The sequence below is a fragment of the Heterodontus francisci genome, chromosome 1, assembly GCF_036365525.1.
Source record: "Heterodontus francisci isolate sHetFra1 chromosome 1, sHetFra1.hap1, whole genome shotgun sequence".
Taxonomy (NCBI): domain Eukaryota; kingdom Metazoa; phylum Chordata; class Chondrichthyes; order Heterodontiformes; family Heterodontidae; genus Heterodontus; species Heterodontus francisci.
Window position 1 is genome coordinate 191,163,412 of NC_090371.1, and position 288,358 is coordinate 191,451,769.

The 288,358-nt window shown below is 43.6% G+C and overlaps 2 long non-coding RNA genes across 2 annotated transcripts; both read left to right on the forward strand.

The window, feature by feature from the left end:
- The first annotated feature begins 8,898 nt into the window (after positions 1 to 8,898).
- On the forward strand, positions 8,899 to 81,542 carry LOC137374080 (uncharacterized). The gene is made up of 3 exons (XR_010975759.1): positions 8,899 to 9,197; positions 74,377 to 74,577; positions 78,646 to 81,542. It is a non-coding gene; the product is annotated as an uncharacterized lncRNA (long non-coding RNA).
- Positions 81,543 to 125,494: 43,952 nt separating this feature from the next.
- LOC137374085 (uncharacterized) lies at positions 125,495 to 155,752 on the forward strand. The gene is made up of 3 exons (XR_010975761.1): positions 125,495 to 125,688; positions 135,260 to 135,313; positions 155,487 to 155,752. It is a non-coding gene; the product is annotated as an uncharacterized lncRNA (long non-coding RNA).
- Positions 155,753 to 288,358: the final 132,606 nt, after the last annotated feature.

Here is a 288,358-nt window from a genome sequence, read left to right on the forward strand (position 1 = left end):
CCAGTTCATGCTGGGAAATTTGACATCCATCCTTGTGCTTTTCTTTTGCTTTCTGCTCGATATTTAACTTTGTTCATCTCTGTGTGTGCCTTCAGCAATGTACTTATTATGACTTTTCTATTTGTGGCTTAAAATGTAGTTTAAAACTTATTCTATTAACACTGCGCTGTTCCCCCTTTAAGAAATTGTTTTTTTTTTCCAAGCTAGCTGTTTTGACAGAGTATAACAGGTGCTTGACTGTGTTCTCTGTTTTTTCTCTTTCAGCACTTGGCTTGTATATTTACACAGCTGTTAAATAGACAGTTCAAGGGTTTTCCCCTTTGCTTTTTTTTGCTAGAGTTTGTTTATCTTCTGCACACTTGACTGCTTTAATGGAGACTCGGGGGGGTTTCTGCACTTTTTTTCCACTATTGGAATTGGATGGTTTTTTCCGTTCACGCACTTTTCAGGGTTTTCCCCTTTTTTTTCCGCTCACTTGGAGCTGTTAAAAAGTGAATTTTTAAAAAACTCTTTGAAGGCTTTTTTTTTACCAGGATTGCTCGATCGTCTGCAAAATGACTCACCCGATCCTTTGCTTTTCAGCCACGCTTCGTTCTATCGAGCTGTTCTCAGTCTTCTAAGGTATGTAGCTTTGTTTCATTCTTTTCAGGAACTTGTTTTAAAGTTTCTTCACTTGTTGCTTCAAATTTTCTCTTCTGCTATCTTTATCTCTTTTAAATTTTCTTTGTCGTTTTACCCATGGTCTTCAAGATTATTTTTTGTCTTTTCACCACTGCTGCCACCATATCATGAGTTTCTTTGTGTTATGTTAAGGATCGCAATGAGGTATGTGGATTCCAGTTCCTTGAAGATCTCTAGAAAGTTTATTAACAGCTAAACTAGTGTATACAATGCAGAGCAAACAATTTACAGAACCTTTGTACAGGGTGTTACAGTGCAGAGTGACGATGGTTTCTTATCACATGACTACATTCTGGTACTTAGCTTATTAGCATACTGAGTTCTTAAAGGGACATAACTCTTAAAAGAGGTCATACAACAAGAACTTGCACAAACTCATATTAAGCAGATGTAAGTCAAAAGCACCTCACCTGCAACTTGTTTTATGGCCCTTTAAATAATGCTAGCGCTGGGCCCCTCTTGCAGTTGAATGCATGTTCTTTGGTGAGTGACACGCGCATATGTTGAGTGGACCTGCATGGCCCATGTTCACAAATAAAACGTCAAATCAGTCATGACCGCACCAGTTGGGAGGCTTCCAATGCATGCAAGAAATGCATGCATGAGCATCCTTCCCAGTGGCACTGCAGATCTGAATTGTGCGTCCAATTTTCTTGAATTTAGTTTTAAAAATGTTTTAAACTTCTGACCTCATAAAGGCTAATAGGTGCTCTAGTCCATTGATTAGATTGCGGGCTGAATTTTAATAGCCCGCCGCAGTTCTCGGCAAGACGTGTGCTGCGGAACCGCCATGATATTTTGTGTGGCAGCTCATTAACATGGAGGGGCAGAGCGCCCTCCCCCGATGACATAGAGGGGGTGGGTGTTTCATCCCCAGCAATGGTGTCCAGTGTCGGCACCGGCACCATTGTTAAAAGGCTTCAAGCCCTTACCGGCATTTTGAATATTTAAACAGAAATGGAGGGAACATTTAAAGTTCTAAGTTTAAAAAAAGATCGAAGCCCCTCTTCCAACACCCCCCCACAAGACCATTTATCATTTTTCCATGCAAAAAAAAATTATCCCATCCCCAACATTCTCCCCGAACTTTGTTATTTTTTCCCTTCAACCCCTTTCCATCATCCTCTCAGCCAATAGAAGGAGTTTTCCCCACACTTCCCCCCGAAAATTTCACTCCTTTCCCCCCTCCCTACCAGTGTTATGCCTCGGATCTGCCGAGCGACAGGGGGGCCGCCCCGAGGCCTCGCCACTAGTGGTAAAATGGGGCTTGGCCTTCCCGGCATCAGGCCCATGGCGGGCCTCTCCCGGAAGTATTTTCCGAGCCCCCACCCTGCCATGACCCCCGACGTTGGGGGCTTATAAAATTCAGACCGACAACTGAGTTCGGACCAAGTTCAGTTTGGCATCAAAATCAAACAGAAAATGGGTTAGCTCATAGTTTTATGACGTGCTCGATGGTCAGTGGTTCGATGGAACGTTTACAGCAAAACCATGATGGTGGAAGCAGAGATGATGAATGATTTCAAAAGGAAATTGGATGGACACTTGAGGGAAGTATTACAGGGTTACAGGGATACAGCAGGGGAATGAGACTGAATGGATTGCTCTACAGAGAGACAACATGAACTTGATGGGCCGAATGACATCCTTCTGTGCCATAATGCCTTTATGCCTCTATTTGTAGCTTTGTAATATCCTTGCTGCAACTTGGAAAAAAAATTTCATATGCAACATATAAACAAGGAAATAGTCTAACAATATTTTTTCAAAATAAAGAAACAAAGTGATCTAATTTCACACAAAGGTTAATATATGGTAAGAGAATACTTTTGATCCAAGGATTTGTTTTGTTCCTGTGGTAAAAACTTTCGATTAACTTGCATTTACAAAAAGCCAAAACCTATCGAGAACATTGGAAGGCAGAATAAAGGAAGGAGTATAACTACCAACATCTAACATATAAAATACAAAGTACATCAATATAAAACTCTAAACTAAGTCCTGGCAGACTATTTCATATAGACACACAAATTCACACCCTTCATTCTGGGAGGACTCACTAGACAGCAATCAGAAACAGAAACCCAGGCTGAATTTTCCACTAGCTAATATGGGACCTTTTGACAAGGTCACACATGGCAGATTGGTTAAAATAATAAAAGCCCATGGGATCCAAGGAAATATAGCAAGGTGGATACAAGATTGACTCAGTGGCAGGAAACAAAGGGTAATTGTTGACGGGTGTTTTTGTGATTGGAGGGTTGTTTCTAATGGGTGCCCTGTTTTTTGTGGTATAGAACATAGAACATAGAACAGTACAGCACAGTACAGGCCCTTCGGCCCACGATGTTGTGCCGAACATTTAACCTACTCTAATATCAAACAAACTACCTACCCTTCATTCTACTATCATCCATGTACCTATCCAAGAGTCGCTTAAATGCCCCTAATGTATCTGCTTCTACTACCACCGCTGGCAGCGCATTCCACGCACCCACCACTCTCTGTGTAAAGAACCTACCTCTGACATCTCCCCGAAACCTTCCTCCAATCAGCTTAAAATTATGCCCCCTGGTGATAGCCCTTTCCACCCTGGGAAAAAGTCTCTGACTATCCACTCTATCTATGCCTCTCATCATCTTGTACCCCTCTATCAAGTCACCTCTCATCCTTCTACGCTCCAATGAGAAAAGCCCTAGCTCCCTCAATCTTTCTTCGTAGGACATGCCCTCCAGTCCAGGCAGCATCCTGGTAAATCTCCTCTGCACCCTCTCTAAAGCTTCCACATCCTTCCTATAGTGAGGCGACCAGAGCTGAACACAATATTCCAAGTGTGGTCGAACCAGGGCTTTATAGAGCTGCAGCATAACCTCGCGGCTCTTAAACTCAATTCCCCTGTTAATGAAAGCCAACACACCATACGCCTTCTTAACAACCCTATCAACTTGGGTGGCAACTTTGAGCGATCTATGGACATGGACCCCAAGATCCCTCTGTTCCTCCACACAACCAAGAATCCTGTCTTTAAGCCTGTACTCTGCATTCAAATTCGACCTTCCAAAATGAATCACTTCACACTTTTCCAGGTTGAACTCCATCTGCCACTTCTCAGCCCAGCTCTGCATCCTGTCAATGTCCCGTTGCAACCTACAACAGCCTTCCACACTATCCACAACTCCAGCAACCTTCATGTCATCGGCAAACTTGCTAACCCAGCCTTCCACTTCCTCATCCAAGTCATTTATAAAAATCACAAAGAGCAGAGGTCCCAGAACAGATCCCTGCGGAACACCACTGGTCACCGAGCTCCATGCTGAATACTTTCCATCCACTACCACTCTCTGACTTCTATGGGCCAGCCAATTTTGTATCCAGACAGCCAGCTTTCCCTGAATCCCATGCCTCCTTACTTTCTGATTGAGCCTACCATGGGGAACCTTATCAACGCCTTGCTAAAATCCATATACACCACATCCACTGCTCTTCCTTCATCAATGTGCTTTGTCACATCAGTGGAAGCCTTTCCCATGCGCTTGTTGATTTCTGCATCTAGAGACAGGTTACTGGTGATAGTTGAGCTGAGGTAGGTGAACTCTTGAACCACTTCCAGAGTGTGGTCACCAATATTGATGGATGGAGCATTTCTGACATCCTGCCCCATGATGTTCGTTTTCTTGAGGCTGATGGTTAGGCCAAATTCATTGCTGGCAGCCGCAAACCTGTCGATGAGACTCTGCAGGCACTCTTCAGTGTGAGATGTTAAAGCAGCATCGTCAGCAATTTCTGGATTTTGAAATACTGATTAATAAATCCATGGTATTAGAATCAAAGTATTTTCTTTTAAGTATGTCATTTTCTGCACTTTGAAGGCAGAAATAATCTGTAAATTTATAGTGCCAACTCAATATTCCTGGGATTCCCAAATATTGCTGGATTGCTACCCTCTCCTGGAGCTTTGCACAGATGAGCTGAATTTAATGCCAGTGGTGATGGCAAGGTGGGGGAAATCCTGCTGCAACCGTTTCCAGGAGCCCTGATGTGATTCAGTGCCTATCAGGCAATTAACTGCTTGTCATCAGGGATCCTGTCCCTTTAAGTGTGGAGACCTCGCCTCCAAGAGCTGTCAGCCAATCAGAGAGCTGGCAGCTCTTCCGTCCCAGCAGCACCACCAGTAGCAGTGGCCATTCCTGGGACTGCACCTAGCCAACCATCAAGATGGAAAGGGCAACAGAACCCAGATAAGTGGGGTCCGGCTTGCCGAGGCCAGTTAGGCAGGTCCCACTGGGATGGGGGTTATTGGTGAGGGCAGAGTCTGTGTATTTCAGTGGGGGGGCCCCTTGCTGCTGGAGGGAAGGAGGGGGGCCTTTGCGGGCCACAGTGTGCCCGATCAGGAGGGCTGCCTCCCCCTCAGCCCACAGGGATGCTGCCAGCTTTTACTGGGCGGTCTCCCCACGTGGCAGAAGCCCCTCCACCCTCTCACTGCTGATAGAATACAGCTGATCGGACGAGGCTCTTAAGTGGCCCATACCTGGCCATTTAAGGGCCTCATTTGGCCTCTCGGTGAGAAGGCTGTTCTGGAACTTCCCCACACCTGATAGCATTGGATGGAGGCAGGAAATCGACAGGCACTCCACCTTCCCCAGCCTTCCCTCCTGATTCAATGGCCCCTGTGCCTTACTATGCGCTTCCATTGGCCAGATTAAATTCCGCCCAATGGGTGACCAACTGACCCTCACATGATTCAGCATTGGGGCACTCGCAAAATGGATGGGTGTAGTCATGGGGTGCACCATCATTGACTCAGCAGTTATGATTCAAGTTTTAAAAATTGTGCACAAAGTCAGTTTGTATAATTTGTATTGGAAATTATATTAAAATTATTTTTTTGGGTTGCTCTGGCCTTCTTTGTACTTGCAATGGTTCCCTGACACATCTTGCGATTAAACGGCTGTGCAATGCCCTGGGGCTTTTTAAATTACTTGTGTGATTATCTTTCTCTGAAAACTCGTTAATAAAGCCTTAAAAGGCAGATTTTTCAAAAAGAATTTCTTACGAATTTCACTCCCTTTTTTGAGTGGAAAATAGTAATTAATAAGGAAAAGAGAAAAACGATGTTGTTTTCAGATATCACCCAGCTGTCTGCCAGTTGTGTCATTGACCACAGCTGTTGGTGCCATAAAACAATGTGTTAGTGACTGGCTAAGAAATTTGAGCCCATTGGCTGAGGATGGGTAACTTCTCCATACCCATGTTAACCATCTGCTATGTGAGGGAAGTAAATATACAAGTTGTCCTTATGAAGTACTATTACTTTTAACGCTTTAATAACACTCCTGTGACGTGCCTTACTATGTCAAAGCATTATATAAATGCAAGTTGTTGTCATTAGGAACTAATTATAATGCACATCTAATGTGAATGTGACAAAGGCAGAATTGACAGTGCCTGCAGATGTCACCTGCTGAATTAATCTATTCTTGCAGAATGAAAGTGGACAATTTAGAAATAGCTTATGTCTTTCTATTATTTAATTTGGAATTTTATTCAAACTTCTTACTTTGGCAAACCTTAAAAAATGTTCTAAGGTCAAGCAAAACTGTAACCAGAACTAAGTATTTTCACGGTTGTCTTTGGAACATCTGATTGGATAGATCCTAACTATTTATGAAGTGTTGTACAGTATTTTAAGCAGTTCCCAAGATTCATTGAAGTGGCTGTGGAGAGTGAGGCTGTGTTTGATGAGATCCATGTGTTCTCGTGCAGCATTTTTCATATCAGGTCATCATTTCACAGATGCACAATCCACTTCTCTTGGTTCTGAGAAGCTGGAGATGAATTATGAATGCTGAAACTCTTACCATAGATACATAATGCACAAATCATGTAATCCATGCCAGACTTGGTCTGTAGAACTTCAAGCACCTCCCTCCCTCCCACTTGTCCTCTGTCCTGTCTAGAAGTCAGTAAGAAATAGGATGAAGAATGTTGAACATGATTACAAAACAGGAACTGTTAATGGATAACAGAGATGTATGGCACCATGCTGTTCATACCCTGCCATCAAGATATACCATGACGTGAGGGGTAACATGGTGAAAGGTCCTGAAAATGTCCTCAGTCGGAATGCTTATTCTTTGAATACCCAAATTATAGATACAATTCTAAAACGTTATTTGTATTTTTCCAATAATGGAACATATTATTTATATTGTGCTTTTTAACTCAAATTTAAAAACGATGGGCGAGATTTGAACTAATTCAAAACCCATCCACTTGGTCAGAGTTAAAATTGGGCCCAATATTTAAAATCTTGTTCTCTTAGGTTGAGTTGATAAAACTGCAATAATCTGTATTCCTCATTAATGTACCCAAGTATTCGCATACGATTCGGACAACATTGAATCAAGCTATCATTTAGCCATTTGCACCTTTCCAAAACTAACTTCTGCTATTGTTTGCGGAATCAAAAGACAGAACACAATGTCAGAATTTTATTAATGCCTAATTACTTCTAACAAGCGTGTGGAAAGTGATTTTATCAGGAAAGTCATTGGAGATATATTCTAGTTTTTTAAAAAAGTCACTTCATGCAAAATAGCAAGCGGCACCGGATAATTTAATGACATTTAATTTAATTACAGGAGGTATATGTTCCTAAATGGTGAATGTTAGGTTCTTTAAGCTTATTGCATCATTTTCACTGTAAAATTGTGACATAGCTTGCTGATAACCATCTTTCGGTTCACATTTAGTAAAAGAGCATTACACCAATATCACTGTATTTTTAACATGTTCATTTGAATAAATGAATGAATTAGGAAAAAGGCTGGAGTATGTTAAAAGCTACAGTTCTGTGGTTTTGGAGTACAGCCTGAAAATACTGCCAAAAAGACATACTATAGTGCTGTAACATTTCCAAGAGTTTCTGCATGGTGCTTTGTAACACAAGTCAGTTTTCTTTCGGAAATTATGCAACCATCTGGGCTCTTATGCTTCATTTCTAGCATTGTGATCTCCTTCAGACACAGAATCCCAAAGTTGGTTCTGCCTCTAACATCCAAATTGCATCCCACAGATGTTCCTGACTTTTAATTTCATCAGATCGTAAAGAAAGCAGTGTTATATATTGCCACATTAGGCTTGTCAGTCAAGAAGGTAGCAGGAAACAAATAGCAACCATAAAACTCAACTATTTGCCTCAGAAACCTCAAGTTATTTTGTAATAAAACTACCGTGAGATAATGGGGTTGAAATCACTTCTTGACATTAGTAATGGACGCATTCTTGCTTTTGTATGAAATTTCACTGTCCACAAAGGCATTAATCTGTTTAATTTTATATGCTAATGCATTAACTCCTTAGCATTCTCATTACTAATATTAAACATGGCACGGTCGAGTTTCCAATTGTTTATATTAATTATATAAGAGTAAAATGGTGGAATTGGCCAAATTAGAGTTTTAAAGGTAGATGAGTTACAAAGGCTTCTTATGTTTAGATTTTTTGCAATTGTTTATGTTGGTTCAAAATTCAATTCACATGAACCAGGCCTCATTCCACAAAACAGATCACGCCCTCAGGTTGAAATAGAGAGATTCTGCCAATTGCACTGGTTAGGGAAGGCTCTTCAAATTGCAGCTCATTTTCCTAGGCACGCAAGCATGTTTTAAAAGTTTTTTCATGTCAAATGAAATGAAATGGGATGTTGGACCAAGTCTGATATCCCAAAAAATTACTATTAATCTGAATAAATTGCTGCTAAAATTGGACAACATAACTTAAATTTATCATAATTTAATGGTTGCCCTGTTTATTTTTATTTTAGCTTCTATCTTAATACTTGGTTTGCTGTCTGTGAATACTTCCGTTTGATTGGTTACCTGCCTGATTGCTGACATCACTGCTGCTGCACGCCAAGACATCCCCTTGATTTGGTGTCAGATTTAAACTGCCGTCAGGAAAGGGGAAAACCACATCACAAAGACTGCTAATTCTTTGTGGGCAGTGCCCTTGCTTCACCCCTGGCCTATTGGTCTTTTCCATTTGATTTTTTTTTAGCAATATTCAATGCTCTGGCCATTTTACTGCGAGTTTACTTGCAGTTTTGCATTAACTGAAATAACAGTGGGTCTTTTGCTGTGGTTGATGTGTAGGTTAGCAAACTGCATCATCCTAAAAATCATTCATATTATTGCACTTTGACCAAGGTTAGCTCTGAATAGCGAATAGCTTGTGTGTACATTCCACAATTTTGAGGTACAAAGATAATTGAAATAGCTATACCTGTGATTTTTTTTTCTGTTAAATGGTGAAAACAGATTAATTTATTCAGTAACAGAACAGCTTGAAGGACTGGGAAACTATGCAGGCCTTGTGCTAGACTCATCAGCTGATAAAAGTGACTCTTGGGATTACCAAAGCTGTCAAATGTTACTCTCTCAAGTGCTTGTTTGTTTATAATGAGAACCTCATTTATCTTCAGGGAGTGAGAGGTCTGGAAAGCTCTAACACAAACTGTGAGTATGATGTCTACCTGTAATTGCACTGCAGGGAAAGCAGCAGAAATATTTGATAGATGATCCAAATGATCTGAAATCACAGTGATTTGAATGGATGGAAGACAGTGCATAAGAATGAGCATCATTAATCCTTTGTTTGAAGGTCTCATTGTTATGGGGAATCGTCCTCCTTACTACGTTGCACTTGTGTGCCTTGATATCATTCATATTTTTCCCAACATTCGCCTGATTGAAAGCTGCTGTCTGTGCTCAGTTGAACAAGCAATTCCCAATGTCTCTAGGAGTGGGAAGAAATTATGCATTTGAAGTGAAAAACAAGGAAAATATCCTGACAAATTGACACTGACATTTAAAAAAAATAATCATATACTTAAAGGCTGTAAAAGTCTTTTTAAAAAGACTGGATAAACTGATGCTATGAGGTTCAGGCAAATCAAAAGATGGGAGAATTCCAGCTACAGATCATCTTCTTTCATTGGGGATTCACAAAAGTACTTCGTAATATTGATTGTATGTGAGAGACTTTAGAGAAATTTGTAAACAGATTAAAGATAAACATTCTGCACTTTTTTAGCAGCTTCAGCTAACAAGATCCTAAATTTCAGGCATTCCCAGAGTCAAAGGCCACAATAACACTGGTCAGTACAATCCTCCCACACTGCAAATCACTACAATAGACACATTCCCTGACCTCTCACTCCCATAGTTTGGACGGATTGGACACATTCCCCCATCTTTCACTCCCACACTTTTGATGGATATGGATATTTACTGCTACACTGGACAAGGGACTGCAATGCACTCAATACCAGACTGAGGTGGCTTATGTAACAGACTGACTACTAGGATCAGTGGTTCCTTACCTGAGATGAGAACTGGGCCCCTCAATTGACAGTCAATTATGAAAATGGAAACATACATTATTGAAAAAAAAGACTTACACTGCCAGGCTGGATCTTAGGTACCAGGTATCTGTTCATCAACTTTGATTGGAAGCTGGTAGAACATGAAAATGTAATTGTACCTTATGTAAAAGGACATTTTTCTGGGCTGTGTGGTGTTTTTGAAAACAATCTCAAACGCCCAGTTTAAATTTGGTTTACCTACAGTGGGCTTCAAGTTAAACATGTGGTTAAATAAATAATAAACTGTTCCAAACTTAGAAATCCTAGGGCTAAAAATGGGCTTACCCTGGTTTTTGGTCTAGGGAATTGCAATTTGTGACCTGCCTGCATTGATTCCATTGGATAAGACATATTGTTTTGGATTTCTACCTGTTTGTGATGCTCCATTCATTTCTCTCAAGGATTGTTGCAAGGGGCACCTGAAGAGGTTGCTTCTAGGCCTTGCATCTGGACACCCCATCAAATTAGAGAATCTGAGAGAGACAGGCAACAAGGCAAGGGAGGCCATCATTTCACTCCTCCCCATGAATCTTTGGGCCCAGAGACCATTTGGCCATTGCTTTCTGACAGCAACCAAAAGGCCTGAGGCTGGTAGCCAGGTCCACAGCAGCATCTTTATTCCTGTTCCCATTTTTAACTGCACAAGCCTGATGGGTACAGACCTGCATCAGAGGTGTAACCAAGCCATTCAAATGACCTAACCCATCAAACTCAAGTGTTGCCTGGTCAGTGCAGGCACAGTGCATTTCTGACACACTGTACATCTCAGATGCCTGGAAAATGGGGGAAGGAAAATAGGGATCTATCTGAACAAAGAACAAAGAACAGTACAGCACAGGAACAGGCCATTCGGCCCTCCAAGCCTGCGCCAATCTTGATGCCTGCCGAAACTAACACCTTCTGCACTTCCGGGACCCATATCCCTCTATTCCCTTCCTATTCATATATTTGTCAAGATGTCTCTTAAACGTCGCTATCGTATCTGCTTCCACCACTTCCCCTGGCAGCAAGTTCCAGGCACTCACCACCCTCTGTGTAAAAAACTTGCCTCGCACATCCCCTCTAAACTTTGCCCCTCGCACCTTAAACCTATGTCCCCTAGTAACTGACTCTTCCACCCTGGGAAAAAGCTTCTGATTATCCACTCTGTCCATGCCGCTCATAACTTTGTAAACCTCTATCATGTCGCCCCTCCACCTCCGTCGTTCCAGTGAAAACAATCCGAGTTTTTCCAACCTCTCCTCATAGCTAATGCCCTCCAGACCAGGCAACATCCTGGTAAACCTCCTCTGTACCCTCTCCAAAGCCTCCACATCCTTCTGGTAGTGTGGCGACCAGAATTGCACACAATATTCTAAGTGTGGCCTAACTAAGGTTCTGTACAGCTGCAACATGAATTGCCAATCTTTATACTCTATGCCCCGACCAATGAAGGCAAGCATGCCGTATGCCTTCTTGACTACCTTATCCACCTGCGTTGCCACTTTCAGTGACCTGTGGACCTGTACACCCAGATCTCTCTGCCTGTCAATACTCCTAAGGGTTCTGCCATTTACTGTATACTTCCCACCTGCATTAGACCTTCCAAAATGCATTACCTCACATTTGGCCGGATTAAACTCCATCTGCCATTTCTCCGCCCAAGTCTCCAACCGATCTCTCTCCTGCTGTATCCTCTGACAATCCTCATCATTATCCGCAACTCCACCAACCTTTGTGTCGTCCGCAAATTTACTAATCAGACCAGCTACATTTTCCTCCAAATCATTTATATATACTACAAACAGCAAAGGTCCCAGCACTGAGACCTGCAGAACACCACTAGTCACATCCCTCCATTCAGAAAAACACCCATCCACTGTTACCCTCTGTCTTCTGTGACTGAGCCAGTTCTGTATCCATCTTGCCAGCTCACCTCTGATCCCATGTGACTTCACCTTTTGCACCAGTCTGCCATGCGGGACCCTGTCAAGGGCTTTACTAAAGTCCATATAGACAACATCCACCGCCCTTCCCTCATCAATCATCTTCGTCACTTCCTCAAACAACTCAATCAAATTAGTAAGACACGACCTCCCCTTCACAAAACCATGCTGTCTCTTGCTAATAAGTTTGTTTGTTTCCAAATGGGAGTAAATCCTGTCTCGAAGAATCCTCTCTCATAGTTTCCCTACCACTGACGTAAGGCTCACCGGCCTATAATTTCCTGGATTATCTTTACCACCCTTCTTGAACAAAGGAACAACATTGGCTATTCTCCAGTCCCCTGGGACCTCATCTGTAGCCAATGAGGATGCAAAGATTTCTGTCAAGGCCCCAGCATTCTAGGGTAGATCCCATCAGGCCCTGGGGACTTATCTACCTTAATGCTTTGCAAGACACCCAACACCTCCTCCTTTTTGATAATGAGATGACTGAGACTATCTGCACTCCCTTCCCTAAACTCATCATCCACCAAGTCCTTCTCCTTGGTGAATACTGATGCAAATCTGCCAATCATTATTTTACTGTTCACTGTTTAGTCTCATTTCTCCCTTGCAAAATGAACTTTGTGCTTTGGAACTTATCCACATAATTAACAATTACAAACCAGAATTTATGTTCAAGTATGAGAACTTTATTTGTCTCTCTCTGTGTTTTCAGTACCCACACAAATCAATTTACAAATGCTTACCTATTCTGGCTAAATACCAATATTAAGTTCTTCACCAGGATCATGTACTTCGAACAAAGGCTAACACATTACCAGTTACTTTTTAAATAGGTGTATTTAACTGGTTATAAAGAACAGAATTGATTCTTTAGATGACAGGCCCAGCTGTTTCCTTCAGACAAAATTGGGCCATTATGCACAATTCTTCACAGGCAGCTATAGTATCACTTACAGTCATCGAGTTAATGAAGACTGTAGACAATCTCATAAAGTTAAAAGTTTAAGTGGGAATAATCAGATATATAAGTGATTAAGAGTTTTACCTCCTTCACCATCATAAACCAATCTTCAGGTTTGAACAAATGGCTCCAGGGAAATATAAAGTAGCACGGAGGTTGCACAGCTATTCTTACCCAATAACACTTCATGTGTGTCCAGTGTCCTGTAAATTAAACTCATTAAAAACTAGACAAGGGTCAATAAAGCTTTTAACATCTTATTTTACAAAAGGGTCATTGTTGTTGGTTGACAAGTTTCTGGAATAGCCTGTCCCAAAGTAAGCACAGTTGGCATGGCAACCAACTTCTGAAAAGTAATTTTGCCTAATTTTATTAACTCCTATTCTAAAGTAAATTTATCAAGACACACAGTGACCGAGATTTTATCTTGGCGCCGGGGTCTCGACCACAGACAAAAGTGCCAGTGAGAGCTTGGCGTCGCCTCCTCTGGGGAAGGCCTGCTGGATCAGTGGAGTCACAGCAGAAAGGGTTTCGCGGGGTGGGGGTTGTGGGGGGGAGTGGTGTAGGGAGGTTGGCAGAAAGTCAGGGGGGTGACTTTCAGCAGCACCCCCCCCACCCCCGCTTCCTGCTGCCAGGTCCCTTGTTCAGATACTCAGTGCCTTTTAACGAAGGCCTCCCCCTCCCCAGAGCTGACAAGCAACCCACATGTGTTTGCTTGGTGTGCTCCCTGTGTGGCGACAGGCCCTCCCGCTGCTGGGCTAATTCTGCTGGCGGCGGGATGAGGTCCTTAATTGGGCATTAATTGTCCACTTAAGGGCCTCAAATGGTGGCAGGGTGGGAAGACTTTTCACAGACCTTACCACCCTGGACTTAATTTGGGTGGAGGCAGGAAGGTGGCAGGGTAATCCCGCCCCCCCCCCCACCACTGCCCGCACCCCCCACCCCACCGGCATCATCCCACCCGATTATATGCTCTCCCTGCCTCCAAACCCAATGTGGGGAGAGCATAAATTCCCTCCAGTGTTATTAATGCAGCAGTATCACCACACGCTGATGGTGTCATCTCATCTATCCATGTTCTGACTAAAGTGTCTTCCAAGATTAATAAAGAATTAAAATAATAATTTGGTCCTCTAGTATGTTGTTCAGCATAATGAGACAAGGGAAGGGTTAAAACCCAGGGCAAACAGACACCACTATCTCTGTGGGTGGTCATCCAGTGCACTGATTTAAAGAAATGTGCCAGGGAATTAATGATATCTTGCTCTATGTCACTTTGACAATGTGTGTAGTGAAGGTTACTGAGAAAATTGCCAGGTCACAATGTCAGACGCTGCATCCTTTTGTGGGGAAAAGGGAAGGCATAAGATTGCTACCAGATTCAGAATCATGCAACATGTGGAGGAAGTTTCTTTTACAACACAAAAGTGATACATTTGCTACCCCTTAGGTGGCCATTATTCCGAATACTTTGTCGATAAGGACATGCCAAAAGGAATCTCATACTGAATGTTTAGCTTACAATTTGTTGTTCATCAAGGCTCCATACTTATACTTTTCGTAATGCAGTAAATTCTACCATAAGTTCCAGTTAAGCAGCTGCCTAAATTAGATTAAATTATTTAAGGTGATCTTCAAAATCCATGAAAAAAGGCTTTTGGATTTCTTAAAGTCAGGAGTGTCAGTGGTGGGGAGCAGAGCACTTTTATAGCTTCATGCATTTGTTTTTGGCACTAAGAATTTACTTGTCACGTTCAACACGAATTATCTATAACAGGGATAGGTACCAACATGTTGCACTCAGGACATTTGACAGAATTATTGACACAGCCACAGACATGGGAGCATTTAATATGTGTATAAAGTGTGTAGCCAATTTAATGCCATCAACACACAGTCAGATTTCAAACACACTTCTCCCTATTTCGTGAGGTACCTGGCATTGTTTTGGTTTGCAGAAGTAGTGAATGTCTGCCCACACACTTGATGTACTGATGCGGAGAATCCAGATAGATGTCCAGGAGTGATCTTGATCTCTTTCTCTCCCCTTTCGCTCTCTCTCTCCCTCTCTCTGTCAATCCCTATCCCCTCCCTGTGTCCATCTCACATCCCTCTCTCTCCCTCCTCTCTCTCTCCCCCCCTTCCCTCTGTGTCCATCCGTCTCCCCCTCTTTCTCTCTCTCTCTGTCCATCCCTCTCCCTCTCTCTCCTTCTCCCCCTCTCTCTCTCCCTCCTCTCTCTCTCTCCCCCACTGACTCTCCCCTTCTCCCCCTCTCTCTCCTCCCTCTGTGTCCATCCTTCCATCCTTCTCCCCCTCTCTCTCTTCCCATCTCTCTCTCTCTCCCCACTCTCCTTGTATCCATCCCTCTCCCCTCTCTCTCCCTCCTCTCTCCCCCACTCTCTCTCCCCCCTCCCTCCCCCTCTCTCCCCACCTGTCCCCCACTGTCTCTACCACCTCTCTCTCCCCCTCTCTCTCTCCCACTCTCGCTCTCCCCTATCTCCCTCCCTCTCCCACCCTCCACTCTGGGCTGGATTGAAAAGAGCTCTCAACATCGGGATCCGTGGCGGGAGAGCATGAAGATGGTTCCGGATGAGGCCCGCCATGGACCTCAACATCCGCAGGTCCTGGTCCGATCCTCCCAGCGGCGGGACCACATTTTAATATTCAAATCAATTAAATTAATTCATTTAAATATACTTACATCGCCTCTTGATGGCCTGTCGCTATCTTCAACCCAGCGGCTGGTACTCCTGTGCCTTTGGATCCCTGTCTGGGGAACCGAGGTGTGACACTGGTGGGGAGTGGGGAGGAGGTAATTTATCAGTCTGGGGGGTGGGGGTGTTGGGGAATGGGGTCAAATTAACATCATGTGTGTAGGGGATGGTGAGAAGGGTTGTAGTTTAAACTTTGCTCAGTTTTGGGGGGGGATGGTCAGATGGTAAAGGTAAGTTTTTTTTGGGGGGGGGTAAGGGTAAATAACTAATTTAATTGGTATTGGGATGGTGGGAGGTGGGAGAGGAGCAAAATAAATGTATTCATTTAATTTTATTCCATCTTTAAATATGTAATTTTGCCGGTAGGGCTGACCGCCTTATAAAAATGATGTCAGCACCTGTACACAGGCAGCTGACGCCATTGCCAGGTCTATTTAAATGAGCTATTGAACTTGAGATTGCGGCCGGTCTTTGGTGTGTGGCCTGCCCATTTTTGAAGCTCACCGCCGATTAAATCCAGCCATATCTCTCCCCCACTCTCTGTCTCCCACTCTCCCTCTCCCCCACTCTCTCTCTCCCCCACTCTCTCTCTCCCCCATTCTCTCTCTCCCCCTCTCTCTCTCCCCCACTCTCTCTCTCCCCCACTCTCTCTCTCCCCCACTCTCTCTCTCCCCCACTCTCTCTCCCCCACTATTTCTCTCCCCCACTCTCTCTCCCCCCACTCTCTCTCCCCCCACTCTCTCTCCCCCACTCTCTGTCTCCCACTCTCTCTCTCCCCCACTCTCTCTCCCCCTCTGTCTCTCCCCCACTCTCTGTCTCCCATTCTCTCTCTCCCCCTCTATCTCTCCCCCACTCTCTCACCTCCCCCCACTTCTCTCCCCCTCACTCTCTCTCCCCCTCTCTCCCCCATTCTGTCTCTCCCCACTCTCTCTCTCCCACTCTCTCTCCCCCACTCGCTCTCCCCCCTCTCGCTCTCCCCCACTCTCTCTCCCCCCTCTCGCTCTCCCCTTCTCTCTCTCTCCCACTCTCTCTCCCCCACTCTCTCTCTCCCACTCTCTCTCCCCCACTCTCTCTCTCCCCCACTCACTCTCCCCCCTCTCGCTCTCCCCTTCTCTCTTTCCCCCTCTCTCTCTCTCTCCACACTCTCTCTCTCCCACTCTCTCTCCCATCTCTCTCACTCCCCCCTCTCTCCCCTCCTCTCACGCCCCCAGTCTCAATCTCCCCCAATCTCTCTCACCACTCTCTCTCCTCCCCTCTCTCCCACGCCTCTTCCCCACTGTCTCTTCCCCCTCTTTCTCGCCCTCTCTCTTCCCCCCACTCCCGCTGTCCCTCCCCATCTCTCCCCCTCCCTCTCTCTCCCCCATTCCCTTTCTCTCTCCCCTCTCTCTCTTCCTCTGCCTCTCGCTGTTCCCTCCCATTCTTTCATCTCTCTCCCCACCCCCCTCTCTGTCCAACCCCTCCCCATTCTCTCTCTCTCCCAATCTCCACCACTCTCTTTCTCTTCCTCTCCCCTCTCTCTCTCCCCCGCTCTCTCCCCTTCTCCCCCTCTTCCCCTCCCTCTGTGTCCATCCCTCTCCCCCTCTCCCTCTCCATCCTCTCTCTGTCACCCCTCTCTCTCTCTCTCCCCCACTCTCTTCCATTCCTCTCCCTCTCCCTCCTCCTTATTCTTTCCACAATACCAATTAGGGTCAAATAACTGATGTTTTGTGCTCTTGACTGGCATGCACTTTGCCTCTGTTGAGTTCATTTTACTTAGGGAGCTTATATAACTAAAACAAATTTTTTACTTGAAGATATATTCAGGATTCTAATCCAGATTCCACAGGAAAGGATCATGTCTATTATAGGATCTAAGCCCTCATACTGAAGGAACCTGTCTATTGTATTGATTTTTTTCACTGAGTAAATACATCAACTAAAATTATTATATAGAAGTTACAACACAGAATCAGGTCAATTGGCCCAACCAGTCCACGTTGGTGTTTACCTTCCCGACGAGCAAATAGTTCTACTCACATTTACCCACCCTGTTCCCATATTCCTTCAACCCTTTTCTTTTCATCCATCTAAAAAACATGCTGAGTTGATATTTTATTGTGAATTTTTTATTAAATGCATTAGTCATTCATAAAGTACAGAAACAGCCACACTCCATTTCTTGATGCACTTCAGCAACTTGCGAGGGTTGCTTTGGCAGCATCTCCCATAATCTCTCTCATCTAGAAGGACAAGGGCAGCAGCTGCATGACAACACCACCATCTCCAAGTTCCTTTCCGATAGCGATGATCTTTCATGGCTGCCACAATGCCTGCAGCTGTTCAAGAAGAAGGCTTACCACTATCTTCACACGGGCAACAAGGGATGGGCAGTAAAATAATGCCCTTGCCAGCAAGCAATGACTACATCCTGAGAATGAATAAAATAAGTAGGATATATTAATGGACAAAATGTAAAAGCTTTTAGTTTTGTAAAAACAACAAGAGGAAAATCAGGTATGGGTTGAAAATTCTATTTTAAAGGAATACTGTCTGCATCAAAAGGTATCTGGCAGGCTTTTTTCTGGATCACATCATTGCATTATTGGATCTCATAAAAACGGCACATGTCTCTTCTTCTCTCCAAAAAGGGTTTGCCAAAGGTATCCCTAAAAAAAGAAAGATGGTGTTAAAATCGATAGCCAGGCTTTAAAATGCAATGGCATCACCTCTTATTTTGTGCTTTATTTATTTGCTTTACCCTTAAAACTTATCTCTTTGACCAAGCTTTTGGTTACCCATCCTAATATCTTCTTCTTTGGCTCTCAGTTAATTTTTGCCTTATTACATTACTGTGAAGTGCCTTGGGACATTTTACTACATTAAAAGCATTGTATAAATGCAAGCTTTTGTTGCATTTAAAGTGCTTTCATTCTGATTTTTAAAAAATGTTTGCAATATTTCTTTAAGAACTTGTCTTATTCCTTTTATATTTATAAACATTTTAACTGATAAACAATTAGTTATGACTTAAAAATAATCTTTTAAGGGTATTATCTAAAATTTCCATGATCTACACTTTTCCATTTTGCTTTTATTATTCATATTCCCAATATCTATAAATTATTTTGGCACTGAGTATGGACATTTTGGTATAACATATAATGAAAACTATTGAATATGTGAATTAGTAAACATGTTGCTCTGCATTTTGATTGATTTAAGCAATTCCACACCTTCCAAATTTCCTGAATATTTAATCTTTCCTTATATGCTCTCAGTACTTTCATGTTATATATGCCATTATCCATTCCACATTGTGAAGAACTGTCTAGGATCATGACCACGGTGTATTGTCCTTTCTCAACCTGTTGCCTACCTCTTTTGACCACTCCATTGCCTTTACATTGCCTTTGTGCTGCCAAAACACTTGCCTGACATTTCGTTTTGGATGGGCCACATTTCCTTCCAGCTATACCTTGGGAAGACCTAAGTCATAATCTTTAGCCCCCACCAAAGATTCGATACCTTTGCCATCAACACTGTATCCATTCCCAGACACCATCTCAGACCAAAGGAGACTACTTGCAACCTCAGCACTCTATCTGACCCTTCTCACCTCATATGCATTCCTTCACAAAGAATGATAACTTCCAGCTGCATAACATCATCTGTACCTCAGCCTATCTGTAACTGAACCCTCATCCATGCCTTTGTCGTCTCCAGACTCAAGTATTCCAATGCTGTCCTGGTTGACTTTCCATCTTCCACTCTCTGTAGCTTGGTCTCTGCTGTCTGTATTCTATCCCATACCAAGTCCCACTCATTGCTGACCAACATTTTCATCCAGTTCCCCCAGCATCTCCAATTTAACATTCACATCCATGTGTTTAAATCCCTTCATGACCTTACCCCTGTAACCTTCTTCGGTGTTACAATATTTCCCCGAGCTCTCTGCTGACTTTGGCCTCATGTAATCTTTCCCTTCCTTTGCCACACACCATTGGTAGCCATGGTTTCAGCTGCTTGGCTGGAATTCTCTCCCGAAAACTGTCTGCCTCTCTACCTATTTCTCTGACTTTACGAATCACCTCTTTGACCAAATTTTTCCTAATATCCCCTTCCTTCACTCCATGTCCATTTTTTTTTTGCTGATACCTGCTATTCACCTTAAGGATATTTTTCTGTTACACACCTTAAGGATTTTTTTTCCTGTGGTAATTGTGCTATATAAATGCGAGTTGTTGTTATTATTATAAACTGGTTTACCATATCCTCAGGGCATTCCAAAATCATTCACAACCAAGAGATAATTTTGGAGTGTACTCACTGTAGAAAAACACAGCAGTCAAATTGCCCACAGCCAAGATCCCCAAAATAGAAAATGAGTTGAATGACCCAAGTTTGGTGCTGTTTGTTCAGGGAGGAATGTTTGGAGAATAGCAAAAGTCTTTACTCTTCCTCAAAATAGTGCTAAGTGATCTTTCCCATTCTACAAACAGGCAGATAGGGCCTTAGTTTAACATCCACATTTCTAACATTGCAGCATCCCTCTGCATTTCAATGAAGTATTAGCCTAGATTCTGTCCTCAGAATGGGAGCTAAACACACAACCTTCCAAATCAGAGGCAATCGTGCTACCACGTCAGTCAAGCTGTCACTTATGTGTCAGTTTTGCCTTTGAAGAACATTGGGGATTAAGATGTGCACAAACAGGCTTTCTATCACACCTCTGACAATTGTACAGTGATGGAGCAGGAGCAGCAACATAGCTTCCTACTACTCCACCGATCCTGACAGAGCCTTCAGTTGCCATCATCTGTGCTCTGGAATTCTCTTCCCAAACTCCTTCACCTTATTACATCTCTCCCCTCACATAGCTCTTCTCTTAATTCCTAGTCTGCATGTCTTCTGCCACTTTTGTGAAATGCCTGGGACATTTTTGCTTTGTTAATGGTGCTATACAAATGCATGTTATTATCATATTTTTAAGTTGCTTGTTAACTGCTCAAAAAACTTTAAAGGATAATTGTTATCACTGAACCATAGTTGGCAGATTTTCTTCTTTTGCTGTTGAAGTTCTAAGCTCAAGGATCATGTATTACAGAGCTGTATGTCTCCGCAGTTCAGTTAATGAAGAGTAAAGTTCAAAGTAAAATGAGTTTTTTCTCTCGTTTTTTCATGAAACAGAGGAAAATCTCTAAATTATTATTGCAGTGAAAAGAGAAATCAGGTGAATAATTTGATAGATACAGATAAAAATTAATCAATCCTATGCAAAGATTAAACTGGACCATGTTTTTACATTTACAGAACATATATTAAAGACTAAATTCACCAAACCTACACAGATTTCACTTACAACAACAAAGTAACTTCTGCCACAGATGCATGTAACCTCACTGAATGTTTTTAAGTGGTGCCTTAAGGGCTAAGTAAGGCTAAAGTTTTCTGGTACAAAAGCTTGTTTGACTGGCCTACTGGCAGAAGACAGAACAACACATGTATAAAGATTTGTAGGAATTCAAGGATAGGAAGTGTTAAAGGGCTACTCTACTCTGCTGCTGAAAAGTTCTGCTCATTTTCACTGGCATGTCAGTAATCCTTCTCTTCTGCCCCCTTTCAGCGATTCAAGAAGGCAGTTCACCATCACTTTCTCAAATGCAATTAGGGATCGGCAGCAAATTCTGGCCTTGCCAGTGACACCCACATCTCATGAAACAAATTTTAAAAAAGCATTATCACAAATTCCCAGCCAGGAGAGTGAGCCTCTTTGAGGATTACCTTGGACAAGACAAACTTGCTTTCAGGCAGGGTTTTGGTAAACCAGGATTACAGGCTACACCAGACTAGTAGCATTCTCTTTAAAAACAGGATCCACTCTCCCCCACCACCGCACCATGTACATGGATTACTAACAGCTGATATATTTACAGATATGAAAATTAAAAATAGAAAGAACTTCCATTCATTTGGTGCCTTTCACAACCTCAGGACATTCCAAAATGCTTTACAGCCAATGAAGTACATTGGTGTAAATTAGGTTGAAATGTCACCAATTGAGGAGTTTATACTATCTTGAAGAGCACACTTAGTTCTTGGAACAGACAGGCATACATTAAACCAAACTCCAACACCTTGGCAGTTGTTTGGAAGATCTGCACATGCTCTATCTGCTGCCGAACATTTTACTGGGATTTGTGTCCTTTTGTTTAAAGTATACAGTTGCATGCACTGTGAAACACGATGATAGTTTTATGCCCTGACAACATCATTCTGTCAACTTGTCTTTGCAAATAGAAATGATAGTTCAGGAGGTAGTTCTCATGCAAAAGATACAACAGTGTTGCTGGGCCATAAGAAGTGAGGCATGCACACTGTGCAATGTTTCCCAAGTTCCTTGTTGGATTTGCTTTTTGTTTTTGCCCTAATGTAGTACCAATTGTTCCTTTTTAAGTATTTTACCTTTTCCACGTGTCTCATGGTTAATTTTAATTTCACAGCTCCATCACAAGAACAGAGGAGAGCTAATTAAAAGATGCTGAAGACACTCAGTTCTTGTTTGTACTGCACCGCATGTGGCTCCGTTTTCTGTCCTTAAACTCCATTCATGAAATAGGAATTAGAAGCTGTATAGTTTGAGCTGCAGATAATCCCTGGCTGATTAGCAGAATTCTCATCAGTGCAGGTTCAGAAAGTGCTCATCTCATGGTGTTGATAGAACCTTCACTCACAAAACATGCAACGAAAACACTGCCACAGCTGAGCCTTCCAATCACAGGGAACCCCAAGGTCACCTGGTCAAGCCAACTAATCCTGTGGCAGGTTTAAGCTTGTCACAGAACATCTCTGAGCCACTCCAACTGGATACCCACAAATCCTGAGCTAAACTGTGGGCCTTACAACACTGAAAATGAACAAACAAAAGCTTCAAGAATGGACTCCAAATTATTTATTCAATGGATTGAATGTCCTGTTTTTAATAAGAACTAAATTCAACAGTAAGCGAGAACACACAGGAGTATTGCTTATAGCAGTGATATATCAATCTACTTGAGAGCAACAGGAGAATCTGCATACAGCTCAATATGTGCCCATCTGCAGAGTCTGCAAGATATATGGTGTCTGGCTGAGTCCAAATGATTAATTCTGTACACGCACCATTAAAAAAATCAAGGGAACTGGGCTTTACAAAGCATATCTAATGAAAGTGAATATGGTGTTAACCCTTACCAAGCACAGGACTTTTTCTACAATCAGCCGGCTCCAGTCTAGACTAGTTATTTGGAGCGCCTATCCATTAGCTTTGCTGACCTTTTCACTTCAGCGCTCAGCACTGATTTGACTGACATCCCATTCAGATATCACTGAAGAAAATGGATGCCCTCAGTATCTTTGGATTGAGTATCATTGACAGTCAATCATTTGAATCTGAAAAATGCACAGCCATTTTTAGGGATCTTTAAACAGAATTAAGTCAAGTTTAGAATACGTACATAAAATATTTAGTCAACAAATTTTACAGCTGAAATACAATGTCATCTTTACAATTACAAAGTACTTAGGTTGGAAGAGAAACGAGCACAAATATATACGCATATATTATTTTGATACATTAGTTTTAATTCAGTGCCAATTCTTGAGTTATTCAAAGAGCTGTAGAAAGTTTGTTACCTACAGAGTTAATGTAAATATGTTCTTTATTCTCAAAATTCCAATTTTGCTACAAATAACAATAGTATTTGGTTGTGGGTTTACCCAGCAAATAATGATCTTTCCATTGCTAAGGATTGTAATTATCATTTAATGGCCTGAACTGTACAGTGATTTTTAAGAAATATACCAATCCCACATATGGCAATGCAAATATAGAAATAAGATACAAGATTTTGCCATGGCACAAGCTTGTTGTTCTCAGAAGTTATAGGTGTTTGCATGAGATAATTAAGACTTGTTTCCAATGCTGTCTGATTTATGCTCCACAAGGGAAATCTTAGGCCATATACTTGAGAAAGGTAGAAATTCAATCACGAACACTGGTGATCAGTTGTCACTTTTCAATATCAATTTTTTTTTTTTGTTACTCAGTTTCATTTGGACAAATAGACAAACAAGTTGTCATTGGTCCCAAAGGTAATAAACCTTTTTTAAAAACTACAATATTTTACACAACTAGATGAACGCTAGTCTTATTCTTGGGCATATATTTAGTCTGTGATCAGCAAAAGAATATTAAGTATTAATAAATATTCATGCAGTATCTGGGTACTGCAAGGTCTTTCCTTCACTGTTTTCATTTTTGTTTGTTCTGGGGAAGTAAGGATGACCTCACTGAAATCTGCCACCTACTCCAGTTGCAACTGCAACTCCAGAGCAGGGCAAGGACTGCATTGCCAGTGGCTGTGAAGGTGACGGTAGAAATAGCTTTTATGCTTCTGGCTCCTTCCAGGCTGTAGCTGGAGATATTTGTAACATCCCTCAGTTTTCTATCCACTACTGTGTATCTACTGAGGCTCTCTGTTCAAAGAGCTGTGACTACATTTCATTCTCGCTTGCCAGGGGACAAGTAGGTGGAGCGAGTACGTGGCTTCACTAAGATTGCAGGCTTCTCCATGGTGCAGGGTGCCATTGACTGTACATGTCGCTTTGTGAGCATTGCATGTCAACTCTGTCCTATACTAGAATCAAAAGGGATTCCATCCTGTCAATGTGTATCTGGTGTGTGGCTATAGGCAGCAACTCATGCATGTCAATACCAGATATCCTAGCAGCAATCATGATGACTTCATTCTCCAGCCATCTTCTGTACCAGTTGCATTTAAGCCAACACAGCAAATCAAAGGGTGGCTACTGGGTGACAAGGGCTATCCACTGACAACATGGCTGATGACTCTGGTGCACAACCTACACACTTGTGTGTGGCATGCATTCAAAGAAAGCCATGCTGTCGCACAAAATGTGATAGAGCAGACCATTGGTATGCTGAAACACTTCCACCGCCTGGACCGTTCAGGAGGAGCCCTGCAGTACTCAGCAAAGTGGGTGTCAGGATTTGTGGTGGTCAGCTGCATGCTGCACAACCTCGCCATCATGAGGAGACAGCCCTTGCCATCCAGCTCTATGGTAAGCAGCTGAGGAGTAAGAGAAGGAAGAGGAGAAAGAGGAAGGGAGGGGGCAAGCTACACAGCCCCTTTCTGTCTGTGCTGTCTGTGCAGAACTCATCCGAGTGTGATACCAGTAACCAATTCCCCATTCACTGACAGTCCTACACCTTGCCTTCCCTCTGTTACTGATGGCCACAGTGCAAAAATAAAGCCACCACAAAATAAACATTCCAAGCCAAATTTACAAATGAAATCATTCCATATTACATTCAAAAGTTGTAACCAATAACCCATGTGCATTCCCTTAATGCCTGTCTACTGTGAGCCTTTGCGTGTCTAGTGCTCCTAAGCTTTGCTACCCTTTGCTACATGCTTTTGCAGCATGGCTGGTGGAAGGCTGCTAATTTTCATTGGAGGAAATTGCAGATGGCCTTGCAGAGCCTGGCTGTGAACTGCACCATCTTGACATGGGAGGCAACAGTCTGAGCAGACTGGCTGATGGCCAACAGCTAGGGCACTCGTAGAGTGGCAGGGGTAGGAAGACGAATGCTATCATCTTGAGAAAGGATAGCAGGTTTATGCACCACTGTCACTCCCTGGGGCGGCACTTCAGCAATCCTCATAATCTGTTGGTGAACAGATTGCTGGACTGCTGTGAGAGCCTGGAAGCCGCTTTGAGCACTGCCATGATGGCAGCAAGGTGACCTTCTATTACAGCAGTCTGGGCTTCTACTACAGCACTCAAGACGATGGGGGCAGGATTTTCTGATTGGGGTCAGGACCCCAACATCGGGATTAAATGCAGGTCCCGATCCCACACCATATAGGGAACAGTCAGCTGACAGCGATTTTTGCAGGATTGGCCAATTAGTGACCAAAGAGTTCACTCGTCGCACTTGTCATCCAATTAAGGAGTGTAGGATCTGCAGCCTGCTGTTGCAGGTAAGGGAGAGAGAGGGCGCCTCCATCTTGAAGTGCCATCTCAGCACCTTTCACAAAAGTGAAGAAAAGGAATGGGCACAACTGCAGGACCAGCATTATGGAGGGGAAACCAGGGTGGCCTGTGGCCAAATCTGTGGCCAGGTAGGTATGGCAGCTACGGGGGTGGTGAGGGGCTCAAATTGATCCTGGAGCACACGCGCCTTAGTCTGCTGTGCTTCCGATGCCGGTTGGCCTCTGAACAATGGTCTTAATTGGCATTTTAATTGAGTTAGCAAGCTACCTGCTGTGCGCCTAATCCTGCCTCCAGGAAAATGGGCAGAAGTTGGGACCGTGGCAGGGAACCTGCATGCCAGCCCGAGTTGTGAAATTATGCACATGCTACTCTCTGTTCCCACCCTATAGCAGCAGCACAATCCTGCCCTGTGTATCTGCTGCTTGTGCTAAAATGGAAGCTGAGACATCAGCCATCAGATGTTAAATAATAGTTCAGTTCTCAAGTGCGCAAACAGTGTTGGCCACCATTTCCATGCTGGAAACGATGGGCTCCAAGCTCTGCACAAAGCCGTATGCAAAGATGGTGCTGGATTCCTCCATGCTCCTTGACAGTGACAGCAGACTTTCTGGCAGGCTTGCCAATGCACCAAGCATTTTGTTCTGTATACCCATCAGAGTTCTTCTGTAGGCTGCTCCATCAAAGTCCTCATCTGAGTCTTCTGCAGCGGAACCCATGTGTGACCTCGCCCTCCAGCGAGCTGGCACCTGCACTGTTCTTACTCCTGAGCTGGCTGCACGCTATTCATGCCTGGTGTCTCACCATGTGGCAGATGCTGCCTCCAATCTATCCTCTAAGATGAACATATTGTCAGTATCTGAGCTGGTGGCTGCGAGTGTGAAATCAAGTGATTGTGCTGTAGCTTCATCATTACACTTTGCTTGGTATCCTTCACTGCCTGGACGGGTTGACCTCTTGGGTATCTGAAAGGAGAAAGGCACAAGAATAAGGTTGTGGTGCGAGGACTGGGGAAAGTAACAGGTGGATGCTGACACTACCTGTAAATCAGACAGTGTGTGATAAAGGAGGATTAGATATGAGGATACCATCATCTTTGATGGTTTGAGCCCCATCACAGGCCACAGCCTCTACAATGGCCAACATTGTCTCCTCCATGGGGATTAGGACATACAGGCAAATATGTCCATGTCTGGTTAGCTCCTGCTGCCTCTGGTTGTGTGCCACGTTGTCCTGCTAGAGAGAAGGAAGTATATCAGTGAGTGTCGTGCAATCTGTTTAGCTGATGTGGCTGTCATGCTTAAATAACTGGCAGTGTATGCAAGCTGTGAGATGTGCGTGTGCGGTTGTAGCAGTGCTAAGTGAGCGAGGGTGAGGTGAAGCATGTGAATGTCAGGTATGAGGCCTGATTGATAAAGATCACTGGGAGGTGAGTGATGGGCTGTGGGGATTTGAGCAGTCGCTGAGGTTATTTGTGTTGTTGGTAGGATATGGCATTTGAAGATACATTCACTGACCTTGACCACTTGTGTGAGGTCATTCAACTCCTCGTTGCACTACATTGAGGTCCTCAGGGCTTGTTTCCCGGCAATGACCACACAGCTATCTACTACCATTGTCTTTTGACCTGTGTCTGTGGACAGAGGCCATCTCCTCCATTTTACCTCCTCCATGCTGTTAGGGAGGGAACTCCCTCCCAAACAGCACTGTGAGTGTACCTACACCCCAAGGACTGCAGTGGTTTAAGAAGGCAGTTCACTACCACCTTCTCATGGGCAATTAGAGACTGGCAATAAATGCTGGCCTAGCCAGCGATGCCCACATCCCATGAACAAATAAAAAAACCTCCAGTGCAGGGTCCAAAAACCTTAGTGCCCGCTCTCTCCCATGTTGTGCCATTCCTCACTCTTTCCCAGGTCAGATTCTCTTCAACCATGACTCCTAGCATTGCTCCAGCCACAATGCACCTCCCCTTTAAAAGGTGCAGATTTGCTTTTAGCAATGCAGGCCAGCTTTATGTGACATAAAAACAAGAAATGCTGGAAATACTCAGCAGGTCTGGCAGCATCTGTGGAGAGAGAAGCAGAGCTCACATTTTAAGTCAGTGACCCTTCACCAGAACTGGCAGAGGCTAGAAATGTAATAGGTTTTAAGCAAGTAAAGTGGGGATGGGGCAAGAGATAAATAGAAAATAATGAAGCTGAACAAGGTAAAAGAGACAAAGGAAAATCCCGTCGGAGAGCAGAGCAGAACTTCTTCCAGGTAGGCATTCCTGGAAGAGAAGTGGCAGTGAATTAAACATTAAAATAAAAACAAAATACTGCAGATGCTGGAAATCTGAAATAAAAACATAAAATGCTGGAAATTCCAAGCAGGTCTGGCAGCATCTGTGGAGAGAGAAGCAGAGTTAATGTTTCAGGTCAGTGACCCTTCATCAGAACTGGCAGAGGCTAAAATGTAAAAAAGTTTTAAGCAAGTAAAGTGGGGGTGGGGCAAGAGATAAATAGAAAACAATGAAGGTGAACAAGGTGGCGCTAGCCACTCATGATAATTGGCCTCCGCTGGCGCCTCCAGCCAATCAACAGCAGGGTCAGCGCTGGCTTGATGCAGTGATCATGGAAATAAGCAAACAGCATGTAGTGTGCTACCTGCACTGCAATCAATGGGCATGGGTTAATTGTGAACCCTGCACCCATTTTTAGGGGCTATCAATTTAGCCCCCACCATACGTTAACATGCTCGATCAAGTGTACTGATAAAGCTGAATAGCTACCATATAGTCCTGGAGGATTAAGAGACTTTCCCTATGTTAAGGGTCTGATGTAAAGTCTTGCACTGAGGCTTAAAGTCTTTAGACGGTTAAAGTTCTCCATCACTCAGCCAGTGGAAGTAAAGCTAACAGTTTAATCCCTGGGTGGAATTACATGTTTAAAATTTGTTTTTGATGTACTGGACAAACTGTCATTTCTGATGCTGAAATAGTTAGTCACAAAACTGCTACCCAGGCTCCATTTTCAAACACTCAAGGAATTTATGTCTGGAAGATTTCTCACAGACTCCCTGTGGAACAGCTGCAGTGTCTTGTAAGAGGATCTGAAGACTGATTTTCAAATCCATCCAACATAAAGCAGAGAACCTCTGTCTACAAATAATGAGTAATTTCTGGACTTTTCCAGGTTCTCCATTATATTGTTTAATTTTAAATTATCAAACATAAAGTACGAGGCAATGAATGGCTAATCTATGTTAATGGAGCCAGAACAACCTCAAAAAGCCTCTTAAACTGTCATTAGGGCATTGACACCTTGCTGGAGTGTTGTTCCAAAGCAATTGTCACCCTCATTACCTCACCCAAGTGGCCATTATGCACATGTGAGCCTTAAGAATGGGTGCTTGCAGGTTATTTTATAACAGAGAGAAACCTATGTGAGCCTGATTGTGTCCTTACCTAAATTTCTAAAGCAAATTTTCACCCAGTGACAAAATATGTCTTTGTTTCAGGTCATTTTTAAAATTGTCAGAATTAAAATCCTTCTCTTTTCCCTTACCAAGTTTCATCATGGAGGGTAAGAGATATTCGGATTTTCTGAAGGTCGGATTTTCAAAACCGGGTCGGGAACCTGATGCCTGGATAATATCTGGGTCCCGACCCCGTACCTCAACTGCATTGCTCATGCCATGCTATTTTGAAATTTAAGTGTCCTAATTGGGAAGGAAGTGAGCTCATCATCCAATTAGTGGTACCGAGCACTTCCAGGAGGCGGGAGCTGCCTACAGAACATAAGCGGCAAAGGCAGTGGCAACCATGATGGGGCCTCTCAAAGAGAGCAGGCAGCTCCTTAGATGACCAGCAGCCTAAAACAACAAGACGCAGTTCAACCATCCATAACTGAGGTAATGCATATGATGCAGTGCATGATCCCCGAATGCCCATAATTTTCAACCTCAAAAAAGGTTTCTCTTCGCCCTGCTGTGAACCTGACAGCTGTGCACTAAGTTCCGAAGAAGGGTCACTGACCCGAAACGTTAACTCTGCTTCTCTTTCCACAGATGCTGTCAGACCTGCTGAGTATTTCCAGCATTTCTTGTTTTTATTTCAGATTTCCAGCATCCGCAGTATTTTGCTTTTATTATAGCTGTGCACTAATGTGGACCAGACTGTTTGGGTTCACCAGAATCTGCATTGAAAATGACAGCCCTGACCTCCCGGCCTCTTAACAAGCTCTTCTAAGAAGCTTAATGGGCCATTAATTGGTGGGTTACCCATTCCCTACTCCCCAACTCTTCCCCCCGCCCTTACTTTAAAAATTCTAATAAAAAGAGCAAGTGCTGGAAATACTCAGCAGGTCTGGCAGCATCTCCGGAGAGAGAAACAGAGTTAACGTTTCAGGTTGATGACCTTTCATTAAAATTGAAGTCTCTCCCAGAGGTGTCATGATCCAGAGATGCCCTCTGGGACTGAGATTTTTAAATCGCCTCTGTACTCACTCCTGACCCCGCCAACATTTGAAAATTGGGCCCAGGTGTCTGGGCCAAAGCCCCAGTAGCTTTTGAATTAAAACTAATCGAAGTATTGGTCCTTTGAAATACAATAGGTATTTTACACTAATGCCAATAGATTATAGTTGTGATTGTAATACTGCCAGATATCAAGAACAAATTATTTGAAATGTTAATATATGCAGATTGCCAGATCATACAAGACATGAAAGGCAATTGTTTGCACGAAGATGATGAAAATGTTAGTCATTAACACTCACTTCACAAACTATAAGAATTGTTGTAAAGTTTTGTTTGTTGACTTCAAACAATCGGTTGTAACATGAAAGAATTCCCAAGGTATAATCACAGCTCAAGTTGCTCCTGTCTTTAGTTCTGACTGGAGGTCTGAGGGGAAATTTTCCTTTTTCCCTGTACTCAGGGAATCCCCAGAGAGAAAAAATCTATCTTCTGAATGCTGTGAGTGTACTGGGAGTTTATTTTATTCAGGTAAGACATTGCATCATGAAAGTTTATGTAAGACTGTTTTATCCCACATTCCTGCTGTTGGTTGATTTATATAAGGAGGAAAGTAATTCAAACTTTTTCTGGACTCATTTTATCTTCAGTATTATACTGAATATCTTGTTCTCACTGCTTTTCTGTATTAAATATTAGTTTTAGCATGTACACAATGGTATCTTCTGGCTTTTGAAGAATAAGGTGGGCATTTCATTTGATCTTCATAGACTATTGTAGATACTTTAATTAAAAGGTAATTATTAATCCTGGACATGCTACTCCTACACAAAGGCACAGGTCTTATTGAAATTGAATTTTGCTCATAAACACAAGACAGAAGTGTTGGAAGACAGCCAGAACAATAACATCAGCATCCACACTTTCAGCAAGGGTTGATTTATAAAATGTTGGAGCAAGAATGCTGACTGATTCCTCTCTCCCTGACCTAAAGCCAATACTAGTACCACAAACAAAAACAAGAAATGCTGGATTCACTCAGCAGGTCTGGCAGCATCTGTGGAAAGAGAAGCAGAGTTAACGTTTCGGGTCAGTGACCCTTCTTCGGAACTGACAAATATTAGAAAAGTCACAGATTATAAACAAGTGAGGTGGGGGTTGGGCAAGAGATAACAAAGGAGAAGGTGCAGATTGGACCAGGCCACATAGCTGACCAAAAGGTCACGGAGCAAAGACAAACAATATGTTAATGGTGTGTTGAAAGACAAAGCATTAGTACAGATTAGGTGTGAATATACTGAATATTGAACAGCAGCAAGTGCAAACCTGAAGAAAAACAACCTGAAAAAAACAGTGGGTAAGCAAACTGAACAAACTAAGATGAAATGAAATAAATGCAAAAAAAGATTGTAAAAAATGTAAAAAGGAATGTAAAAAAAAAGGAGGAAGAAAAAATAACTAAAAATGACTAAAAATGAAAGTAAAGTGGGGGGCTGTCATGCTCTGAAATTATTGAACTCAATGTTCAGTCCGGCAGGCTGTAGTGTGCCTAATCGGTAGATGAGATGCTGTTCCTCGAGCTTGCGTTGATGTTCACTGGAACACTGCAGCAATCCCAGGACAGAGATGTGAGCATGAGAGCAGGGGGGAGTGTTGAAATGGCAAGCAACCGGAAGCTCAGGGTCCTGCTTGCGGACTGAGCGGAGATGTTCCGCAAAGCGGTCACCCAGTCTGCGCTTGGTCTCCCCAATGTAGAGGAGACCACACTGTGAGCAGCGAATACAGTATACTACTGTACACAGCAGACCCATTCACCCGCCTCCAGCATTCTCCCTCTACCTGGACCCCTCACCCTGGCCTCTTACCCGCTCTTGATCTCTTCATTGAAAACTGTCGGCGAGACATTGGTCGTCTCAATTTCTCCGCCCCCCTCTCTCACTCTAACCTGTCCCCCTCTGAACTTGAGGCACTCCGTTCTCTCAGGTCTAACCCCGACATCGTCATCAAACCTGCAGACAAGGGTGGTGCTGTTGTTGTATGGCGTACCGACCTCTACCTTGCAGAAGCTCAACGCCAACTCACAGACACCTCTTCCTACCTCCCTCTGGACCATGACCCCACCACCGAACATCAAGCCACCGTCCAAAGGACTGTCACTGACCTATCTCCTCTGGAGATCTTCCCTCTACAGCTTCCAACCTCATAGTCCCGCAACCCCGGACAGCCCGCTTCTACCTCCTTCCCAAAATCCACAAACGGGACTGTCCCGGCAGACCCATTGTGTCAGCCTGCTCCTGCCCCACTGAACTTATTTCTTCCTATCTAGACTCTATCTTTTCTCCGCTGGTCCAGTCTCTTCCCACCTACATCCGTGACTCTTCTGACGCCCTACGTCATTTTGACAATTTCCAGTTTCCTGGTCCCAACCGCCTCCTCTTCACTATGGACGTCCAATCGCTCTACACCTCCATCCCCCACCAGGATGGTTTGAGGGCTCTCCGCTTCTTCCTGGAACAGAGGCCCAACCAGTCCCCATCCACCACCACCCTCCTCCGCCTGGCTGAACTTGTTCTCACATTGAACAACTTCTCCTTCAACTCCATGCATTTCCTTCAAGTAAAAGGTGTCGCTATGGGTACCCGCATGGGTCCTAGTTATGCCTGTCTTTTTGTGGGATATGTCGAGCATTCTTTGTTCCAGTCCTACTCAGGCCCCCTCCCCCAACTCTTTTTCCGGTACATTGATGACTGTATCGGTGCCGTTTCCTGCTCCCGCCCCGAACTAGAAAACTTTATCAACTTTGCTTCCAATTTCCACCCTTCTCTCACCTTTACATGGTCCATCTCTGACACTTCCCTTCCCTTCCTCGACTTCTCTGTCTCCATCTCTGGGGATAGGTTGTCTACCAATATCCATTATAAGCCCACTGACTCCCACAGCTACCTCGACTACAATTCTTCACACCCTACCTCCTGTAAGGACTCCATTCCATTCTCCCAGTTTCTCCGTCTCCGACGCATCTGCTCTGAGGATGCTACCTTCCATGACGGTGCTTCTGATATGACCTCCTTTTTCCTCAACCGAGGATTTCCCCCCACTGTGGTTGACAGGGCCCTCAACCGTGTCCGACCCATTCCCCGCACCTCTACCCTCACCCCTTCCCCTCCCTCCCAGAACCGTGACAGGGTTCCCCTTGTCCTCACTTTTCATCCCACCAGCCGCCATATCCAAAGGATCATCCTCCGCCATTTTCGCCACCTCCAGCGTGATGCCACTACCAGTCGCATCTTCCCCTCCCTTCCCCTGTCAGCATTCCGAAGGGATCGTTCCCTCCGCGACACCCTGGTCCACTCCTCCATTACCCCCACCACCTCGTCCCCGTCCCAGGGCACCTTCCGTTGCAATCGCAGGAGGTGTAATACCTGCCCATTTACCTCCTCTCTCCTCACTATCCCAGGCCCCAAACACTCCTTTCAGGTGAAGCAGCGATTTACTTGTACTTCTTTCAATGTAGTATACTGTATTCGCTGCTCACAGTGTGGTCTCCTCTACATTGGGGAGACCAAGCGCAGACTGGGTGACCGCTTTGCGGAACATCTCCACTCAGTCCGCAAGCAGGACCCTGAGCTTCCGGTTGCTTGCCATTTCAACACTCCCCCCTGCTCTCATGCTCACATCTCTGTCCTGGGATTGCTGCAGTGTTCCAGTGAACATCAACGCAAGCTCGAGGAACAGCATCTCATCTACCGATTAGGCACACTACAGCCTGCCGGACTGAACTTTGAGTTCAATAATTTCGGAGCATGACAGCCCCCCACTTTACTTTCATTTTTAGTCATTTTTAGTTATTTTTTCTTCCTTCTTTTTTTTTACATTCCTTTTTACATTTTTTACAATCTTTTTTTGCATTTATTTCATTTCATCTTAGTTTGTTCAGTTTGCTTACCCACTGTTTTTTTCAGGTTGTTTTTCTTCAGGTTTGCACTTGCTGCTGTTCAATATTCAGTATATTCACACCTAATCTGTACTAATGCTTTGACTTTCAACACACCATTAACATATTGTTTGCCTTTGCTCCGTGACCTTTTGGTCAGCTATGTGGCCTGGTCCAATCTGCACCTTCTCCTTTGTTATCTCTTGCCCAACCCCCACCTCACTTGTTTATAATCTGTGACTTTTCTAATATTTGTCAGTTCCGAAGAAGGGTCACTGACCCGAAACGTTAACTCTGCTTCTCTTTCCACAGATGCTGCCAGACCTGCTGAGTGAATCCAGCATTTCTTGTTTTTGTTTCAGATTTCCAGCATCCGCAGTATTTTGCTTTTATACTAGTACCACAACCAGCACTGTGGTTGAGATCACCGAATACAGCACACACCAGAAATCAAACCCGGTCCTTTTCTGGGTGAGCTACTTTTCCTAACTCTACTAAGCTCCTAGAATCACTTACACTGAATCTTTTAAGTTTGCTGGAGTTTATATAATTCTTCGCTCTTATAGTGCACCATTTTATTATTGACTAGTGCATACTTGAAGGTATAGGACACATCCAAATATTAATCATAAGTGTAACAAAAGTAGATTATTTGCCCTGCTAGATTTACTTACTCACTCAACATTCACAGTCTTGTTTCGAGCTTTAGAAATAATGGAAAAGGTTAGAAGTAATTCTGTTCTGAGGCTAACATCATTTACTTCTAAATTGTCCCAAAATCTGAGTTATAATTTAAATGGGAAATAAATATATTTCAGTAAAATATCCATTGTATATTCTATTATACATTATAGCCTATAAGTATAATAAATTAACGGTAAAATGCATTTACTCTATAAATATAAAGGAAGCTACAAAAGCTGGAAATTTGAAATGAAACCAGAAAGTGGTAGAAATACACAGCAAGACAATCAGCATCTGACAGGAAAAAGTAGATTAGCACATTGGATGGGCCCCTTCATCATCTTTCTCTTTTAGATGCTGATTGTGCTTTTTCGGGAATTTGTTACTATTTATTTTACATTTCTGATACATTGTTCAGAACAGCATTTAAGTTGGAATGCATTAGATGGGCATAGATTGAAGGTAAGGGGCAGGAGGTTTGGAGGGGAGTTGAGGAGGAATGTTTTCACCCAGAGGGTGGTTGGAATCTGGAACACACTGCCTGAAGGGGTGGTAGAGGCAGGAACACTCACGACATTTAAGAAGTATTTGGATGAGCACTTGAAAGGCCATGGCATACAAGGCTACAGGCCAAGTGCAGGGAAATGGGATTAGTTTGGCCGGGTGCTTGATGGTCGGTGCAGGCACGTTGGGCCGAAGGGCCTGTTTCTGTGCTGTAAAACTCTTATGACTTATGGCTTTTCCGCCAAATGGCGACATTATAAACCATGAAAGTATTCTTAAATTTAGTGTAGACAAGAAGGGCCAGAAAGCTTCCTCCTGTGCTGAAGTTTCAAGGTTCTTAGAGTGGATTTTCAGCTCTTGGAATGCTTATATCTTAATACAGCCATCACATGTTCACAGCAAAAATCACTTCCTACAATGTGACCAGTTGATTGAATCATTGCCTAAATCACGACAGTTGGCTGAATTTTTTCAGCTTGACGCTGACCTCAAAAACGGCAGGGCGCACGCACGCGATGTGCACCACAGAGCCACCACGATATTTGGTGCAGTGGCTCATTTACGTGGAGGGGCGGACCACCTGCCCCCGATGACAACGGCATCCGGCACCATGGCGCAGGCGCCATTTTTAAAGGCCTTCAGGTCCTTCCACCTCATTTCAATATTTAAAGTGAAAGGAGAGAGAAAATGAAACATGAAAATGAAAATGACATCTCTGAATGGAGCTCCGAAGGTGTGGGTGTTTCGGCAAGGGCCAGAATATCGGAGCGGGACGGCCGTCATGACGAGGTTAATACTTATACATTAATTAACATTTATTTAAATATTTAAATTCAGTCTCCGTCGCCGTGCCTTGGGGAGGGGGTGGTGGCAGGGTTGCCACAAGGCCTCGATGCGCCGGTAATATGGGGTGGTCTCTTCCTGGCGCCGAGGCCCATAGTGGGCCTCTCCAGGAGGTATTTTCCAGGCTCCCCCGCCATGACCCCGACGTTGGGGGGGTTGATAAAATCCAGCCCAAACACTCCAATAAAACTGATGCATCCTGAGAAACCTTTGAGACTTTCACTGGCAAAATGAAGTATTTCTTTCTTGCATTCATGCTGCTTTGCTGGCCAGTAAATTGCTTGCAGTGTTTTTCAAGAGTCCTTTCATAATCTGGATCTGAATTTGTGCTACAATGACGCTGAATTGTTAGCACCTACTCACTCACTGATTTAGAATGAATATCTACCAAGAGAAAGTTCTCACTTCTGCAATTCTTCAGAAGTCAGTAATCCAATAGGAACTTTAGTAATTTATAAATACAGCTGTAAGAGTGGGTGGAAGTTGTTTTATGTGGAAGGCTGATAAAAAGCAGTGTGCCTGGGCCTGGTTAGGGCCTGGATACCTCAGTACTTATTGAGACAGCTGGTAAAATACAGTTATAGAATATCATGTTATGACCAGATGAGCAATGTCTCGGGGTCTTTTGCTGTCTTTATCTGGTCTTATTGTAATAGGGTTTTATTTTTTAAACACACTGTGTTTTGAGCTCCCCTTTGTGTGAATTCGTGTTCACAGTTTCCAATTAATCAGGCAAATAAGTGAGCACAAACAGGCTTTCTTTGGTTTAAAGCAGAAAGATGACATTTATTAAACCTTAAACTTAACTCTAATAGGGTTCAAGTCTATGGATATACGACGCGCTCGCACTAGCATGCACATGCGATATAAACATACAAAATAGGGATGAAAATAAAATAAAATAAGATGGATGGAGCAGTGACAAATGGAATTTAATCCTGAGAAGTGTGAGGTGATGCATTTTGGGTGAACTAACAAGGCAAGGGAATATACAATGGATGGTAGGATGCTAGGAAGTACAGAGGGTCAGAGGGACTTGGTGTACTTGCCCATAGATCACTGAAGGCAGCAGTACAGTAGATAGGTTAGGAAGGCATACGGGATACTTGCCTCTATTAGCTGAGGCATGGAATATAAGAGCAGGGAGGTTATGATGGAGCTGTATAAAACACTAGTTACGCCACAGCTGGAGTACTGTGTACAGTTCTGGTCACCACACTATAGAAAGGATGTGATTGCACTGGAGAGGGTGCAGAGGAGATTCACCAGGATGTTGCCTGGGCTGGAGCATTTCAGCTATGAAGAGAGACTGAAAAGGCTAGGGTTGTTTTCCTTAGAGCAGAGAAGGCTGAGGGGGGACCTGATTAAGGTATACAAAATTATGAGGGGCATTGATAGATTAGATAGGAAGAAACATTTTCCCTTTGCAGAGGGGTCAATAACCAGGGGCATAGATTTAAGTTAAGGGGCAGGAGGTTTAGAGGGGATTTGAGGAAAAATGTTTTCACTCAAGAGGGTGGTTGGAATCTGGAACACACTGCCTGAAGAGGCAGGAACCCTCACAACATTTAAGAAGTATTTAGATGAGCACTTGAAACGCCATAGCAAACAAGGCCAAGTGCTGGAAAATGGGATTAGAATAGTTAGGTACTTGATGGCTGGCACAGACACGATGGGCCGAAGGGCCTGTTTCTGTGCTGTGTAACTCTATGACTCTAAAAGAGCACAGGAAAAGATAAGTAGAACAGTTTGAGGCAATATCTTGTTACTGTTTCTCGAGCTCGCTGTAGTCCTTGTTGAAGTTATATTCTTGCATTTGGTTGGGGCCCAGTAATCTTCTTAAAACTTTGTTCATGTGGCAAACCTTTCTCTCTTTGAGTTTCACGTGTCTTCAATGATTTCAGTTCTCTGAGAAGAGATGAAGGCAGACAGACAGGCAGGTAGGCAGACAGGTGTTCTTGCTTCAGTTCCAGGAGAATACGGTGTTCTGCCCCAAATCCTTTTGTTTGGGAGCTCAAATTTAAAAAAAACTCCCAAGTTGCCCAGCAGGCTAGTCATGTGACTAGCTCCTTATATGGAACAGTCTCTTCAAAAATCCTTTGTGTGAATTGCAACTTCCCTGCAACAGCCATCGTCAGGTGGCTAAAACTGGTCTGACCACTTCTGTGTAAATGGGCCCCCATTGTTTCAACACTGTCTGGTATTATGCAAATGTCCTTCCACTCAGGGCTTGCGATTTTAAGTTTCTGTTCCTGTGACAAAATAATGTGTGCCTCAGACTTGGCAGGTGGGGTTTTGCCTGACAATCGGAACACAGGAACAGGAGTAGCCCATTCAGTCCCTCGAGCCTGTTCTGCCGTTCAATCTTATTATGACTGATCTGTTACCTCTGTCATGCTCAGAAGGAGCCATGATGAAATAAACAATGAATTGCAGGAATTATGAAAATAAAAAGTCAACTGTTAAACTGCCCACAAGAACATGGACACTTGTAAAACGGACAAAATGGAGTAGTGGTCAGGTGACCTCTTCTGTATTTACAATATACACCTCTGTCTGTTGAGGATGAGACTTAACCTTGTCTGAAATAGTTCTGGGGAGAACCCACTGAAATTGAAAAGAGAACCATCACATATTGATGGCTCCTGTCTACATGAATGAACGAAAAAAAGGTTCTGGAGACAGAATTGACTCACAGCCCAAACCAAAATCAATAGGTGGTGAAGTAGCACCATTGTAACAGTGTATGGTCCCCATTAAGACATCAATAGATAGCCATGGTTTCCATTGTGTGGTCAAGTCAGGGGAGAGGGCCCTAATGTAATGGATTTTTACCTTAAAAGGTAGCCCTTTGGAGAGAGAGAGTGAGTTCAAGACAAGATGACAGAAAGCCAGTTTTCCAGCCAGAGACTGTGAGAGAGGTCCAGCTAAGTAAGAAGAATACTGCTGAACAACAACTTGAACAGCCACTACAGCAGAGACATTACTAAGTGACTTTGAGATTCTCTATCTGTGAAGGTGACCAAATTCACACCAGCAGCTTTGTGCTGAGTTGTAACTACCAGAACTCTACAACACCTCCTCAAGTTCAAGACTACAAAGATTCAGATATGCACCTTTAAAAAAAACTTTCCTCCTGAGAAGATTCAACAGTTTTCTGTAAACGACAAATTCTTACATCACCTTAGATTTTAATTGCAGTCTATCCTTTTCTCTCGATCTATTCTTGTGTATGCATGTGTGTGCGAAAGCGTGGGTGAGTGAAGTTTGTGACCATTTCAGGAATTGATTCAAAATAAATGGTTTTCTTTTAAACCAATGATAAAACCTGTCATTTGTCTGTTTCTTTGATCCTAAAAACACACAGGCACTAACTATTTTTAACAAAATACGATTGTGGTCAGTTGGGGGGTGAAAAGTGGAGGTCACCCATACCACTTATCACCTCTCTGTAACACCTCGGGCAGGATTTTGGGCCTCGCTGAGGCCAGGAATGGAGGCGGACAGAGCCTGAAAATGCCAGCACTGGCTGGGGTGTTGGTTTCCCAGCACTGCACCTGGTGCTGACCATTTTGGGGGAGGCAGGTGCAGGGCTCTGCAAGGCTGCCCACTACTCATGGGCCAAATTAGATTCATTAACAGCCTTGTGTAGGTAATGGAGGCCAACTGGGATTTTTCAGTTGGTCTTCAGTTTTCCAATGCATTGGGGGGCATTTCAACTGCCTGGAGGGGGGCACTCAGCAACAGGCTGTGGTGCCAGCATTCCAGGCAGGCCTACAGGCCCTCCCTGCATGCTTTGGTGGGGGTGCAGTCAAAGGCCCCCCTTCTGAGGGAATCCCCCCTACAGCTTTGGCCTAGCTGCTTTTCCTATTTGTTAATTAAATCTTTTTAAAAAGTTGCTGAGAGGGTACCGTCATGTTGAAGCACCCTCCCAGTTACTTACCATTCATTGCAGTCGGCTGCTTCTCTGAACCTGAAAGGCCTCTGATTGCCCTTCCAGTTTTGAGATCCTGGCCACCATTCTCAATTGGACAGGGAACCAGTCTCCGTGCCAATTAAGGATTGGTTGCGGTGGGGGGGGGGGGGGGGGTGGTGGGGTGCGGTGGCTGGTCAAAATTCCAAACAGTGACTGTTTCCCCCCAGGGATGAGCTCAGGACTTGGAAACAGACCCGACTCCATTTTCCCACCCCCAAAATCCAGCCCCTCAAACTCTATTTACCCATCTTTGTTACAGATCCCTTGATACCCTTATCTAACAAAAATTCATTGCTGTGTCTGCCGTGTCTCAGTTGGTTCAAGTCGCGATCCAAGAATTGAGCACAACAATCTAGGCTGACACTCCAGTGCAGTACTGAGGGAGTACTGCACTGTTAGAGGTGCTGTCTTTTGGATGAGACGTTAAACCGAGGCTCCTTCTGCCCTCTCAGGTAAAAGATCACATGGCACTAATTTGAAGAAGACCAGAGTTATCCCCTGGCCAATTTTTATCCCTCAATCAACATCACAAAAACAGATTATCTGGTCATTATCATGTTGCTGTTTGTTAGAGTTTCCTGTGTGCAAACTGGTTGCCGCATTTCCTACAACAGTATCGGCACTTCAAAAGTACTACATTGGCCATAAAGCACTTTGAGCCATCCAGTTGTTGTGAAATGTGCTACATAAATGCAAGTCTTTTTTTTCTTATATCTCTCCCTGGCTCTCTGATCACTTACCCAATATTCTGGACACCTCCTCCTCCTGCCATTCACTTCCTCCCATCTCTTGATCGATTCCTCGCTCCCTCAGGTCATACCTGAGGGCTGCTGACAGCAAGCGGCAACCCGAAATTGAAGCCCTTTTCACCAGCGAGCTGCCTGGGGATGCCCAGTAGGCACCAGCAACTCATGTCAATGAGATCTGAAGCCTAATATCAGCTGTGCCTCAGGCCTACTTGTTCCAGTGCAGGAATTGTTCCCTGTGACCCATTTATATCAGCAAGCTGTGCAAACCACATTCTAGGCCTTTATTTCCTGTTCCGGCATAGACTTGATGGGCTGAATGGCCTCCTTCTGTACTGCAAATGACTCTATGACTCTATGCGAGTCATTAATCTATATGCTGAAAAACTGAGGCCCCAGATCTTTGGGGATAACCACTTGTCACATCCTTCCAATCAGACTCCAACCCCTTTAATCCTCCTCTTTTATCTCCCAAACATATACCAATGGTTTGGGAATTTAAAAAAAAAATGCTTTTTGCAAAACATTATAGAGGTGTTCTTAAAAAGATTTCATATGAAAATTAATCTCAATCATAATAATGAAAATAAAGTGTGACCTTTATTTTGGCAACTCTTAGTCCTCACTAATATTTGAAAGTCTGACTCCATGTAATACAATGCTGGAGTCATGGGAACAACAACAGTGGCAGTTACTGAGATAAAGCAATTGCTGGTAAAGGTCTGCTACCCGACCCGAACCCAACGGAACCCAACGACATGTGTCGGGTTCAGGTCGGGTCGTGTCGCTCTTCCAGGTCTGGCTTTCGGGCTCGGGTTGGGTCAGGCCGGGTCGGACACAGTCCCACAGTATTATCTTTTGCTCTACTGGGAAGTTGAGTTTGGTAAGTGTCAAAAGTTGATAAGCCTGCTTGAGCTGGGAGTCCGGGATGTCAAGGAGGGAGACTCTGAGTCGGCGCAGTGAGCAACTCTTTTGTTGCTTATCTGCACAAACTGAAAAAGTGAAACTGGATTCGGAATCGAAAGGTAGGTAAAGTGAACATTCCGGTGGTTGGGGTTGGGCTTGGGTTGGGTCAGGCGCGGGAAAAAATGGAAGGACTCGGGCTGGGTTGGGCTCTGGCCTGATGTGGTTCTGTTGGGTTGGGGTTGGGTTTTTTTTTCTGACCTGAGCAGGCCTTTATTTGCTGGGATCAATTTGTGTATCAGGTAATAGTTTGTTTTTTGTGAAGAACAGAAGGACCTTAAAGGGACACTAAAGAAGGCATTGAGATGGGAGAAAAAAAAGAATTGCAGTCATCTTGAATTATAGATAGAGAGAAACAGTAAACGTAAGCGAGGTAGAAATGATGGATTATGTGAGAGTGTAACAGATTGCTGAGAAAATGAGAAACACAGATGAAAGATAGAGAATAAAACAGAGACCAAATGATGACAGAGTAAATGAACCTACAGAGACAGACCTTTCTTTTGAATGACCCTACCTAGTCTGTTAAAAATCTGCTACCCTTGTCTCTCCTACCACAATCCCCTTATGGCTTAGCTAATAAGGCAATGAGTAGTTGAGCCACAAGTATCATCAAGGACTCAAGCTTGATCCCCAGCTGTATTCTGTTAGTTGATCACAACCATGGCCGTAGGGCCACCAACATCCCATTGCTGAAAGTGCTTGAGTGTGGCTGTCAGATGAGGACAGAATCAGACTCAGCTGTGATACTCCACCCACCCCACCCCCATGCCCTTGTAGTTGAATAGCTTTCTGTCATTCACTATCTAAGCTGACACATGTAAAATGGCCTCCACTATACTGGAGGATGATTGGTGCCCAGTGAACTGAACTCCATAAAGGACACAACACTTTAAAAAGAAAAAGGTGCACGATTTACTGAGAAAGGTGAATTTATTTTTTAATGATCCCTGTAGTTCTAGAGTAAGAGACAATAATTGGCAGGTTCAAGGTGTCTAAATACTGGCTAAAGTAATTAGAATTAAAATGAAATTAATTTAAACATTTAAAATGGACCATGCATTTAACCTGCAGTTAGACAAGTGCATTTGCTGTTTATATGCAACAGAATGTCAATTGCATAGATTTTCAACACTAGGACTTGAGAGGCAACCTAAACCCAGATGTTGTAACAAAGACGAATTAACTGTTTGTGTTAAACTGGCCAATATTTTTTAAATTGTTGCAATGTAAACAGAACAACTTTTAAAAATGAGAAAAAAAGGAAGGGAAATGTCTATAAGGTCTATCTGATAATGCACTTTCCTTTCAACAATTTTTCAGATAGATGCAATTACAACCATAGAAACTAGAACCACAGTAGTTAATACTGGACGTACAGTAATTAAAATGTGTAGGGAAACTTCATAGTCTATAAAAGCATTGTTGAATTTGAGTTCATGGTGTCATGGGTCTGAATGACCACATAATGCTCTGGTTATATCATGTAAATATATACAGTACAAGGTCATTTAGAAAGACTTGTCAGTTGCTCTGATGACTCAAAAGTTCAACTGCAGGGCAATTACCCTTACCCAGAAAGTTTAACTGTACAGATTCAAACCAGATTGCAAACACATTCCAGTAACTGGAGCACCGTGCAGGGCTTCCTCTCTAGATGGCAGTCTTTAACTTTTTTCCCTATCTTCTTGTAGAGATGATATTTATCAATATGATCTTGTGATTGCAAATATTGGTTAGATGTTTAAGTAAAGCCTCCATTGCATTTATTTTTAACAGTTATCATTTTTAAGTCATGTACTTGTATCAATCTTTTCTTTTTGAAGAGCAAGCTGTGCAGTCCAATAGAAAAAGGCTTATAACTAATAATAAACAAAGATGTGTAGATTTTGTCGACATAACATCAAAAATAAGTATGTCACTCCCCACAGATGTCCATCTGGCACCAACACCTATTTATTTTATAAGCCTGACTTTACTTCGGTGTAAATGGATGGGTTTTTATTGAGATAAAGGCTGGAATGCTTCCTTTGGCAAATGGGAGCCGTCCACCGACCAAAAAGTTAGTGCTGATCCCGCCCCCACCGGGGCTGGGGATCTACTCTGGATTTTATGTTTCCCAGGCCCTTAATTGGGCTTAGACAGGACTTCCACCTTATTGAGGCAGGCGGTCCGCCTAATGGAGCTGCTGGCAGCTCTTAGTCCCAGCAGTGCCACCGGGAGCGTGGCCACTGCTGGGACTGTAAAACAGCTTCCACAAGAAGAGGAAGGATGGCCCCGATTTGAAGGTGAGTTTTTGGGGCCTCGTTGGGGGTAATCGGTCAGGCCCCAGTGAGGCAAGGAAGGTCGATTGGGGGGATTGGGGGGGGGGCGTGCTGGGTGTTGGGGTGGTTGGGCATCGGAGGCGGCCCTCTGTTGGGCACAGGGTGTCTGACCATGAGAGCCCTCCCCCCACCCCTCAGGCCACCAGAAAGCCGCCTGCTTTTGTCAGACAGCCTTTCTCAGGCTTTGGCTGCCCGACTGGCCAAGGGTAAAATCCCCGTGACGGCTGGCAGAGGCCCTTAAGTGGCCGTTAACTGTATAATGGCTGCGGAGGCAGGGGTGGGTTGGGAAAGGCCCTCGAGTCTCCCACTCTATTTTATGCACTCCCCGCCACCATCCCGCTCTTGGGGGTTGTAAAATTCCGGCCAAAATCTCACTCTTTGGGGAGGATTTTATGGAGGCAACGGGGGTCTGAGCCATCGGCTGGAGAGCTGGCGGGAGACCTGCATTACCTCCTTTGGGGAAGGCCTGCCGCATCATCAGCCAATATGCGAGCATTTCCGCGATCTGGACCCTGGGGACGGGAAGTTCCCCCCAACCTGAGCTGCTGGCCAATCACAGGCCAGCACCTCTTTTGTGCAGCAGTGCCACTGGGGAGGTGGTGGCTGCCACTGGAATGGCACCCAGCAGAAGCCAAGGATTGTGGGAGCAACCCAGGCCACAGGTAAGCGATGGCAGGAGGGGATTCTTGGCGTGAGGGTCGTGAGGAGGGAATGTAGGGGAGTCGGCAACAAGAACAGAGAAGTGGTTCCCAATAGGCCCTTCCCTTCCCAATGCTGGGTCCCTCGATCAGGCACTGAATGCCTTTGAACGAGGGACCTACTCCCACTGGAGACCACAAGCAACTGCTCACGGGTTTGCATGTCGTGCTCCCCGAGTGGTGACAGGCCTGCCTGTCATCAGGTTAATAGCAGCGGCAGAGGCCCTGGTGGCCCCAGGAGTTAAAAAATTAATCTCCAGGACAATGCTGTGACCAACCCTGGATAAAAATCAGAGGCACATTAAAAAATGTTTTTTTTTTAACTCTTTGAACATTTTTGCTTACTATTAAGAAGGATATTGGATGTGGGAATAAAAACTATTTGGCTGATAATCAAGAATCATCCAATTGTATAATGAAGAGTATTTGCTTTCCAATTGGTGTGGGAAGGCAGTGCATTGTGAGTATGGACATGTTGGGTAATCAATGGCTGGAATGTGGGGGCAGGACAGTTAGTTAGTGGCTGGGGAATCAGATGATGACGCTTCAAAGAATATGTTCAACCAGAGTTGGCAGTCCTCGGTATGACAGGTCTAAGTAGGACCAAACCTTATGCTAGTTGACAAGGATAAAAATAATGGGGGGAAAAGAAAATGGTTTCACTCTGAAAATTGTTCAACTTCTAGAAAGAATGGTATCTAAAACATCTTTTTGCAATGTTGCTAGAATTACTATATACTTCCCTCTTCCATCCACCACCACTTGTTTATTTGGCTATGTAACAGGTAAGTAACATCCCCTCATTTTTAACTTCCCACTTGCCCAGTCTCCGCCAGATGGGTTGAGTTAAAATCAACCCCATTGGATAATTTACAAGAACCAGCAATATTGAATTAGCAGCAGCAGACTGATGAGGCATATGCTTGTAAAACATTTATTGTGCTGCCAACAAAGAAAGCACATCACATTTCCTCATCCATATCAGAATATTTTTTAGGATTAATATGTTTTTTCTGTTATCACGTTATTGAAAATTGTCATTCACCTAAAAAGGAATCTGTAAGATTTATGTAAAACTGGGAGTACATTTTCCAAGTTAGCACTCTTGGAGCAGAGAATTGTGAGTAAGCGGGTAGATGGAACAATCAGCAACAGTGGTCAGCACGCCCAATTTTCCAGTGATAAGAATTAATAACTGGAAAATTGGGAGAGCCACAAATTGGGCACACTAGCCTCTCTGTCTGATTGTCCACTCTGTCCTCCTATTAAGATAGGCTCGATACCACAATTCTAGCATGTAAAAATTTACCCCTAGATATAAAGATACCTTCATTCATATGTAGAAGTTGTAGCATTGTCTATTTATGCTGGGTGGTCGGCTATTTCAAATAAACAAATGTTGGAGACATTGGATATTACTCATTTATGCCTAACACCATGGGATAGTAACATATAAATGCGGAATGCGGTCCTGTGAAATTCTTTTTCCCAATACTTAAGTTGGAACATTAAATGGATCAACCTTTTACCTTAAAAGAAAGTGGGGAGAGGAAGTCAATTTGTACACGAGTATCTTAGTGGCAAATTTTGACTTTGAGTGATAATGTAATGTGGGCGCTATCAGATTAGCCACCTCTCTCTCATTTTCATAGACGTGTATAATGGGTGATTGATCCAATGCCACTGGTTCTGCACTATCATCCAAAGTCAAAATTATCCCATTAAAGTATAATTTCTGGGACATAGTCATATTTGGTCTCAGAGATAACACCTATGTACTGCAAATGCAAAACATGTTCTTTTATTATTTTTAAACAGAATGTGGCTAATATTGGGGGCTAACAATAAATTTTGAGAATGTGTTCAAAGGCCAATTCTCACAGGGGATTCATTTCTGTATACTCTGAACTGATAATATTTGTATTTCTTGTATATCATCACAATTTTCCCACTACTGCCTGCAAAGGCTTTCATCTGAACTTAAAATGCAGAATCCTGTTCTGGTTCTAGTCATTGTTCCTGACAGCAAAAACCTGTCACTCTTGTTAACAATAATTTATCTTAATTACTTCATGCTATATGGTACAGATAGGGCTCGAACACAATGCTGGAGCAAAGGGGCAAAGAACTAATCTGTGTCAAGCAAGATATAAGTCTTGTGCAATTTGCAATATAGCTTCTATCCTGTAATGTGCCATGACCCAAGAAAGTACATCATCCCCTTAGTATTTCTTTTTTCCCCTTTATTTCATGAAAACATTTTAATCAAAAAAGAATGCTTTCATTGATAGAAAACTGAATGAAATCATTATTAACAGCAGCAGTGCAAGTACAATTAAATAACGTGATGCGCTTACAATGCATTTACCAACAGAATTAGCATTACAACTTGCTGTTATGTTAATTCATTAAAATGTACTGAAATTTACTGTAGAAATTCCATAATGTGCACATTTGAGAGGGTAGAATTATGTGAGTGAGTGTGTATAATGTGTAGCTGGACTTGTGCATAAAGTGTATGTGATGGACTATTTGTACATGAATAAGAAAGAGGGTTACACATGTATTTGCACACGAGTACAAGACTGAAAGTGCTTTTATATTGTTCAAGATCTGTGCTTGAGGCATTAACTTCTGACATGCAGATCTCATCAGGTACAACCAAAGTGTAAACTTGTTAGAATTCAGTCAAGCAAGCGACCAGGAAGACCCTGTTCTTGCTGCTGGCCTTAGTGAATCTCAGCAAGTCTACTTTCTGGTTGCAGCTAGCTGCATGAAACCCATTGGTCAGGAACCAGAACCACTAACATGGGTCTTAGTGCAATACAGAAGCAGCTTCAGTTTGTCTATGAGAGAGCGTAACAGAATGTGCATGTGTGCGTGTGAGCGAGAACACATGTCACACAACATTAAGATATAACAATCTTTTGATTGAATAAGCCCCAGTGAAAAGGTGACATTAACTTCGCATTCTTATAATGATTCTGATTCAGAGAAAGGAAGCTGTCATTCCTATAAGAACTCCGTTCAACTAATATTGGAAAGCCAAATTTGAAGGACAAGAGAAATGCTGCCAGTGAGGAGCTGGGAATGTTGCACCACTCCCCCACCCCCCCCCCCCCCCCCCCACCCCCATTCAGGCATTGTGTGCAAAAGAAGGCTGACCTTGATTAAGATCAAGTCATTTCAACAACCCCCCCCCCCTCCCCCCCGCCCCGCTCTCATGCCCACATCTCTGTCCTGGGCTTGCTGCAGTGTTCCAGTAAACATCAACGCAAGCTCGAGGAACAGCATCTCATTTACCGATTAGGCACACTACAGCCTGCTGGACTGAACATTAAGTTCAATAATTTCAGAGCATGATGGGCACCTCCTCCCCCTTTTTATTTTCAGTTTTTTTCTTTTTTCTTATTTTATTTTAGTTTGTTTCATCATTCATTTTTCTTACCACTGTTTTTATCATGTTTGTGCTTTGGTCCAGGGCTGTTCATTTTTCTGCACTAACGCTTTGTCTTTCAACACACCATTAACGTACCGTTTGCCTTTGCTCCATGACCTTCTGGTCAGTTATTCTCTGTGACCCTGTCCTATCAACACCTTCAGTGCTCAGTGCTGAGTATTTCCAGTATTTCTTGTTTTTATTGCTGTACTTCAATTTTTGGGTAACCCAGTGCATTCCTCAGGACATACCAGTAGTAACAGGGTCAGGACTTAGGGCGGCTGGCTGCCTATTCTGTACTGATCATTTTTTCAGCTTGGGACTGTGGGGAGGCAGTGGGCATGGGGAAAGAAGCAGGAGGAACAAAAAGCAAGGTGGCCTCCCCGTCGGCGCTCGTTTCTAAATGAGCACAGTACGGCTGCAGTGCTGCCTAGGTGCTCCAGACACATTAACGAAAGGTGTCCTAATTTTAACACTTCTGAGTGCCTAATGAGTCTTGTGCACAGCTTAATTGTGGCTTCACAGCTTGCTTTGTGCTGGTGTTCATTGAACATCTGAGCCATGTCGGGGACTTTGACATCTAAGAATACGGGGATCGTGTGCCCGACGTGCTTCAGATCATCAAACAACTGCTATCGCTTTGTCATTCCCCAAATGTCTGCAGCGCATTTACCATCACTGATTAAAGCTCAATGAAATTATATTGCATTGCATAAGACAAATGCAATATGTAAATCTGATAATTATTTTTAACAATTACAGTCACACTCATTCGACTCTCAAAATAAATACTGTCTCTTTAATCAGTTTGGAAGCAATTGGCTCATAATACACCTATACACCTAGTGCTTGTGTACTGAAGAACTAATTCAAATTAAATCATGAAAAGCCCAACTGCGACAGGATGCAATGCCATTCAGTTCCAGTTTGCATAGGAAAGTTAATTTCTATTGATCTGAATGAGAAACAAATGTGTAATGTAAAATAGTATATCTGTTGTATGTGCTGTGCACAAACAGTATCGAGGTAGTTGGTAATCCGGGGGAAAATATACTCGTCCAAACTGCAGCTGTGTAATCATAGGCTCCTGAATGAGACTACAAGCAAGGACGTGCAGCTCAATAAGCATGATCCATTCAGCACTCGGCTTGTAGTTTCCATTACTAGCTGTATGCCATATAGTTATAACTTGTCATTATGTGAAAACTGTAATATTATCATAACAGGAAGTAAATGGTCTTTGCTTCAAATCAAAGAGCTTTCAATACTTTCTGGAATTAAATCAAAGTAGACATATGTGGGCAAACAAATATTGACTTAAATCACAAAAGGAAGGGCTATAGACTACATGGCCTGCACTTATTTATTCATTTTGTTGCAGTGTATAAACATAATGTGTACTGAGCAATCATTGGACTGATAATATATTGTCAGAATATAAATGAAGCTGGCATGAAACACTTAGAGGATTGGCCTCTCCCAAACTCCAGGAGCAGCAAATGATGATAGCCAGTGTTATACGCCAACACCCCAACAAAAAAATTATTTAGAGATTTTAACTGTTTGAGGACTGAAGGACTTTAAACTATCTATAGAGTATGACCTGAGAATATTGGCAAATACTACTCTTTTAAGGGGTAATTTTATGGTTTTGCACTTTCAGCAAGGACTACTTATTGAAAATTTGGATATGTTTGTTATTTTCTAAGGATTTAGATTAATAATCAGCAAACTGTGCAGAGCTGGTGCCTGAAATTCTGATATACACTCTTAGCAGGTGAGCTTCCCTATTGGGAATGTGAAATCACAAAATAAACCCACTGTAGACAACATTGATTTGAACACAGAGTATGAAAATATTGTTTTGTTGCTATGATTCAACAAGCATCCACAGTCTACAGGCTCTATAAACTCATAGCTTATTATCACCTCGCCATTAATTGATTTATCTTCTCTCCTTTCAACCCCTATGGAATCCTACACTAAGGTCCCTGGCCTTCAATATAGATTTCCCAACAAGAGAAGGAACACTGACTTCAATAAAACATCTTTGCAGTCGTTCAGAATGCTTAACATACATTATTCTGCTACTTATGGTTTAATTTTCTGTGACTGTATATAGCATAGATTCAAGCAAAGGAACGGAGAACTGAAATGCCCGTGACAAAGATTTTGTGCTAAAATATTACCCAAGATAAACACAATATGGAGGTTCCTCAGTTGGACTGAGCAAGTTTCAATAATCACCAGCTGCTCAACAAAAATGACGACTGAGAATTAATTGTCTGTACTCATTTTCAGCTTTAGAGAGGAGTAGATTCATTGGCAAAATGAGAGGGACAGCAGTGGAGGCACTGGGGCATGGTGCAGGAGCCGGCAAGCCATGATCAGATGATGGAATGCAGTGGAAATATTACATTGCCATTCGGATCAGCTCTCACCACCCCTCTCTGCATCTCCCTCCAGAATGACTGTTTGCTTGTGAACAAGTCCCTTGCCATCTATGAGCTTATTATGGATGATTGCATCAACATCATGACCTTGACAGAAACTTGGCTGAGGGATGATGATACCTTTCTCTTAAATAAAGCCTTCCTACCTGGCTATACCTGCCATCAGTTTTCCACCCTGATTGTCATGGTGGCAGTGTGGCTTTCACCAACAAATTACACCTTGGTCTGTCCCCAAATCCTCCGCCATTGTCACGCTCACACAATACGAACTTCTGACCTATAAATATTAATTTATGAAGTACAAACCCAAGACAGACAGTTTACTGTAAAACAAAATAGAGTTGAGAGGTCAGGTGACCTTTTCTTTCCTGCCAACACACATGGAACTGCAAGAACCCCAAGTTAATTTTCATGTCTGGACAAGTCTTGGCAAAGTCATTAAAATGTAAATGACCTTTCAAGACATATCTTTGAGAAGTCATTAAAATGCAAACAACCTTTCTTGTGGTAATGGCTGCATTTCTTCAATGAACTAAAAAGGAAATGGGTTCACAATACTATTGCAGACTCTTTGACTCCAAACTTGAAATCCAGTAAATGGGTGTGAAAAGCTCTATTTTATCGAGATGGCATGTAGATGCGTGATACCCAGACTCTATTGCCTGACAATGGCCTAACTATCAGAAACTATTTATTAGGATAATGGAAACAGATATTCTGGTCACATAACTGAAACAAGGGCTGGAATTTTATCCTTGGCGGATGGGAGCCGTCCACCGACGCCTGGCCTGGGGATTCGGACACATTTTGCAGTCCCCAGGCCTTTGACTGGTCTGAGACAGGACTTCTACCTGTTCCAGCAGCGCCAACAGGAGCCGTGACAACTGCTGGGACTGCAACCCTGCTGAAGTGTCGGGGAGCCCCGGAGAACGTGTAAGTTTTTGGGGCCTCGCCGCTGGCAATCGGTCGGGCCCTGGCGAGGCAAGTGGGCCTGATCAGGAGGGCGCCCCCCCCCCCACCCAGGCTTTCGGAAAGCCGCCTACTTTTCACAGGCGGCTTTTTTCAGGGCTGAGGATAAAATCCTCGTGGCGGCGGGTGGAGGTCCTTAAGTGGCCATTTACTGGCCACTTAAAGGGCCTTGATTTGGCCTGGGGCGGGTGGGCCGTTTCTCGCCGCTGCCACCCTGCGTAAAGCGGCGGCGCAGGCGGGAGTGGGTCAGGAAGGGACCCCCTGGCCTCCCGCTCAATTTTACACCCCCACCCCGCCCACCACTATCCCACTATTTGGGGGGGGTGGGCGTAAAATTCTGGCCAAGGTTTCTGATAAGGTGCTTTAATAAGGCATATTCTGAGCAGACAGAAACTGAAAAGCATCCATGCCAATGAAAAGAAAGGACCCTGCATAAGACACCAGCTTTAAGCCACATGTAGGCAGAGATTCAAATTGGCCTTGGACTCTCCACCTGAGGAACTGTACCAGGGCTTTGCCATTGAACCTTGACTGGAGTAGAGCAAGACTAATCTGCTACTACAAACATAAAACAGAGAATCCATCCTCCTAAACCTCCAGAGCTTTTCTTCAGTGGGCAAAAAAAAGGTTGCAGGCCTGCATCATTTCAAGCCTTCACTCTGGGGAATAGCAAGTGTAACAGAGAGCTCTTGAAATCATAAGATCTAAAAGCGTGCTACTTTTATCATTGCAAACATTTCTTGAGTGTGCGTGTGAATCTGTATGGGATGAATTTTTTTCAGCTCACAACGTCGGGTTCTGTGGTAGGGAGGGGTGGGAGGGGAAGGTCACACTGTCAGCGGCTGTCACGGAACTCAACACCAGGATTGCCGAGCTTGATCTTCCTGGCGGTGGTGGCCGGCACTCAGGTGCCTTCACTTTCCCATCCAGGGAAAGCTGGCGCAACCGAGTTGGGGAATGAGGAACTTAAGATTTTTAGTATAGTGGGTGGGGGTGTGGTGAACAGGGTCAAATCTGCATCTGTATTGTAGGTGAGGGGGGGGAAGGGGTGACCTCTGCACTTTGTGCAGTTGAGGGGCGGCACAGAGGTGCAGTGGTTAGCATCGCAGCCTCACAGCTCCAGCGACCCGGGTTCAATTCTGGGGACTGCCTGTGTGGAGTTTGCAAGTTCTCCCTGTGTCTGCGTGGGTTTTCTCCGGGTGCTCCGGTTTCCTCCCACAAGCCAAAAGACTTGCAGGTTGGTAGGTAAATTGGCAATTATAAATTGCCCATAGTATAGGTAGGTGGTAGGGAAATATAGGGACAGGTGGGGATGTGGTAGGAATATGGGATTAGTGTAGGATTAGTATAAATGGGTGGTTGATGGTCGGCACAGACTCGGTGGGCCGAAGGGCCTGTTTCAGTGCTGTATCTCTAAAATATTAAATGCAAGTGTTTTGCGGGGTGAACAGGGCAGCCATTTATTTCCTTTGTATTGGGGATGGGGGTAAGGGTCACAGGGCTGGATTTTACCGGCCTCTCGCACTGCGGGTCACAGCGTGGACGATGGTAAAATGCTCCGGTGAGAGGCCCGCCTCGACCTGTGACATTGAAAACGGCCCGCCGCATATTACCGGCGGTGGCGGGACCTCGGTGCGGCCCCCTGGCAGTACGGCGGCAGCACTACAATTATCATATGGTAAGAAGTACTTACCTATGCTGATTATGCAGCCTGCCGCCTCTCCACTGACACTTCCGGATTTTTCGCTGAATGGGCAGCCGTCACATGCTGTCCCATTCACAATGTGAAAAGCCGGCGGGTCTTCAGAGTCAGAAGATGTCTCCAGCAAAGGTAAGTTGTGTTATTCAGGGGTCTCACTCTGCATTACAGAAGGAAGGAGGGAGGGGGGATATGCAGGAGTTGCACTCTGCATTCTGAAAGGGAGGGAGTCTGCGATTATTGGAAGGAAAGCTGTGCTGGCATGAAGGGAGGTACCGTGTACCATCCCTCCATTAACAGTGTATGCTCTGTGTTTGTGAGGGGGCTCTGGCACACTAGGCACCCTGTGTGTGGCGAGGGTGCCAGAAAGGGCAAGAGCATTAAGGTTTTATGGATGGTGGGGGCAATTGATTCAGCTAGTAAGATCTTAAGGATGTGGTCATGCTGTGCTACTCTGAGCATTGGCCAAGATGGGCAATGCCATGGCATGCCACATAGTTGTTCCAGGTAAGCAGCTGATGTACCTGTCAACACCAATCCATGCCCTGTTAGGAACCTTCGAATACATGCAGGATTCAACTTTATTTATCACATGGAAAGAGCTATGGCTCATCCTACAGTGTGTGATCCTCTGCACCTGAGGATTCATATGCTCTAGAAGCAATACCAACAGGCAGGTGCGATCCATGTAGAGGCCCCCGGTTGTGAGCAGCAGCTCCCAAGGGGAGCTGACCGTTACGTTCGTTGTGCATCTACAGGCCCCACATGCCATCGGATGTCAGAGCACCAGTGTCAGAGGAGATTGTGCATGTAGAGAGGGTGGTGACACATCTCTGTGCCTTGCTCAGGAATGACCTGCAGCCCATGGGCTCCGGTGGACATCCCATGCCTTTGTTCCTCATAGTGGCAGTGGTTCTCAAGCTTGTGCCTCTGCAGCCTTTTAGGGGCCCACCAGAGACCTTTGTGGGGTCACACAGTCAACAGTTCACCGCTGCATCTGGGAGGTCACCAATACCCTGCACCGGAGGGCCAGTGAGTATGTCCGCTTCAGGACGGACTCTCACAGCCAGGCCCAAAGGGCCATTGGTTCCAGCTTCATTGCTGGAGAACCATAGGTTGTAATGTTCATAGACTGCACTCATGTGGCCATCAGGCCTGCTGCCAGGCTACCACCTGCAGATGTCACCATTGAAGGAGCCCTCTCAATCTGGGTGAAGCTAGTATGTGAACACCGCAGATGCTTGCAGCAAATGTGTGACCGCTTCTCAGACAGCTGCCATGACACCTGGATCTTGCGCCAGTCCTGGCTGCCACCACTGTTCACTGAACTGGCACAGATAGAGGGGTGGCTTCTTGGAGATAAGGGCTATCCTTTGCAGACGTGGCTCCTGACACCAGTGAGAGACTCCACCACTGCTGCAGAGGAGAGATACAAAGCCAGCCACTGAGCTACATGAGCCACCATTGAGCACGGGATCAGTATGCTGAAAGTGCACTTCCAATGCCTGTACGGATAGGGTGATGCCCTGTACTACGGGCCGAAAAGGCCAGCTCCTTTCTTTGCTGCTCTGCACAACTATGCACCCAATAGGGGCCAGGCCTGGCGTGATGAGGAGAGACGTCAACAGGATTCCTCCTCGGACTATGAGGACGCTGAGGACCTACAACATGAAAGACCCATTGGAGGGCAAATAGCACCCAGGGTATGCACGCAGGGCTGGCAGTGAGCTAGAGATGTACGTCAGTGGCTTATCAGACAAAGGCTCTCTGCTCCATAGGAACCGACATGAGCTCTGAATGCCACACATCACCCTCGCACACCTGCTGTGTACCAATCCACATCTGCAGCATCCCTGTGTAAACTATTAGAGGCAGCAGCTGACTGAGCCAATGTGCATGTCACTGTGGAGACCCTCATGTGTAATGGTGGCATGGCAATGATGTTATTGCATATGTTGGCTCTCCTGAAAGGCCAACAGTGCTAGGCATGTGACATTGGTGCTACAGGCTGGCACACATCATTCACACAGAGAAAAAGACACACATGTTGGTGAGGAACATTTAGTGAAAGACGTATTTACATTGCGGTGACACCTGTGCATTCCCATTTGTGTCAGTGTGTTCTCTGAAAACCTCTAATACCTTTTATGGTCTATTTAGGTCTCACGTTCTGGAATGTGCAAAATAACTATTATTCACCCAGGTGCGGCACGCCTACAAGAAAGAATGTTACACTTGAGTGGAAGAAGAGGATCGCAACTTCACAGGACACTGGGACACAGCAGGGTAAGTATGTGGCAGCAAAGCGGAAATTGCTGGGGTCACTCAGCAGGTCAGGCAGCATCTGTGGTGGAGAGAGAAGCAGAGTTAACTTTCAGGTCTCTGAACTTGGACAAGTTATCTCTGCTTCCCTCTCCACAGTTGCTGCCTAACCTGCTGGGTTTCTGCAGCACTTTCTGCTTTGCTGCCAGATTCACAGCAGCCCCACTCTTCAGCAGTCAGGCAAGTATTTCTTTGACAGCTGTCAGGAAGCAGGTGCTGGGGCACTTAAAGTAGGGCTCCAGCACCTGCTGCAGAGCTGTCAAAGGGTTCCTCACTGCGCCGAATGTCCCGCCTCTCCCCACATAATATGGGCAGGGCGGCTTGGCGCCATGATTCTAATGTGCCCCTGCGACGCCCCAATAAAATTCAGCCCACAGTGTTTATGAGGGGGGATACGGGCTTCAAATGAGCAGGTCTGGCAGCCCTTTAAAAATGGTGTCATGCCTCGATAAAAGCAGCTGATGCTGTTGCCGGGGTTGCAGAGCCCACCCTCGCCACGTGTTTGGGGGAGGTGGACCTCCCAATGTATGCAGATGAGTCGCCATGCGCTAGATCGCGGCAGCATGGCGCACTCGTGCAGGCTGCCATTTTCTTCGCCCGAGAATGAAATTTAGCCCTGGGAGTGTGAGACTGGGTGTAGTTGCATATATTTGGGTGTTGAGAAATAAACATTTATTTTTCTTTTAAAAAAGAAAACCTGCTATTTGTCTGTTCCTGACAATTAAAGCACTCAGGAGTTAAAACACTTTTTTTAAACCATGCTATCTTCGGTTAGTCAAGAGGTGAAAAAGGGCAAGGGTGTGGAGTTGGGAGGGGGGGGGGGTGCTGGCATCTCTACATTTCTCACCTGTCTCTAACAGGCATCTTCCCCTTTCAGCATCTCAGCTTGTTCCACCTCTCTTAATATCTTCGTTCTCTACCGCCCATCAAATTTCGATAAAAATGATCTCACCCAGATATCTTCACTGGTTTCCTCCCTCAGTCTTTGCACCAAATGACTTCTCATCCTCGGTGATTTCAGCCTCCATCTAAATTCATCATAGTCTCTTTCCTCTGAGTTCACTGACCTTCTATCCTCCCTTAAACTCTGACTCCATATAAACTCCAAAACACATAGTCATGGTCACCCTCTGACTTTTCCATCTCCCGTGGCCCCTCAACTCCCACAGATAAGGCCATCGATGATCACTTCCTTGCATTGCTCTCCACCCACATTCCCTTGCCCCTCACAACCCTATTTCCATCTGTGCTCCTCCTCGAAAACAACTCTCTCCTAATTCACTTACAACTGCACTTTCAAAATCCCAGCTGTTTACCCTTTGATGCTCATTCACCATGACATTTTTACAGCTACCCATCTGCTCAACCACACCCTCACTTCCACCTTTGATGCGTTAGTCCCCATAAAACCTTTACTCTGTCTCACACTGCCCAGTCCCCTGGTATGGCCCTCAAGTTCATTCCCTTAAGCTCAATATGCAGACTTGAACAAATATGATGGACAACTGGTTTAGCAATTCACCACTAGATCTGCCTGGACCATGTAAAGCACTGTCAGGTCCTGCTCTCTCGTCTGCCAAAACTGCTCCCTATTCCAGGATCATCCTGAATTGTAAAGAGAACACCTGGTTTCTTTTCTTTACTGCAAACCATCTTCTTAAACCCCTCTCCCCTATCTCCTCCAATTTTATCTCCAACAGTAAGTACAAAGACCTCATGAATTCTTTGTCACTCAGCTGGAGACCATCCACTCAGCTGCTGCTATCATTTCCCTCCCTTCCACTAACCCATTGGATCAAACTCCCTCTAAGGTTCCCCCGTCCTAGCCTTGAACTCAGATCTTTCTCGAGTTTCTCTGTTGTCTCTCCTCATGCACTCTCTGAGCTCATCTTGTCCATAAGACCCCCCCTCCTGCTCCCTCAATCCTAAACTGCTGACCACCCAACTTTCTTTCTTGGCCCCCATGTTATCTGATGTTGTTAATGGTTCTCTCTCCACAGGTACTGTCTCTCTCTCCTTCAAATCTGCCGCCATAACTCTCTCCTCAAAAAAAAACAATCCTTGACCCCTCTAACCTTTCTTTCCTTTCCAAAGTCCTTCAACATGTGGTCGCCTCCCAAATATGTGTCTTTCTTATTTAAATCCCTCCAATCAAGTTTATGTCCCTGCCACTGTATCATAACGACTCTTATCAAAGTCACAAATTACATCCTATGTGACTATGACAGTGGTAAACTATTCCTTCTCATCCTTCTCAACCTGTTACGCCTTTGACATGGTGACCACACTGTTCTCTTCCAATACCTCTCCACTGCCATCCAGCTGGGTGGGTCTGCACTTATCTGGTTATATTCTTATCTATCCAGTTGTAGTCAGAGAATCACCTGCAATGGCTTCTTTCCACGCTCTCATACCATCACCTCTGGTGTCCCCAAAGGATCTATCCTTGCCTCCCCCCCCTCCCCTTATTTCTCATCTACATGTGCCCCTCAGTGACATCATCCAAAAACGCAACATCAGTTTCCACATGTGCATTGACGCCACCCAACTCTATCTCACCACAGCCTCTCTCAGTCCCTCTATTATCTCTAAATTGCCACACTGCTTGTCCAATATCCACTACTGGATGAGCAGAAATTTCATCCAGCTAAATATTAGGAAAACTGAATCTTCGGTCCCGCCACAAACTACATTCCCTAGCCGTTGACTCCATCCCTCTCCCTGGCAACTATTTAAGGCTGAACCAGACTGTTCGCAACCTTGATGTCTGTTACAACCAGGTGAAAAAAGTGTCTAGGGGTCCCTCTTAGCCTTCACCTGGTCTTACCAAACAGGGTTTAATTTTAAACACACCGTGTTTTTAGCTCCCACCTTGGTGAATCCTTGTTCGCTGCCTTCCAATTATAAGACAAAGAAACCAGCATGAACAGGCTTTCTTAGGTTTAAAGAAGAAAAGTTGAAATTTATTAAACTTGAACTTAAATTCTAATTTGGTTAATGCCCACAAATACACGACGCACCCACATTAGCACGCATATGCGATACACACATGCAAATAGAGACAGAAAAGGGCAGAAGAAAAATAAAATGGAAACGTTTAAGGCAATATCTGAAGAGGTTTTGTTATGGTTCATCAAGCTCACTGTACATTCCTTGATTGTAGGTAGATCTTGTTTTTCGTTGGGGCCCAGTATTCTTCTTAAACCTTGTTTGCTGCAGGAGACTTTTCTCTCTTGGGGTTCATGTGCCTTTAGTGGATTCAGAGGCTTGTAAGAAAGAGATGGGAGCAGACAGGCGAGATCTTCTCAGTCCAGGAGCAAACAAACTTTCTCAGTTCAAACTGTTTGTGCAATTCAGAAAAACCCAGGTTGCCAAGCAGGTTAGTCATGTGACTAACTGGTCTGGCCACGTCTTGGATTGTACCATCTTAGCAGTCTCTGGAATGCTCCTCTTGCACACAATACCTGATGATCAAGGTCCATTGTGGGTTGACTGTGTCAGGGAATGGTCCTTTGTCCTTCCAATCACCGTCTGTTAATATGCAAATGTCTTTTCTAGCCACGGCTGATCTGTTTAACAAGTCCTTTCTTCACTCCAGTAACAGTTTAAAATCAATGATCATGACAAAAGTAATGTGCCTCATTCTTGGCAAGTGGGGGCCTAGCATGACACCCCCATACCCAGCCGAATGAAATGCGATTTGAGAAAAGGCTCATTTCATTAAAAAGGTCGAGAGAAAATATGAAATACAGAAAAAAAACATGCATTTCTCTCATTCATTCACAATTCCTAAAACTTACTAAAATTGCCCCTTTTCTGGCATCCCAATAAACACGTGGTTCTTTGGGGAAGTTTATCTTCCGTTTGCCCATCTCCATGACTGCCTAGAGTGTCTTTGATGGTTAGGTTTAATTAGCCCAGAGTTGGAATTTTTCTTTTTCGGAAGAGTCAGAAATCAGAAGTCGATCATGTGCTTTCAGTGCTTTGCTGAGTAATGCAAAGGCTTTTTACTTGATGGGGATGGGTCATTCTTTTTCTGACTGTGGGGGAGGATTCTTTGCTACTCTCCCCATTGTCCTAGAGGACACTCCTGCCTGCAGGTATTTGTGCAGTCTCTACTGCACTCCCGTGGCATTTCAACTAGGTGAGACATCACCATCATGATTTCTCTGCCCTCTAGAGGTCTTTCTTTGTCTCTGTAGGTTCGTGTAAATGCTGTTAGCAACTCTGGTGGGGTACCTCTAGTGTCTGCATTTAGGTAGGAGGATGTGGGGTCTAACTTTTCGCATTTTTTGGGGTTGGCTGACAGGACAGTAGGGGCTTTTATCCGGGATTCGTCTCGGAATTCCTTTAACCTGCTCTCTTGGTCACTTTATCTCCTTCCCATTCTAAATTTTTGCCAGTCTTGTGCCTGCCTGTCCCCTTTTGTTCCCGATGGGGGTCCCTTACAGTTCACCAGCCCTCTGCTGGAGGGTTCTCCGAACACCGGTACAGGACTTAGGGGTGCAGGTTTCAACCTGGCACATGTGACAACTCCTGCAGTACTCCACCACATCTTTGTGGAGTTTTGGCTAGTCAAACTGCTGTCTTATGCGGGCTTTGTTTTTTCATAGACCAGCATGTACAGCCACTGTAGTCTCTTAATATTTCTCTCCAGTACCTCTGCGGCACCATTAACTGGTGAACTACTGTTCACTCCTTGCTCTCAGGTCTGTGAGGAGAACTTCATTTCCTCATCAGTACCTCATTCTTTAAATAGTAGCAATCAGGGACTCCCTCTGCTTCACTTTCAGATTGGGCAGCCTGTTTAGTTTAGTTTAGAGATACAGCACTGAAACAGGCCCTTCGGCCCACCGAGTCTGTGCCGACCATCAACCACCCATTTATACTAATCCTACACTAATCCCGTATTCCTACCACATCCCCACCTGTCCCTATATTTTCCCTACCACCTACATATACTAGGGGCAATTTCTAATGGCCAATTTACCTATCAACCTGCAAGTCTTTGGCATGTGGGAGGAAACCGGAGCACCCGGAGGAAACCCACGCAGACACAGGGAGAACTTGCAAACTCCACACAGGCAGTACCCGGAATTGAACCCGGGTCACTGGAGCTGTGAGGCTGTGGTGCTAACCACTGCGCCACTGTGCTAACTCTCACAATACTGGGTCGGCTCGCGGAGCCTCAGCTAAGGAAAATCCATTTAATTCATTCCCTGGGTCTCCTAACTTTCCAAAGAAAGTCTCAGACAGACAGACCTGGTCATCTGCCTGCAGTGCTAATTGTCCCCTCTGGGGGAGCTGGTTTGATCATGGCCTGATCCACGACACATGCAGGGAAACTTCAGGGGTCTGTCTCCTGCCAGGGCCCTATCTCCCTGACTTCCTGCGGTCTTTCTTTCACTACTTTGGGGGGGGGGGCTGCGGGGCGGCTACTACCTTCTCCCCTGCCAGATCATTACCTAGGAGCCGGTCAACCCCGTTCACAGGCAAACTAGAGACAATCCCTAAGGTCACCAGTCCCGAAACTAGGTCGCAGTCCAGGTGCACCCAGTGTACAGGTACAGACATACACTGCCCTCCAATACCATTCATCACCATTCTGGTGTTCACTGCACTCTCTGGGGGAAAGGTCAGGCCTTTTCCCAGTAAAAGGGATGTAGTGGCCCCTGTGTCTCTAAGAATTACTATGGGCTTGCTTGCCCACTCAAGGGGTATGGGGTTTCTTTCCCTTCAGACACAAAAGCCTGATAGCCTTCAGGAATCCTATTAAATTTTCCTGCATGCAGCCGTAAACTTCCTGGGTCTCACTCTTACCGCAGTTAAAGCCACACGCTTGTTCCGCTGTACTTTCCATTAGGGTCCCATCTTCACTGAGCGGGTGTGCCCTGATTAACCCTACTGGTTTTCTTTTAGTTTCCAGCAGTCAGCTTTTAAATGCCCTGCTTTATTACAATGGAAGCACACAGGTCTCTGGGTCTCACTCTTGCTCACAGCACCTTCCTTTTTGGCGAGAGGTGGGCCCCCTGTGTCTCCTGCTTTCCTTTCTCTCCCAGGACTGCTTGGGCTCCTATCAGCTTTCCACCCTTTGTCCTTTTAGGATTTGTGGGGGTGATTAGGAAAGGTTCTCTCCAGTGGGAAACTGACTTATAAATTAAAGCAAACTCATCGGCCAAAACGGCTGCTTGCCAGGTCCCTGAGCTTCCGAAGAAGGGTCACTGACCCGAAACGTTAACTCTGCTTCTCTTTCCACAGATGCTGCCAGACATGCCGAGTGGTTCCAGCATTTCTTGTTTTTATCCCTGAACCCGCTGCTCCTCTACAGGGGTCTTTATGGAGAGTGGGAGAGAGTGTTTAAATTACTCTAACAGAATTACTTCTCTGATATTCTCATAGCTGAAGTGTACTTTAAGAGCCCTCAGCCAAGGGTCAAAAGCCAGCTGCTTACTTCTTTCAAACTTCAGATAAGTTTGATTAGCTTGTTTCTTGAGGATTCTAAACTTTTGGTGATAGGCTTCGGGTACTAATTCATATTCCCGGAGGACAGCAATTTTTGTCAGTTCATAATTTGATGACCTCTCATCTCGCAACATGGAAGTTTTGGGTTTTCCAGTTAGCTTGCTTTGCAGTAAAAGAGGCCAGGTCTCAGCTGGCCATTTTAGCTACCTTGCCGGTTTCTCAAAGGACACAAAATATTCTTCTTCATCCTCCTCATTGAACCTTGGAATTTGTTGAGCTACTTTTAACAATTCTGTACCAAGCCCTGAAATATGCTCCTCCATATTGGCCATGCTTTCACTGGGATTACTCTGTCACCCCCTAGTTAACTCAAGCTGCCATAGCTCTCTTTCTTCACATTCTTTCTGGAATATTCTTTCTCTCTCTCTCTTCTCTCTCTCTTTCCTTCTCCTGTCTTTGCTTTGCTTCATGTTCCTTCTGGAAGGCTCTCCCTTTCTCCCTCTCCTGTCTCTCTCTTTCTCTTTCCCTATCTTCTAATTCAAGTTTCCTCTGTTCCAAATGTATCTTTGCTAACAGTACGTTGTCTGAGTCTGCTTCTAACCCTGTTCCTGCTTCTTCAGATTCAAGGGAAAAATGGTTGGCCACTAATCTTAGGAGTTCAGACTTTCTAGCCTTGCCACGTACAGTGATCCCACACTGCTCAGCCATTTCCCTCAACTCCTCTATAGATAGTGCTTTTAACTTATCCCAAATTACTTCACCCTGGCTTGGAGAGCTACTAGCTTCAGTTGCAGACATGTTAGTATTCAATCACACACAACCACAAGAAAACCTGCATTGAAATCTTGCTCTTTTTTTGCTTGTTAACAACTTGGCTTCCCCCTTCCAATTTCTCTCGTTTGTCTGTGGGTAAAATTCCGGATGCTAGCACCCAAATTTCTGTTATGACCAGGTGAGAAAGGTGTCTCGGGGTCCCTCTCAGCCTTCATCTGGTCTTACTGAAACGGGGTTTAATTTTTAAACACACCGTGTTTCCAGCCCCCCCTTGGTGAATCCGTGTTCACCGCTTTCCAGTTATAAGGCAAAGAAACCAGCACAAACAGGCTTTCTTCGGTTTAAAGAAGAAAAGGTGAAATTTATTAAATCTAAACCTAAACTCAAATTCGGTTAACGCCTACAGATACACAATGCACTCACGCTAACGTGCATAAGTGATACACACATGCACATAAAGATAGAAAAGAGCAGAAGAAAATAAAGTGGAAAGGTTTGAGGCAATATCTGAAGATGTTTTGTTATGGTGCTTCGAACTCACTGTACAGTCCTTGATTGTAGGTAGGTCTTGCTTTTCGTTGGGGCCCAGTATGCTTCTTAAACCTTGTTCGCTGCAGGAGACTTTTCTCTCTTGGGGTTCATGTGTCTTCAGTGGATTCAGAGGCTTGTGAGAAAGAGATGGGAGCAGACAGGAGAGATCTTCTCAGTCCAGGAACAAACAAACTTTCTCAGTTCAAACTGTTTGTACAATTCAGAAAAAAACAGGTTACCAAGCAGGTTAGTCATGTGACTAACTGGTCTGACCACGTCTTGGATTGTATCATCTTAGCAGTCTCTGGAATGCTCCTCTTACACTCAATACCTGGTGATCAAGGTCCATTGTGGGTTGAATGTGTCAGGGAATGGTCCTTTGTCCTTCCAATCACCGTCTGTTAATATGCAAATGTCTTTTCCAGCCACGGCTGATCTGTTTAACAAGTCCTTTTTTCACTCCAGTAACAGTTTAAAATCAACGTTCATGACAAAATTAATGTGCCTCATTCTTGGCAGGTGGGCATAGCATGACAATGTCATTTTTGACCCCAAGTCAACTTCCAACTTTATATCTGCACCATCACTATCACAGCCTATTTCCACCTCCATAACATCATTTGACTCCATCCCTTCTTCAGCTTATCTGCTGCTGAAACCATCATTCATGTCTTTGTTACCTCTGGACTTGACTATTCTATTGCACTCCTGGCTTCACCCTCCAGGCCATCAAAAACTCTGCTGCCTATATCCTAACTTGCACCAAGCACCATTGGACTATCACACTTGTACTCACTGGCCTACATTGGCTCCCGGTTAAGCAACACCTCGATTTTAAAATTCTCATCCTTGATTTCAAATCCCTCCATAGCCTCTCCCCTCCCTATCTCTGTAATCTCCTTCAGCCCCACAACCCTCCACGATACCTTCACTCTTCCAATTTTGGCTTCTCGAGCATTCCCAATTTTAATCGCTGTCAAAGCCTAAACTCCAGAATTCCCTCCATAAACCTGCCTGCCTATCTCTCTTTCTTCTTTTGAGATGCTCCTTAAAACCTATCTCTGAACAAGCTTTTGGTCCTCTGTCATAACAACTCCTTATACAGCTCAGCATTAAGTTTGGTTTGTTAATGCTCCTGTGAAGCACCTTGGGACATTTAACTATAGTAAAGGCTCTATATAAATACAAATTGTTGTTGTTGTTGGTTGTTTTTTTCTGTTATGCATTTTGAACAGCAGGACTTCAATAAAATCCATTCATGCACTACATCTGTTGCAGTGCAGTTCAGTAATTTATCATCAGAGTACAGCTTAGTGGCATTCAGTAAGATTAAGATGAGAGCAAAATCAATGGAGAAATAACCATTTGTTTTGCCCATCTGTTGTCAGATGGCTGCTAGCAAGGGTGGCATTATAATGGAGGAAATAAAATGCCAGGAAAATCCATTTCTACTGTTTTTTTTCTTTTGCCAAAAGGCAGCAATTTTGCATTATGCCTGAGCTATAACAAGGGAAGACAGGATTTCAATTGGAATGCACTCAAAATGTTTCTGCAGTCCACATTAGCTAATGTTAAACAGGCCTGGATGCCTGCCTAAATTGTCTGTCAAAACAATGTCAAACATACACACCATTGAATACACATAATGCCAGCTTTAGCGTACCTGGATTTCAATGAAGTACTAAATGCTGGATACCAATATATGCTATACAACAGACAACAGAGTGAACATGTACTGAGTTCGTACTGAGTGAAGGGCATTCTTTTCAGAGCATACTCAGGAGTTAAGATTATTCGTCTTTCATTGTTTTTCGCTAATCTCTTTTCCTGTAGGTTGTGACTTGTGTGTGATTCTACGGCATGGTGACTCTCAAAATTGATAATTTTTCATGCATGAGTCTAAGTGGTGAGTGTTGGAAAGTTAACCGACAGCACAACACAGCCAGGCCTGATCCTGTCCCCTCTTAGCTAATGGACACTAAGGCTTGTAGTATTCCTACTCACGTCCCAGCTGAGATCTCCCACTTAGCATAGACTAGCAATCGAACCTTCTAGGACTCCATGGCTAAGTACCTAAATGGGCAATGCATTTAACATTAAGCTAGCAGAGAGTCACATATTGAAATTTTGAGAAGTAGCACAGATGAAATACTGAAAAAATTAAATACCATAAGCAGTTGCTTGAATCCAGGAAGGGGAAACTGGTTAACACCTGACTTGGGGAATGTTTTGGGAGGCTGCAAGGCACGCCTGAAGAGGTTTGCCCAAGAATCGACCAAATTTATTCCTTGGGCCTCTTTACCATGAAATTGGGAGCTGCAGGGGCCAATCAGGCTTCCTGTTGCAGCTTGCCAGTCAGGCCCAGAGCATGATTGGTCAGCTTGGAAGCTGGCAGGTGGCCCTTAGATAGGTTCTGCAGAGGGTTAGGAGGAGGTAGCAGGGGCAGTGGGGGTTGATGTGGGAGCATGGGGACATGATGGCTTGCTGGCAGTGATGCACAGTATTGTTGTGGAGGAAGCATGTTCCTCCTGGCTTCACATTAAGGTAAGTGAAGAAAAGTTGACATATCTTGGCTTTGGCAGCTTCCAGTGGTTCCTTTAAGAATCGTACCTTAAGCTGTGGTAGAGCCCGAAAAACTAGTTCTGCTAGTTTTTGACCAATTTATGAGCGGGGTCCTAAAACAGCCCTTAGGACTCTCATTAGCAGATGCAAGTAGTCTTATGCCTGTTAAAGGTGGTACCAGGAACTCCGCACGGAGTTCCGGGCAAGAACCCGGTGGGGAGGGGGGAGCAATAGAATTTTCAGGGTGGTAGGGGTGGAGGAGTGGGGTAAACAATCTTTACTGGCTAATGAGATGTTGGGAAGGGGTTGAGGGTCAAAGGGAACAAATTTTGTGGGGGAAGGTTCGGAATACTATTAAGATTTATTATGGGGGAAGAGTGCGATTAATGTTTAATTCACCCATTGGGGGGTGGGGGGGGGGGGTGGTGGGGGGGGTTGGTGGGGAAAGTGATTTCTATTTCACATGACAATGTATTCTGACATCCCGGAGATCGGAGGCTCAGGGACGGTGCATCTGCGTGGGATGCGCGCCGTTTTTAGAGTGTGCCACCGTGAACTGCGGCGCACTCGTAAAATTCAGCCCACTGACTCCACAAAGTAACTTCAGCTGATTTCTTATTGCCGCAGAAACAAAAATACTCATTTTTATAAATAGCTGAAAACTTGCACGTTTAAAAATTGCTGGAAGTATGAAGCTTAGATGTACTCTAATGATGAATCTCCATTGGAAATATTAACATTATTTATTTTATTTAGAGATACAGCACTGAAACAGGCCCTTTGGCCCACCGAGTCTGTGCCAATTATCAACCACCCATTTATACTAATCATACACTAATCCCATATTCCTACCACATCGCCACCTTCCCTACCACCTACCTATACTAGGGGCAATTTATAATGGCCAATTTACCTATCAACCTGCAAGTCTTTGGCTGTGGGAGGAAACCGGAGCACCCGGCGAAAACCCACGCGGTTCACAGAGAGAACTTGCAAACTCCGCACAGGCAGTACCCAGAATCAAACCCAGGTCGCTGGGGCTGTGAGGCTGCAATGCTAACCACTGCGCCACTGTGCCATCTTTTCAGATGCAGATAACCTGTTGCACATTTTCAGCAATTTCTGCCTTTACTTCAGATTTTCAATATTTGCAATCTTCTCTTAGAAGTGAAAAATGCATAAAAGTCCTCACCTAGCTGTGTAATTCCAGAACCCAGCTTTACTCACAATACTGCATAAAGCTGTACTTTGACTCTCTTGGACAGAGGGAGGAAGAGGTATGTTTAATATTGGATATTTGCATCCCAACAGGAAGCTTCTATCAGCAGGGGGATGGGCCAAGCGTAAATCATTAAAAAAAATAGTTGCACATGAAGCATTCATTTGTAAGAATTTGGACAATAAGCTATAAAAATGAACTCTGAAACATTTGAAAATATTGCAAATTTGAAGTAAAAACAGAAAATTCCTCAAGTTTTGTGACCAAATAAAGAGGATCATAACTTCTCATGAAAATGTTGTTATGTCATAGTTGACCAAATGAATGGCATGTCTGTGAAAGCCAGGTCTATAACCTTTGTACAAGAGGGTAATTCTGATATGTGGAAGCATTTAATTGGCTCATTTCTAGTAGTGATGTATAATGCCTGGCTACTCCTTATGCAGTTGATAACAGAAAAGGGTTTATCTTATGCTCAATGGTTTGTTTGTCCCTATGTTCATGGTGTAGGTATGAGCTGAGGATGCTTTTGCATCTCCTGTAAAGATCGTGTAAACATTTACAAAAGAAATCCTTCATTTGGATGGAGTGGACTAAGCTGGTGCTATAGGGTCAGTTGGTAGGAAGGTTATAGTTAACACTTGGTTTATTGTATGGTTATATAGGAAGGTACATAGTGGGGTTCCCCAGGATTCGGTGTTAGGACCATTGCTTTCTTGATATATATTTTTGATCTCGACTCAAGTGTATAGCGCACAATTTCAAAATTTGAAGATGACACAAAACTTGGAAGTATTGTGAACTGTGAGGAGGATAGTGATAAACTTCAAGAGAACATAGACAAGCTGGTAGAATGGGTGGACAAATGGCAGATGAAATTTAATGCAGAAAAATGTGAAGTGATTCCTTTTGGTAGGAAGAATGAGGAGAGGCAATATAAATTAAAGGGTACAATTCTGAAGGGGGTGCAGGAGCAGAGGGACCTGGGGGTATATGTGCACAAATCATTGAAGGTTGCAGGTCAGATTAAGAAAGCAGTTAATAAAGCATACAGAATCCTGGGCTTTATAAATAGGGGCATACAATACCAGATCAAGGAAGTTACGATAAACCTGTATAAAACACTGGCTCGGCCTCAACTGGAATATTGTGTCCAGTTCTGGGCACCGCACTTTAGGAAGGATGCTAAGACATTAGAAAGGGTGCAGCAAAGATTCACGAGAATGGTTCCAGGAATGAGGAACTTCAGTGACGTGAATAGGTTGGAGAAGCTAATGGGTGTTCTCCTAAGAGGAGATTTGATAGAGGTGTTCAAAATCATGAGGGGTCTGGACAGAATAGATAGAGAGAAATTGTTCCCCTTGGCAGAAGGATTTCAAACCAAAGGACACCGATTTAAGGTGATTGGCAAAAGAAGCAATGGCGACATGAGGAAAAACTCTTTTTCACGCAGTGAGTGGTTAGAATCTGGAATGCGCTGCCTGAGAGTGTGGTGGAGGCAGATTCAATTGAGGCCTTCAAAAGAGAATTGGATAGTTACCTGAAGAGAAAATATTTGCATGGCTATGGGGAAAAGGCGGTGAAGTGGAAGTAGGTGCGGTGCTCTTGCAGAGAGCCAGCACTGACATTACGGACCTAATGGCCTCCTTCTGTGATGCAACCATTCTCTGATTCTAGATAAATGGGACACCAATGGCTGCAATTTTGAGGAGTTCCTTTATGCCTCGAGGATTGTTAGAGGCTGAGTCAACAGAAGATAAAATGCCCTTTGACAGTTTTTCTTAATAATTAATACAATAGTTCAATTTCAACACTGAATATATGTTCTGTGTAATTTGTATGTTGCACGTCGTTTTTTTATCTGCCTGTCATTAACTCATACAACCAGTAGATGAAGAACTGAAGTAGGGATAGATCATAGATAGTAGTACTCTAATTAATATTGTAAATTGACCATAATCCTCTCATGTCACTCATGAACTAACTGGCCAGCGTCTCCTGTGGAGCTATTTCCTTAAACCCATCATTGTTCACTGAGTATCTTCATGTGAATATCTATGAGTTGGAGGGAATTTTATGCTTTCCCCTGCGGCAACTTTGGAGGCGGGGAGAGCATATAAATCGGGTAGGATGGTAACGGGGGGGGGGGGGGGGGTGCGACCCTGCTACCTTCCCGCCTCCACCAAAATTAAGTCCGGAGCGGGAAGGTCTGTGAACGGCCCTCCCGCCCCGCCACCAATTGAGGCCCTTAAGTGGGCAATTAATGCCTAAGTAAGGGCCTCATCCCGCCTCCGCTGGTATTAGCCCAGCACTGGGCAGGCCTGTTGCTGCATGGGGAGCATGCCAAGCAAACCCGTGCGTGTTGCTTGTCAGGTCCGGGGGTTCCCTCGTTAAGGGACCCAGCATCAGGAAGGGGAAGGGCGCTGAGAGACACCCCCTGCCCTTGCTGCCAACCCCCCTACATCCATGACCCCCACCCTGCAAAACCCCTGCCGCACTGACTTACCCGTGGCCTGGGTCCCTCGGCGATCCATGGCTACCAGCGGGTACATTACCGGCAGCAGCCACCACTTCCGTGGTGGTGGTGCTCAGTAAATGATTGGCCAGCAGCTCTCAAGAGGGCAGGACTTGCATCACCGGGGTCCTTGTTCCCGGGGAAGCCCTGCCGTTGTTCACTTAACTGCCTAATTCGCACTTGATTTGGCAGGACTTCCCAACAGGAGGCGACACAGGACTTAGCTTTAGTAGATGGTTAAGACCCCATCGCCCAGATAAAATCTTGGCCTATATGTGACACATTGCTGAGTTTATACAGTTTAGCTGATTGATGTCACACCAGAAGCAGTCATGTAAATTCTCCCTGAGTGGACTTAACACATATCTAGCACATTTATCAGCATTGTACATTTAATTTGGCAAAGTTTTGTTTTTCTGAACTTTATTTTAAATTGTCACCTCTTACTTCATGGAGCATTTACCTGCAATCCAGTAGATATTTATATGTATTCTTAAAACCAACTTTCCCCTGTATTCTTTGCTATCTCATTTATCTGCAGTGCACATATTTGGCATTAGTGTGGAAAATTAAAAAGACATTTCCACACTGCAGTGTGAAAGATTAAGTCGTAATATAAGGGAGCCATTAGGGATATAATTAAAATTCTGCAGACATATAGAAAAACATTGGGATCAGATGCACTATATAGAAAGTGAAATGCGTACATCATAAAATAGGTTACACCATACATACTCAAAAAAGTGGATGTATATGTTAATCACATAGATTATATATTAAAAATAGAAAAAACCATGGGGTAAGAATGAATTACATGGCAGATGTCCAATTGAGGAATTCGAATAATTTCATATGCCCCTCAATATTTTTATATTATCTGATGATTTTTTTCCCCTCAAATCTCAGTTTCAAACCCCAGTACTTTGGTGCCATTGCCATTAGAGAATCAAGCAATATTACACAGTGTCTCACAGAATGTTGGGTTCCTTCGGAAGGTGAATTGCAAAGCAAATTCCCACCCACCATATCAAATATCCAGCAGCTAAATTAATGTAATCATTTCCAACTACAAGAGTTCAGGATGGAATTCCAGGATGAAATGTTAGAAAGGAAGAACATCATACTTCCCAACATTGTTATGTATTTCCAAGTGGGCTGGTTTCAGGAAAGTTATCTTCGGCCTTGGAACAGCCCCACCCCTTCTCTACTTTTGTTCCCTGTCTTTTCCAATTTACTTGCATCTTTCTCAATTCAATTACGCAAATAAAACTAAAAATTATTCCCCCCGCCCTGCCTTGCCACCAACCCGGAACTTAAGGAAGAGCTGTTCTTTTTCTTCCTTCGTGGGCATCCTTGACTGCTGCTCTGTTGTGTTTAATGGGAGTAATAAGAGCAGATAGAACTTTAGGAAAAGATAATCTATTCCCTTTTAATTACCAGGGGGGACAAGGGGAAGAAACAAGGATCATGTTGACTTTGAGATGACATGTCAGAAGGAGATTGGAATGAAGTTGATCCTCTGAGGCAGAGTTGGTATTCCTGTACCTCTGCCAGGGAGGCCTGTGGTACTTGAGAGCACTGTTGATGACTTACATGCTGCCCCAGCTTGTTAATGAAACCTGGAGGGAAGACTTGCCACTGCAAACTGAGATTCTTTCTACTTGCCTCTTGATAACCTTGACAGCCAAAGATCCAATAGATAGAATGTTCTTGACTGGACATGTACCAGAATGTACAGTGTGCTAGTAAGTTGCAGAGTGCTTCTGGTTAAAATCCAGCAGTAATCCCTGTGCATAACTGGGGTCTTTTTAAGCCTCGGCCCATGCCAAGGCATCTGAACTTGAGTAAATACCTACAGGGAGAGAGAATGTGCTCCATATTAAAACATGAATTGTGTAGATTTCCCAGCAGCTTGATTTGGAGACTTTTACGAATGCCAATAGATTTCTCAGGGTGTGTTGGATACCTGAATCCTCAAAAATGTCACAATTAAAGCTTCTGTTGTATTTAACAAAACAATTCTTAAGTTGTAAGATGTTTGGTTCCAGCTACTAATGAAAAGGTATGTATAGATATGCAGTGACATAGGAATTTTCAAGTCTTGAAAAGGCCATTATAGTCCATCTGTCTGTTCCAAAGTAAAGTAAAACATATCATCGATCTCTTACATCTGTCAACCACCTCTTTTGCCAAAAAAACTATCCAGTTTCCTCTTGAATGAGCTGACACTATCTACCTTCACTGTCTCCTTGGACAGTCTGTTCCACATATTCACCACGCTCAGTGTCAAGTAGATAAATTTAAACTAACTGTTCACTTTCGCTAATCTGAGCTTGAGTTTGTGACAGAGTTCATAGTTGTGTCAGACAAGTTGCTAGTGTTCAGTTTATCCATACCCCTTTAAACATTGAAATATCCCCCACCCGAGCCTATTGTTCCCTATGCAAGCATTCTCAGCTTCTTTCTTCTCTCCTCATAGCTGAAATGATTAATCCCATCTTCTTAGCATAAGTGTTAGTTAATTCACATGGAATTTTTGATTTTTCTATTGCCATTTTATCTCATTCACCTTTTTCAATTAAGTGAATGACAATTTCTGTTGTATGGATATCGTATCACATTATGTATTCTCCTTCCTTTAATCTGAATAAGACTTCAAAATTAACATCTTAAAAATAAAGTATTGTTTGTGAAATGGAGTTAGATTTTCATTTTCATGTGCTACTTGATAGTCACACACTTAAGCAGCTCCAGACAGCTTACTGCAAACCAATCAGGAGAGAAACCTTGACTGATTTTTCCCCTCCTTAGTCCATAGTTTTTTTTATGCTGCTCCCAGTCTTAATGTTACTCATTGCATCTGCAATAATTCTAATACCTCTGTTAAAACAATAGACAGAATAACATTACACCAATGCATTAAGTGTCAGTGTGCTAAAATCGCTGTCATTTCTAGGCTTTAATCTTAACACAATAGAGTTAAGATTCAAAGCTTGGATTAAAAGGATGGTTTTACGGATGTGATCTCGATGTAGGGAGCCTTACCCACTGGGAGTGCATTTGAAGGAAATTGTGGGTGCACTCCCATCATGTTCTGATTTGTGCTCCCAGTTGCAGAAACTCCAAGCTGGTGGCATAATTTCATAACACAAACCTTAAATTTTTCTGTTCAGGAAAGGTAGACATAATTAATCTTTCACTTTACATATAAAAACTATACAATTAGCTTGGTGGTGCAAGGTAACTGTTTATTGCATGTTGGGAAATTATAATTTCAGTGTTTGATGTGACCAAAGACATGTGGGAAGTTTGTTCAGCTTGTTATTGTCAGGGTTATAGGTGATTAAGAAAAGTGTGGCATATTGGAAGATTGATGCATTGTACGTACAATGCTTTCCTAGTGCCAATATACATCAGCCATTGTGCAAGAGGCAGCATACCACCCAGCTGTAATGAAAGGAGAACTGTTGTACAGCAGAGGCTGAAGAAACTGAGGTCTAGATAAAATGCAGTCCTTGTACATTGCAAATACAAAATCAATAATGATAGTAACAAATACTATCATGTTCATATCACACAAAATACCTTCCTCTGTGTAACTACAGTATGTGTTACCTTATCTTGTACCATAACCAAAATATCTGACTACATTGAACTACTGTCAGGACATACTGAATGTGTTTTATTTATGGTTTTTTAACATGTCATTGCATTGTAGTTACCATTCTAAACTGCATCTATTCAATGGAACATCATAGAATAAAAGTAAGGACAAGGATTTGTGCATTTCTTCTCAATTGGCAGAATGCAGATTTCAGACAACAGCTGGAAAGCCTTGCCCTGGATGTCAAGCAGCAGTGACAGGACACAAATGGCCTGTCAACCTGCCTTTACTTAGTAAGGCATCTGCTTTGACAGCTAAGGACTAGCCTATTCAGGGCTTGTTTACCAGACAGCAAATTGTTTGCCTTCGTGAAAACAAATTAAAGTGGTAAACACAGTTTGTTGCCTCAAAGGGTATGTAATGCTTGAATAATGGGGCATGATTCCTGGTTATATATATATATACAAAATAGCGTTACAAAACTTCACAAATATAACTATTTCAGATCCTTTTAAAATGTGAAGTAGCTCTCAAGTTTTAATTCTCAGTCTAACTAACTCTGGGTACTATAAATTAATTGTCTCTACAGCTCTGGATTAGGAAAGGAAAAATCAGTGAGGAATTCTACACATAATAGTTATCCAGTAGCCTTTCATATAAATAGCATGTCTGTGGACATGGGGCAAGGGCTGGATTAGACTTGGCTGTAATACTCTCTGAACTGAAAAGCTCATTGGCATTCACAGTCTATTGGTTCACATCAGTGAGCTGATGGTACCAGTGGTAGAATAGCCCAAGGCAAGCCAACAACTTCAAGAAAGCTGAAAGAAAAAAATTGAATGACAAAAAATGCAGCATCTCTTTTGGTCAGACCTTTATCCAAAATGTGTAGAAGCAAAAAGTACATACTGGCTTTTTTTGATTCCCTACAACTATTTTGTTTATTCTTTTAAGGGCCCAGCCTTTGTGAGCAGAAGGATCCAGAGATTGTGAGTTGGTTGACTCTAAACACATGGGACTGGTCTGAAACTGAAAAGCAGATTGACTGGAAACAGGTGCAGCAATTTTAAACACAATGAAGACCACAACTGAGTCAGTGCTGATGATTGTCACTGGAATGGCTTCTCGTGTGCTGTGATTCTTTATTCCATGCAGGTACCATCATTTCTAGTTTATCAGTGACCATCAACTAAGTTGATTCTCAGCCATTGAAATAATTTCTGGTGTTATTTCCTCATAATTAATTAAATGTTTAACCCTCATATGTTTTCCCATCTGCATTTCTTTGCACAATCAATGCTTCTATCACTGGCAGCTGCCTTTATCCTGCTGGAGAATAAAATATTCTAAATTTTTCTGAGTGGTGATTTTCTGGTGACCTGTGTTCTCTTTCTTTCTCACTGTTGTATCTTTGTGACATTGATCACAAGTCGTGGGAGTCAGTTGCCAGCATTCGCCAGAGCTGGCGGGCAGCCATAAAGACAGGGCTAAATTGTGGCGAGTCGAAGAGACTTAGTAGTTGGCAGGAAAAAAGACAGAGGCGCAAGGGGAGAGCCAACTGTGCAACAGCCCCAACAAACAAATTTCTCTGCAGCACCTGTGGAAGAGCCTGTCACTCCAGAATTGGCCTTTATAGCCACTCCAGGCGCTGCTTCACAAACCACTGACCACCTCCAGGCGCGTATCCATTGTCTCTCGAGATAAGGAGGCCCAAAAGAAAAGAAAAGAAAGAAAGAAAAATCTTTGTAACCACACTTCCTCTTTTAGTCAAGAAAGTGGGTCCCTTTTTCAAATCGGCCTACACTTAGACCATCTGGACAAACAGTAACACAATTTAGCCAATCAGGTGAGTTCAAGGTTCAGATGAGGTGGGGACTCAAGCTCACACTCCCTTGCAGTGAAGCATTCTCCTATAACATGCTCATATTTGGTTATATCATTGCACTACTCGAGCTTATACCTGCAAAGTGTCACTTGTTAGAAGTGACAACTATATAATTGCAAGATATAGATAGTGAAGAAAGCTGTTTTCCCAGCCTTGTTCATCCATCCAGAAGAAACCTACAGTGTCCCCATCACAGGAACCAATACTCACTTTTATTCCTAATGACTACCTATTATGATGTACAGCTGTCTTAGCATTAGGATTAAAGGGGTCTGTGTGCTTCATCACTCATACGGATGATAAGTATCACTCCTAACAATTCTCCAATTATTCCTGGCTTTCTCTCCAGTGATCCACATACAATTGAACTTTTTAAATAGCCAAATATAAGAAAAGAAAATAGGAAATTAACGTCAAATGTTCTGTGTCAACATCTTCCTAGCATTGCCCATTGTTTTGAAAGGGTTGAAGTTCATTTCTTGTGTTTAAAATTCAGTGAAGTTGTTTCTTGTGACAACTGATGTCAATGGGGCCTGATTTTAACTCTGTTCAAGTGGGTGGGTTTTGAATGGGTTAAAATTGAGCCTTGGAGAGCCTATACTAGCCAAAACCCAAAAACGTTAGTCTTCCTGGGCTAGATTTTCCACTTGCCACCCAGGTGTAGAGCCGGTAGGTCAGGATGGCTGTTTAATATCCATAAACTGCCCGATTTTAATTTCCACTGATTTCATTTCAAAATCTGTGTTCTAGCTACTGTTCTTTTGTGCCACTTTAACCCCTGCAGGATTTCTGACTGAATGTTACTCATTTTCTAGCCTTACCCTTTATTTTTTTTAAAACCCCAAGTAACTAATAGTGAGCTCAAATCCCGCCCTGGCAGATTGAGAAATTGAATTCAGTTTTAAAAAATCTGGACTTATAAAGCTGGTATCAGTAAAAGCAACCACAAAGCTGTCCGATTGTTGTAAAAAAAACAACTAATTTCCTTTACGGAAGGAAACATGTCATCCTTACCCGACCTGTGGGACCTCAGTCCTACGAAGCCACCTAGTTGTATCGAAGCGATACCAGTAGTTCAAAGAGAAGGCCCAACACCACCTTCTTGGAATAACTAATTATGGGCAATAAATACCAGCTTTGCCGGCAATGCCCACAACCTGAGAAAGAATACTTTACATTTTGGATAGCGACTGAGGCCAACTTTGGTTAACACTGTTGGACATAATGTTCTTGCTGTTCATTTAGCCCTGCACCTAAATCATTGTGGTATGATTTGGATGGTGGGAGTACTGATTTGGAATAACCATTAACTTATACTCTAAACATAGCTTCTACAGATACAACTGCAGTTTTATGGAGTGTTCCCAATGACATTTCTAAAGTAATCATTCTATAACAAACTTATCACCTTAGATCTTATTTCATGCAAATATGCTGTTAAAATAGACTACCAGTTTTCTGTTGACATTGGACATTTATGTTTAATGAGACTACTAATTTAAACTTTATTGAAATATTTAAGGGTATGAGACAAGTTTGACACAGACTCATAAAACAATACTGTCATGTCTGGTGTAATTAGTTTTACTTACGGGAAAAAATGAAGTGGGTGGTTGGAGAATAAACAACAGATAGTCATAAACTCGGCAGGGGTTACAGTGGGACAAAAGAACAATCACTGGACACTGACAGGTAATGATGCTATCACTACATCAGTGACCCAGTTCTATGTGTCTATCATGGAGTTGTTGATTGTGAAGCCAGTTTGAGCTATCAGCCAAAATGTTAGTGGTAATCTTTTAAACCCAATTTAGTTCAACACTTTTGTAGAGTTAATCTAGCATGAAGATTAATTGGTGCTTGTTAACTCACCCATTTGACTTTGGTTCCAACTAATAAGAAAAAAAAATCCACCAGCGAGGAAATCTTCAATACCCTCCTAAGCACTAATCATCAAAGTCCAGTAGTCAAGTGACAGTTGCTACCCAAGAACAAGTTGCATATCATTGTACATTAACTGTAGGTCAAATCCCAGGGTTAAGATTAGACTAATTACATTTTAGTCTAGAAATTACTCTTGGCAAGATTAGTGGATGAATACAATAATTTGTATGATAGTATTTCGTGATTTTAATGATGTGCTAATCTGTTTATTTTAAGCAGGTTAGAAGTTTTGCTAAAAGAAGATATCAAGATTAATCTCCAGTATTTTTTCTCCATAGTTGCTTTTTCTTTAAATTTCAATCTTAGATTAATCTTGCATCTAATTCCCTGATTGAATTACCAAGTTCAGCCTGGACTAAACTTGTAATTTTCGTTTCGTGATGCTAGTCTGAGATCTCATCCCTTTGACATCAATTGAATTGAAGTGTACGCCACCCTGCCCACCCCCCCGCCACATATAACGGATAAATATTAATCTTCATTAATTAGGCAACAGTATAGATCAGACATAAATACAAATGGGCCAATATTCTGATCCTGGTGCTGAAGTGGAGCACAGTTTGACATCTTGGGGTTTGAGAATGTAGAGGGCATAGGCCAGAGTGATGATGTAGGGCTCCCTGAAGCTCAAGGCTGGTACAACAATAACTTGCATTTATATAGCCCCTTTAACATAGCAAAATGTCCCAAGCGGCTTCACAGATATATTAGGAAAAATGGACGCCCCACCAAAGAAGGAAAAAGTCAGATGATCAGAAGCTTGGTTTTTAGGGTGGTCTTAACAACAAATTGCATTTATATAGCACCATTAATGTGGTAATATGTCCCAAGGCACTTCACTGGAGGGTCATCAAATAGAATTTGACACCAAGACATATAAGGAGATATTATATCAGGAGAAGGGTAGGTTTTCAGGAACTTCTTAAAAGGGGAGTGAGGGGTAGAAAGGGAGATAGATTTAGGTCAGCAATATCAGGGATTAGTGCCGAGGCAACTGAAGGTATGGCTACTCAAGATGGAGTGAAGAAAAGGATTGGAGGGAGGTGGAAAGGAGAAGACTGAGGGGCTTAAGGCAGGATCTCCAAAATGTAGGCCTAGGTGACTGAAAGCATGGCTGTCAAATGTTGGTGAAGGAATGCCAAGTCTGATGATTGAGAGTTCAGGGGTTGGATGAAGGGCCAGAGGAAGTTACAGACCGAAAGAACATGAAGGGATTTAAACACAACGATGATAATTTTACAATCTTTGTTCCATTTTTTCTTTCACTCTCTGACTTACTGAGTCATATTTATTCCCGCACAGAACTATGATACACTTTGTTAGCTATGCTGTCCTCTGGTTAAAGGGATATATATAAGTCAGAATTCTAATATATTCCTCTTCTGTTTACATAGGTGAACTTCAAGATCAAGCCACAGGCCCCGTGGTGCACAAGAAGTGAGCAAATTATAGTATCTGACATCCAGTTTTTGATAAGCCACAATTTGTTCTGGCTACCTACTGTGAAGACCAAAGATATCATCTTCAGCCCCTGGCACAAGATCCGCCTCCTTGCTTCTGGTACCATTCCCTTCTCTAGCCACAATCTCTCCCTAGCTAAACTTCCACCCCATATCACCCATTTCTATTTCCATAACATTGTCCATCTCTGCCAATACTTCAGCCTAGCTGCTGATCATGCCTTTGGGACTGCCATCTTCCACCTTCCATATATTTCAACTCATTCATAGAAACAGAAACACAGAAGTTTATAAACACAGAAGGAAGCCATTTGGCCCATCATATCTGACTGAGAAAAAGCTTTCCAGCCTAATCCCATTTTCCTGCTTTTGGTCTATAGCCCTGTTACGGTACTTCAAGTGCATACTTAAGTTTTTTTCTTAATGCAGTGAGGGTTTCTGCCTCTACCAGCCTTTCAGGCAGTGAGTTCCAGACCTTATTAACCTCTGGGTGAAAATATTTCTCAACAACTTCCTTCTAATTGTTCTGCCAATTACTTTAAATCTATGCTGCCTGGTTATTGATGTCGCTTCTAAAGGAAATAGATCCTTCCTATCCACTCTATCTAGGCCCCTCATAACTTTATATACCTCAATTAAATCTCCCCTTAACCTATCCAATCTTTCCTCATAGCTAAAATTCTCCAGTCTGGCAACATCCTCGTATATCTCCTCTGTACTCTCTCTAGTGTGATCACTTCCTTCCTGTAGTGCAGTGACAGAACTGTATGCAGTACTCTAGCTATGGCCTAACTAGTGTTTGATACAGTTCTAGCGTAACCTGACTGCTCTTATATTCTATATTATAAACTCTGTTGCCCATATCCTAGCCAAAGCAAAATTCTGCTTGCCCATCATCCATCCCCTTGCTGACCTTTGATCTCCAAACTCTTTAAACCTAAAGTACTCATGCCTGTGTTTAAATCCCTCCATGGTCTCACCTGTCCCTGATTTTGTAACCTCCTCCAGTGCTAGAACTCCCCCGAATTCTTCATTCCTCTGACTCCAGCCTTTTGAGTGTCCTTCCCTCCCTTCGTTTCTCAATTGGTACCTGTAGCTTCAACCACCCAGGCCTCATGCCCTGCAATTCTCTACCTAAATCCCTCTGATTCTCCACTTCCCTCTCCTTTTAAGACCCTCCTTTAAACTTACCATTTTGACCAAGGTTTTGGTCACCCCTCTTAATGTCTCTTTGACTCACTTTCATTTTTGCCCTTATGCCTCTGTCATTACAAGTGCCTTGGAATGTTTTTCTACTTTAACAGCACTATATAAATGCAAGATACTGTTACTCAGCCAGCATAGAGCTGGCAAGCTAGTTGACTAAGGCTCTGTTTGAATATGATTGCCACAAAAGCCCACTTTCCAGCAATGATAACTAAATAGCAATCGGGGCAAGAAGCTTGACATTATTTTATGTCATAATCCAAGAACAATGAAACCAATCACAGCACAATTTGATGGGAAGCCATTGCCACAATGAATATAATTGTTCTCTCAGTTTAGAGGTTGACTTCTGGCTCAGTACTGCACTTCAGTGCATTTACTTTGTGAGCTTTTAAGGAAAATTTCCATATTCTGCTTCCTTTTTCACACTCAGTAGCAGTGTAAAGCTATGTTTTCACTTTTAAAGACCGAGAAGCTCATAAAACTTATTAAGAAAGATTGTGCTGCATCTGATCAGCAGATTTTTCTGCAAGCATATTCCAATGTGACACAATGATCTACAATCTTTTACCCCTAAGCAAAAATGAACTTTCTCTTCCGGAGCTTTAAAAGTTTATTGAATAGGCTTTGTCAAGAATCCAAGACCATCTTAAATTATTGGGGTCTGCTGCAACTAATTGGTTTCTAGTTTACTTGTAAGGTGACTATGAATGGAAATCTATAAAGTCACAAGTCTATAAAAGCAGTCTTGAGGAAGAATTCATTTTCTCTGATCTACTCTTAACCAAAATAGACTCCACAGTGTTTAACTTATTAGTAAACTATACCTAAAGGATCTGATTTATTTTTCTTAAAAACATATCGACATGGAGTTTCTGCTCAGTTGCACTGGTTTCCAATGCAGTTCACCAATAATCAACCAAACCAGTGCAGAAGATCGAGGAATTTCAAGTGCTAATTATGTCCAGTGCAAATCAAGTTTCTGCAATCTTTTGTGCCAGTGTAAAAAAATCACATTGGAAGCTGACCCCACCCACAAACTGGCCATGTCCCCAGATTGAATTAATCACCATGACGAGTTTATGCTTATTGTACCTGTTTGTCGACCTTCAAAGGGGCTCCTAAAGTTAACTTTTGTATTTTTTTGGGGTGCAAGGACACTAATAGGCACATTTTAAAAGCTTTTATATACTATTTTTTAATCTAAGAAGTTGACTACTGTACACCAATGGAACTAGAAAAAGGTTCTGTATAGGTTTTAAAGGTCACTTTTAGTTATTTAAAATTGTATTTCTCACCAAGTCTCCTTAGACAGCACCTTCCAAACCTGCAACCTCTCCCACCTGGAAAAACAAAGGTAGCAGACACATGGGAACATTACCACCTGCAAGTTCCCGTCCAAGTCACTCCCCATTCTGAGTTGGAACTATATTGCCATTCTTTCACTGTCGCTGGGTCAATATCCTGGAACTCCCCAACAGGACTGTGGATGTGCCGATACCACATGGAGTGCAGCAGTTCAAGAAGGCGTCTCACCACCACCTTCTCAAAGGCAATTAGGGATGGGGGCTGGCCTTGCCAGTGATGCAACATGTAATTAAAAAAACTCACAGGTGATGGACTGGACACTCTGAATAAAAATGCTTATTTTTTGTGATAAACCCATTTTCAGATGTATTAATAAGATGCACCAAGTTATCTCTCAAATATATTTGAAAATATTTAATCCAAAATTATTATATTTATAAATTACATTTTAAAATGTAGCCTGATTGCACTGGTTCATGGAAGATTTTCATTTGGTTTAAAAATGGTGAAGACTGGGTGCTTAATATACAAGGATACAAAGGGTGGAATTTTATGCTCTCCCCCACGACGGGTTTGGAGGTGAGGAGAGCATAAAATTGGGTAGGAGGTGATGTGGGTGGGGGGAGGTTCCCGCCACCATCCCGCCTCCGTCAAAATTTAGTACGGGATGGGAAGACCTGTGAATGGCCTTTCCGCCCCGCTGCCAATTGAGCCCCTTAACTGGACAATTAACCCCCAATTAAGGGCCTCTTCCCGCCGCAGCTGCAATTAGCCATGCGGCAGGCGGCCCTGTCACAACACTGGAAGCACAGCACAAGAAACTTTTGTGGGCTGCTACCCTGCTCCGGGTGGGGATGGGGTGGGGTGGGGGGGGGTGGTGCCCTTGTAAAAAGGCACTTACGTGCCTGAATGAGGGACCTGGCATCGGGAAGGTGTGGGCCCGCTGAGGACTACCCCCTTGCCCTTGCTGCCAACCCCATCCCCCCATCTCTTATCCCTCACCCTGCAAGACCCCAACCACCGTGGCCTAACTTAGGCCTGGTTCCACTGATGCTCCTTGTCTCTGGAGTGTGCAACTGCAGCAGCAGCCACCACCTCCGCGGTGGCACTGCAGCTGCAGGTCTCTCATTGGCAGCAGCTCTGCAAGGGCGGGATGTCTGGCGTCAGGGTCCTTGATCCTATGGAAGGCCTGCTGCAGTACACTTAAGTGCCTGGTTGGCACTAAAATTGGGGGCCCTCTGAAGAAGAGGTGATGTGGGGATCTCGGCGTCGGTTTCTCCCGATGTCGAGACCCCTGTCGCCAGGATAAAATTCCCCCCAGAAAAGATTAGGAAGGGAAAAAGGGAGGTGGGGTGGCAGTACTGATTAGGGAAGACATTGTAGTGTTGGAAAGAGGGAATGTCCTTGATGGGTCCAGGACAGAATACCATTGGTTAGAGTTCAGAAGCAATAACTTTATGATCAGGCGACTAGGGATATACTATCAGTCTCCAAATAGGAAGAGAGCGAGCTAGAGGAGCAGATCTACAGGGAAATCACAGCGATGTGGTGGGGGAGATGATGTCAGTCAGCTAGTAATCCAGAGGCCCAGGTTAATGCACTGGGCCCATGGGTTCAAATCCCACCATGGCAGCTTGTGGAATTTAAATTCAATTAATGAATAAAAAAAAAATCAGGAATTGAAAGCTCATCTCAGTAGTGGCGCCATGAAACTATCATCCATTGTCGTAAAAACCCATCTGGTTCACTAATGTCCTTTAGGGAAGGAACACAAGAACCAGTGAGAACCAGGCCAAATACAATAAGTTGAGACAGGAGGTGAAGAGGAAGATAAGACTGGCAAAGAGAGAAGATGAGAATAGAATGGCAGTCAACATAAATGGGAACGCAAAAATCTTTTATCAGCATGTAAATAGTAAGCGGGTAGTAAGAGGTGGAGTGGGGCCTATTAGGGACAAAGAGAGTAATATATACTTAGAGAGGGAGGGAAAGGCTAGATTACTTAATGAGTACTTTGTATCGGTGTTTACTAAGGAAGAAGAATCTGACAAAATATCAGTCGAGCTGGTAAAGGCAATGGATAGGGTAAAAATTAAGAAGGAGGAGGTACTGGAAAGGCTGTCTATGCTTAGGGTATATAAGTCACCTGGTCTTGATGGCTTGTATCCCAGGTTGCTAAAGAAAGTAGGGGTGGTGATAACGGAAGGGCTTGCCATAATCTTCCAATCTTCCAGAGATACAGGGGAGTGCCAGAGGTTTGAAGAGAGGTAATTGTGAAACCATTATTCAAGAAAGGCTGTAAGAACAGTCCTAGCAATGACAGGCCAGTTAGTTTAACATTATTGGTGCGTAAGGTTTTAGAAACAGTAATCTGGGGGAAAAAATATCAGCAGGCACTTGAAGAGTTTTGAGTTAATTAAGGAGAGCCAGCACAGATCATGCTTGACGAAATAAATTTTTTGATGAAGTAACAGAGAAAGTCGATGAAGGGATGTTGTCCATATGGATTTTAAGAAAGCATTTGATAAAGTACCACATAAAAGGCTTGTTAATAAAATTGAGGCTCATGAAATAGGAGGGTCAGCATCCAACTGGATAAAAACAAAAACAGAAAACAGTGAGGTGCAGTAAATGTTTGTTTTTCAGACTGGAGGATGGTAGACTGTGGTGTTCCCCAAGGGTCAGTGCTAAGACTACTGCATTTTTTTGCTATATATATAAATGACTTGGATCTTGGAATACCGAGTAGAATTTCAAAATTTGACAATTATACCAAACTTGGAGGAGTGGCAAACAGTGAGGATGATACGAACTGCCTGCAACAGAACATAGATAGGAAAGCAGAATGGGCAGACAAGTGGCAGATAGAATTTAATACAGACAAATGTGAACTGCTGCATTTTGGCAGAAGAGAAAGGCGAAAGTAATATAGACTTAATGGTGCAGTTCTAAAGAGTGTGCAGGAACAGGGGGACCTGGGGGTGCATGTGCATTGATTTTTGAAGGTGGCAGGACATATTGAGAAAGTGGTTAGTAAAGCATATGGAATCTTGGGTCATAAATAGAGGCATAGAGTACAAAAGCAGGGAAGTTATGCTGAACCATTATAAAGTTCTGGTTGGGCCACAACTAGAGTATTGCATCCAGTTCTGGTCACCATACTTTAGGAAGGATGTGAGAGTCCTGAGACGGTGCAGAGGAGATTTACTAGAATGATTCCAGGGATGGGGGATTTTAGTTACAAGGTTAGGTTGGAGAAGCTGGGGTTGTTCTCCATGGAGCGAGAGAGATTGAGGGGTGATTTGCTGTAGTTGTACAAGATTATGACAGGTTTAGATAAGTTAGACAAAGAAAAAACGTTCCCATTAACTGATGGTATAAGGACTAGGGGATACAGATTGAAGGATTTGGGTAAGAGATGCAGGGGAAATGTGAGGAAGAACTTTTTTACGCAGCAAGTGGTAATGACCTGGAACTTGCTGCCCACGAGGGTGGTGGAAGCGGAGACAATCAATGATTTCAAAATGAAACTGCACGGACACTTGAAAGAAATAAACTTGCAGGATTACAGGGATCGAGTGGGGGAATGGGAACATAAACAGGAGCAGGAGTAGGCCATTCAACCCTTGAGACCGCTCTGCCATTCAATGAGATCATAGCTGATCTTCTACTTCAACACCATTTTCCTGCACTATCCCCATATCCCTTAATGTTTTTAATATGTAGAAATCTATCAATCTCAGTCTTGAACATACTCAACAATGGAGTATGTCCACAGCCCTCTGGGGCAGTGAATTCCAAAGATTCACCACCCTCTGAGTGAAGAAATTCCTCCTCATCTCAGTTCTAAATGGCCTGCCCCTTATCGTGAGCTGACTGACTGACTGGATTGCTCTGCGGAGAGCTAGTACTTGATGGGTGGACTTGATGGGTGGAATAGCCTCCTTCAATGCTATAAATGACTCTATGGCTCTTTATACAAATGAGTTTGAGCGGAAACTTGAGCAAAAAATTCACTTTGTAAAACTATCGCAGTTTTGAGGATAATCTGTGTTCGGATCACCATTTGGACCCTAAGTGAAAACTCTTGGCCCTTTTATTGTAAAATCCTGAAAGCGACGCTGCACATGTAACCTCTGAGGGGTAGACTAGATTATTGTGTGAGTATTGGATTATGTGGATGTTGATCCATATTGAAAAGCAATTCTATTACAAAGTTCTAAAATGATTAAGCAGGATATATGGATTTCAGCATCATGTCAAGAAAAAACGATATGCCAAATGAGGGATTTTTAATTCATCGGTTGAAGACCTACATTAAACTTATAAAGGAAAAAATCCTGCAGTTAACTTTTTAAAAAACTGGCAGCCAATATGGCCACTGCAATTTGCATCTGAAACACCTTTTCACATTCCAAAGTCCCACCCGGAGACAGAGATCTGAGCAACATGGACCCAGAACAATGGCTTGCTCTAAGTGATTGAATTACCTAAGATTGCTTCATTGGTACAGCATTCAAGGCAAGCCTAACACCTTGACATTGAAAGAGCAAACCCCCTTCAGGTGTAAATATTGGCATCCTGGGGCCTGGGGAGTCAATTCCAAACTTTGAATATCATTATAAGGTTCCAGTGAATACACTGAGGCCATCATGTGACCGTCTGTCCATCTCTGTGAAAGCTAAACGTTTCCTTGAACAAAGACAGGGCCAGTAACTCAGACTGTGCAGCAGGAGAAAGGCTGTGTGCCTCCTTCCCTCTCCCTCTCCAGAGAACACAAATTTGAACCCCACTTGTGACTGTGGACCCTCCAAACCTACAGATTGCTACAGACAGAGACCAGGGAAAGAGAGCCACCTACAAGTTTGTCTCCAAGAAAACCCTGAGCCAAGCAGGCCAGCCACAAAGTGCACTTTGACCAGCCAAGGACTTCAAGAATACAACTTCATCCGGAAGACAACCGAATCATCCAACCTCACCGACTGTGTATTTAATTTCCATTTATTCTGGACTCTAATCCAACCACAAAATCTACTTTTCACTTTGTAATCTATTTGTGCGTGTGTGTGTGAGTCTCATGTGAACGTGTGCATGAATGTGTAGTGTAAACTTATTATTTTTTCTAGATTGGTTTTAGATTGTTAAGTATAATAAACTCACCACTTTCATATTTAAACTCAAGAAAACCTGTCCAATTGGGCCTTTCATGATCACAACCAAGGTAAAAGGTAAAACACTCACAGGAGTGGTAAGCACATCCACTGCTTAATAAAGGAATAAACCCTGTGGCGGTCAAATAACAGGAAGGACAAGAGGGGAGCCTGGGAACCCCCTCCTCACCTGGCCATAACAACCAACAGTAAAATAATCTGATTAAATTACTACCTGTTATCCTTATGCAAAAAAAAAATGGAATATGTACCAGAACGTCCTTTAGAGATTGCAGTCAAAAATAAACAAATATACAGTCAAATTTAAAACGTTAATTAATCATATACATACATGTACAATACACACCAGAAAGTGTGTTGTGATTCTTTTTATTTCAATAAGATAAACAATAGTGAATTTTATAAAACTGAAAACAGGTATGAGAAAAGAATGAATTTTAACTCAATGAATTATAAAAAATAATTTCTGATTGTTCAAAAAGCACATTTCTAAACCTGTGATGCCTATTACAAATTGCTGACCAGCCACAGGTGTAGCTAAGGCAACACCTGTTTTAGCTCCATGCATTAATTTTAGTAGAAAACACCTTGGATATATTCACACAATGCAGTAAGTGTACTTCACATGTGCATATTTACTTAACAAATATCTAGCACCATTCAGTAACCAAGGAAGTAAATCACTCACAATGATCAAAAAACACTTACACACTCTGCTTTTCAACTTGTTATTTTACCAACAAACGCCTAAAAAGTCAATGCATAAACTGTGCACATATCAGTAAAGAGCTCACACGCCCAACAACAGTGTCTACTCACTTTTTAAATTTACTAATCAGTCATAACTAGACTCCAAATTAGCCACATGTGGCTGATAGTTAATATATTGGTCAAATCTGAAAGGGATTTAGTTGGCCACAAAAGAAGCACGAAAAGCTTTATCAAATGCTTTGTAAACATGCAACACTATGATATAATTTATATTGAAACATATTTGCATTATGAAAAATCAACACAACAAAGTGTTGTAAAATCCCATATGAGCTTTCTCGCCATTGCACTTCCCCAATTTGGCAATAATCTTTGTTAAGTAAAAAAAGGTAGATTTTTTGCATTTTCCATTAATTATCCTTGGGTGTGAGGAGAACCTGCATGTTTGACCACTGTCTGATTCAGTATTTAGATTCAAGTACAGACTCAAATCTGACAGCCATTGTAATACTTTGCAGTTGCAGTTCAAACTTCCTGAAACATTGGGCTGAATTTTATCAGCTCTCCAGGGACGGGCAGAGAGACAGGAGGTGGGGCCCATAAAATAGCGAAGGAAGGTGGGGGAGTGGAGTGCTCATCACCTTCCAACGCCATTGAATTGTGTCAGGGGCAGGGAATTTCCCACCCAGAGGCCAATTCAGGCCCTTAAGTGGCCAATTAATTGCCACTTGAAGGTCACTTCCCATCGCCGCTGGCATTTAACCAGTAGCAGTGGGGCCTCAGCCACATGGGGAGGCTGCCCAGTAAATGCTTGTGCAATCTGTGGCACATGGAGTGGCAAAGGCTGCTCGAACACCTACACCCCCCCAAACCACACTTACCTTCACCCCAGGGCTCTAGTGCTGCTCCTGGTCCTGGGTCTGCTGCAGTCCCAGCAGTGGCCACCACACCGAGCTCTTTGATTAGCCAGCAGCTCTTGAAGGTGGGATCCCTGCCCTTGAATGGATGGGGACACTGGCACCAGGCAGTTAACTGCCTGACTGCTGTTAAATGCAGCCGGGGTCCCCCAAATGGCCAAGGCGGGGTTCCCCTCGTCTTTTCTGGCCCAGCATTAGGACCCCTGCCACCTGCATAAAATTCAGCCCACCTTACCCTTCCAATGAGTGTGCCTGACACCCAGTGAGCAGCCACACTCTTAAAGATTTTTAGGAGTATTTGACATTGCATTAACAATTAACTTGTTTTATATTTGAGCATATGTAGGTTTGTCACTACAGTGTCAGATTTCTGATCAGGCCTTTAGTGGACATTAGTTGGGTGCAGCATTAACATCACTTACCCCACTTTTATTGTGCTGATCCTACATAATTCTGTGAACTAAGCTTCATCTACATCATGCGATCAAGCTTCTGGCTCATAGTGGACCTAGGATTTAAATATCATTGATGGGAGGAGGGGGGAATTTGAGTTACCAACTCTGATTGGACACATTCCTGGAAGTTTCATCATATGACCTTCTGTTTCCAACTGCCCCGCCCCGCCCCCATACTCTCAGAATTGGTCACCTAACATATCCACCGTTGTGGCGCACCACCTTCCTATGTCAATCAGCGAGTGAATACACTTTTCATTACCCAATTAGATAATTCTTGACTGCCAAACAGTAATTTTTTCCATGTCCAATACTTTCATAACTCCTAAACAAAAGTGTTCAAAATTTTATTTTAAAAACGCCATTTTTTATTGCTCCTATGACTTTTCTCCAGGGTTGCTTGAAACAGTGTTCTGAAGAGCAGACTGCAATTGGAGAAAGTATTGGAGAAACTTGAGGGACTAAAATCTGACAAGTCCGCGGGACCAGATGGTCTACATCCTAGGGTTCGAAAAGAGATAGCTGCAGAGATAGTGGATGCGCTGGCTATGCTTTTCCAGAATTCCTTAGATTCTGGAATGGTCCCGTCAGATTGGAGGTAGAGAGAAAACAGGGAACTACATGTCAGTTAGCCTAACATCAGTCATTGGGAAGATGCTGGAAACTATTATTAAGGAAGTCTTAACATTGCACTTGGAAAAGCACAGTATGTATCGAACAAGTCAGCATGGTTTTACTTAAGGGAGATCCTGTTTGACAAATTTATTCGTGTTTTTTGAGGATGTAACTAGTAATGTAGATAAAGAGGAACCATTAGATGTAGTATGCCTGGATTTTCAAAAGGCATTCGATAAGGTGCCATATAAAAGATTAATAGGCAAATAAGGCCTCATGGTGTTGAGGCTAATATATTAGCGTGGTTAGAGGATTGGTTAACAGACAGGAAGCAGAGGGTAAGCATAAAGGGGCATTTTTAAGTTGGCAGGCAGTGAATAGTGGGGTGCCGCAAGGATCAGTGCTGGGCCCTCAGCTATTTACACTCTATATTAATGACTTAGTTGAAGAGACAGAGAGTAATCTATCTAAGTTTGCCGATGATCCAAAGCTCTGTGGAAAGGTAAGCTGCGGGAAGGATGTAGAGAGGCTGCAAAGAGATATAGACAGGGAAAGTGAGTGGGCAACAAGATGGCAAATAGAGTATAATGTAGGGAAGTGTGAAGTTGTTCACTTTGGTCGTAAAAATAGAAAAGCAGAATATTTTTTAAAAGGTGTGAAACTGGCAAGTGTTGATGTTCAGAGAGACTTGGGGGCACTCTTACAAGGAACCCACAAAGTTAACATGCATGTGTAGCAGGCTATTAGGAAGGCAAATGGCATGTTGGCCTTTATTGCAAGGGGATTGGAGTACAGGAATGAAAAAGTCTTACTAAAATTGTATAGGGCTTTGGTGAGACCGGACTTGGAATACTGGGCTGAATTTTATGAGTGCGACACAGTTCACGTCGGTGCACTCTAAAAATGACGTGCATCCCGCGCGGATACGCCGTCCCTGAGCCCCCGCGATATTATGCGCAGGGGTACATTTAAATAGAGGGGTGGAGTGGCCGCCCCCAATGACATAGATAGCGCAGCTTCCATGTCCCCTGCGCCGGCGCCATTTTTAAAGGGCATGAAGCCCTTCGGCAAAATTTTAATATTTAAAGTTGTACCATTGATAGATTTTATTAAATAAAGAATATTATGATGGAGGCCCTTCTCCAACCCCCCAATAGTCATTTCATTGCCTGAATTGGCTTTTTCAGATACCCGAACATCCCCCCACAACCTTCAATCTTTTGCCCTTCACCCCCTTCCCACCATCCCCACATTCAATCAAAAGTGTTTTCCCCGCTCCTCCACCCCTCCTGCCCTGGAAATTTTATTCCTCCCTGCTCCCCACCAGGCCCTTGCCTGGAACTCTGTACGGAGTTCCGAAGGCTGAACGGAGGCCGTATAATCGGCATGGGAAGGGCACCCCCTGCAGGTAAATTCATTTGAATGTCATTAGGGGCCATTTTAATATGGAGAAGAAGGGCCTGCCACCTGGGGGTGGGGGGGGGGGGGGGTGGTTGCTGCACTGAGGTCCCCCGGCCGCCATTAATATGCGGCGGGCCCTTCTCGACATCGCGGGTCGAGGCGGGCCTCTCCCCGTAGCATTTTAACGGCTCCCGTGCCTCAAGCCGCAGCGTCGAGGGACGGTAAAATTCATCCAACTGTGTGCAGTTTTGGTTTCCACATTTAAGAAAGGATATACATGCACTGGAGGCAGTGCAGCGATGATTTACTACATTGGTCTGTGGGATGAGGGGGTTGTCCTATGATGAGAGGCTGAGTAAATTGGGCCTATATTCTCTGGAGTTTAGAAGAATGAGAGGCGATCTAATTGAGACATACAAGATTCTGAAAGGGCTTGATAGGATAGAAGCTGAGAGATTGCTCCCACTGGTTAAGGAATCTAGAACACAGGGACACAGTCTCAGGATAAGGGGCCGATCATTCAGGACTGAGATGAGGAGAAATTATTACACTCAAACGGTTGTGAATATTTGGAATGCTCTACCCCAGAGGGTTGTGGATGCTCCATCATTGAATACATTTAAGGCTGGGATAGATAGATTTTTGGTCTCACAGGGAATCAAGGGATATGGGGAGCAGGCAGGAAAGGGTAATTGAAGCCCAAGATCAGCCATGATTGTATTGAATGATGGAGCAGGCTCGATGGGCCATATGGTCTACTTATGCTCCTATTTCTTGTGTTCATGTAAGTCAGTAGGGCTACCAGGATGGAGGGGAAACCCCTCTATATACCTTTTCATAGATAGAGCAGTGGCCTTCATCTCCATGGGCCCATTACTGGGGCATTGAGACTCCAGCTCCAAAGGTCTCCTGGGTTGCTGCTGGGTGGCCGTCTTGATTGAGCCGGCGGCCTCAGCACATGGAGGGGCTTCACTGACATTGGTAAAATATCAGCACCAGCAAAAAAATGGCCCCTAAGTGGGGACTAAATTGGACTAAATTCGGCCCAGCATTGGGAGCCCTGCCTCCAGCACCAAATCCAGCACCTATGGTGTACCTAATAACGTTAATTAGCTTAAGGCTAAAGTCAATAAAACAGTTTTTTGTATTCAATTCCATCTGATGCTGGACTAATAATCCAGAGGCCTAGACAAATCATCCGACCCAATGCTCTTTGAGAATTTGAGTTCAATGTTAAATATCTGAAAATAAAAAGCTGGTAGAGAAGTGGCGAACAGTTCTTTTTCAGACAGGACGGAAGTAGACAATGATGTCCCCCAGGGATCAATAGATTAAGACCACTGCTCTTTTTGATATACATTAATGACCTGAACTTGGGTAGACAGGACATCATTTCAAAGTTTGCAGATGACATAAAACTTGGAAATGTAGTAAACAGCATGGAGGATGTTAACAGACTTCAAGAGGACAAAGAGTGGTGAAATCAGCAGACACTTGGCAGATGAAATTTAATGCAAAGAAGTGAACAAGTGTAAAGTGATATATTTTGGTTGGAAGAATGAGGAGAGGCAATATAAACTAATGATTTAATTTTAAATGGGGTGCAAGGACAGAGACCTGGAGACGTATGTACACAAATCATTGATGGTGGCAGGACAAAGTGAGAAGGCTGTTCATTAAACGTATGGGATCCTTGGCTTTATTAATAGAGTACAAAAGCAAGACAGTTATGCTGAACCTTCATAAATCACCGATTAGGCCTCAGCTGGCATACTGTGTTCAATTCTGGGCACCACACTTTCGGAAGGATGTCAAGGCCTTGGAGAGGTGCTGAAGAGGTTTACGAGAATGGTACCAGGGATGAGCAACTTCAGTTATGTGGAGAGACTGGAGAAGCTGGGGTTCTCCTGCGAGCAGAGAAGGTGAAGAGGAGATTTGATAGAGGTGTTCTAAATCATGAATAGTTTTGATGGAAGAAATATGGAGAAATCTTTTCTACTTGCAGAAGAGTCAGTAACCAGAGTGCACAGATTTAAGGTGATTGGCAAAAGAGCCAGAGGTGACAACCACGTTGTTGTGGTGTGCAATAAAGGGGTGGTGAAAGCAGATTCAATAGTAACATTGAAAAGGGAATTGGATAAATACTTGAAAGGAAAAAAATTACAGGGCTATGGGGAAAGAGCAGGGGTATGGGATGAATTGGATAGCTCTACCAAAGTGCCAGTACTGGCATGATGGGCAGAACAGCCTTCTTCTGTGCTGTATTATTCTATGGCTTTATTCCACACTAATGTGGTTGACTCGTAAGTACCCTTTGAAGTGGACTAGCAAGCCAATCCATTGAATCAAACCTTTACAAAGAACAGCAATTCAAGATGGGAATCCACCATCACCTCCTCAGAACAAGTGAGGATGACATCTTTGCCAGTGATGTCTATATCTTGAGAATTAAAAGAAATGATCAAGGGACAAATATACATTGGCCAGAATTTTATGTTGGGGCAAAGGCCCCACCAATGGCTTAAAAGTCAGGGGGTGAGCCTGGGAACCATGCAGACATTTTACGTGGCCCAGCCCTTAATTGGCCTCAGGTGGGACTTCCGCCCCTCTGAGGCAGGATGTCCCGCCTCCAGGAGATGCCGGCCAATCAGCAGGCCAGCAGCAGCTCAGTCACAGCAGCGCCATTGGGAGTGATGGCCATCGCTGGGACTTCACCCAGCTTCAGGAGGATCATGGATGCCTGCGCCAAGAATAGTAAGTGGTGTTTAGGGCCTCACCGGGGACAACTGGCTGGGCTCCGGCAAGGGGTGGCAGGGGTCAATCAGGATGGCCAGGGGTGGTGTACCAGCAGGAACTGTTGGGGAGGGCCCTCTGTTGGGGAACAGGGTGCTGAATCAGGAGGGGCCCCCTCGGGCTAACAAGGAAGCTGCAAGGTATTACTGGGCGGCCTCCACAGCTGACGAAGTGTCCGTCTGCTGCTGAAAATATACCAGCGCTGATGACAGGAGACCGTTAAGTGGCAATTAATTAGCCACTTAAGGGCCTCAATTGGTCTGGGGTGGGCAGGCCGTTTGTCATCTCCCCTGCCGCTCGTAAAATTGCAGCCTGGGTGGGAAGGTGACGGGAACGGCACCTACCACCCGCAACAACCCCCCCTCACCCTGACTCCTGGACTCCTACCTGCTCCCTTGGGGGGCGGGGGTGGTGGGCATAAAATTCCAGCCATTATTTCAGAACAGAAATTGAGTTATTGACTATGATGGAATTAATTCCATGCCAGTAGAAATAGATGACATGCATATTCTATGACTGGTGTTGAAATAGCTAAAAATGAAGTTGCAAGGGACCTGGGAGTCATAGTAGGCTCGATGTTAAACTTGTCCGATCAATGCGAAGTGGCAATCAACAAAGCCAATAGAATGTTGAACTACTTTGGCAATACAGCAGAAAGTAAGTCAGAGGAGGGAGTGATCAAGATAATGGAGCTTTGATCGAACTGCACCTTGAATTCAGTCTGGTCACCAGGAAATAAGAGAGAGATTCAAGCACTGGAGACAGTGCAGAATAGAACTATAAGGTTTTTTGCATTGTTAGGGGTCTGAGTTACGAGGAAAGGCTGGAGAAACTTGACTTCTCAGTCTAGAATATTACTTTGAATTAAATTGCAAGAATAGAACAAAGGGGCACAGGTTCAAATTAGTATAAGGTAAGTTTAGGACTGATATCAGGAAATTCTTCTTCACATAATTATTACAGGCAGGTCGTAAGGGGTATGAGTGCTTCCCACTGCTCACCTCCCAACTGACAGCAATCGTGTTTTGTTTAAAATGATGAGTTAGGCCCTAAGTGTTTTACTTGCCAAATAAACAGAGAGTGACAGGTTTTCTTGTAGGTTTAAAACAGAAGATTAACTATTTATTGAACAATATTAATTCCCCAAAATATTTGCAACACCACTTACACACGCATTCATTTTCACATGCATTCTCAAAAGAAGATTGATATAAGGTATAGGGTAAGAATTCAAGGTGTGGTAGGTGTCAGAGGTTTACGGTAAACATGTTGAATCTTTTAAAGGTGCTGGCCTGGGTTTTTGTGGTCTTGAACTTGTTAAGGTGTTGTAAATTTCTGGTGGTTAAGATTTCAGACTGGAGGTGGTGGTCACTTTCAGTTCTCTGATGTAGCAAGTTGAAGTGTAGAATTAGCAGCAGGGCTTCTTGTTTAGGCTGGATATTGCCCTGGCTGGTTTGCTTTTCTATAATATAGCTGTGATCTCTCTCTCTCTCTTCCACTCGCCCTAAAGGGGTTACCTTTTAAGGTCAAAATTCATCAGATTAGCATTTTCTGTTATTTGACACATGGACTTCTCCCCTGGTGTGACCACATAATGGACCAGGATGTGGAATTGATGGCTATCTATTAATGTCTGGATGAATATCATTCTGATATGATGGGCTGAATTTTTAAAGCTCGCCCTTCAAAAACGGTGAGATGTGCACCACTGTGCAGCCACGATATTTAGCACGGTGGCTCATTTACATGGATGGGGCGGAACGCCCACCCCCGATGACATTGAAGGGGTGGGTGCTCCGTCCCCGGCAATGGCATCTGGTGTCACTGCGCAGGCATGGCACCATTTTTAAAGGGCTTCAAGCCCTTACAAGTAATTAAATTTTTTAAAGAGAAATGGATGTTACAATTACATTAAAAAATTTAATAAAAGATCGAAGGTCCTCTCCCACCACCCCTACGACTAAACAATTTGTTTACTGCCCTCTCCCCACCAAAAAAACTTTTCTTCCCATCCTGAACTTTTCCTCCCAAATTTTATTAACTTTCAACCACTTCCCACCATCCCCTCATCCAATAGTAAGAGTTTTCCCTGCTTCCCCCATTTCTGACCTGAAAACTTCACTCCTCCCCCCTCCCTACCAGTGTTCCATCTTGGATCTCTGAACAGAGATCCGAAGGTGCAGGACTTCCGGCAACAGGCTGGAATATCGGCGTGGGATGGCCGTTGTGAAAAAGTGAACAATTATTCAGTGATTTATTTAAATATTTAAATTCAGCTTCCATTGCTGAGCGGTGGGAGGAGCCACCATGAGGCCTCTCCGCCACCAGTAAAATGGGGTGGGGCCTTCCCGGTGTTGAGGCCCATGGCGGGCCTCTCCCAGAAGTATTTTCCGGGCCTCCCTACCATGATCCCCGACATTGGGGGCTGGTAAAATCCAGCCCAATGTGTCAACTTCACACTTACTTCATCTGAGAAGAAATCCATTCAATTCAGGAATGTCTCTTGATGGTTTCAGAATGGGTTTAGTTGACACATCTTAGTCTGGATTGTATCCTTTTGTCTTTTCGAGACAGTGAGGCAATTTTTGCCATTTTGCAGCACACTGTCCACATTTTTTTTAAAGGAAAATTCAATTTCAAAGATTCCACATTGAATAAAGTTTGTATCTTAAAAGTAAGATATATCTTTGTTGGGCATGATACAATAAACTGGAGAATAAACTTCCAGATAGAACAGTGGTGATGAAAACTCTAGAACTATTTAAGAAACAATTGCATCCATGATGTGGGGATAGAGTTTGGGTGGTGTTAGGATCTCTTTATATGTCTAAGTTAAGATGGGCCAAATGGTCTTCCAATCTATAATTATCTTGTGATCATGTGTACATGAAGGAGTATTTCAAATTCTCAGCATGGAAGTCAAGATTTACTGGATGCTAGTTTGTTGGTTTTAGATAATGTAGTAATTCAGATTTGTGGCCAAAGTTATCCTTAATTTAATTGAATGAACACAAGACCTTATTAAAAGTATATGGGGGCATTTTTGTTTTGCGTACTAGGTGGATGGGTAGTGGGAGGAACATACACTGCAGTCACCTGAAGAACTAGGAATGGGACTCAGTCAATTTTGATCCTATGTCTTCATTACAATGTAGTTGGCGATTTGCCAATATGAAACACATTTTCCAACAGACAGTTTGCCGATTTGGAGGCGGGATATTGGGCAGGGTCAGTCGAATGTGAAGGGCCAGTAACAGCAGCACCTTAAACAGCAGGAGTATAAGCATCAGGAATGAAAAAAATGGAGCACTTTATGGAGCAGGCATCTTGTGTGCAAAATCTACAGCAGCAAAAACATTGTAATTTGAAAGATTTTAAGGCTTGAAAGCCTCAAGCAACTGTCACATAAATGTCTCCTAAACCTCTGTCCAGCTTTCCCTGACTGCAGGCTGAGGATCCCTTTGAATTTTCACTGTAAATGGCTACCTCCTGCCCATAGGAACTGATGGTATTCAGGCGCTCTGAGATGAGAATGGTATTGGTATCCTAACTGTGACACCTGACCTCAATTAACATATTTGTATGAGCCTCCCTCCTGTTTCAGACAGGAGCTCTGTTAGGGTCAAGGTCCATGTATAAATCTGAACTGGTGGGCACTCATCTGTAAGTTGGCACTATGACCAGTCATGTACTGTTGGTTCTGTTCCTAACCATTCTCAGGCACAAACAGTGCAATAGTGAAATAAGAGTTCTCCCTGTGCCACTGAGGATTCAGATAGCTCTCCTCTCCCTATAAACTGATTGGAGCACTCCTCACTTTAACATGAGATACTCCCCAAGTCCATTTACCACTTTTCAATTTATGCAAAGCAACATAATACAAAAATAGCTACTGGTATTATTTAGCTCAAGATGCTAAAAATGTAATGATGATTAACATGGAACTTGCAGGACATTCAGCTTCATTTCAATATTTCTAATTATTTCATGATTAAACTGCTCAACCGTTACTTATTTTTATCTCTAATTTACAGCAAATTTTTGATCACAATACTGAAAATTCCTCTATTTTACACTATTCCTAAATCGATTTCAAGTTATTTTTTAACTGTGAATGTTATAAAATAGAATTAGAGAAATTCATGCAGTTAAAGTTTGTTTTAAGCTAACAGTAATCTATATATTTGATGCACTGTATTACAAGAGTCCCTGAACAATTCACAGATACAGTTTATGCCACATGAAATAGAAAATATGTCAGATTTTCAAGTAGGAAATAATATTTTAAATACTACTAAGGTAGCCAAAACTCAAATATTTTCTTTTTTTAGTTAATACAGTAATGAATACAATTATTCTCTAATTGCCGATCACTTCATTACATGTTTTAACTGAGTATCTTTTTACCATCATGGTAATAATGAGATTTTTAAAAAATGCCTGCTGTTTTTCCAGATACAATTAAAGTATAATATTTCCATTTTAAATTTGTCAATCCCTTTCGAACCTACTAATGCCATCAACAATAACACATAAACTCTCAGTGAAGAGATACAAAGCAAAGAGGTTTTTATTTTTCAAAAGAACGAAAGTGAAAGTTTAATCGATCAAAATGCTCATAAATTATTAATGTCTTTACTTGTCAATTTTTTGCTAAATGACAGCTTTCTGTTCCGGGATGTGCGACAGCATTCTCCCTTAACAGAATGCATTATTTCTCCTGCAGTTTGTCCGTCAGGCTTCACTTTGACAGGATAATCCAAAACTAATCCACAACGTTCAGTTTTCTTGTTGGCTCTCATGCAAACTGCTTACACAAATCCAGCTACCTGTCAGACCTCCTGTGTGTGCAAAGCAGGCTGCCAGGCTAGCCCCTTGGGAAAGAGAGAGAGACCTGGGGAATTAACCCCTACTTCCCTTAAAACATCCCCTGTAAACATCCCTGGTCTTTATAGGCTAACTGCACTAATCAGGCCAAGAGCTGTAAAATCTGCTTCATACACCATCTTAAGAACTAGAGATTTGTACCTTGCAGCTACTGACTGATAGGCACAACAGCAAATGATAAGCACATCAGAGCTGGCAAATAAACTAGTCACACAGATAGAGCTTAATCCCTTTCAAACAATCACTGCAAATACTTTTAACTTGATTCAGTGACACAGACAATACAATCCTGCTTAAAACTGTGAATTTAGAATCTATATTTTAGTACTTGTTAAAAGTATATGCAATGCCACAAAAATACTCACTTTTCAGTCAACATGCAAGTCCAGTTTGTTGTGATTCTAGGCACATCATCCAATCTGATTTAAGAGCTTAAAAAGCTGCCAAGGAAAATGATAACTTGCATGAGCACGACATGCTTGGATATGCTTTAAACCCAGTTGAGCCCTCCACATGAGTAATGTAATAAAAAGCCTGCTCCTCTTCTAACACTCTTTATTTTAAAGTTAGAAGGCATTGTGTCCAATTTAGTATCTGCTGTGGGGTGGAGGGCGGGGGAAGTAAAAAGGAACCCATAGGGAGGGGTTGAAGACTGTCAGAGCACAATGGAATGGTCTAGTGCTCCTGATAAGATAATTTATTGTACTCCTTATTAAAAAAAAGTTTTTCCCCTTTCATTCTTTTGGAGAGTTTGATAAGTAGTTTAGCTTTCTCTAAATTCTTTGAAATCTGTATAATTGTTGAGAAAATTAGAATTTTTTCTTATGGATTTTCTTTGAATGTTTCTAATAAATATCAAATCGGTTTGGGTTTTTATCTCAATTTCCCCTTAAGTTTTTTTCAAAATGAGATAATATAAGCGATTACATAAATTGAGCTTTCCTATCTACAGCTGAACTACAGAATCTATGAAATCTACCAACTCCACACCTAGTATGAATGTTTACAAAATTATCATCTCCTTAGAACTTGAGTTTTTTTTGTGCTAAACTCAGATAGGTCATTGGAAAGATTTACTTCTTGCAATAACCTTGCTGCATAAAAATATGCCATTTTTCTTAGTGGAGAATGATTGCAGTTAAACATCTTGTTGAGTTAAAAAGGCCTAAAATGATTCATTTTAATTAATATATAGCACTGACTGCACTCTTTGCAATTGTTAATTTAATGCTCCTTCACAATATTGAGAAAGTGCATAATTTTACATTATATTCTGTCTTGGCAGTAATGAGACACAATTGTGTCGAAGTTGCTCATTTAAAATAACCTCTATGTCAGCTGGTTGCTCGATAGTTTTAGAATTAAAACACTGCACACTTGGCTTTGGAAAAATGGAAGTATGCAAATTATAGGGTTATTGCAGGAAGCAAATCTTTCTAATTATCTATCCAAATTTAGTGCACAAAAATATAAAGTTCTAAAGTGTTGATAATTTTGTAAACATTCACATCGGGTGGGGAGAAGCAAGTAGATTTTATTTTGATATGTGACTCTATACTTCAGCTGTAGATCGGAATGGTCAATTTCTTTAACCGCTGGAAACATTGTTCAAGATGTGATAAGATAAAAGTTTGCTCAAGATTAAAAGAAAATCAAGAACAAAACCATTTACTGAAAGTGGTGTAGTAGTAATGTCATTCAACTAGTAATCCAGAGGCCCAGGCTAATGCCCCAGGGACACGGGTTCAAATCCCACCGCAGCAGCCAGTGGAATTTAAATTAATTTAATTAATAAAAATCTGGAACTGAAAGCTAGTCAGTAATGGTGCCATGAAACTGTCATTGATTGTCGTAAAAAAAACCATCTGGTACCCTCCTGTCATTTAGGGAAGGAAATCTGCTGTCCTTACCTGGTCCGTCCAACATGTGACTCCAAACCCACAGAAATGCGGTTGACTCTTAACTGCCCTCTGAAATGGCCTAGCAAGCCACTCAGTTCAAGGGCAATTAGGGATGGGCAACATATGCTGGCCTTGCCAGTGAAGCCCACATCCTTGCCAGTGAAAAAATTAAAAAAAAGACACACTCAAACAAATGTTTAACTCGGTCATAAAGACAAACTTATCCTCCCTTCTTCTCCAATATAAATACGGCAGGAGCTATTGCACTGGGAGCCAAGACCACCAACATTTTAATCTATTATTCAGGTTCTTGTGTGCTTTGGGGTCCTTGTAGTTAACAAGGTAGAATTACCTTTTATGCTGCCATTAAGACTATTTTAGTGGCACTTGGGAGCAGAGAAGGTAATTACTTACCCTTACTACTCAAGTACTAAAATTCAATTAAATAGTTTTTTTCAACTGAATCTCCTACTGATGGTAACATTCTAATAGAATGTCTCAAACATCATACCAATGAAACATCTGAAAGGGGAGTATACCAAATGGAACTGCTACATCATACTAAATGTTATAAAAGAACGATCTTTTAGATTTATCGTGTGAGTCTTTCAAAAACACCTTGGCCTCTTTTGTTGTATTCCCTCCATAAATTGGACGGAGGTAAGACAGAAAGCTTATGAATGAGACTGGAATCCAACACACCAGACTCTGCTGCATATTTCCATGTGGCAGAACCTTTATTTGTCCTAAACTTGGTCAGATAAGACATGGCCCAGGGTAGCAGAACACACAGGCTGGGATTTTGCTCTGCCTGGCCTGGATACACTGGGCAGTCAAGAATTTGGGTAAAAGGACATGTACCAACCTTCTGGAGGTGGGGCTCCCTGATGGATCCATACTTCAGTGCTGATCTGAACCCCTGAAGAACACAACCAGCATAGGAGAGGAAGTGACCATTTTTTTTATAATGGGGCACTGGTCACCTTTCAAATTGCACGGTGTTGGTATAAAGATGAGCGGTCAACCAGCACCAGCTCTCTCCTACTGTCCTCCCTCCCCCCTCCCCCGTTCTGGCAGGCTTTCAAGATGTATCAGGTGTCTGACATTCTGCCTTATTTCCAGATTGCTCAATGTCAGATAGAGACCAAAAACCTTCCGACACAATGGGCTGAATTTTATCTGGGTGCCGCGCTCCGCGGAGGCGCCCTTTAAACTCAGCGGGGTGCCCGCATTTAGCAGCCACTGCAGAGTCCCCGCGATATTACGTGCGGGGGCTCATTAGCATCACTGCGCCGAGTCGCGCCCCCCCTCCCCCAATATTACGTGGGGAGAGGCGGGACATTCGGCACACTGAGGAACCCTTTGATAACTGTGCAGCAGGTGCTGAGGCCCTATTTAAAGTGCCCCAGCACCTGCTTCCTGACAGCTGTCAAAGAATACTGACCTGACTTCTGAAGAGTGGGGCTGCTGTCAATCTGGCAGCAAAGCAGAAAGTGCTGCAGAAACTCAGCAGGTCAGGCAGCATCTGTGGAGAGAAGGGCAGAGTTAACTTGACCAAGTTCACAGACCTGACAGTTAACTCTGCTTCTCTCTCCACAGATGCTGCCTGACCTGCTGAGTTACCCCAGCACTTTCTGCTTTGTTGCCACATACTTACCCTGCTGTGTCCCAGTGTCCTGTGAAGTTGTGATCTCTTCTTCCACTCGAATGTTAAATTGTTTCTTGTAGGCATGCTGCACCCGGGTGAATAATCTTAATTTTGCACATTCCAGGACGTGAGACTTAAATGTGCCATAAAATGTAAATACACAACAGAACTAAAACCATAGTTGAAGAATATTTACATACTATCTGCTTCTAATCATTTGACTCTGAAAAGCCGCAGACTATTATGCATTTGGAATCTGTATTCATTTCACTGCCAACTGCTATGTGAAAATACACGTAACTGTCATTAAACAATCTGTGTTAACAAAAACAGGAAAATATGTTCATATTCTAGCTGTATTGCCAACTAGAAATATTACACCAATAAATATGATCAGCTGCTGCAGATGGAAAGTGTTCGTGAACATGCGTTGATGTGTAATAGTTGAAAAACCATGACAACAGCACAGATTTCCTCATTAGTCCTGCATAGGTCTTCAGCCAGAAGTCAGAGCAGTTACACAGTGGAGTCACCTTTGCATTTAAAGGACAACACCAAAAGCCAAGGATGGCAGAGGGTGCTCGAGGCTGGCCCCACAGTATAGCGAAGCCTCCCTGCTCACTCTCCTCCAGGCTCTGCAGGCAAAGCGGGAGGTCCTTTTTGCCAGCAAAAGCAAGAAGAGGCCCTCCCACCTGAACAAGGCAGTCTGGCTGGAGGTGGCAGAGAAGGTGAGTAGCCGTGGGGCCATTTGGCGTCAAAGGGTCCAATGCAGGAAAGGGGATGAAAGATCACTCTCCCAGCCAGCTGGAGCCCTCTAGGCCTCATGCACACAGGGTACGACTGCCAAAGTCATCCACAGCCAAAGGGCTATCATACAGCAGCCTTCCTACAGCCAGGCTGCTAACGCAGAAGTGGCACCGCATAGGAGAATCCGCAAGCATTTCCAAAATCCATCCTGACAGAGATGGGTCTGCATGGGTGACACAACACTGTAGAAAGGCTGGAAACAAAATCGTCTTCACTGACATTGCGTTGCTTTTATTATGTGAATGAAGTGTGCCAGCATGTACTGATCGTGGCTCCTACCATTACATCATTGGCCTTCCAGAATTGCCAATGTATGGAATAACATCATTGCCATGCCAGTATCATTCATGTGCGTCTCCACGGATGCAGTAATATGGACAATGGCTCAGTATTCTGCTGCCAGTAATGGTGGATGCAAAGATGTTGCAGAGGCGGACTGCTGCATAACAGGTGAATGAGGGTACTGTATGGTATGCAGAGCCCACAGTGGTTCCTATGGTGTGGAGAACCTTTCATCAATGAGGTGCTGCCATGCTGCCGTGCATCCTTAGCTTGCTGCTTGCCCTCCTTGCGGTGCCTGGATGTTCTCTGTCCTCCAACGTGCCTTCCTTGCTGTAAGACCTCAACATCCGAGGTTGAGTCCTGCTCATGTCTCTCTTCATCCTGCAAGGCCTCCCCCCTATTGACTGTGTGATTGTGCAGAGCACAGCAAACAGCAACAATGTCTACAGTTCTGGGCACCACACTATACTGTGTACAGTTCTGGGCACCACACTATAGGAAGGATGTGATTGCACTGGAGAGGGTGCAGAGGGGATTCACCAGGATGTTGCCTTGGCTGGAGCATTTCAGCTATGAAGAGAGACTGGATAGGCTAGGGTCGTTTTCCTTAGAGCAGAGAAGGTTGAGGGGAGACCTGATTGAGATATACAAAATTATGAGGGGCATAGATAGATTAGATAGGAAGAAACTTTTTCCCTTCGCGGAGGGTCAGTAACCAGGGGGCATAGATTTAAGGTAAGGGCAGGAGGTTTAGAGGGGATTTGAGGAAAATATTTTTCATCCAGAGAGTGGTTGGAATCTGAAACACACTGCCTGAAGTGGTGGTAGAGGCAGGAACCCTCACAACTTTTATGAAGTACTTAGATGAGCACTTGAAATGCCAGAGCATACAAGGCTATGGGCCAAGTGCTGGAAAATAGGATTAGAATATATAGGTGCTTGATGGCCGGCACAGACACGATGGGCCAAAGAGCCTGTTTGTGTGCTGTATAACTCTACGATTCTAAAAGCAATATTAGCTATGAATTTCATATTGTCATGGAATGAGGTGATGATACTTAGTAGCTTTGGTGGACATCCGATCTTTTCTAGTCAGCTACAGGAGAAATGCCACGAACAACAGATGCCCCTCTACGTTGCTTTCATTGATCTCACCAAAGCCTTTGACCTCGTCAGCAGACGTGGTCTCTTCAGACTACTGGAAAAGATCGGATGTCCACCAAAGCTACTCAGTATCATCACCTCATTCCATGACAATATGAAAGGCACAATTCAGCATAGCGGTGATCCCTTTCCTATCCTGAGTGGCGTGAAACAGGGCTATGTTCTCGCACCTACACTGTTGTAAATATTGTACACATATTAAGGCTGTTTCAATACATATTTATTTGTTTTAATATTTGATGCATTCTTGTAAATCATTTGCTTTGTTTCAGTTGAAAAAGAAAATGATTATTGGAGGCCTATGGCAGGAATGCATTTGACGCTTGCAATGCATTTCTGAAAGTGTCCAATGACGCTTTATCATTGACATTTGAGCCTTCAGTCTTCAATGATGGCTTTTCATTGTTTGAGGATTTTGCACTTTTTTCCTTACATTTGTAGTTCTGTGGTCAACCCCTTACATTCCTTGCATAGGTGTGTTTGCGGTTCCATCACAACCGATAAAAGATTTGATCTGCTGATCACATCAAAGTGCTGCAACATTGTAAAGTCCTAAGTGTGCAGGGTAATTCCTTGATGTAGGACAATATTTCCATGGAGACGCAGATTGCTTTCAATGAAGTTGATAGCATACAGTCCGCTAGGCACATTTCCACTGCAGGTTCACATGCTGTTGTCAGACGAGTCCTTCTTTTCGATTACAGCAATGAATAAGACCTCAGGCATATGTGAACATACTTGGAGATTGTTTTGTTTCTCCTCCCACGCTCCTTTATGAAGTGCCTCAATGTTGGCTGAAATATGGAAAGATGAGGTTCTCCCTGATGTCCCTTGCATGTCTCTCCATGGCACTTATATCCACATGGCATCATTTGCATTGTTGTCCTTCTCCTCCTCACCCTCTTCATAGTCATTCTCATCTGAGGAGGACTGGTGTTCCTCCTGTTCCTTCGTATGCAAAATATGACCGTGTCTAATTGCCAAGTTGTGCAAGGCACAGCAGACAATGTTTATTTGTGACATCCTCTGTGGCGCGTACTGAAGAGCCCCTCCAGACCGGTCAAGGTAGCGGAAGCCCAGTTTCAGCAAGCTAATGGTGTGTTCGATGATGGCTCTGGCGAGAGCAGCATTGTATCTCTCTTCAGCAGTGCTTTGGGGATGGTATACTGATGTCATCAACCATGTACAAAGTGGGTAACCCTTGTCACCCAGGATCCAACCTTCTACTTTGGCTGGTTCGTCAAAGATTCCTGGAAACACTGAGTGTCACAAAATGTATGAGTCATGACAGCTCCCTGGGAAATGAGCACAAACCAGCATGATTCTTCTCCTGTGCTTGCAAATCAGTTGCATGTTCAAAGATTGGAAGCCTTTGCGATTCACAAATCTAGCAGGCTGGTCCTAGGGGCCACTAATGGCCACAAGTGCATTCGATCACCCCTTGCACTCTAGGGAACCCAACGATGGCGCCGAAGGCCGCAAACCTTGCTGCCTGCTGACCTCGTCTACAAGGAGATAGATGAAATCATTGGCATGACAAAATAGGGCATTGGTCACCTCTTTGATGCACCTATGGATTGTAGACTGTGATATGCCACATATGTTGCCCGTTGATCCTTAGAAGGTACTGCTGGCAAAAAGATTGAGTGCAGCAGTCACCTTGAGGGCAACTGGCATGGAATTCCCACTGAATCCAAGTGGCTGCAGCTCATGCTGCGGGACCCTACAAATTTCTGTGACCATTTCACGTGACATACTTAGGTGTCTCTGGCAATGCCTCGCTGACATTTGAAGATAATTTGTCCTTGTCCTGAGGATGCAATGATGTGCCAGCACCCGTCTTCGATAATGCCATTCCTGGATGTTATCATTCTGAGCATCCTTACCTTCTTGTTCTGCCTGCTGCTGCCGTTCAGGCATCACCCGTTGAGGGAAAAGAGCCATCCTCAGTTGCTCCCACTGGCCTTCTTCCCATGGTAGGAGACCAATTGGGTGTAAGATCCATGTTGTTGCAGCTTTGTAAATAATGAAATGAGCAGAGCATTCAAATTCAGCCTTCTGATGCCAGTCAGCTGACCCATTGAGGCAATGATCAGATCACTTTCAGGTGCCTTAAATTTCACCCAGTAGGAAATCTCACCATCATTGGTTTCCTCCCACATGACTTGCAATCCTTGAGTGGCCACGTAGTTTGCATTATCGTTCGAGAAAATGTGTACAATTTAAGGCAAGTTTCCTCACCTTCCAAACTCTTCCTGCCACCTTCCAGTCTGCACCCATCACCCTTGACCCACCCAATGTTACCTTACACCTTCCCTCTGTTTCTATTGAACCTCTCCCATTACTTTGGACTGGGTCGCATCAATTTATTCATGCTATCCCTCTCCCCGTTCCTACGCCCATCACCATCCAAATGCCAACTCTGACCCTTGATTCTCCTCAAATCCACTTGAATGTTATTGCCAAGTCCTGTTCCTCTCCCTACAATGCCATAGAATACCAAACCCTAAGTTTTAACCTTTCTCCTTACAAAATCCAATTGTCCCCATTGACTGTGACTGTTCCCTCTGTCAATCAGTACCCTGAATTTGCCCCACAGGTCCCCGATGTTGACAGCACACATCCCTCCCTTTAGGCCTGTCGTGACCATCTGTTGACTGTAATACTCAAATCAACCCACCACCCCCGCAGCCGCTCACAGCCAGCTTCAGCAGCAATAACAACCACTGCACTCTCTGGACATTCCCTTCTTCCCTCCTCTGCTCCTCCATGCACCCAATAACCCCACCCAGTCCTCCTTGAGTACCCTCCCTGCTTCTCCATGCACACACCCCATGCCTTCTCCGCCATCCCCTGAGAAGAATCTCCCTTGCTGGTGCCAAGCCTGGAGCCAAACATCCATTCCAATATTTACCTTCCTTGTGCCATTGTGGTCAAGACATGAAACCACTGACCTCAGACACAACTGCACAAAGCCCACTGGTGTATGTCACGTTTAAATGAAGGTGCACTGGATAGCACAGGAATACCATTTGCCGTTAACTTAATCTGGCGGGCAGGACTTAATTTGAACTAAGTGTTGGGTAATGAGTATTCATGCTATGGAAATGCATGCAAAGCTGCAATCCGCCACTGTGTGGGGGGAGCCCCGGACTGCCGCAAACACGCTGCTGACTTAATTGCGATAAAAAAAAAACACTGTTGGAAATCCAAAGAAACAACTCATCCCTAATTAAATCACCCACACGCCACCAAAGTCGCCCTTGCAGGGCCCATAAAATTCCCCCCAAGTCTCTTAAAAGAGGTTTTAGTAAGAGAAATAGCTGGTGCAAAAACAGAAAGCCAGAAGCCAGAAGGAGGAGAGAGACCCATCCCAGCAAGAAGAAGAATCCTCCCAGAATACCATCTTTAAACTACCAAGAGGCTGGGACGAAAAGGTGACCTTTGAATCTCCCTACCTATGAAATTGTAACAAGATTTATTGCCATTGAACTGTAACTGAGAATGGACCAAAGAAGTTTGCAGCAGAACATCCATCCACCTGAAACTTTCCAAAATCTGACATCAGTGAAACAGGAAAAAGGAGAAACAGGTCTGCACCATTGTTAAATTTTCCTACCGAGGAAACAAAGAAGGTTTGACAGTGGACTCTTTTTAAAACCATCAGATCTAAATGCATGCTATTTTTTAAATCTCTATCTTTTCTAGTGTGAAGGCATGTGTGTGTGAGTGGGTGAAGTGGCGAATATTTTCGGACATCGTTTAATAAACATTTATCTTTCTTGAATCCTACAAGAAAACTTGTCATTTGTCTGTTTTTTGACCATTGAAACACTCAAATGTTAAAACACAATTCTAATAAAAATCGCTGTCTTCGGTCAGTTGAGAATTGAAATAGGAGAACCATCCCTATCATTTCCCACCTGTCTGTAACAACTCTGACCGAATATAAATGATTGTGGAACAAACACAAGGTAATGGCTAACCTAAAACTTCATTTCAAAAAATAATCTCATCATAGCATATTGCCAATTATGAGTTCAATAGCCCTGCGACCTCTTGACTCACATTTTAAACAGGTTGACAGTCCGCACACATCCATTGTGTTAATATTCATATACAAATGGACAAGCTGTAACACTGCTAGTATGGCTGTGTGTTAGGATGAACCTATTATAAGCCTTGTCTTTATTTCTATTTATTTGGTAAGTGTTTTGATTAATTCTATTGGATAGGGGTAGGTCATCACAATTCAATGTGATATGAAATTTATCATATGATGTGAAAATATTACATCCAGTGCTTTTCGTCTTCGATACAACTCACAAATTCGTCACTCGGACAATGGTTCATGGCTGATTCCAAGCAAACTGGCTCTTTTCTTGCATTACATTTTTGTGGCAGCCATTATTGCAAAGCACACCTTTTGATCCATTAGTTTGAACAAAAATTCTACTGATTTGTAAACGTTATAAGAAATGCATTTGTGTAGGGTATTTTACACATATATCAAGAGCACATGACTACTGACCAACTGCTCTTCAACAATGTCACATACTGATCTCCTCAGTTGATCGATTTATATGAACCAACAAGGAACATTTTCTTAAAACATATAGCTCAAATTTATTTTTGAAAGTTATGCAGAAACAAACCCCTCCCTTACCCACTCCTGTCTCCAGGTCAGGTAAATTGACAGGTATCATCAAGAGCCTGCAAATGGCAGCGGAGGCTTCAGGCAAGTGGGAATTAGAAATTCGACGCCTTATGTTCTTCACATTTAAAATGGCAGTCCAGTGAAGTAACATGACTGTTAGATCAATTCTGACAAAGTGGCAATCATATCCATGTAGGATATCATAGTATAGTGGTTATGTTACTGGACTTGTAATTCAAATGCCTCGACGAATACTCCAGAGAACGTGAGTTGTCATTCCACAGGTTGTGAATTTGACTTCAGTTGGGGGGAAAAAAATCTGTAAACAAAAAGGCTAGTATCAAGGTGACCACTTCCAGATTGTAGTTAAAAATACAACTATTTCAGTAATGTCCTTTAGGGAAGTAAACCTGCAATCCTCACCTGGTCTGGCTTATATGTGATTCTGGTCCCACACTAATGTGATTGACTATTCACTGTCTACTGAAGTGGCCTAGCAAATCACTCAGCTGTAGCAGATTTTGTTCAGCTTATTGCTCTGGCACTCTGGGAGAGCACAAAACGTGTGAATATATGAACAGTGCAGTGATCATTCCATTTTCAGTGCAAGGCATGACATGAGTGACACATATAATATTGCAATGACAGATTAGACTTGCTACAGAAACTTGAGAGATGCGTGAAAATTAATTGTTTAACCAAAGTGTACCTGCCACCTCCATTTATTTCTAGAATTGAAAAGTAGAGTTATGCTAAACTTGCATCGAACCTTAGTCAGATCAACCTAGAGAACTGTGTACAATTCTGGTCGCTACATTATAAAAAAAGAGGATGCAAAAAAGATTCACAAGGATGATACCAGGAATGCAGGGATATATCTAGCAGAAGAAGCTGTGTCTCTTTTCTCTTGAAAAGAGAAGTCTGAGGGGTGACCTAATAGAGGTTTTTAAAATTATGAAAGGTTTTGATATGGTAGACACCAGGGATAGGCACCAACATGTTGCACCATGGACATCTGACAAAATTATTGACTCAGCCATGGACATGGGGGCAATTAATCTGTATATAAAGTGTATAGCCAACTTCATGCCATCAAAACACAGTCTGATTTAAAATACACTTCTCCCTATTTAGTGAAATACTTGGCATTGTTTTTGCTTGCACAATTAGTCAATGTCTGCCCGCATACCTGACGTAGCGATGCAGAGAATTCGGATAGATGTCCTCTGTCAATAATGATTGTGATTTCTCTCTCTCCCCCACTCTGTGTCCCTCCCCCTCACCCCCTCTCTGTTTCCATCCCTCTCTCCCCTTTCTGTGTGCCCATTCCCCTCTTCCCTCTCTGTGTGTCCATCCCCCTGTCCCCTCCCTGTGTCTCCATCCCCCTGTCCCTTCCCTGTGTCTCCATCCCCTCTTCCCCCCACCCCCATCGCCCCTGGGCTGGTGCTTGTTTAAAGGGCTGCCTGACTCTCATTGTGCTCACTCAGTGCTGTACCTCTGGCTCTGTGCTGTCCCACTTCCTGCTCTCCCCTCGGCTTCTCTCTTCCTCCCCCGCCAGCAGCCATTTCCCTCTCACTAACTGAACCGCGCAAAAACAATAGCGTGCCTTCACTGCGTACTACCAATCAGTGCTCATCTCGCCTGGGCAGCCCGCTGTCAGCTACAGACAGTGACCAATCGCAGACAGTCTTCCGCCATCTGTCAGATGCAGGTCCTGTCTCTGCCTGATATACCCTTTAATAGGAGAGCTGTCAATCAAAGCCAAGCCTGGGCAGCCTGCTGTGAGTCAGAGGATTGGCGGGCTGGATGGAAACCACAGACCTCAAAATTTTTCACCACGGACACTAGCGTCCGTGAACGGACACATTGCCGACCCCTGGGTAGACACAGAGAGAACGTTTTCACTTGTGGAGCAGAGCAAAACTAGAGGCCATCAATATAAGATAGTCACCAAAAACAAATAGGGAATTCAGAAGAAACTTCTTATCCAAAGAGTGGTGAGAATGTGGAAATTACCATCATAGGAAGTGGATGAAGCAAATAGTACAGATGCATTTAAGGGGAAGCTAGACAAGCATATGAGGGAGAAGGGAATAGAGAGATACGCTGATAGAGTTAGATGAGGAAAGATGTGTGGAGGTTCAAATGGAGTATAAACACCGGCATGGACTGGTTGTGCCAAATGGCCTGTTACTGTGCCGTATACCCTGAGTAATTTTCTCTGTGACCTGCTCCTTATGATTGCTTAAGGTTGCCAGGGCTTTTTCCTTATAAAGGGTGACAGGACGGAGGGGAAATAGGAAGGGGGAGGTCCAGCATCAGTCATTACTTTTACCATTGGTTATGATCCAGTTTTCCCTTTAAAAAGAAAATAATTAGTGTGAAAACTCTCTTCCATCATATGGTATAAAATAACGTGCCAGTAAATATTACATAATAGAAGTGATGATACAAGGGAAAATATAACTTAGGAAGACAGGAATATACAAGACCAGACATGACCATCTCCATCCATGGGGCCAATCCCAAATGGCACAGGATTCACTCCCCACTCTATCTTTTTATAAAGGTCACATGAAAGAAAAAAAAGACTTGCATTTATATAGCACCTTTCATGATCACAGGACGTCCCAAAGTGCTTTACAGCCAATGAAGTACTTTTGAAGTGTAGTCACTAATGTAATATAGGAAACACAGCATCCAATTTGCACACAGCAAGCTCCCACAAAGAGCATGTGATAGTTACCAGATAATCTGTTTTAATCAAGTTGATTGAGGGATAAATATTGGCCAGGATAACTCCTAGTGTCATAGAATCTTTTACATTTACCTGAAAGCACTGACAGCGTCTTGGTTTAATGCATCCAAAAAGCAGCATCTCCCTCAGTACTGCACTGAAGTGTCAGCCTTGATTTTTGTGCTCAAGTTCTCATGTAAGACTTGAACTCACAACTTTCTGACTCAGAAGCAGGAGGATACACTGAACCATGACAGACACTAACATGGCAAGGTACTAGAGGGTGGGTTGATGCACTCTCATTGCACTGTATCCCAGCAAAGAGTAACTACTTCAAGTTAGATGGTGAGGATAAAAGAATGACAAAAGAAAAACAGGAAGCAAGGTTTTTTTCACTAGAAAAATGGAAATGAAGCCTTACTCTGACAAACTTGCTACCTTTCTGGAGTAAAAAGTAAATATGTGGGAAGTTCAGGATCTGGTTAAATCCATATTATGTAACCTTGCTGCTCCCGACATCTCTACAGAGGTATGACTAGCTGGCTCATTTGACAATCTGTCAAGATTTAATCACTTATTCTTTGTTGGATATCTAATGACCACGATTTTTATTTAGCAGCAATATCCGAGATAAGAGATAACAAGATTTGCCTGACCTGATAAAAATGAGACTCTTAGAATATTCTTTAACTGTGAACTAAATGTGGTTATCTTTATCTCTGTAATTTGTACCATAAGGACACTTGGCATATTTACATTGCTATGTTACGTTGCTTTATTTTGAGAACAAAACATTCTGTTATAAAAGCATAATATGTAGGCAAAAGTTAAAATTGACAGGAACATTGTTAGACATAGGCAGCAGGAAGTTTTTGTGCAAAATATTGGCTTGCCAATCTTGACTGTGATATTGCATTATAAATATTGCTTACCTGTTGGATTATTTTATGTTAGTAATTATTTTGATTGTAACATTATGGAGTATTAATAATCTTCTGGTAATCCCAACTTTGTTCAGGATGGAAGAAAGCGACCTGAGCATGAAAGAACTGCTGAGAAATTAGAAATTTACTAAAGTATAAGAAAGTAAAAGCAATTGCCAAGAAAAACGATATGCCAAATAAGGAATATTAATTAATTGGTTGGAAACTTACATTAAACTTTGAATGGAAAAATTCCTGCAGCTAACTTTTAAAAAACTGGCAGCCAAGATGGCCACCGCAATTTGCATCTGAAACACCTTTTCACACTCCAGTGTTCCAACTGGAGACAGAGGCCTGAAGAGCATGGACCCAGAACAATGGCTTCCTCTAAGTGATTGAATTACCTAAGATTGCTTCACTAGCATGGCATTCAAGGCAATCCTAACACCTCGACTTTGAAAGAGAAAACCCCTACAAGTGTAAAAATTGGCATCCTGGGGCCCATGGAGCCATTTCTGATCCTTGAATTGCATTAGAAGGTTCCAGAGCATACACTGAGGCAGTCATATGACCTTCTAACCATCTCTGGGAAAGCTAGGTGTTTCCTTGAACAAAGACAGTCAAACCAGTAACTCAGATTGTGCAGCAGGAGAAAAGCAGTGTACCTCCCCCCTCTCTCTCTCTTGCCCCCCACATAATACCACAAGTTTAAAAAACATCTGTGACTGTGGACCCTCCAAGCCTACAGATTGCTACAGACAAAGACCAGGGGAAGAGAGCGACCTACAAGTCTGCCTCCAAGAAAGCCCTGAGCCAAGTGGGCCAGCCACAAAGTGCACTTTGACTAGCCATAGACTTCAAGAATACAACTTCATCTGGAAGACCACAGCATCATCCAACCTCACAGACAGTGTATTTATTTTTTATTTATTCTGGACTCTAATCCAACCACAAAATCTACTTCTCTGTAATCTATTGTGTATGTGTGATTCTTGTGTGAATGTGTAGCGTATTTTTTTTATTATTTTACTTAGATCAAGTTTAGATTGTTAAGTATAATAAACTCACCTCTTGTTTAAACTCAAGAAAACCTATTGATTCATGATCACATTAACGGTAAAACACTCACTGAGGTGGTAAGCACAACCACTGTTTAAAAAGGAATAAACCCTGTTGCAGTCAAATAAGAGGAAGAGCAAGCCGGGAGCCTGTGACCACCCCCCCCCACCCCCCCCTCCCCACCTCCTCACCTAGACGTAACGCAATAGTTTGGTTGGGGTTATTTCTGATTTTGGGTAATAGTGTAAATAGTCGATATTGATGCAGTCGTCTATTATAGATCTCTTCCGATTTCCTTTAGAAATAAAAATTGGGAGAAATGTATAACAGGTGGTGAATTGGTAGTGTCTATTTTACACTATTACCCAAAGTCAAAATTATTCCCTTTGTACTCATGAGGGGAATTGCTTCAGAATTGTCCCAGCTCCGTCGCTGTTACCTCATTGGAAGTGCGGCAGAAAGCTATCTACATGTGTAAAATGGAATTTATGCCGTACTTCTATTGAATTTACAGTGTAAAGCATGAGTATCTCTGAGGACAATCCAGGTCTAAATGTCTTTACAGCCACTTTTCTCTTGATGTGCATATTACTGTTATAATTTGACCCCAGTGAGTTGAGGATGCGAAACTATAGACCAAATAAGAAGTTAAGAAGATGTAACAGTAATATTGGGCTGACTTTTAAGGAACAATTTGAGATGGGAATAGAAGTGGGGGGCATATATTAGGGATGGAAGATGTTGGCCAGGAAGTCAGTGTCATGACATCCCTTCTGGATTTCACAGTCGGTGACCAACATGGAGGGCAGACTTCGCACATCTACGAGGCAGGAAGGCACTTAAGGTATTTAAGAGCCCAATAGACAGCAATTTTAATTTCTGTTTTGCATTTAACTGGTAGCACAAGGGAACCTCGGGGCTTCAGGGCCTCGCCTAGTGAAAGGAGGCGACAAGGAGACAGGAGTTCAGTGTTGACTTCACTGGGAAGCCATCGGGTGAGACAGCGTCGCTTGGCAGCGATGACGGAGGAGTTTATGGCCAGGTGAGGATGGGCGGTGGGGGGGGGGGTGGTCACAGGCCCCCTCTTATTTGACTGTATCAGGAAACACTGTTAGGAATGGGGGCCAAGATGCCAGCTTGGCAGGCGAGCCACACCAGGGTGCCATCAGAGCAGTGTCACCTCATCGGAGGTCACAAGTGAGGGGAAGGGGTGCTGTTTGCCTTGAAAGTCTTGCGCTCAGAAGGAGGCAACCTCTCATGGGCCTTATTCACCTTGGCTTCGAGGCCCTGTTGAGGAGGAGGAGGAGCAGCAGAGAGGGAAGGAAGTGCAGGCACCAGCAAGGGCATCACTGCAGTTTGGGAGCACACAAGAGGGCCAGCCTCAGGAATGAGAAGCTGGAGAAGAATGCAGGAGGGCAAGCCAGCTGCTTCCTGTGCACAGAAGAAGCTACCCTCCAGAGAGGGTCTCCTGGCTGAGGCTAAACTATCTGCAGATGCTGGAGCAACAGTGTTTTCAAAGACTGAGCCTCTCCAAGAAGACTGTCAATGATATATGTGCCATGATGCAGGATGAGCTGAGCCTCATGGGCAGGGCCCTACCAAATTCATGGTCAAATTTTACAAATTTACAGTCACACCATTTTAATAATCTATTTACAACAAAAAGACAAAAGGAAGTTTCTGGTTTCAAATAGCATTATTGTAAACTCAAAAACTATCATGAAAAGCTGACTATAAACAGGTCACATTCTTGACTCACTGATGTCAGTGGTTGAATGTGAGCATGGAGCAACTTGTAACTGTCTCTTTCTTCATTCCCTGTCTCTGCACTGTGAACACCTGTCTGTGTTTAAACACAGATCTCTCTACGTCCACAGAGTTTGTTGGAATTGTCAGACACTGCCGTGCTAGTCTTGCAAGGTGGGGGATTCTGCATTCCACAGATTTCATCTCCTTGCAATGTGTAGCAAAAACCTTCGGTAGGTTGTCCTGTCGTAGTTTATTTACACTTGACAAGCAATCACCATTTTGCACATTATGTTGAATGAATACCTGCAGCTTTGGATGATCAAGTTTTTCCGGTGGTATGTTAGTGCTTGAAAAGCATCCACGGGTTCCATTGTAACCAACTGATGATTTTCTGAGCTCTCTGTTGACTTCTTAAAAAGAGATGAAATTATTATTTTTTTTGCATGTTCGTTTTCCAACAGTGCAGTGTTGGATGCTCTCCTTCTGCTGCGATGGCTTTCGGACTCTACGTGGTGCTGAACTGTTGCCCACAAGTGTGATCCAATGAAACATTGCCGCTTGTACAAAACAGTATTCCACCATCGGTATGCAGAATTTGGCTTCCAAATCCTTTCACTCCATGTGCTGCAGTAATGGTTGTGGCCGTTTTTGCTTTGCTCATTCTGGCATTCTCACTTGTCTGCTAATACTTGAGACAGCTTCTCTCAAAACTGCACCAGAAGCCCTCCCTCATCTACCAATCAACGAGTTGAGCCTTGTGTCAATCACTAAAACACAAGATGTTTGCAACATACCCAGCAATCAGTGAGTTCAGCCTTGTGACATTCAGTAAAATGCATGAAGTTCACAAAATGGGCGATTTCACGGAGGACCAGAGATTTCACAGTCCGTGACGTATTTTTCACGACCGTGAATTTGATCGGGTGCTACCCATGGGACTTGGTGGGCACCCAATGTCAGTGACTTTGAAGGTCACCATGATACTCAACTTCTGCACCACTGGATCATTCCATGTGTGGAATCTCCCAGCCTGCAGCACATCAGTGCATTAAAGATGTCACCAATGCCCTGTTCAGGAGAGCTGGCGACTATGTGCACTTCCGCACCAATTCAAACAGTCAGGCTGAGAGGGCTATAGGATTTGGTGCCATTGCTGGATTCCCCCTGGTGTAGGGTGGAGTGTCATTGACTGCATCCACGTGGCCAACATGGTTCCCACTGACCAGCCTGCAGCCTTCATTAACAGGAAGGGCTTATTTTCGCTCAATGTGCAACTGGTCTGTGAGCACCGTAAATAGATCTTACAGCGTGTGCACAATTCCCAGGAAGTTGCCACGACGCCTACATACTTTGGCAGTCTCAGGTGCCAGACCTTTTCTGTGTCCCTGCGCACTTCCATGGAGAAATCCTTGGAGACAAGGACCAACTGAGAATATGGCTACTGATGCCTGTGAGGAACCCACAAATGGATGCAGAGGAGAGGGACAACACTTGCCACAGGTCAACCCAAGCAACCATTAAGCAAGCCACTGGTTTCCCGAAGATGAGATTCAGATGCCTAGATCGATCCAGTGGAGCCCTTCAGTATGCCCTGGCAAGGGTCTAGCATTTCATAGTGGTCTGCTGTGCACTGCACAACCTGGTGCTACAGAGGGGGGTGGCATTGACCAATGAGGACATTGTGGAGCAAAATGCCTCCTCCGGTGACGAGGATGTGGAAGAAGATGCTGCCCAGGCAGTGCCAGATGAAGGTCCCCCAGGCACAGTAGAAAGGCACCATATGTGCAAGGGAGGCACGAGACGCCCTTATACATTAACGTTTCCTTTGACCCTTACCAACGTCTGTAACTGCAACAATAAAGTGTAGGATAAGGATGTAACGACTTAATAGCAAAGACAGTGAGAGACCCCTCCCACTGTACGAGCGATGATGTAACAGTCACATGAGATAGGCTTGAGAAGAAGAAGGCATAGCATTACGAAGGATGCTAGCTTAGGTGGCCTGAAAAAAGAGTGTATATAGTAACTGTAAATAATAGAGTTGTTAGTTAACCTTTACCAAAGTCTAAGACTTTCTCTAACACCCTACAATGCAACTATTACAAATACAACTAAAGCTAACATGGTGGCAATGGAAAAACAACAGAAAAACAGCGGTAAAATAATGGTAAAACAGCAGTGAAAGCAACCAGGAGAATTTGAAGATCTCCTTCCCTTTGGAAAAAACACCAGGTGAACAACAGAGAAATTTAAAGATAAATACTGGCCCAGTACAGTAAGAAAACTACTTACCTATAGAAGAGATTGTGAAGAGCTCCACAGCTGTGGAGCACCATGTTTACAAAATTCGATGTCAAAAGTGGGCTTTGGCCAAATTTAATTAGTAGCCTAACTGTGCGTGAACATTTATCAAATAGTGATCAGAACATGATCGAATTCAAGGTAGCGTTTGAATGTGAAAAGCACGAATCAGCTACTAGGATTTTAGACTTGGGTAAGGCTGACTTTACCAGGATGAGACAGAGATTGTCCACAGTAAACTAGGTAGATCTGTTAATGGGTCAAACGACTGAATAATAGTGGAGAATATTTAAAGAAACATTTAACGAAATACAGAGCGAGTATATACCCCTGAGAGGAAAAAGCTCCACTTCACAGAAAAAACAACCATGGACAACTAAAGAGATTAGGGATAGCATAAAACAAAAAGAAATGGCTTACAAAAATGCAAAACGCAGCACAAATCCGGCCGAATGGGATCGATACAAAGACCAGCAAAGGGTCACAAAGCAGCTTATAGGAGCTACTAAAAGAGATTATGAAAGGAAACTTGCAAGGAACATCAAAATCAATAAGAAGAAATGTTATAGTTACATAAAGGGAAAACGGATGGTCAAGAGCAATGTAGGCCCACTAAAAGCTGAAACTAGAGATATTGTCATTGATAATGGGGAAATGGCAAATATGTTGAACAATTACTTTGCCTCAGTATTTACAGTTGAAAAGGAGGATAACTTGCCGAAAGTCCCGAAAAAATTAATAGTCGATAGGGGACAGGGACTTAATACAATTAACGTAAGTAAATCATCAGTAACAAGGAAATTAATGGAACTAAAGAGTGAGAAATCCCCAGGACCTGATGGTTTCCATCTGAGGGTGTTAAAGGAAGTAGGGGAGCACATTGTAGATGCCCTAACTATAGTCTTTCAGAGTTCCCTAGATTCAGGAGTGGTCCCTTTGGATTGGAAAGTTGCACATGTCACTCCACTTTTTAAGAAGGGTGAAAGGGAGAACCAAGGAAATTACAGACCAGTTAGCCTGACATCTGTGGTGGGCAAGTTGCTGGAGTCTATAATCAAGGATAGGGTGACTGAACACCTAGAAAAATTTCAGTTAATCAGGGACAGCCAGCATGGATTCATGACGGGAAGGTCATGCCTGACAAATCTCATTGAATTTTTTGAAGAGGTGACAGGGCAGTGTCCATGGATGTTATTTATATGGACTTCCAGAAGGCATTTGATAAAGTCCCACATAAGAGACTGTTAACTAAGGTAGAAGCCCATGGAGTTGAGGGCAAATTATTGACGTGGTTAGAAAGTTGGTTGAGTGGTAGGCGACAGAAAGTGGGGATAATGGGTAAGTACTCTGATTGGCAGGATGTGACTAGTGGTGTCCCGCAGGGATATGTGTTGGGGCCTCGATTATTCACATTATTCATTAATGACTTGGATGATGGCATAGTAAGTCATATATCCAAATTTGCTGATGATACAAAGTTAGGCGGCATTGTAGACAGTCTAAATGATAGCATAAAATTGCAAAGAGATATTGACAGACTAGGTGAGTGGGCAAAACTGTGGCAGATGGATTTCAATGCGGGCAAGTGTGAGGTTATCCATTTTGGACCAAAAAAGGATAGAGCAGGGTACTTTCTAAATGGGAAGAGGTTAAGTGCAGTGGATGTCCAAAGGGACTTGGGGGTTCAGGTGCATACATCTTTAAAATGCCACGAGCAAGTGCAGAAAATAATCAAAAAGGCTAATGGAATGCTAGCCTTTATATCCAGAGGATTGGAGTATAAAGACACAGAGGTTATGCTGCAGCTGTACAAAACCCTGGTTAGACCCCACTTGGAGTACTGTGAGCAGTTCTGGGCACCACACCTTAGGAAGGATATATTGGCCTTGGAGGGAGTGCAACATAGGTTTACAAGAATGATACCTGGACTACAGAGGTTAAGTTACGAGGAGCGATTACACAAATTAGGCCTGTTTTTGCTAGAATTTAGAAGGTTAAGGGGTGATCTGATCGATGTCTTCAAGCTATTAACAGGAAAAGAAAGACAGGCTAGATAAAGATAAACTATTTCCACTGGTTGGAGATTCTAAAACTAGGGGGCATAGTCTAAAAATTAGGACCAGACCGTTCAGGAGAGATGTTAGGAAGCACTTCTTCACGCAAAGGGCATTGAGGTTTGGAACTTGCTCCCACAAACAGCAGTTGAAGCTAGAACAGTTGTTAATTTTAAATCTGAGATAGATAGATTTTTGTTAAGCAAAGATATTAAGGGATATGGGCCAAAGGCAGGTATATGGAGTTAGGTTGCGGATCAGTCATGATCTCATTGAATGGCGGGACAGGCTCGAGGGGCTGAATGGCCGACTCCTGTTCCTATCTTCCTACGATAGAGACAATGATCAACAACTGTCAGACATGCGTGATACAGAGGCCAGAATAGCGTGAACCACTGTTGACTACCCAACTTCCAACTAGACCTTGGCAGATGCTAGGCTTGGATTTATTCATATAATAAAAGCAAATTACTGCAGATGCTGGAAATCTGAAATAAAGACAAGAAATGCTGGAAATACTCAGCAGGTCTGGCAGCATCTGTGCAGAGAGAAGCTGAGTTAACGTTTCAGTTCAGTGACCCTTCTTCAGAATTGACAAATATTAGAAATGTAAAAGATTTTAAGCAAGTAAAGCGAGGAGTGGGGCAAGAGATAACAAAAGAGGTGTTGATAGGACAAGGTCACAGAGAATAACTGACCAGAAGGTCATGGAGCAAAGGCAAACAATATGTTAATGATGTGCTGATTTATTCATGTCTGGTGGGTAGTCATATATCATCATTATCGACTACTTTTCCAGGTGAATAGAAGTCCAATGATTACATTCTATGACCACCGAGATAGTTATCAGAATCCTTACAGACATCTACACGACACATGGGATTCCAGATGAAATATTATCAGAAAACAGACCACAGTTCGCAAATTAATGTTTTACCCAGTTTGCCATGAAAATGGACTTTCAGCATCTTACGAGCTCACCAAGGTATCCACAGTCCAATAGTGAGGCAGAATGAGGTGTGAGAACCATAAAATCTTTACTGAAGAAAAATGAAGATCTTCCTATCTCACTCCTAGTTTAGTGTTCAATGCCACTGCTGTGTGGATTATCACTAGCAGAATTACTAATGGGAAGGAAGATAAGAACGCAGCTTCCAGTATTGCTTCAACAATTAATGCTCGGTGTGACGAAAACCCCACATGCCAAATGGAAATATTAATTTCATCGTGTGGAATTTGCCTGAGATTTTTCCTGGAAATTGTTACAAATAACTTTTGAAACAGAACAGCTAGCAGCCAAGATGGCCACGCACAATTTGCATATGAAAATGCCAAAAGATCAGGTTGGAGACAGATGTGATTGACTCAGCCTAATCAGAACAATGGGGTGCTCTCTTATTCACTTATCTGGGATAGCCTTATCAATGTGGTCGTCAAAGGTCATCGACACCATTGACTTTGAAAGAGCCAAACCACCCCCACCATTCCCAACCAAGTATGTCTAAACAGCTTGAAGGGAGAGCCTTGAATTTCAAAGACCCTTCCGGAAGATTCTGATTCAAACACAAAAAGGTGGTCATATCACATGACTGCTTGGGCCACTCTGGAAATTTGAGAGTGGTGACTCAGAAGGCAGACAGTAACTGAGATCCAGCAAGGGAACATCACTCTCTCCTCTCTCCCTCGTAAAGACCCAGAAAAGCCTCAAGCTGCAGCTGGTGGAAGCCAAGGTCTACAGATCCTTACAGTAAGCAAGTAGGGGACAAGGATAAAGCCCCTCTTCTGCCTTCCAGTACCTGAGAAGCAAGCCCGAACTGTGCACATGGCCCAGCGTGGACTTCAGCACTACAATTTCAACTAAAGACACTGAGACTGAGATTTAGTATTTAAATTCCATTTATTAAAGACTCTACTCCAACCCCCCAACTCTGTTTTTCCCTCTGTAATCTATTTGTGTGTGTGTGTGTGTGTGTGTGTCTCTCATGTGAATGTGGGCATGGATGCGTAGTGTATTTTAGTAATTTTTAATTGCTTCAGAGTGATAAGGTTAATAAACTTACATCTTTCTTGTTTAAACTCAAGAAAACCTGTCTGATTGGTTCATTTGCAATTATATTAGAGGAACAGGTGCAAGTGCTCACTGAAGTAGTAAGTTAAATCACTGTGTTAAAAAGCATAAACCCAGTTGCGGTCAAACCAGAGAAGAGGCAAAAGGGAAGCCTGAGACCCCTTCCTCATCTGGTCATAATACTGGATTGAAGACTCAAGACTATGAGAAATTTTGAGAAAGAGAAAACTCCTACAGAAGGAAACAAACCTGTAATTATAATAGGAAAATCCGAGCAAGAAACTTACCCAAATTAAACAATGGTCAAAAAGTTTGGATACGTGACCTGGAACGAGAAGGTACAGTAATCCATAAACATGAGGAGTATCAGCGATCATATGCTATATGAACAAATGAAGGGAAGATAAGAAGGAATCAGAGGAATATAATTCCTATTCCGCAAAAGCAACAGCCAGTAACCTATCTGCAAGATCCAAATGAAGAGGAACAAACCCAAACTGAACGCAATACTACAACCCGTAGAAATGAAAAACCAGGTCAGCAACCCAGACTTCCTATGAAGACCACTGATCATCCCAAATAAATTACACCCAGATCGGGAAGTCATAAATGTATATATGTTTGGAAAAATGTTGAATAAAGACTTGGGGGGAGATGCACTATAAGGATGTAAAGGGTTAATACTGAAGACAGTGAGAGAGACCCGACCCAGTGTATGAGCGATGATGTAACAGTCACATGAGATAGGCTTGAGAAGAAGAAGGTATAGCATTACTAAGTATGCTAGCTTAGGTGACTTGCTGAGAATGTATATAATAACTGTAAATAATAAAGAGTTGTTACTTCCCTTTATCAGAGTCTAAGACTTTCGCTAGAATGCCCTACAATGCTACTAATACAAATATAACAAAACACAACAAAAGTCTTACCTTTAAGCAACCCTGTTATTGCCTCTTCCTTCTGGACTGAAGCACCCAGATGCACAATGCACAGTGGCAAGGCTGAAGCATTGAATTCTTGATGCGTGGTCCCTCATTTTCAGATCCCTGGGAAGAAGGGTTTACATGAATTCCCAAAGGGTATCAACAATAGGAAGGAGACGTAGTGTGAACATCATTTGTTTATTCCATGTTACATCAAATGCACTACTACCCATCTCAAATGTATCTTTGTCTGTGATCCCCTCAGTGCTTCTAGGAGCTCTTTTTAATTCTTTTCTGGGTGCTCCTACGTGATGCACCCCTGCGCTGTCAGCTGAGGTGGCGGCAGGCTGCTGACCTTGCTTCCCCCAGCTTGGGATGACCTTGGCAGCCGTCCTCTGGCTGCCTGAGGCTTGAAGGGTCCCGGCACATTCAGGGACTCCTGTGTAGGTGCAGGGATTCCCTCTGTCACCAGGGATGCTGGAGGTGCTGGCATCACTGGCAGAGGAGCTTTGGAGCTGCTGCCCACACCCGGAGCACCCTGAGAGGAGCCCCCTGATGCAGCAGACAGCCATTTCTCCCCCTTATAAAGCACACTTGTGCCTTCCTGCTGACCTGAGAGGGACGTGGACCTGGTGGAAACTCTAGGAACTTCATCCACCTCTTGCCTTGCCACCGCTGCATGGAGCTCATGGACAAGACGATGATGTGCATGTCTGCTCAGATCTCTGGCAGTCACTGACTGGTCTGCTGGATCTATGTCTCCATGAGAGTCATCAACCTCTCAATGGAGGAAGCCAGGCGTGCACCTATCAGAGACATGACAGCCCCCAAGGCCTGGATGGACTCCTCCATTATCCACTCTTGTGTTCACATAGCCTCTGGTATCTCTGCCAGATGTTGCCTGACCTCTCATTGCAGCTGCAACATTTCCTGTGTTGCCACTGACACCAGAGACGTATCATCAGCCTGGGACTCAGAAAGGGCCTGGCTTTTCCCAGTCCTCCGACTGCCAGTGACCTCGGCTGTCAGAGCATTCGTCAGCTGCTTGAACATGTCTGTGATGTGCTCACTATGTTGTGTGCTGGAATCTAACTGTGAACGGATACTCCCCGACATAAGAGTATCTGCGTTGGTAGAGGGTGCGGGGGAATGATGTGACAGTGTACATTCTGGGGCTCCTTCCTCCTCCTCAGATGTGGCCGTTTGACCACCAGTCTCTCCAGCTCTTCGTTCTTCCCAACCTGCATGAGAGAACAGAGACATTGAACGGTTAGAGTCTGCCCATCGTGACATTCTAATCACCCCTACTGTGCAGCTCCATTGATGCAGTGATGATCACATGAGCTGCATGGCTCTTTAGAATCAGATACACCCTTGTGTCCCAGGAGATGCTTACTCACTCTCTTGGGTAGGTGCCCCTGTCTCACCATCAGCTATGATACAGTTGCCTTGCTGCCCTGCCAGTTCCATAGCCTCCTCCATCGGACTGAGGACATGGAAATAAGGCACTCCAATGCTGGTCATTGCACATTACTTCCTATTGTGGGCTGTCTTCTCCTGCAGACACAAAGATGAATAAAGTTAGTCTCCCAGGGGGACAAACCCCAGACCTATGATGGTGATCGTCCAGTGGTCCATGATGGGGACACACATATGCCTCCTGCATGCGGCCCCTCTGGAGGGACTGTGTGGGGTTCAACAATGATTTACGTGTGCCCCTCACTGAGATGCAGCCAAGCCTCAGGCAGCCTGTCCTGCTGCTACAATGAACATGACTGGGTGGTCACTCCCTTTTGACCAAACTTTCCCTCTCGCTCTGTCACATGCAATACTCAAAGAGTCCAAAGTGTTTGTAGTTCTCACTTCAGCGGCCCGGATGAGGTCATTGACCCACTTCTGCACTGGATCCTTGTCTTGCGTGTGACCCCACAGCTGCTGACCTCCTTTGCAATCTCTGTCCAGGCTTGATTGGTCAGGCAGGCAGGTATCCTCCTCCCATCCCTGGGGAAGACGACCTTCCGCTTTTCCCTTGCAGCCTGTAGGAGAACCTGTAGGGAGGCATCACTAAACTGTGGGGCTACCTGGAGTCTTTACTGATTATGAGCCTGCAGTGACCATGGTTGAAGACAAGGTCCAGAGGCAGCACAGGCAGCTAAATTGTTGAGTGGAGTCTTTCGGTTCTAATCCCAGAAGGAACAGGGGTACTCAGCAAGGCTCTTTGTTTTCCATCCAGGCAGGAGTGAATGCAGGGCTGGCAGCCCTTTAAATATGGTGCCAGCATCTGCTGTTGCAGAGGATGATGGTGCCATCGGCCTTCCCTTCCCCCCCCCTCAGGCCCTTGATTGCATGAGCCCCAGGTCTCTCCGTCCTGAATTGGTCGACCGGCCGGCCGCATTTCGCTCATGCGCGACGGCACCCGCTTTCGTTGCCACCGCCAAGAGCCGCAATGTCACTTTAAAATTCAGCCGATTATTTTAGAATAGAATTATTTTAGCAGGAATAGTGAGTACAAAATTTGTTTGTTCACATTGTGGCCAAAACATGAAGAGTACTGCAGAAAAAATCTGAAAATTACATTCGTCGTATCTCTAAATGCCAGTCTCTGCTATTTTGTTCAGTATTTGACGAGTTAATCTTATATTTTAGAATAATGTCTTCATTCTTGTTGACCACAACAAATTTAGCATGAACATATATTTCCTTTGATGGGCTGAATTAGACTTTGTGATAATGAACACTCAAGAGGTAACACGAACAAGATTAGAAAATGCATTAGAAAACTAATGCATTTAGTCCCAGAAAATGCAGGAAGCGTGATCTACTATATTATTAATATTACGTGTTGGAAAGGAATACAATTTGCTGATATTGATGCACAAGAACACATCATATATTTAAAACAAATCTACAATCACCTTCATTCCTTTTGCAAATATGTCTGGTATTGTATCTGTGAACTTCTTACCCTAATGCACTTTAACCTTAGAACTGTTCACTGTAGTTAGATAAACAACTCTCCTGATTCCTTTAGCAGATTCTTCATCGACCTTCTTAAATGCACTGACTGTAGGCTAAGCTTTAACAGCTACAATTCACACACATGCCATACGTGAATTAGTATTGTTCGGGTGCTAAGTGGCTCAGAAGATGATAACGTGTGAGGAAGACAAATTTCTTGCTGACAATTTTGGGATTAGAACCTAAAGACTCCACTCAATAATTTAGCTAAAGAAGTGTAAGGTAGGCAGTTATACTCAGCTTTTATGGGGCTTTTTTAACCATGATTTTATATTGACTTGCTGTTAAATGGAAAATGATAGACATTCCATGAATTACTTATGCATATGGTGATTTGTCAGTATGGGTGTAACTTGGTGATAATCATTTACTATCAGGTAACTGAGAACTGGAGCTGAGCTAATTATTGGGGACAAATCCAATGAACAAAAGATAAAGCTTCATCTTCTGGTATTAAAAAGCCAATAAGGCAAACTTGCTATTAGTCATATTTGAACCAAGCTTTAATATGACCAATAGAATTAAAGGGAATGGAAAGCATAGGGGAATTTGTTGTGTTTAAAGTACTCTCTCTTCTTCCTACAGAAGAAAATAAACCGTCACTAGATATTTAATTTATGTATTTTTTAAAAACCTCAATTTCATCACCATTATGGAAACTCTCGAATATGTTCTCCCTCTCCTAGACCACTCTGGTGTCTCAAAATATAGGGCGCATCTGGAGCAGCTCCTACTCTTAAACCACACAGGGTCTAACCTCAAACCAGCCTTCGAGACATTCTTGTGCTATCCTGGAAAACGACACTATTGGTTAGGAACGTAAATTTTACACTTTGTAACAGATGTCACGAGAGTGGCCTAGCAGATTATCAGAATGACGATAAAATAGATGTTGTTAGGAAAACATTGATGAAATAACTGATGAGAGTATAATTTTTCTACTATAAAAAGGAAAGTGTTAGCCTAAAAGCTTCTTACCTTTTTACCTTTCTTTATCCCCTTAAAGTCAAGAAGTGAATAAATTATTGTCAGCGATATTGCTATATAAACATTTAACACACTCATATTAGATTCCTCTTTGATATTTAAATGGAGGCATTAACCTGTTTAAAAGTTTACATCTGGAAATTAATGTCACCAAGGGTCAGTTAGCTAATATGGTAACATTATTGAGTAGCCTCTTGGATCATTAAAAAATAAGTCTCCTTTGTTTTCAATCAATGTTTGTAGAAAACGCATTGTGGGTTAACTAAATTATAAAATACAGGACAGACGCAGGCTTAAGGCAAGACACAGAACTCTCTCTGTCAGGAATACCAACACAGTGAAATTAATCTCAGCTGCTTGTAACCAGTCACTGACCTGACCTGAAACATTAACTCTGCTTCTCTCTCCATCGATGCTGCCAGACCTGCTGAGTATTTCCAGCATTTCTTGTTTTTATTAACACAGAGCTAGTTATCTTGAAAAAAGGTGCATTTTTACATAGAACAATTACAGAGTTGCCCATGGAGCAAGGAGTTTCACTGTACTCTATCTATCTTCCATAAAAACACGAGAACGTATAGGGTAGCATGTGCTAGATCACAATTGCCATTATGCAAAGCAAGGATTGTGTGTTACCATCTCTGGATCACACTGCCGTTTAACTAATTATTGAACAGTAAAGATGTATTTCGGATTGTAGGAAAGGTGAGGTCTACTTACAGGAGTCACTGATTATGCTGCACCTGAGATATTATCTAGCTCACAATGTAAAACTGATAACAAAGATTGCTGATTGGAAAGTGGAAATAATGCTGTAGTTATATCCATTCCATTCCCATGTTCTTCTCCCGGGGGGCTGCCCTTGGAAAACACAGGCTATTGAGTCTGAGGTGACAAAGATGGTGGATAAGGGTTTCAGTGACAGAAGGGCTGAAGTAGGTTTGGAGGTGGAAAATATTGTTGGCTTGGGGATGGATAGGATGTGTGGTTTGAATAGGATGCAGGTTTTCACACAGTATTGTTCAGCCTGAGTGAGAAGTCACGGAATGGGATGGTGTCAATCCGTTTCATAATCTTTTTCCTATAATGTTTTGGGCTGGATTCTTCTCTTTGATTGCATCTCATGACCCAGACCTGGATTTCACTCCCCTCAACAGGGCAAAGAAAAAAGAAAGACTGACATTCATATAGCTCTTTTCACAGTCACCGGACGTCTCAAAGTACTCTACAGCCAATGAAGTACTTTTGAAGTGTAGTCACCGTAATAATGTAGGAAAGGCAGCAGCCTATTTGCACATAGCAAGCTCCCACAAACCGCAATGTTATAATGGCCAGATAATCTGTTTTAGTGATGTTGATTGAGGGATATATATTGACCAGTTCACTGGGGAAAACCCCCCTGCTCTTCTTCAAAATAGCACCATGATATCTTTTGTGTTCACCTGAGAGGGCAGTTGGGGAATCGGTTTAATGTCTCATCCCCAAAACAGCATCTTCAGTAGTACAGCACTCCTTCAGTACTGCATTGGAGTGTCTGCTGTGTATTTGTGCTCTTGGAATCATGTGACTTAGAAGTGAGAGTGCTACCAACTGAGCCACACCTTCTGCTTTGTCTGGATGCAAATGGAAATGGGGGTGAGGCGGGAACCCTGGCAAATTTTCCTGACATCCACCTCAGCTACTGTCACTTCCAGGGACCACCAACAGATGGAGAGGGCCGAGCAGTGGCCTCCTTTCCCTCCAATCTGTCCCCACTTCCCTTTCTTTGCAGCCATTGATATTACAAGGCTATGGATTTTCTGTTGCTGACAGGTTTTCTGTCCTTTCTATGCAGTGCAGCACCACTGAGATTTTGGGGCCAGGCACTAATTTTCCAATATTGCTGCATTTTATGCCAGAATGCTACTCTTGGAAGTATGCAGTTTACACTCAATTTTCCCGTTAGCAAAACTTCAAGTTTAGATTTGGGAGCTAGTTTTAACTCCCTTTGTACGGTGTAAACTAAATGGTAGTAGATGCGAAAAAGTCTTTGGAAGAAGTGGAAGAAGTCTTTTGTGTTCTTAATTAAAACTCATTAAATTTGTGTTTTCCCACTGAAACAAATAGCATCATGCACTAGTCTATGGAATACTGGATGGATTTATGTACATATTGCACAGTGGAGTAACCCCTAGGCCACAGGTAATATACAACATGATAAGATCCTAACTGCAACTCACAAAAGCAGGTAAGTAAGGGCATGTTTAAAGATGGTTGTTGACTTACATTGCAATATTGAAACTTTATTGGACTGTGGACAAACTTGGTGCCACTTAATTCTTTGAAACAAAATAACCTTTGGGAAGCATGGAAACCTAAACATCAATACCCTCTTAATCAGTGTGAGAACATTTACCTTTTTTTTCATTTTTAACTCCTTCACTTGGCAAATAGGACTTCAAAAATAATATAACCTCCTAAATTGCTTTTTATTTGCCAAGGCATGGTTTAGAATCTAACAACAGGTAATTACTTCTAAAAACACAATAGAATTGCTATCAATTGGGGGTTTGGGAAGATTAGAGCTACAAAAAGTCACCAAAGATCAAAAGCTTCAAAGAAACAAGCAAGAAAGGAAGGCAGAGGATGAAACATGTTCTGTGCTATCAGTACAGACCAGTTTCTTTGATTTTCAGCCTGTGCGAGTGAGCAAGTGGAATGCTGCAGTACAGACCTCAAGTGCGATATATAAAATCTAATGCTGGGAAATCTGAAATAAAAACAGAAAATGCTGGAAATGCTCAGCAGGTCAGGCAGCAGCTGTGGAAAGAGAAATAGAGTGTAATTTTACCGGCCAATTTGTGGAACTTTTCTGGCCCACAAGTTGCGGTTAAAGTGCTGGGGAGCCATGCGGGATGGCTCCCTGATGCAGTCCTGTCACCAGGGATGTTTCCCAGCAGCAGCAACAGCAGTGGCTTGGCTGATGCCAAACAGAGGAAGGCAACCAGTTTGAATAATTGATGGCTCAATTAAGGGTGATTTTCCCAGGCTACTGGCATTTTGTCAATGGCGGAGCGGCTGACCGCCGCATGGAGATGGCCTCCCAGTGGTTTCCTGGGGAGGGGGTGCAGGGCCATCAATGCTGGAGGCTCCATGATGCACGGAGTGGCTGGCAACAAATGATGCACCCATGGCCCCAGTGTTGCTATTGGAGGGGTTTCCCCTCCGTTCTCCGGGCCCTGACTGCTTGGCCCACGTAAAAATTTATTAATGCTCACCCTTCCCAGGGCATCTCAAAATGGAGGCACCCTCATGTTCTCCTTGCTGCCTCAGCAGTGCCACCTCTCTGGGCAGCGGTGCCAAGGCTTCAGAGCTGACGGCCCTCTGATTGGGCCAGCAGTGTAGAAAGCCCGCCCACCATCCTTAATTGGCCACATCACTGCCTGCCTGATTCCAGGTACTGCCTGTGTGGAGTTTGCAAGTTCTCCCTGTGTCTGCGTGGGTTTTCTCCGGGTGCTCCGGTTTCCTCCCACAAGCCAAAAGACTTGCAGGTTGACAGGTAAATTGGCCATTATAAATTGTCACTAGTATAGGTAGGTGGTAGGGAAATATAGGGACAGGTGGGGATGTTTGGTAGGAATATAGGATTAGTATAAATGGGTGGTTGATGTTCGGCACAGACTCGGTGGGCCGAAGGGCCTGTTTCAGTGCTGTATCTCTAATCTAATCTAATCTAATCTTAACTGCCTCCTCCTGGCAATATCATGGGGGAAATCCTGCCTCCCACCTGAGTGTGCTGGCCGCTGAAAGCCACCCTGACAATGGGATCTCCACCACCTTGGCAAAATCTCTCCCAATGTTTCTGGTCAATGACCTCACCTCAGAACTGGATCATTTGATACTGCTTCAAACATACAGAATCATTTCTTGGGATATCTTAATTGCCAGCATGGCACTTAGGTATGGCTACTGCCTCACAAAAAAATAATGAAGCTGTCGTACTGTATTTTTAACACCAAACATATATTTGCTATATGTGATTTAAGTATTAGGGATGTCATGTACATCATGCAAAGAGTTGCAGAAGAGCTGAGTTAAAGTAGGAATTAGTTTGGTTCAGTTGATATAATTCTTTCCTCTGAATCAGAAAGTTGTAGCTTTTTTTTATTCGTTCTTGGGATGAGGGCGCCGCTGGCTAGGACAGCATTTATTGCCCATCCCTAATTGCCCTTGAGAAGGTGGTGGTGAGCCGCCTTCTTGAACCGCTGCAGTCCATGTTGTGTAGGTGCCTTCATCCAGGCAAGTGGACAGTATTCCATCACATTCGTCAATTGTGCCTTGCTGATGTTGTACAGGCTTTGGGAAGTCAGGAGATGAGTTACTCGCTGCAGAATTCCCAGTCTCTGACCTGCTCTTGTAGCTACAGTATTTATATGGCTGGTCCAGTTAAGATTCTGATCAATGGGAACCCCCATGATGTTGGTGGTGGTGAATTCAGTGATCATAATGCCATTGAATGCCAGAGGGAGATGGTTAGAAACTCTCTTATTAGAGATGGTCGTTGCCTGGCACTTGTGTGGTATGAATGTCACTTGCCACTTATCAGCCCAAGCCTGAATGTTGTCCAGTCTTGCTGCATGCGGGCACGGACTGCTTCAGTGTCTGAAGAGTTGCAAATGATACTGAACACTTTGCAACCATCAGCAAACATCCTCACTTCTGACCTTATGATGGATAGAAGGTCATTGATGAAGCTGCTGAAGATGGTTGGTCCTAGGACACTATCCTGAGGAATTCCTGCAGTGATGCCCTAGGGCTGAGATGATTGGCCTCCAACAACCACAACTTTCTTCCTTTGTGCTAGGTATGACTCCAATTAGTGGAGAGTTTTCCCTGTGATTCCCACTAATGTCATTTTTTCTCAGGATCCTTGATGCCTCACTCAATCAAATGCCTGCCTTGATGTCAAGGGCAATTACTCTCATCTCTGGAATTCAGCTCTTTTGTCCATGTCTGGACCAATGCTGTAATGAGGTCAGAAGCTGAGTGGCCCTGGTGGAACACAAACGGAGCATCAGTGAGCAAGTTATTGTTGAGTAAGTGCCGCTTGTTAGCGCTTTCAATGACCCCTTCGATCACTTTGCTGATGATTGAGAGTAGACTAATCTGGCAGTAATTGGCTGGATTGAATTTGTCACGTTTTTTATTTGTGGACAGGAAATACCTAGGCAATTTTCCACATTGTCGGTAGGTGCCTGTGTTGCAGCTATACTGGAACAGCTTGTCTAAGGGTGTGGCTAGTTCTGGAGCACAAGTCTTCGGTACTATGGCTGGGATGTTCTCTGGGCCCAGTTCCTGTGCTCTATCCAGTGCCATCAGCCATTTCTTGATATCAGGTGGAATGAATCGAAATGTCTGAAGACTGGTATCTATGATGGTGAGGACCTTAGGAGGAGGCCAAGATGGATCATCTACTTGGCACATCTGGCTGAAGATGATTGTAAATGCTTCAGCCTTGTATTTTACACTGATGTTCTGGGCTCCCCCATCATTGAGGATGGGATGTTTGTGGAGCCTCCTCCTCCGGTTATTTGTATAATTGTCCACCACCATACATGACTGGATGTGGCAGGACTGCAGCGCTTTGATGTGATCTGTTGGTTGTGGGATCGCTTAGCTCTGTCTATTGCATGGTGCTTCTGCTGTTTAGCATGCATGTAGTCCTGTGTTGTAGCTTCATCGGGTTGGCACCTCATTTTGAGGTATGCCTGGTGCTGCTCCTGGCATGCTTTCCTACACTCCTCATTGAAACAGGGTAGAGCCTTGGCTTGATGGTAATGGTGGAATGAGGTATATGTCAGGCCATAAGATTACAGATTGTGGCTGAATACAATTCTGTTGCTGCTGATGGCCCACAGCACCTCATGGATGCGCTGTTTTTGAGCTGCTAGATCTGTTCTGAATCTATCTCATTTAGCACGGTTGTAGTGCCACACAGCACAATGAAGGGTGTCCTCAGTGTGAAGATGGAGTTTGTCTCCACGAGGACTGTGCAGTGGTCACTCCTACTAATACTGTCATGAACTGTTGCATCTACAATAGGTAGATTGGTGAGGATGAGGTCAAGTGGGTTTTCTGTCTTCTTGATTCTCTCTACCTGCCGCAGGGCCAGTCTGGCAGATATGTCCTTTAGGACTCGGCCAGCTCGGTCAGTCGTGGTGCTACTGAGCTACTTTTGATGATGCACATTGAAGTCCCCCACCCAGAGCACATTCTGTGCCCTTACTACCCTCAGTGCTTATTCCAAGTGCTGTTCTACATGGAGGAACATTGATTCATCAGCTGAGGGGGGGCAGTAGGTGGTAATCAGCAGGAGGTTTCCTTGCCCACATTTGGCCCAAAGCCATGAGACTTCGTGGGGTCCGGGGTCAATGTTGAGGACTCCCAGGGCCACTCCCTCCCAACTGTATAGCATTGTGGTGCCACCAGCTCTGATGGGTCAGTTCTGATGGTGGGACAGGACATACCCAGGGATCGTGATGAAGGAGTTTGGGACATTGGCTGTATGGTATGATTCGGTAAGTATGACTCTGTCAGGTTGTTGCTTGACCAATCTGTAGGACAGCTGTCCCAATTTGGGCACAATTCCCCTGCTGTTGGTGAGGAGGACTTTGCGGGGTCAACTTGGCAGGGTACCTAGATTGATGCTGGGTAGTCCGTTCAGTTTTATTCTTATTTGACTTTTCTGTAGCATTTTGATACAACTGAGTGACTTGCTAGGCCATTTCAGAGGGCTCTTAAGCGTCAACCATATTGCTGTGGGTCTAGCCAGACTGTGTAAGGACAGCAGATTTTCTTCTCTGAAGGACATTAGTAAACCATATGGGTTTTTATGATAATCCGATAGCTTCATGTTCATTATTAATCAAAAGATTTATTAATTAATTTCCTACAGGTGCCCTTGGGGGTTTTGAACTCATGCCTCTGGAACATTAGTTTAGGCCTCTGGATTACTAGTCCAATAACATCACCAGTATGCTACTGATCTTTTTAAGTACCATGTTAGGTCGAGCCCATAACCTAAGCATTCTGGAATAGTACTGAGGAGAGTGTTTAGAATGTGGAACTTGCTACCACATGGAGTAATTGAGGTGAATAAGATAGAGTCATTTAAAGGGAAGCTTGATAAGTGCACAAGGGATAAAGGAATAGAAGGATATGTTGATAATGTTAGATGAAGCAGGATGGTCTGATGAAAGGTCAAAGAGCTGAAATGTTAACTCTGTATCTCTTTCAACAGATGCTGCCTGGCCGACTGAGTATTTCCAGCATTTTCCGTTTTTGTTTCAGATTTTTGAGCATCTGCAGTATTTTGCTTTTGTGTTGTTGTAGGGCAGGAGGAGGCTTGTGTGGAGCACAAACACTGACATAGATTTGTGGGCTGAATTATCTGTTTCTATGCTGTAAATACCATGTAATTCTATGTAACTCTGCCTTCCTCCAACTCTGGCATCTTGTGCATCCTGAGTTCCTTTGACCCACTGTTGGTGGCTGTGCCTTCACCTGTCTGGACCCTAAGCTCTGGAATTCCCTTCCTAAACCCCTCTCTCCTCCTTAAAACCTACCTCTTTGACCAAACTTTCTGTCACCTGTCCTAATATCTCCTTTTGTGGCTCTAAAGTGCCTTGGGATGTTTTACTAAATTCAAAGTGCTATATACACGCAAGCTGTTGTTTTTGTTGTCTATCCAGTGTTTTGGTCGGCACTTGCAAGGGCAAGGGCATTTCTGGCTACTTTAGGAATTCTGCCCAAAGTGCCCTGATTGACTCAGTGATAACAATATCTGCTGAGATCAGCTATGGGTTTCATTGTTAATCTGCTGAAGATCCCATTAGTACTAAATAAAAGGGTAATTAACCCAGAGTGTTTGATTGCCACTGTCTTTACTCTGCATGACTTGAATTAATTTTCCTTTGATCTGCTCTATATTAGAAGGGCACAGTAGTGTGTGGAGGTTCTGCCCTGCCACACTTCTGTCACTTCATGCAGCACCAGAAAGACTGCATCCTAATTGCATCAGTCACTGGGTAATGGTAGATAATATGCAATTAAAGGTCAAATTCCCTTTTGACTAACCAGCTTGGCTAGTCATTTAAATAAATATGATGTGCAATCAGTGCATTCTTTCAAGAAAAAAAGCACTAGCCTAATCAAAGAGATGCAACTTATGGGATGCCCACTATGAAAAAGTGGACTGTAGGTGATATTTTAATACTTCGATTCTGCACATAAAAATTTCCAAATGGGACCTTTTGGGGAAAGATAAGTAATAAGAATAGCTACCCATTATTTTAATCCAATTATGTCAAAAGTTCGCACTGCAGTAACTGAGTGAGATTTTCAATGTGGTCAGACATTACTGCAACGCAAAACCAAGCTATTGTGCAGAATGTTTACAAACAATTTATCCTAGAGCCTGCTTAACTTTTCAGGGACTATAACATCCTCTTAAACAATTGGAACTGTCTTACCTGCAAGATAAGATAGATTTAATTGGAGGCCACACAGCTAGTGAAAACATACAACTCTATGGGGTAATTCTAACTTTTGGGAATAACGTAAAATGGATGATATCAGCTCGTTCTTCCCAGATACATCTATCCTGATTTTTCTCCTTGCTGACCAAATACTATTTAACAGGCGGATTTTGGGCAGGATGTGAGGTCTTCATTGGCAAGAGTCTCACTAAGATTTAAAGGTCATAGTCTGATGATGCCATTTAGAGCCTAACACAATTTTTACTTCTTCTTGTATGTTTGCTGCCTAGTGCTGGCCTTACCAGGAATATCAGATGCCAAAAAGCACAGAAGGTGCCAGACAGGTAAGACTTCCAATTTTTTCATGGTTTCCTTATGTGCCAGGAGGAGTAAGAAAACCTTGGGTCTTTCCTGCCCTCGGTTCCCACCACCCCCCTCCCTGATCAAGATTCCCCACCTCCCACTCCCTGATCAAGATTTCCCTCCAATCTATTTACCTAACTGCCAGCCACCATTCCCACAGCGCCCTGGTGCAGGCCGCCTGCCACTTTCATCCCTCTCCTGCCCTTCGGGCTTTGGTGACAGTCGTCCCTGGGCTATGTTAATGAGATCCGGGAGTTAAAATGGCCCCAACTCCACCTAGATGCCTGCCACTCACCCTACTAGTCCCACGTTGACCCATTTCCCTGAGTTAAAATCAAGGCTGAGGTCTCATGTTGTTTCAGCTTCACACCAGCTGTAGTATAACTTTATCCAGTGCAAAGTGTCAAGAAAACATGCTATGCCAAATGAGGATTTTTAGTTCATCAGTTGGAAACTTGCATTAAACTTAAAAAAAGAAGGAAAACTGGAATATTACAAATAACTTTTACAAAACCTGCCACAGCTAAGAATGGCCACCACAATTTGTATTTGAAAACTTTACACATTCCAAGGCATCAAAAGTGGAGACACATGTCTGATTAGCCTGTACCCAAAACAATGGCTTTCTATATGATTGAGGTACTTGAGACTGCTTTCATTTGCAAGACATTCAAAGCCATCCTGGGACATTGACATTGAAAGGGCGAACCGCTCCAGGGGGAAAACATTGGCACCATGAGGCTTGAGAGATGGAAATTCCTAAACTGGAATCTCATTAGAAAGTACCAGTACACTGAGACAGTCATGTGATCGTCTGTCCACCTCTGTGAAAGCAAGGAGTTTCCCTTGGACAAGCAGACAAGCCAGAAACTCAATCTGTGCAGAAGCCAGAAGGACTGTCTCTCTCTCTCTCTCTCTCTCTCTCTCCAGAAGACCTGGTGGGGCATGTGAAGCGTAACTGCCAACTGCAAGTTCCAAGACAAAGACACCGAGAAGGAAGTCATCTGCTTAACTGTCTCCAAGAACAACTATCAACGCAGAACTTCAGGACCATGAATTCAACTGGAAGACCACTAACGCTACCAGACCATAGACTGTATTATTTATATTTGTTCTGGACTCTAATCCAACACAAATCTATTCCTCATTATTCTGTAATTTATTTGTGTGATTTTGATTCTCGTGTGTGTGTGTGTCTGTGTGAAAGTATAGCGTAATTTTATTATTTTTATTTAGATCGGGTTTAGATTGTTATGTATAATAAACTCACCTCTTGTTTAAACTCAAGAAAATCTGTCTGATTGGTTATTTTACGATCGCAACAAAGTTAAAAGCTGAAACACTCACTGAAGTGGTAAGCACATTCACTGTTTAAAAAGGAATAATCCCTGTTACAGTCAAATAAGAGGAAGGACAAGAGGGGAGCCTTGTGACCCCTCCTCACCTGATCGTAACACAAGCAACTGTAAAAATGTTCCCAGTAATAGGTTGCAATACCAAGGAACTACTTAAACTTAATTTTATACTACTTTTATCATAGGTAAGAGAGCGATGTTGAGGTAGGAATGCATTAGCAATGCTAGATTTGTGTCACTTAGGGATTAAATTGGTAAAGCATCTCCTGAAACTACTAGGTAGTCTTTCTCTCACACACTGGGACTTAGAACCTGCAGTATTAGTGCCAAGCAGGAAACCATTTTGAAAACATTCTGAGGCAATACATTGATTCTTCCTTCAGTCCCAATGAGTGATGCTTCTCGGCAGGAGCACAGTTTTATCAAATTACTGCTATTTACAGTTGTAAGTTTTAATGAGTTTTGCAATTTGATAGCAATACTGATACTTCTGGCATCTGCATCTGACCAGGCTAAATGACTGAAGACTAACATTTTCAAATTCCCATTAATTTTACCTGAAATAGTCAGTTGCAAATAATCGAGCTGTTGTCATTTATTATATTAATGCTGAATCCAAGGTTGAAACCCCAGTTTGTGTTCAGTTATCTATCTCAGCCACGGTGGGAGCCAGGGCACTATAAATGCCTCAGTGGCCCCTCGTTGGAAAGTGCAAGTAATCAGCTAGGGTTTCTACCCCTGATCGTTCTCCAGTGACTCTCTGCTGGAAATATGCTTGCATTGAAATCAGGTAAGGGTATGATTGGGCTCAGCTGGGATGCTGTTCATGGTTGAATCTCTCACTGACGTTCTTTCTATGCTCAAATATAAACAGTGGCTAGTAGGATGAGGGACTGGAGGGTGTGGCCTAGTCATGGAACCCTGGAAACTCTACCCCAGCAATAAGTCAATTTAATGACTTCAGGAATGGAATGGAAGGGAAAGGAAAATATTTGGGTGAGGTTCGTTGTTGATTCAACTTAATCATTTTCAATACTAAAACAGTAATTTTAGACGTTCTAAATGAAGAAAAGTTTTCATATATCTGCTTCACTATGGTTTTGTACTGGGTTTCATGACTTAGGTGAGAGGATGCCATGTCAGTAATGGAGCCTGTCCATTTTTCTTTCAATTCCAAAAAAATCATGTTATTTTCAAGGCAAGTGATTTGTTGTAGTGGGAAATCCTATAACAAATCCTGTAAGAATTTCTACATTTACTATGTGCAACAGGATTTCCTGCCCCAGCATTGTAACTTTATATAAAAAGTTCTGGAGGCAGTGAAAATGGCAGTTTCTGGGTGATAACAAATAACTTGTTGTAACAAATCACTATCCCCGTTATCACTGGGTGAGTCACAGTGTGACTGACATGCTGATTAGAAGAGTGGCAACTCCTCTGCTCTTTGCAAACATTTTTATGTTTCATTTATCACACGCCTTTCCATCTTCTATCATGTTGCCTGCTTTAAGAATGAATTATAACAATGTTAGCATTTCTTATCTTGACATCAGTAGGTGAGGAGTGACTGAATAAGAGGCCCAATATTAGCTTGATGATTACATAGTGTTTACTCCTACTTTAGCCTCCAATCGCCAGCTACTAACAGTGGCTATAAACAGAGATCTGCAAGTAAGCCTCTAATCTTAAAGTCAACTAAAGTAATCTGATTCTGTGATATGAGCAGGAATGAAATACCATTTATACTACAATAACAAACTATCGAACATGCTAACAGCGATGTGTATGGATGCATTTGGCAAGAGTCTGAAAAGTACTAATCCCTTAACAATATAAAAGCCATAGTGATAATCTCATGCAGGGGTTGTTCTAATTGATCTGTTTATATAAAGTTAGGTCCAGGCAGGAAGGTGTGATTCATCAGTGCCACGTGAAGGTCGCCATATCAGCTATTAAGTGAATCATTAGCAGTGTAGAGTTAAAAGATTCCAGACATTCCACATTGCTACATTAACTGAACACAAACCACAGAAGGTTGATGTTAACCCCATGGTTTTTCACAGACACCTTCTCATCCTCTTCACTTTGCTTTAATGTGACAGTCCAATTGGACACCCAGTGTAGGAGAGCTGTACTTTTCTAAAAATGTTTCTTTTTTTAGGAACTTTAGTTTGACATGTATTCTAAATTGAACAACATTTCCATTTCTGGTACATGTGGTCAAGTTGCTGGGCCTGAAAAGTTCAGAGAACTGTCAGATGCATTGGGCTCAATTTTGCTGGTCCCATTGTGATGGGTTTGGAGGCAGTGGGGTTGGCAGGAGTGGGGGGGAAATAGGGAGGAGCGTGTTGGGACAGCTCCTTGACACATTCCTGCTGTCAGGGAACCAGAGTGGGCTGGGAATAGGATCGGCTGCCCACTCCAGGGAGGTGGGCAGGCAACTAAGGTGGTTAAGGCCCCAATTAGGGGCGATTTTGTGGCCTCGCTAGCAGTTTTCCGCTGGTAGAGCAGCCTCTTGCCCCATGCAGAGGCTGCTAGCTGAATGGAGGTGGCCTCCCTGTGGCAGGCTGGGTGGCCATCAGAGCCTGAGGCTGCTTGCCCTAACGACAGGGCTGTGGGCAAGAAAGGCTGCACCCGCGGTCCAAATGATTCCTCTGGAGGGGTTTCCCCTCCGCTCTCAGGAACCCACCAGCTTTGGCTCTCATAAGTTTTGGCTTGGATCCAGACCTTCGAGGCGGCCTCCATGTTGAAGTGCCCTCACGGTTCCCAACCAGCCTCACCAGCACCCATCTCTCTTGGTGGGGCTACCGAGGCTCCAGAGCTGCTGGCTATCTGATTGGACCAGCAGCACCGAGAGCCCCCAGCCCCACCGTCCTTCATAGGATGGCGAGTGCAGTGGCCGCCAATTAGGAGGCTGCCTCCCAGAAGATTGCGCTGCTGGTCTCACTGCCGGCAACTGCAGGTTCAGGATCCCCATTTGGTCCTGCGTCAGTGTCCTGAAGCCCGTGGAAAACTCCTGCCCATTATGTCTGGTCCATAATTTAGTCTGATAATCTACTTTTGACTTGTCTTTATCAATGACATTGCCAAAGTTACCAAGCAACACTCGGTAGAGTTAAACAGTCCATCTCTTTTTTTCCTTCTTCCCCTAGCTATTCTTATTTCTCATTTTAGCTCCTGCCCACAGTGGGCCTTCTCATCCTACAGTTCCTTCTTCTGGCACTATGGAGGGCAGGATAGACTGGATGTTGATTTTTCTTTTGAGAATCACCAGTGCCACTCCATAAACAGTGTAGAGAAAGCATGTTTACAGAGGTGTATATTTATTGCAGTCTGTGACATACACTAGGTTTAACAACAGGAGGGGAAAGCAAGTTAAGTGGGTATCTTCATTATATTATAGTCCATTACACAAATCTTGAAAGCCAGTGCTTTGATCAGACGAGTCATCTGACCTCTTGCCAACATTATGTATATGCTGCATTTCTGTGCTTCAGGCATCGTAAGTAATTTTCAATTTTGTATTTAATTCATTGGAAGAAAATGTAGAAGGAATTCAAAGAACTGCTGCAAAAAGTCCTGAGGAACGTCAACATCAAAACACATAGAGCTTTCTCAGTGGTTCATTAAGTTAAAACCATTCATTGTTTCTCATAGATCCTGTAAGCAATTCTGCTGCTCCCGTTTCACTCATACAGCCCCAATTCTGTGATGTATAACTGGTGCTGAAGAGCTTTACTGGGGAAAGAAGAGGCTGCAAAATGGGACTGCATTATAAGACTTTTATTTCCAGCTCCATTTCGAGCAACATGTTTTCAGCTGTTACTTTGTTCCCAGCAATCAAAATGGCTATTGGGGGTGTGACGGAAACCACACCGGCCAAATGGAAACATAATAATTTTGTCATATGGAACACAATTTGAACTGTTACTGGACATTGAACATAACTTGTTTAAAAAGACCACAGAGCTGAATGGCTGAAAACATGGCTGCACATTTGCATTCTGAGAGACAGTTGCATAGAAAGACAATGGGAATGCTCCCTGATTCAATTTGTGAGATGGGTTTTGTCAATAGTGATGAGCAAACGACATTGAGAGCCATTGTATGATAAGAGCCAGTACTCTACCCCCTACTCAGGGTGACAGGAGAACTTTTGAAATCAACAATCTTCACAGATGATGCTGTTTCAAACAAAGAGCTGGTCACATGACTAACCTGCTGGCAAACCTGGAAACTGTTTGAATTGTGCCTCACAGAAAGGTTTAGGGCAGACTGCAAATGAACTTCAAGAAGAAAGCACCGCTCTTTCCCTGCCTCTCTCTCTCACAAAGTTCTAGGGAACCATGGAAGCACCTTAAGCCTCAAGATAGATGACCTCTTCAGCCTTCTGGTACCAGAGAAACACGTTTGAAAGTGTGCACTGGGCCCCAGCGAGAACAGCAAGACTTAACTCCAATCAAGGTCTTTACATCCAAACTAGAGACAGTTACTAAATTCCAGTTACTACTCCAAAGCCACTCCTCACTGACCTGCTTTAATTTTTCTCCCCCCCCGTATCTATTTGTGGGTGTGTTTATCTCATATGCATGCTAGCGTGGTTGCATCGCATATTTTTAGTAATTTTAACTGAGTTAGAGTGATAAGGTTAATAAACTTACATCTTTCTTGTTTAAACCTAAGAAAGCCTGTCTGATTGGTTCATTTACAATTACAATTAGAGAGCAGTGAGCAAGGACTCAGAGGTGAAGCTAAAAAAACTGTGTTTTTAAAAGTTAAACCCTGTTACGGCCAAACCAGCAAAGGACCAAGAGGGAAACCTGAGACCCCTTCCTCACCTGTTGTAACAGGTGTTTTCAATGGCCCTCTTGGATTTGGAGGCAAATTATCACATCTTGAGGGGATAAGAAAGGCAGGTGTGATTGTACCTCACAAATTATATGTGCACGCCTATTTACCACTTACTAATTGAAACAGTCCTTCTTGGGTATGTCTTAAGAAACCTGCCTTTCTAAAAGCAGGCTGCCACATGGCAATGATCTGCAAATAACTTGTACCACATGGATGGCTCTTCCCATAGATCTGAAGCTGAATTAAAATTTATTGCTATCAGATATTTCAAGGATACGACCAATGATATTTGCCAAATCAGTCAGTTAGCTGCCCATATATGCCTCAATGAAGTGATAGATGCCTTGTTTGCAAGGAGAAATGCATACATCACTTTTCTTGTGCGAAGGAAGCATGAACTCAGCAGGGCACAGAACATTTGCCGGGTGACAGAATTCCCAAGAGTGTAGAGCATAGTAGCTGGCACCTAATGCAGAGACTGTCAACCCTGACTCCATTCTTCTGCCAGGCCAGGGTGCAATGCTCTCTTCTAAGAAGAGTGTCATGGAGTGTCAAAAAGAAGCAGCTTCCTACACCAACCTTTGCTGCAGCATGCCTACTTTGCCAGGTATCAAATGGTGGTATTGTGTGACTTTGCTACTTACCCACAGACTCTGACTCTTGCTTTCGCATTGTTTTTTTTAACTTTTTTTCCCCTATTCTCCCCTCACACCACACAATCCTGCTAAGTGCTGGCCAATAACTAAAATCTATTTTGAACCTTTATAAACCCTGAAAAAACATATACCCTCATCTGCAATTCCTTATCATTTCCCTGCAGTTACTAGTCCCTGCTTACATTGCTTAGTTCCTCACTGGCTAGAACTATCTTGTTTCAGAAAGGCAACTCTGGGATCCACCTCAATGCATGCACAGTGCACTGCTGTCTCCCTAAAGTTAGAAATTTAAATGTTTAAGGAGCAGAAATAATCAAATCTCTTCTCTCTAAATATTTACATTTAAGTCAGGTATGTTTACAGAGTGTTCATGGGCTTGAAGTGGAAATGGTATGAAAGGGCCATATGAGAAAAGATTGGGTGAATTATCCCACTGAATGCCATGGCTGGGACTATAGTTTGCTGCAGGTATGGAAGCTAATACAAGGTCCTTTCCCTCCATCAGGTGGCTTTGACAGTACTTCCACTGTTTCAAAGGACCTACTGCATCCTTCCACATGGAAGTTCCAAGAGGTTGTAGTTGATCGAAATGAAATCTGTGGGGAACTGGGCAGCACATCATGCTGCCATTTGTATGCAGCAGACACAGGAGGTGTAGCCAGTGGTAATCCCAGTGAAGGCAGGTGCAAGGAAAATCAGGTCAGGCGGTGAGGCAGTGGTTGGTGTCACCTCATTCTATCTCTGCTATCCCGTCCCACACTTGGGCAACCACCTTAGTGAAAGAGGAACAAGGGTGAGGACTCTCAGTGATAGGGGTTCCCACACCCCTGGCTTACAGGGAACCCGACGTAACATTGGGGAACTGTACACAGAGGGAGAAAATGTGTGTCAATCTCCAACCCCTGTGGAATTGGAGTCCACAAGGGGAAGTCCAAGTTTAACTTCATCCACTCCTGTACTCTCGAGATAGGAGCATCACAGCCAAGCTACAACTGTCATCATTGTGAACATGTCCCACTGCAAACTCTTTATTTTACTCTGTGAGCCCTGATCTTCTTTGGGGCTGCTTTTAGCTTTCGGCAGTGCAAAAGCAGATCGGCCGACATTATAGATCCAGTTCACTTCAACAGAAATAGGAAACAGGCAGATGTGTATAACTGGCCCTGATCTACTCTTGTCTGTCAGGCAAGACGTATAACAGGTAGGTGTTCTGCTCCTGCCTGTCGGGTGACATGCATAAAGGGCGGGTGATCGATGTATAATGATTAAGTGATCTACTCCTGCAGCTTGGGTGACATGCGTAACGGACAGGTGATCTGCTCCCACTTGTCATGTGAGATGTATAATGGGTGGCTGATCTGCTCCTGCCCATTGGGTGAGATGTATAAGGAGTGGGGGTTGTGGTGGTGATCTACTGCCCATTGGGTGAGATGTATAATTGTGGGGAGGGGGGGGTGGTTGCTGATCCATTCCTGCACATTGGGTGAGATGTATAATGGGCAGGTGATCTATTGCGTCCCAATGGGTGAGATTTATAATGGGTGGGTGAACCTCTCCTACCCATCAGGCAAGATGTGTTATGGGCGGGTGATCTGCTCCTGCCTGTCGGGTGACATGTATAATGGGCGGGTGATCTACTCCCTGTCTGTCAAGCGTGATGTATTAGGGGCGGGAACTGCTCCTGCCCATTGGGTGAGATGTACAACAGGCGGGTGATCTGCTCCCGCCTATCGGGCGAGATGTATAACAGGCAGCTGGTCTTCTCCTGCCCATTGGGTGAGATGTATAACCAGCAGGTGATCTGCTCCTGGCCGTTTACCACCCATACCAACAGTTACAACCAGGTTTTCTGATTTTCTAATTCCATTTGGATTATGTCTATTTACCATTAGTTCTGTTGACCCAATAATTTGTTGTATATTCTTGAGGATATTATTCAACCCAAAATAAAAGTTCGCAAGTCTCTAAGTTTTAACAGACATAATACATAAAAACCTACAGAACCGTCCTTTCATTTAGTCTGGAATCCTTTGAAAGGTGATCAGTTACATATTATGATTTTCACCGACAAGAAAAACATTTATTGAAAGTATATGTGTCACATTACCTGCTCCACAAAACATTATATATTATGTGCAAGAACACTGAATTAATAATAATGCCTACCGAGTTGTCAGGAAAACCCGAAATGCCAAATGGGACATATAATTTCACCGGTTGGAAGCTTACCTTGGATTTTTAATGGGAAAAATCCTACATGTTAACTTTTTAAAAATAGCAGCCAAGCTAGACACTGCAATTTACATTTGAAACAACAGGAGATTGGACTGTCGACAAAGAGCTGAATTTTATTCGGGTGCCGCGCATTCAGCGGCTGCTGCAGAGCCGCAATATTTCGCATGGGGGCTCATTTAAATAATGGGGGCAGAGTGCCCGCCCCCAATAATGTATAGTGGCAGCGTTTGCATCCCCAGAAATGGCGTCCAGCGCCATTTTTAAAGGGCTTTAAGCCCTTAGAATTACTTCAGATTTCTAAACAGGCAGCAGTATGAGTTATTTATGAAACAACAACAAATATGTGGATGGCCCTTCCCCAACCCCCCAATGGTCATTTCAATACCCAAAATGACCAACACATTCTTTTTTTTCCCTACCTGAACTTTACCCCCTAAACTTCTAACATTTGGCCTATAACCCCTTCCCATCATCCCCACATCCAATAAAAATTGATTTCCCTGCTCCTCCACCCCTCCCGCTCTGAAATTTTTATTACTCTGCCCCCCCCCCCCCCCCTCGCCACCAGGTTCTCACCTCGAAACTCCATGTGGTGTTCCGAAGGCCGAATGGAGGCTGTAAAATTGACTTGGAACAGCAGGTAAGTTAATTTGAATATAATTACTGTTGATTTAAATATGCAGATGAAGGGCCCGCCACCAGGCAGTGGTTGGGGGGGCCGCACCAAGGACCCCCCGCCGCCAGTAATAAGCGGCAGGCCCTTTTCGACGTCGTGCGTCGATGCAGGCCTCTCCCTGCAACATTTTACCGCCCCCATGCTGCGACCCACAGTATCGAGGGGCCAGTAAAATTCAGCCTAAAGAGTCTAACAAGAAGCCCAGCCAGAACAATGCTTTGGCTAACTGAGTAGATTAGCCAGACGATCCACGTTAGCAAGCCATTCAAAATCATCCTGAGGCATTCAAAAGTGGAGACTTCCCTCTGGAGGGCACACACTGGCAACTCCACATAAGAGGACATTTGGATTTTAAACTTTGGACCTCATTAAAAAACAAAGGGGATTGATAGAACAATGTGACTGCTTGCTCATCTCTGAAGAAACTGGACATTTTGTCACACGGACAACTGACAGGCAGTAACTGAGTATACTGCAACGAAGCAGGCAGCTGTCCCTTGAGTGTGTATCTCTCTCGTTCTCCAGAAAATATCAAGGCAAGAACATGTCACGACTGGGGACCCTCCAAGCCTACAGTCCACTACAGCCAGCAACCAGGGGAAGGGAATCAACTACCAATTCTGCCTTCAGGAAAATGCTGAGCAAAGGAAGCCAACTGAAGTGCACTTTGACCAGCGAGGACTTCAAGAATACAGCTTCAGCTGAGGACTGCAGGATTTACAGACTGTATTTAAGTTCCATTTATTCTGGACTTTAATCCAATCACCAAATCTGTTTCCCTCTGTAATCTATTTGTGTGTGTGTGATTCTTGTGTGAATGTGTGCATGAATCTGTAGCGTATTTTTAGTATTTTAAATAGGGTTAGAATGTTCAGTATAATAAACTTACCTCTTGTTTAAACTCAAGAAAACCTGTTCGATTGATTCTTTTGCAATCACTTTAGAGGAAAAAGGTAAAACACTCACTGAGGTGGTAAGCACAACCACTGTTTTAAAAAGGAATAAACCCTGCTGTGATCAAACAAGAGGAATGGCGAAAGGGGAGCCTGAGACCTGCTCCTCACCTGGCTGCAACAGAGTCATAAACTGGACAACAAGGTTACTACAACTTACAGGCAGTTCTATTTGCCTATTTTAATATGAAACTTTTATTACATTTTATTACATTTGCAGATTTAAAAAAAAATGCTCCCAGTCAGCTTGCTTGCAGCGGCACCGAATGGCAGAATGTTCCAAATACATTCTGAAGCTGATATAGTACTAAAATATTATTCGATTAGAATTCAGTCAGCCATGACCATTGTTCAAGGCAGATATTATTACAGCGCATAAAATAAATATTTAATCAATACATTTCTGATAACCATCAAATTGTAAAGTCATTTTTACTTCTACCAGTTTTTAACAGTGCAGGATGCATCTAACTCTGGCATTTTGCTTTGTGCTTGAAACACATTTTAAAGATGACTGTAAGTTATGGTACTGTAGCAGTAAATCTGGTTGGATGAAAAATAGTTAAGTAATAATGAATTCAAGATGCCTCTTATTCATGAATAATGTGTTTTTATACTGATTGGTCAAGGACAAAGTGGAGTTCTTGAAATCCTTAGTAAAATGCATTGATCATCAATACCAACACATGTTTCAGCACATGGATAATACCAGATATACCATCTGTGACTGGCTAATATCAATGTTTGTATGAAGGCTTTTTTTAAAGGAAACGCTGCACATAAGTGAAGTCTTTGATCAAAGACATTGCAATAATATGAAAACCCTTTGAGGACTGAACTAGCATTCCTAATAAGAACATTTAAAATACATAGAAACATGGAAAATGGGAGATGGAGTAGGCCATTCGGCCCTTCAATATGGTCATGGCTGATCACCCTGCTTTCGCCCCATCCCCTTTGATCCCTTTAGACCCAAGAGCTATATCTAATTCCTTCTTGAAAACATACAATGTTTTGGCCTCAACTGCTTTCTGTGGTAGGGAATTCCACAGGCTCACCACTTTCTGGGTGAAGAAATTTCTCCTCATCTCAGTCCTGAAAGGTTTACCCCGTATCCTGAGACTATGACCCCTGGTTCTGGGCTCCCCCACCATCGGGAACATCCTTCCTGCATCTACCCTGTCAAGTCGTGTTAGAATTTTATAGGTTTCTATGAGATCCCCCTCACTCTTCTGAACTCCAGTGAATATAATCCAAACCGACTCAATCTCTCCTCATATGTCAGTCCCGCCATCCCAGGGATCAGTCTGGTAAACCTTCGCTGCACTCCCTCTATAGCAACAACATTTTTCCTCAGATAAGGAGACCAAAACTGCACACAATATTCCAGGTGTGGCCTCACCAAGGCCCTGTATATTGCAGCAAGACATCCCTGCTCCTGTACTCGAATCCTCTCGCTATGAAGGCCAACATACCATTTGTCTTTTTTACCACCTGTTGCACCTGCATGCTTACCTTCAGCGACTTGTGTACGAGAACATCCAGGTCTCACTGCATATTCCCCTCTCTCAGTTTATAGCTGTTCAGATAATAATCTACCTTCCTTTTTTTGCTACCAAAGTGGATAACCTCACATTTATCCACATTATGCTGCATCTGCCATTCATTAGCCCACTCACTCAATTTGTCCAAATCACCCTGAAGCGCCTCTGCATCCTCCTCACAACTCACCCTCCCACCCAGTTTTGTGTCATCTGAAAATTTGGAGATATTACATTTAGTTCCCTCATCTAAATTATTAATATATATTGTGAATAGCTGGGGTCCTAGCACCAATCCCTGCGGTATCCCACTAGTCACTGCCTGCCATTCAGAAAAAGACCCATTTGTCCCTCCTATTTGTTTCCTGTCTGTCAACCAATTTTCTATCCATTGCAATACATTACCCCCAATCCCATGTGCATTTTACATGCTAATCTCTGATGTGGGACTTTGTCAAAAGCATTCTGAAAGTCCAAATAAACCACATCCATTGGCTCCCCCTCATCAACTCTACTGGTTACATCCTCGAAGAATTCAAGTAGATTTGTCAAGCATGATTTCCCTTTCGTAAATCCATGCTGACTCTGCCCGATTCTACCACTGTTCTCTAAGTGCACTGCTATAGAATCTTTGATAATGGACTCTAGAATTTTCCCCACGACCGACGTCAGGCTGACTGGTCTATGAATTCCCTGCTTTCTCTCTACCTCCTTTTTAAATAGTGGGGTTACATTAGCTACCCTCCAATCTGTAGGAACTGTTCCAGAGTGCATAGAAGCTTGGAAGATGACCACCAATGCATCCACTATTTCTAGGGCCACTTCCTTAAGTACTCTGGGATGCATACCATCAGGCCCTGGGGATTTATCGGCCTTCAATCCCATCAATTTCCCCAACACCATTTCTCTACTAATACTGATTTCCTTCAGTTCCTCTCTCTCACTAAGCCCTGTGTTCCCCAACATTTCTATCTCCATAGATACATAATCCAAGATTGCCACAAATTCAAAATACAGGCTACATTTTTGTCCTTTTCTCCAATTATTCTTTGCAACATATGCATGATTCAATATTTCTGCAATTCTCCATCATAAAATAACATGCAGATCACATTCCATAATCTTGAGTTATTGCTTGACTCCCAGCATCACAAAGCAATATTTTCAGCCCATTTCACGCAATTGATATTCATCAGCTCCAATTATTAGGTAATGACCAAAAGCATCAAGCCCAATAATACCATAACTAACTCCTATTGTATACTTCTTCATTAGAAATGGAAAATCATGCATGCATAGTTCAAAAACAAAAGAAAATCCATATGCAAAATGAAAATTAGTAGTCTATGGCGATAGATCCGTCTGTTACAAATAATGGGCTCAATTCACTAATGACATGTTTAAATTGGGAAGGTGTGCTGAAAGGGGGCATCGGTCAGAAATAGGGTTACAATACTGTAGTGCCAGTTCTGCAACCTGTGATCTCTTTGAGCCCTGCTTCTGCCATGGAAAATGCATTAGGTCTGATTTTAATTTGCTTCGTCTGGTGGGAATGAGGCAGAGAGCTGTGCTGATCACCCCATTCCCATTCTGATCCCACCATTTCAATTAGGGCCTTCAGAATGGCTGTCCTGACATCTGCCTGAAGCAGATAGGAACTCCATTAAAGTATTCAAATTAGGGTCCTGTGATGTAAATAGGACCTCGTTGGCAATTGTTATTTGTGTATAGATCTACTCAGTCCTATTGGAAGGTACAGGTATGAAATGGCAATTGGAAGTGTTATTTAAAGGGACACCCACCTGCATGTGCTCAGATCATTGGTATCTATGTGCAATTTTAATATTACTTGTTCCTTTGATAGGTGAACTATTGTAAGACTCACAGGACTACAATTAACATCCAAGGAAAACGTGAATTTTTATTATACTTTAACTAGACCATATATATACTGCACAAGCCACACCTAAACACATTTTACTCTGTGGGCTACACCCACAACTTTCTGGTCACATGTAACATGACAATACTTCCTCTGGTGACCTTCACTTACAGCTTCTTAAGGTGGTCCACTCTTAAGGTTGTCCCACAACATCCCCCTTTTTTCCAAAGATAAAAACATATGTACAATATACAATGATGTTGCGCTTTGAACTAACTATCCATGAATGAAACAAAATGTTACTTACAAGTGAGTAAGTTTAACACTCTCTAAAACATAGAGGAGGTTTGCTTATTCATCCCTCTCCTCAGAGCTCAGCTCATCTTGATGACTCTCTGAGACTCTGGTGATTCAGAACTCTGGTTCGCATGTTCTTCTTCTGTACTTGTAGTCTCTGTACGTTCATCTTCAGACATTGTCTTTGAACGTGTCCGCGTTGCCACAGGGTTGTCACGTGTAATGTTGTCGTACAGCTCTCTGAGTTGACTTGGGTTCCATCTGAGAATTGCACCATTGAGTGTGATCTGGGCAGCTTTCACATCCTAGCAACCTCTGCAGGATACCAATTTCCTGACACATGATTTGAGGAGTCTGACCTCCTGTCCTACTCACAATCGATTTGATTCTGGTCATGCTTGCCTTTTATACAATACCTTCACCTTCCCTTGTTTAGAAAGCTTAGAAAAATGATGACTGGCAAAATCACCAATCACCAGCAATCTCTCTGGCCTCCGGGTATTTGCTGCAACAAACTGAAATCTGAGGAGAGACTCCCAGTCATATTGTCTCACTGTGTCAAGACTCCCAGTCTTTGTGCCAATCTTTAAATGGACCAACCTCATACACTCAACCTGGATATCTTCTCCCATCTTCGGTGCGTTACTAACTTCATTTATTGTGATAATTCATAAACCTCGGCATCTTGGAGGTCCTGAGACAGCTGATCCAGTTGTGTCTACCATACAAAACATTTGTGGTAGCCACTCTGAGCTCCCATTGCGACACTGTAAGGTTATTGTTCCAATGCACTTGGTGGAGAACCATTGTCGGCAGTCAACCTAGCTGTGGTAGGTTGTACCATAGATTCCCATTCCTTTAAATTCATGTCCTTCAGTAAATGGAAGGGCAGAACATTTGCACTTGCTCCAGTGTCGATTTTTACTCTGAACTCATGCTTGCTACTCTTCAGTTGACATACAATCCCAATCATGGCAAATGCCTCAGGTTGCATAATAGCATTGACATGTTGATTCAAATTAACTATGTAAAATACTTGCTGTTCGCATGAGTGCATTCTTCATCCATGTCCCCTGATAAGCTATCTCTCTGCTGACTTGAGGTACCTGATTGGGCTTTTGTTTTGTATTGGCATACCTTTTGTTGCATTTGTCATCCTGTCTTGCAGACAATCTCTCTGCATGTGATCTTCCACCATTCCTGTGTGCAGTATCTGAGCTCAGCCTTCTGCACTGCCTTGCCCAATGTCCTTGCATGCCACAAGCTTTGCACAGGTCCTGGTAGTTGGACAACTGAGAATTGAGTGAGTCAGGCCACATTCGCCACAAAGCTTAGCAGACTTTTGAGCCTTGGTTACCATACCAATTGTTGTAGCTGCCCCCAATGCTTGTAACTGTTGGCGCCCAGCCATGATGCCTTCAAGTTTCCTTCCATCATTGAGTAGTGCATTTATAGTGTGCCTTTTCTTCTTTTCTCGCAGGTCTTTTTGAAAGGCCTCAAGTGGGGCAGACACGATTACTAACTCTATAATCTATTCCGACAATTCAATATCTGCGCAGTCACATTTTTGAGCTTTGTTTCGGCACCTTGCAACAAACTAGTCAATGGACTCATCTTGCATTTGACAGTAGGTCATAGGCTCAAGCCTCTGTACTCAGAAATTTACCTTCACTTTGCGTTGCTCCTCCAGGAATGTCCGTGGCTTGCCAGGATCCTTCTGATCCTCAGCTGACAATCCTAATGTATTGATCGACTGCAGATTCTCATTACCCAGTGCAATCATAATTTAGATAACTTATTTCTCTGGTTCACTCACTTCTTGATCCAGGAAACACATTTCCACTTGCTGCCGAAATAGTTTAAATTTGAACGTTATGTCTGATACCTTCCAATCTATAACTGGGTATCTGAAAGCCAGTGCCTTAATGATCCTGCTTTTTTGTTTATAAATATAGGAATTTTTACAAGTTTTCTTTTTCACAGGCTCACTTCTTTTTTATTATTCAGACATTTGTTTCCTGCAGGAATACCTCTTTAAGAGTGAGACTACATCAGTTTTTTTTAAACAGAGAGAGCAGTTCTTAGTTTACTCGGGCTGGTTCTTTTTTTTTAACTTTGATTTTTTGTTTAAGTTGAGAATTATTTTTTAGAGGGCTGCACTCTGCAGTCCAGGCAGCTGCCAGAACCAGCCTTTTACTTCGTGCTGGACCTCCAGTAGCGCTGTTGGATTCTTCCCGCTCTTTTCAGATTAGACCTCGGCCATGAGCAGAAACAAAACATGAAAACTAAAACAGTAATGGCTTCAGCTACTGTTTTTCAAATTTTTTGACGCCCTGCTAGATTAGTTGAAAGCTCTGATCTCCTGGCAAATTGCCTACTGTACTCAGAGTTTCAACACCTCCTGGGATCCTGTCTGTGGCCCAGCTCGCTGCATTATTGTAGGGTCTCCTGCCAGTTGCACTCCAGGATCTTCAGCAACTCCAGGTAATCGACCTGCTGTTCTTTGTTCTTCAGAAAAAAAAATCAAACGTTACCATCATGTAATATTTGGTGGTCTTCAGAAAAAGAATCCCACACATTGCCACCATGTAATATTACTTGTTCCTTTGATATGTGAACTATTGTAAGACTCACAGGACTACAAGTAATATTCAAAGAAAATGTGGGCTTTTATTTTACTTTAACTAGAACATATAAACAGTTACTGCATGAGCCATATCTAAACACATCTCTCTCTGTTGGGTGATACTCACAATTCCCTAGTCATGTGTAATATGATATCTTACCTTCTTCGGTAACCTTCACTACACTTTTTTAAGGTGGTCCGCTCTTAAGGTTGTCCCAGAACACAATTTCCCCTGCTGGATTTCTTCCTGAGTCATTCCATTTGGAATCACTGATTTTCACTATTCAGCTTCTAAATCATCAAGAAGCCCAGGGTGGGAGTTATCCTGGGCATTCCACTCTGGTTGAAAGAATAGGAGAAATGGCAGCAGGATGGGGAACCTTAAGGAGTTATAGTTGGAGCTCTCAGGAGGCCACATGCACTTGCATGTGACCTTACATTGCCCATAGGGTCTGTAGACCCAGCATCAGTTATCTCCAATTTTCTGAGGAGGCGGTACGTCTCCAGAAAAGTTGTCACAGACCTGTATAGCTTTTTATGACAAGTCCTGCAACTTACGCCCCCAACTGGCCTCATCTTACTAATGGCAATCAACCATTAATTTTTCCACTTCAGGCTATTTCCAGGCTGCAGCAGATGACCTCAGGCAATAAACAGCATCATGCAGCTCACTGATGCCCTCTTTACCAAAGCCAATGATTTTATTGCCAGAAGAAAGGAGTAGCAAGCAAAAATGAAATGAAAGGGGAACCAATATGGGAATATGAAATGGATTCTGTGGGTAAATGACAGAGAGCAGCAGCAGCCAACTGCCAGTTTGATGGTTGGCAGATTAGGCTGTGAGTGCAAGGAGGACTACCTGTTTGGTATTTAAGGCTCTTTCTCCACTACCTCCACCCACCCTCCCCAGCCTTTTCTGCAGTGCTAATGAAGCCATTCTAGGTAACTCAATCACTTAGAGCAAGCCATTGACTTTGGCTCTGATTCTTTCTGTACTCACTAGGGCTTGTCACAGTGCATTAAAAATAACTTGAGCTAAAGGTGGGTTAACTTTCATGGTTTTCCCACTTGTTTACCATAACTTTGGCAGAGGAGCCCCGAACACCCCTGCAAAAACAGCAGAATTGTTTCTTATGCTACTTTTCAAGGTTTCCATGGCTCTTCCACCAAAGTTATGGAGAATCCCAGCAGAGATTCATCCCCAAATGCATCTGTCATGAACATGTACTATGCTGAATGATGATTTTTAATCTATTGGTTGGAAACCTAAATTAAACTTTAATAAGGAAGCAGGAGACAAAGACCTTTAAAAAGAAAGCAACTAAAATGGCCACCACAATTTGCATCAAAATACCTCACATTCCAAGGTATTGAGGTGGAGACAAATGTCTGGTTAATCTCCCACCAGAACAATGACTTATGAATTTTAAAAGAGCTACCTGCCTCATCTCCATTAACAAGACATTCAAAGCCATCTTGAAACATTAACAGTGGTGGAAACAAACCTCAAAAGGTAAACACTGAAACAATGGGACCCAAGAGAGAGATTGGAATTTTAAGATTTGAATTAATTAAGATGCAAAAGAAAGAATACACTGGACAATCATTTGACGGTTTCTCCATCTGTGTGAAAACTTGCAGTTTCTTTTAGCTACAGCAGACAAGCACCTGCTTTTGACCAGTGCAGGACCCAAGTGGAGGTCTGTTTGTCTGTCTGTCTGTCGCCAGGCAATGCTGTAAATTTGAACACTGCCTGCAGGCTGCAAAATATCCAAGTCTCTCATTGCTGTAGACAGAGACCCTGGGGAGAAAACCATCTACATCACTGTCTCCAAGAAAACCCTAATCCAACCAATCTATTCTTTTCACTCTGTAACCTCTTTGTCTAATGTGTATGTGAAAGTTGCAGCGTAGTTTATTATTTTATTTAAATTGGGTTTTGGTTTTAAGTACAATAAATAAACCTCTTTCTTGTTTAAACTCAAGAAAACCTGTCCGATAGGTTCTTTTATAATCATAGCACATAAAAAGGGTTAAGCAGTCACTGAATTGGTAAGCATATCCACTGTTTAAAATAAATAAATCTTGTTGCGGTCAAACAAGGTGAGGGACAAGAAAGGAGACTTTCGATCCCCCCTCACCTGATCGTAACACATCTATGAAAGGAACATTGCCACATATGGGAAATAACTTTCAACTCTGGCGGGGCATAGACGTCCCAAAATGGATTGGATTTGATACAACTCAATTGAAATCAATGGATCGGAAAATTGGACACGGTGTACAACAGACGGCCAATCTGATATCACCAGTTGTACACCCCTGCCGACATTGAAAATGACCTCTACTAATTTAGGTCACTTGCCATGTGCTGAGTAGATTCTGTGGGGCAGAGCTTCCTGTCCTGTAGCTGAATGTGTTGGAACTGGCATGTCAGTGAACAGAAAAATTGGATGGGGAAGATAAGGGAACCTGTCAGACTTTCAATCAGTTTAAATTAATGGACAGAAATTTGATTGCATTCCCTTATTGACATTCGATTCCCCCACCCAATATTCCTCTATTGTCAGGAAAACCCTATATGTCAAATGGGAGATATTAATTTCATTGGTTAGAACCTTACCTTAGATTTTTAATGGAAAAAAAAAACCCTACAAGTAAGTTTAAAAAAAAACTAGCAGCTAACATGGCCACTTCCATTTACATCTGAAATACCAGGAGATTGGACTGGAGACAAAAGGTCTAACAAAAGAAGCCCAGCCAGTACAATGGCTTGCTCTAAGTAATTGAATTACCTAGAATGGCCTCATGAGCACTGCAGTCAAGGCCATCCCCACCCATTGACATTGAAAGAGACATCCCCCTCCAAGTGTGAATGGACATCCTGGGGCATATAGAACCTTGAATTTCTAGAAAAACCTCATTAGAAACAAAGGGGATTGAGAAGAACCATGTGACTGCCTGTTCCTCTCTGAAGAAACAAGTATTGTTACACTGACAAGCAGACAGGCAGTAACCGAGTGGACAGCAGCTGAGAAGGCTGCTACTCCCTAGTCTCTCTATATCTTCTCTCTCTCCCCAGAAAACATCAAGTGAAAACTGTCTGCAACTGGGGGATCCTCCAAGCCTACAAACCACTACAGCCAGCAAACAGGACAAGAGAGCCAACTACAGATTCTGCCTTCAGGAAAACCCTGAGCAAAGCAAGCCAGCCAAAATACACTTTGACCAACCAAGAACTTCAAGAATACAGCTTCAGCCATGGACTACTGGATCACCCACTTTACAGACTGTATTTAAGTTCCATTTATTCTGGACTTTAAATTAACAACCAAATCTATTTTTACTCCTGTCATCTACTTGTGTGTATGTGATTCTCATGTGAATGCGTAGTGTATCTTCAGTATTTTTAAAATCAGATTAGAGTATTAAGTAGAATAAACTTACCTCTTTCTTGTTTAAACTCAAGAAAACCTGTGCAATTGGTTCTTTCTCAATCACAGTCAAGATAAAAGGTAAATCACTCGCGGAGGTGGTAAGCACAATCACTGTTTTAAAGGAATAAACCCTAATGCGGTCAAATAAGAGGAAGGGGCAAAAGGGGAGCCTGAGACCCCCACCTCACCTGGCCGTAACACTATGCACTGTGCTCAAGCAATCCAATATACCTTAATTTACTAAAACAGATTATCATTTATCACATTGTTATTCATGGGACCTTGCTGTGTATAGATTGGCTGATTTGTGCTTCAAATGTACTTCATTGGCTGTGACTTTGGGCTGTCCTGAGGTTATAAGGATTTTTCTTTACCCAGGTGCAGACAGGAACAGGAAAATATGCCTACGTTATTTGCACAGTCTGAGTGAGTGTGTGGGATTGTGCATGTGAGCCTGTGTGCAGGTGACTGAGTGCATATGAGAGACTATGTGTGTGACTGAGTATGTCTTCATGTGTGTGTTTTCAACACAATAGCTAATATGCAGGTGCTTTAAATAAACACAGACAGAAATGTCCTTTGGTGAAAAATAATCACACAAATATTCTGTGGTGGCATTATCCTGACATTTAGGGTAAATTTTCAACATGATACCCAGGCATAAAACAGGCTTTGTGATCGTTCACCTGCAATACCAGTCATATGCCAGGTGACAGGTTGAAAATCTGCCCAGTCGTGTGTCTCCAATAAACACATGTAATGCCCATGTTAATCTGTAGCTAATATTACATAGCAATCTGCACATTGTGGGATAGGGCTTCTGCTTTTGATGCAATTGGGAAATTGGGTGCAAATTGCACTTGAAATTGCACTGTTTAGGTTACAGCTCAAGTTTCTGCTAATATGCATTTGCATAATTATAGAATCATAGAATGGTTACAGCACAGAGGAGGCCATTCAGCCCATCATGTATGTGCTGACTCTCTGCAACAGCAAATCAGTTAGTCCCACGTCTCCCCCGGTAAACACATTCACCCTGCAGTCTTCTGTATACTCAGTAAACACCTGCATTCTCCCCCCAAGAAACCCTTCCAATTTCTCCAATTCCCATGGGAAACCCCTCCACTCCCCCCAGTAAACTCCTCCATCCTCTGCAGTCTCCCCTATAAATTCCTCCATGCCCTGCAGTCTCCCCTGGGAAACCTCTCTGCCCCCTGCAATTCTCCCCGGTAAAACCCTCCACACCATGCAGTCTGCCACAGTAAACCCCTTCAACCTCTGCAGTCTCCCCCAGTAAATCCCTCCAACCCCCACAGTATCCCCCAATAAACCCTTCCATCCCCTGCAGTCTCACAAACAACCCCTCCACCCCCTGCAATTCTTCCCAGCAAACCCCTCCACCTCCCTGCAATTCTTCCCAGTAAACATAAAATGAAACAGCACAATTGATTAACATAAGAGAAAGTAATTGTTTTGTCATTGCATTAAAAAATATTCATTGATATATTTAAGAATGGTAACCTGATGCAGCTTATTTATAAATACAGCTGAAAGAGGGTTTATCACAAAAAATAAATATTTTAATAGGCATGTTGTGTCCTCTATCTGTGTGTAACGATATTTAAAACCAGTGAAAATGACTTAAAAATTATACTGAACCATTTAACTAGCATCACTGGTATACACAGGTCAGCTTCTTAGTTAAATTATGCCTATTAGTACTTAAGAAAATGAACGCAATTTGAAGATGCTCCTTAAACAGTCACAAACGGAGACAATCGCTTAAAAATGCACCATGCTCATTATTTCAATCTGGCCAATATTGTTGGTGTGGTTAACTTTGGGCAGTTATTTTTAAAACAAGTGTTAAAGTCTGCAGAAACTTGATTTACACTTGACGTAACTTATGTTTGAGTTTATGCAATCTTTTGCACTCGTTTGTCTGATTTCACCAGGATTGCACTGATAAAAGTATTGCAAACTAGCAGACGCTGTACCCCCCCCCCCCCCCCCCCCCCAACTATGTTTACATGTTTAACATGTGGGATATTGACTTTGAACCTCCTGTTACCTGTAGTTAAGGTGACAGCTAGACAGCTACTGAACAAATGTGGAAGAAACATATAGAAAGGAAGGATATTGCACATTCTTGGAGACATAACTCACCTTCATCCACCAGCCCTCCCGTCACAATTTACAATCCCTTTACCTATGAATCAAAAGCACCATTTGGGATGGTGTAACGATGAGGATGAGGTTGAGTCCCAGGGGTTGGGGCCAAACTTTGCTGTCAAAATAATAGTGAGACTTATAGTGCTTGCTGTTATTTATGCACAAATGGTACAGTAATTACAGGTGAGAGGCAGATGTATGGTTAGTCTCAAATATCCAAAGGTTCTGTCCGAGTTGTGCCACTCGACTGTTAGCTTTGTGACTTGCACAGTAGATATGAACTAAACTCGCCACACAAAGTTAATTCTTGTCCATTTCAAGTGTAAGTCCTTTTTAGAGACATGACAAGTGTTAATTACTGCCTATCAACATTTCTGGCATTGAAAATTAGCTATTACAAGTATGGAGTCTCATTCCTTCAGGTTTTAATTGTTGGACATTTAAAAAGTGTAAAATTTTATTATTTTTTACTTTTCTTTTCTGTCTTTTTTTCTCTCTCAGTGCAATCCTTCTCTCTCTCTTTGCTTCTCTTCCTGGTTTGAGATTGAATTCACCCACTCTAATTTAATCTTCCTTTCTGTCCTTGTGCTGTTAATTTCACAATCCTTCAATATGATTGGTTAAGGAGATACACAGTGCTTGCCCTATTCATTCAGGTCCCAGATGTGTCCTCACTGCGACAATATCAGTTCGCACTTTCAGCAATTTGCTACACAAAAAATTTTAACAACTGAAATGCAAGGGCAAGTCTAACTAATCTTAGATGCTGTTAAAGACTCTGCTGCAGCAAATTATGGGCCATCATTTTTTGCAAACACTCAATTAGGCCTCCAGTATCATTGAGCAAAGGATAATAACTGCTCTGTACTATTTGACATCGTGTGCTTAATAATGTGCTGTGGATATAGCACCTAGAACATTTACATTACGCATATGGGTCTCTGGTGTATATATCCTAGGGCTAGCACAGGAGTCACAATGGTTCCTGTGCTGCTGGGATGGAGGGTGGTAGTTGTCTGTGGTGGACAGGTCAAGGCTGTATTGCAAAAAATGTGAGATTTTATAAAGAACTATCCCTCAGGAGGTTATTAAGTCGGATAGAGTCTATGGTTGTGATCCCACTGTGCCACGATTCTGAGACTTGACTGCCCATATTGCAGTTTGCAGGAACATAGAAACAGGAGTAGGCCATTCAACTCCTCGAGCCTGTTTTGCCATTCAGTTAGATCATGGTTGATTTTTACTTCAACCCTATTTGACTGCCTTTGCTCCATATACCTTAATATCTATTTCTAATAAAAGTCTATCAATCTCAGTCATAAAAAATTAATTGACCTACCATCCATAGCCTTTTGGGGGAGTGAGTTCCAGATTTCAATGATCCTTAGTGTGAAAAAGCATATTGCAATTTCACTCTTAAATGACTTAGCTATAATTTTAAGATTATGCCTCGTGGGCAATTTTGATATTCATGATAGCAAATCAGTAGTTTCTTTTCTATCTCTTCTGATGTTCACCAAGGCAAACTACACTGCTCTTCAAATGATGGCATAGTATCTTTTACATCCATCTGAGGGGTCATACTTGGTTTAACATCTCATTATGAAATAGCAACACCAACAGTACAGCACTGAAGTCTACATTTTATGCTGTTACCAATGGGTAGTTAATATTTTTTTTCTCTGAAAAAATTTCCCTGTTTTTCCAACCACCTATCCATAAATAGATTAGTGATTGAATTTATTTCCCTCCCTTAAACTCTAATAATAATTGACTACATCAACAATGCGGTTTTTAAAGTCAAAACAAAGAAGTGGTGTTTATTAACACATTCTTAAACTCAGGAAGGGGTTTAACTTTACTACACATGCTTACAAACATTCATGGAAAAGTTAAAAGCATAAAAAAGGCAAGGACATTTTCTAAATACTTAAATTAACTACTAGATAATATGTATTTCAGTTAAAACTAGAGTCCTTTCTTAAATATCAAAAAAAGTTTAAAGATGGAAATCATTGATTAGAAATGCTGGGTAGGGGAAGGAGTCACAGAGAAAAGCTTTTCTCTGACAAATTATTTTTCTTCTGGCACTCTCGGATATAAATGAAAGCAGCTAAATTGCTGAAGTCACCTTCTTTTGGATGGAGAGGAAACTGGTAGAATCAGACTTTCCTGCTGTTTCTGCAGCTTGTCTTCTTGTTGATTTTTCTTGTTGGATTTTTTTCAAAGTATGGCTTCTTTTTAATTTTTCTTGTTGTAAAGGCCTTAGAGAGAGTGATGTACAGCTTCAGGCAGGCTGTGGCTTCTGCTAGGCAGGCTGTGGCTTCTGCTAGACAGGTGTGTCTTCTGAACTGGATATTCCCTCAACTGCGACAGTTTCAAATTCAGCAGGCTGAAAAGGGTGGTCTCTTGGACAAGCTATACCACATGATCTCCCTCCTACATTTTAACAAATCGAACATAAAAGTAAAACTTTAAACATGCTGTATAAAATGGCAGTTGAATCAAATGCACAAAACACAACTTAAAGGGGGTTTGCATCTATTTGTGATAACGCTCACAAATCAGGATAGGACTTGAAATCATAGTCTTCTGATCTAGAGGCTAGAGTGCTGCCACTCATCCACAGTTAAGACTATAGCTTTAGCACTTTTATTGATAGTTTTTTTCAGCCAATACCACTGGTTTCCAATCAATGTTCCTCTCTACACTACATCGATGGAAGTAGAACATAACAGAGCATCGCATGAGCCATTACAAGAGGAGAATGAGACCTACCTGAAGCTACCCAGTAGCAAATCAACAGAGCCTGACACTCCTTTCTGGATGTTATTGAAGAAATCTGTTTATGGAGACTGTGATACACCTCCTACTGCAGCCAGACCAGCAACCCACCTTCGCCAAGAGGACAGCACTTAATATCACTGTAAATTTCTAACAACACTAATTTTTTTTGTTGCAGTTTTTTTCAAGCCAGTATGTTGGCCACTTCAGCATTTAATTTGATGACTTGACTAGCAAGACAGCAGAGTTCATCAGAGGAACAGCTGCAGAAGGAGGAAGATGGAAAAGAACTGCCCAGAGACGGAGAGAGCTTCAACAGCAACTTAGTAGTAAATAATAAGATTGAAAATTGAGGCGTCCAACAGCTGAGGCAATGTGGGGATATGGTGGCATAGTGGTAATGTCACTGGGCTAGTAACTTAGAGGCCCAGTCTAATGCCCTGGGGACGTGGGTTCAAATCCCACCATGGTAGCTGGTGGAAATTAAATTTAATCAATTAATAAAATCTGGAATTAAAAGCTAATCTCAGTAATGGTGCTATGAAAATATTATTGATTGTTTGTAAAACCTGATAACTTCACTAACTGCCCTCTCGGGAAGGAAATCTGTTGTCCTTACCTGGTCTGGCCTACATGCAACCACAGCAATATGAGTGACTTTAACTGCCCTTTGAAATGGCCTAGCAAGTCGCTTAGTTGTCAAGGGCAATTAGGGATGAGCAACAAATACTGGTCTTGATGCCCACATCACATGAAATAATAAAAAAAAAATTGTAAAGTATAGAATACAGACAGTTTTCCAACTTGGCCATTGTAAAGATTGTTTTATCATTTTTCTGAGGTATGCACTGAAGTTATGGTAGACAATTCAAGGAAATTTACCCCCTCCTGAATCTAAGACATTTTTAATGAAATAAATGTGTAATTGCTTATCTGTTTATAAACAGAGGGAATCTGAAAAACTTTACAAAGAACTTTCATGCTGGTATCATTGGATTTCAGTGCCCTTGTACCTGGCTCCCATAATGTTTTTGCCCAATGCAATAGAAATGTTAATTCAGAGGAACTAATGAAGACAAGAAAAACCAATTGCATTGGGCAAAATTTTGAAATGATTGTTCCAGTCAAAATGATTGGACGTGTAGCAGGTCAGGAACCTGTTGGAATCTCCAGCAGGATTTGCCGAGGCTCTTTAATTGAGCCACGGCATTAGCATCCCATTTCTGGGTTTCCCAGCCAATCTATTAAAGGAAGAATTTCTAATTAAAGGGACCCTGACAGAGGGTCAGAATGAATGAACTGTACATAGATTCTTGAGGCTTCAGCAACTACAAGAATGGAAAGAGGTCGCGGAAAGGCTGCCCCCTCCGCCACCCCGATCGCGAACTCTTACCTGGAGGTCCTGCTGTGGGATCTGAGGGACTAAAGTGAGGTGATCTTTCCCATGGACAGGTGGAAGAGGCCAACCTCTCAAACAAAGCATGTGTGGATGGAAGTGGTCGAGGAAGTGGGGAAGAGTGTGGTCCCTTGAACCCGGAGACAGTGCACCAAGAGGTTTGAGGACCTCAGATAGGTAGGAAAGGTGAGTGGTATAACACTGTCAGGTGCACAGCCCTGACTTCCTAAGCATTCTCCCGCACACTCTCCTCAGACCTGCACACCGTGCATTTCCACTCATTCTCCTCTATCTGGGCATCTCACATCCCCATCTGAAAAACTAAGACCCACACTCTCCCTCATCTTTGCACTATTTCACACCCATGCCTCACAGCCACCCTCCACAAATGGTGTCCTTTCCTCCTCTCCACACAATCCATTTTTACACACTCACAACTCTCCGCTTTCTTTCCTTGCAGGAGAAGAGAGAACAGAACTCCAAGGAGAGACAGAGACCTGGAGGGGTTGGGGGTGGTTGAGTGGGTCCTCCAGTGACAGGCATCTTGTTGGCCACTAGCAATGCATGTCCACCTAGTCCACTGGGCAGGAGGTCTTGTCCAAAGGGCTGCAGATGTCAGCAACAACCTGCCATGAGAGCCTAGGCCTCCTGAGGCATTGGTGCTCACACATCTCAAGAGAGCTGATCCTCTGCCTGTAGAACATGTGTTGGGGGTCTTGCCTCCTTTGAGCTGGATCTCTCTGTCCATCACCTCTTCCTTGTGGAGCAGCATGTGCTGACTCTGTGTTGCCAAGATTAAGAGGGGGACTTTTATCAAGAGAATGTGCCTATAATCTCGGAAGTAATCTCAGAATCTTGGTAGAGACTGCAATTATCAGAGAAGGAAGCTGTTACTCCTGCTAGTGTTGTTCCTGCTGCTATGGGTGCTGCTGCTCCTCTTGTTCCTCATCAGAGGTCCAAAGTAGAGCTGCATAAGCTGCTCACATGCTGCAGAGAAAGCTGACAGCAGGGAAGTGCAGATCAAAGTGAGTAAAGTCCAAGACTGACATCCAGAAAGTTTGAAATCACCTGTCAAGCAATGAGATCACTTCCTGAGAAGAAAAAGTGTGAGCAGCAGCCTCTCACCGAGGCAGGGCTGCAGCTATTCAGTTTCACTGAATGCCAGCTTGTCAGTTTCATTGAAGAAACACTCCCTACCATGCACTCACCTAGTTACACTTGGTGAGTTCCACACATCTTGGGAAATCCAAACCAGAATTCTGGGTTCGGAATCAATTGCCTACTTGATTACTTAAATTTCCTACTTCCCTCTGATCCCGCCCTGGTGAACCCCAGAAGTGGGTGGGATCACGTCAGGTTTCCAACCTAACACGGCTTTTCATAGCTTTAATTGCCCCCCAACCCTGCCCATACCCAAACCCACATGCCCTTGGCAGTTAAAATTCTGCCTATTGTATTTGATATTTAGCCCCTCCCCTCAACAAGGAGAGGGTCGAGGCAGGAGTGGGAGTGGGGGGGTGGGGTATGTGGTGATGAGCTTAAAGGCTTAAATACGGGAGATACGTTCCCAACACAGTGTGCATCTGGCCACCAACAACTTTATGGCAACGATACTGTGGCATCCGAGTGTCCCACTGTGGAAAGGCAGGAGGGTTATTAACATATTTAAATGGGGTTCCCACAGGGCTATTGGGAGGCCAACTTAAAATTTACTGCTGCTGGGTACGAAGAATTGGGAAATGTGGCAGGGAACAGCAGCTCGCTTCAGGTTCTTCAAGAAAGTCTTCAACTTCATCCTGCCAATCGTGGCCTCTCTATTTCTCCTGCCCTGATGGCTAATCACTCTTTCCAGCCCCAGATCCAGGGCCAGGATGCTCGAGATCAGGGGTTGTGGGTGGGGGCAGGGAAGGGGCATCAGTTGATTATGGCTGTGAGGAAAGGCCACAATCAGCAGAAAGTTTCCGTGAGGGGCCAGGCAGAGATTATCAGGGCAATCCTCCTGCTTCTGGCCCACAAGGAATGCACTCAATGTTCTACAGCTGGCTGTTCCTGCCTACAGTTAGCTGCCGGGTTTTCCAAGCCCTGGGAAACCTGGCTGGCAATTGTTAATTTTAAATCAGGTTCCCACTGCATCTTGGGAGCCTGGTTTAACAATTATAATGAAATGTCTCGCCTCTCTAAGTTGTAACACAGCTATACAACATAAACCATTGCCATAAAAATGGAAGCAGATGCGTACACGGTAGGTTGGGGTTGCATTTCATGATTTTTAATTTTTAACCACCCCTCCCCTCCGCGAACCTCTCCCGCCTGTCTGGGGGTAGTGAGTTAATATAACTTCATTGTTTCGCTAGGGACTAAGATGGACCTTCTGCTCAGGTACTGTCCCTCTCTCCTTCAAATCTGCCCCTATCCTCAAAAAAACAACCTTTGACCCCATTGCCCTTGCAAACTACCGTCCCATCTCCAACCTCCTCTTCCTCTCCAAAGTCCTTGAATGTGTTGTCACCTCTCAAAGCCATGCTCATCTTTCCCAAAACTCTATGTTTGAATCCCTCCAGCCAGGTTTTGGCTCCACCCACAGTCCCGAAACATCTCTTATCAAAGTCGTAAATGATATCCGATGTGACTATGTCCTTGGTAACTAGCCCGCCTCATGCTTCTTGACTTGTCTTTAGCTTTTGACATGGTTGACCACACCATCATCCTCCAATACCTCTCCACCATTGTCCAGTTGGGTGGAACCACTCTCAGCTGGTTCCATTCTTACCTATCCAGTTGCATATAGAGAATTTCCTGCAATGGTTGCTCTTCCTAGTCCCACACTATACCTCTGGTGTCCATCAAGAATCTATCCTTGCCCCCCCTTCTAGTTCTCATCGACATGCTGCTCCTCACTGGCATCATTCGAAAACACAGGGCTGGACTTTAATAGTGTGCTGCAAATGGCAGCGGTTTACTTTGAACTTGGCGGGCCGCCCACGTGGAGCGGCCGCCGCTGAGGTGCCGCGATATTTTGCATGGGGCCTCATTTAAATGGAGGGGGAAGAGTAGCCGCCCCCAATGACGTGGAGGGGGCAGCTTCTCTGTTCCCGTTTCTGGCGCCACTGCGCAGGCGACGATGCCATTTTTAAAGGGCTTCAAGCCCTTCACTTTCATTTACACGTTTAAAGGTGCCGTTTTCATAGAAAGTGCAGAAAATTTTAACTCATCTTTGATTCCCCTCTTCGCCCCCGCCCCCCCCGCCACTGAGTCCCAAAAGAACACTTTTGACAATGCTGAACTTTCACCCCCCCCCCCCCACCTTCAGATCATTTGACCCTCAACCCATTCCCACCATCTCCACAACTAATCAGAGTGGTTTTCCCCACTCCCACACCCCTCCCGACCTGAAGATTTCACTCCTCCCCCCTCCCCACCAGTGTCATGCCTCGGAACTCCGAATGGAGTTCTGAAGGCATGGGAGTTCTGGCCAGCGGCCAGAATATCAGCATGGGATGGCCACCGGGACAAGGTAGGTTAATTTGAATGATCTCAATTTAATTTTAATATTGAAATGAAGGCCCTGCCGGCGGGGGCCGCACCGAGGCCTCGTCGCTGCCTTTAAAATACGGCGGGGCCTTCTCAGAGTTGGGGGGGCATGACGGACCTCTCCCGGAAGAATTTTACGGGCCCCCCTGCCACAAACCCCGATGCTGGTGGGTTCATAAAATTCAGCCCACAGTGTAAGTCTCGACATGTACACTGACGATACCCAACTCTACCGCACCACCATCTGTCTCGACCTCCCCCCACTGTCTCTAAATTGTCTAACTGCTTGTCGAACATCCAGGACTCAATGAGTGGAAATTTCCTCTACCTAAATATTGAGAAGACCAAAGCCATTGTCTTTAGTCCCCAGGACAAACTCCACTCCCTAGCCAATGACTCCATCCCTCTCCCCGGCAACTGTCGAAGGCTGAAACAGACTATTCGCAACCATGGTCTTCTATTTGACCCAGAGATGAGCTTCTGACCATGTATCAATGCCATCACTATGACCGCCTAGTTCCACCTTTGTAACGTTGCCTGATTCCGGCCCCTCTTAATTCATCTGCTGCTGAAACCCTCATTCATGCTTTTGTTACCTCCAAACTTGATTATTTCAACACTCCCGTATCCAAATCTCTGCTGCCTGCATCCTAACTCATGCAAATCCCATCCACCCATTATCCCTGTGATCTGCATTGACTCCCTGTTAAGCAATGCTTCGATTTTAAAATTCTGATCCTTGCTTTCAAATCCCTTGATGGCCTTGCTCCTCCCGATATTTGTAATCTCCTCCAGCACTACAACCCTCTGAGATATCTGATTTCATCTAATTCAGGCCTCTTTCACATCCCAAATCTTATTCGCTCCATCATTGGTGGTCGTGCCTTCATCTGCCAAGGCCTTAGGCTCTGAAATACCCTCCCTAAATCTCTTTGCTCCTCTAACTCTTTTTCCTCCTTTAAGATGCACCTTAAAACTACCTCTTTGACCAAGCTGTTAGTCATTTTCCCTAATATCTCATATGTGACTTGGTGTCAAGTTTTGTTTGATATACTGCTGTGTAGTGCCTTGGGACGTTTTACGATGTTAAAAGCGCTATATAAATGCAAGTTGTTGTTGTTGCTTCAACAAAAAATATTTTGTTTACACTAATTTTTCAACCCACAAATTCAAACGATATATATTCTGGAATGCATCAGATACACTTTAGCCTCAGAGCTGAATGCAGCTGTCCAGTTTGTGTCTCACTGGGAAAGAATGAAAAAAAACACAGCTTGTTACGTGCAATCTCCACCCCATTTTTCCACATTGCCTTCTTCCCACCAAAAATATAAAAATGTTAATTTAAAGTGCTGCAGTTGCAATGTCTTGCATATTGTGTAGAAGTAGAGCACGCTGATCACTATAGAAATATGTAATGCAAAATGAAGTCGATTGCAACTCTATTTGATGGAATTATATGTTGGAGCATTACTAACCGATAAACCTGAGTGTGTTGGCCCAGAGTTTGCCACAGCAGGGCATCTAACAGCATCTGCCATTAATTATACTTGCTCTTGCATGTTTAGTTCTTAAAGCTGGAATTTTATGTAGGGCGGGATGTCCCGCCCACCGGCCAAAAAGTCGGGAGCGAGCCCGCCTCTGCCGGGTTTTGTCGCTCCCCAGACCCCTAATTGGCCTTGGGTGGGATTTCCACCTCCTTGAGGCAGGAAGACTTGCCTAATGGCGCTGCTGGCCAATCAGTGGGCTGGCAGCTCATAGTCCCAGCATTGCTACCCAGCCAATGGAAGCAAGAGGAAGGACAGCCTCGGAACTAAGGTAACTTTTTGTGGCCTCGCCGGGGGCAATCGGCTGGGCTCTGGTGAGGCAAAGGGGGGTTGCTTAGGAGGGGGAGGGGAGAGTGTTGTCCAACTGGAGGTGGTTGGGCTGTGGGGGGCCCTCTGTGGGGCACAGGATGCCCGATCATGAGGGCCCTCCCAGCCCATATTGGCCTTCTGGGGGCCTTTGCTGCCTGGGCATAATACCAGCGGTGGTGGGAGGAGACCTTTAAGTAGCAGTTAATTGGCCACTTAAAGCCCTTGATTGGCCTGGGGCGGGTGAGCCGTTTCTTGCCACCACCGCCCTGCGTAAAATTGCAGCAGGGTTGGGAAGGTCTCGGGAGTGGCAACCCCTGCCTCCCACTCAATTTTACAGTTCCCCCCACCCCTGCCACCAGCCCACTCATGTGGGGGGCTGTAAAATTCTGGGCTAAATTTTTTGTGTGGCAAGTTGCTGAAAGTGCAAACTGATAACATTGCAGTGAGGGACATTGGCCAACTGGACCCTGAGTGAACAGGGCAAGCAACTGTGTTTCTTCGTAACCAATCAGCTTGCAGGAATGTGAAATACACACTGGAACAACAGAATAGGAAGTGTAAATTAGATTGGATTCATTGTTAAATCAGGTACTGAAAGAAAAATAAACTTGGGCCCGATTTAACTCTGTGCAGGTGGACGAGTTTCCAAGGAGGGAAGCAAAATGGGATTAAGAGAGGGACAAAAAAAAAGACTCATAAAGGAATAGTAAAAACTAAATTAAAAATTTTAAAGTGATACAACACTGAAACAGGCCCTTTGAGTCTGTGTCAACCATCAACCACCCAATTATACTAATCCTACATTAATCCCATATTCCCTACCACATCCCCACAATTCTCCTACCAACTACCTACACTAGGTATCAACTTAATAGAATTCTTTGAGGAAGTGACAAAGTTGATTGATGAGGGAAGGGCTGTAGATGTCGTATACATGGACTTCAGTAAGGCGTTTGATAAGGTTCCCCATGGTAGGCTGATGGAGAAAGTGAAGGCGCGTGGGGTCCAAGGTGTACTAGCTAGATGGATAAAGAACTGGCTGGGCAACAGGAGACAGAGAGTAGCAGTGGAAGGGAGTTTCTCAAAATGGAGACGTGTGACCAGTGGTGTTCCACAGGGATCCGTGCTGGGACCACTGTTGTTTGTGATATACATAAATGATTTGGAGGAAAGTATAGGTGGTCTGATTAGTAAGTTTGCAGACGACACTAAGATTGGTGGAGTAGCAGATACTGAAGGGGACTGTCAGAGAATACAGCAGAATATAGATAGACTGGAGAGTTGGGCAGAGAAATGGCAGATGGAGTTCAATCAGGGCAAATGCGAGGTGATGCATTTTGGAAGATCCAATTCAAGAGTGAACTATACAGTAAATGGAAAAGTCCTGGGGAAAATTGATGTACAGAGAGATTTGCGTGTTCAGGTGCATTGTTCCTTGAAGGTGGCAATGCAGGTCAATAGAGTGGTCAAGAAGGCATACGGCATGCTTTCCTTCATCGGACGGGGTATTGAGTACAAGAGTTGGCAGGTCATGTTACAGTTGTATAGGACTTTGGTTCGGCCACATTTGGAATACTGCGTGCAGTTCTGGTCGCCACATTACCAAAAGGATGTGGATGCTTTGGAGAGGGTGCAGAGGAGGTTCACCAGGATGTTGCCTGGTATGGAGGGCGCTAGCTACGAAGAGAGGTTGAGTAGATTAGGATTATTTTCATTAGAAAGACGGAGGTTGAGGGGGGACCTGATTGAGGTGTACAAAATCATGAGAGGTATAGACAGGGTGGATAGCAAGAAGCTTTTTCCCAGAGTGGGGGATTCAATTACAAGGGGACACGAGTTCAAAGTGAAAGGGGAAAAGTTTAGGGGGGATATGCGTGGAAAGTTCTTTACGCAGAGGGTGGTGGGTGCCTGGAACGCATTGCCAGCGGAGGTGGTAGACGCGGGCACGATAGCGTCTTTTAAGATGTATCTAGACAGATACATGAATGGGCAGGAAGTAAAGAGATACAGACCCTTAGAAAATAGGCGACAGGTTTAGATAGAGGATTTGGATCGGCGTAGGCTTGGAGGGCCGAAGGGCCTGTTCCTGTGCTGTAATTTTCTTTGTTCTTTGTTCTTTGTTCTAGGAGCAATTTACAATGGCCAATTTACCTATCAACCTGCAAGTCTTTGGCTGTGGGAGGAAACCATAGCATCCAGTGGAAACTCACATGGTCACAGGGAAAACTTGCAAACTCCACACAGTGCAGTACCCAGAACCAAACCCAGGTCACTGGAGCTGTGAAGCTGCAGTGCTAACCACTGTGCCACCCACCTCTTACATATTTAAAATCTCTAATGTTAAAACCTGAAGGACTGAGACTCCACACTTGTAATAGTTAATTTTTAGTGCCAGTGAGGTGGATTGGCAGAACTTAACACTTATCACATTGTTAAAGTCGTATTTAGATTCAAAATAATGACTTAAATTTCTACAGTGGGCTTAGCTCATATGTACCATGCAAATTTAGCAACTTCACACCATTCAGTTCAGGTCAATGAGAGGGAGAGAGGTGCCATTTTTACAAAGGTAACAGTGAAGCAGCACAACTTGGACAGCAACTTTTGGATATTTGAGCTAAACGTGCATCTGCCCCTCAGCCAAAGTTGCTGTATCATTGACACATAAATAATGGTGAGCACCATTAGCCTCACCATTATTTTGACAGCAGAATCTGGGTTATTACTTTTCAGCCAAGCACTTTCTCCCTGTCATCTGAAGATTTATTTCACTTTTCACTAAAATTCACAGTATGAAAAAAGTCTGAAAAGCAAAATATTGTCCTGGGAGTTTAGTAATGGAACAAACAGACTTCAGTGAAAAAGCTCAAATGGGGAAGTTTGGAAGTAGGGAAAAATTTTTAACTATGTAAACTAATGGGATAAGTAGTGTAATGTATTCAAAGATGTAATAAAATCTTCGAGTTCAGGCCATTTTATAAACTTCTCCACTGTCAGGGATTAAGATTACGATAGCGTCTGAGTCTCTAAGTGTGCTACACCTTTATAATACACCCAACTCTGCTTAGAATAAACTTATTTTGAATGAATTCCCACTTACAGTGAACATATTAAATTACATGAATTAATACAATATTATGTGTAAATATTTTAACTTATACCAAGCACATTAACTGTTTACAATTAACTAATTCTGAATGATGAATGTGCCCTTTAGTTATACTGTGAGCTACCAATGTGTAACTGTTCAACATATTTATTTAAAATTTCTATCTCAACTATTTAACCTATGTATTTTAAATGGCTTAATATCTGCTAAAGATAGTGGGAAGAGGAACGTCAGATAAATATATGAAGCATTTGTAGCCTAACACTATTATTCCACATCATAATTCCAGAATCAAGATCATTGATACTCATTATCAAAGACTGCTTGGTTAATTTATACATTTTATAGCCTAATCACCCCTACATCTAACACACTTTGATGTCACTCTTGGCCTATAGTGATTTTGCACTGTGCCAGCACAGTATTGATGATGTTAATGGAATCACAATGCATGCATTTCTCACAGGGCTGTGCTTTTTAATCATTATGAATAAAAATAAGAAAGTTGCAGTTTCAAATTACTCAAAAAGTAAAGATTAATTAAGCTATAAATGACCCAACAAAGGAATGCAGGGCTTGTACCAGCTTGTACCATACCATGACAGAAAGATGAAGAATGATAAGGTGAAGATTTTATGCCAATATCATTATCAACAAGATTTGAAAGAGTCTTCAATCAAGTAAAGAAATGTGTGGAAATAAAAGATATTGGAGATCTTTCCCCATTTTATGCATTAGGCATAAACTTCCAAACAACATTTGACAAAGTTCCACACGAATGATTATTAATCTAATTCAAAGCTGTAAGGATTCATGGCATCCCTGGGAATAGCTAAGAAACTGGATGAAGGATAGTAAATAATGAATACTCATGAGAGGATTTATGTTGGGATGGGGAAGCCCGGAGGGCCAGTAAAATTGATGAAAGCAACTCAGCAATAACAGCAAAATACTGCAGATGCTGGAAAATCTGAAATAAAAACAAAAAGTGCTGGAAAATACTCAGCAGGTCTGGCAGCATCTGTGGGGAGAGAAGCAAAGTTAACGCTTCAGGTCAGTGACCTTTCATCAGAACTGCAGAGCTCATGGAAGTACTGTGTGCTGTGTTATTGGAGGAGCTGTCTCAAGTTGTTAGAGTCAGGAGGGAATGGTCCTGGACTCTTAAAGGAGTTTATTGGAGTTTATTTGGAGTTTCTCTGTGCAGGAAGCTTGCTACCACTTGGGCTTTAGTTGTAGTTGCTCTTAGGCTGCAGTATGATGTGGAGATGAAGTTCTGATGAAAGGTCATTGACCTGAAATGTTAATTTTGCTTCTCTCTCCACAGATGCTGCCAGATCTGCTGAGTATTTTCCAGCACTTTTTGTTTTTATTTCAGCAATAACAGAATAAGTTGGACAAAAATATGGGTAAAATAATAAAGTTGAAACTTATTGCAGACAAATGCGATGTATTGCACATTGGAAGGAAAAGAAGCCACTTCATATTCCAAGAAGAGTGTGAAATAGCTGAGCATAAAGTTAAAAGGAGTCTTAGTAAATTCAGTGCTAAACATGTCCAGCTAATGCATGGCAGCAATCAACAAAGACAACAGGATGCTGAACTGTATGGTTTGACCATTACTTCCTCTGACAAGGAAGACATTCAACTGTTGGAGGCAGTGCAAAGAGCAGGCCCAATATTGACACCTAGTGTTAAGAGGTCAGAGTTATGAAGAAAAACTGAAGAAATTGTGGGGATCACGTTAAAAAAAAATCAAAACAAGAACAGCTGGAAAACACTCAGCATCTGTGGAGGGAGAAAAAGACTTTAGTTCTAATGAAAGATCATCAACCTGAAAGGTTAACCTGGTGATTGTTTTCCAGCTTTTCCTTTTTTATTTCAGATTTCCAGCATCTGCAGTATTTCGCTTTTGCTTTGGGGCAAAATTCATCTTTAGTGCGTGTGCGAATCGAAGGTATTTTATTGGTCGCCCATTATACATCCCGCCCAATATTCCACTCCATTGACTTCAATGTTCAGCCTATTTTGTACCCTCAGTAAAGTTTAATTTTATTCCGTGACTTTTCAGCCTTGGGAGTAAATAACTGAGATCTGATCTTATTGGGACGTACAAGATAGATAAGGGGTTTGGAAAAGATATTTCCAGAACAGTACTTTTAATTGAATTGCAAAAATAGAACAAGGAGGCACAGGCTCAAACTGGTTAAAATAAATTTAAGACTGATATAGGGGCCTAAAGATTGGACTCCATGTTGCTTCTGCTGTCAGCACTACAGAAACTCAAAGGTGCTGAAAATGGTGGCCAATTGGATTCCAGCCACTTCAGGCAGGTGCCCATGTTGCATGTCATGTTTAGAAGGGCAATAGCGTTGGCATGCTGTGTGTCTGCCAGAAGCATGCAGAATGGGCAGACTGTGATGTCATTCGGTGTCAACGCTGATTTGGCACATCTTCTGCCATTTTGGATCTCTTGGGTCTGTAAATGCCCTCTCTCAAACAAGTACAACTGAACATATGCCGAGCTGGACGAGGGACCCCCACTAGCACTATTTAGAGGCATCAATATGGGACTTTTAGGTGCTTTTGACTTCTTTTTGCATGCTGCAGATAATGGAAGTACTGTGTACTGTGTTATTAGAGCAGCTGTCTCAAGTTGTTAAGAGTCAGGAGGGAATGGTCCTGGACTTCTAAAGGAGTTCAGTGGAGTTTGAAGGCCTCTGTGCAGGAAGCTTGTTACCACTCATGTCTATAGTTGCAGTCGCTCTTAGGCTGCAGCATGATGTGGAGATAAAGCACAAGCAGCTGAACAGAAAGCTGTTCGCAGACGGAGGAGGAGAAGGAGGGCTCTCAATAGAAGGCTCTACCCAGCAAGGGTCTTCAGAGACCACTTCTACCTCCACCTCAGCCAGAAGAATTGACTGAGACAACTATGATTCACCAAAGAGGTAGTCATTAAACTGTGCCCACTATCCTGGCAGCAGCCAAAGTGCATTTATCCTGTGCCAGTCAGCCATTCCTACCATATTTGAGCCACCATGACAAATCAGAGGGCAGCTGCTTGGTGATAAGGGCGACCCATTCTACATTTGGCTCGTGACTCCCCTCGGCTACCTGACCACATGAGAGACTCTTTGGCTCTATGACAACGGTCATACAACAAAAGCCATGCTGCCACGAGGAATGTCGTGGAGCTGACTGGACACTCAGGGAAGCCTGATTATACTCATTGGAGCAGGCCTCCAAATTTGTGGTGGTCTGCTTTGTGCTACACAACCTGGTGTCAGGAGAATGCAGCCCTTGCCACCAAGCCTTCAGCTAGCACCTCAGGAGGAGGGGAGGAGGCATCCAGGACACCATAACTCCAGATGCGCTGCCCATCAGTGGCTGATCAGACTCAGATTTCCCTGAAAACATTCCCCCTTCACTGTTGCTTCATAATTCCCCACCTTACCATCTCTCTGCTAAGAACCATCACAGTGTCCTCTTGACCAAAATCCTGCAATAAAAGACTCCACAAGAAATCCATTCCATAACAACTTGATCCAAAAACACTTCCAATAATACATACAAAACTGAACTATTCATCTTTGTGTTTTCCTTTAGCACCTGTCCTGTGTGTGCCTTTCCATGGCCTACTGTTCCCACGTGGTGCTACCCCAATGGCTGCAGCATAGCTGGAGTAAGGCTGCTAACTTTCATTGTGGTAGATTGCAGATGACCTTACAAGGCAATCTCGGGCAACTCTGGGCCTTTGGGGCCCAGTTTCAGACTGCACCACCTTGGTATGGGCAACAGCAGTCTGGCTGGCTGGCTGAGAGCTACCAGCAACGTCACTACAGAGTGACAATGATGGGAGCATGAGTGCTGCCATCCTGAGATAGGACAGCAAGTTTGTCCTCCACTGCTACACCCCCGGGGCAACGCTTCAGAAATCTTAGTAATCTGTCGGAGCACAGAATGCTAGACTGCCGTGTGACCCTGAATTCTCCTTTGAGAACTGGTATCTACAGCCATGATGGCAGCAGTCTGAGCCTGCATGGCAGCAAGCCTGGGTCTCATGAACTCAGTCTGAGCTTCCACTGCAGCACTGAGACATTGGGCTTCTGCCGGGGCTGCAATGGAAGCTGAGACATCAAGCACCAGACACATCATTGGTGGTTCTGTCAGTACTGCCATGGAGTTGGCCACCACTTGCACGTTGAAAAGGATGGACTCTATGTTTTGAGTGAAGCCCTGTGTCTAGTTGGAGCCGGGCTCCTTCCTGCTCCATGACAGTGACAGGAGGCTGTCTGGCATGCCTGCCAATGCATCCAGCATCTCAATGTGCATGCTCATTAGTGTTCTCCCGTATGCAACCTGATTGAAGTTCTCATCTGAGTTCCATATCTGACAGCCGAGGCCACTGGCAGTTGGAGAACTGGGGAAAGCCAGGCCCATTCTGAGCCCCTGGCTGATGACATGTCTCTGGTGTCAGTGGCAACACAGGAAATGCTGCAGCTGCAGCGAGAGGTCAGGCAACATCTGGCAGAAATGTCAGAGGCTATGCGTACACAAGAGTGGACAATAGAGGAGTCCTTGGGTGCTGTCATGTCTCTGACATGTGCACGTCTGGCTTCCTCCATTGAGAGATTGGTGACTGTCATGGAGACATAGATCCAGCAGACCAATCAGTGACTGCTGAAGATGCAAGCAGACCTGCACACCATTACTTTGTTTATGAGCTCCATGCAGCGGTGGCAAGGCAAGAGGGGGATGAGGCACCTAGAGTTTTCACCGGGTCCATCCCCTTCTCAGGGTAGCAGGGAGGTACAAGTGTGCCTTGCAAGGGAGGAGAAGTAGCTGCCCCCCTCATCTGGGGGCTCCTCTCAGGGTGCTCCTGGTGTGGACGGTAGCTCCAAAACCAGTAACGCCAGCGCCTCCATCATCCCCAACGACAAAATGGGTCCCTGTACCTGTGCAGGAGGCCCTCAATGTGCCGGGGCCCTTCAGGCCTCAGGCAGCCAAGATCATCCCAAGCCAGGGGGCAATAAGGTCTGCAGCCTACCTCCGCCTCAGTTGACAGCGCAGGGGGAGCACCCTGTCGGAGCAACTGGAAAAGATTTAAGAAGAGCACCTAGATGCTCTGAGGGTACATGGGTGAATGTACATTCCAAATAGATTGGATTGCCTTTGGTGTCACACTAAATATAGAAATGATGTTATCTCACTCATTTTCCTTTTGTTGATGCCCTTTGGGACATCATTTAAACCCTTCTTTCTAAGGGGTAGGAAATGAGAGACCAAGCCGCAAATGTTCAAAGCTTTGGCCTTGCCACTGTGCAATGTGCACCTGGACGCTGCAGTGCAGAAGGAAGGAGGCGACAACAGTGCTGCTTAAAGGTAAGACTTTATTGGTGTGGTTGCAGAAGGTGGTAAGGCACAAAGGGGGGAATTTTATCCTGACGACAGAGATCTCAACGTTGGAAGAAACTGATGCCAAGATCTCTGTGTCGCCTGTTCTCTGGAAGGCCCACCAAATTTAGTGCCAATTAGACACTTAAGTGGACAGTGGCGGGCCTTTCATAGGCTTTAGAACCCCGCCTTTGGAGAGCTGCTGGTCAATCAAAGGCCGGCAGCTGCATTGCCACTGTGGAGATGGTGGCTGCTGCTGGAGGTGACCATCCTGGAGGCTAAGGAATGTTGCTGGAGCCAGGCTTCAGGTAGGGCAGAGCGGGAGAGGTCTCGCAGGGTGGGGGTCATGGGGGATGGGGTGGTGGGAGGAGGGGAATCGGCAGCAAGAGCAGGGAGGTGGCCCTCAGCGGAACACCCCCTTCCTGATTTCATATCCCTTGTTCAGGCACTAGGTGTCTTTAAAGAAATGTCCCCCTCCGCCCCATCAGAGCCGGAAAGCAGCCCCGCATGGTTTTTCCTACCCTGTTTCCCATGTGGCAACAGGGCTGCCCATCACACTGGTAATTTCGGCTGTGCCGGGAAGAGGCCCTTAATTGGGGGTTAATTGACAGCTGGATGGAAGGTCGTTCACAGGCCTTCTTACCCTGGACTGAATTTTGGTGGAGGCGGGTTGGCGGCAGCAACACCACCCCTCCCAAGCACCATCCCACCCTATTTTATGCCCTCCCAACTTCCAAACGCTCCATGGGGGAAGTGCATAAAATTCCACCCAAAGGAAATGTGAATGTATAAGGGCATCTCGTGTCTCCTTTGCGCATATCTCACGATACATTTCCTGCTGTACATGTGTCCTTCATCTGGCACTGCCTGGGCAGTATTCCCCTCTGCATCCTCATTGCTGGAGGAGGTATCACACTCCACAATATCCTTACTAGTCAAGGCCTCCCCCCTCTATAGTGCCAGATTGTGCAGTGCACAGCAGAACACCACGATAGGCAAGACTCTCGCTGGGGCATACTGCAGGACTCCACCATATCGATCTAGACATATGAATAGAATAATAATATACAAATAATATAATAATATTAATAACAATAATAGACACCTGAATCTCATCTTCAGGAGATGGTCACTTGGGTTAGCCTATGGCGGGTGTTGTACCTCTCCTCTGCATCCGCACATTTGGGACTGCCGAAGTATGTAGGCATCGTGGCTGCTTCCCAGGAAGTTGCAGACACCTGCAGGATCCATTTGCAGTGGTCGCAGACCAGTTGCACATGGAGAGAGTGGAGCGAGCTTGTTGATAAAGGTCACTGGCTGGTCATTGGGAACCTTGATGGCCACATGTTTGCAGTCAATGACTCTGCCACACCTGGGGGAAACTAGCAATGGCCCCGAATCCTATAACCGTCCCAGCTTGGCTGCTAGGATCAGTGCGGAAGCGCATATGGTCGCTAGTTCTCCTGAACAGGGCATTGGTGACCTCTTTGATGCACAGATGCCCCATAGACTGTGAGATTCCATACTATCTCCAGTTGATCCTTGGAATGATCCAGTGGCGTAGATGTTCAGTGCCACGATGACCTTAAATGACACTGGGATTGGGCGTCCACCAAGTCCCTTGGGCTCAGCTCCTGCATCATGATGTATAGATCAGTGACGGCCTCCTCAGAGAGGCAAAGTCTTCAGAGACACGGCTGCTCGGACCATCTGCAGGTAGTCAAGTCTCAGCTGGCAAACCCTCTCTGGTGGGCAGCTTCATCTGCGTGCAGGAGGCTGGTGGTGGATCCCTCTGCGTACTTATTCTGCATGTCATTCCCAATGCTGGCCCTTCTCTGGGCCCCTAAATTGCTGGTGTTCCCCTGCCAGTGCCTGTCCCTCCCTCCCTCTATGCTGCTCCTCCTCCTCAACAGTGACCTCAAAGCCAGGGTGAATGAGGCCCATGAACGGTCACCTCACCCTGAGTGCAAGGCCTTCACAGCAAATAGCACCCCTCTTTCCCTCACTTGTCACTTCTGATGAAGTGGCATTGATCCAATGGCACCTGGTATGGCTCCCCTGCAATGCTGGTAACTTTGCCCCCACTCCTGACAGTGATTCCCGATGCCCTCCCTCCTCCATCCTCACTGCTAAGTGACACTGCCTCATCTGATGGCTTTTCAGCGAAGCCAACACTCAGCTCCTGCCTCCTTGATGCCTCCTTTAATTAGGCAAGGCCCTGAAGTTCCATGGTTCCCTTGTGCCATTAGTTAACTCGGACCCAGTGAATAAAGTTGCTGTCTATTGGGTTCTAAAATACCTTAATTGCCCTCCTGCCATGTAGATGTGCGAAGTCCGTCCTCCATGTCAGCCGTCAACAGTACAATGTGGAAGGGAAGTCAAGACGTTGTACTTTCAGTCCAACCTCTTTTGTCCCTATTTGATGCCCCCCTCCCACCCCTGCCTCTGGTCCCATCTCCACTGGTCTCTTAAAAGGCAGCCCAATGTCTCTCCTTCTTTCCACCTCCTGGACTAAGGCTTCCAGTGTTGCATCAGAGAACCTGGGAGACCTCTTTCTTCCATGCTGTATCATTACTACACTTGCTTCTTTCTGAGAAACACTTCTGGAGACCGTTCCACCACGGGCTGCAACCAGAATGCACCTCCCCTTTAAAAGGTGCAGGCTGTCTTTAAGAAGCATAGGCTAGCTTTAACTTGTGCTAGCCACACATGTTCCCGGACCCCTTGCTGTGTGTGCAGCCAGTCAGCAGTGCGTTTAGCACTGGCTGTAGCCACAATTTTGGTGATGAACAGGCAACACAAAGTTTGCGTGCTGCCTATGTCACCTGGAGCTGACACGAGGTAGAGCATTGGGGGTGAAAACTCTGAAATCATTAAACAATTATATGCTGCAATGCAGAGATTATAGATAATGAACCAAGATAAAGTGAATGGCTTCTCTCATCCTTAAGTATCTAATGATCTTGTAACATCTATATTCACTCAGTCCCAGCCTGAAAAGGAAACAGAATAAGACAAAAGACTTGATTGTAATGCAAGAAAATACAAAGAAAGCTGCTTGCTGTATTTTACTGTTTTTTAAAGCAGCATGATTCATACTGGTCCTGTTTGAAACAGTTTATAAATCTAAGACATACCAATGCTGTAACATATTGCAAAATAAGGTTGGCAGTAAAGTATATTAACCTAGAAATGATTGTTTCAGTATAATGGAGGGGATTAACTGAACATTGGTTAATGTTTTTGAGAGTTACTAAACCATGTTGGTTAGCCTCCCATTTTACTGTTTCCTGGAACTGCACTAAAACATGCACTTATTCCTGCACAGTAGACCATCCAATAAAGCAGCAGAATCAATAACATGAACTATCGGCCAGGAACTGCAATACTGAGCCATTTAAACAATTGAAGCTATGCAGGGTAACTGTTCACTGAACTATATTTCTGAAGATGTACTGTTTCAGACATGGGGAAGCCAGCTTTACTGACTAGACACACTGGAATCCCTGCTGGAAGAAGTGAGGAAGAGGAGGTATGGACTGTATAGAATTCATCACACCCAGTTAGGTTTTTGAAATTGCCACCATTGTTAGTTTTAACCAAAAATAATTATTATGCTGAAGGCTTCATAATGAATATTAAACTTTCTTACCAAGAATTAAAACTTTCTTTTTTCAGTACCTTGTAGAGTTTTGCATGGGGCTGGTGTCCTTGATTACAACCTTTCTCCCTTCCAAAACAACATGCTTGGGCATGCTCCCAGGGCAACAGCAGGTGCAAGGCGATCTGGATCTCCCTGGAGCTGATGGTTGAGTGATTGTTACAATCGGCGTAGTGGGAAGATTCACCGATGATGTGCTCAAAAATATTCACAAAGCAGTTCATGATGCTCATGGCCTTGGAGGAGATACCAGTGTTGGGGTGAATCTGCTTTATCGCTTTGTAGATGTAGGTCAAGAAACTCTCCTTTCTTGACCTTTACTGCTTTGCTGTTGTCTGTATCTGACAGTGAAATTGGCAATGCCTGTCAAGTGAAAGACAACACTTCAGAAGGGCATCAAGAAAGCTGTGACTAAAAGCACAGCAATAAAGATTGTTGCATTAAAAATTCATCTCATTTTTTTTTGGATCTTTTCATTCAGGGGAATTCTCCAGGTGCCCTGGACAACATTTAGTCCTCAACCAACGTCACTAAAAACATTATCAGGTTATTTATCTCATTGCCTTTTGTGGCAAAATTGGCTGCTGTGTTTTCCTACATTACAATATGATTACACTTCAAATGTACTTCCTTGGCTGTGAAGCACGCTATAGCTTCCAATCTCATAGTCCCTCAACCCCAGACAGCCCACTTCTACCTCCTTCCCAAAATCCACAAACAGGACTGTCCTGTTAAACCCATTGTTTCAGCCTGTTCCTGCCCCACAGAACTTATTTCTTCCTATCTGGACTCAATTTTTTCTGCCCTGGTACAGTCTCTTCCCACCTAAATCTATTACTCTTCTGATGCCCTATGTCATTTTGACAATTTTCAGTTTGCTGGCCCCAACTGCCTCCTCTTCACTATGGATGATAATCTCTCTATACCTCCATTCCCTACCAGGATGGTCTGAGGGCTCTCCGCTACTTTCATGAACAGAGGCACAATCCACCACCACACTTCTCTGCCTGGCTGAACTTGTTCTCACTTTGAACAACTTTTCATTAAACTCCACTCATTTCCTCCCACTAAAAGGTGTTGCTATGGGTACCTGCATGGGTCCCAGTTATGCCTGTCTTTTTGTGGCATTCCTTGTTCCAGTCCTATTCAGGCCTCCTCCCCCAACTCTTTTCCCAGTACATTGATGACTGTATTGGTGCCATTTCCTGCTCCCGCCCTGAACTGGAAAATGCTACCAACTTTGCTACCAATTTCCACCCTTCTCTCACCTTTACATGGTCCATCTCCGACACTTCCCTTCTCTTGCTCGACTTCTCTGTCTACATCTCTGGGGATAGGCTGTCTACTAATATTCATTATAAGCCCACTGACTCCCACAGCTACCTCGACTACATCTCCTCACACCCCGCCCCCTGTAAGGACTCCATTCCATTCTCCCAGTTTCTCCGTCTCCAACGCATCTGTTCTGATGATGCTACCTTCCACACCAGCACTTCTGATATGTCTTCCTTTATCCTCACCCTAGGATTCCCCCTCCCATTGTGGTTGACAGGGTGCTCAACTGTGTCCAACCCATTTTCCGCACCTCTACCCTCACCCCTTCCCCTCCCTCCCAGAACCGCAACAGGGTTCCCTTGTCCTCACTTTCCACCCCACCAGCCTCCACATCCAAAGGATCATCCTTCGCCATTTCTGCCACCTCCAGCGTGATGCCAGCATCAAACATATCTTCCCCTCTCCTCCCCTGTCAGCATTCTGAAGGGATCATTCCCTCCGTGACATCCTGGTTCACTGCTCCATCACCCCTGACACCTTGTCCCCTTCCCACAGCACCTTCCCATGCAATCACAGGAGGTGCAATACCTGCCCTTTACCTCCTCTCTCCTCACCATGCAAGGCTCCAACACTCCTTCCAGGTGAAGCAGTGATTTACTTATACTTCTTTCAATTTACTATACTGCAATTGCCGTTCACAATGTGGTCGTCTCTACATTGGGGAGACCAAACGCAGATTGGGTGACCGCTTTGCAGAACACCTCCGCTTAGTCCTCAAGCATGACTCCGAGCTTCCATTTCTTGTCATTTTAATTCACCACTTTGCTCTCATACCAACATTTCTGTCCTGGGCCTGCTGCAGTGTTCCAGTGAACCTCAACACAAGCTTGAGGAACAGCACCTCATCTTCGGATTAGGCACTCTACAACCGCTGGACTCAATATTGAGTTCAACAATTTCAGAGCAAAACTGCCTTTTTTTTTGTTTTATTTTATTATATTTTATTTTATTTTATTTTTTAAACATGTTTTTCATGGTTTTTGCTTTTGGACAGAGCTGTTCATTTTTCTGCCATTAACAGTCTCTCTGGACTAATGCTTTGTCTTTTAATACAACTATTAGCACTCCCTTTGCCTTTGTTCCATGACATCTTTGTCATTTAATCTCTCCTGCCCTCTGCCCTATCACATAACCTTCCCTTTTGCTCTTCTTCCCCCTCCCTTTTTTCACTTGCTCCAAGCCTATTACATTTCTAACCTTTGCTAGTTCTGATGAAAGGTCACAGACCTGAAATGTTAACTCTGTTTCTCTCTCCACAGATGCTTCCATACCTTGTATTTGCATCACTTTCTTTTTTTATTTTAAATGTCCAGCATCTGCAGTATTTTGCTTTTATTTTAGCACATTGAGATGTCTTGAGCTAGATAAATTTAAGTGTTTTCTTTCTTTTGTTTTGTTCTTCCAGTTTTTTCTTTTCACCTAAAATAGGTGGGCATGGTCCATAGGCACTGCCAGTTTTCCAATACCTTGGTCAGAGGTCCATAGGCACTGCCAGCTTTCCAATACCTTGGTCAGAGGGCCATGGGCACTGCTAGCCTTCCAGTACCTTGGCCAGAGATCCATGGGCGCTACCAGCCTTCCAGTATCTTGGCCAGAGGGCCATGGGCACTGCCAGCCTTCCAGTACCTTGGCCAGAGATCCATGGGCGCTACCAGCCTTCCAGTATCTTGGCCAGAGGGCCATGGGCACTGCCAGCCTTCTAGTATCTTGGAAAGAGGGCCATGGGCACTGCCAGCCTTCCAGTATCGTGATGAGAGGGCCATGGGCACTGCCAGCCTTCCAGTATCTTGATCAGAGGGCCATGGGCACTGCCAGCCTTCCAGTATCTTGATCAGAGGGCCATGGGCACTGCCAGCCTTCCAGTATCTTGATCAGAGGGCCATGGGCACTGCCAGCCTTCCAGTATCTTGGCCAGATGGCCAGGGCACTACCAGCCTTCCGGTATCTTGGCCAGAGGGCCATGGGCACTGCCAGCCTTCCAGTATCTTGATCAGAGGGCCATGGGCACTGCCAGCCTACCAGTATCTTAATCAGAGGGCCATGGGCACTGCCAACCTTCCCGTATCTTGATCAGAGGGCCATGGGCACTGCCAGCTATCCAGTATCTTGGCCAGAGGGCCATGGGCACTGCCAGCCTTCCAGTACCTTGGCCAGAGATCCATGGGCGCTACCAGCCTTCCAGTATGTTTGCCAGAGGGCCATGGGCACTGTCAGCCTTCCAGTATCTTGGCCAGAGGGCCATGGGCACTGCCAATCTTCCAGTATCTTGATCAGAGGGCCATGGGCACTGCCAGCCTTCCAGTATCTTGGCCAGAGAGCCATGGGCACTGCCAGCCTTCCAGTACCTTGGCCAGAGATCCATGGGCGCTACCAGCCTTCCAGTATCTTGGCCAGAGGGCCATGGGCACTGCCAGCCTTCTAGTATCTTGGAAAGAGGGCTATGGGCACTGCCAGCCTTCCAGTATCTTGATGAGAGGGCCATGGGCACTGCCAGCCTTCCAGTATCTTGGGCAGAGGGCCATGGGCACTGCCAGCCTTCCAGTATCTTGATGAGAGGGCCATGGGCACTGCCAGCCTTCCAGTATCTTGGGCAGAGGGCCATGGGCACTGCCAGCCTTCCAGTATCTTGATCAGAGGGCCATGGGCACTGCCAGCCTTCCGGTATCTTGGCCAGAGGGCCAGGGCACTACTAGCCTTCCGGTATCTTGGCCAGAGGGCCATGGGTACTGCCAGCCTTCCAGTATCTTGATCAGAGGGCCATGGGCACTGCCAACCTTCCCGTATCTTGATCAGAGGGCCATGGGCACTGCCAGCCATCTAGTATCTTGGCCAGAGGGCCATGGGCACTGCCAGCCTTCCAGTACCTTGGCCAGAGATCCATGGGCGCTACCAGCCTTCCAGTATGTTGGCCAGAGGGCCATGGGCACTGTCAGCCTTCCAGTATCTTGGCCAGAGGGCCATGGGCACTGCCAACCTTCCAGTATCTTGATCAGAGGGCCATGGGCACTGCCAGCCTTCCAGTATCTTGGCCAGAGGGCCATGGGCACTGCCAACCTTCCAGTATCTTGGCCAGAGGGCCATGGGCACTGCCAGCCTTCCAGTATCTTGGCCAGAGGGCCATGGGCACTGCCCACCTTCCAGTATCTTGGAAAGAGGGCCATGGACACTGCCAACCTTCCAGTATCTTGGCCAGAGGGCCATGGGCACTGCCCACCTTCCAGTACTTGGAAAGAGGGCCATGGGCACTGCCAACCTTCCAGTATCTTGATGAGAGGGCCATGGGCACTGCCAGCCTTCCAGTATCTTGGAAAGAGGGCCATGGGCACTGCAAACCTTCCAGTATCTTGGCCAGAGGGCCATGGGCACTGCCCACCTTCCAGTATCTTGGAAAGAGGGCCATGGGCACTGCCAACCTTCCAGTATCTTGATCAGAGGGCCATGGGCACTGCCAGCCTTCCAGTATCTTGGAAAGAGGGCCATGGGCCCTGCCAACCTTCCAGTATCTTGGCCAGAGGGCCATGGGCACTGCCCACCTTCCAGTATCTTGGAAAGAGGGCCATGGGCACTGCCAACCTTCCAGTATCTTGATCAGAGGGCCCTGGGCACTGCCCACCTTCTAGTATCTTGGAAAGAGGGCCATGGGCACTGCCAGCCTTCCAGTATCTTGATCAGAGGGCCATGGGCACTGCCAGCCTTCCAGTATCTTGGGCAGACGGCCATGGGCACTGCCAACCTTCCAGTATCTCGGAAAGAGGGCCATGGGCACTGCCAGCCTTCCAGTATCTTGGAAAGAGGGCCATGGGCACTGCCAGCCTTCCAGTATCGTGGAAAGAGGGCCATGGGCACTGCCAACCTTCCAGTATCTTGGAAAGAGGGCCATGGGCACTGCCAGCCTTCCAGTATCTTGGGCAGAGGGCCATGGGCACTGCCAACCTTCCAGTATCTTGGAAAGAGGGCCATGGGCACTGCCAGCCTTCCAGTATCTTGGAAAGAGGGCCATGGGCACTGCCAACCTTCCAGTATCTTGGAAAGAGGGCCATGGGCACTGCCAACCTTCCAGTATCTTGGAAAGAGGGCCATGGGCACTGCCAGCCTTCCAGTATCTTGGAAAGAGGGCCATGGGCACTGCCCACCTTCCAGTATCTTGGAAAGAGAGCCATGGGCACTGCCAATCTTCCAGTATCTTGATCAGAGGGCCATGGGCACTGCCCACCTTCCAGTATCTTGGAAAGAGGGCCATGGGCACTGCCAACCTTCCAGTATCTTGGCCAGAGGGCCATGGGCACTGCCAACCTTCCAGTATCTTGGAAAGAGGGCCATGGGCACTGCCAACCTTCCAGTATCTTGGAAAGAGGGCCATGGGCACTGCCAACCTTCCAGTATCTTGGAAAGAGGGCCATGGGCACTGCCAACCTTCCAGTATCCTGGAAAGAGGGCCATGGGCACTTCCAACCTTCCAGTATCTTGGAAAGAGGGCTATGGGCACTGCCAACCTTCCAGTATCTTGGCCAGAGGGCCATGGGCACTGCCAGCCTTCCAGTATCTTGATCAGAGGGCCATGGGAACTGCCAGGCTTCCAGTATCTTGGCCAGAGGGCCATGGGCATTGCCAGCCTTCCAGTATCTTGGCCAGAGGGCCATGGGCATTGCCAGCCTTCTAGTATCTTGATCAGAGGGCCATGGGCACTGCCAGACTTCCAGTAGCTTGATCAGAGGGCCATGGGCACTGCCAACCTTGAAATATCTTGGCCAGCGGGCCATTCTTCATATTGGAGACTATACAGTCAATGTTGGCAGGCTATTTAACATGGAAGGCATCATAATCATGCCTTTTCATTATCCTTATCTGACATCCATACATAAAAACTTTTTGCCAATAATTACTGGATAGTATTGGGACAAGAGCCTCTGAGAGTTGTTTTGTTGGTCTTTGTGACAAAGGTTGGAGTATAATCATGATAACTATTCTCTTTTGTTCTTTCCTAAATTATTGAGCAAAACCAATTACAGAGAAAGGAAAATTGTCTGAGAAAAGATCACAGGTACAAAAAAATGACTTGCATAGATTATTAAATTCTGCTGCTGTGTCTGGTGATTACTTCTTGAAATCTAAGAGGTCATATGTTTCTGTAACAGGATATCTAATGGCATATACTGTTAGTTAGACCACCCAAGACAAAGAAGTCCTCTTGATCGGCACCCCATCTCCCACTTAAACATCCACTTTTTCCATCATTGGCTCACCACGGCTGCATGTGTATCATCTACAAGATGCACCTCAGCAACTTGCCAAGTCTTCTTCGACAACACCTTCCAAACCCGCAACCTTTCCCACCTAGAAGACAAAGGCAGCAGGCAGATGGGAATACACAGGCCTGACTTGGAAATATATCACCGTTCCTTCAGTGTCGCTGGGTCAAAATCCTGGATCTCCCTCGCTAACAGCACTGCGGGTGTACCTACACCAGATGCACTGCAGCATTTCAAGAAGGTGGCTCACCTCCAGCTTCTCAAGGGCAATTAGGGATGGACAATAAATGTTGACCTTGCCAGTGATGTCCACATCCGATAAAGAAATTAAAAAAGAAATAGTCCCTTACCTTTTGAGCGCCACGATGATGCCAAGTGCACGTTTGTTCTATGTGTGTGTCGTCTGCGTCATCTTCACATGGGTGACTTGCTCTGTCTCTCACTCTCTCCTGCCCATGCACGTAGGTTGGGCTGCAGACATATGGAGCTCAGCAGTGGTTCAAGCAACTCTTGTAAGTTTATCTTTGTTTTTATATAATTAATAAAAAGTTGATGCTTTTCTGAAATGCATGGCTTTGACTAGTCTCTAAAGAGGTATCATCACAATGAGACAGTCAGAAACTTTATAGCTCAGTTTAGTACACTTTGTGACTCCTAGTTATAACCAGTCTACCGAGGACTTTACATTTAAATTAAATGAATAGGGTTTGGTATCTGCCGTGTGCTTGTGCCTGCACCCTCTGTGAATCAGCATTGCTGAACAAATAAGGCCCTGGCTAGAGAAAATCCAACTTAATTTTATTATGGTGAGATGATTTAGCTGCTTATCCACATGATTGTCAGCACTGTGTGCTGATGTTAAATTGCTGAGGGTCCAGTTACACTGCATTTCACAACTGTCATGTCATTTCTTTATTTAATCTGGGGATTACTGAGGACTTGGAGGTCATTCTTAAGAATTTAAATGTTAGTACAGAGGAACTGTGAGATTACTATAAACAAACTGTGTGAACTATTGAAAAGGCCCATCTTCTTTGACTTAGGATCAATCAATCATATTTCTTTGTGTGTGCACTCGCGATGTCTATAGAACAAAACAATTACTTTCAACCAATAAGTTCAACAAATTTGGCATGTACACACATAATATCAAGGCTGTTGTAATATCAAACGACTCCTCGGGCTGAATTTTATGCTCCTCTCGAAGGCGGGTTTTTAGGTGGCGGGGGATTCTGGGGAGTAGGGGTTGAGAATCAGTGTGGAGCCGATGTCACGGAACATTATGCTGTAATGCTGCGTTCCGATTTGTTGAAGGCAGCGAGGTGCCGTGGCGATACTTTCGCACTGCTGCGACGGCATTGGTATTTACATATGCCAGACACTGTTTAGCATACATCTGAATGTAATTCATAACGATCTTACCAGGCATTTGCAATCTTGTGTTGGGCATGCGGCACTCACGTGCCTTTAGTTTTGCAACTTTGAAAAGCTGGCGGCACCGAGGCGAGAGTCTTCATTGACTTGAAAGGGTAATTTACTTTACTGCTGTTATCTCGGGGAAGGGTTGGTTGGAAGAGCTCAGTAAGTGGTGTATTTGTGAAGGGGTGGGGGGCTGGGGGGTGCGGCTGTGGGGAGAACCCGGCAAGTGTAGAGGTGGTTTTCTTTCGGAAGGCCCTTGCAGGGCATTGAAATGTTGGTTTGCTCATGATGGCTCACACTGTTGGAAATGTTGCAGGTCCAGCATCAATCTATATAGGCTTCCTGTAACCAAAATTCAAACATCTCTTTGCCTACATAGGTAAACTTAACCTTTGAAGGAAGCCAAAGGTACAAGGAGGATAGAGATGGGTATGATTCGCCCTGTTTTCTTGGATCCCGATGCTGTGCTGAGGCAAATCCACCATAGGCAGGCCCAAGAGGCAGCTATGGTGCAAAAGGAGCCTCCCAGACGTGAGCAGCAACAGCTGAGAACGCAACAAAGAGTACTGATACCGCAGCGAGTATATTGAACTTGCATGACAGACCTGCAGATGTCTGAGTGGAACTGCCAGAGAAGACTGAGGCTGTCCAGAGAGACCATCACAGATCTCTGTGCACTGCTCAATAGCGATTTGTGACCAATGGATTTTGTGCCCTGTGTGCTCTGAAAATTACTGTGCCCCGAAACATTTATGCCTCTGGATTATTCCAGGGATCCACCAGGGTCAGGTGTGGGGTCTGTCAATCGGCAGCGCACTTCCACATCAAGGAGGTGACCAATGCTCTCTTCAGGAGGGCCAGAGAGTATGTGTATGACAGTCAGGCCAAGAGGGCCATTAGATTTGGGGCCATTGCGGGATTCTCACAGGTCCAAGGTGTGATCGACTGCATGCATGTGGCCATCAAGGCTCCCATGGACCAAACAGCCGCCCTCATCAACGAGAAGGGTTTTCATTCCATTAATGTGCAACTTGAACGGATCACAGAAAGCATTTCCTACAAGTGTGCACCTGCTTCCTGGGAAGCTGACATGACTCATTCATACTTCAGCAATCCCAGGTACCACATCTTTTCACTGCCCCCGCTCGCCTTCAAGGGTGGATTCTCAGGGATAACGGCTACCCATTGAGGACATGGCTTTTGATACCTGTAAGGAACCCCAGCAATGATGCAGAAGAGTGTTGCAACACCAGCCACAGCTCCACCAGAACGATCATCGAGCAGGCCATTGATATGCTGCAGATGCGGTTCCGCTGCCTCGATAGATCTGGTGGAGCACTTCAGTATGCCCCACAGAAGGGCAGGCACGTCATTGGATTTTCTGTGTTCTACAATAACACAGCACTACAGAGTGGGGAGACATTGCCAGAACAAGCCATGTGGGCGTATGACATTTCCTCTGATGAAGAGGACATAGAAAGCACACAAAGCCAAGCAGCCATGGAAGATCCTAGCAAAGTAATGGAAGGCAGACATCTTGAGCAGTGCGCAAGGAAGGCAAGGCAGAGCTTTATAATGTAGAATTTCCAAAATCCATGACTTGCAATAAATATACTTCTGACCAAAACTCACCCTCAAGCATGTAGTATCAAGTTTTCTGCCTCTGTATTATCTTTCCCTCCAGCAAGAGTAATGAAACAATCATGCTCATTGGCATGTTAATAATGTCAGTGGTCATTTTGCCAATGCAGTAGGGCGTTTGAGGAGGTTGCCCTAGTTACACTGACACCATGGTGGAATGCAGTTATCCATCAATGAAGGCTGAGGATTTGCACCAATGAACTTTTAATTATATTAAACACGAGATATCTACTTCACCCGTGAATACCCATATGTGTCAAGGTGTCTTTTTTAAATGTTTGCATGTGCTCCTGTGGGTAAATCCGTGACAGCAGCTGGACTGGAGACAGGCTGTTGATCATGATGCCCCTTGACTTGGCGGGCGTCCTCCAGGTGCCTGAGGCCTGGAGGGCCCCGGCTGCCTGAAAGCTTCCTGCACTGGTGCAGGAATGTCCTCAGGCATCGCGGCTGCTGGAGCTTTGCTCACTGGTGGAGGGGACGAGGAGCCGGTGTGCACACTCGAATCACCCTGAGGGGAGACCCGAGATGTGGAGTGCATCCTGTTCTCCTTCCTCTCAAGACACCTTGGAGCCTCCCTGCTCACCGGAGAAGGACTAGAAGCTGGAACATCTTCTGGCCTCCTGGTCCTTCTCTCGCCCTGCCACTGCTGAGTGGACTTCATGGCCAAGGCAAGGGTTTGCAGGTCATGGTGCATCTGTGGAATGTGGTTCTCCAAAAGGATCATCAGCCTCTCCATGGATGAAGCCATGCGCTCATGTGCCTGGGACATGGCAGCAGTCATGGCATGGATTGCCTCCCCCACTGTCCGCTGAAGGCTCTGAATGGCCTCTGGCATCTCCACCAGATGTTGCCTTACCTCTCTCTACAACTCCAGCATGCCCTGTGCTGCCAAAACCAGAGGCTCATCATCAGCCTGGGGCTCAGGATCAGCCTGGCCACCCAAGTCCTCCAACTATCAGTCTCCTCGGTTGTCTCAGCCTCAGCCAGCTGCTCAGGCGCGCGTGTTGTGCTCTCACCAGATTGTGACCCTGATTGTAAAGCTGAGCGGATTCCCAATGAGGTGAAAGCATCTGTGCTGGTGGAAGGCACAGGAGAGTCATGGTGCAGCCTCTGAGTGCTCCTCAGCCTTAGAGGTTGGCGTCAGTCTCTCAGGCTCTGTCGTTCAAACACCAGGGGGATGCTTGGTCTGGCATACTGACTCAACTTGTCATGAATCTCACTTGCTCTGAGGTATTAATGAGGGAGGCTTGATTCCCATATGCAGCCAGTCATCTGCCAGCAATTTGCTATGACCTCCCTGTCTTTGAAATGGCAATGGCACCCATGTGGCATACCGTATTGTGACAACCAGATCACACCAAGCAATTTTGGAATGTGCCATTTACCTTTGCTGAACACAGGAGGTCACTGACCCTCTTCCTGTACTGGATCCAGTTTCATCAGGTGACCCTACGGCTACTAACCTTCTCTGTGATCGCCATCCAGGCTTGTTGGTCAGGCAGGAGGACCTCTTCTTGCCATTGCTCGGGAAAAGGACCTCTTGCCTTTCCCTTGCAGCCTGGAGAAGAATACGCAGGGAGGCATCACTGAACCATGGGACCAACCTTGCTCGGACCTCTGACATGATTGGAAGGATGCCCAGTGGCGCTGCTTGCTGAGTTTTAACTTTTTGGAACAGCACAGGAGTGTTCTTCAGTGAGCTTCTATAGAATGCAGAGAGACAGTGAATGCAGGGCTGGCAGGCTTTTAAAATTAGGAGTGAAGTCTGACAAAATTTGCCCCGATTTATCTCCATTACAAGTTGTCACCCAGGGTACATTATATATAATTGCATTTTAACCAACATTGACAATAACTTGCATCTATACAGCCCCTTTAACATAGTAAAACATCCTAAGGTGCTTCACATTATCAAAGAAAATTTGACACCAAGCCATGCAAAGAAATTTTAGGACAGTTAAGAGATGGGTTTTAAGGAACAACTTACAGGAGGAGGGAGAGGTAGAGAGGAGGGGAGGTTTAGGGTATGAATTCCCAGGTATACATCCTCAGCAGCTGAAGGCACGGTAAGCAATGGTGGGGTGATTAAAATCACAGATACGCAAGAGGCCAGAATTCGAGGGGTGACAAGATCTGGCAGGGTTGTAGGGCTAGAATGGGTTACAGTAATAGAGAGGGGGCAAAGACGTGGAGGAATTTAAAACAAGAAGGAGAATTTTTAAATCAAGGTGAGGACAGACACAAACTCAACTGTGCTGTCCCCTTGATAAATTGTCTGCAGATTGCCAAGGCTCCTGTGTGAAGGATGGTGGAAAAGCCAATATGGGAGAATGATCAGGAGCAGGAATTCTGGCTGATTGCCACCTTTCTTTGTTTGACAAGTGAAATTTTGCACTTGAAATTTTACATTGCTTGTTCATTTTTTTATTATGTTTTGAATAGTAAGGGAGATCTGAATTTCTTTTTTATTCAGAGAAACCTGAGAGAGGACAAAGAAACAAGAATAGTCGAAAAAGGATTAAATTAAAGCAAGAAAAATATGCAAGGACTGTGCTGTTGTGTGAGTAAAGATGGGATCTTTGGCTAAAAAGTACTGATTTTAAACAGCAGAATGGTAACCTAGGTCTTCCACTCGCCTGTAACACTGGCGGATGTGCAGCAGAGTAATTTTTCTGCCTCTCGGAACCATTCAACCATCCACATCTATTCAAAGCAATACGAGCAGCACATGAACTTCCTGCTGCCACTCATTTCATTATTGCGGCATGCAGCCAACACGAACAGTGCTGTTGACTGGATGGATCAGGAGGGGATCCAAAATTGTAACTTGCTAGCAGCACATAAAGCTGGCCTGCACTGCTTAAAGCTAACCCACACCTCTTAAAGGGGATGTGCCTTGTGGCTAGCACAGGCACTGGCAGTCTTTCAGGCAGTGAAATCTGACATGGGAAACAGTGAAGAATGGCACAACATGGGAGAGTGCGCACAAAAGTTTTCAGAAGCAGCCTTGGTGAAGGAGGTGGAAAGTAGGAGAGATATCCTGTATCTGCAAGAGGCCAAGAGGCCCTCCAGACATACACTCGAAAGGTAGTGGGAGCAGACAGCCGTGGAGGTTAATGCCAAGAGTCACCCCAAGAACTAAGTGCCGCAAAAAGTTCAATGACCTCACACAAGTGGTCAAGGTCAGTGAATGTCTCTTCAAATACCATGTCCTACCAACTGGACCACTAACTCAGACACTACTCAATTAACCATACCCCCATCACTTAGTTATTAACGATCTATATCAATCAGGCCTCATACCTAACATTCATAGCTTCACCTCACTCTCAGACACTTTGAACTATTGCAATGAAGAATGCAGGAGGGCATGCCAGGAACAGCACCAGGCATACCTCAAAATGAGGTGTCAACCTAGTGAAGCTACAACCCAGGACTACTTGTGTGCCAAACTGAGGAAACAGCATGCAATAGACAGAGCTAAGCGACCCCACAATCAATGGATCAGATCTAAGCTCTGCTGTCCTGCCACATCCAGTCGTGAATGGTGGTGGAAAATTAAACAACTAACTGGAGGAGGTGGCTCCACAAATATCCCCATCCTCAATGATGGGGGAGCCCAGCACATCAGTGCAAAGGATAAGGCTGAAGCATTTGCAACAATTTTCAGCCAGAAGTGCCGAGTGGATGATCCATCTCGGCCTATTCCTGAAGTCCCCAGCATCATAGATGCCAGTCTTCAGCCAATACGATTCACTCCACTCCACGAAATGTCTGAAGGCACTGGATGACTGCAAAGTGGGCCCTGACAACATTCCAGCAATAGTACTGAAGACTTGTGCTCCAGAATTTGCCGCACCCCTAGCCAGACTGTTCCAGTACAGCTACAATACTGACATCTACCAGGCAATGTGGAAAATTGCCCAGGTATGTCCAGTACACAAAAAGCAGGACAAGTCGAACCCGGCCAATTACCGCCCATCAGTCTACTCTCAATCATCAGTAAAGTGATGGAAGATGTTGTTGACAGTGCCATCAAGCAGCACTTGCTTAGCAATAACCTGCTCAGTGACGCTCAGATTGGGTTCTGCCAGACCCACTCAGCTCCCAACTGATTACAGCCTTGGCTCAGCCACCCACCTCTCCCTCATCTACATTCTCTTTTGATTTACAAGCTTAGATAGTGTTAGCATGTATCTCTTACTTTACCTCCCTCCATCGCAAACATACACTTGTTCCTTTTCTCTTTCCGATATCGAGTCATAGAGTCATAGTCATACAGCATAGAAACAGGCCCTTTGGCCCACCGCGTCCATGCTGACCATATTGCATATCGATACTAATCCCACCTGCCTGCATTAATTCCATATCCCTCTATGCCTTGCTCATTCAAGTACCTGTCTAGATGCCTCTTAAATGTTGCTACTTTTCCTGCCTCTACCATCTCCTCAGGCAGCTCATTCCAGATATCCACTATTCTTTGTGTGAAAAATTTACCCCTTTGATCCCCTTTAAACCTCCTCCCTCTCACCTTAAATCTATGCCTTCTAGTTTTAGTCATCCCTACCATGGGAAACAGACTCTGGCTATCTACCCTATCTATGCCTTTCATAATTTTATATACCTCTATCATGTCCCCTCTCAGCCTCATCCGCTCCAGGGAAAACAGACCCAGCCTATCCAATCTCTCTTTATAACTCAAGCCCTCCAAACCAGGCAACATCCTTGTCAATCTTTTCTGCACCCTCTCTAGCTAAATCACATTTTGCCTGTAGTGCGGCGACCAGAACTGCACACAGTACTCCAAATGTGGCCTAACCAATGTTATGTACAACTGTAACATGACGTCCCAACTCTTGTACTCAATACGTCGGCCGAAGAAGGCAAGCATGCCATACGCCTTCTTCACCACCCTGTCCACCTGTGTTGCCACTTTTAGGGAACTATGTACTTGCACCCCAAGGTCTCTTTGCTCAACAACACTCCCCAGGGCCCTGCCATTCACTGTATATGTTCTGCCCTGGTTTAACTTCCCAAAATGCATCACTTCACACTTGTCTGTGTTAAATTCCATTTGCCAATCCCTTGCCCACTTTCCCAGTTGATCTATATCCTGTTGTAACCTTAGACAACCTTCTTCACTGTCCACTATACCACCAATTTTGGTGTCATCTGCAGACTTACTAATCATGCCCCCTACATTCACTTCCAAGTCATTAATATATATGACAAACAACAGAGGGCCCAGCACCAATCCCTGCGGCACACCACTAGTCACCGGCCTCCAATCTGAAAAACAACCCTCCACTACCACCCTCTGCCTCCTATCACCAAGCCAATTTTGTATCCAATTTGCTAGCTTACCCTGGATCCGAAGTGTTCGAACCTTCTGGACCAGCCTACCACGCGGGACCTTGTCAAAGGCCTTGCTAAAGTCCATGTAGACAACGTCCATCGCCCTGCCCTCATCAAGCCTCTTGGTCACCTCCTCGAAAAACTCAATTAAAATTCGTGAGACATGATTTCCCACACACAAAGCCATGCTGACTATCCCTAATCAGACCATGCCTTTCCAGATGCATATAAATCCTGTCTCTCAGAATCCCTTCCAATAACTTTCCCACCACTGATGTAAGGCTCACCAGCCTGTAGTTCCCTGGCTTATCCCTGCTGCCTTTCTTAAATAAAGGCACAACATTAGCTATCCTCCAGTCTTCCGGCACCTCACCTGTGGCTAACGATGATACAAAATATCCAAGAGGTGCAACCTGACCAGGCAGTGGAAGATACCAAGAAGACAGTGTTGAAGACACAGCACCATCACTTTTTATTTCACATTCTCAGCCACCAGCTCAGACACTAACACTACATGTATCTTAGAGGATAGAGATGGGTTCTGTACGCAGTGAGACAGTGGGCACGAGTGACTTGCAGCCAGGGCAGGGGTCAAGGATAGAGCAGGTGCCAGATCGCCAGAGGATGAGGTCACAGATGGGTTCCACTGTAGAAAAGTCAGATGAGCACTTCAATGGGGCAGCCTATAGCAGAACACTGATGGGTAAGCACAACAAAATTCTTGATGCATTGGGAAGCCTGCCAGAAAGACTGCAGTCATTGTCAAGAAGCATGGAGTAGTCCAGCACCAACTTGATACAGGGCTTTGTGCAAAGGTTGGAGCCCATTCTTTCCAGCGTGGTGGACAACTCTGTTCACACACTTCTGGATCCAACCATGATGCAGCGTCTGATAGACGATGTTACAGCTTCCATTGCAGTACAAGCAGCAGCCAAAAAACATCTTAGTACTGCAATGCAAGCTCAAACTGCTGGTATTATGGCTGTGGATTACAGTGTTCAGAGGGGCTTTCAGGGCATTGCAGCAGTCCAGCAATCTGTTCTCTAACAGATGACTAGGATTGCTGAGGCACCACTACAGGGGAGTGGCAGTGGCTTCACGGAGCGCGAACCTGGTGCCCTCTCTCAGGATGTCAGCATTCCTCCTCCCACCCCTGCCACTCCAGCAGTGCCCCCACTGTTGCTTGTCAGCCAGCCAACTCAACCTGCTGCCACCCATGCCGAGGTGGCACAGTACACAGTTGACCCAGAGCTGCCTGAGGTCATCTTCCAAGGCCATCTCCCCCACTGAAAGTCAGCAACTTTTGACCAGATTTTGCTGCAATCACTGGGGTAGCACTGCATAGGAGCACTAGGGCAGGCAAAAGCACATGGAGGACAGGCACTAAGTGAATGCACAAGAGTGATTATTGACTTTTGTATGCAATAATTGGATGATTTCGTTTAAAACTTGGTTTGGAATGTTTATTTTGCAGTGGCTTTTATTTTTGCACTATGGCCAAGAAGATGCTGCAATGGTTAGTGACAGAGGGATAGTAGTGTGGGACTGTCGGTGAATGGGGAATTGGGGTTGCAGTTACTGGCATCACACTCAGGTGAGTTCTTCAGGGACAAACCAGGCAAAAAGGTGTTGCCTTGATTGCTTCCCCTTCCTCTTCCTCCTCTTCTGCCTTTTTATGTTCCCGCTCACCACATCGCTGGTGGCAAGGGCAGTCCCCTCATGATGGTGCGGTTGTGCAGCATGTAGCAGGTCACTACGACTCTTGACACCCATTCTACCAAGTACTGCAGGGCTCCTCCAGAGTGGTCCAGGCAGCGAAAACATAGGGATGAATGTTGCGGCCAAGCCTCAAGTCCTGACATCGAGAGCAAATGCAGGTGTTGCTTCCTAAGGAGCATCGAGCTGCCGCAAATTAACACTGGGGATGCGCGAGGGCCACCTGCTTACACTGCACAGGTGTGGAGTGAGACAGCGGAGACAGCGAAGGCTGACAGTGCAGAAGCTGCTGGTGCCCCTTTTAAAGGGCTGTGAACCCTGCATTCACTGCTGCCTTCCAGCCAGCAGCTGCAGCCTGTCTTCCGGTCAACAGTTACAGCCTGCCTTCCAGCCAGGAGTTAACGCCTGCCTTCCAACCAGAGGTTACAGCCTGCCTTCCAGTCTGGAGTTACAGCCTGTCTTCCGGTCTGGAGTTAACGCCTGCCTTCCAACCAGGAGCTACATCTGCCTTCCAGCCAGGAGTTACAGCCTGCCTTCCCACCAGGGGCTACAGCCTGCCTTCCAGTCTGGAGTTACAGCCTGCCTTCCCACCAGGGGCTACAGCCTGCCTTCCAGTCTGGACTGACAGTCTGCCTTCCAGTCTGAAGTGACAGCCTGCCTTCCCACCAGGGTCTACAGCCTGCCTTCCAGTCTGGAGTTACAGCCTGCCTTCCAACCAGGAGTTACATCTGCCTTCCAGCCAGGAGTTACAGCCTGCCTTCCCACCAGGGGCTACAGCCTATCTTCCAGTCTGGAGTTACAGCCTGCCTTCCCACCAGGAGCTACAGCCTATCTTCCAGTCTGGAGTTACAGCCTGTCTTCCGGTCTGGAGTTACAGCCTGCCTTCCCACCAGGGGCTACAGCCTGCCTTCCAGTCTGGAGTTACAGCCTGCCTTCCAGTCTGGAGTTACAGCCTGCCTTCCGGTCTGGAGTTACAGCCTGCCTTCCAACCAGGAGCTACATCTGCCTTCCAGCCAGGAGTTGCAGCCTGCCTTCCCACCAGGGGCTACAGCCTATCTTCCAGTCTGGAGTTACAGCCTGCCTTCCCACCAGGGGCTACAGCCTGCCTTCCAGTCTGGAGTTACAGCCTGCCTTCCAGTCTGGAGTTACAGCCTGCCTTCCCACCAGGGGCTACAGCCTATCTTCCAGTCTGGAGTTACAGCCTGCCTTCCCACCAGGGGCTACAGCTTGCCTTCCAGTCTGGAGTTACAGCCTGCCTTCCCACCAGGGGCTACAGCCTGCCTTCCAGTCTGGAGTTACAGCCTGCCTTCCAGTCTGGAGTTACAGCCTGCCTTCCGGCCAGGAGTTGCAGCCTGCCTTCTGATCAGGAGCTACATCTGCCTTCCGGTCAGGAATTACAGCCTGCCTTCCTTCTGGAGTTACAGCCTGTCTTCCGGTCTGGAGTTACAGCCTGTCTTCCAGGTGATCAGAATACTGATCATAAACCAGCAGCAACAATGGCACATGTAAGACCCTGGGTGGCCCCAAGATTCAGTGACGCCTCCCTGCAGGATCTCCTCCAGACTACCAGGGCAAGGTGGGAGGTCCTCTTCCCCAGTGATGGGAGAAGGAGACTGGCCCACTTGACCAAGCAAGCCTGGATGAAGATTGCAGATGGGATAGGACAGTGAAGATAGGGATGGGGCTGTACTGGACCTGGTATTGGGGAATGAGCCTGGCCAGGTGGTCGAAGTTTCAGTAGGGGAGCATTTCGGGAACAGTGACCATAATTCCGTAAGTTTTAAGGTACTTGTGGATAAGGATAAGAGTAGTCCTCGGGTGAAGGTGCTAAATTGGGGGAAGGCTAATTATAACAATATTAGGCAGGAACTGAAGAATTTAGATTGGGGGCGGCTGTTTGAGGGTAAATCAACATCTGACACGTGGGAGTCTTTAAAATGTCAGTTGATTAGAATCTAGGAGCAGCATGTTCCTGTGAGGAAGAAGGATAAGTTTGGCAAGTTTCGGGAACCTTGGATAACGCGGGATATTGTGAGCTAGTCAAAAAGAAAAAGGAAGCATTTGTAAGGGCTGGAAGGCTAGGAACAGATGAATCCCTTGAGGAATATAAAGACAGTAGGAAGGAACTGAAGCAAGGAGTCAGGAGGGCTAAAAGGGGTCATGAAAGTCATTGGCAAACAGGATTAAGGAGCATCCCAAGGCTTTTTAGACATATTATAAGAGCAAGAGGGTAACCAGGGAAAGGGTTGGCCCACTCAAGGAAAGAGAAGGGAATCTATGTGTGGGGTCAGAGGAAATGGGCGAGGTACTAAATCAGTACTTTGCATCAGTATTCACCAAAGAGAAGGACTTGGTGGATGATGAGCCTAGGGAAGGGAGTGTAGATAGTCTCAGTCATCTCATTATCAAAAAGGAGGAGGTGTTGGGTGTCTTGCAAAGCATTAAGGTAGATAAGTCCCCAGGGCCTGATGGGATCTACCCCAAAATACAAAGGGAGGCAAGGGAAGAAATTGCTGGGGCCTTGACAGAAATATTTGCTTCCTCATTGGCAACAGGTGAGGTCCCAGAGGACTGGAGAATAGCCAGTGTTGTTCCTTTGTTTAAGAAGGGTAGCAAGGATAATCCAGGAAATTATAGGCCGGTGAGCCTTACATCAGTGGTGGGGAAATTATTCGACAGGATTCTTCGGGACAGGATTTACTCCCATTTGGAAACAAACAAGCCTTTGACAAGGTCCCTCATGGCAGATTGGTACAAAAGGTGAAGTTACACGGGATCAGAGGTGAGCCTGCAAGATGGCTACAGAACTGGCTCTGTCATAGAAGACAGAGGGTAGCAGTGGAAGGGTGCTTTTCTGAATGGAGGGCTGTGACGAGTGGTGTTCCGCAGGGATCAGTGCTGGGACCTTTGCTCTTCGTAGTATATATAAATGATTTGGAGGAAAATGTAGCTGGTCTGATTAGTAAGTTTGCGGACGACACAAAGGTTGGCGGAGTTACGGATAGTGATGAGGATTGTCAGAGGATACAGCAGGAGAGAGATTGGTTGGAGACTTGGGCGGAGAAATGGCAGATGGAGTCTAATCCGGACAAATGTGGGGTAATGCAGTTTGGAAGATCGAATGCAGGTGGGAAGTATACAGTAAATGGCAGAACCCTTAGGAGTATTGACAGACAGAGAGATCTGGGCGTACAGGTCCGCAAGTCACTGAAAGTGGCAACGCAGGAGGATAAGGTAGTTAAGAAGGCATACGGCATGCTTGCCTTCATCGGTCGGGGCATAGAGTATAAAAATTGGCAAGTCATGCTGCAGCTGTACAGAACTTTAGTTAGGCCACACTTAGAATATTGCGTGCAATTCTGGTCGCCACACTACCAGAAGGATGTGGAGGCTTTGGAGAGGGTACAGAAGAGGTTTACCAGGATGTTGCCTGGTCTGGAGGGCATTAGCTATGAGGAGAGGTTGGATAAACTCAGATTGTTTTCACTGGAACGATGGAGGTGGAGGGGTGACATGATAGAGGTTTACAAAATTATGAGTGGCATGGACAGAGTGGATAGTCAGAAGCTTTTTCCCAGGGTGGAAGCTTTTTCCCAGTTACTAGGGGACATAGGTTTAAGGTGCGAGGGGCAAAGTTTAGAGGGGATGTGCGTGGCAAGTTTTTTACACAGAGGGTGGTGAGTGCCTGGAACTTGCTGCCAGGGGAAGTGGTGGAAGCAGATACGATAGCGACGTTTAAGAGACATCTTGACAAATATATGAATAGGAAGGGAATAGAGGGATATGGGTCCCGGAAGTGCAGAAGGTGTTAGTTTAGGCAGGCATCAAGATTGGCGCAGGCCTGGAGGGCTGAATGGCCTGTTCCTGTGCTGTACTGTTCTTTGTTCTTTGTTAGCAGCCATGGGGTCACCCCAGCCCCCCCCCCCCCCCCCCCCACCCCGGAGAACCTGTATCCAGTGCCACATGCACATCAGTGACCTTATTCGGACTGCCAAGGTGAGTATTCCATACCTCTTTTCTCTTTGGGCCTTGCATGTGGCAATGTGAGAGGGTGTGCTTGGTGGAGAGGGAGTGACCACCCAGTCGGTGGCAATGGGGTCAGGCTGTAGCGTAAGCTGACAGAGGTATGGCTCTATCTCGATGCAAGACACCTGTCTGTCATTTCTGACACCCATAAGGTCCTTTGAGAGTGGCTGCAGACAGAAGGCATTCGTGTGCCCCCATCATGGACTGCTCAGCTTCCACCAGTACCAGGCGGTTGTTCTATCACTGATGGCAAAGCGGGAGTATCCACCCAAGAGCTTTGGTGAATGAGTGCAGAGGCACCAGGGTGCATCAGGTACATACAAGACATAGTTCTCATGTGTTCACCACTGAACACATGGAGCTTCACAGTAGGGATAGTTGGAATGACTCAATGGGAAGCCCTTAACCCTTCAATCTATCTGTTCTCTCATGCAGGTCAGGGTCATGCTGTGGCGTGGACAGCTGGAGAGACCCAGGGGGCCAGCTGGCTGCCTCTGAGGAGGAGGAGGGATCTTCAGAGGGTGCACAATCACAGCTCAACCAGCACCTTGGCCAGCTCAGATACTCTCATGTTGGTGGGTATGTGGTCACACTTAGATTCGGGCACATAGTCTGCTGAGCAGAGCACAGACGTGCCCGAGCAGCAGACTGAGGTTGTGACAGCCTAGGCCACTGGCAGTCAGAGGTCCGCGGGAAGCCAGTCTGATGCTGATCCCCAGGCTGCTGACACGCCTCTGGAGTCATTGGCAACACGGCAAATGCTGCAGCTTCAGCGAGAGGTAAGGGAACACCCGGGAGAGCTGCGAGAGGCTATTCACATCCATGCTCGGTGGAGGAGTCCTTCCAGGTCATGGGTGCTGCCTTGTCACTGGTATGTGTGCGCATGGCTTCCACCATTGGAGTGATTGGCGACCTTCAAGGAAAGCCTGATCAGGTAGATCACTCAGTGGAAGCCAGAGATGAGCACAGACCTACAAGCCATCAACTTGTCCATGAGCTCAATGCAGGGGGACAAGGTACATGGAGTCTGCACCAGGTCCTCATGCCCCTCAGGTCAGCAAGGAGGTACAAGTGTTGGTTGCGAGGGAGGAGAGGTGGCTGCCTTCTGCATCTGGGGGCTCATCTCAGAGCGCTCCTGGTGTAAACAGCAGCTCCTTAGCCCCTCTGCCAGTGACCTCAGAGCTTCTAGTAGCCATGACGACAAAGGAGAGTCCTTCACCTGTACAGGAGCCCTTTAGCATTCCAGGGCTTTCCAGGCCTCAGGCAGCCAGAGGACAATGGCCACGGTCATCCCAGGGCATGGGGCAGAAAGATCAGCAGCCTGTCTCCACCTTAGCTGAAAGTGCAGGGGGAGAACCTTGTAGGAGCACTCATAATAGACTTAAGAGAAGCAGCTAGCTGCACTTGGAATTCACAGGTGACGACATTATGTAGATGTTAAGCCTCGTGTTTGTTGTGCTGCATAATAAAAGGTTCATGTATTGTTGCTACATCTCCTTCCAATTCTTGCTATCCTTTGAGACCTCATCTACATCCTGAATCCCTCAGTGGGCTGGAAGCGATGGACTAGGCTGCATTTGGTCAGTGCCTCGACCTTGTCAATGTACAATATGCACCTTGGCGATAGAGTGCAAAATGAGGAGGCGACAGCAGGGCTGCATAAAGGTAAGGCTTTATTGGGATGTTTCTGAAAGGTAGTAAGGGTCATAAGAAACATCTGTATATAAGGCGGCACAGTGGCGCAGTGGTTAGCACCGCAGCCTCACAGCTCCAGGGACCCGGGTGCTGTCAATTCTGGGTGCTGCCTGTGTGGAGTTAGCAAGTTCTCCCTGTGTCTGCGTGGGTTTCCTCCGGGTGCTCCGGTTTCCTCCCACATGCCAATGACTTGCAGGTTGATAGGTTAATTGGCCATTATAAATTGCCCCTAGTATAGGTAGGTGGTAGGGAAATATAGGGACAGGTGGGGATGTGGTAGGAATATGGGATTAGTGTAGGATTAGTATAAATGGGTGGTTGATGGTCGGCACAGACTCGGTGGGCCGAAGGGCCTGTTTCAGTGCTGTATCTCTAAACTAAACTAAAACTAAACTAAGTGCTTCCTGAGCCTCCCTTGCGTGTATCTCATTGCATCTTGACTGCTGTCCCTGGGGTCCTTCATTATGCAGCAACCTCCTCCACACCCTTATTGTCAGAGGAGGCATCACGCTCCACAACGCCATCCCCCCTCCCCACCTCCCTTGTAACACCAAGTTCTGCAGTGCACAGCAGACCACCACACAACACAAGACCCTCACTGGCATTCTGAAGGGCTCCACTAGATCGATTGAGGCACCTGAATTGCATCTCCAGAAGCCCTATGGCCTGCATCATGATTGCTCGGGTTGACCAGTGGCAGGTGTTGTATCTCTCCTCTGCATCCGTGCATGGCTTCCTTACAGGCGTCAGAAGCCATGTCCTCAGTAGGTAGCCCTTGTCTCCTAATATCCAACCCTGTAGGTGTGCAGGGTGCGGTGGGGGCGGGGGATAAGCACCGGCACCTGGGACTGACGAAGTATATAGACGTCGTGGCTGCTTCCAAGAAACCGTGCACACACCTGAAGGATCCATCTGTGGTGGTTGCAGACCAGTTGCACACTGAGTGAGTGGAAGCCCTTCCTGTTGATGAAGGCTGCTGGCTGGTCTGTGGGAGCCTTGATGGGAAAATGCGTGCGGTCAATGACACCCTGCACCTGGGGGAATCCAGCAATTGGACCTCTTCACTTGGCTGTTTGGATCGGTGCAATAGTACACATAGTCACCGGCCTCTTGGACAGGGCATTGGTCATCTCCTTGATGTACTGTGCGCCGCAGAGTACGAGATCCCACACATATCTCCAGTGGATCCCTGGCACAATCTGTAGGCGTAGAAGTTGAGAGCCACAGTGATCTTCAGCGCCACTGGCATTGGGTGTCCACCCACCTCCATGGGTCTCAGCTCAGTCCTGCAACATGGTGCACAAATCAGTGACAATCTCTGTGCAGAGTTGCAGTCTTTGCTGACACTGCCACTTGGACATCTGAAGGTAGCTGAGCCTCAGATGGTAGGCCCTTTCATGAGGGTAGCCTCTTCTGCGCACAGGAGGCTGTTGGTGTGCCCCTCTGTGCCCTTCTCCAGTGTGCCCACCCCAAGGCTGGCCCTCCTGTTGGCCCTGATGTCCTGCAGCCAGTGCCTGGACCTTCCTCCCTCTCTGCTGCTCCTCCTCATCAATAGGGCCCTTAAGCCTGGGTGGATGAGGCCCATGGCAGGTGACCTCTCTCCTTGTGCACAGCCTTCTATCCAGAGGGGCTCTCCCCACTTTCCCTCATTCCTTTCGTTGGATCAAGTACCACTGCCAATGGCAACTTGGCAGCAACGTCCCCACAGAACTGGCACCTTTTTCACCCTCCTGCCTTCAGTCTGCAGTGCCCGTGCTGCTTCACCCTCCCCAGCATGGTACACTGGCTGTCTCGATGGCTGCCGGAGAGAGCCAGCACTGAGTTCCTGCTTGTTTGCTGCCTCCTTTAATGAGGTGAGACTCTGAAGCCCCAAGGTTCCCGTGCACCATTAGTAAAATTCGAAATGCGCCATAAAATTGAAGTCAATTGACCTGTGCAGTACTTTAATTGCCATGTCGCCGCATTGATGTGTGAAATCAGCCCTCCATGTCGGCCTCCATTGATAAAATGTGGAAGCGACGTGAACACGTCGGACCTCCATCCGACACCTTCCATTCCAATTTTACGACCCCACCAGCCCCCCCCACCTGCCTCTGAAGCTGTTCCAAACTGCCCTATAAAATTCAGCCCAAATTGTTTCAGTACCCCAGGGTCTGCTCTATCACATTTCAAGTAGCAACATGGCTTTCACTGAGTGCATGTTGTGCACGTGCGCATGGTTTGTGCACCGGAATCATCAGCCATGTTGTCATCAGATAACCCTTGTCACCTAGTAGCTACCCTTTGGTTTGCTCTGGTGGCTCAAATGCAGCTGGCACCGTGGACTGCTGGAGAATGATGGCTTAATGACTGCTGCCAGGACACCGGGCATTGGTCTGCATGAGCCTTGGCCTATCGTCACACACCAGCTGCAAGTTGAGGGAGTGAAATCCTTTTCACTTCAGGTACATGGCAATGTTGACATGTGGTGTCCATAAAGTGCCGTGTATGCAGTCAATGGCACCCTGCACCATGATGAAGTCTACAATCCTGGTGAAGCCACGTGCTCGCTCCGCCTGCTTGTCTCTGACAACAGAATAGTTAGCTCTCATTGAAGAGAGAGCTTCAGTGACTGCCCTTCACAACAGTAGATGACAAACAGCAAGGTTTTTCAAATATTTCCAGCTCCAGCCTGGTAGGAGCCAGATGCATAAAAGTTCATCACCAAGGTCACCTTCACAGTCACTGGCAATGCGGTCCTTTCCCTACCCTGAGGTTGTAGTTGTATTGCAGCAGGTTGCAGAATTCAGTGAAGACACAATGGGCAGAATTTTACTACAGGCTCCGGGACCCCAATGTCGGGAACAAATGAGGGTCCCAAACCCACACTTGCCAGGAACCAAGCCTGTACAGTGATATTCCTGGAGGCAGCCTCCTAATTGGCTGCCTATGAACTTACCATCCTATTAAGGACAGTGGGCAGCATGTAGCTGCTGCTGGCCCTCTGTTGCCTCGTCAGCTCCATCGACAGAGATGGGCACTGCTGAGGCAGCTTGGAGAACGGGAGGGCATTTCAAAAGGGAGGGATCCCGAAGGCGGAAGGACCCACAGAACAGAGATAAAAGCTCTCGGGCTGTGTTTAGGCCATGGGGTGGCCTTTCCTTCCTGTGCCTCATTCAATGGATATGGAGCCTCCAGCTACAATGACGGCCTCCGCAGGCAGTGGGGTGGCTGGTCTGCCACCGACAAAATGCTGATGGGCCCTCTAAATCACCCATAAATAGGGGCCTTAATTATTTAAATTGGCTGCCTGCCTCCGCTCAGTGGGCAGGAGATCTGCATCCAGTAATGCGTCGGGGAGGCAGCCTGATGTGGCTCCCTACTATTTTCCGGGTTCTACCTGCCTTCCACCCTGCCCAATGTTCCTCGCTGAAGTTGAGATACAAGAATTGCTGCTTGAGCACCTTGAATGGATATGATCTCCTGTTTAGTGTCCTTCTCCCTCTCCTCCTCCCTCTTCCAGCAGCTTGTCCTGCTCTGCATGGCTTCTGTTCCTTCCCCAAGGCATGCTGCATTCCAAGAGGAAGGCCTCCTAGTACACCCATGTCTGGGAATAACTGGTTTGTGCAGATTCTTTGAAGTCAACAAGAAGTCCTTCAGTGCCTTCCATACCATTCCCTGTAGCCCTTTGCAACAGCTGAAAGAAATCAACCAGCAACTAACCTGTAAATAGTTGATGATCCCTTTAAAACTGCTGGTGGGCATTTCTTCCTGCTGCCAAGTATGTGTACAAGTTTAAGAGAGGGAATTAGCTGGAGTGTTGAGCTCCAAATTTGCACCACTGGTGTCAAATTAGTGTTGCACGCTAATTGACGTTATGATCTGTGTGCTTTGCATACTACGGGTGGATGTTCACTTTGCCCTCACCAATATGGCACCATTCACAATTTGCCTCACAAGTCCATGGGCTGCGAACATCATCTTGGAGCTCCAAGGCCATTTGTATCCCACAAAATGGGTGCTAGCAAGCCCAATTTCTTGCTCTATATGTTTCTTCTGCCCTCTGTGACACTAGGCCATGAATTGTGAGGTCAACTGTGCCATGCTCAGATCAGCTGACTCAGACCAGACTAACAATGAAGGATAAGACATTTCCGATCTGTATAGCTTAACAGCACACTAAGTAGCATGATTACTCAGTCAACCATTAAGACACCTCAGAATGTTTTTAAAAGTTAGTGGATCTTCGATCTAATGCTGCTCAATATGGTGTAACATCGTTCCTTGCAAGGTACTGAGTTTCTCGATTGCAGATGCCATCGCTGGAAGTATCAAGCCGAAGCCAGAGGTGGAAACATTTGGACAGTCATTGCAGACCACCTACATTGCATCTTCTTGTAACTGAAATTTCTAACTTCCCTGTAAATGTGAACTATTCCTCACTGTATCTCCTGTAAATGTGTTGTACATATCAACAGTTTCAGCACTGATTATAGTAAGGAGTCCTGTAACTCTTAGGTCTTCTGCTTTGTAGCAACTAGCTCATCATTTAAGCCCTTTGCATAAAGTTACCATTTCCGTGTGGGATTTTCTTTGGACATCGGAATTGGACAGCCAGTAGTGATAGGCATACAACCATTTTGACCCACGTCTATTGTCTTTCAATTGACGGTTATTAACACTTTGGAGACCTAGTAATGATGTCACTTACATCACATTCACTAGCCTTTTAAACCTGGTGGCTTCTTTATTTTCTCTTCTTAATAGACAACCTCAGTCTCAGATGGGTGATCTGAGGAGATTCAGCACAGATTTGCACAAGGAAATAAAATTAATCAGAGGGTGGACCATGGCGAACAGGTCATGGCAAGCGGGTCGTGGTGAGAGGGTCGTGGTGAGAGGGTCGTGGTGAGAGGGTCATGGTGATAGGGTCGTGGTGAGTATGTGGTTCTGACTGGGTCGTGGTGACTGGATCGTGGTGTCTGGGCCTTGGTGAGTGGGTCATGGCGAGTGGGTCATGCAATTTACAGTTATAAACTGTCACATGCAAACGCTTAACAAAGAGGTCACTCAAACAGATCACCAGAGAATGGATTGTGGTGTAGGATGGATACAAAAGTGGGATGCAATAAAAAAGAGGGAGAGAATAATAAACACAAAGAAGAATTCTGACAATCTGTGGAATACATGGGTACTCCAGTGCAGACTCCTAAATGTAATTCTGGGAGGAGAGAGTGAACGGCTGCCTCATTACCTGTTATCGTGCCTGGTCAATTGCTCCTCCAAGGAATTCCATCGAGAGAAATGATTACTTCTCTGGACTTTTTTTCAGTTTCTTGTACTGCAACACTGAAATAGTTTAGCTGTGTTACAGTCATGTTAACCATAAACCAAACCAAACTCTCAAACATAATTTAAATAAAAAATAAACAAGTACTTTAACTCAGCTTACCATACTTTCCCTTACTCTTTCTTCCTTGCCATTTTTTTCTGCCTTTTTGCTCAATTTAACTACTTTTTTTGCCCAAGTTAACCTTTTTGACCCTGTTTCTCATAAATGTATTGCGATAATCTTTTTTATTTAAGTGTTTCATTCTTCTTTCCAGAAACATTTTAAAATAATTTTTCATTTACTTGTTATAGCAGTTTCAGAAATATAATTTTCCATATCAGTTAAAAAAACAAATGAAATGGGATTTTAAGCAGCTTTGCTAGCCACTGCCCTCCAAACAGAACCTTTAGCACTGTCTGTTTTCAATTGCCAAGCTAATTTTCTTTACAGTGAGTTAAAATGCGACTAACTCCACCAAAGGTTCACACAGCGCCAATCTGGATTATAGTGCTTAACACGAGAAAATAAAAAAAGTAGTCATGGCACAATAGGTTTAATCAAAGAAAAATAAAACCATATGCTGCATTTTTTTTTAGAGAAGGTTGCCATCTAATTTTGTTTTGTTTTGCGTGATCTGTTACTTGGAATTAAGACAATGGCTTAGCACTGGTGGAATTGATTAATTTTATCATGAAATTGACGTCACTTAAATTTGCACTGTAGGAGTCACTTTACTATTTTGGTAAAATTATAGTTTAGTAGAGCTACCAAGTGGCACATGTATTGCAACACAAACCCACAATTTAATATCCAAACCCACATCGAATGCATAACTGTATTGAGTTTTATTACAATTATGTGTTTGCTGAAATAACAGTTTTGAATGACCTGATTGTGAAACTTCATTTACCGACCTCTGGCTTCATGTTTACTGTCTGGTATAAGTTATGAGCATTTATTTTGAGTCATAAGCAGTATGGAACATGATCAATCTTTTAATACTGAAAATAACATAAATGATTTGGAGGAAAGTATAGGTGGTCTGATTAGCAAGTTTGCAGACGACACTAAGATTGGTGGAGTAGCAGATACTGAAGGGGACTGTCAGAGAATACAGCAGAATATAGATAGACTGGAGAGTTGGGCAGAGAAATGGCAGATGGAGTTCAATCAGGGCAAATGCGAGGTGATGCATTTTGGAAGATCTAATTCAAGAGTGAACTATACAGTAAATGGAAAAGTCCTGGGGAAAATTGATGTACAGAGAGATTTGGGTGTTCAGGTCCATTGTTCCCTGAAGGTGGCAACGCAGGTCAATAGAGTGGTCAAGAAGGCATACGGCATGCTTTCCTTCATTGGATGGGGTATTGAGTACAAGAGTTGGCAGGTCATGTTACAGTTGTATAGGACTTTGGTTTGGCCACATTTGGAATACTGCGTGCAGTTCTGGTCGCCACATTACCAAAAGGATGTGGATGCTTTGGAGAGGGTGCAGAGGAGGTTCACCAGGATGTAGCCTGGTATGGAGGGCGCTAGCTATGAAGAGAGGTTGAGTAGATTAGGATTATTTTCATTAGAAAGATGGAGGTTTAGTGGGGACCTGATTGAGGTGTACAAAATCATGAGAGGTATAGACAGGGTGGATAGCAAGAAGCTTTTTCCCAGAGTGGGGGATTCAATTACTAGGGGACACGAGTTCAAAGTGAAAGGGGCAAAGTTTAGGGGGGATATGCATGGAAAGTTCTTTACGCAGAGGGTGGTGGGTGCCTGGAACGCGCTGCCATCGGAGGTGGTAGACACGGGCACGATAGAGTCTTTTAAGATGTATCTAGACAGATACATGAATGTGCAGGAAGTAAAGAGATACAGACCCTTAGATAATAGGCGACAGGTTTAGATAGAGGATTTGGATCGGCATAGGCTTGGAGGGCCGAAGGGCCTGTTGCTGTGCTGTGATTTTCTTTGTTCTTTGTTCTAACCTGAAACAGTTTTCACTAGTCTCCATGTGTAACTTGAGCAAGTGTTCCCAACAGTGACTTTTCTCAGATCTAAAATAATCCTTACAGCGTGCCCACAGCATTCACAAGTGTGTTTTTATTCATTAAATATGATGACTGGAGAAAAATCAGTGTTTTTCCAATAAAAACTGGAGCCACTGTCTATAGTCTGCTGATGGTACATTGTTCTGATCTCCCAGAATTGGATCCTTTATTAAACCATTTCTCGAGGCCAATGCCATTGCTGTTTTTGGCTACAAAGCAGTGCCTTTGTCAGGTCTTGGGAAATTTTGCTGCATATGTTGACAATCTTGAAAACTAAGTTTTGTGCCCCACAAATCCAATATTTCTGTTTATTAGCAGCATTATGTGCCTCAGGGGTTTTTATTGGATTCATGATTCAGAGTTTCTGAGACAGCGGTAACCTCTTGTAAGGTCAGTTTTCCTGCTGCTTGTCCCAGTGGGCGTTTACTGCAGCATTAATCCAATCATGGCAGCATCCCACTGAGGTACAACTTGATATAATAATAGCTTGTATTTTACAATGGTTTCCAGCAGAGATACAGCAATTGGCTCCTACAGCAGCTTATGCACTCATTCATTCACCTTACATGGGTATTAGCAATTCCCAGGACTGGCTCCTTTTTTTGGCTGCCTTAGAAATAGTCTATGCTTTTCTGTGATTTCCAGGTTGGTTTGAATTTATTCGTAGTAAACCCAGTTATTTATAGACACAACTGAACTAATTTCTGTGCACTTACTTAATTTTGGTTTAGTCTGGCATTATTGTCTCTGCAGATTTTATATTAATTTAGATCCCTTCTTATACATTTATATGCACATATTTAAACTTCCTTGGCTTACACAAAGTCTATATACAATAATGGATAACTAGCAATGAATCACAAGGCTGTAGTTCAGTGATTCCAATATCAAGGCAGATAAATTGATCCCTGTTGCACTGGTTTTGAGGCAAAAAAAATACTATTGGGGGAAGCCATTTTGCAGTTGCAATCTCCACGAAACTGGAAGCCAGTGACTTCCAAATATCCAGGGAACCTGCCTGAAATAGGCATTAGACTGTTTGAGTGTACTAATCAAAGTCCTTGCGCCTGTTTGAAAACCCCCTCTACTATATTTTGCATGTATTGTGCAGAGCATGCGTTCAAAATACTCTGTTCAGTTTTTCCAGGTCTACAGTGGCCTAACCAGCAGACCCGAAAGGGCAAACTGGAGGTGGCAGCTAAAAGATAAACTCAAAACTTTTGTAATTACCTTTACATGGACTCAGAAGGAGCAGGAGCGCTTCTCCTGGCTCCACGACAGTGCTGTGTCTGTTGCGCTGCATCAGGATGTCTGATTGGTGTCCACAGCTTGTTGGCTTTATGGAAATAAGCTGTGCGCCCAATTTTCAGTGAGCTTTGGGCTGGCATCTTCATGCACATGATTCAGGTGCCTTGCCTACTTTGTGCTGGCTTCTGGTACTAAACATTTTCTCTTCCCACACAACTCAAAAGAGTGAAGCTTGAACAGTTCCTGAACATGTATTGAATTACAGTTCTAAACTCACTGCCAGACATTTGTAACCAACCATATAATAAGCATTGACTAGTCTCTTTTTAACTTAAGTTTTCACTTTCTTGCATTTCTTGCAGGCATGAGACTGAGGACATGATTCACTATAAGCTTATTATTTGATGATAGCAACCTACAACTTAACACATTTCATAGTATAACATGTGCTTTTTTATACACAAGGAAGATATGAATCTCTTGATAATTTGATTTTATGTCATGTGTGCTCAACATTTGCGTGCAAATATGTTAAAGAAATGATAAGCAAAATGGTGACTAAACATTTTGTTCTCCGCTACTGCACTGGGCTGCAAATATCGAGATGCAGTTTGCTCTCTCAATTTCCCACACAATGAACTTCTGTCTTCAGCTTTCTATCATGAAGAGGGACTAAGCTGAAGCCAAATGCTTCCCTATAGGAAAGCAGATAACATGAGTTATAAGGGGCAGCTGAATCGATATCGCCTGTGTTATGTCATCACCTAATGTCAAAAATCCCCTTGTGAATATAGCTTAAACATTGACACAAATGACAAATAAAGAATTGGCTGCCTTATTATCATCTTTGGTGTTCTCTTGGATCATTTGGTGGTGTTGAGTTTTATAGTGCAGTGTATTTCTGGAGCTGCTCTCTATCGACTAACATCCCCATCCAGATGACAGTGCCTTTTTACAGAAAGAGGCCTGATAATTTGATCGATATAATGTGTAACAAAATGGTTGATAAATTAACCTGCACAACACCTTGATCAGCATAATGAAACTTTCTCAAACTGATGTATGCTGTTCTTGAAAAATGTGAAATCACGTTTCGGATGTGTGCAGTAATGCAAAGTATAACTACTTAGAACTATAGCTGATCAAGTTTAAGTTTTGACAAACTATATTTTAGCCAAGCCTAAATTGGGGCTGGAGCCACGTAAAGCCGCAACAGCTCCAGTCAAATCCTCACTTGTCTGTTCCATGAACATATTTGACTTCTGTGAAGATAATGTAAAATACTTCGAAATTGAAATATTTGTATTTTCTGACTTAGCAGAATATCAGTCTGTTCTCTGTCACTTAAAACACAGCACCTGAATGCCCTCACATTCACTGGAACTGTGTGAAAGCTCAGCTGTACAGAAGATTTACTGGGATTAGCATTATGTTCAGAATCCATTTTAAATCTACACTGATAATGGCACAGAAAACAGTATATTTCATAAAAGAAAAGAAAAAGTCCATCATTCACAAGAATTTATTTAGTCTCATCCTAGACATGTGAAATGTGATACCTGTCTCCTTATAGATTTGTTACTTAAATGTCTTTGACTTTTTAAAATTTGCTTTCAGCAGATTTAAGTCCATGTCAAGTTTTCTTAAAGGAGTATCATAGTTTCTGGTAAAATGATTTGCATGCCATTTTATCAGGTTTACTAGGCCACCCGACATAAACAGAAATCAATGAGTGATGACATGATGCATGCTGAAATATGGCTGATTGGAAGGTGGTGAGCTTGAGTTTACAAAGTATTAGGCAAGTTTTGGATGCAGAATTAATACAGAAGCTTCAATGTCATACAGACGGAATAGCCCCAAAAATCCATGGGCCACGTACCAATGCCCTCCTGTGCTAACCATGCCAGAATTTGTGGTGACAACTCGGAGGAGGGGTTGGGCTTACTTAACCTACATGGGGCTGGCAGGTGCCTGCACCGCATTGGGCACATCACTGTGGAAACTGCCTGCCCCATGCAACTAGTAAATCTGGTGTTTTTCTTTATTCATTCATGGGATGTGAACATCACTGGCAAGGCCAGCATTTATTGCCTATCCCTAAATGCTCTTAACAGAATGGCTTGCTGCTCACTACTGTGGAAGGTACAAGGCAGTTGATTCAACTTTTTTTTTTGATAAACCTTACATTTACTTTGGAGATTCAGTTCATTCCTCTGACCTGGACCTCTGACAATGGGGCCCACTCCCACTCCCTGGAGACAAGTATGTCTCATCTCACTACAAGTACCAGCCTCCAGTATAAAGCTAAGTGGAAAATCCTGGAATCAGTGGAGCCCTGTCATGACAGCCTTTTTCTTGTTTGCCTTGCCCATTTCCTGCCACTGTTATGGTTGGAGACCAGTGGGACCCTCAAAGAATTTTGGGGGACGATTTGGACTGAAAATTTTCAGAGTCTTATCCTGCAAGCAGAATATCTGCCCATCCAGCCAATTGTAGGCCTTGTCCCACAGGGATTGGTTCACTTAACTAATCAGGCTGGGTGGTCTGTGCCTGCAAGGGTATTTCAAAGACCCCCACCACATTCTGCCAGAGGGAAGATAGAAGCTGTGCAATGCTGCTTAATAACAGACCTAAGGCACAAGGCGAGACCGCATCGTAATATATAAGATGCTGCTAAGAAATCATATGTTTAGTGAGGTAAGCAATCCTTTCTGGAATCTATTGCCTCTCCTAATGTAATACATGGATCTTTACTGAGTCCTGAACAGGGTTCTTGCCTGTTCACAGCTGATGTAAGTTCCATTGAGTCTAAGAGAAACATAAGTGGAGGACTTTCAGAACATCCCCAGTCATGCCCTAAGCCACCAGCAGCAAGTTAGAGACAGAGATAAGTAGTTGCATAGCTTATGAATCAGACCAAAGGCCTGTAGCCCAAACACATCCAGTCAAGAATGGTCATGGACAATCAGGCAACTAATGGAACAGGAGGGTCCATGAATATTTGCATCCTCATACCTGTACATAACTACAGGAGATGCAGCTGAAGCATTTATGAGTGTCTTCAGCCAAAAGTGCCTCACCCAATGTTTCCCACAATCATAGCTGTCAGTATCCAGTAATTTGGCTCCCTCCACATGACATTAAGAAACAGCTAAGTACACAGGATACAGAAAAGGCTGAAGACTGCATCAATCCCCCAGTCAACCTGTTCAAGTCCAGCTATGATGCTGGCATCTATCCTCCGCACCCGTTGCCCTCAAGATGGCTGTGGTGGAGAAGAGACTGTTACCCTTCTTCTGGAATGTGTCTTTGCAAAGCAGGTGTGGAAAGAGATGCTGTGGTTTTTGTCGAGGTTCATCCCAAGCAGCTCTGTAACACAGGAGTCTGTGCTCTACGGGCTGTTCCCAAGGATGCACACCGAGATAAACATCAACTGCTGCTGGAGGACCATCAATTCGGTGAAAGTCGCTCTTTGGTCTGCCCGAAACTTGTTGGCCTTCAGGCGCAAAGAGTTGTCCACGACCGAGTGTTGCAGACTGGCACATTCCAACGTCCAGGACTATGTGCTGAGGGATGCACTAAAGCTTGGGGCAGCCACTGCAAAGGCTCAATGCGAAAAGACCACTGTGTAAGGTCCTCCTGCCATAGTGAACTGAGGGGCTGGACCCATGGGAAACCCCTCGGGCTGTATACACCAAATATGGGTTTGCTGTAAAATGTACATGGCATGTAAAATGGAATGGAAGGCTTGTGAGGCAACTCACTCCTGTATTGAAGAAAAATGATTTCCTTTGCACTTTTTGGAATGTTCACTACCTGCATGGATACAGCTGTATGTAGCACTCAAGAAGTCCGACAGCAGAGGAAAGCGCAATCTGTTTGATCAATGCCCTTTCCACAGAGTATCCACGTCCTTCACCATCAACATATTGTGACTGATGTATGTTCTTTTTGCAGGGTGCACTGCTAGAAATTGCCAAGCTTACTTCAACTGCACCTCTCTCCCTTGCGACCTCTGCCACCAAGATGAGCAAGAGCATCAATACAATGGGAACACCATTAGCTTCAAGTTCCCCTCGAAGTCAACATCAGCCTAACTTGGACGTATGTCAGTATTTCTTCAACACCTCTTGGTCAGAAACCTGAAATTCACTATCTAATAAAAGGACTCCAATGGTTTAAGAAGAAGGCCCAGTATAACCTTCTCAGGGCAACTCGAAATGGGAAATAAATGCCACTTTGCAGCGATGCCCACATCCTGAGGACAAATGAATAAAAAGACATGTCCAGAATTTAATGCCCTTCCCCACCTGGGACTGGGCTAGGAGGTGGGGGGGGTTTGCAGCAGTGTGTGTAAAATCGTGTGGGAGATAGGAGGTGCCGTGCCCTTCATCTACCCACCCCGCTGCTATTTTGCCAGCGGCAGGGGAGGTGGCAACAACCCACCTGCCGCAGGCCAATTGAGGCCCTTAAGTGGCCAATTAATTTCCACTTAAAGGCTTCTTCCCACCACTGCTGGTATTTTACCAGGGGCGGACAGGCACTTCAGCACCTGAGGAGGTTGCCCAGTAAAACCTGGCAGCCTCCTTTCGGGCTGGAGGACAACCCTCCTGATCAGGCACCCAGTGCCCCCGCTAAAACTACCCACCATACCCAGGTCTCTGACCCACCCCTGCCATCTCGCCGGGGCCTAGCCAATTGTCCCCACTTACCTTTATGAAGAGTGACGTCCATTATTTCTCTTGTTGCTGGCTGCAGTTCAAGCAGTGGCCAACACTCCCAGTGGCGTTGCTGGGATTGAAGAGCGGCTGGCCTTCTGATTAGCCGGCAGCTCTTGGAGGCGGGACATCCTACATCAGAGGGGCGGAAGTCCTGACTAAGGCCAATTAAGGGCCTGGTCCATGCATAGCTTTCAGGCCTGGCGGAGATGGGCTTGCCCCCGACGTTTCAGCCGGTGGGTGGGGCTACTGTCTCAACGTTAAATTCTGGCCATGGGGTGAACAGGTGGAAGATTCACCTTTGCCCTCCACCATCTGAGAACTTGGAGCGCTTTTTAAAATGGGCCATAAATCTGTGGATTCTGTCCCGATTTCCAGCCAATGTGAGGCAACATGGCTGCTCTCCGCTGTCTCTCGCCACTCGGACTTTGACCCATAGACAGCTGGAGTTGTTTACTGCCAAGCATGTAAGGCATTTTCTTAGAGTTAACCGTGGGTAATTTTCACATTCATCATCCAGGCAGTGATTCACAAAATGGATCATGCACCCATTGCACAACCCATCCCAATATTCATCCCATTCATTTCAATAGCTCAACAATGGGCAAGGTAATCTACTCCAGGTGGTGAAGTTGGAAAGTACCTCTTATTCCCTTTATTTTATGGATCTGTAAGGTTTTTAATTGGAAATTAACATCCACTTTTCTACTGAAATAAAAAAAAATATTTTGCTGCAGTTTCATTTTTGTAGTGATGAATTCAGGTGTGTTGAGTATGTGTGATTGAGTAATACATTTTCCATGAGGCAAAGTGTGATCAGGTAAAGAGGATTTATTTACCTTAGTAATCATTGGATATCTTGGATATTTTTATCAGAATCTTACTGATATGTTATAATTCAAAACTCTACCACCTCCTGTTGCACACCAAATCATATGGTCGGCATTGAATCTGCCTAGTGAATGTTTTGTAAGAAGGAGGCTTGTGGCAATCTTGTACTTAGTTTTCATGGCTCTTTTGAGGATATTATAAATCCTATTTAAGGTTATGCATGAAGAGCAGACCATTCTACTCACTGAGCAGCTCAGTCTATAACCCAAGCAAAAAAGACTAACACTTGATTTGTCTGTGTATTGCAACAGTGGACGTGTTTGTACTTTGCAGTTTGAGACGGGCAGCATCCTAGCTCTCCTCACACTCATAAGGTTTAGGTGCTTCTGGGGAAGCCCTGATTTCAGCTTGTTGACCTCCCTTCAAAGACATTTTTAGTCATTGTCTATGTTGGCCTGACAGCTTGCAAAACTCAATTCCAGAATGGCTGAAGCATCAGCTTCTTCTAAAGGAATGTTGCTACTAGCTTCTCTGTCTGGTGTCTATGCATGAGAAGAATATGAAGGTGGTGGTTTCACAGCTATACTACTATGATAACTGGAGATTCTATTGCTGGTTTTGTAACATTGAGATTTATTTTGGCCACCTTCTAAAGAAAATCAATTCCATCCTGAAGTGTCTAAAGAGGAGTGCATAAATGTTGGGAATCCAAATCCCACCTGGACAAAAGCAGCTCCAGAAAAATAAGAATGTAAGAACATTTAGGAAGGAAACAGCCATTAAGCCCAAGAAAATCCTTTTTTGGTGATCAATGCCACCTTGAAGTAAAAGCAAACTTTAAGAAAGTTGTGGGCGGCACAGTGGCGCAGTGGTTAGCACCGCAGCCTCACAGCTCCAGGGACCCGGGTTCGATTCCGGGTACTGCCTGTGTGGAGTTTGCAAGTTCTCCCTGTGTCTGCGTGGGTTTTCTCCGGGTGCTCCGGTTTCCTCCCACAAGCCAAAAGACTTGCAGGTTAATAGGTAAATTGGCCATTATAAATTGTCACTAGTATAGGTAGGTGGTAGGGAAATATAGGGACAGGTGGGGATGTTTGGTAGGAATATGGGATTAGTGTAGGATTAGTATAAATGGGTGGTTGATGTTCGGCACAGACTCGGTGGGCCGAAGGGCCTGTTTCAGTGCTGTATCTCTAATCTAATCTAATCCCGGCTGTTGTACTGAAGAATTGTGCTCCAGAACTAGCTGTACACTTAGCCAAGCTGTTCCAGTACAGCTATAAAACTGGCACCTACCTGACAATGTACCTACCCCACATGGACTGCAGTGGTTCAAAAAGGCAGCTCACCATCACCTTCTCAAGGGCAATTAGGGATGGGCAATAAATGCTGGCCTGGCCAGCAATGCCCACATCCCATGAATGAATTTTTAAAAATGTGTAAAATTGCTCAGGTATATCCTGTCCACAAAAAGCAGGACAAATTCATTCTGGCCAATTACCGCCTGATCAGTCATGAAGACCCCCATCTGCCAAGAATGATGCATATTAATTTCATCATATGAACATTAATTTTAAACTGTTGGCTGGAGTGAAGAAATTACTTGTTTAAAGAGATCACCAGACATTTGGCTGGAGGACATTTGCACATTAAGAGTGGGTGCTTGTGGAGGCAAAGCAGCTACTTCCTGGTCCAATTAACACAAATGAATTTTGATCACCAGACATTGAAAGTGTAAGGAAGCTTGCATTCTAGGGTCTGCTAAGATGATAGAATCTACAAACACAGGAGTTTGTTAAAGCAGTTCGTCACGTGACTAACCTGCTGGTCCAAGCTTTTTTTGAACTAGACGCAGGACAATTTGAGGACAGACTGCAGATTGTAACTGAACCTGGAACAAGACAGTCTCTCTCCTGGCTGGCTCTCTCTCACTTTCTCACAGGCTTTCAGACCCACTTAAACCTCAAGTGAGAAGTGACTCCTACATTGAAACAAGTTAAAGTGTGCACTGGGCCCCAACGAACAGCAAGTTTTAGCAGTAGACTCTACATCGAATTCAAAGGACTGTAATTACAACCCAGATATTGCCTCAAACTTTTCCCCTTTATTCTCTCTACTTTTTCTGTCTCTATCTGCATGTGTGTTTATCGCATATGCATGCTAACTGGTTGCATCGCGTATTCGTAATCGTTAATCGAATTAGAGTTTAAGATTAATAAACGTTCACCTTTCTTGGTTAAATCTAAGAAAACCTGTCTGATTTGATTTCTTTGCCTTGCAATTGGAAAGCAGTGAACAAGGATTTACTGAGGGGGAGCTAAAAACACGGTGTGTTAAACCAGGCAAAGACTGAGAGGGAACCCCTAGATCCCATCTCACCTGGTCGTAACACTTTTCTCAATCATCAGCAAAATGATGGAAAGTGTCATTGACAGTGCTATCAAGCAGCACTTACACAGCAATGACCTGCTCACCGATGCTCAGTTTGGGTCCTGCCAGCGGCACCCAGCTCCAGACCTCATTACAGCCTTGATCCAAAATTGGACAAAAAGAACTGAATTCAAGCGGAGGTGAGAGTGACTGCCCTTGACATCAAGATAACATTTGACTGAGTTGAAGTCAATGAAATAGAAGTCAAATTGAAGTCAATGGGAATCAAGGGGAAACCTCTCCACTGTTTGGAGTACAAAAGAAGATGGTTGTGGTTGTTGGAAGCCAAACAGCTCAGTCCCAGGCCATTGCTGCAGGAGTTCGTCAGGTTAGTGTTCTAGGCCCAACCATCTTCAGCTGCTTCATCAATGACCTTCCCTCCATCATAAGGTCATTAGTGGGGATGTTCGCTAATGATTATACAGTCACCATACGAGACGCCTCAGATACTGAAGCAGTCCGTGCCTATACACAGCAGGACCTAGACAACATTCAGGCTTGGGCTGATAAGTAGTAAATGACATTTGCGCTGCACAAGTGCTAGGCAATGACCAATGACCAACAAGAGAAAATCTAACCATCTCCCCTTGACGTTCAACGGTATTACCATTCCTGAATTCCCCACTATCAACATCCTAGGGGTTACCATTGACCAGAATCTTAACTGGACCAGCTGTACAAATGCTCTTGCTACAAGAGCAGGTCAGAGGCTAGAAATTCTGTGGCGAGAAACTCACCTTTTTACTCCACAAAGCCTGTCCACCATCTACAAAGCACAAGTCAGCAGTGTGATGGAATACTCTCCACTTGCCTGGATGGGTGCAGCTCCAACACCACTCAAGAAGCTCGACATCATCCAAGACAAATCAACCCACTTAATCGGCACCTCATCCACCACCTTAAACATTCACTCCCTTAACCACCGACGCACAGTAACAGCAGTGTTACCATTTGACAGCACCTTCCAAACCCCAACCTAGAGGGACAAAGGCAGAAGGGGCATGGGAACACCACCGCCTGTAAGTTCCTTTGCCGTAGCTGGGTCAAAATCCTGGAATTCCCTTCTTAGCAGCACTGTTGGTGTACCTACACTACATGGACTGTAGTGGTTCAAGAAAGTGACTCACCACCATCTTCTCAATGGCAATTAGGGACGAACAACAAAAGCTGGCCTTGCCAGAGATGCTCACATTCCATGACAGAATAAAAAAAAGTTACTATGTGAGACAGAAAAGGTTAATACAACATATTGATTCAAGTTAAACTGAGAGTTGGTATGAAGGGCCTGAAACCTTTAACAGACAAAGGTAATCAATCCCAGAGAGGATTAATTACCTTATTTTAAATGTATTCTGACTTTCTTTGGAGTTGAAGATATTTATAGAATGTTTTCTTCGACTCAGGGAAGGCCTGGGTGACTTCTGGTGGTTCAATTCTGGGCCTTTCTGTCTTTTAAAAGTGGATTGGGGCAAGTGCCCTTGAAGCACCCTTGTATGTTGGAAGCTCTCCCTGACCATGGAAATGACCTCTGAGAAATGACTTTGTAATTTGGCCTTAGTTTTTATTCACGATCATGAGCAGATGAAGGTGCCATTCCACTGCTGTTGCACCAGTGGAGCAGGACCCCTAAAATATTGGGCTCTGTGATTCCATTGTATTCTAAGGAGCAGTCTTCTGATTAAGGTGATGGAGGCAAACATTCTTGTGTCATTCAAAAGCAGTTAGATACTGTGAAGGATGTGATTTTTAGTTTCTATGGCAGCATAAGCTAGATGGACTGAATGGCTCCACTCATCTTGACTTATCTTTGTGCCTTTTCACCATATTCATCAACCTCTTCTGTCTTCAGAAATGGATATAACTGTCTCATGAACCTATTTATATTGTCTGCTTCACTAGCATTCCCTGCCAACCAATTCCACCCTTCTTAAACCATTGTCTGATTTCCATTCTTGCTCATAACTTCCTAGGTTTTTTATTTGTGTCCCCAATATTAGAATATTTCAACACAGTGAACAATCTTGTTGGATCAATTTTATTGATTCCCTTAATAATTTTGAAGACTTAGTTTACCTCAAATATAAGACCGATTTTCTTGTCCCTCACTGAGAATTTAATTCCTGATACCCTGAATTATCATTGTTGCTATTTCTGTACTATCTCAAGAGAAATCAGGAGAACAGAAGTGCACATAGTGGGCAGAATTTACTGGAGCTGGCAGGGCTCCCAGTGCTGCGCCAAAAAGGTGGCGAGAACCCCACCTCGGCCATTCAGAGCCCCCCAGCTCTATTTAACAGCGCCTGGGCAAATAACACCTGGTGCCAGGATCCTTGTCCCTTTAGAAATGGGGATCCCACCTCCAAGAGCTGCTGGACAATCAGAAGGCCTGCAGCTCAATAGTATCAGTAGCGCCACCAGGACCAGTGGCCACTACCGGTACTACACCAGGCCTGGGACCAGGCCTAGCACTGGAGATCTGGACTCCAGATAAGTGAGGAGGGGTTGCTGGGGCCAGTCTGGCAGGCCCTGGCGATGGGATTGGGGTGTAGTGGGGAGTGGAGGATGGGCATTGAGTGCTAGGGGGAGGGGTCCAGGGAAGTGGGTTGATTCCTGGTTGGGGCCCTCTGTGGGCCACAGATTGCCTACGGAGGAGGGATCCCCAAGCCAGCAGGGAGGTTGCTTCATTTTACTGGGGGCCTCCCTGCGTGGCAGAGGCCCCCCACCACTGGCTTAATGCCAGAGGTGGCGGGAAGAGGCCCTAAGTGGCTGATAATAGGCCTCATAAGTGCCTCAATAAGCCTCTGGGCGGGAAGGCCGTTGTCAGCCTATCCTGTCCTTGACTAAATTGTGGTGTAACGGGAAGGCGACAGGCTCACTGCTCCCTCCCATCGCAATTCTGTGGGTTCCCCATTCCTCCTAGCCCATCTCTGGGGAGCCCATTTAATCAGCCTAGTACTTCAGATGGAGTTTGATAAACACCTTATATACCAACAGTACATATTAGAGGAATACTTCATATATGTTAATTAAATTATCACTCAAAGGGTTGTGAATCTTTGGCATTCTCTACCCCAGAGGATTGAGAGATTTTTGATCTCTCAGGGAATCAAGGGATGTGGGGATTGGGTGGGAAAGTAGAGTTGAAGCAGAAAATTAGCATTGATTGCATTGAATGGCGAAGCAGGCTCAAGAGGCTGTATGGTTTACTGCTCCTATTTCTTATGTTCTTAATTTGTCTTGAAGCTGGAGTTCTTTTTGCTAATGTAGCCCAGCACTTTATTTGCCCTTTATGTCCTTCAGCTAATCATAGCTCTGATGGTTTGTTAGATTTATCTACTAGAAACCATTGTTGCTAAAAGGACCTACTCCAATGATACATTTGTAGTTGGACCCCCTGCCTTAAATAAGAGTAAAACTAAGGATTGTGCCAGCCTCAAGGTAATGAGTATATTTATTTTCATCTTCTCCTTGGAAACAAGAAATTGAAATGGATGAATCAGGAAATGGAGTCCTCTGAATCAGGTGTCAAACCTTCTTGCTCCTCCTGGCTCCAGAGGACAGTGTTGATAAAGGATTCAAATCTTTACCTTTGGTTGGTGGTTGCAAATACTGGTACTGCGCATATCTTAGAGGCAAGTACAGAGGCAGGATCTGCATGTGGTGAATCACGAGTGAGTATCAGTGGACTGCAGCCAGCCCAGTGGGAAATGGTAGTCTGTGTGTCAGTTCCCTGGGGTGGGGTACAGGAGAATGTTGATGGCCATGCACACTGGCATGTTTGGTGCATTAACCGGGTCACTTACTAGGAGGATGGAAGAGTCCAGCTCCAATGTGGCACAGGGCATTGTGCCCTTGGATCCCATCCTTTCCAGAGTGGAAATGGTGGCCAACTCCATGACAGCAGTTGCGGGTCCACGTCTGATGCAGCGTCTGATAGTACCTGTCTCAGCTTCCACTGCAGCACAGGTGGAAGCCATCCAATGACTCAATGCTGCAATGGAAGCTCAGACGGAGATCAGGGGATCCATGCTTGCTGCCATGCAGACTCAGAGGAACTGCAACTATAGCCCCCATTACTGAAGCAGGCTTTCACCTGACAGGCCTTTCAACACCTTCGATTTCATTGTCAGGATCCAGCACCACTCCCTTGAAAATCCAAAAGGTTAGCAGAACTCCATTGACACAGCATACCACTACATGGAAGTTGGATGGTTGGCCATTTAAATAACATAGCAGTGGGTATGTTCCTTGTGCAGCAGAATTGATATTCAGCTGCAAATAATTAAGAAAGGGTGTTAACTGGGCCTGCAAGGTCCAAAATGGCAGAATGCATGTCAAATGAGTATTGGAGGCTTTTTGATGTCTTGATCCAACCACACTAGTGTCCTGTCAGTCAGAGCGTGTGGGCTGCATAAGAAGTGTCCCGGACAACATTTTTGCATCTTGGGGCTTCCGCAACGCCAGCACCAGCCATGCTATGGGACCCAATTTCACGGCCTTAGAAGTTTAATTTAGCTGCCAAGACTGATACTAATGGTGATAGTACTGAGCAAAGGCTACACCATACAAAATAGAGCGGTATAGATATATATTGTTTAAAATAATGTCTTGAACCTAGAGTTCTTTAAAATGCTGTAAATTATCTGATCATTCTCCTGCCTTAAAATGTTTACTTGTGTCTGAGAACACTTGATAGGGTGGAAGAGGTGGAAATTGGAGGAGGGAATGCAAAAGAAATAAACAAAATCAAATTTAGCCAATAATTGTTGCACTTTGTACATTATCCAAAAAAAAAATTTCTGGAGCTGTTGTAACAAGAGCATAAGGTGTGGCCAAACACTGTCCAAATGGTCATTGAACTCTGCAGTCTTTCAAAGACTCTGTCTTTCTCTCTGATAATAATGTATATTCCTGGCACACTGTAATGTTGTATTCACACCCGGGTGACCCTGTGAGATCTTCCAGTTCCATCAGAAGAGCTCTCTCCTCTCAGGCTGCTTCTGGGCTCTTCAGCCCGTAATGTAAACAGTAATCCTAACATATTGCAGGAAAGCCAAAGATAAAGAGCCTTGTTCTGTGAGAGTGGTAGTCTGTTTTTCCCGTCAGGGTGGTGGGGGGAGGTGGTGGTCGGGGGTCGGGGGTGGGGGGTGGGGGTGGTGAGCGTGAGGGAGCAGCACTTGGATTCAAACTCCAACGTTACTTAAAAATATAAGTGCTATCAGTCTGCTCTGGGAAATGTCTGTCAGAGCAAGTTCTGTTGCCAGAAAATCTTTTGCTTCTGTCATCAGTTAAAGAGCCTCCTATCTGTCTGAATGAGTAATAAGCCTGTGGAGATTTTAGAGCAGACCTCTGGAGAGACAGGATTTTATGAATAACATTGCTTAGTGAAAATGTTTCACATGCAATTGGTTTCAGAGCATAAGCACGGGTGAAACTACAGTCAGTTTCAAAAGACAGCATTTGTAAGTTTAGATAGAACATGTGCTTGCATTCAAGGTGTAGAAGAGTACACAAGTATTGGTTTATCTGAAATCATATTCAGGTTATACTGCAGCAAGCAGTTTAAGCTCTGAAGCATTTCCAAGAGTTTGAGAATAGAAAACTGTCTGCCTCTGACCATTGGTAAAATTTCAAATGTTTGCAAAGTGCTGACAGGGTAGTCCTGTCTATTTTCTCATTCAAAATTTAAAAGTGTTCTCTTTTCAAGTGGTGTATTGTTTATCTAAATATTTTTTTAAAATGTTGAGTCTCAACTGCTGATGCAATGCAACCTCAAGCTCACTATTAATTTCAAAACACTAATTGCTTTTTTTTAACTCTTTGGTCTATAGATCATGCTGCATCAATGCCCAACAAGCTGCAAAATAAAAAGCTATTCATTAAATGAAAACGAAAGACTTGCATTTCTATAGCGCCTTTCATGACTTCAGTGCATCCCAAAATTCATTCAGGCGATGAATTCCTTTTGAAGCGCAGTCACTGTTTGAAATGCAGTCACTGTTCCAGTGCAGGGAACGGGGCAGCGTATATGAATACACCGCTCAAGAATTATAAGGAGAGAAATTGAATGGTGCGATCAGAATGTGTGCCCAAAGATGTCGGCCTTAGGCTTGACTGAAATTGAGCCACAGGCCTCCTTTATATTTAACCAGAAAGCTGCAGATGCTAATTGAGTAGTTGATGCTGCTCATGGCTCTGAATCTGACCCAGTTGTAGCTGGTTCTGATGTCGATCTGACCTGCAGGTAGGTCCTAATGGGATTGGGTGAGTGGAGACAAAGCAGACATTGGGGCTGGCTGAGTCCAGCCAGCCAGTAGCACCCTACGGTATTTTTGTGGAGTCTGGAATAGCACTCCTCCTGACTTCATAGAAATGAAACTAAAGAGTTTTCTTACTATTTTTGAGCTTCAGACCTGGAACGCCTGGCCAAAGCTTGGCCAGTGCAAGCCCCACCCCCATTTTCTGACCAATTTCAAGCGGAGCCTCAGAACAGCATTAAGGTGCTGATTTTAGCTGTAAAGCAACTAATGCTTGTTCAAGCTAGGAACCCTGCACACCTAGTAGTGCCCAGCTTCAACTTGATACACTTCTGGGGATAATAGAGCACAGAATATTGCGATCAGGAAATTGCTCATTTTCCTGCCCCCCGTCTCCTCACCCGCTGATTTAACAGTCAGAAAATAGGCACGACAATGTTGAATAATCAAATCAAATTAAAAAATGGAAAATTGTAATATAACTGTCACACCAGAAAATAAGTCTATCAGTGAGATGGAAATGTAAACAGTCAGAGGATTTGTAAAGGGCAACACCATGTTATGACACATTCACCACCAGTGTAGTCAACCAAGTATTTCACAGCCATGAAAGTTAGAAGTGGATTGTGGTCAACTTCACACATGGAGAGATTTATTCGATGATATTACTGCCCATTCGGAAAATATGAAAGACAGCTTTGATAAGAGAGTACCAAAGGTTACATTATCAGATGTGTGCTAGTTCTTTGATATAGCAATCCAAAACTAATCCAACTGCCATGTTCTCTCCCCCATAGCCCTGTATATCTTCCTCTGCTTCAAATGTTTATCACTTTTTTCCTTAAAAGGTGCAGTGGTACAATAGTCTCTCCTGCAACTACTCCCTGTGGTATAGCATTCTATGCTCTAGCAACTATCTGATTATTTAAAATCTCATCCTTGTTTTCAGATCCCTCCATGGCCTCACCAGTCCCTATCGCTTTAACTGCCTCCAACCCTACAACCTTCCGATCTCTGTGCTCCTCTAATTCTGACCTCTTGTGCATCCCTTATTTTCATCACTCCACCATTAGTGGGCATGCCTTCAGCTGCCTGGACCCAAAGCCCTGGAATTCCTTCCCTGAAGCTCTTCGCCTCTCCACTTCTCTCTTCTCCTTTAAGTCGCTCCTTAAAGCTTACATCTTAGGCCAATCTTTTGGTCACCTGTCTAATATCTTCTCGTATGGCTTGGTGTAAAATTCTGTTTGATAATGCTTCTGTGAAGTGTGCTACAATCAGGTGAGGAGGGGTCGAAAGGCTTTCCTCTTGTCCCTCTCCTTGTTTGACCACAACAGGGTTTATTTCTTTTAAAAAATAGTGGACATGCTTACCAATTCAGTGAGTGTTTAAGCTTTCATGTGCTATGATCATCAAAGAACCGATCGGACAGGTTTTCTATAGCTTAAACAAGAAAGAGGTTAGTTTATTGCAGTCAAAACGAAAAACAGATTTAAGTAAAATATTAAACTTTGCGCCAACTTTCACACACACACACATGGAGGCAGTGATGCAGATGGTTTTCTTCCCGGGGTCTCTGTCTACAACAATGATAGGCTTGGATGTTTGCAGCCAGCAGGGTTCGAACTTGCAAGTTTGCCTGGAGAGAGAGAGAGGGAGAGGGAGACCCCCACTTAACTGGTCAAACTCAGGTGCTTGTCTGTGGTAGAGAGATGGAACGGAAAGTTTTTGCACCGATGGAGAGCCTATCACATGATGGCCCAGTGTATTCGCTCTTTTACAACTTAATTAGATCAGGTCTAAGAATTCCCAATCTCTCTCAGGTCCCATTGTTTCAGTAATTACCCTTTGGGTGGTTCATCTCCATCAGTGTTAACGTTCCAAGATTGCCTTTAATGTCTTGTTAATGAAAGCAAGGCAGGTAGCTCATTAAAAATTCTCAAGCCATTGTTCTGTTTGGAGATTTTACCAGACCTACGTCTTCACCTCAATTCATTGGTACGTAAGGTATTTAGATGCAAATTGTAGTGGCCATTTTAACTGCTTGCAGTGGTCTTTCATCAATTTTTTTGTCGCCTGTTTCTTTCTAAAGTTTAATTTAGGTTTCCAACCGATGGATTAAGAAAAGCATTTGGCATAGAGCATGTTCGTGACAAGTGCCTTGGGACATTTTAATATATTAAAGGTGCTATATAAATCCAAGTTGTTGTTGTGAATAAAAGCATGTTTCCCGTGTTTCAGTTTCTGAGTGACAATTTCACTTTTAGGACTCCCATCAAGACAGGGAAATAGAATTTCCCTATTCAGCCTATCAAAACCCTTTGATTTTCAAAACCTCTGTTAAATCTCCTAGTTTTGTTTGTTCCAATGAAAATAGACCCTGTTTTTGAAGTTACTTTTCATAACGATAATTTCCATTCACTGCTTTCTTTCTAGTGAACCTATATTGCACACATTCTTGTCCTGTGCATGTATTAGAATCATATCTTACAACACAGAACCAGGCCATTCCTCCCATCGTGCCTGTGCCAGCTCTTGAAAGATCTGTCCAGTTAGGCCCACTCCCCTGCTCTTTCCCTAAAGCCATGCAAATGTTTCCTTTACAAGTGTATATCCAATTCACTTTTGAAGGTTGCTATATATGAACAGATGACTGTGTGATATTCATGTGACATTTCTTTATCTTGTATTTTACTACAGGTCTACTTCTTTTAAATGTGTTCATGTCTCTATTACATATTTGACAAGGTACTATTGAATGGATATATATCTCTGTTAAAATCACCAACAGCCATTTGTAGTCTGCCATATATTTATAAATATGCAACTGATTCCTGACTGAAATAAATTAAATGGTGCTTAAGTTGTCTCTCTAGGGTTTCCACAGATCTTCCGCTGACATTACGGAGGACGATCAGAAGAACTTGTAGTTTTGTTTTAGATCTGCTTACATCCCTGACATGCAGGGACGGGGGTGGCACATGTAATGCAGCACAAAATGTAAATACTCATTTTTTTTTAATCTCTTCTAGCATCAGTGCTTGGCCTGTCAATTAATTGGGAAGGGTTATTATTTTGAAGCTGTCAACAGATATCACAGAGATGTTAATCTTTGCTGTCATTAGCTGAACACAGCTGGTCTACAACTGGATTCTTGGTGTGTTCATCTCATCATTAGAGTTCTTTAAGAAAGAAAAAGTAATTAATACAGTTACAATGGCATTTTGGCACTTGGGTTGACAGTTGCAATCTTCATACCAAGCAGTCAGCAATATTCCCCATTTAACTAACAGTGTGTTGCTGTTGGGATATTACTGACTCATCTGTTCGTCCCTATTAAATGCACGTTCAGGGTTTCTGATGTCTAAGTTGTAGTGGAAGTGGTTTTAAAGACCTCAATGATTAAACATCACTATGTGAACATTGATAAAATAATTTTGAGGGATACATTTTGTTCTTCCCCCTCTGTCTATTTAGCTGTGATAATTGTTGAGACACTGTCCTTTTTGTCCCAATGGAAGTGATACATTTCTGCACAGGAATCTGTTTTTACTTGTGATTTTTGGAGGAAGAAATAGAAGAAGCAATAGAGAGATACTAGGAAAGTCAGGCTGCATCAGAGGCAGTTTCATGCTCCCACTGGGAACATCAACAATACGAGCCAAGCAACTGTACATAGATATATAAAGCAAGCGACAAATGCCAAGTTTTTGTAAACAAGCAATTCCATCTCCTATGCTATGGAGAACTGTCAGCAGCATGAGATTACTGTGCAAATTTGCAGTATGGCAGGATTCTCAAAAGATCCAGAGGATTATATATTGCACCCATGTGGCTCGAGTGCTCTCTTGCGTAATGGTGTGATTTACATGGATAGGAAAAGATTCCACTTTCAAAATGTTCAGCTTGTTTGCAACCATCAGCACTAGATTATGCAGGTCACTTCCTCGACAGCTGTCATGAATACTTTATTTTAAGACAGCCCACCAAGCCAGCAATACTTGACCACAGAGGAATTCTCTGGACAGCTTCTGGGCAATCAAGGCTACACTGTGTGGCTATTGCTCATTGATACCTTTGGAGTACCCAAGGGCTCCAGCTGAAAGTGTAATTCATGAGGTGCATATATATACTGAACTAATTATAGAGTACACCTTTGGTGTTTTGAAGCAGTGGTGGATGTTTGAATAGGCCCAGAGCCATCCTGAAATACAATACAGCCAAGTTTGCAAAGTGTAGTACAAGCCACATTACTTCAACCAGCAAAGACGCATTGTTATGGAGGATCTGGAAGAGGAAGGACCCCAAGTGCAGAAAGCTGACCACCAAAAGAACCAGGAGGAATCTGAAGAAGCTGCAGAAGAGAACACATTGCCAGTTAACCTTGGAAAGTGGCAGCAATCTTCCTCCTTGCCCATTTCTGGCAGCCGCTATGGCCTCCTTTCACAGGATTTGTAGTATTTCCTCCTCCTATGGATGTGGATGTAGGTGGTGAATGCTACAGGTCTTCTTCTGGTGCATTTTTTCTGTTATTTTCTGTTATTGTCTTCTCCTATATTGAGTGAAGAAATGAAATTTTGCAGTTACTAATATTTTATGCAAAGATCCTCCTAAGTGTTTATAAGGAGCCTGTAGTAGATGTGATAATATGTGTATGTATAATGCAACTGTGTTAAATAGGAAGACTCGGACAGTAGGAAATGTGAATAAAAGAAAAAGTTGCAGAGGAAGGATAATGGCACAAAGTGTACACTTACTGTACAATGGCATTTGGAATAAGCACTAAAAGTATTTTATATTGGTTAAGTTGAGGCAATTATAAGTGCTATGTGTGATAAATGCACTACATTAATAGAAAATAAAGGTGGGTTATTTTAACATGTTTAACCTGGTAAGATCATTCAGATCCTTGCCTCCAGGCATGTAGTACTATGCTGACAGCATTGATGGCTGTACCCACCTCTTGCTACTTTCCTTCAAAAGCTTCCTTGGGAATCCTGAGGTGCTCCATCATAGAGATGGCTTCTTTCTATATTGTGGTTTCCACCTGAAGAATTTTAATGGCCTCATTCCAAGAAATGGGTCAATCATTGGCCTGCTGAACTGCTTACAGACGTGCTTTACATCACAGGCTTCTGACTATCAAAACACAATGCCCATCCCTTTAAGTTGCCTCAGACTTAAATCCTACCATCCCAATCACATGCAAGTTCCACTCTGGCAGCTTGCCCATGTTGTGGTAATGAGGCTATCCTGGAAGCAGACGCTGGGGTGAATATTTTTAAGATGCAACTCTGACAGTATTACGATGAGCAAAACATTTACCGTCAGGATCAGTGTTCTAAAGATCAGGCGAGCGTTCTTCCCACACCCTGGTTTACCAGGTTATCTATGATTTTGTACTGTTGGAAATGCATTTTCAGTTATTATTTTTTCAGGAACTACTGTTACTAATCATGATTTCAGTTTCAGTGGCTGCTAGATCTCATCCAGTAGCATAGTGGCATAAAACATCAGCCAGTACAGCACTGGAAAGTACAGAGCAGGCAGGCCGCAGGTCTGATCCTCAGTTTGTGCTAAGCTTGATTGTAGCCAGACATGAAGCTGGGTGCTACAATTGGCCTCAGCATCTTGGGTTAGGAAAGGAAATATTAGAATATGTTCCTATTCCTTATCACACTCCAGAAACCCGTGCTGGAGAGTGTTCATGTTGAGTAATGACAGGATTGAGCTTTGTTGTGATGCCCCCACTTTTTAACAGCCTGCAGAAACTCACTGCATAGGCTATATATGAAAATGGCCACTTGAATTGGTATCGTGTTGTATTGTAAGGTACTGTGCTCCAGCACAACATTTACAGGTTCTGGGCAAACAGTCAGGAAACAAGAGGAGAACACGGGATGGAAAAAGGGAGAAAATCAGAGGTGACATCCAAACCCTAATGTAACTGTTACAACATGCATTCCCAGTTCAGTTAACCCGAGTAACTGGCATATGAGTTTGTTTAAAAAGAGAAAGTCTGAAATTTTACAATGAAAAAGGCACATTTGATAAAAACTTGTGGTCAGTCTTGCCTGTTGACTGTTTCACAGCTCTCCTTTGAAAACCAACTGAGATTCCTTGAAGATTGCTGTATCCAGCCTGAGGTGAAATCTGCATCTTGCTTAAATCCAAAACTACACCTGGGTATTTCCTTGGCACTTAACAGTCGTAACTTCACCACATTTGCCCTGTGGCAGTAAAAAGAGGATCATTTGCTTTAGGCCTGCTTTATTTATGTTTCCTTTGATACAGCTGCCAGCATTTATGTTTTTGCTTCTATGGGCCTGCTAATTTCTGCATCATTGGTTATATTATTTGGTATGAAAACACTACAAGCAAGCAACGTAATAATCCACAAGTACAGTTCAGTTATATATGACAGAATTTATTGCTACATGATTGAGAGAGCTGTTAATAAAGCATACAGTATCCTTGGCTTTATTAATAGGGGCATAGAATACAAGAACAAGGAAGTTATGTTGAACTTGTATATGGCAATAGTTCAGCCTCAGCTGGAGTATTGCATCCAGTTCTGGGCACCACACTTTAGGAAAGACGTGAGGGCATCGGAGAGGGTACAGAAAATGTTTCCAGGGTTGAGGAACTTCAGTTATGAAGATAGATTGGAGAAGTTGGGACAGTTTTCCTTGGAAAAGAGAAGACTGTGAGGCAATTTGATAGAGGTATTCACAATCATGAGGGGTCTGGACGGAGTAGATAGAGAGAAACTGTTCCCACTCATGAAAGGATCGAGAACGAGAGGGCACAGATTTAGAGTATTTGGTAAGAGAAGCAAAAGTGACATGAGGAAAAACATTTTCATGCAGTGAGTGGTTAAGGTCTGGAATGCACTGCCTGAGAGTGTGGTGGAGGCAGATTCAATTGAAGCATTCAAAAGGGAATTAGACTGTTATATGAAAAGGAGGAACGTGCAGGGTTATGGGGAGAAGGCGGGGGACTGGGACTGAGGGAATTGCTCTTTTGGAGAGCCGGTGTGGATACAATGGGCCGAATGGCCTCCTTCTGCACTGTAACAATTCTGTGATTCTTGCCAACAAATTCTTAACTTAATTAAAACCAGTGATGTGTCTAGAATGTAAAGAAGAAAAAGACTTGCATTTATATAGCACCTTTCACAACCACAGGACACCTGAAAGCGCTTTACAGCTAAATACTTTTGTAATGCAATCACTGCTGTAATATATGAAACATGGCAGCCAATCTGTGCTCAGCAAGCTCCCGCAAACAGCAATGATATAATGACCAGATAATCTGTGTTTTTTTTAAGTGTTGTTGACTGAGGGATAAATATTGGCTAGGAAACCAAGGAGAACTCTCCTGCTCATTTTCGAAATAGTGCCAAGGGATTTGTTTTATGTCCACTGAGAGGGCAGACAGGGCCTCGGTTTAACATCTCACCTGAAAGATTTGGGATGTAGAGAGAGGAGGAGGAGAGAGAGAGAGAGAGAATATCTCTGAGCGTGTGATTTCAGGTCACTGTCTTGAGAAACTGTAATTGCTGGTTTAGGAGTAGCTTGGAGATGGGTACAGGCCATTGTGTCCAATCTCTAAGCTAAGGAATTGTATGTGGCTCCGAAATGAACCTAAGGCTGGAATTTTACACCCCACCCCAACGGGGCTGGTGGTGGTGGTGGTGGGGGGGGGGGGGGGGCCATAAAACTTAGTGGGAGGCAGGGGGTGGGGGAGCACATACCTGACACCTTCCCGCCCCTGCTGCAATTTTACATGGGGCGGCGGAGGCAAGAAACAGCCAGCCTGCCCCAGGCCAATCAAGGCCCTTAAGTGACCAATTAACTGCCACTTAAGAGTCTCTTCCCACCGCTGCTGGTATTTTACCCGCGGTGGGGGCGGGGGGGGGTGGGGTGGCGGCAAAGGCCCCAAGAAGTCCACCAGGTTTGATTGGGCTGCTCCCGAAGCCCCAACCGCCCCTACCGCACAACATCCATCCCCCCCCCCCACCGACCCCCTCTTGCCTCATTGGGGCCCGGCCGATTGTCTCTGGCGCGACCCCAAAAACTTACCTGTTTTCAGGGGCCGTCGTTCACTTGCTTACGATGACTGGGTGTAGTCCCAGTGGTGGCCACCGCTCTCGGTGGTATTGCTGGGACTAAGAGTTGCTGGCCCGCTGATTGGCCGACAGCCGCATTAGGTGCAACTTCCTGTGTCGAGGAGGTGTAAGTCCTGCCCAAGACCAATTAAGGGCCTGAGGAGCGAAAAATCCTGGCATGGCTCCCCAGGCCCGGCAGAGGTGGGCTTGCCCCCGACTTTTCGGCCAGTGGGCGTAGGCTCCTGTCCAATGTAAAATTCCGGCTTAAAAGTCTATAGCCTGGAAGTTAATCTGATCATTTTTCTTGTGCGAGCGCCTAATACATTGCTCTGTCCATTTTTATAATGAAGGAACAAAGAAACAGAAAATGTTGGAAATAGGCAGCAAGTTAGTCAGCACCTATAAGGAGAAAAGACAAGATGGCATTTTGGGTCTATACCTTTTAACAACAATAACTTGCATTTACATAATTTTAATGTAGTAAAATGTCCCAAGGCACTTCACAGGAGCGTTCTTGAACAAAATAGGGTGCTATCCAATCCTCAAAAATAGTTTAAAGTGCATGTAGTACACATACCTCTTTCTGTCCTGGTTGACTCAGATACAGTCATAGAGTGATACAGCACTGAAACAGCCTTTCAGCCCACCAAGTCTGTGCTGACCATCAACCACCCATTTATACTAATCCTACATTAATCCCATATTCCGTATCACACCCCCACCTTCCCTCAATTCTCCTACCTTCACTAAGGCCAATTTACAATGGCCAATTTACCTATCAACCTGCAAGTCTTTGGCTATGGGAGGAAACCAGAGCACCTGGCAGAAACCCACGCGGTCACAGGCAGAACTTGCAAACTCCACACAGGCAGTACCCAGAACCAAACTCGGGCGCTGGAGTTGTGAGGCTGCAGTGCTAACCACTGCACCACCCAGATGAAAGGGTTTGAAGCCTGATGTACCCAAGAAGCATTGCATTAGCTCAAGCCCATAAAAGGAAACATTCTGCATTGTACTTTGAAAAAATTGTTGTCTGTTTTAAAATAATTACTGATTGAACAGATCAGTAACTTTTCAAAAATATGAGATGAAATCATGTAACAGGTCTCAGCAGGAGCCATGTGCTTGGACAATAACGCTTCATAATACACAAAATAAGTGCCTCTCACATTGACAATGACTTACGAGCTCAAGTACATAATCATGACATTTGTGAACTTATTATTTGCTCTATATGCAGACCTTCCAATCTGAGGAATATATTAAATGGATGAAGACTCAATCAAGTGCTGAGGGCATGAATATGGTAAATTAATTGTGGATAGAGGGGCTCCAAAGCTTTGGGTTGTCACAAATCGTTCATTTATTCTGTTTGACATAAAATAAATATCGTAGAAAACTAAGCAATAAAATAATTATACGCATATTAAAAATGTTGGTCATTTAGAAATGAGGAGGTTACCCTTCAAATAAAATTGCTGCACTTCAAAAGTGCATCCTTTTATGTTTAAACATTGTAAAAAATATGTATTAAAATAGGAATAAATAAAAAGGATTATAGAATTAGTTAGCAATGCATTTAATTATGCCCTGAAGTTTAATTAGGTCAGCCCAATAGAACAGGGGCCACAGAGTCAACTGACCTGAATGGTGCAGTGTTTGCAGTTCAGCACAGCAAGGGGTGTTATTTGAGCTGAGGCATTATGATAAATACCAAAGTACTGCCATGGAAATCTGGACTAAATTTATCGTCACAAAAGTGACCAGAGCAGGTGTGTTGATATTGAAGATGGTAATGATTATAAATTTTGTTTTACTGTTTGCTTTCCATAAATATTCTTTTAAGTAAGTCATATCCTTTCATGTCTGGGGGCCTAGAAGTCTCTTGACACAAAAAACGTTCAAGCATTTTGTTCTCCACTCTATCTTCGACTTAGGTTTACATAAAGGTCACAAGTGAAGCATGTCTATCTACTCCTGTGGCCTGTAGTCTGGTAAACATTTATACAGTGAAGAGGTCCTGATGGCAGTTTGTAATTGGGTAAATTGCAGAAAGGGAGCTCACTTGAAGCTTTACATCCATTACTGTAGCAATCTTTTTTTTGTCTCCAGGAGCATATAATATCCAAATGACAGCCTGAGCTGATTGTGGTTTCCACATATCCTTTCAGCCTATGCTTTTTGATGTTGTGTTGTTAAATTGTGATGGTTATTCTATGCTTGGTTCAAATAGCAACAAGACCCAGATATGCTGAGAACGTTTCTGCCCTCTGTCTCCTTTGTTCTAGGATTGAGTTAATATTGAGCAGTCTAGGAGTATATTTCAGACTTACATAGATAACTTATCCTTTAAAATGTGTCCTGAACATTACACTTGATTTTTCTTTAAGAAATGCGGTTTGCTTTCCCGTATTATTATTTTTCCACTTCTGACATCGAATTTTCACCCCTGTGCAATTACCATGCCCTGAATTATGCAAAATACAGGAAAAAACTACTTCAGCAAATTTTCTGGCACACATATTAGAGGGAATGAGATATAGATACATATTAGGATAAGGCATCTGCAAACCAGGAGGGTGAGACTTCCCACTGGTTGTGCGATTATGTAAAATTAACCATATATACTTTTAAGTTATTGTTGGTGCAGTGGTAAATATGCTTAGGTTATACTTCCATTTGGGTTATCACAACACAATCCTTAACTCATATAGTTTGAGTGGGTTTATGACCGTTAAATTAGCACAGACAATGGCCTGGATTTTGTGGTCAGTGGTGAACTGATGCCATTTGCTACTGACCTTGAAGAAAGCTGCCCACAAAAATCTAGTGACCTCTGTGGCATGGATTTTTCATTTCCTGACATTAATTTAATTTTGGCGCCAGCTATAAGGGATCTCTGGAGTCCAGCAACAGTGATGTCATCAACCAGACTAAGCAGCCTATCATGTTAAAGAATTCTCATAGACAGCAAACCAGGAAGTAACAAGTAGGTTTTATCACAGAACCACAGAACTGTTACAGTGCAGAAGGAGGCCATTCGGCCCATTGTGTCTGCACTGGCTCTCTGAAAGAGCAATTCCCTCAGTCCCATTCCCCTGCCTTCTCCCTAAAACCCTGCACGTTTTTCCTTTTCATATAACTGTCTAATTCCCTTTTGAATGCTTCAATTGAACCTGCCTCCACCACTTTCTCAGGCAGCGCATTCCAGACCTTAACCACTCACTGTGTGAAAATGTTTTTCCTCATGTCACCTTTGTTTCTCTTACCAAATATCTTAAATCTGTGCCCTCTCGTTCTCGATCCTTTCACGAGTGGGAACAGTTTCTCTCTATCTACTCTGTTCATACCTGTCATGATTTTGAATACTTCTATCAAATCACCTCTCTAGCCTTCTCTTCTCCAAGGAAAACAGTCCTAACTTCTCCAATCTATCTTCACAACTGTAGTTCCTCATCCCTGGAACCATTCACGTGAATCTCTTCTGTACTCTCTCCAATGCCTTCATTTCTTACCTCAAGTGTGACGCCCAGAATTGGACGCAATACTCTAGCTGAGGATGAACTAGTGTCCTACACAAGTTCAACATAACTTCCTTGGTCTTGTACTCTATGCCCCGATTAATAAAGTCCAGGATACTGAATGCTTTATTAACTGCTCTCTCAACCTGTCCTGCCACATTTCATGACTTAGCAAATATACACCTAGGTCCCGCTGCTCCTGCACCCCCTTTAGAATTGTTCCCTTTATTTTATATCGTCTCTCCATGTTCTTCCTACCAAAACAAATCATCTCACATTTCTCTGCATTGAACTTCATCTGCCACCTGTCTGCCCATTCCACCAACTTGTGTATGTCCTTTTGAAGTTCTACACTACCCTCCTCACAGTTAACAATGCTTCCAAGTTTTGTATCATCTGCATCATATCAAGAAAAGCAAGGGTCCCAACACTAGTCCCTGGTGAACTCCACTACAAATATTCCTCCGGCCCGAAAAACATCCATTAACCATTACTCTTTGTTTCCCGTCACTCAGCCAATTTTGTATCCATGTTGCTACTGTCCCTTTTATTCCATGAGCTACAAGTTTGCAAATAAGTCTGTTGTGTGGCACTATATCAAATGCCTTTTGTAAGTCCATGTGCACCACATCAACAGCATTGCCCTCATCAACCCTCTCTGTTACCTCCTCAATAAACTCCAGCAAGTTAGTTAAACATGATTTTTCCTTAAGAAATCCATGCTGGCTTTCCTTAATTAATTCACATTTATCCATGTGACTATTGATATTGTCTCAAATTATTTTTTCTAGAAGTTTTCCCACCACCGAAGTTAAACTGACTGCCAGTAGTTGCTGGGCTTATCGTTACACACCTTTTTTTGAACAAGGGCGTAACGTTTGCAATTCGCCAGTCCTCGGGCACCACCCCTGAGCCTAAGGAAGACTGATAAATTATGGCCAGTGCCTCTACGATTTCCACCCTCACTTCCCTTAGTATCCTTGATCCTTGGATGGATCTCATCCAGCCCTAGTGCTTTATGCACTTTAAGTTCAGATAGTCTATCTAATACTTTCTCTTTATCAGTTTTAAGCCCCTCTAGTATCTGACTTACCTCCTCTTTTAACATTACCTGGGTTGCATCTTCTTCCTTGGTAAAGACAGATGCAAAGTATTCACTTAATACCTCAGCTATGGTCTCTGCCTCCATGCATAAATCCTCTTTCTGGTCTCTAATTGGCCCCACTCCTCCTTTTACCACGCTTTTACTATTTATATGTCTATAGAAAACTTTGGGATATCCTTTAATGTTAGCTGCCAGTCTCCTCTCATGCTCTCTCTTTGCTTCTCTTATTTGCTGTTTCATTTCCCCTCTGGACCTTCTATATTCTGCCTGGTTCTCAATAGTATTTTCTACCTGGCATCTATCATAAGCACACTTGTTCACTTTTTATAACTTTACTGAAAGAGAAATAACAATTGGGTCATACACATAGGATTAATGTAAAAGCTGAATATCATAAACAATGTTTATTTTAAAAATCTATATAATTTTCTTATCATGAAATGGAGAAGTTTGGCATTCCACAAATATAAATTTAGTTTTTCAGGGCCAGAGAGGTTTTTCAACAGTAATTATAACTTAGTAAGCCATTAAAAGCCCAACAAGGCATAACTTTCTTAAGGGCTTTTACAGTGAGACTAATTGCATAAAAGGTGGAAGTTCAGGCCAATTCAGCGATTTCTCATTGGTTTCCATTAGTGAGGACTACAATCATGCACCCTGTGGAGGAGTGGGGAATCACTGACAGCAACTTCTGGATTTTTGCATTTCACTGCGCAAGCACGGACACCAAAAGTTGACATAATGACAGCGAACACTGACAGTTTCAACTTTACAATCCAGGCCAATAATTTAAGGCAAACGTAGTCATTGGTCCTAAATGTTGCTCACAAAGGAAATTAAACTCCATTGAATGAGCGAGGGCTAAGGTGATTCCAATGCAAAATTAAAGCTTGAGCACATTGTCAACACTGAATTCAAAAGAGTAAGAAGGTCTCTGGTTGAATGTGCAGACAAATTATTAATGTGTTGGTAATGATTTTTTCAGTTTGGTTGTCCTAGCTAAATCGGAAACATGTTCTAAAAGAGTGATTCCACTACAGATACGAAACACAGGAAATCTCCAGAAATACATTTATATGTGTTTACATATATTGACAAGAGGAATAGCTACCCTAAGGTGTCTTAAGCCCTCGAAGCAATTCTAGCCCAAGTTATCCAATCCAAGTTTTGCAAGTGAAGTCTGTGGGGGCAGTTTCATTATCTTGTGGGAAATTGCTGAGGACAAACTTTGGGCTGACAGTGAAGGACAACAGGCTTCTGGAAGTATCACATGATTTGAACAGCAGTGATACTGGGTTTTCTTTACAGCATATTACAGTGGTACACAATACTCTGTAAATATTGTTATAAGTAGGTTAGGGTTGAGCTGGGTTACAGAGGTTCCCACTGGTTTCTATGTATTGTCTACACAACACATACTGACTCCAAACCAAGACAGAACCACAAACACCTTTAAGCAACTCCACCAAATACAATTACTCATTAGAAACTCGCTCCATCTTTCAACTAGAAACAAAGTGAATTGTTAATAAATGGTAAGTTTGTGCACTTTTTGCAATTTTCTAAATGTTAGTGATTTTAAAATTGCAATTACACAACATTGTGAAGTTTCACCCCCATTATCTAATTGAACATTTAAAGATGAATATACCCCATTTTATAGAAGTTGTACAATTTTGTCTCGTTCTCAAGGGAAATTATACTGCAGTGGGCATTTCTAGGTGAATATTTCAAAAACTGCTATTTTCTGAGCCTGTGTGCTGATTTATGAAGGTCTGTTTGTATGCAACTGATTTGAATACTAATTTGGCTAAACAGGTCCAAATTGAGATATATGATAGCCAGATAGGTACAAGAAACCTACACCTCAAATTTAAATTTCGCATCCTTATGTTTAAATCGCTTTATTGCCTCCTTCCTCTGTATCTCTGTAACTAACTCCAGCCCTACCATACTCCAAGAGTTCTGCGTTCCTCTGATTCTGGCTGCTAGTACATCCCACATTTCTATCACCTTAATATTGGTGGCTATGCCTTCAACTGCCTAAGCCTTTTGCCCTGGAATTCCCTTCTTACACCTTTCCCCCTCTCTCTCCACCTTTAAGAATCTCCTTAGTACCCACCTCTCTGACCAAGCTTGGGATCACCCCCTCCTAACATCTCCTTTGGTTCAGTGTCAATTTTGTCTAATTGCACTTCTATGAAGCGCCTTAGGACATTTTTCTACATTAAAGGTGCTATTGTTATGATCCCTGTGGAGACCACCAACGAACCAAAAGAATCAAATCCACCTACAATCACCAATTTAGGAAACAGAAACCAAATGGACAAGATCTCACTTTTATAAATTTTACTTTAACACTCAAACCAAAACAAACATAAATTAAACATGAATTAAGAGGTAAACCACAATCGTTGTGTGTATATTTTAAAGGTTAACTATCAGAAATAACAAGGATGTATCTCAAGTCCTTTGGCAGTCCTATCAGCAAGGATGATGCCAAACTGTCACAACGTCCTTCAGGTCTTTGAACTTTTCAAGTAGATCTCCAGATTCCTGTCTCCCAAGTTGCAAATGTCATTTTCCACTCTATGGCAGTTTCTCTGCAATCCGAACCCTACCAATACCGTCTCCACCCAAACTGCGTACCCTTCCAGACATTTCATGGTCTTGATCACAACAATCCAGGTGGTGTAGCTTCACTGGTCCCACCTCATGTAACTCTTTAAGGTTTCAAAAACAACAGTAACAATGTGTATTTTCCAAGAGTCAGCTCACAGAAAACAAATTCCAATTCAAAGAGCTTGTTTTTTTAAAAAACAAAAACAGCTCCCAGCAGTTTCAGTTCAGCAGCTCTGGAAAACTTTTTTAAAAAAACACCCAGCTTTGCAACTGGCTTCCACCCTTCAGAATCTTCTTGTAATACTGAAACTTAAGCTCCAATCACATGTCTCTGGTAGAAAAAACTGCTCATTTTGTTAACCTGGTTCTGATGTCCCAGAACATTGAAACTTTTAAGTTTAATTTTCAAATCAGGGTCTGTTTCCAAAGTCACAGGTCAGCTGCACAGAACACAGTCCATACATGAGGACTCCAACACACTATTGTGTCAGCCGTGGCTCAGTTTGTATCAAGCTGGCCTCTGGGTTCTAGTCTCACTCCAGAATTTAAGTACAAAATTCAAGGCTGATACTCCCTCAGTACTGCACTGTCAGAAGTGTTGCTTTTGGGATGAAACGTTAAACCGAGGCCCCATATGCCTGCTCAGATGGATGCAAAAGTTTCCATGCAACTATTTTTAAGAACAGCAGGGGAGTTATCCCTGTGTCATGACTAATATTTATCCCTCAATAAACATCAGAAAAACAGGTTATCTGGTCAATATCACATTGCTGTTTGTGCGATTTTGCTATGTGCAAATTTGTTGCCGCGTTTCCTGCATTACAACAGTGAATACACTTCAAAAGTACTTCATTGGCTGTAAAGTGCTTCAAGACATCTGGTGGTCATGAAAAGTGCTATATAAATGCAAGTCTTTCTTTGTTATACATAAATGAAAGTTTTGTTGTAAATCTAAAGGATATTGAATGCCTTTGTGAGGACTACCTCCCTCTCAAAAGAAAGACACACGTCTCACACTAATTTAAATGAATTATACCTTTGGATGGCAATCAATAATATGACAGCAAACAATGGCAGGCTATCTATAGCAATGGCGAAAACTTACATGGGGGAATGTTTGGACCAGCATATGGCTTCTTAATGGACAAATTGCATCATAGACATTCAAAGGAAAACTACATTAGGAAAGTAGTGAATAACATATTTGGAACTGAAAACATAGCTGGCTTAGTAAAACTAGAAGGCATGCCTCAAATAGAACTTTTTAAGTGCAACAAAATATATATTTTATAACTTCCAGAAGAAAACCATTTCCTATGATATGACAAAGCAGAATTTTAAAAAGCTCCTATGGCACCAACTGCTTGGGCTGTATCAGCATACATATGGTTTGGATGTAGAACTCGAAAAACTATGAGCCAGTCCACTAAATGTATATATAAACCAAACTGTGAAAATTCCATTGCACAGGTAAGGATACAAAATTTATAAAACAGACAGGCTACAAATGAAAAGTAAAAGGAACCAATGGTGTTTGGTTTCATGAAGTACAGAAAAACCTCCTATTATGTCCTTGTATACTGGTTGTATGTTATTTTTAAACTTTGCTTACCAATCTCCTCTGTCTTTGCTCAAGTTGAATCAGAATTTCTACTGTTTTATAACAAAAGGTGTGTTCTGCCATGTGGGATTTATAACATGGTCTTTAGTTTGCAGTTACTGAGTATGTGTAGCTCTAGTTTTATTGTTTGGTATTTTGGATTTTTTAAATCAGAGCTTGAATTCCATGACTCTGTCCATTATATGATGAAAACCATAAATGCATTTATGTTATACATACACTTTACCTATGGATTTGTTTATCCCTTATCATTTTAAAACTTTGAATCCAAAATAGTTGGTATGCGTGATTCACCGTCATGGAGGCAGATAACTTTTTTTTAATAGCAGTAGTTTAGCTGCACTGGAGGGTGGGGTAGGGAGTGACAGCAGTGGGGACAGTGGAACGTTAGTTGTGATGTTGTAAGTGCTGGATGGGGGTGCAGGGCTTTGAGAGGTTGAAGGGAGGCCTGTAATCTGATATCACTGTGGAAAAGAAACCTGGGCTAGACTTTTACCAGTCCCTTGGCAACCAGTTGGGAGGTGGAAAGGCTGGCAAAATGGTGCAGGAAGGCATTGGCGGATGTGCCCAGCATCCTTCCCCTGCCATGCCATTTTTCCAGAGATGGGAAAGCTGGCAGATACGCTGCTTACTGGGAGCCCAATTGAGCCACTTAAGTGGCCAATTAACAGCTTCTTCCTACTTCCACAGGCATTTTGCCAGGCTATCCAGTTCAACCAGGCCTCGCCATTCCCAGACACCACTTACTCCTCTGCGAGGGCACATGGCCATCAATACGTCGCCAACACCGGAGCAACCTAATCAGCAGTCCTTAAAAAGATCGACAGAGGGCATGAGAAACAGTCAAAGATATTTTTAACTTTTACTTTTATGGAATCAGTAGGAGTAGAAGTGCCTTTCTTGATCTCGAAAAAATACTCAAGCCTCCCGACAGCAGCTTCAATTCTTTCTTGTCCAAAAATAAAAAAACAAGTGTGTTGAACTTAGACCTTGACGTGTTGATAGAAATCATAAACATTCGAATCAGTGAGAGCTGTGAACGAGATAGAGAGAGAGATCCCTTTAACTGAAATTACAAGTCATGCATGAGCATTAAGCACCACAGTTCTAGTTTTTTTTTCAAAAATATACTTTATTCATAAAATTTGTAAAAATACATTACATAACAGCTCAAATTTGACATTACATAAAGTGCAATACAGACCAGTTTCTTTCAATACAGTATGTGAGATGCCTCGCTACACTAGCCATTACAGATTTTATTTACAATGTATATTCACCTTTCATATCAAACATTTTCTGGTACATATAGCCCGAGGTGTTTTACATGGATTCCGGCCCCTCAGTATACTATGGGAGGAGGGCCTTACGACCATTGCTGGAATGTGGTGCTAAATAGTTGAACTAAGGTAAGAGTGAAAGCTTGTGATATTTATTCCCAGCCTGAGATGTCTCTGGATACAGACATGGCAATCAAATCAGGTTTCAAGGCCTCAAGAGCTGTCTCTCAGATGTCTGACTCAAGCAATGATTGCACCTCAGGGATAAAACACGACTGTCACAATGAGTCGGAGCCTTGCTAACATTATAACAGCTCTTCATCAGATTAATTAGCAGATCAAACAAAATGACCTGTTTTCTCACAGAAAAATTCACTGTCTGAGAAAACAATCAAACCAGTTTTGTCTTGACAGGGACGAGGTATAAACAATCATAACAAATAAAAGCAGAATGCTGTTTTTGAATATCAAGACAGGCAAGTATTGACTCCAATACACACTGGCTTTTGTGTCTTTACAATGTAATTCTCATCAGACATAGCAGAGGCTATGGTTTTCATTTTAAGAATTCTATTACTTAAGACTCCCAACAAAATCATATTAAAAAGATAATCTATAGAGTGGTCAATTCTCCTGATTGGTTGAGAATGGCAGGCAACATTGTAGTGCAGGCTTTGACCATGTCCAAATGATGGTCATTTGACCCCAGCTCACCTTCCCAGGCCAGCCCTGGTTATCTATTCAATGTCAAATGCCAACCTATGTTGGTCCTGGTGCAGGGAGCTCATGAAAGATATGGGCTACACAAGTTAAAATGTTTGAATATTCTCAGATTTTATGAAGCCCGTATCTATTAAAAACCATTAGAAACCAAACTAAAAATGCAGATAGGCACCAGTATCTGGAGAAATGTCATGGTGATGCAGCATCCAAATAGCCTGCTGATGTGGAGGTGCTGCTACAGTAGGCGGGCATGAGGACAGCTGTCTTGCTTGCAACTTCCGGGCAGCATTCCCAGAGGGCAGCATGCCTGGCTGAAGATGGGGCCAGACGCTGTGCCATATACATTACCCACAACAGTTGGGAACTGCTGTGGAAAATGTTGGCACATTTGATGGAAGCTGTCAATGTAAGATTACCAGTTACCAGGTAGATCGCACAAACATGATTGCCACATAGTTTTGCTCGTCAACCTCTGTCCCAATTATTGCTTGGCATTGCTAAAACCTTACGGTAGACAAGATGAGAGAAAGCATGCCAGGAAGATCAGCTGGCACTAGAGCTGTGGCACCTACACCTGCCATTATTCTACTGACTTATTTGCAGGCCCTGTCATGTCTATCTGATAATGATCAAGGAAAACTGACTTGACAGGCTTCAAGTCAGCACCACCTTAGCTGCACCGATATGCTGCCAGCTGCATAACATCTGCAACCTCTGTGAGACTTCCCATGGTTAATAACTTCACCACTGTCAACAACTTTCCTGCCTCTAGCTCTACCTCCATCCACCATAGCATAGGGATAACTTGAAGAATCAAATACAGGAATATAGAACATAGCATTGGTCTGCATGAACAATACATTCATCTCCTTTCCCAAAGAACAGAAATGAGACAGTTATCCAGCCTTCACTACGGTTCAGTATTTTCCAAAGCAGGGCTATGGGGAAAGAGTGGCAGAGTGGGTCTAACTGGAGAACTTTATCAAACAGCAGAGACAGGCATGGTTGGCCATATGGTCTCCTCCTGTGCTGCAAGATTTGGCACAGTGGCGCAGTGGCTATCACCACAGCCTCACAGCTCCAGCGACCTGGATTCGGTTCTGGCTACTGCCTGTGCAGAGTTTGCAAGTTCTCCCTGTGACTGTGTGGGTTTCCTCCAAGTACTCCGGTTTCCTCCCACATGCCAAAGACTTTCGGGTTGATAGGTAAAATTGGCCATTGTAAAAATTGCCCTTAGTGTAGGTAGGAGGTCGGAGAATTGAGGGAAGTGGGGATGTGAGAGGGAAAATGGGATTATTGTAGGATTAGTATAAATGGGTGGTTGATGGTCGGCGTGGACTTGTTGGGCCAAAGGGCCTGTTTCGGTGCTGTATCTCTCTATGACTCTAAGATTCATTGATGGCAGCTAAGTGACCAGCAAATTTCTGCACTGACTCTGCCATCACCACTTGCTATTTCTCACCTGTGTACTCTGGCTCGCCCATTGAAGCTCAACTGAGTGCTCTGGGGAGTGTGTAACTGGTTCTGCAAATCTTGGTAATAAGGATATATAAGGCATAGTCTTGACCTGAGTGCTGGCAGGCTCCAGTTCCAAGCCTACAGAAGAAGAACAAATATTAGAATGATTGCTCCTAGACACACTTTCCAACAGAGCTTGCATTGAACAGCAACTTATAGTGCCCTGAAAATGCTAAAAAGTCACTGTGCCAAAGGAAAAGTATGGCTGAAACCATACCTGCCAAATGGAAACATATTAATTTCGTCATATGGAAGACTATTCGAACTCTTGCTGGACATTGAAAATAACTTGTTTAAAAAGACCACAGAGCAGTTGCTGAAAACATGGCTGCACATTCACATTCTGAGAGACAGTTGCACAGAGAGACAATGATTCAATTAGCCAGATGGGTTTTGTCAATAGTGATGATCAAAAGACATTGTGAGTCATTGCCTGTGTAAGAGCCAGCACCCCACCAGCACCCCTCAACATACATGTAGAAGCACATGGAAGAACACTGGTTCATTTTCACATACTCCCTACATGTTCTTCTATGCTGGGATGTACAAAGTGGCCTTCTTTAAGGAAATGCAAGGTTTGTAATTTCTAAGTCTCCCTCCAGTTCAGATATACCTCTTGTAATTTAATGCCACCTTGTCATGCAAGCAGGGAATTAGCCGAGGAATTGAGTCTCGTAGTGAGAGTCATTCAGGCACTATGCAGACTCCTAAGGCACCAAATAGCAGACAGGAAGCTCGCACAGCTACCCACCAGACTGAATAAGTTCAAACAAAAGGTGTCCTATACCCAAGCAGCCATTAAGAAGAAAAAGAACTTGCATTTGTATAGCACCCTTCACAATCTCAGGATGTCAAAGAGTTTGACAGCCAATGAAGTACTTTTGAATTGTAGACACTGGAAAAGCATCAATCAATTTGCACACAGCAAGGTCGCTCAAACAGAAATGTGGTAATAACCAGATAATCTGTTTCTGTCGTGTTGGTTAAGGGAGAACTCCACTGATTGTCTTCAGAATAATGCTTTTGGTCTTTCTTGGCCTTTTCACATCCACCTGAAAGAGTAGATGGAGCCTCAGTTTTATGTCTCATCCAAAAGACAGCACTCCCTCAGCATTGCACTAGAGTGTCAACCTAGATTTTGTGCTTAAATCACTGGGATGGGACATAACCTTTCGACTTAAAGATGATAGCTGTGACTTAGTAGGTAGCATCAAGACCTGGCTGTTTACACATGCACATATGGGGCCTAAAACCTGCTTCAGGTCTCCACTGCAACAGTGGTATGCACTCAGGAAAATAACCCGAAAGATGGTTTGCAAAACAAAACTCAGTTATTACCTATAATGCACCATCCCGATCATTGCCTCTGCTAGCCCCAGCCCCAAATTTCCTGACCCTGGACCAGCGGGCCTTAGACCCAGCTTCCAATCATCTCCCTGCCCCTGATCTCCAGGCTCCTCAATCCCTGATCTCCCTTCATCTGATCCCTGATTCCAATCTCCCTTCCCTTGTCGTTCTTGTTCAGCACCTTGGGACATTTTGTTACATCAAAGGTGCGATATAAATGTAAGTTGTTATATATACAACTCTCCATTCATCCAAGGCATTAATATATATGGTGAAAACTTGAGCTACCAGAACAAATCCCTATGGAACATCACTTGTCACATCCTGCCAATCATTGTATGTGCCTTTTATATTCACTTTTTATCTCTTACCTTCCAAGCAATTTCCAACCCAAGTCAAAATATATTTCTCCAATTCCACATGCTTTCATTTTTGCGAATAATCTTTTGTGTGAAATTTATCAAATGCCTTCGGGAAGTCCTTATAAACAACATTCATAGGCTCTCCCTTATTAGTATACCTTATAAGTGACCTCCTCAAAAAAATCAACCAGATTAGTCAGACATGACTTACCTTTAACAAAGCCATGCTGGCTCTCTCTTATCAGTTCATACTTGTTCAAGTGTTCAACCACTCTGTCCTTAATTGCAGTTTCTAGTAGTTTCCCCACAACTTACGTTAAATGGACAGGCCTGTAGTTAGCTGGTTTCTCTCTCCCACACTTCTGAAATAAAAGAGTGACATAAGCAAATTGTCAATATAACAGGACCATTCCCAAATAAGGAACTTTGAAAAATTTCCTCACAGATGACTTTTAATACCTGGGTGGAAAGCATCAGGTTCTGGAGACTTCTTTTATCCTAAATTACATTATTTTCTCCTTTCCGGTTTTTTAGAAAAACCTATATTCAATCCAATAAGTTCAACCCCTTGATTTCTTTTTCTTTTCACTTCCATCACTGATATTTTACTTATGTTGTTATTAACTTACCTTTGATACATTTTTTCAGTAAAGAACTAGCAGTTATATAACGGCACTTTATCCACCTTGCAGCAAAGTGCTTCCCAACCAATTAACAAGAACGACATCAATAAAAACATTTTTGACACCAAGCTACAGAAGGAGACACCAGGACCAGTGTCCAAAAGCTTGGTCAAAGAGATAGGTTTGCATACATAAGTTTGCAGATGATACCAAGTTCGATGGCACAGTAAGTAGTGCAGATGAGAACAGAAGATTGCAAAACGACAAGGTAAATTAAAAAGAAAAACACTTAGCTTTCTGTTGGGGGCTTCTAGATGCCCCTTTAATGCCTGCTGATTAAGCAGCAGGAAGAGTTGGAAATTGAACGGCATCTGTCCAATAGATGCTCTGCTCAGTTTCTGACCTATTCAGAGAATGATCCTTAAACAGTCGCTAGGCCTCCATTAGCACATGCAAGATGCCGAACACTTGTTTAAGATGGGCACCATAGACAAGCGCTTACCCATTGTCTCTCGAGATAAGGAGGCCAAAGAGAATAGACAACTGAATGTCGCCTGACCCAACATGGTATCTGACGTATATCAGTTGACTTTGAAAGGGTTGGGGATATAGTCCTTCAAAATTGGACAATTTCATCCCTGTGTTGTGCTCAAGAAAAAGGCGAAAGCAGGTTCAATTTCACCCCTGTTCTGTTTAATCTGAGACTTTACAGGTAGCATAAATTGCTAATGCCATCTTCTAAATAAAAGTTGAAAAAATTTGTTACTTGGAATGTTCCCGAAATCTGAATATAGTAGCTGAGTGTGTTCATAACTCAATCTTCTGTAACTGACCAAGTTCAGCACAATGAAAGTATTCTGAAATAAAACAAAAAAGTGCTGGAAATACTCAGCAGGTCTGGCAGCATCTGTGGAGAGAGAAAGAATTCTGAATTTCAGAATTCTATGTCACAGGTCATGCCAATATGGATTTGATTAATTAGTTATTTGTAACATATGGGGTAAGTCATTGGCTGCGGTGCTTCAGGGTCCCTGATTGGCCATTACTCTTGCTGAGGTGTATGCAAATAACCTTTTCAAGAAATATTGGTGTAAGTTTGCAATGGATATATCAGACTCTGGAAATAATCAATGATGTACATTACCCTTTGTGCTATTCCAGGAAACTCCAGGCCACAATCTCCTTACTTTTTTGCTTTCTTATCACAAAACTATCAATGGATTCCTTTTTTAAGAACTCGTTTTTCCACAACAAAAGAAAAACAATCTTGATCTCCCTTACATTCTTTTCTTGCCCACTGGTAAACTTTAAAAGACAAAACCTCAAACTTGTACTGCTGCGGTGAGTGTTGGAGGAAGAAACCAACCCCTAGGGGTCCACTGGCTCCAGTCCTCAGAGAAATAATCTACTTATTGTCACTTTGTAATCATGTTTGCCTGGGAGCCCATTCTTCAGTGTGGGAAAATGTATAACAGTTTTCAATTCCTGCACAATAATAACCCCACTGTCTGCAAATCTCATGAATACATTGTACCTCATTCTCATGCTAGGTATGATGAAAACTTTTCCTCAGTCAAAAATCTGAACAACTAAAAGCAAATTAAAAATGAGAGCCACATCTCACCAGGAACCCTGGGCTCTTTTCTTTCTGCCACCACCCCCCTCCTCCCCTTCTCTGGTTCATCTCCTGACAATTAATGTCCAAGCTGTTTCATTTCCTCACTCAGCAGATGCTTATATTATCCTGGCAGATTATCAATTCCAGCTTTGTTTACTCTTCCTATAGTCTCCAGGGGTAAACCTGCAATCATTGCGTGCTTCAAAAGTTTCAAATACACTGAGATCCCTGTGCATGCCGACCGATGTGATCATCAACATTGTTCCTGCTATAGTATATTGGACAGACTTCAAATGACATGCAGTGGAAATAGTGCTGCATAAAACAGAGAGATGTAAAACAGAAATCCCTAGAGAAAGGCAGGGGAGAAAGTCAGAGAAATGAACTTTGTCGCTGAATCACTAAATAGAAACCTTTCCGACCAACATGTTTTACCAGTTTTTTTTATTGGGAAAAAATGCTGCTGCCTGAAATCTGGGATGACTGGAGAGCAAGTAGATCGGAAACTGTGTCCAGAATCTCACCTGCGATTCAGATATTCTGGAATCCACCTAGCACTGACAAATGGTCTTACTCCTGCCTTCCCCTTACAAAGCAGGCCATTGCTGTAAAGGGGAATGAGGCTGTTGGAGGGGCGGCAGTGTGGCTGCTGAACATTGTTCTTGTGCCTTGGGCCTTCATGGGAATGCAGTTATAAGTCAGTGGTGAGACTAGGCATACCAGCTGAGCAATGTGGGGGTGGGGGTGGGGGGAGTATGTACTCCAGTAATTTAAGCTCCCATTTCTTTGCTTAAATCTTTTGAACAGCCCTCTTCGTAAAGTTTTTCCCAGGAGCATTGAAACACTACCCTTCCCCACCACTAAGCATGTAGGCTGGACTTTTCAGCTGGGGTTATATGGCGAATGTCCTAAATGTACCCCTAGTGTATACCGTCCAGCATTTCCAAATTGGGAAGCTTTCCCCTGACCCTGAAAAGTCTGCCAAGGTCAATGGACGAGGATGTTAATGGGCACCATCCTGGTGTAAATTACAAGATTGTAGGTCTGTGATTTTTGGGTGCTTTAGCTCAACTAGAAATATACGATTGATTGTGTCAGCAGAGTAGTACCAACTAATAATGATTAAAGCCCATTTATACCACCAATTCCAGCAATGAGGAGGACTGGGAACCAACATATTTTTATTGTTCTGCCACCAGTGGGGCCAAAATTCCAACAGACTGCCCAAAGCAAGGTGCTGTTAACCCTATCTCAATTGGAGGTGATAGGCTCTTAACATTGTCAGGGTGGGTCCAGCTATACCAATAGGTCGCATTAATGCTTAATTGTTGCTGTCCAGGATTGAGTACTGGCACAGTCTGGGACCATTCCTGGAGAATTCCACCAGCTTTCAGCTTGCAAGTTCCACTGAGGCCTTTAAATGGCATGAAGAGCAGAATTCCTGGGTATGCCAGGAGTCCTCAAACACTCCCACCTTAATGTGGGGGGAATGGCAGTAGATGTGCCCATGACTTCCCCCTCACAGCAACCCATCAGAAAATGGGAGAACCAAAAACACAAGGTGGGATTCTAGTAGAACCACCCCATTTCATGCATCTTACCCCACTACCCCTGCCAACACACTGACCCTCCATCTCCCCCACTCCCCACCCCACTGTTAGGTGATCTGGAGCTCTGTCCAGAACCTGATTCTGCTTCAGTTGAAAGCATGCGGAATGTAATGTCATCATATGATTTCTGTTGCGGAATAATAGCAGAGCTGTCAGACACCAGTTAATTTGTGGGATAGGTGGAGAACTACGCTCACTCTAATCCTTGTTATTGGCTTCCATGCCCCCAGGATATGCCTCCCCAAAACTAGCATGTCAGACACACAATGCAATGTACTTTTCAGCACACAAGCAATCCTGTGGGATCTTCACTGATACATTATTTAAAGAGAGACCTTACATTTGTATGGCTTTGAGAGGCTTTCGCATTGATCTGCAAAGTTAACATTGGTTCTTTCAATACAGATGCTGCCTGATCAGATGAAATTTCCAGCATTTTCATTTTATTGCTATAGAAGATCATCAAGTAGTGTACAGCACAGTGTGTATGCTGTTGGTGAGATCTCGCTGCTATTGATGCTTGGATGGGGCAGTAGTTTGTGGTGGAAATGATGATTATTGCTTGGAAACTAGGCACCATGTCCCTACCAATATCTGTAATATAAGAGTAACATCACCGATATCTGTAATATAACAACACTCCAATAACTGTAATAAAATAACATCAACAACTATTGGGTTGAAGGGGAACTGTTGTCAGATGAGAATTATTGATGTCTGTATCTTGGAAAAAAAGCTGGAGATCGACCTGAGGAAGTTCAGAGCTTTGAAGAACCTTATGGCTCTAATAGGTGCCTTTTATGCTGAGTGGACTGCCCAGTAAATCTGTGAGATCTACCTTTGTTGTATCTAAGGGCGGCACAGTGGCGCAGTGGTTAGCACCGCAGCCTCACAGCTCCAGGGACCCGGGTTCGATTCCGGGTACTGCCTGTGTGGAGTTTGCAAGTTCTCCCTGTGTCTGCGTGGGTTTTCTCCGGGTGCTCCGGTTTCCTCCCACAAGCCAAAAGACTTGCAGGTTGATAGGTAAATTGGCCATTATAAATTGTCACTAGTATAGGTAGGTGGTAGGGAAATATAGGGACAGGTGGGGATGTTTGGTAGGAATATGGGATTAGTGTAGGATTAGTATAAATGGGTGGTTGATGTTCGGCACAGACTCGGTGGGCCGAAGGGCCTGTTTCAGTGCTGTATCTCTAATCTAATAGTTAATATGTAATTATAATATATATTGACCTTGATTTGTCTGTTAATTCATGTTTAATTTATGTTGATTTTGGTTTGGTTGGTAAAGTGTATGCTATAAAAGTGAAATCTTGTCTGTATGGTTTTTCTATTGGGATCATTCACTAAATTTGTCATTTTTGGTTTGTTGATCGCCAAGGGGATCATAACAAAATTGGGGGCTACTCCGGGATTGACCCGAATTAGGCTATGAAATGGGTTCACTGGAATTTTCCAGAATTTCTACAAATAAGATTTCACATTTACTCTTGCTATATTCAGTAGGAAAGTAACATGATACCTTTGATGCTCAGGCCTTTGCGGGGAGCGAAGATTTGTCTCTTAGTGCTTTGGAATGGTTGACAGAGGCTAATTTGATTGCTTTAGAAGAGCATGTGGGAGTCAGTGTAAGAAAGCAGAGATCATCCAAGAATTGTCTTGTCATTTGAAGCTTGAGAAAGAAAAGGATGTTTCTGCTGGTGCTGAATTAGAACTAGCCAAAATTGAACTCGCAAAAGACAGGGAAATGAGACAATTCAAAATAGAGAGAATGAAATTCGAAAGCGAAAGGGGAAAGGAGAATTTAGAATGGGAGAAATTAGAATGAGAGAGAAAAGCTCAACGTCCGTGAACATGCATTGGAGGTGAAAGTTGAGGACAATTCAGAACAAACTCCTTGTAGTTTTGATTTGGCAAAGAATATTCGCTTGGTACCTAAATTGAGTGAGGAAGGAGTTGAAATGTACTTCTTGTCATTTGAGAGAATTGCCACAAATCTGAATTGGCCTAAATTATCTTGGACAATGCTCCTGTAGAGTGTTTTCGTAAGGAAAGCTTTGGAAGTGGACTCATTTCTTTTAGAAGAACACTCATAAGACTATGACAAAGTAAAGAATGCTGTTCTCAGTGCCTATGAGTTGGTACCAGAAGTTACAGACAAGAAATTCAGAAATTTAAAAAGGAAACAGGGCCAGATATATGTGGAATTTGCTAGAAAGAAAGAAATGATGTTTGATAGGTGATATAGATCGATGAAGGTTGCTCAAGTTTTTGAGAGCCTTAGGGAAGTGATTCCGATGGAAGAATTCAAAAATAGTGTCCCTTCAGGAATAAGGTCCCATCTGGAAGAACATAAAGTTCGTAAATTAAAGGAAGCCGCAGTGGTGGCAGATGATTATGGATTCACAAGAACAGGACTCACAGGCCCCAATTTGGAAACTTACAGAGAAATTGGGAAGATAGGAAGATTGTTCTGGTCCTATTGAGAACAATGGCAAAGGTAATGACATAGACATTCCTCAGGTTAGTAAAAGAGAAAATCCGAAAGAACGTTTGATTTGAGGGGACCGACGTGCTATTTTTGTCATAAAAAAAGACATGTGTAGACTGGGTGTTGGAAGTAAACAGTCAAATGGTGCTCCCCCAGGAAATACTGTGCTAGTGGGTAATGTTCACAACAAACAGGTAGTTTCTCCCATGTTCACTGCTATAGTGAATCAGGTTGCAGAAGTCTGTAGAAGTGTTCTGCTTGAGTGTGAACTATCCCCACATTTGTTTGGTGAGGTGGGCAAGTCAATTGTTATCCTTAGAGATACAGGGGCAGCACAGTCACTGAAGTTGGCAGGTGACATGAATTTCATCCCCTTCCCCCTGCCTCGGTAGGTCGCTGAATGTGAAGGTGTTAGTTCAGGGTATTAATGGAAATTATTTACCCATTCCCTCATATCGGGTTGATTTAAAAGTTGACCTAGTCACTGGCCCTGTTACTGTTGGTGTCATTCCTAGTTTGCCTGTTGAAGGTGTGGAATCTTTTGCGAGGAAACGACTTGCTGGGGACAACATATTGGCATCTCCAGTGGTTTCGGAGAAGCCAGCTGAGGCTGCGGAAACTGAGGTTTTGCAGGAAGAATTTCCTGGACTATTCCTGGATTGTGTTGTGACTAGGTTCCAGGCTCATAAGGTTAAATAAGATGAGATGGATTCAGTTGTTGTGGAGGACAATTTGGATGCTTGGTTGGCTGAAAACTTTTTCAAGGATTTAGATGGGAATGTTGGTGTTAAAGGCTCCAAGACTAACAATGGTGAATTGTTTAGCAGATCTTCCTTGATTGAGGCATAACAGGCAGGCCCTGATTTGAGGAGCTTGTCTCAGACGGCATGTCCCGAGGCAGAGGCTGAAAATGTCCCTGAATGTTATTATGTCGACAATTACATTGTGATGAAGAAGTGGAAAGCTCCCCAGAGGCCTTCTGATGATGATGGGGCTGTATTCCATCAAACTGTTGTCCCTCTTTGCTACTGCAGTGAAATTTTGAGAATTGCCCATGAGATTCCAGTCACAGGTCATTTGGGTATTTAGAAGACTGAGGATAGGGTAATGGCATAGTTTTGCTGAGTGAAGCTGCACAGGGATGTGGTTGACTTCTGTAAGACTTGTCACATATGTCAGATGGTTGGAAAGCCACAGCCTTTAATTAAGCCAGCCCCATTAATACTGATACCTCCATTTGATGAACCATTTAGTAAGGTTCTTGTGGATTGTGTTGGATCCTTACCTATGACGAAGTCAGGTCAGAAGTATCTCCTGACAATCAGAATTTGTCCACTCAATTTCCAGAGGCAAAACTATTGGAGAAGATCACATAGAAAGCTATGATTGAGGATTTGGTCCAGTTTTTCATTAGGTTTTTAACTGGCTTGCCAATATAAATTCTGTTTGACTAGGGGTCAAATTTCAAGCCAGGTGTATTTCAGGAGGTCATGCGTAATTTAGAAGTGAAGCAACTCAAGTTGTCCGTTTATTGTCCACAGTCCCAAGATGCTTTGGAGAGGTATCACCAAACCCTAAAGAGTATGATTAGAGCCTATTGTCTTGAGTATCCCCAGGACTGGAATAAAGAGAAATAACTTTTGTTATTCACAACTAGGGACACACCAAATGAGTCTACTGGTTTCAGTCCCTTCGATTTGGTCTCTGGGCATGAGGTTAAGGGGCCGCCTTAAACTCATTTAGGAGAGATTTTTGGCACATAAGGAGGAAACTACCCTCCTCGATTATGTGTCAGAGTACCGAGAAAGGCTTTCAAAAGCTTGTGCAGTGGCCAGAGAACGTCTCAAGGCTTTTCAGCAGATGATGAAAGCATAGGCAGATAGAACAACTAAACCACGTAGTTTTCAAGCCAGGGATGAAGTGCTAGTCTTGTTGCCTTTGCCTGGCAAACCATTGAAATCTAGGTTTAGTGGACCCTACTGTATCAAAAGGAAACTCAGTGAGGTGAACTATGTAGTTAGTACCCCAGACAGATGAAAGAGTTAAAGGGTGTGCCATGTGAATATGCTGAAGAGATAGTACAATGGTGAGCATAGTCATCCAGTATATTTAGCACAGTTGGTAGAGAATGTAGATGGTGATACTGGTGCACATGATGAACCAGATGAGTCTGAGACAGAGTTCTCAGATTCAGCCTCCTGTAGTGAAGCCGGTGAATCTACCTGAGCAACGGAGGAAAGCCACAGCTGACCTATTGAGGAGTATAAGCCTGTATGCACAGATAGGGCAGCTCGTACTTTTCTGGCAATTCATGAGGTTGATGCAGGGGAAGCTAAACCAATTAAACAAAACCCCTGCAGACTCTGTCCCAGCGAATTGACCAAAGTCAGGGAGAAAGTTCAATAGACGTTAAATAACAATATATTACAGATATCACTGGTGTTATTATAACATCAACCACACCGATACCTGTAATGTAATAGCATTCACCCCAGCGAGATATCCCTAAATATGCATTGAAAGAAATGAGTTGCAAATGTATTTCATAGATTTTGGTTATCACATTGCTACTGATTCCTAGGTGAAACCCTGAATTTTATTATTCAGTATTTCAATTTGCATTTGTCGAACAAAATAAGTTGAAGTTTTATAGTGGGTTTGTGATTAGTGAGAACTGGCGCCCTCTCCTGGTTTTTATTGTCAGATCTCTTTGGGCTATTTGTCTTGTAACCTAGGGTCATTCTTAAGGTCACAACATTCTACCTGGAAGGTGTGAGTGCCGGAATTGAGTCAGTTTGACACTCATACTGTATCGCAGGTGATACTTGATCCAGTATCTGCTGAGACTGATATGAATCTGATTAACCTGCCAGCTCTGACTTTATTGATCTTGGGCCAGAGAAAGTGGAGTCATTCCACTTAAAAGCAACAGAATGTTGTTCGAATTTTAACATTCATCTCTTCTCTATTAAATGATCATAAATTGCATTTAATAAGTTTCCAAATGATTCAATGGACCATCTGTGAACCTGTTAAACTTTGCCTAATTTGGATTCAGGTAACTGGGCATCTGAACTACAACACACAGGTGACGCTGAAGGAAAGCCAAAAGTGCTTCATATTGACACAAACTATGGAGAATGACTGAGAAATTAATGGTGCAGCACCAGTTTTACAGATACAAAACAGGGACCTGATCATCCAATATGGTAGGTGGGATGCACCGTCTACTGTTCCGGTGTCGACATCAAAAGAGGCATCCAGTGTCTGCAGAAACAGTCCTTTTCGTATTCAAGTAAGGTGCCTAAAGCCTGCTTTACCAATTTGGTTTGTCAGAATGCAGCTGGCTTCAAACCGGCTGTGTTCAGAAAAGTCAAGTCCTTTAGGAGGTCTTAAAGGGACCGCAGCAGTCTTCCACCAAAGAGATGAGTGTTTAAAAAAAACTTACCTGAATATGGTCAAGAGATGCAAGAAATCTTCTCTCGATTTCACATTAAAATTAGTCCACTGCTCAACCCCCAACTCCACCAATGTTCCCTCTAAGTTGCACGGCTGCTAAGCAATCAGAAAATTCATGCTCAGGCCATGCACTAGTCAGCCCTTTAGGTTACAAGTGCATGGCCATGCAAAAGAATTTAAAGGGCCTGTGCACTTAAATGAATTGGCTGTGCACTACAAGAATTAGAGGCTATGCTGCTTTCACTCCCACCTCCTTGGTCACTCCCTCCATCCTAAGATCTACCTGAAGGCCACTGCTGGTGGCTCAATGGCCCTAAGATCAAATATTGGTCCTTGGAGAGCTGCCTGGGTTGGATCTTTGGGCCTAGCTGTTCTGGTGCAAGGAATCAACCCCTGTCACATTCTATGCATTTTTAGTCAAGGCCATTATAATTGAATGAAGATGGCAGTGAATTTCCTTAGGGATTCTTCCACTCTGCTGCCATAACGTTGGCAAAATCATGGTGTTTCTGCTGAACATCTGCCAAAGTAACAGTGGTAGAATGGGAGAAACCCTAAGGAAATTCCCTTCCCATGTGTTCTTCTGTACAAATGTTCAGTGATGCTGTTCTGGAACCATTGCAATGTAAATATAAATGCAGATTGGTCCTGATGCATGTGAGTCTAAAAGGCTATTCACATTTCCCTTCCTATCTATTTATTGATTTCTTTTTTTAAAGATATTTATACAGGATATCCTGGTTAAGCTTGATAGCTTGTTTTCAATAGATTACTGGTGTCAACTGCTAAAAGGCACAACACAGGAGAAAAAGGTAGACACAATCCTAGATCAATGAGGTACCATATTTGACACTTATAATTCCTTAGCTCAATGCTGCTTCTTTCATTTTGTCACAAGCATTTCATACTTGACTGTATGGATAATAGCCAGCAGGTGGCAGCATCCTCTGCTCTGTCACACTGTCGACCCGTTATCCCCCATGTTAGAGCTTCCTCTACTGGTCACAGCTAGAATTTTTGCCTGTGATCCAGAACTCTTAATCCAAGGCACAGATGTGATCATAGTTTGCAGAGAATAAATCATGCTTATCCTTCGCCAAAAAAAGGAAAGGGATATTAAGTGACCACATTTAATCCTCAGATAGAAACACACACACACACACACACACAAAGCCTGACATATGGTAGCCTACCTGTATGCAGAAGTCCAATTAAAACTAATATTTGTAATGGCTTACTTTTGTTTAAGCAGTTTAATACAAAACAAAACAAAAAAATGGAACCACAAAAAGTTGCACATTTAAAGGACTTGTTTCTGTTTTAAGGAAGGAAATTCAATCACTTGGTTCTGGAAGAGCTGCGTAGAATTGGCAGATTGTCAGGCAAAAGTATTCTGTTGATGCTTTAGTGACCAGAGTGATATCACTGCTTTGTAGGAGACATGATTGTGTTGTGCATTTAGAAACACATCCAATTCACTGTCTAATAAAGTGTGTTTACGCTCCTTTAAACAACAACTAAAACACATAGATAAAAGTCAGACAATTTAAGGCTTGTACAGTTCATAATTAATTAATGAATGCTAAAGCCACAGCTGATTCTCTATTTAATTTTTCCTAACTTGCTCAACAAAGCTGAAGAAGCTCCTCCTGTTGTGCGCTCACCTGGGTGACCATGGTGAGGTGCAGACACAAAGTGGGATCCTTGCATTGTTGGGAAAGAAGCAATTCATGGTTAAAAAGGCTCTTAATTGCCTTGTTAATCACCTCAATTGCTTTCCCACCAGACCCATGGGGATTTCCTCCTGGACTCGCAACACTCCCCAGGGAAAGCCGCAAGAGGGCGGATTTCATTGAGATCAATTTCCATACTGTATGCTTCAGAACCTGCTGGCAAAATTCTACCCACTGTGTCCAGGCAATTCAGTGAGACTGGGCACAGACCCAAGAAAATCTCCCCTTTACAGCTTGTTTTCTTCACAGATATCAGTTGAGTACAGTGGAACCTGATGTGATTGAACTTTCTATTATTGCCCATTGTGACGAAATCAATTCATTAACTTTAGATTTCTGTCCCATAAGTAGATATGAATCTTCTCTAAAACTTGTCCAAAAGGGCAGATCATCACATGATAAAATAGCATTTACAAAACTTCTCATTACATGGGAAAAGATGGTCATCATGTAGAAAGTGAATTATTTTGGGGGAATCAAAGGTATGATCAAACATATAGGCTTTAGGAAGCTTTTTAAGGCAGGGAGGGAGGTGACTTGGTGAAGGGGTTAGGAGGAGAACTTGAAAGATTAGGGGTTCAATGACTGCCAGATCAGCATTGGATGGTGAAACATGGAACAAACTGTAATCTAGAATCAGAGGAAGGAAAGGTGTGGACTGGGATACATGGATTGATTGCTTGGAATTAAGCTATAGTCTTGGAAGGATCTGAAGATGAAACACAGAATCTTATTATTGATTCATGTGGACACAGATCACCAGTGGAAGCATTTCTGAATCTGGACATTCCCAAATAGCTAACTTCACTTAAGTATATTCCTCCGAGGTATTTCCTCCTCTGTCCTTTGCAAGTCATACAATCTCTCTCCATTCACTTATCTAGAAGTCAGTTCTGTCTGTAGTAAAGGTCATTAGTTGAGTGTGTCAGTTTAACTCCTCATCATTCACTAAGTTCAATGCTGCTTAAATTATTACAGATTCAGTTATTGTAAACCTCACTCAAACAGCCGGTCCACTTCTATATCCTGTAGGGAAACTCTGACTTTCACTGTTCTTGGCAGACTTCCATTTGGAGCCATCAGAGGATCTCAAGCCTCAACCCAATGACTCCCTAATTTAGAAAAAAAAAGGGGAGTTCCATGGCCATCTAATAAAAATGAGAAGCTGTTTGGATCAAGCTGCTTTAACTGATCTGATGTTCTATTATAAATATCTGCTTCAGGGGAAATCAGTTTTATCAGTATCATATTCCACATACGTTTCTCTGTCCCTCATGAATAATAAATTTGTAAAGGAATGTGAAACGTTGCCCGTTACTGGAAAGGACAGCACGGTACGGCTGAATAAACTGGAAAAGGGGAACCTTGCCAGTATAGTCCTACCATAGGGGAGTTACAAGTTATGAGCTTAAAACTAAACATCCAATACATCCTCCCTACTTCTCATTGGAGTGACTCCTTGTGGAATTCTTTGTCTACATGAATAATGTTGGTGGCTTTTTTGTTGCATCATGTGATTTTGTCTTAGAATAAACTCACGTAAGACGTGTTTGCAGCGGGAAAAAAAAGCAGCAAGTTGATTTTTTTTAAACATCACCCCACAATTAAAAGAAACCTATTTGATCTGCATTTCTTGTAGGGATGTGATGATTTTCAAATGCAGTATAGCATTCACTTAGCTTGAAGATGTGCATCTTAAATGGAATACTTGTTTTCTTTGCACCTGCATGGTTTCAGGAATCTATAGCCACATATGAACTACTGTGAAGTGAGTAATCCACAGATTTAGTGGGGTCTTTCAAGCTGCACTTCCTGTTCAAACATGCCTATAAAGCAATACCTTAGTCCTGGCAAAAAGCTACTTTAAGAAATGCTTCAAGCTTACTCCGTGGGTTAAACTTCAAAGAACCTTTGTATAATTGTTCCATGATCCTTGTAAGTTTTTCAGTATGATGCATTGGTATGGCTTCTTCAGAAAAGAAAGTTATGGTCACCACATAATGGATTGCTCAAACTATTGTGAGTAACTTGAAAAGTTTGTTTCTTTAAATAGGACTTAAATTCTGGTGGATTTTCGAATAGAAAGGGGAAGATATCAAATGGTGAGTAGGTTCGACAGGCTGGAATATGAGGGCTTTAGTGAGCCGTGCGAAATGACACCTTAACGAGTTCTAGCCAGATTCCACTCATCAACTACTGCATCTCAAATCTCTCAGTGTCACTTCGATGGTGAGCATTTTCCAACAGCTTAATGATGGGGTTAAATGAATTGAAACTGATCAATGGTCAGGAATTAAAAATGCAACTTGATATCACCCTATGGTTAGGTACTTTTTACGCACGATTCCTATTTCTGCTCTGCTACATTTTGGATGTTAACTATTTAACAGGGGCTTGGCTTCACAATGATGGAGCTACCCCTGACAAAATGTGAGTGTGTTTAGTAGCCCTGTCTTGTTTTGGCTCTTCAAGCTTTATTAACCAAGCTCTGAAGACAATTATGCATGAATGGCAAACCACCTGCAAACATATACTAGGCCCAGTGACTAAGGAAACAGTAAGCAGTCAGCAATTACAGTCCTTCCTGTACGACAATCTGATACTACTTTAAAAGCCTCAGCTGATTTTTCAATGATTAAATGTACATCAGTATTACATCCTACAAATCCACCAGTTTCACATACAGCTTAAAAGGGATGAATATTGATCTGCTAAAGAGGATTTGTTTTGCTCTATCCAAAGATCAACTGCACCAAGCTTTTCAAGGATCTGCTCAGCTCTTCCAGTGAAAAGCTACTGCACACACAACTGTGGGCTTGACATTTTATTCTGGAAGAAAACCAAACAGTAAATTCAGTGCAATAATCCTAGATAAATTAGATGATCACTGGTGAAGCTAAGACAGTAAAGTGCTCTCTACAAAATCCATAGATGATAAAACAAAAGTCAGAAAAGAATCTACTTCATGGGACTATTGCCAGCATTTAGATCCTGATTCTTCTCAATAAACCTCCCAAGCTGATCAACCTCGCCTAAAATTCTGCACAGTCCAAATTTTGCCTCTCAAACTGTATTTTGCATATTAAATATTTATCAGAGGCTTAGCTTCACAATGATGAAGTTACATATAACTAAATGTGAGTATGTTTAGTTGGCATGTTTTTTGTTTGACAGTTCAAGCTTTATTAACATGAGTTCTGAAGACAATTATAAACAATATTCTCTCTGAGGCTGCCGCCTGCTGCTGGGGTACAGTTCCATAGATACCAGTTGCCTTCTGATAAATTGATTAAAGTGGCCATTTTTAATGTGTGAGTCCAGCTAATATCAACAAGCTATTCAACTCATCACAGCTGAGCCCTTGCTCACCCAATGTCTGCCTGCAGGAACATTTCCAGCAAAGGACACTGTACAGCAATCAGAAAAATCAGAGTTACTTTTGTTTCTCCCCATCTTTGGACTAATCAAGTTAATCATAAGCATGCCCAGCTGTTTCAACTCACTCATAATGGAGCAGAGACCAAACCTGAGTCTTCTCTATTCTCTATAAGTCTGTCACTTAGCCATCAGTCACCTACTGAAGCTTTCCACCAGCCCAAATCAAAAAGAGATGTATTTATTAAGAAGAAACTGTGCCTAAGGTGGCAGCACCAGCATGGGCTGTGTTTTGTTTCCTGCAGACCATCTTGTTCATGACAAATGTTGATTCAGAAGAGTTCATGCAGTTCAGAGTGAAAAGAAAAAAAAAATAAAACTATGCAGAACTAACAATATTGAAGATCTGCAGTTTAATTTCGATAGTCACTTTAAATAAAAATGAAAGGGTTCATAATTTAATTAAAACAGCATACTCAGTAATGTGATATGAATGCATTAACCACACACTAAAAATAGTATACAGAGGAATTTCAATTTCCAGGTGATATTATAGATCCTATCAACTAGAATCATAGAGAGATACAGCACTGAAACAGGCCCTTCAGCCCACCAAGTCTGTGCCGACCAACAACCACCCATTTATACTAATCCTACATTTATCCCATATTTCCTATCACATCCCCACCATTCTCCTACCACCTATCTACACTAGGGGCAATTTACAATGGCCAATTTACCTATCAACCTGCGAGTCTTTGGCTGTGGGAGGAAACCAGAGCACCTGGCAGAAACCCACGCGGTCACAGGGAGAACTTGCAAACTCCGCACAGGCAGTACCCAGAACCTAACCCGGGTCGCTGGAGCTGTGAGGCTGTGGTTCTAACCACTGCACCACTCATATCAATATTAAGTATTTCAGAACTTCAGTATTCATCCTTTTTAAAAAACATATCATTGTTTGAAGAGTTATTTACACATGAGCATCAAATGAAGGGTTTAGAGAAATACGAACAATGCAAAACCATTATTTCTGGTTGGGTCAGATATTGACCATGATGACAGCAGAGCAGAGATACTTTTTGTTGAATTGCTGTGATGAATTCAAGAGAAAGTCAAGCAGTAGAGAAAGTTTTATGTAATGATGCTGAGCATGGGAGAAGTTGACCAGAAAATCAGAATGAAGAGAAAATTGTGCTATGGTTTGAAGTTGAAAGAATTGGGTCAGTTCATAGCCAGTGTAACAAAGGCAAAGACCAAGTAAATGAGAATGTAATTCCTAAATCTTCAATGAGTTGCAGAAGTATTTGGGCAGAGGCAGAATGACGTCTCTGATGAAAAGATGTTCAAAATCAAATTAAATCCAACCTCTCCTATCCGATACATTAGAGCATTGGCTTTTTTTTTAACTGCAGTTCTACTTAAATATTGTTTTGAACTGAGGATGTTAAAAAGAGCACTCACAAAAGTTGAAACAGTTGGGGGAGAATTTCCCGTGTCCAGTCAAATGCAATCTTTAGAAATGGGTTTATGACTTCTTTACAGCTATCCCACGGGGGAATCTTCACCTACAGTGTGTTCAGTTGGTGTAACTTATTAACATTTCAGTTTAGTTTTATCATTTCACACACATGAAATATTTTACAATAGATGCCAAAAATATGCAAGAGAGTCACTTCAGCGAATGCCTGGTGAGTCATAATTCAATATGAAGTCAAAATAAACTTTTCTTCAGCTTCTACAAGCATCTTGTTCAATTCCTTAAATGAAGATTGCCTCAACATCTCTTGCCCTGATCTGAGAAACCCTACTGGATTTGCATTCTCTATCAGTGGAAGAACAATGATACCCCAACATATCTTATGGTCTGAGAGTACAAAAGCACTAAACTTAATTTGCCTTTCTGAAAATGATAGGTGCTAAGATGAAGTGTGCCTTTCAGGATGACTGTAATGCATTCTCAAAGAGATAACATTTTACTCTTAATCTAGAAAGTCTGCTTTCCTCCTCCGAAAACACCTGCTCCATTATCCATCTCAACAAAAGACCTCTTTGCTATGTTCTAACTTCCAGGAAATTTTTCACTCCCTTACTCATCAATCATTGTGAAGCTTGTCAGAATGAAGTCCTGTTTTACATAAATACCTTTAAAGATAAAGATAAACAAGATCACCATCAACCTTTACAAAACTTTTTCTTATTACTCTGGCTCATTGTAGGCTGGGGAATGAAGATAAGTTGCCTCCCTTGCTCTGTGGAAGTTGCAGTGGTATCTTTATCACTCCAAGATCATTAACTGATGAGGCGTCTTCCTAACTGTGCACAGTGAGTAACAAAAGTACCAAGACAGTGATGTACCCATTACAAAATTGTTACAGTAATGGGAGTATGATTTAAGGTGCCTTGTTTAGCACATTGACCTTGCCCAAATTACTATTCTTGATGTGTGAGTTTAAACAGCGAGTGTTTATGCACTATTCATCAAGGTGGCGCGAGCCCTGTCATCGCCCCAACATTTACAGATGTGCACTTTGAGATGAAATCACTGGGCAGGAGTCAGAAGCTGGAGTTCTGCTGGGTTTTTCCCCTTCCTCTCCCAAGATGACTGAGAGCAACTGTAGTGCCCACCACTGTTTTGGCTGAGATCAGCTAACAGCACTGGAGAGAGATCAAACCTAGAAACTACCTGCTCTATATGGCTTAGCTCCACACCAAGTGGTGCAACTACCCATTGAGTTAACTGAAGCCATAAAAAAGTACAAGCTTTGTCTGAAGTATCATACAATTGCACTCAATACAACTGAATGGATCAATACCAATCTGACCTAGTGAACATGCATATGCTGAAATAAAACACTAGATATTAAAACTACTATACACAATGCACAACAGTTAAAGATTTTTCAATTTTTTTAAAATCAAAAATGTTGGCAGGACATTGAAGGGAAAAATAAAGTCATGCTCCAAGTATTTTCAAGAGGAAGTAGCACAATTTAAAACAGGCAGACTAAATTAGGAGCCATAAGAAGGTGATATTCACCAGATCTACAGTGCAAGGGAAAAGCAGAATTGCTCCTATTATTTGTGAATTGTATTTGCATACAAACATGAAATTGATAGGCAGGAAAAGATTAGTTGGGCCATCAAGTTTACCTCACGTGCAAGATGGCTGGAGCACTCATAGCAGATATGTCCAACTCACCACCACCCCATCTACCTCCACAGCCAGATAATCTGCTGGGAGAGGCAAAAAAAAGAGAAAACCTCTGCTAAAAAATAGGAAAGAAATATGGAAAATTACTCTCCAACTTCCCACCCCCCACCTTGCATCCCCCTCAGGTGATCCAGGATATTACATGGACCAAGTGTCATGTGTAAAACCACTTACCTTTGATGTGATGCAATCTCTGGTCTGGCCCAAGGGTAATGGTCCTATATTCTGATCTTTTATTGGTTACTGAGCTTTATTCACATCCTGTGAGCAATGCTTCTATCAATTATTAATATGTTCAATTCTTCTTTCACATTTTGGCCTATTTTTCTCCATTTGTACTGGTTGTATTTTACAGTGTTGTCATAAAGTGTATTTAGTGTATTGATACTAACAAGCTATGGGGAAGAGAAGAAAATCACACAGATAATGAGCTTTAAAATTTGCAGACTTTGTGATACTCTTAGGGTGTGTGTAGAATGTAACTAGCTACATGAGACCAATAGCTGCAGTTGGGATGTCATCCAAACAGTACCCTGTTTACACTGCCCTGCAGAAACTTTGCTCTGATATTTACTCGGAGATGCAATTGGGAATTGAGGGGGTGGTGGGGAGCATGGTTATGTATTGCGCAGGAGAATGACAGTAAAATCAACCTTTTTTTTACTGAGCCAGCTCATCAGCATTTTCCTTACGGGTTTGGTGTCCATTGCATAGCAGCAAGCATAATCAGGGTCTGCATGACTTGATCTATACTCCACTATTTACACGGCCAATCTAAAGTTGCAACTTGGAGGAGTTGAAAATTGGGAAGATGATAAAAGGACCTTGAAGAATTGACTTGAGATGGGAAAAGGCTGCACTGTGTTTCAATGATGCTTTCCTTGATGTGATGCTGGGGACTGTGAGGATCCTGAGTGAGATACTCTTCCCCAGTAATGGAAGGAAGAGACCTGCTGCTGCCATAAAGAAGCCAAGGCTGGAGATTGTCCAGGGGTTGAGTAGTAGGAGTATGGTGTAACACACATGGATTCAATACAGGAAGCACTTTAATAACCTAAGCAGGTTAGGAAGGTGGGCACTGTTGCTGGAGTAGAAGCCCTTGTGGTTGATGAATACCCCTGGGGTTCCAGATTGCCACATGTTTGCAGTCTCCTGTGTTATGCATTTGTGTGCTGCCAACTCGGAGATCCTCGATATGTCCCCAGCAGAGTACTGGAAGGATCCGGAGACAAAAGTATCGAGGGCGGTGGTAACTTTGACAGCCACTGGTATGGACACCAGGTCCAGCATCTTCTTCAAGGAGGCTGCAGATGTCTGCCGCCAGCTGTTGTGAGAAGCTGAGCCTCTTGACTCCTGAGATGTTGCTGTCCAAACATGTCAAGGAACCTTAACCTCTGCCCATAGCACTACACGAATGAATTTCTACCCCCCACTCCTCCCCTTTGTGTTGAAGGTAGTGCCCCCTGTCAGCTGCACCCCTCTGGTGCTGCTCTCTGTGCTGTCCATTATATCGGTTCTTGTCTGAGATCCGATAGAAGGCATAGCTGCAGAGGGGTGAAAACAAGGAAAAATTTCAGTGTGTGGAGAAGCCAGCTCTAAACTGCCTTCCATGTTTAACTGAAGGGCAAGAAATGCTGGAAATACTCAGCAGGTCTGGCAGCATCTGTGGAGAGAGAAGCAGAGTTAACGTTTCAGGTCAGTGACCCTTCATCAGAACTGACAAATATTAGAAATGTAAAAGGTTTTAAGCAAGTAAAGCGGGGTAAATGAGGTGCTGTTCCTCGAGCTTGCATTGATGAACAGCACCTCATTTACAGATTAGGCACGCTATAGCCTGCCGGACTGAACATTGAGTTCAATCATTTCAGAGCATGACGGGCCCCCCTTTTTTATTTTTAGTTATTTTTTTCTCTTTTATTTGTTTATTTTGCTTTAGTTTGTTTCTACTGTGCCTACCCACAGTTTTGTTTCATGTTTGTGCTTGGGGCCAGGGCTGTTCATTTTACTATCAATTGACACCCTCTCTGTACTAACACTTTGTCTTTCACCACACCATTAACATACCATTTGCCTTTGTTCCATGACCTTCTGGTCAGTTATTCTCTGCGACCTTGTCCTATCAACACCTTTTCTTTTGTTATCTCTTGCCCCACCCCCACTTTACTTGCTTAAAACCTTTTACACTTCTAATATTTGTCAGTTCTGAAGAAGGGTTACTGACCTGAAACATTAACTCTGCTTCTCTCTCCACAGATGCTGCCAGATCTGTGGAGTATTTCCAGCATTTCTTGTTTTTATTTCAGATTTCCAGCATCTGCAGTATTTTGCTTTTATTTAACTGAAGGGCATTAGGCTGCTTGCGATCAACCTCCTTGTGAGAGACGGGTGGTTTATTAACATATACTAATCACTCAATTGGAGCAATATTTCAACTAACTTTGAAATTTAACGTCACATCCACAGGTTTCCTGGACTTCCTAAAAGTCACCAGTGAAAGCAATGTGAAACCACAGCAGCAATTGAGGGGACTGAAGCAATCTCAGGGAAATGGTGCAAAAAAGGGGAGGGGTGGAATTTTAACCTCAGCCACCATCAGGAAGCTGACAGCATCATGTGTAATGCTGGTTTTACATCTCTCTCACTTTTATTCACCATCAAAGTCAATGGAAAGTAATAGTGGGCCAGAGCAAAACCAAGTTCCACACAATTCTGTGGGCTTTCTGGGGAGGGGAGTTACATTAAAATGACCCCTATGATTTTAGTGCCGAGAGAAACAGAAAATGCTTCCCACTAAAGTTCTATTAGAACCCTTAAATTCATTGCTTCAATTTTCTCCCACCACCAGTGACGCACCTGCAGCCATGAATATTTTACTCTATTGTGATATAGCTCAAAATACTAATCCCTGACACAAGCCAAGTTTGAAAGGACAAAATCTAGAATTTCCAATTAAAGTGAATGCAGCATGAACATTTTACCCACTTACCTAATATTTGCCTACACAAAGATGGTCATTGTATTTCAAAAATAATTGATTATATAAAGAACAAAACATCTTGACATGAAGGATGCAATCTAGATGCGAATATTATTATGCTTTACTTAAATTCCAGTAACAATGCTGATAAATTAAGTACAGTGAATCTTATTGTACACAGTAGGTCTGAATGGACTAACATATTGCTGGAAGCAGACTTATAGTTGATAGGGTTTTCTTATATCAGTACTTAATAAATCATGAAGAAATTTGTGCTGTGGCAAAAATGTATTTACATTAGGAATTTGCCTGATATGAGATTCGTGCATAAATGGAATTGACTGTGCATGTTCATATACTGATTATCCTTTTCTTTACTGTTGTATTAGAATCAAGTAAAGGTTAAACATAGAGATAGCTAAAACCATAATGGTTTGTTGTGGTTATTAGAGCATTTAGGCAACCTTGGAATAGGTAGCACTTTGTATAATTGGACAATGTTTCAGCAGAGAGCAATGAAACGCTTGTATTATATTTTAGCTTTGGCTATTTTCATTAACCTTCAAAAGGGCATGCTAAAGAAAATAATTACTCCAGCGCTTAGCAGTACATTAGTAACACTACATAGATGCCATGTAAAAAGAGTCAAAGCAATAAATGGACACCTTTTACTGTCAGCCCCAATTTGGCAGCTAAAATTATCGTATTTAAACAGACTATGAATTTGCAGAATGATATTTTCTGGCTGCACACAAATTAAATCTAAATTTTATTCCTGAATGAGATCTGCATTTACTTCATTTTAGAGACGTTAAAAATGTATATCTTGTCGTTGACTGTGAATAATGAATGAACCTTCCATTTTGTGGAGTTTTTCATCTCTAAAGCTCAACCGAAATAATGCAACAGCTAAACACAATCTTCCATGACATTGTGTAAGCTGCTATTATCAAATGGCTGTGATCAGAAGAGCAGACATGCAAATAGGATAGCAGATGATCAACCATTTTTCATTAAATGTTGTGAATGTAGCTCTTGCCACAGAGAAAGAGCTGTTTCCAGTCTTGTCTATTGGTTGCTTTAGTGTGTAGAAGCTAACTTTTGTGGATATACTCCTATTATCTTGAAAATATACTGTTATGGCCACATGGTGCAACATGGGTGGTTCCCACTGTTCAACTCTCCACCTGACCGCAGTAAGTGTATTTGTATTAGAGTTTAACCCCTTGGTGTTTTACTTTTCAAATAAACAGACAACAGGTTTTCTTGTAGGTTTAAAAAACAAAGTCAATTGCTTATTGATCAATATAAAAGCAAAATACTGCGGATGCTGGAAATCTGAAACAAAAACAAGAAATGCTGGATTCACTCAGCAGGTCTGGCAGCATCTGTGGAAAGAGAAGCAGAGTTAACGTTTCGGGTCAGTGACCCTTCTTCGGAACCCGAAGAAGGGTCACTGACCCGAAACGTTAACTCTGCTTCTCTTTCCACAGATGCTGCCAGACCTGCTGAGTGAATCCAGCATTTCTTGTGCTTATTGATCAATATGCCTTATTCCAAATTTGTCACAACTGCATCCACTCACTCATTTGCTCACACACACACAGACACGAAGAGACATAGAGAAGGGGAAAAGGAAGGTGACTTTTAGTGGGGGGAGAGATTGCCATAAATGTATTGAATTCTCTTGGAAATCAAGCTCTCGATGGATGCAGGCCTGAGAGGAGTGTAGATTTCTCTCTTGATTGAAGGGTCAATTGAAGATGATGGGTTACTTCTAACACTCACTGCTGTATAATGTAAATGTCAAATTCTACAGCAGGTCGCATGCTTTTTCTGGCTTGGCTAGAAGACAAGTTGTTAGGATGGTGCTTCTTTCTCTCTCTGGCAAAGCTGTTATCTCCCACCTCCTGTTAGGAAACACTCTGGTCTCTGCCCATGGCGATTGCACAATGGCCCAGATGCAACTACTTCACACCTTCTTTCTTCAGAAGAAGACATTCAATTCTGGAATATTTTTAGGATAGGTTAAATTGTTAGCTTTGAAGATTTGTCTTTTGTCTTTGTCAGACAGTTTGAATACACAAAAGGCCGATTCCTTTTTCTTTGGTGGTCACTTGGAACCACTTTTTAATATAAAGGTTCATTTTTTTAAAGACAATCAGTTTTTCATAACTCTTCAGAGTCAGTCCATGGTTGCTGAATCATTGCACTTGTGGTGTGCGTGACAAACCCAGAAGCAGAATTAAAACAACAAATTGTATTTCTGTGCTCTGTCCAACAGTATAACTACTGTTAAGGGGCCTATAAACTACTCCTAGCAATGTTTTTGACCCTTGTTATTCCTAATCTCCACTGATTTGACTTCCTGACCTTCTGATCCAAGATACTTTCACACTACTATCCTCATGTCATCCTTTACTATCAGGGTTACTCCTCCTCCTTTCTGTTTATCTTTTCTAATTGTTGTTGGAATATTTATTTCCCAACCTTGATCACCTTATAACCATGCCTACGTAATGGCAATTAGATCTAAACCATTTATTTCTATTTGTGCCACTAGTTCATCTACCTTATTATGAATGCTTTGTGCATTCAAATAAAGAGCTTTAAATTTCCTTTTTTAGTACTATCCTTTGAATGGACCTCATTTGCTGATGCACTATTACTGTTAAACTCTCTGTTCCTTCCTGTCTCACTCTGCCTGTCTTTACCCAAGTGCCCACACCGCTCTATTGCGTCAGCTTTTCTCTTTAGATTTCCACATCTCCCTTCAGCTGTCCCTTTACTCCCCACCACAACTTCATTTTAAAGCTCTATCCACAGCCCCAGTTACATGATTCGCAAGGACTCTGATTCCAGCTGGGTTTAAGTGAAGCCCATCCTAATGGAAGAGCTCCCTCTTTCCCGAGTACTGGTGCCAGTGCCCCATGAATTGAAACCCCTTCTTCCCACATCACTCTTTGAGCTATGCGTTTAATTCTCTAATCTGCTTGACCCTATGCCAATTGACAGGTGGCTCAGGTTAACACTCCAGAGCCGATTACCTTTGAGGTTCTGCATTTAATTTGAATGCTAACTCCTTAAACACTCTCAGTAGAACTTAATTCCTAGTTCTACTAATGTTGTTGGTGCCTACGTGGACCTCCACAACTGGATCCTTCCCCTCCCACTCCAAATTTGTCTCCAGCCACGAGGAAACGTCTTTAACCTGGCACCAGGCAGGCAACACAATCTTCGGAACTCCCAGCCGCAGCTGCAGAAAACAATATTTATCCCTTTGACCAATCTGTTCCTTTTCACTACCACATTCCTTTTCACTCCCCCCCCCACCCCCCCAGAATCTTGAATGGTTTCCTGCACCATGGTGCTATGGTTAGTTTGCCCATCCACCCTGCAGTCCTTGTTCTCATACCTGTTGGTCAAAGTCAAGTGTCGAGGCTCCTCCATCAATACATTCTGGATCCCCATACCTGCCTGACTTGTAGTCATACCCTCCTGTCCCTGCATGATCATTAACCAACTCTAAACTTCTACTTAACTTAAGGGGTGAGGCTGCCTCTTGGAACAAAGTGTCCAGGTAACTCTTCCCCTCCCTGATGTTCTGCAATGTCTTCATCGAACTCCAGTTCAACAACACTGAGCTGAAGTTGCGCAAGCTGCAGACACCATATTTACTGTTGTCCGGGATCACAATGTTTTGCCAAACTCCCATATGTTGCAGTTACAATACACCACCTGTCATGTCTGTCTATCCTTATTTATTTGATTAGTTAACTAGTTAGAAATTTAGTAAAGTGAAGTAATAGCAAGTTACAGTCTCCTAGGGGACAAAAGAATACTCACCAGGTAAAACAAAAAGAATAAAAAGCAGGAAATACTGGAAATACTCAGCAGGTCTGGCAGCATCTGTGGAGAGAGAAGTAGAGTTAACGTTTCAGGTCAGTGACCCTTCTTCAGAACTGGCAAATATTAGAAATGTGAAAGGTTTTAAGCAAGTAAAGCAGGGGTGGGGCAAAAGATAACAAAGGAGAAGGTGTAGATAGGACAAGGTCACAGAGAATAACTGACCAGAAGGGCATGGAGCAAAGGCAAACAATATGTTAATGGTGTTTTGAAAGACAAAGCATTAGTATAGATAAGTTGTTAATGGACTGAAAACTGAACAGCTGCAAGTACAAACATGAACAAAACAGTGGGTAGGTAAACTGAACAAACCAAGAAAAAATAAAATAAATACAAAAAAAGTATTAAAAAAAAATGACTAAAAATAAAAGTAAAATGGGGGGCCCATCATGCTCTGAAATGATTGAACTCAATGTTCAGTCCGCCAGGCTGTAGTGTGCCTAATCGGTAAATGAGATGCTGTTCCCCGAGCTTGCGTTGATGTTCACTGGAACACTGCAGCAATCCCAGGACAGAGATGTGAGCATGAGAGCAGGGGGGAGTGTTGAAATGGCAAGCAACCGGAAGCTCAGGGTCATGCTTTCGGACTGAGCGGAGGTGTTCCGCAAAGTGGTCACCCAGTCTGCGTTTGGTCTCCCCAATGTAGAGGAGACCACACTGTGAGCAGCGAATACAGTATACTACATTGAAAGAAGTACAAGTAAATCGCTGCTTCACCTGAAAGGAATGTTTGGGACTGGGATAGTGAGGAGAAAGGTGGTAAATGGGCAGGTATTCTACCTCCTGCAATTGCAGGGGAAGGGGACGAGGTGGTGGGGGTAATGGAGGAGTGGACCAGGGTGTCGCGGAGGGAACAATCCCTTTGGAATGCTGACAGGGGAGGGGAAGATGCGTTTGGTAGTGGAACTGTCTCCTTTTATACAGAGCTTCTGATTCACACCCAAGTTACAACAAGTCAGCTTCCTGCTCCAGTAATTAGCACTTAGTCAGACAACCACTTTCATCTGATTGACAGTTAACTGCCACTGCCAGGCAGTTCCTGTTAACAAAGTATCTGAACTAGTTTGCAGTTTCTTTCACAGTTTTAAAATTCTTATTGAATTCTAAAGCTTAATCTAAGTTACAGTTAGAGAAATACTTACCAGAGAGATCCTACCTGCATCAAATTCATGGCTTTAGCATTCGATTTACAAAGCACCCTGTTCCCTGATCTCTCTGTGCTTATCCCCAGTGTCCTGGCCAATATTTATCCCTCAGTCAACATCACTAAAATAGATTATCTGATGATTTATCACATTGCTGTTTGTGGGAGCTTGCTGTGTGCAAATTGGCTGCTATGCTTCCTACATTACAACAGTGACTACACTTCAAAAGTACTTCATTGGCTGTAAAGCAGTTTGGAATACCCTGTAACTATGAGAGATGCTTTCTAAAAGTAAGTCTTTCTTTCTACCCAGATTATTCAATCTGTGGACAGAATGAATAACTATAAAGAAAACATTATAACTGCAGGCTTGTTATTAACCAGGTATTTATCAAATTCTTTTAAAAGATTTAATTGATCCATTGATATTTGCTTTTGAAAAGATTCTATTCTGCATATCAATGACAAAGAACCTTCCACGTTCTAGAATGACCTGAAGCATGTTAACCTTTCATTCGGGTCATCTAGTTTCATAATCACAGTTTAAATTAAATAATTTGCTTATGTCAAAATGATTTGGGCTATCAGCATTTTAAATAGGTCATGTCCCTTTTTGACTTTCTTTTCTTCAGTGACAACAAATTTACTTCTAAGTCTTAACTTAAAGTCCCAATTCAACCTCAGCAACCTTGCCTTCTCAATGCATTAACATTCTTCTGAAGAGAAAGGGAGGAAGAGAAAGGATATCCCCCAAAAATGGGCACAGGATCACGATGCATGATTAAATCAGGCCTGTTCCTTCCAATGCAGGCAGCATATAAAATTTGCATGATTGTAGTGTGCAGCCCAGTGCTAAATGCACTGTTGAGTGACTGCACACCTCAGCAGCGAGTCTAAGTTCATGAGAGACTAGCACTGCTTACAGTTAGCCTGCATTACTTAAAGCCAACTTACACCTCTTAAAGGGGAGGTGCATTCTGGCTACAGCTGGTGCTGGAAGTGGCCATGGAAGATACACTGAGCAGGAAGAAGAGTAACTAATGGCACAACAGGAGAGAGAGAGGGCAGGTTCCAAAGTTCTCAGACAGAGCACTGGATGCCTTGGTGCAGGTGGTGGACAGGAGCAGGGATGTCTTCTATCCACAGGGGGCCAGGAGGCCCTGAAGACAAATCCTGAGAAAGCAACAGGAGTAAATAGCTGTTGTGGTCAATGTAGCCCCAAGGACCTAAATGCAGTAGCAGAATAAGTTTAGTAAATTCATCTTCAAATGTCATATCCTTACAACTGCATCATTAGCCTCAGCCACTGCTCAATTCACCACACTCCCTCTCACACACCTACCAACAATCTCTATCAATCATGATTCATACCTCACATTCATAGCTTCACCTCATATTTAGCACTGCTACATGTTGTGTTATTGCCCCGTGCAGTACCAAAGAACCTTGCGTTGAAAGGTAATCAGAGAGTGGGTTCCTTATTATTAAGTAACAGGTTTACAAGAAAGCTCTATATTACACATGCGACGACATGACTAACACAACTTCAACTGAGCTATTGTGTATTGGCTGATGTCACTTCCTGTGATGATGTGTGAAATACTCAGACTATTAAAGTGGTATCACAACACCACAAACCTCACACTCACATCACACACTGCCAGCTGTTCAACCATGACAGCCACATCACCCAAACACATTGCACCACACTGACTGACACACTTTCCTCTCTCTTGCAGGATAAGGTGGCAAACAATTAGAGGCAGAAGCACCTAACCAGCAGGGGCAGGCATGGATAAATGTCCTTACCTCCCACCCCCATGGAGGACACAGTGCTGGCCATCATTGGAGTGACTATGACTAAGGCTGTGGCCAGTGGTGGGGCTGAAACTGTTGAAGAAGATGGTGTGTTCTTACATAATCCACCTTCCTACATTTCACCTTGCAGTCAATGGTACCTTGCATCATGGGGAAGCCTGAAATCCTCACAAAGCTGCAAACTCGCTCCACCTGCTTCCCTTTGGAAAGAGAGAAAAAAATATGTTCAGCTCTCTTGGCATACAGAACATCAGTGTTAAAGGGTTAAGCCATGGCAGGAGAGCTCAAAGCCATGATGCACTCCACGTCGGAAGCCTGAAACATTTCCAGTGCCCAGGACCAGCATGTGTGCAGGAAGTGTCTCCAGCTGCAGCTCCTGGAAGCCCGGGTTTCAGAGCTGGAGCGGCAGCTGGGAACACTGTGGAGCATCCACGAGGCGGAGAGTATCGTGGATAGCACGTATAGAGAGGTGGTCACACCACAGGCTCAGACCCCACAGGCAGGAGGGGAATGGATGACCACCAGGCAGAGCAAGAGGACTAGGCAGGCAGTTCAGGAATCTCCTGTGGCTATTCCCCTGCAAAACAAGTACACTGCTTTGGATACTGTTGGGGGGAATGGCCTCTCAGGGGAAAGTTACACCACGGTTGGCTCTGCTGCACAGGGGAGGAGTAAAAAGTGTGGGAATGCAATAGTTATAAGGGATTCAATTGTAAGGGGAATAGATAGGCTTTTCTGTGGCCGCAAAAGAGACTCCAGGATGGTATGTTGCCTCCCTGGTGCGAGGGTCCAGGATGTCTCAGTGCGGTTACAGGACATTCTGAAGGGGGAGGATGAACAGCCAGTGGTCGTGGTACACATTGGTACAAACGACATAGGTAAAAAATGGATGAGGTCCTAAAAGCAGAATATAGGGAGTTAGGAAGTAAGTTGAAAAGTAGGATCTCAAAGGTAGTGATCTCAGAATTACTACCAGTGTCACATGCTAGTCAGAGTAGAAATAGCAGGATATATCAGATGAATACATGGCTGAAGAGATGGTGTGAGGGGGAGGGTTTTAGATTCTTGGGGCATTGGGACCGGTTCTGGGGGAGGTGGAACCAGTACAAACTAGATGGGTTACACCTGGGCAGGACTGTGACTGATGTCCTAGGGGGAGTATTTGCTAGAGTGGTTGGGGAGGGTTTAAACTAAAATGGCAGGGGGTTGGGAACCTTTGCAAGGAGTCAGAGGAGGCGGGATCAAAGACAAGAACAAAAGACAGTAAGGGGAATAAGAAAAGTGATAGGTAGAGAAATCAAGGGCCAGAATCAAACAGGGCCACAGTGAAAAATAGTGGGAAGAGGACAAGTAATGTTAAAAAGACAAGCCTTAAGGCTTTGTGCCTTAAGGCGTGGAGCATTCACAATAAAGTGGATGAATTAATCGTGCAAATCGATGTAAACGGGTATGATACAGTTGGGATTACAGAGACATGGCTGCAAGGTGACCAAGGATGGAAATGAACATCCAGGGATATTCAGTATTTAGGAAGGACAGACAAAAAGCAAAAAGCGGTGGAGTTGCATTGCTGGTTAAAGAGGAAATTAATGCAATAGTGAGGAAAGATATTAGCTCTGATGATGTGGAATCTGTATGGGTAGAGCTGCGAAACATTAAGGGGCAAAAAACGTTAGTGGTGATTTTGGGAATGGCATTAAACAGGAAATTAGAGATGCATGCGATAAAGGAACATCTGTAATTATGGGTGACTTTAATCTGCATATAGATTGGGCAAATCAAATTAGTCACTATACCACAGAGGAGGAATTCTTGGAGTGTATACAGGATGGTTTTCTGGAGCAATACGTTGAGGAACCAACTAGAGAACAGGACATCCTAGACTGGGTATTGTGTAATGAGAGAGGAATAATTGACAATCTAGTGGTGCGAGACCCCTTGGGAACGAGCGACCATAATATGATAGAATTCTTCATCAAGATGGAGAGTGACGCAGTTGATTCTGAGACAAGGGTCCTGAATCTTAGTAAAGGAAACTACGAAGGTATGAGGTGCGAGTTGGCCATGACGAATTTGGAAACGTTACTTAAAGGGATGATGGTGGATAGGCAATGGCAAACATTTAAAGAGCGCATGGATGAACTGCAACAATTGTTTATCCCTGTCTGGCGCAAAAGTAAAATGGGAAAGGTAGCCAAACCATGGCTTACAAGGGAAATTAGAGATAGCATTAGATCCAAGGAAGAGGCATATAAATTTGCCAGGAAAAACAACAGACCTGAGGATTGGGAGCAGTTTAGAATTCAGCAAAGGCGAACCAAGGGATTGATTAAGAAGAGAAAACTAGAGTACGAGAGCAAGCTTGCGGGGAACATAACTGACTGTAAAAGTTTCTATAGGTATGTGAAGAGAAAAAGATTGGTGAAGACAAATATATGTCCCTTACAGTCAGAAACAGGGGAATTTATTATGGGGAATAAAGAAATGGCTGACCAACTAAATGCATACTTTGGTTCTGTCTTCAGAAAGGAGGACACGAATAACATACCAGAAATGTTGTGGAACACAGGGCTTAGTGAGAGAGAGGAACTGAAAGAAATCAGTATTAGTAGAGAAATGGTTGGGGAAAAGGGATTGAAGGCCGGTAAATCCCCAGGGCCTGATGGTATGCATGCCAGAGTACTTAAGGAAGTGGCCCTAGAAATAGTGGATGCATTGGTGGTCATCTTCCATGATCCTATAGACTCTGGAACAGTTCCTACAGATTGGAAGGTAGCTAATGTAACCCCACTATTTAAAAAAGGTAGAGAGAAAGCAGGGAATTATAGACCAGTCAGCCTGACGTCGGTAGTGGGGAAAATTCTAGAGTCCATTATCAAAGATTTTATAGCAAAGCACTTAGAGAACAGTGGTAGAATCGGGCAGAGTCAGCATGGATTTACGAAAGGGAAATCATGCTTGACAAATCTACTAGAATTCTTCGAGGATGTAATTAGGAGAGTTGATGAAAGGGAGCCAGTGGATGTGGCTTATTTGGACTTTCAGAAGGCTTTCGACAAAGTCCCACGTAAGAGATTAGTGTGTAAAATTAAAGCGCATGGGATTGGGGGTAGTGTATTGTGATGGATAGAAAATTGGTTGGCGGACAGGAAAAAAGAGTAAGGATAAATGGGTCTTTTTCAGAATGTTAGGCAGTGACTAGTGGGGTACCGCAGGGATTGGTGCTAGAACCCCAGCTATTCACAATATACATTAATGATTTAGATGCGGGAACTAAATGTAATATCTCCAAATTTTCAGATGACATAAAACTGGGTGGGAGGGTGAGTTGTGAGGAGGATGCAGAGAGGCTTCAGGGTGATTTGGATAAGTTGAGTGAGTGGGCAAATGCATGGCAGATACAGTATAATGTGGATAAATGTGAGGTTATCCACTTTGGTAGCAAAAACAGGAAGGCAGATTATTATCTGAACGGCTATAAACTGAGAGAGGGGAATATGCAGCGAGACCTGGGTGTTCTTGTACACCAGTCACTGAAGGTAAGCATGCAGGTGCATCAGGCGGTAAAAAAGGCAAATGGTATTTTGGCCTTCATAGCGAGAGGATTCGAGTACAGGAGCAGGGATGTCTTGCTGCAATTATACAGGGCCTTGGTGAGGCCACACCTGGAATATTGTGTGTAGTTTTGGTCTCCTTATCTGAGGAAGGATGTTCTTGCTATGGAGGGAGTGCAGCAAAGGTTTACCAGACTGATTCCTGGGATGGTGGGACTGACGTATGAGGAGAGATTGAGTCGGTTAGGATTATATTCGTTGAAGTTCAGAAGAGTGAGGGGGGAATCTCATAGATGCAGGAAGGATGTTCCCGATGGTGGGGGAGTCCAGCACCTGGGGTCATAGTCTAAGGATACAGGGTAAACCTTTCAGGACTGAGATGCGGGGAAATGTCTTCACCCAGAGAGTGGTGAGCCTGTGGAATTCACTACCACAGAAAGCAGTTGAGGACAAAACATTGTATGTTTTCAAAAAGGAGTTAGATATAGCACTTGGGTCTAAAGGGATCAAAGGGTATGGGGCGAAAGCCGGAACAGGCTACTGAGTTGTATGATCAGCCATGATCATAATGAATGGTGGAGCAGGCTCGAAGGGCCGAATGGCCTACTCCTGCTCCTATTTTCTATTTTTCTATGTCCTCCTCTGTGTCACCTCTGCTCATTCTCCTTGTCATGCTGCAAGCCAAGGGAGATACAGACTACTGCACCCATGTCTGGGAGCAAGTGGTCTGAGCAGACTGCTTGAAGTCAGAACCAAGGCCTTCAGCAAGTGCCACACACTCCCTGTAGAAATCAGCAACTCTAAATAGCAGTACATACCAGCAAACACTTTGACAAATTCAGCGGCTGCTAGTAGAAATCAATCAGCAGCTAACCTGAAAGTCGTTTATGATCGCTTTAAATAGAGTTTTTAAGGGGTGGGGCATCCTTCTTATTGAGTCTCCAGCTCCACCAGATTAAGAAAGGATGTTAACTGGAGCATTCAAGTCAAAAATGGCACCGATGGTGCCAAATCAGCATTATACGCCGACTGACGTCATGATCCGCAGCAAAAGAACTTTCTTGACAAGAGCTGTCTGTCCCTTTAAGTCAGTTAGCACATCAACAGCAGCTTGAGAAGCTATAGGGCTAGTTTGTTCCTGAACAGCATCTGGTGTTAGCATGATTGCTAGACAAGTAACTCTTGAATGCAATCAACTTATATTAGTGCATTCACTTCAGGTGCTGTTCAGTGTAACCACCTGAAAAGCCATACAAAGAAATTCAGCTGCTGTGCATTCAGGTGGCAAATGGGAGTAAAGAATTGTTGTTCATTTTTCAGGTGCTTTATGTCACCAAGAAAATCATTCTTAGTGCTTAAATTAGTTTTTGGTGTTTCTTCAGAGTCGATATTGACCTCTACATCTGTTACAGATTCCTAAGACAATTTGACTGGATCTGGAATTTATCCACAGTCTTTATTTGTGAAGAATTAATTTAGTACATCTGCCATTTCCTGACCCTGCATCATATGTCTACCCACCATATATTCCTTACAGGGCCTATTTGGTCAGTAACACTCTGTCTATGTCTGATATCGCTAAAAAGGTAGATTCCTCTTGTTCCAGACTACAATCTACCTTTCTATTGTCCTCTTAACTCTTTCTAGTTGTCATTTCAATATTTCACATTATTTATTCCTCTTATTCCTGATAATAATGCTCAGAGTATTAAAGTTTACCTCTTTTTTAATCATTATTTTTACAACTCTCACTTTACACTGAACAATATTTCTTCTTACCACTTAGTTAGTAATACAATTCGAACACGAATGTTGACCAAAATGTTAGGCTAACCCCAGTGCAAATCCAATTTGAATGAATCCCAATTAGATAATTATGTTTGATGATAAAGTGCAATGGGGGCATAAATAGGGCAATGCAGGATTTGCTCTGCAGTGGTGACCTACATTCTCAACTCCACCAGTGTGTCTGGGATCAGGGTGGGGTTCTATCATTTAAATAAATCCTGGGGGCACCTACCCCAGTAAAGGAGCATGTATTTACTGCAGGGAATCTGTAGCATTTCCAGGGAAATTATTGCAGTGGAGGAGGAGTCACCTTCAAGGAAATTCCTGGCCATGGTTAGGAAATCCAAGAAAAATGAAGTGGCCTCCACCATCCAACAACGCAAAGTGGGTAACATAAGAACAGTTAGGGAGGAAGAAAATTAGTCAGAACTTTTACTTCTATAAAGCAAGGAATGGTTGGCTTTGGTTTGGACTTCGGTCTCACAGCAAGCTTTGCTGCATTAGATTTTTAATTTAGTACCTTAGCAGAAAGTTGTGGTTGCAGATTGCCCATCAATTAAAGAACCTGCCAACTAATGGAAAGGAAAATGAGGCTGTTGTTATAACAGGCGGCCAACCCGCCATGGCAGAGCAGGCAGTTGAAAATCTACCTCTCTGGAAGAAGTTACCACACAGAACTTACGCATTTCTGCATTACATATGGTGTCCAACAGGTGGCATTTTTTCTCCACATCTTCAGTTCCCTCAGTAATATCCCAATGTGTTTGCTGTGTACTTTTTAAATCTGTTACGTTCCAGTAATACAGATAAAGGCTGAACTACCTTGATGATTACTCTGAAACCTGACAAAATATACACTCAAGATCAGAAACAACCCTGAAGCTAATTGTTACACAATTTAACTGCAATGAGAGAGAACATGGTAATAATACCGTACTTGCACAATACTGGAGATCTATAAATTAAAATAGCGTTAACATTGTTGAATATTTTCATGATCCTCAAGTAGATGAATCAAAGGTTTGTGTGGTTTCACTGACTAAATTGGGAGCTGCCACGTCATATTACAGCTACTAGTCAGAATAACAAAATGCAGCACAGCATGCAGTTAAGTGTACTTTTGCAATTAGTGTCCAATTACATATAAATTACATAAGCAGAAGTTACCCAGGCAACAGAAAAGGAGCTCTTTTAAAGGAACCATTACATGTATTGCATGAATGCCAATTAAGACTTCAATTACCAATCTTGTACAATCCACCTTGAAGCACGGAGTAATGTTTATATTTTATAACATGTATTCAGCACTGCTGATCACTGTTCAAAAAATGTTTAGAAATAATTTAGAACTACACTGCAGTGCAGAGTTCCTGAAAAACATCATTAAAAACTGGCTGCAACAAAATAAACAGACAGTAGATGGCGCCAGATACTCAAAACAGTTGTAGTCTTCAAGAACATCGCATCGTAGATTAGGTTCCCCGTGGTGTATAGTAGTATAAAAACATTTTTCCAGCAATATTATTACAGTAATAATAAATATTAATACATATATTGTTGAGACACATTTACATTGGATGCAAAAATGGGAGAATGTGTATTATACATGTAAATTCAATAGACATTTAACATGGGTACATTTAAACCCATGAGATCATTATCAAGTATTTTTTGTGGAAGTACCTTTCAGCTTCTTAGATCTTTTAAGTTGTTCATAACTTTCTCTCGAATAGTACAAAATATATTTTATTCCATCTTCTCCATTTTTCTAAGACCTATTTTCAAAAAGTTCAGACTTCACATGTACTCTTTAATCGACTGTGATTCGCAGTGCCATAAAACAGACAAAGCAATTGTACCCTCACTTCCCGACATCTAACACTCTGCAATCTCGGTTTTTCCCTACAGTGGAGTACCTAAGACATTCACTCCAACATTGATTGGCAAATGGCAGTGACAAATAGGCCTGCAATTCAATATAGAGAATGGCCTTACTGATCCATTCAGCCAGCACAGATATTATTTCTGGGACTTTTGCTTGTTTTGGTTATCTAGATTTTGAAAAGGCCATTAAGCTCAATAAGTCTGCCCTCTTCTTACAGATCAGCAGCATCTACCCAACTTCTCACCATAACCCTCTTCAATTCATTTACACAGACTGGTTTAATAATATACTTTGATTACTCGTTCACAATCTTTACCTTTGGGTGATATAAAAGTCCCACCTGACTTCCTTCTTATTTCAAACTTCCTCATTTCAAACTTACATCCATAGTATTTGATTCTTTCACCATTACCTGTAATTTGTCTGGATCAAACTGCAATAACAACAACATCTAGCATTTACATAGTATCTTTAATGTAGTAAAACATCATGAGGTGTTTCACAGAAGTGTTATCATACAAAGTTTGACACTGCGCCACATAAGGGCCAGGATTTTATGGGCCCCCCTGAGGCAGGGAGGGTGGGGGGGATATGGAGTATCGTGATGGGTAGCGGGGGCGGTGAGGCGGAGGGCCCGTCACCTCCCCATCACCAAGTGATCTTCCCGGGGCGGGATAGGCCAATGATGGCCTTCTCGCCCAGAGGCCAATGATGGCCTTCCCGCCCAGAGGCCAATGATGGCCTTCCCGTCCAGAGGCCAATTGAGGCCCTTAAGTGGCCTATTAATCGTCAATTAAGGGCTTGGTCCCACCGCTGCTGGTGGGTGGGGGGGGGGGGAGTTCCTTTGCTGTGCAGGGAGGACAGCTTGTAACATGAGGCACCGTCCCTGCAGGCTCGGGGAGGGGGGCCCGACTCTGTGTGCAATTTGTGGCCCACGGAGGAGCCCCACTGGGAACAACTTTACCTTCTGGGACACCACCACCCCGGACTTCACAATCACTCCCCTGCCCCAACACCCCCCACCCCACCCACCCCGCCCACCAACACCCCTCACCAGGACCTTCTGAACTGGCCCTGGCGACCCCCCTTCACCTACCTCTTGTCCAGGGTTCCACCGCTGGGCCTTGGTCTGAGGCTTCTGCAGTACTGGTAGTGGCCACTGCTCCCGGTGGCGCTAGCGATACTGCAGAGCTGCCAGCCTTCTGATTGGCTGGCAGCTCATGGAGGCGGGATCCCCATCTCCAAAGGGATGGGGATCCCGGCTCATGAATCTTTAATTGAAAAACACTGGAGGATCGCGCCCTACACAAAATCCAGCCCAAGGAGTTATTAGGACAGGTGGCCAAAAGCTTGGCCAAAGAGGTAGGTTTTAAGGAGCACCTTCGAGGAGGAGAGAGAGGTAGAGAGTTTTTGGGAGGGAATTTCAGAGATTAGGGACTGGACAGCTGAAGGCATGGCCACTAATGATGGAATGACTAAAACTGAGGATGTGTTAGAGTTAGAGAAATGCAGTGTTTGTGGAGGGTTGTAGGGATAAAAATATCCTGAAATAGAAGAAATCAGCATTACATCAGTCTGAGTGGGAAACTCTAATGTTCACTTGGTTCCTTAACATGCTTTAAAGACATCAAAAGCTATAAATCTGTTAATCCATATAGAGCATTTGTGGTGTCTGTAACTCTGTTTTCCTCATTGATGCCGAAATCTACAGCAATGTAGGAAGCTGAGGGATGACAGAAAAACAGGAAATAAAAGTAGAAGAGATCATATTTGACTGTACCAGTATTTAATAATGTACTGATTAGAGGCTGCTGTAGATCCTGGAGTTAAGTAACTAAAATGTAAGAAAGTCAGAAAGAAAGAAACTGTATTAATTGCGTCAATGGGTTAAAACAATTCTACATACACAATATTTGAGGTTGTGTTTTTCTAAAAAGCAATCTGAGTAAAAAGAAATTGCTGAATATTATGTGCATAGGCCACATCATTCATGATGTCAGCAGCATTAAAAAACTTCAATTGAAGTGGTTGCACAAAGATTACCACTGCCTGAACTGTTAATACTCTTAGCTGGAAAGCCAATGAAGAAATGGAAGAAGTTTGGGCAAAGCTGGATAAATTATGAGCTAGCTACAGGTATACAAAGAATGGTGAAGGCTTAAGGGTCACCACATATCCTTACAATGATAGGTGATGAAGTTCCTGATGTGTTAGATATATTTTTATCTGATTGAACAGTAATGAAAATAAAACAGCGGAAATTATAAAGAAGCTTGTGAATCTTTGCCAGCCTAAGAAGAATACTGTGTATGAGAGATCTATTTTTCATTCCAGAAATCAAAAGAGTAGAGAACTTATTAATCACTATGTTATGATGTTGAAGTACCTTGTAAACACTTGGGACTTTGGAGAGCTGGAGGAGCTACTGATTCATGATTGAATAGTGTTTGGAGTCAGAAACAGTCAAATGGGAAAGAGAGACTGCTGAGAAAAGCAGACTTTCTAAAACTGATAAAAATAATAGGAGCTGTTGAAGTTACTCTCGATGAACCAGCTCAGTAATGATGAAACTTTCCGTACAGTTGGATAAAAGGAGTAAATGATTAAGGAAGCAAACCCAGAGAACAGAAGCCCAAGCTGCTTAGAGGCAAACTGATAGACATTTTAAGGAAAAGAATCAGCATCCAGCTTCAAGACAATCATTATGTTGCCGATTGTAAGACAGAAATATGGGAAAAGAAACAACGGCACCTTCCAAAAACCATTGATCACGATGATGCTTTTATGTGAAGACAATTCAAGCAGCTGAGAAGATGGAAGAATCTGTCGCAAAAAACAATGAGGGTCAGCGACAATGTAGATGCAATCTAGTTCTTCTCAAAGAATGCACAAATTCTATGGGGAATCCAGATGATATCCTTCTCCAAGGCAGGAAAATTAAGTGAAACTTTTATAGAGGATTATTGATATATTTCATCGGCAAATGTCATCTGACCTGTGCCAGAGAAGGAGATACACTCAATCCAGACTTTCTAATTGTTGATAAATGTATAACAGGAATTCTGAAGATGCTGGCAGCTGGCATCATACATCATTATGTAAATACCATTAACTAGACTGCTGATGAGCTACTGGCTCACAAGTAAATTATGAATGTTTGTGGCAATAGTGTTTAAAAATCTAGATTGACTTCACAGAACACACTGAAGTGTAAAACTAGCAGGGAAGCCTCTGTTCAAAACTCCTGCCATGCTGAAGGAGCCTCCAAAGAAAGTAATTGGAGTAAGTTATAACAGAAACACTCCACCTTTGAATGAACCCTCTCACTGGCTATTGAGCACAGTGACAGTTGTGAAGCAGAACAAGCTGACAATCTACATTGATCAAAAGGACTTAAAGTGAGCAATTAAGAAGTCTCACTGCACACTATCAACAGTCAAAGAGATTGCCAGAAAGCTCAGCAAAGTCAAAATTATTTCTAGACTGGATGCCAAATATGTATTCTGGCAAGTTCAGTTGGCCACAGAATCAATACTCCACTTGGTGGCTGCCTAGGCATTATATTAGCTGCAGAGAAATACCAAGATGATTGCATGAAATTCAAAAGATGTGTGCCAGCAGTAGAAATGATGCAGAAAAGAACAAAAAGAGTCACCAAAATATAAACAGGATGAACTATGAAGAAATATTAGAGAAGCTTCAACTCTGCAACCTCAAAAGAATTGAAATCAAAGGGGATTTCACTGAGATATATAAAATGTTAAATGATGCAGATCAAGTGAACCCAAAATATTACTTTAAGGCATCTTAGGCTGTGAGGTTGAAAAATAGATTTACATAGAAAAGTAAGTTTAAAACAGATATTAGAAAACCATTTGTTGCTCAAATACTAATAAGCATTTTGAATTACCTACCAGGTAAGGTAATAAAGTCAATGACATTCAACATGCAGTTGGGTACTAGGCTGGGGAATTGGAGTTCTAGTGCATGAGTTTCAATGAAGCAAGTATCTTTGGATCATTCTTGACTTTCTCTTTTGCTTTTGTGACCTTCTATGAGTGGAAGTCATTACAGATGATGTTTGATTTAATGGGAAATGGGTATACATTAAGAATGCCACAGCAGCCCAGGGGAAAAAAAATCAGTTGGAGTGTTTTGACTTTGGATAATTGTGTAAAATGGGTGAAATCGATTCACCCTTCTGATATGCATCTCTCCTGAATTCCATTTCCATTGATGTCAAATTGAAATGAGAATTGGGAGCAATGTATATCGGAAGGGTGAATTAATATCACCCAATTTGTTGGGGAGATGGTGACATCATGGTCATGTCACTAAGCTAGTAATCCAGAGGCCTAGGCAAATGCTCTGGGGACACAGGTTCCAATCCCACATGGCAGCTGGTAGAATTTAAATACAAGTAATTAATAAAAAAAATCTGGAATTGAAAGCTAGAGTCTCAGTAATAGTGCCTTGGAACTATCATCGATTGTCATAAAAGCCCATCTGGTTCACTAATATCCTGTAGGGAAGGGAATCTGCTGTCCTTACCTGGTCTGGCCTACATGTGACTCCAGACCCATAGCAATGTGGTTGACTCTTAACTGCCCTCTGAAATGGCCTAGCAAGCCACCAAGTTGTCAAGGGCAATTAGGGATGGGCAACAAAGGCTGGCCTTGCCAGCGATGCCCACATCCCATGAAAGAATAAAAATTACACTAGCACCTGAAGTCAAAATTATTGCCTGTTTAAGAAAGTATGTGAGAGAAACTTAAAGTTAAACAAGAAACACATTCATGGCTTATAGAAAGTCCACATGTTAATCAATTGCAAAGGACTTAAGGCAAATTAGTTATAACTGGATCCGAAAAAAATTAAAAATATTCTGTAGCTATCCAAATAAAATGATGAAACATTTCTTTGAACTATCTTTCAAAACTCTTGTTATATTTATCAACTGTAACTGTAATACTGACACATCTAGAAAATAAAAATGTGGAATGTGTTATGACTGAGGTGGGAGGAGTGCACTGTTTATTCTAGTTCCACTTCTCCACAGGTCACAACATATATTTAAATTTCCCACTTACCGATATGGTCAGGATGTTGTTTTATAGGAACGGATTCCCCTCCATCCACATCATGTGTGGCTAAGGTTGTACATCCTGGCTTATCCCTACAGACTCTTTTAAGCGCTGTGAGTAGCCTTGTTAGGCCTTCTCGTTGGTCTGCATCTAAATATGAAAACATAGTGTTCAATCTCCCTAATAACTCAGTAATAGCTAACCTTCTCTTCTCTAAGGAGGACAACCTCAGTATCTACAATCTATCCATGTAACTGAAGGTTCCTCATCCCTGGGACCATTCACAGAAATCTTTTCTGCACCCTCTCTGAAGCCTCCATACCCTTCCTAAAATGGGGTGCCAGAGTTGGACACAATGGATTGGATTTTACCTAAGGCAGATGGGAATTCGCCACCGATGGAAAAGTTGGTGGCAAACCCACTTCCGCCTCGCCCGGGGATCCGTCCCGTATTTTACGGGTCCCCGGGCTTTAATTGTCCCGAGGCGGGACTTCCACCTACTTGAGGGAGGAGGTCCCGCCTCAGTGAGCTGCCGGCCAATCAACGGGCTGGCAGCTCTTAGTCCCAGCAGCACCATTATGACCGATGGCCACTGCTGGGACTGCAGCCCAGCCGACGCCATGGATCCAGAAGGGAAGGTAAGTAGGGGTTACCTCACCAGGGCGATCGTTCCTTCCCTGGTGAGGCTGGAGCGGTGGTTTGGGAGGAGGGAGGGGCGTTTTGGGTCCCAGGAGTGGGTTGGGAGGCGGGGGGCGGCCCTCAATCCGGCACCCTGTGCCTGTCTGCCATGCCCCCCCCCCCGGGGCGCGGAAAGGCCAGCAGCTAATGCTGGGCGGCCTTTCACGTCCCCAGCATGCTC